A 261042-nucleotide genomic window follows, 5' to 3' on the forward strand; every position below is an offset into this window, starting at 1 on the left:
GGCTGATTTTTGTGTCTTCTGAAAGACCAGCATATAGTTTTATTCTGAATCTCCAGTGTTTTCTGTACCATTTGATGAAGAGGCTCTTCTTTGTGAGTTTGTGTTTGACATCTTTAGAAAGAACCAGATGGCTGTAGCTGGATCTTCCATTGTATTCCCTCGGTGTGGTTTTCTGTCAGCACCATGCCATTTTGTCACCATAGTTCTATAGTTAAAAGCCAGGTGTTGTGCTATTTCCAATGTGGTTCTTGTTCCAAACTGTTTGGCAATTTGGGGGTCTTGTTTTTTTCATATGAACCTCAGAATTAATTTTTTTCTTTTTCTATAAAGAATGTCATTGGAACTTTGATGGGGATTGCATTAAGTTTGTAGACTTCTTTGAATAATATGGCCATTTTAACATTATCACTTCTGTTTGCTAGTGAACATGAGAGAACTTTCCATCTTCTGGAGTTTTCATTATTATTATTACTATTATTATTATCGTGTGTGTGGTGCATGTGTTTGAATGTGATCATTTGGGTGTGCTCCATCATGTTTTTTTTCTTTTTATGACTTGTTTGTTTTTATTTTATGTAGATTGGTGTTTTGCCTACATGTATGTCTGTGTGAGGGTATCAGATCCCCTGGAGCTGGAGTCATAGACAGTTGTGAACTGCCATCTGGGTGCTGGGAATTGAGCTGACAGTGCTCTTAACCACTGAGCCATCTCTCCAGCCTTCCATTTTGGTCTTTGAAACAGGGTCTCTCCCTGACCCTGGAGCTCATACATAGTCATAAGCTGGTTAGTCAGCCTTGTTGAACAGCATGAGAGAATGGTTCCTTCCTGCAGAAAGGCCACACTTTTGCAACTGTTTCCATAAAATGTATAAGATATGTTTTCCATTTAAGAGAAGGGGATACTCTGGGCCCCTACTATAAGTCAGTCAGGAAGTCTCTTCATGGGAGATACGGCTTGAAGGAGGAGGAGCTTACTAAAATGAAAAGATCAAGATCGAACACCCACTCACGGTAGACAGTGGAGGCGAAGTTAAGAAGCAGAGATAGGCTGATAAGGCAAAGGGAGACGTTCAGGGCAGCCAGTGGAAAATGTGTCAGAGAAACAGGTTCAACACATCTAGATGCCAGCTGTCAGCTAATAAAGGCCTTTTAAGCTAGAGCACGATCGAAGCAGATTGGCATTGAGCTAAGGACAGCAGCTGGCCCAACTGGTGCTCAGAGTTCAGAGCCAGGGACTGGTAAAGAGGACAGAAGAGGTAACTGAGTTCAAGAGGAAAGACTCTATCTATGTTAGAACGATAACGTTAGCGTGTAAGATTATAAGTGCCATTTAAACTGTTGTTATTGTCAAGTGAAAGGAGGGTGAGTGCTTGCTAGGTGGGGGGTGAGGGAGCCAGCCTCCACTCCAGAGTAATAGACATGGGCTTTGGCCACTTCTCTATCCCTTTAAGTTAATGCTGTGCTCTTGGGAAAGTGGCGTGTCTGTCAGTAGACTGAGAAAAATATTCTGTGACGTCCTTGCCGTGTGGACAATTGGAGGTGGAGGAAGGCAACATGCTCTTTGTATGCGGCCTCTGCATTGACGGGTACTGCTGTTAATGCAGTAATTGGTACCTTTGGTTTGCGTGCTGCATTTTGAGGCATCTTAATCTACGGCTGTCTATATGCTGAAGGAACAGGTTATGGACAGTTGGGGGTGAGGTGTCAAGAATTTGTGTAACCTTGGGTCTTATGAAAACATCTGCTGAGGCCGAGGGATGCCTGTCGGTGAAGGATTTTTAGGAGTTAATCAACAACCACCACTAAGCCTTTCCCCACAATTATGATATTTCTTATCCACACATTATGTCTGAGTCAATTAAATACTGTTTCCAAGAAAGAGACAGGAAGTGTGCATGGCAGTGTCAGTTGGCCAGATAAACCAGAGGCACCATTCCCCTTTGTTCGCTGGTCACAGACTCAGGCTTCCTCCTTGGTTGGATAAACATCCTTTCCTTATCCCTGTTTTCCCTTCAAGTCAGCACTTCCCTAATGATTTCCTGTTCTGGAGAGAAGTCTTCCAGCAATCAAACATCAAATCGAGCCAGAAAAATTAGTAAGGATGTTGTGGTGAGAGAATTTGAATTAGAAACAATTTTGGGGTGCCTTAGGTCCTCAGCCTACTATCTCTCCCTTCCCACAGGCCTGTCTGTGGAGACAGGAAATCAATGAATAGAAGATTTTCCACGAAAGTTGCCACCTATGACCATGTGGAAAGAACAGCCTTCTCAAATGGGAGAAAAACGAAACAACTTAGGACTAGAAATACACATTCCTTATTTGTACCGACTGTCTTCAGAATTAAAGGCTAACCCTGCCGCAAAGTAACTGCCTCTCTTTGTTGCATTCTCATCCTTGGTAGGCAGTTTTTCTCTCAGGGCACCCACATCCCTCTGATGTGAAGGGTGGTCCTAAATTTGAAATCTGTCCTTGTTTATTTTGTTCTGCTATTATAGAATACCTGAAGCTGGCTGATTTATAGAAACACAAATTTATCATTTTACAGTTCTGGTATCTGGAAAATCCAAGACCAATGTGCAGGCCAATGTCTTGTCGGGGCTTGGCCTCTGATGGCTGCATGTTCCTCCGAACACTGCATTCTCTAGACGGGACGGATGATGTGCTTCAGGAGGGCAGACAGCGCACACCACCTCTTCCTGTTATCTCATGAATCAGTTCACGTGTGTGGAACCCTCAGAGATCCAAGCACTTCCCACTAGGCAACTTCTGCAGATACTGCTGCACCAGGGAGCAAATTCTCAACATAAAAATTTTGGGGGAACCATGCAGACTGTAGCATTAGCTTCTTTTCTTGCGATGTTAAGTGTTTTTATTTTCGTTGCTGTTGTTCTGAACTTTTATTTTTCGTTAAATTGTTCATATTGTTATTTGCTACAAATTGGCACCTAGCATGAAAATTGAGGATGAACTCAGTCTGCATTAGTAGATGAAAATGTTAGTAATATCCCCGCTCCGTTTATATATTTTCCCTTTATTTCATTCTTTTTCCATTGCTTTCTTCTGACTAAGAGTGTATAACTATATATGTAGCTCTGGATTACAGGTATGGACCACCGTCCTTCATTCCTTTCCTTTTTCCCCCATCCTGCCTTTTTTCTTGATCGTCTCAGTAGGTAGCCTGTTCCTCCCTCAAACCCAATCCTCCTTATGTCAGCCTCCTGAGTTCTAGGACTGTGGAAGGCAGCCACCACACCTAGCGAGCCAATCCTTTCTTAAACCTACACTGCATCAAGACCTACAAAATCTAAATCTCTCAGGAAATGTAGATGGGACATTTGTTTGGACCACTCATAGTGGCAGAGATAAAAGCGATTCTGCCCGTGTTAAGCCCTTGATTTGTTTCGTGAGTTTTGAGAAACCCCAACTCGTTCATCCCCGTTTCTGTTAACTGCACCGTGATCACAGTGGTTACCCGTTCAGCCCCAGACCCTGATAGAAGGGTAATTCACAAAGCCTGGCCGGTGTAGGCAACTTAAACGCTGTCCTGCAAGAAACGCCTGGGACGTTGGGAGGTTCTATGCTTCCCTGTTTTATTCCCTCCGTCTGTTCTCTAAGCTGCTGCTTCCCAGTTAGGAAATGCCGGGCCCTGCTCGCTTTAAGCAGACTGCTGCAGAGGCTGGCACAAACGCACTGCTTAAGAGCTCGTAGAGAGCAGCTCCCAGGAGCCCGAGAGACCCACGGAGGCTCTGAGGGGAGATGCGGCCCGTGGAGGTGTCCACGGTGGAGGTCCCACAGTATCTCCTGAACAACTAAAAAAAAACAAACAAACAAAACAAAACAGTTAGTTGCCTTTAAAAGGCGGGCTCACAAAATTGGAAGGAAAGATAACCGAGTAGAGCCCCGTGCAGGGGAGAATGGCGAAACTAGGGTCACTGTGAAGGGGATGGGAGCAATATGGTAGCTGGGCCGCAGAGGACAAAGAACGAGTCCTTACTGAACGAGCCTGGCGGTCCTTGGCCCTTAGGCAGGCCCGCAGCACGGGGCTAAGATGCGGCTCGCCCTCCTGGGCCAGAGCAGGGCCGTGCAGCTGCCCACAGGCTGTAAGCACAAATGTCTGCAGGGTGAGCAGCTGGCACTGAGGGCAAGCCGCAGGATCGCCCGGACCCTGGGCAGCCACAGGATATCGGAGAAAAGTCTCAGAGGTAATCTAATATTTATGGTGCTACAGAAACCAGAAACCTTAAACCAGACCAGCGGCTTGTTGCGTGAAGCATTTACACGCTTCGGTTTGCAAACAACTTCAGCGAACACATGGAGAGGTAGGAAAGACGGAGGCCCAGAGCGGCGTGTACGTGGTGGAGAGAGACGGAACTCGAGATGGAACAGCTGTGACAGGTGTTGGAGAAGACTTCGGTGGATGAGAAAGCAGTAAGGCCGGCAGGGTGCTGTGCAGCAGCCTGGAGCTCACAAAACCCTCTCCATCTGAACACGCTGTCCAGCCCCGTGATGGCCCTTCCCAGATGGAGACGGGTTCGTTTTCTGCACCGGGCCTCCTCCAAAGCCCATGGTTCATGCAGCTGCCAGGGGTCACGTTGGTGTCCATGGTCTGTGCTACAGCTCGGGGATGTGCTGATGTTCGTGGTGTGTGCTGCCTCCTCAGACAGCGTTGATGCTGTTGGTCCATGTGGACGTCTGTGATCTGTGCTGCAGCCAGAGGTCATGCTTATGTCCGTGACCCACGCTGCCAACAGAGGCCAGGGCGATGCCTGTGGCCTGTGCTCCCTCTGGAGGCCACGTTGATGTCCGAGGTCTGTGTTACCACCACGGGCCACGTGGACGTCTGTGGTCCGTGCTGCTGCCTGAAGCCAAGTTGATGTTTGGGGCGTGTGATGAAGCCGAGGGCCGTGTTGAAATCCGTTGTCTGTACTACCGTAGGAGGCCATGATGTGAGGTCCGGTGGTCCATGCTGCCACTGGGGACCTTATGCCATGGTCAGAGCTGTCCCCAGGAACTACATGAAAGTCCAGGATCCGTGCTGCTATTAACCCTAAGAGGAAAGAGAGCTTCTTTTGCAGTGCTATTGATGACATTAGATACGCAGTTGAGAATGAGAGGCAAAGAAGGCTTCGGTGACAACTTTTGCTCCCCCCCGCCCTGCCTCTCACCCCGAAAAACAAACGAAGAAACAGTCTAGACAGGAAACCGTTGTGGAGCACTCTTAAAAATTGTGATAAAGATTCCACCCAGCAACAGATTTAAAGAGATGCTGAGACAGCCAAACTCTAGGCGGAGCACAGGGTTGAAGGGGAAGGGGAGGGGGGGGGGGGAGAAGCTCCACAAAAAGACCAACATAGGTAATTAACCTGGGCTCGGGGTGGGGGGGCTGTAGAGACTGAAGCACCAACCAAGGACCATGCATGGACTGGACCTAGGCCCCCTACACATATGTCCCCAATAGGCAGCTTGGTCTTCATGTGGATGCCCTAGCAAGGGGAGCAGGGGCTGTCTCTGACATGGACTCTGTTGCCTGCTTTTTGATCACTTCCCCCTAGTGTGGCTGCCTTGCCAGGCCACCTTGGAAGAGGAAGTGCTCAATCCTGATTCGACTTGATGTGCTAGGGTGGGTTAGTGTGTGTGTGTGTGTGTGTGTGTGTGTGTGTGTTCCCTTTTCTGAGGGCAGGAAGGATAGGAGAAGAAGGAGGGTGGGACCAGGAAGAGAGGAAGGAGAGGGCTATGATTGGGATGTAAAGTGGATAAATAAATAAATTTTTAAAAATGTGATTGGGTGCTGAAGTGGGTGGGATGGGTGTGGGTGTGGATGGGAAAAGACTCAGCTTTCTTTAAGGGGCTGGCCACTGGGAGTTTGACCATGTACCAGTGGGTATATTTGCCACACAAATTGGAGTTGATATATTTTTTCTTTTTTTTTTTTTTTTTGGTGGAGGGTACAAGGATGAGGGGTGGACCTGGGAGGACTGGGAAGTGAGTGTGATCAGAGTGCAGTATATGAAATTCCCAAATAATAAAATTATTATGTTGGAAACAAACAAACAAACAGACAAACACTTTTGGGCCAGTGAGATGGCTCAGCAGGTCTGAGGATCTGAGTTTAATCTCTGGGGCCCACAGCATGGAGAGAGAACTGACTCCCACAAGGAATTCTCTGACCTCTACACAAGAGCTGTCATATTCCCATCCCACCTCCAACTAAATAACTAAAAGTTAATAACAAAGAACAGAAAAACCTAGGCCTATGCATTAGAATACTAATAGCTCAATTAAAATAACAACAACATTATTTCATTAAAAAGAGGTGAAATGGGAACAAGCTTTATGAATGTCATGAAATATCACCAATCATTGTTGATATATTAGTTAAAACCACGATACTATTCATGAGTCCCAGAATAGTTAGCATTTAGCAGTCTGACGATGCAAACATGTAGTCACTGCACAAACACTACAGAGAAGCAATTCGGTTATCGCATATACAGCTAAGGATGTAATAACTCAGAGAAATGATAGCATCCATCTATAAAAAGAGTTGCAGATGACTACGCATACAGCATTAGCCTTAAAGTGGAATAGCTCTGTATTGAAAACATAAAAGCTTGTCTGCATGAAAACGGACAAACAAGTCATTGTATGCTTACTGATGCAAGGGTTTGTCATTCAACCAGCAGAAGGAACACATTTCTGTAACCCATGGAAAAAGTGTCGCGTGAAACAAAGCTAGATTCAGAATGCAAACACTGTGTGACTCCATTTACATGAAAGTGTTGGTTGGAGAGAATGAATCTGCAGTGAGGGAAGCATGTTTGGCGATTGCGGCCTGAGACAACAGTGAATGGACTGCCTGGGCAGAGATAGGAGGGAAATCTGCATTTTAATGCAATGGCAGCCGTTGTATTACCCAGTTAAAGTGTGTGCGTTTATAGCATGCAGATTATACCTCAATTAACTTGATGAAAGCGCAGTGAGACATACAGTAATGTTTAATGTGACTGAATTCTCTTTCTCTTTCATTAGTTTTTTTTTTTTTGTGTGTGTGTGTGTGACAGTCTCTCTTCACTGGCCTGAAAATTGCTGTGTATCTTTGGGTGGCATTAATTCAGTCTCTGCCTCCTGAGTGTTGGGATTAAAGGTGAGTGTCATCATGCCCAGCACCAGCGGATTCTTGAAATGATTGAAATGGTAATGCTTATATATATAATTTACAATAATAACTATCATAATGATATATTTTTCATACATATTTAATTAAAAGTTTTAAATATAAAAGTTGTAAAGGGCTCTCTCTTTTCTCACTCTCTCTTCCTTGTTTCTGCATTTCTTCTCTCCTTTTCTTCTCTCCTCACTCTTTTCTCTCTCTGTGTGTATTTTTCTCTTTCTCTCTCTCACTCTCCCCCTTTTTGGTAGTCAAGAGCTGCTTTCAATAAATCTGCATTTATATGATTTTAAAAAAGATATAAAGGATAGTATAACTGTTTCCTTTGCATATATTATAAATTTTCTAAATTTAACATTTATTAAATCAAATATGGCACAGTTTTAATATTATATATCTGTACATATGCTGTAGTTAATTATTTAATTATATTTATTATAGTTATCATGTTTATTAATATTTATTACATATATTATACTTGAGTAGATTAATAATTAATGTCATCTTTGTCTACCCTTTTCTTTCTTTCTTTCATCCTTCCTTTCTTTCTCCTTTTCTTCCTATTCCTCTTTCTTTCTTTCTCTTTTTTTTCTTGTTCTTCTTGTTCTTCCTTTCTGAATTCAGGTTGGTCATGTACTCAGAGATGTGCCTGCCTCAGCCTCTGGCTCCTGAGTGCTGGGATCAAAGGTGTGCACTACCACACCAGGGTTCAAAATTTTCTGATCCTTCAAATTTTCATTTATCCCAGCTAATATTCAGTTGAGAAGTGTGTTTTGGGGGATAGAGAGGTGGCTCAGGGGTTAAGATCACTGGCTGCTCTTGTGGAGGACAGGAGTTCGATTCCCAGCACCCACTTGGTGACGCACAACCACCTGTAATCCTAGTTTCTGGCCTCCTTAGGCACCAACATGTATGAAGTGTACAGACTTACAGTCAGGCAAAACACCTGCATATATATAATTTTTAAAAACCCTAAAACGTATGCTTTGCTATATTGTGTTTTCGAATCTGAAGCAGCGTGATGGTTTGGATCATGAACATCCCCTGAACACCTCTGATGCCAGCTGGAAGTTGTTGGAAACTGTTTCCTGTACTGACTGGCTGCCTCACCACAGGTCAAAAGCAAAGTAGAAAAGCTACCATGGGCCAAAAGCCTCTAAACCTGGGAGCTCAATCAATGCTTTCTCATTACGAGCTCATTGTTTACCACAGTAACTGAAAATAGGTTAAACCTGGTGCTTTCCTCCCAAGTGATAAGAAGCTTTGAGGTCATCAGGCCAAATGCAGGGAGCCTCACAGTCTAGATTTACCTTTTTAAATTGTTGATTATAAAGTCACCTCATCCCCTTTTGTTCTTATGAAATGGAAGCTTTATGAAGGGCTTGGTTGCCAAGTTCATCTCATATCGTTATACAGCATATCATATCATAACATATAATCATATCACCATATCATACCATCACATCATACCATATAATCATAGCATTATATCATAACATACCATACCATCATATCATCATATCATGCCATATTATACCATACCACATCATATCACATCACATCACATCATATTACACCACACCACACCACATCACATCATATCATACTATCATGTCATATCGTATCATATCAAGGGAGATTGTAATTCTCAGCTGCCCAATAGTCAATGATACCAAATTTAGTCATGGAGCTAAGGTAGAGACACGTGGATCTTTCTACAGTGAGCGTGCATTCTTTTTTTGTCTCAATTTATAAGCAATGGTTTTGACATCCACTGATAATCTGTGCCAAAGTGACATGTTTCCTAGGGGTTGAGATACCATTTTAGAACCACTAGATTGTCATGAAACTTAAATGTTGATGGTACCAGGGGGTTAATGAAGGTATAAAAACTGTAGGGACCCTTACCCACTCCTGGTATTATGAATTGCTCAATGCCATTGGAAATCAGCTTGTTACTTATAGCACGGAAGAAAGTTCATTTTATAATCCCTCCTCTCTCTCATGCTTAAGAAAAATTCACACAATCATGCAAAGAGCTCTTTGTTTGTTTGTTTGTTTTTCAAGACAGTTTTTTCTGTGTAGCCTTGGCTGTCCTGAACTTTCTTTATAGACCAGGCTGGCACTGAACTCAGAGATCCACCTGCCACTGCCTCCAGAGGACTAAAGGTGTGTGTCACCACTGCCCGGCTCATGCAGAGAGCTTTACACGGAATGACAGATGTAAGAATTTTTATAGAAATCATGTTTTGGAAAAGCAAAATTTGGACGAATTCAACATATACGTAAAATGTTCTATGAATAAAATTTACAGACAAATAATATAATACTATAAAGGAGTGATTTTGGATGACCTAAGGCTATAGGAACATTCAGTGAATCTTAGAGTCATTACATATGCATGCACGTTTTAGGGGAAAACATGCATACATTTTGATTAAACATGGTAGAATTAATGCGCATATTCCTGCTTTTTTTCTACAGACTCTACTAAAACAATAGCAACATTTAAAAGGAAATAAAAGAGCACATAAGCTGTACAAAATGAATGATACAGATTTAGTAGTTGGGCTGGTGGCGTATACCTGTGATGTCAGCATGTGAAAAATCTTAGGAAGGAAGGCCACCTTGAGTTTGAAGTCAGCCTGGGTCGCTTAGCAAAATTCTGTTGAAAAACAAAAACAAAATAAAACAAAAATAACAGTTTATCAGGCTGAAAAAGTTAATTTTAAGCTGGTAGGGCAAATGCAAATAAACAACAAGTTTTCTAAACCATTCTAGGAGTTGGGGAACTGGTGGTTCCCAAAACTTTTTGAAATAGGAATAAATATGGGCTTTAAAAAAAAGTTAGTTGTCAGGTGGTGGTGGCCCAGACCTTTAATCCTAGCACTCGGGAGGCAGAAACAGGCAAATCTCTGAGTTTGAGGCCATCCTGGTCTACAGAGCCAGTTCTGTTATTCCCAGGTCTCGCAGATGCCAAAGACCGTCAAGGAGACGATTCCTATGCAAATGCAGTAGAGTCTTTATTACAAGCTGGAGCTAAGGTCCACACTGTCACTGACAAAGCAGTTCTCGAGTGTAGAGCCCTCAGCTCAGGGGCAGGAGGGTTTTTATTGGGGTTTGAGCAAGGATCAGGAAATTCCAGCCGGGTAGTTCTATGATTGATTGACATTTAGCCAATACCGGGTGATAAAACCTGATTGATTGTGTTCGGAGGGCCAAACCGTAATTATTTTACTCAACCTATTGTAAGGAACACCTGAGTAAATGCCAGGTATTCACCGATTAGCTGCTGCTATGGGTGATGGCTGTATATTACCAGATGTGAGTGGTCGAAGCATATTTTTGTGCTATTTTTCTCCAGACTATTTCTTGTGTAAGGGATTTTATTGTCTTGTTCCTGGAATTGGTGACCAATGGACTAGTTCCTGGGACTGATGACTTTTGGGGTGGGGTATCAGGCCTGGCCCTCTCAGTTCCAGGACAGCCTGGGCTACACAGAGAAACCCTGTCTCGAAAACCGAACAAAAATTTAGTTTCAACTCTACTCTAAATCACAAAGCCGGATCACAATGGTTTTGACATCCACTGATCTGTGCCAGAGTGACATGTTTCCTAGGGGTTGAGATACCATTTTAGACCCACTAGATTGTCATGAGTGATGGTACCAGGGGGATAATGAAGGTATAAAAACTGTACGGACCCTTACCCACTCCTGGTATTATGAACTGCTCAATGCCATTGGAAATCAGCTTGTTACTTATAGCACTGAAGAAAGTTCATTTTATAATCCCTCCTCTCTCTCATGCCTCAGTCCTGGCACAAGACTGAGGGAATGAAACAGAAGTCAGGTGTAGGAGTAGAAAAGTATGAGTGAGACACTCATATAACAAAGGTCCAGGTGTCTGAGAAAGTAATTCATTAATCAGCAACAAGCATGCCCTTATATGGGGCCTCCTATGTGGAGGGCAAAAAGGAAATATTAAACATACTTGAAATCTGGAGAGGAAAAACTGGTCTAGTGGGTGCGTGGGGGTGGGGCCGGGAAGGGACACTGAGTTGCAGGTATGAAACAAGATTTCCTTCAGAGTTGAAGTTGTAGGTGTTATCCGTGCCCCTTTCCCTTCAAGGTTGCCCTGCTGAGAAGCATTCTCCAAGAATCAGGCTGTACAGCAGCCGTCGCCCACCTTCCTAATGCTGTGGCTCTTTAATACAGTTCCTCATGTTGCGGTGACCCCAACCATACAATTATTTCACCGCTACTTCATCACTGTAATTTTGCTGCTATTATGAGTTGTAGATATCTGATAGGCTGGATATCTGACATACATGACCGCGGTGAAAGAGTCATGTGACACACAGGTTGAGACCACTGCTCTAAAGCCTTGTGATTAGGAGTAATGATAGTCAGTATTTCTCCCCATGCTCAAGGAAGGCCCAGAGAGAAAAACAAATCAAGAAAGAATGTTTTTGGATGCAATAAAAGTCAAGTCAAGCACAAGTGCAAGGGCCAATGTTGCTGTAAGAAGCAACAAGGGTATGAGATGGATCCTCAAAAAGCAGGATAGAGGCTCTGGAGAGATGGCTCAGTGGTTAAGAGCACTGGCTGCTTGTCCAGAGGACAGAGGTTCAATTCCTAGCACACACACTGCAGCCCACAGGTGTCTGTAATTCCAGTCTCAGGGAATCTGACACCCTTACACCAATGCACATAAAAAAAAGTATATGAGAGAACTGGGGCGTGGTATAATCCCAGCACTGAGAGGGTGAGGAAGGAGATCTGAGTTCAAAGCTATCCTGGATTACAGGGAGAAATTCTCTTAAAAGAGTGATAAAAACAAAATAAAAGCATACAGACTTGTGAAAGCTGTTCTTGGGTGCCTTGGCTAGCAAGTCCGCCTGATGCAGGATCTCAATATTTCAGCAATATCTAGAGGACTTCTCTTCCTCCAACTTCTTTGATCTCCTCTTCCTCTCCTCCCATCCCCCCTCTGCTCTTCTTCTTCTGCTCCTCTCCCTTCCCCCTCCCTATCCCCTTCTTCTTCCTCTTCTTATCCTCCCATCTCCCCCACCTTTTCCTTTTCTTTAGAGGATTAAGAGGAATTTCTTTTTTTTTTTGAGATTATAATATAATTAAATCACATCCCTCTTTTTAGTTCCTCCCTTCAAACCCTCCCATATGCCTTTCCTTGCTTTCTTTCAAATTCATGACCTTTTTTCATTCATTATTGTTACATGCGTATATGTGTATAGATATATATTACTAAATACAGCCTGTATAGTATTACTTAGTATATTTTCCAGGCTGACTGGTATTGAATAACTAGTTTTTGTGCTCTTCCCTGGGGGAGACTATTCTTCCTACTCTCAGAATTGTTTAGTTGTCTGTAGTTCTTTGTGTAAGGTTGAGGCCTCATTGATTTTCCCCATCCAAGTTAGTAAGTCTGTTGCTGTTGTCCTTGTTCAGCTCATGTTTGGGCAGTCATGTTGGTGACACTTTATGGGTGTAGGTAGCTTCTGATATTACTAGGATACATAGTCTCACAGAAATCTCCCTGATCTTCTGACTCTTACAATCTTTCTGACCTCTCTTCTGCAAAGGTCCATGAAAACTAGGTGTAAGAATTATTTTGTAGATGCATTCACTGGGACTAGACTCCAAACTCTGCATTTGGTTGGTTGTCGGTTTCTGTTGCAAAGGGAAGTTTCTTTGATGAAGGGTGAGTACTACACTTATTTGTGGATATGCCTTAGTTTGGTTTTTATTGCTGTGAAGAGACACCATGACCAAGGCGACTCTTATAAAGGAAAAGATTTAATTGGGGATGGCTTACAGTTTCAGAGGTTCAGTCTATTATGCTCATGGTGGGAAGCATAGCAACATCCAGGCAGACATGGTGCTGGAGGAGGAGCTGAGAGTTCTACATCTTGATCCACAGGCAGCAGAAGGCACCGTGTGTCATGCTAAGCATGGATTGAACATAGGTGACCTCAAAGCCTGGCCCCACAGCGACATACTTCCTCCAACAAAGTTTCACCTCCTAATAGTGTCTCCTCCTTACGTGCCAAGCATTCAAACACATGAGTCTATGAGGTCCATATACCCATTCAAACCAACACAAGGTATAAGGACAGATGTTTAGGGTGTAGTTACGGGTTATGCTGGGTTAGTGAAGTGATAGCTACAGCCTTTTCTCCAAGATTCATGACTTCACTAGCCCTAGGTTTCCAGTTTCAGGCACGATTTCCTTTTGGTTGAGTGAGTCTTAAGTACAATTAAAAAAACTGTTGGTTACTGCCAAGGCATGTGTGCCACTAGTCTACCTGGAGGGTTATTGTGCCAAGCTGGCCATTGTTGTGGTTCATAGGCATCAAAGCTGGGTAGAGCTGTTTTTTTTTTCCCTCCTTTAGAAACATGGTACCATGAGAGTTGGTCCTCATGGAGGTGGCTTTTGAATGAGTTCCAAAACCACTAAGGGCAACTAAGGGCAATCCCAATGGCCTGTAATGTTTTGGGAGTCTCTTAGACAACTCTGACCAGCAACTTAAAAGAAGGTTCATTATGTTTGGTGTTGAGGTTTTTATTAGATGCTAACAAGATACAGAAAAGCATTAATGTTAACTCATAACTTTTCCTTTTTGTTTATTCCAAAAATCTTATATTAATATTAATATCACAGTACAAAACATAAATAACTTTCGAAAGTCCCACAGTCTTTAAAAATTCAAACCTTTGATATTTCAGTCTCTTTATGATATTCGCCTCTCTAACTAAACCTCTGACATCTCTCCTGAACGTTCAGAGTCTCTCTAAAATACCAAAGTCTCCCTAAAATTCCAAAATCTCTTGGCTGTGAGTGCCTGAAAAATTAAAATTAATTTAGGCACTTTCTTACTCCAAGAAGGACAAACCAGGGCACAGTTATAATAAAAAACAAAGTTCGAAGCTATAAAAACTTCAGTGCTTAATGTCTAGAAGCCACTCATTATCCTCCGGGAACCTCAAATGGCTCCATTCCTCCAGCTCTGTGTCTGTAGTGGTGTGTGTCTAGCTTGACTGTTAGGTCAGGTCACGTCTACTCCACAGCTACTGCCATCCTTGGTGCTCTGCCATCCCATGGTACAGACCTCCCAGAATGCTGGGTTCGCCACTGTGACTAGGCTGTGATCCTTCCCGTGTCTGATCCACAAGGGCAAAGGGAACAGGGATGATGGACAGAAAGTTTGGAAGCGCGGAGAGTATGGACAAAAATGATGACTCCCAGGACCAGCTTTGGGGAAGCAGATTAATTTTATTCGGGGTGAAGGAGGGTTTTGTAGAACTTTGGGAAGGAGGGAGGGCTTTCCAGGGTGGATATGGATCACTGGCCAGAGGGTTAAGGTATTGAGAGGCCTCATTTACATGGAGAGGCATTTCAGGAATCACAGGTGCTTGCTGGGCAGGTTCTTATCAGGAGAAAGGAAGTTGGACAGGTAATTTCTCTAAGGACTACGTAACATTCCTCAGGTAGAGGGTGTGGGGACCCATAGTCCTCCAGCAGAGAAGAAGAAGCTCACTGACCAAGGGAATCCTCCATTTTGTACCCAGCTCAGGGCTTTCCTGTCATGATGGACTGCAACCTTAGCAGGGGTCCCTGACATTAGGCTGCACCTTCAGCAATCTCCTCTCCTGGGCTCTCTTCAGGGGCTCTGATCCTGGTACTCAGTGCCAGGCTTCAACACCTTTCTATGACTCATCCAATGCTAGGGCTAATACTTCAATCCAAGGCTGCAAATTTGCTAATGGCTTCTCTTGGCCTTTCACAGCTTTAAGCCTCAGCTTAAAGGACCCCTTCATGCCTGGGGAACTCTCACACATTACTCAATTGTCAGTGCCCCTAAAACAATCCTTAACATTGCTAACTCTTGAAGGTCAGGTCAAGTCAAATCAAATTTTCAAGATGATACCAATTCCCACCCATGGTAATGATTATCTCTTAAAGCCCTATTAGCAAATTTTAGTGGAGATATCAAGAAATTCAAACTCTCACGTAGTGTTGCCATGAAGGTACGGGTGCAATTTCTTTGGAAAATGATATAGTGTTTACTAGAAAGAGCAAACATAGTTATTACATATATATGAAAGGAAAGGAAAATATGGGTAAAACCAATACTTGCACACAATTGTACATGAGCACAATCATTCATGGAAGTATTGTTTATAATGTGCAAAGCAGTGGAAAAAAAATCTAGCGTCTTCAATTAATGAATAGATAAACAAATTTTAATATGTTCATACCATAGATTGTTTCCTAATCAAAAGGGAGGTGGTGGTTGTCTATACTGTAGCATGCATGGACCTTGAAAGCAGGACCCTAAGTAAAAGAAGCCAGTCACAAAACATCCCAGTGTGACCTCACATGAAATGTCTAGGCCAACTGGATCCACAGAAATAGAAAACAGATAAGCAGTGGCCTAGGAAGAGGACTTGGGAGAAAACCAGGAGTGACTGCTGCCCTCCGGGGCAATAAAAAAGGTTCTGAAATGTACCATAGTGGACCTACACCTCTGTGAATGCAGTAAAAAGCAGTGAAAGCGGAGGAGCCAGGGTACATGGCTGAATTGTATGATGTTACACTTTGGTACAGCTGTGGCAAGAGAGAGAAAGCCGTGACAGGGATATGATCTGTGCTTCGGAAGACCACAACCCCAATTTTTAAATCTTCTACGTTGCTATAAAAATCTCTGAATAGTTTTAGTGTCCATTTAAAAAGTTTGGTGAAACAGCGGAGGATTCAAAAGAACAGTAGACACAGGAGAAAAACAGGAAGGCCACAAAACAAGGGTATCATAATGCTCTACTGAGCAGAGGCTGGAGATCAGTACCATCTTTGTTGCTGTTCACACATGATTGCACCACAGGCTTTAGAAGCTCCACACATGTTCTGGATTCTTGAGCTAAGGCTGTGTGTTTCCCTCCAGGGCTTTTACCATGTGTTACTGGTTTCTCCCTTACAGGATCTTTTTTATAGGGTTAGGATGGTACCCACGTTTTCTACATTTCTAAAGTCTCTATGCTAATGCTGTGGTTTTGAGAGCAGCTTTGAAAACCACCATCTAGGTCTCTGAAGACGCATGTTCTGTTTTTCTCAAATCCTCTTCCTCTTGTTAGGTTAAAAATATCCTCTAAAGAAGAGAAAAAGGGTAGTGTATGTGTGTGTGTGTGTGTGTGTGTGTGTGTGTGTGTGTGTGTAGAGAGAGAGAGAGAGAGAGAGATGGCTTGGCACCTAAGAGCTGCTGCTCTTTCAGAGAACCAGGGTTCAATTCCCAGCACCCACATGGCAGCTCACAAATGCTTGTACCTCTAGTTCCAGGGTACCAGACACCTTTATACATGCAGGCAAAATGCCAATGCCCATAAAATAAAAATAAATGAATTATTTTTAAAAAGAAGAGAAAGAGGAAAGGGAGGCGAGAGGGGAGGGGAGAGGAGAGTTGAGGTCAGTAAAAGTAACTTCTTTTGTAAAATTCTGTTGAAGACTTTTGTAAAGAATTTCTCAAGTCTTTTCCCATACTGTGTTTTCTGTGCTGTTACATAAATGCAGAGCAAAACCCTTTGTTAGGGATAGGTACGGTCACAGATAGACACAAAGCCACATACATAGGCACAGCAGGCATACAGGCACAGACAGACATGGAACAGAGAGAGCCAGACACACAGGCAACAGGGACAGACAGATCAAAACAGACAGGTTACAGATCAGTAACCACAAACTACAGACAGACCGAAAACGGGAGAAGAAGGGGCAAATTTAAATGCGTACTCAAGTACTCCAATTCTGGTCAAACTACTCCCTTCGGAAGTTGCTTTATTTTCATACCCGAGTGTGTTTATTGATGCAAATATGTATATGGTTTTAGAGCTGACCACTGGGCACTTGGTATTTGGATAACCAATTAAGGGGCTTATCCCTGGAGATGACTGATTTTTCTTGTCTCAGCAGTCATTAATTTCCCGTGGTTCTTTATCTAGGGGTGGGTTCTTGTGAAATTTCCCCCATCAGGCTGGTATTCCAACTGCTGTCATTGTTCAGGTCTTGTTTAGGTAGCCTTATTGTCCAGATCCCATCAGGCAGCTTCCTGTGATACATGAGAGATACAGTCTTGCAGCAGATAGCCCCCAGCCTTAGGTGTGGTGGTTTTGTTGGGGCTAGGCACTCCACAGGCAATTTTTCTCTGCAGGTTGACCAACTGTGGCTCAACATACTGTATACTGCAAAGGAAAACTTCTTTGAGGAGGAATGAGAACACTTATCTCTGGGTGTCGGATTAAGTATTGAGAGTGTAGTTAAGAGATTATACTGGCTTGGGAAACGGCAGTGGCAGCTTTTCCTGTGAGGTCTACAGCCTCACCTGCCATGTTGGTAGTTGGCTAGGTTTCTTGTTCCAGTGATAATTTCCTGCCTATCGATCAGGTCTTAAATCCAATTATACAACTCCTGGTTACCCCCAAGATATCAATGCTGTAATTGTGTGCTTGTGGACATTTTGCCACGTCTGTCATTGTTGTGATTCGGTTACGACTACTGAATGCTTTCATCCCTTGGCAGCTTTTAAGGCAACCCCTGATACTGGGAAAGCTAATCCGCTGGGGAGGAAGATTCCAGGGTAGATGTAGCTCTAATCCTCCAAGTCCTGTGTCTGAAGTGTGTGCTATCTTCAGTAATAGAGATTCAGCCTTTAAATTCTGGGAGACAGCTAAGGGTATATTGAAATAGCCTATATTGTTTTCGATGTCTCTACTCTTAATGGTATCCCATTTTCATTTTCCAGAGTCTTCATAGCCAGCTTTGGCTATATTTTATTCTTCTGAGGCTCTGGAAATTATAATTTTGACATCAGGCATTTGAGAGGATGAATGGGTTCTTCTGAGGGCCTCAGGGGAGAATCTACTCCATCTCTGCCGATTCTTTCCTGCATCTTCACACTGTATTCCCTCTGTACTCATAGCTGCATTCAAATTTCCTTCTCTTATAAGGAGTCATTCTGGATCGGGGCCCGCTCCAGTGGTCTTATTTAATTTTCCGATGTAGTATGGGGTCGGGAACTTGGGAGGTGGGCAGCAGCAAATACTTGGGTGTAAACATGTCCTCTGAAGGGAACCTTTTGGTTTTGATGAAATACAATTTTGATCTTGTCATTTGTATTTTTTAGCATCATATTTAAGACATCCTTGTTGACTCTATGGTCATGGGGTTTACTCCTATATATTCCTCTAAAAGGCTTTAATAGTTTCAGTTGTACTCTTTGGGTTTGTTTTATTTTCCTCTGTGTTATGGTGTAAGATGAGTGTGGGAATGAAAATTCCTGAAAAGAAGCTGTGTCTGGCTATTGTTAACCAAAAACTCCTGGAAGGAATTTCCGTGTCTGCAGAGTCTGGTGATGGACTGAGAGGAAGGAATTTCAGTACTGTGGAGACACTGGAATCTTGCAGCTTCAGATGCTAATTACTTTAGGTTGGGCTGGTTTTAGCTTCTGGAACTCCTTGCTCTACTCTGTGTCTGCATTAATATCTCATGATAATAAATTAAAAGCTCTTAGGTGCTATTAACTTAGCAGAACACTAGCTTCCACCAATCTAAGAGCAAGAATGTCATCAGGCAGAATCTTGGCACTCTAGGCTTCCCCCATACTACTGTTCCTGCCTCTTCTGTGTACCCAGTAATGTATTTTAAACTCGGCTTGATTTGTAACTTTCTCTGTTCTGCAAGTCTATAAAAACTCTGTGGAACTGCTTCCACGTTGGAACAAGGAGTTTTGAGTAAGCCGAAACTGTGTTCCCAGGCCGTTGTCACTCACACGGTTCCAGAATAAACTATTTATCATTTCCTTTAAGATGAGAGTTGTGGTTTTTGTGTCAACAGTTGTGGTACCCAACGTGAGGCCCGAAATGATTCTCTTTCCGCTGGAGGAATCGTCTGAATGGAAGCCAGGGCTTGGACCGATGGAGTCTGGATGATTTGGTGATATTTCCTCAGGTGGATGGTTGTTGAGCTCTGTCTGGGGCTCTGGACCTTCCCTGGTTTGGTCTTCGGACCATTTTGTTTATGCTGAGCTGATTAAGAAGGCTCCTACTTTAATAATATTTTGTTGTTGTTTTGTTTTTTGAGACAGGGTTTCTCTGTGTAGTCATGGCTGTCCTGGACTCACTTTGTAGACCACGGCCTTGAACTCTCAGAGATCCTTGCCTACCTCTGCCTCCTCTGCCGGAATTAAAGGCGTGCGCTACCATGCCCAGCTTGATAACATTTTTGTCAGCTTTCAATTTAAGGCTTGTTTGTTTGTTTGTTTTGTTTGCTTGCCTTCAGCTTTCTAAACACAGTTTGGATTCTGGCTGTTTAACTTATTTTCAGTATTTTATTTACCTTTGGAACTTTAGCGGCAATGCTTTTAACCTCTGAGCCATCTCTACAGCCCCTGGAACCATTTTCTTAACTGAGGTTCCCTCCTTCCAGATAACTCTAGCTTATGTTAAATTGACATCAAAGTGTCCAGCATAAGCCAGGCACGGTGGCACATGCCTGTAATTCCAGCACTCGGAGATGCAGAGGCAGGCAGATCTCTGTGAGTTTGAGGCTAGCCTGGTCATCAAAGTGAGCTCAGGACAGCCAGTGCTACACAGAGAAACCCTGTCTTGAAAAACCAAACCAAACCACAACAAAAAACAACAACTGGGCTAGAGAGATGGCTCAGACCTTAAGAACACTGGCTGTTCTTCCAAAGGTCCTAAGTTCAGGTCCCAGCCACCACATGGTGGCTCATAACCATCCATAATTAGATTTGGTGCCTTCTTCTGGTCTGCAGGCACAAACACAGGCAGAATACTGTGTAAATAATAAATCTTAAAACAAAAACAAAACAAAAACTATACAGCACAACCCTCCCTTGAGATAAAGAGAATAGCCTAGGTCTGTGTTTTTGTGTATATGTATGTGTGTGTGTGTACGTGTGTGTGTGTGTGTGTGTGTGTGTGTGTGTACATTTTGAAGACATTTTTAACTGCTACTGCCTTTTTTAAAAAAAGCAAACAAATGTGTTTTAAAGATCCTTATTCTAGCCAACCCTATGCAAGAAGAAACCTTAAGCATTTTTAAATTGTCCTTTTATAAACCTACTTTGAGGCTTCAACAGACATCTTAGGCTGTACAGATCATCTTAATGTGTTGCATCATATTGATACACACATATTTAAAAGTATTCATCTCTAATTTTGATTAAAATAATAATAATAGAGTCATCAATGCTAGTTCTCTTCTTGATGTATTAGCCCACCTTGGATGTCTCAAACATTAATAAGTAAATGTTTTTTCTAACAAACCATTCCAAGGTATCTGTTATAATAATTTCAATCTCTAACAAATAATTTAAATTTGATAAAGAAAGCAAAAATTATTATGTTCTTTACCTATGTTTATAACTTTTGGATATCTAATATGTTTTCTATGTTTTAAATGCAAACTCTTATTCTTTCAATTAAAATTATCTCATTGTAATGTTTTCTAAATTTTATAATAATAATAATGTCAGATTAAAATATACTATAAATGGTTGTTTAAAAATATATATGACTGTAACTAAGTTAAGATTCATGTAAAGGTTATAAAATTTGAAAAGATTAATTCAATACACTGAGATAAAACTAATGCTTTTTTTTTTTTAATGGTTTTTTGAGAGAGGGTTTCTCTGTGTTGCCCTGGCTGTTCTGGAACTTGCTCTGTAGACCAGATTGGCCTTGAGCTCAGAGATCCACCTGCCTTTGCCTTCCTGAGTGCTGGGATTACAGGCATGTACCACCAAACCTGGCTTAATGTTTGAATTTTAACAGCAATGTTTTCTTAAGTCTTGTTCTCAGTATCCTTTTACTAAATGAACACTTAAAAGCCAGTGATTCAGCATATATTCTTATTGGAGTATATATTCTTATTCTTTTTAAATGACCATTGCCTTAAGTATAAAATTCATTTTGAGAATCATGTCTACTTAAAATATTCCTACTAAATTACATAGTGATTGTAAACTCTGTCCTACTGGACAAATGTTTAAATATGCTTATAAAATTGTGTGTATTAGACAAACAAATAACACATAGTATCGGAAGAGACTTTTAATTGCAATAACTAAAGTTTAAAACCAAAAGCACCGTCTTCTTCAAAGGATCTGATCCAGATGTTTACAGTAAGTAAAAGAAAAAAAAAAGGCTATCCCGTCAAAGACTTCCTTCTGACTTAAAGATTAGGACTCTCTCCAGGCACTTCCAACTCACTCCCGGGACATCTCACATCATCCGAGGACACACTGAGGGGATCACGTTCCCATGAACCTCAGCTCCTACTTTCTCCCTGACCTCTCATCTACAAGACTCCCTGACCCTTGGCAAGACTGCTATCCGCTGTCCCATTTTGGGACGTCCCGCTCAACAGTCACTTCTAGCACTTTGGGCACTTACGAGTCTGTGCATGGACTGCTGCCTTCGGGAATAAGGAAGCTTCTTCAGCATCTTCCCAGGGCAGCACTGGTCTATGGGAATAAGCATAAATATTTAGAAGGCAGTTGATAACATGTCACTTAGCCAAACAACAGCAGCACATTCCATGCTATGGCCTATTAACTCCAAAGCCATGGGCTTTCGGCCAAGTTTATAGCACAAAACATGAATTCCCTTCCCTGGAGGGGGGCCTCGAACACAGTCAGAAAGCGGTTGGTTACACAAGTAACAATCATGCTGCTACCTACTGGTAGGGACATCTTGCTTAGCAGGATGGCAGGAATAAGGCCGTCGACGAATTTCCTCTTCTAGAGCCCTGTATAACCTTTCAGGCACCGCGACAGCTTCCAGTAGCAGTTTCTGCATTTCTGGTTTTAAATGAAGTTTTTGATACATTTTGAATTGACTTTTTGAGGGCCGAGAGATGCAGACCTGATTGTTCTGCAGACTGATGTCCAGTTTCGCCTTCACCATCAGTTGCCTATCCTTCCTTCTTATGGATGTTTTTGACGCCTTTGCCAAATAGTAAATGGAAGTAGCCGTATAGATTTATTTATGGGTCCTCTGTGGTGATCTATTGATATACCTGTCTGTCTTTGTGCCAGTACCCTATGCTCTTTGTCATTACAGCTCTGTAGCATAAGTAAAAATTGGGAACTTGGATGTCCCTAGTCATTATCTCCCTGCCTAGAATTACTTTGGCTAATCGTGGTCTTTCGTATTTCCATGTTAAGATGTTAGGATTCTTTTTCCTAATCCTGTGATGAATGTCTTTGGAATATAACATTCTGTAGGGCAGTTATGCATATGTATGTGTAATGAATTTACATACTGGACCCAGGATGTGACTAACTGGGAACATGTTGGCCTAGGCCCGTTTGGTGAAGGCGTGCACAACGGGCTCCCAGGGCAATTGAAGCCTACACACAATCGGCAGTGTATCTCAGGGACAGTGAGGCTGTCACATTAACCAGGTTACCGCTACAGGAGCACCACTTAGCATCATGGTTAGAGGTGGGGGAAGTGAGGTTTTCCCCAGACCACCTTAAGAGCAGTGGGAAGTGAGGTTTTTCCCCCAGGCCACCTTAACACAACCACACTAACCGCAGCCCAGATGAGGAGGAGATAGCGTGTGGTCGCGTGGTCTCTATGGAGACCCTGCCTCAGCAGTGAAGCGCTACAACATCATCAGGAAGACTCAGAACTTGAGAACCGCATCTTCCTTGATGCGCCAAGGTGTATCTGCACTTTTCTTCAGCCGAGCCTCCTCTTCGGGAGATAGAGTCGCCTTCCCAACATCTCAGATTCCATTTAGACTCAGGACAGGGGACATAAGAGAAAGATGGTATCCTTTACTTCACCGAGATCCTTAATCATGGTAGAAATGGGATGTACCCACTGAAGATCCTTCATTATGTTCTATGTGGTCAAAAGAGCCCAGCAGCCCAGGACATGTAACCTTTCAGTTTGAGCACCTCTTAGGCACTGTCAACCACCTGCTTGTGAACCTCCTTCCATTGCTCCGTGTCAGCATCCGGGCCTTGTTCTGAGTTCGGATTCTTCAGGGAGACTCTGGCAATCTTCTCATCACTCCACACAGGCACACTGGAGTCTCTATGTCCCCTTAGATCCCATCCATGAGAGTCAAGCGGGTGAACTCCCAGCCTTTCCCCATCGGGTAACCAGGCCCAGCTGAATCCAGACTGTGCTTCCCATAGCTCAGTTTGGGGGGAAAGCTGCTTATTTCCCAAGCCACATAGGTCAAGAAATCCAGTGGGTTTGAAGCAATAGGCAGCTTGCAGTTTGGACTGTACTTCACAGCGTTGGGAACGGAGAACATGAAGATGTTCTGCCTCGTCTGACCAAACTGAGCCAGCTCTCTCCTCTTGTTGATAGGCCCCCACTGTGATAATTACCAGCTCGGAGTTTGCAGTCATGGTATAGTCTTTGCTAGAGACAATGTTTGGTATTCTAAGGGAAAGGCTGCCATGTTGGAGATCCATCATCTCTCCATTCAGTTTGTCTTTCATGACATCAACAGGGCAAGTGCATTGGTCAGGTCCTTCATTAAGATGCTGATGGCACAAGCCATGTCAACAGCACCAACCCCAACAATATTACATATATAATCTTGTTCTGGGGAGGGAGGCTGTTCTTCCTTAAGAAGATTCACGACATGGTCAGCTGGCCCTTGGGCACTGACATCTTGGACTCAGAACCTTTTGGGAGAGCATGGTCTGGACTCCGAGACAGTGGCTCCTGTTCTAGTTCTTAAAGCTTCACTTGTTGTTATGGTTATTTTGAGACAGAGCCTTCCTGTGTAGCTCAGCCTGGCCTCAACCTCATAATCTGCCCACTTCAACATCTTAGATGCTGAGGTGCGGGTGTGGGATACCCTGCTCCTCCTCCACTCCCAAATACACATTCTAGAAGAAATTTTGAATAGTTAGAACTATTGAGGAGCCACTTAAACCATATCCATAGCCATATGTCCACAGTCTCTCTGTCATCTATCTAATTTGTGTGTTAGAATATTCATAGTATATATTTAGGAGGAACTCTGAAAAGATTTCCTTCAAACTATAAGTTACTTTTAGGAACTAATACTATATTTTTCTATACACACAACTATTATACTTTTCTATATATACACGAACATTGTATTTTTCATTGTCCTATGTAAGAGTTTATTATAATTTAAAAGTTAAATAAGGCATCTGTGGCCATTTGAGTTTCTGTAAAACTGTGTTTTTTTTTTTTTTTTAAAGCAGATGAGTCTAGAGGGGTCTAGTGGTTGGCCATTCTTGTGTGTGCTAGAAGGAAGCAGAAGCAAGTGTGGTTATTCCAATTCATTGTGTTGGCTTTCCTCCTCAGATGGAAAGCTTCTGGGACTCAGGAAGCCCAGGAGCCATACAGCTCAGAGGTGGGACAGTTATCCCAATGCAAGGAAAATCTGAGACAAAGGAGCCTAGGAACTACACAGCTCTGAGGTGGGACAGTGTCCTAAGGAAGGAAAACCTGAGACAAAGTTGCCCAGGAACCACACAGCTCTGAGTAGAGGCCTCCTCAGCAGAGGCATTGCAGCTCCCAAGGGAGGATTTCCCCAACCTCAGCTGAGCTGAGGGGCTCACCAGCCTCAGCCCCTCTCCTTTTTTTTGCTTCTTCTCTTCTGTGCTTCTTGATGAGAGAGTCACATCAGGCAGCAAATCTCTTAAAAGAGATTTATTGGAGGAACAAACCCAGGAGATGAGGGACAACCCAGGAGCGGCTTCCCAGAAGAAGACAGCAGAGGACTGAGCAGACACAGCCTTTATATAGGATTTTTTAGGGAGCAGAGCTTTCTAGGGCAGAGATTTCCAGAGAGAGGATTGGTGGGATTTCAAGTCCTGCACTAGGGGGAGTTTAGGGGTTGGTGGATTTTCCAGTTCAGGGATTAGTTGGTTCTCCTGTTTTGGGATTGGTAAGGTTCTGTGGGAAGCTGAGGGATTGGTGAGTTTTTGTTTCAGTTTTTCACCTAAAATTGGCATAATCTGGGAAGGGTCCGGCTGAGGGGCTGGAGATGGCCTTTGTGACAGTGAGAGGCTGGAACTGCCATTATGACAGAGAGGTGTAGGGGAGGGGCCTGTTAACCCATGCCTGAAGGGGTTTACACAGACTTGAACTCTAAGCTCAACAGAACAACTTTCCTTAACTAAACTATGAATTTAGACTAAGGGGTCAGATTCCTGGTCTTGGTCCCTGGCTGACCGTGCCAGACCATATAAAGCTCCCTGCCTGGGAGGAATGACTAGTTTATACATTGTTGCCACAGAGACTGCTCTGGAGCTCACAGACTGCTCCAGTAGCACACGCCTCCCTCCCACTGAGTTCCCTGTCAGCAGCAGCCACAAGGGAGACTTCAGGGGCTGCTGCTTTCACTGTGGCTTCAGCTTCTCAGGTTCTCCAGGAGTCCGATCTCAGGTCCCAGTGCTGTGGAGATTTGGCCTCAGCTGCTCTAACCTCCAGAGCTGTTGCTCCCCAGAGGTGTAGAGAGGCCAGCAGCACAGGCCAAAGATAGGAGCACCCCTCTCAGGGACTACAGGGGAGATGTTACCCAGGGGGGCTGAAGAGCTGAAGACCAGACACCCAGGAAAAGGTTTAGGGGCTGTGCAGAAGCAAAACTTGAAGCAGCCTCACCTGGCTGCTGAAGCTCCTCAGGCAGGGGCCTGGCCACTTTCCTGCAAAATATACAAAGTTGACGAAGAATACAAAGTTAACAAAGGCAGGGAAGCCTTTCCTTGATGCTTGAGTCAGCGTGAAGAGCTAAACACTGACCTGTGCAGGAGCTGAGGCCAGCTAAACACTATTATTTTCTGCTTTGTCTTAGGTGTCCTACTGCACTGTTCCAGGACCCAGTCCTGCACTGGGCTCAGTATTACGCACTGTGACGTGCTGAGAGGGGCGTTAGAGCCATCTGGCTGCAATCCGCACCTTTAAATGCAATCTCCACTCTGAAACCTTCCCTGCTATTTCTAATAGACATGGAAAGGCAAATACTTGTTCATACATTTGCTAAATGAGTTAGGTGGTGTCTTAATGGTGCCCATTGTAGTGGGGCAGGCAGGAAAAGCACCGTGAGGTGTTAAAGGACGGGAAATTCCACTGGCAGTGAGAAGGTCAAACAGCTCAAGCCAGGCTAGTGTTATGCTGTGTGCTGGTTCTGCAGAGTCAACCAATATTGCTCTCCATCTCAGTCTTCAAGTTACATAAAAATGCGAACGTATGGCCGGTGTGGTGGCACACACCTTTAATCCTAGCACTAAGGAGGTAGAGGCTGGCAGATCTTTGTGGGTTCAAGGCTAGCCTGGTCTACAAAGCGAGTCCAGGACATTCAGGGCTACACAGAAAGTCTGTGTAGTGAGTTTAAGATACTACCTTTCATCTATGATATCAGCAACAATCAAAAGGTTTTACCTTGGTAACGTTAAAGAGAGACAGAGTGAGGGACAATGCTGTAGTGCTTTTGGAAAGTGGCTTGAAAGTATCTATCAAAAATTGGAACCCGTTTCCTTTTGGCCAGTCCACCATTGTTTATCCAACTAACATGCTTACACATGTATGAAGTGAAATACAGGTAAGGTTACTCACAGTAAAAAAAAAAAATTAAATGCTTTTTAAGAGTTTATATTTTATCTTATGTGTAGGAGTGTTTTGCCTGTGTATATGATTTGTGCACCACATATGTACAGTGCTTATCAGGGTCAGAGGAGGATGTTGGCTCCCCTGGGACTGGAGTGACAGATGGTTGTTAGCTACCCTGTGGGTGCTGGGTATCAAACCTGGGTCCTCTGGAACTTCAGCCAATGCTCTTAACTGCTAAGCCAGGTTTCCAGTGCCATTAGAGTTCTGTTTGTTTGTTTTCTGAGACAAGGTTTCTCTGTGTAGCCTTGGTTGCCCTGGACTCACTTTGTAGACCAGGCTGGCCTCGAACTCACAGAGATTCGCCTGCCTCTGCCTCCCTGAGTGCTGAGATCAAAGGTGTGTGTCACCATGCCCAGCTTCCATTAGAGAAAAAAAAAAACAACAACAGTTATTATTGTGGTGTGTGTGTGTAGGGGCCTGCGCCATGAGGAGGCACAGGCAACTTTGTGTGGTATGTTCTTTCTCTCCACCTTTATGTGTGTCCCAAGCATCAAACTCAAGTTTCCAGGCTGGCAGCCCTTGCTGTTCCTTTTTGAGACGACTTGCAATCGACTAATAAAGGAAGGATTAAATAAACTGAAAGGCATGCCTGCAATGAAAAACGTTGTGGATTTTCAAAAGCGTGAAACAGCCCCGTGTGTACTGACTTGGAATGTTCATTAATCTGCAGCTTTGAACGGCAGCCCTCACCTAAAATGTGAGGTGCACTGTAGTACCATCGTCTCTAAAGGTTGTGGGAAAAAAAAAAGAGGACTGTTTACCCACCTCCCATCTATCTACGGTTTAGTTATACTTGTACTGTGTAGTGGCTTGTTGCTGGGGCTGCTGAAGTAGTCAGAAAGCACTACAGACTGATTTACTGACAGAAAGATTTCTCATCAATCCGTGTTCTAGAACTTCAAGATCATGGCATCCTCAGGGATTTTTTTCTTCTGAGCGCTTTCTCATCTTGGCTTGAAGACGGCTGTGTCATCATCATTGTCATTGTTGTCATTATTGTTGTGGTTGTTGTCATCATGTTCATGTCCCGCCCCCTCCCCGGCTGTCTTCACAAGCTCTTCCGTCTGTGTGTCTGTTCTAATTGCATAAGGATAACACATGCCTGAGGGCCTGCCCCAGTGACGGCTCCTTACCCAAATCTCTTCTTTGAAGAAACTGTTTCCATAGGTACCTTAGTCCCGTTCTCAAGTACTTGAAGCTTGGATTTCAGTGAATGAGTTTGAGCCTAGGAAGTGGATACCGTTAGCTCACAACAAGAAGGGATCCCTTTCTGTGCCTCAGAGAGGTTGGGCCACCAGCCAGGACCAGCCTGGTCCTAGGGGAGGGAAGCTGTTGAGTCAGCGAACAGGAGGAAAGAAACCACGTCTACCCTTTGAAGTTTATATCCTACATACATGACACAGATTTTTGAAACTTAGTTTGTGTAACAGGGCCCCAGACCTTGGTACATTCCCAGAGCTTAACACAGCTGTCTCCATGATGAAATACCGATTAGGCCAGAAAATTCAACACATTGAAAAGGCAGCAAAACCAGCCAAAATGAAAACAAAGTCCTAATTCATCAAAGCCCATAGTTCTGGGAAAGTCTCTAAATGTACTAACCCTGCCTTTTGCTCCTGTAGTTCCGTATCTGGCTAACTATTCTTATTAACTGGAGTATGTCAACAAATTTTTATCTTAAAAGCTCGCCCTGAGAAAGGCTCTGTGCTACACTAGGATCCCAAACAGCCGCTGTGATCGATGGCTGGCGAATAAAGACGTTCTATTGGCTTAAACCCATGTCCAAGCCATCTTCTCTAGTGGATATTCCACAATAATTAGGTAGAAAAAATAAGAAATAAGAAGAAAACATTTTTTCTTTTCTACATTGTAAGCATTCCCTTTTAATCTTTGTCACAGTTTAATATTATTATTAATATTATTAATTTTAGACATTAAAATTAGCCGGAAAGATATAGATCTGTCTCCTTTTGAGTTTCTTCAACCAGAAAAGTATAAAGTGTGTGTGTGTGTGTGTGTGTGTGTGTGTGTGTGTGTTTCAGGTGCATGGAAGGTGCTGAAATTTTTTCTGAGAGATGCTTCATTGATGGTCAAGGTGACCGGCCTGTGCTCTTGGGCTGCTGGTTCATTCAAATAACTCCTCTGCCTTCCTGTGCTGGAGAGAAGGAAAGGGGATGGCCTGAGAGCCATTCTGTGTGGGGCTGCCCTCCCAGGGTATCTACATACCTCATTCTCTATGATATTTGGCTCTATCTTACTTCTTCAAGAACTCCTACCTACCTTGGCCACTGCATTGATGTTGGCAATCTGTGGGCAGCTCGCCAATCCCTCTTTCAATCTGGATCCCGTTCAATGCCTCCCTATACTTCCTCTTCTTCATTTCCTCCACTTTCCTTCCTATATAGCACTGAACAGTTTTTTGAGCAAATGATATTTTTGCTTGACTATTCCCAGGAATCTTTGCCTATGTTGTTCACAGATGGAGCCCAAACAACTGGGGTCATGCCTGTCCTGACCCCTGTCGTAGGCACTTGATAATTATCAGCTGATTGGCAGACAGAGAGCGTGACCATCTGCTGGCCACATCCCTTTCCTTTCTGGCCCATGACTTAGTGCCTCTTCTCTGTGCTATCTCCTTTCTACATGCTAATCGCCACCTCTCACAGGTGAGGGTAACTGAGGAGCCTGGCCTGTTAGGTCTTTCAGGCTCATGATATCCTGTGATTAAGGCATCAAGAATGTACTTCTTCTAGAAATGAAGGCTTACAAATGCTGAGCAACTTGGTTAGGGTTCTCAGCAATTACAATGCCCAGGCTCATCTCTGCCTACATTTTATACAGTCTGTGACTTTGAGTGGTAAACTGAGGCCAGAACTTGACCTTCTGGAAGTGCCCCTGTCTCTGCCTCCTTTCTCTCAGTCCCTACGCGTCTTTCTGTTCGCCTTCCTAGGTTTTTAGATCTGTTTCTCCATTTTTAGAGAAATCTTACGGGTAAGGGTTGGAGGTTAACTGTGGATGCTTGCTTTGGCTAGCTTTACGTCAATTTGACATAAGCTAGAGCCCTCTGGGAAGAGAGAACTCTCAGTTGAGAAAATGCCTCTATCCATAAGATGGGGCTGCAGGCAAACCTGTTGGCAATTTCTTGATTAGTGATTGATGAGGGAACACCCAGCCTACTGGGGGAAAGTGCCATCCTTGGGTAGGTGGTCCTTGGGTGTCTTAAGGAAGCAGGCTGAGCAAGCCAGGCGACGAAGCCGGTACGTAGCTCCACTCCCTGTCTTCTCCCTCAGCTCCTGACTCCAAGTTTTCCATCCTGGCCCTGACTTCCTGCCTCAGTGAACTGTCACCTGGAAGTGTAAGGTGAGATAAACCTTTTCCTTCCCAAGTTGCTTTCGGTCATGAAGTATTTTATCACAGTGACAAAAGCCCCACTAAGACAGTACTTATCCGATCAGTGCCAGGATAGGATCAGATCTGTATGGCAGTTTCCTTCCACAAGCCTTAGTGGAGAACCTCTTGGGCCCCTGGCCTGGCACGGACCGCAGATTCTGGACAGCACTCCAAGAGGACTTCAGATAATTTGTTTTTTAATCTGCATACGAGCTTTTCCAAGAAAAGGCAAGCCTTGTCAGTGTTATGGCCAAGTCTCACCAAGCCTTTGTCTTTTTGATAGACATGCTCAATTTTAGGTGACTTCATGCAGAAGTGGGAATAAGCACAGGAAAAAAAAAAAAAAGCCCAAAACACCCTTTGGCAAGGAAGGCATTATGCAATTGCCTTAGATGTAAATTTACCTTCTTAATTATGGGTGCCTGTGGGTACAATTACAGATAAGTAGCATTTCCCAGGTCTAATCTTCTTCCTGCTTCCTTCTCTGAGGCCATGCTGGTAAGCCTCCCTGGGCCTTCTGTTTAACTCAGAGGTGGGAAGGCAAATTGAAAGAACTGCCCTGACTGAAAGCTCAAAGGGGGTCAAGGGAGAGGTGGGCGCAGCGGTGCTGGGAAAGCACCGTTTAGAAGTGGTTCCAAGAAAATGTTTGCTATCTTGCAGCATGGACTTCCAGGCTGTCTAACCGTAGAGTGGCTTCCTGGGTACTCATGCCTGCCCCTCCTGAGTTCTGCATTCAATGAGTCATGAAGTGGGGGGGAAGGTGGAAGCAGGGGAGAGAGGCGAGGGAAGGGAGGGATGCAAAAATGGATGTGAGCCATGCCAGGCAGGTACCACCCCAGCATTTCACTTCAGAACAGAGATACCAGAGCTTTGCCAGGCCCGTATTACAGAGGCAGTGTCGTGGGGCCGGATTCTGCAAGGACCCTACTGGTTTCTGAAGCATTGGTTCCTATTAAACACAGAATATTACTGTCTTCTGGAAAAGTCAGCCTAAGTACAGAGGTCAGGAGGGTGGAGAGTAGGCCCACTGTAGATCCCAACAGCACAGGGTCTGACAATTTTAACACGTCGTGAGTCTGTGTCCTTGCTTGAGGAAGAGGTGTTTTCGGTGTTTTCCAAAGTATAGTTGAGAGCTGGGTGGTGGCACACGCCTGTAATCTCAGCACTCTTTTAGGCAGAGGCAAGTGGATCTCTGTGAGTTCGAGGCCAGCCTGGTCTAGAAAGCAAGTCCAAGACAGCCAAGGCTACACAGAGAAACCCTGTCTTTAAAAAACAACCAAAATAAACACACCAAAACAACAAAAACAAATAAAATGAAGCATGGCAGTGGTTCACAGAGGTGCTGGTTCCAATCTCCCAAAGGCCTGCCAAAAACAAACTTGTATCTTTTACAGCAAAGCCAGAGTCATTTGGGAAGAGGAACTCTCAATTGAGAAAATGCCTCCATAAAATGGGGCAGTAGGCAAGCCTGCGGGGCATTTTCTTAATTAGTGATTTTCCTTCCATCATATCTGACACAGGGTCTTAGCAATTCTCTCCTGGGGCATTTGGTGGTCTTTTGACATCTTTCGCCTCCCTCCTGAAACCTGGGTATAATTCCCCAGCACAAAGCCCTCTGAAGATACCTATGAAACTTGGAACCAGGTCACCGTCCTTAAGATCTGGCTTTGCTTTGTCTGCCTAAGCCTGTCTCTCTCAGCTCAGTAACTCTCCTGCTCCTCACATTGGTGTGGGGAAGGGAAGGAGGTGTCCCTGTTGCTTTGGCCAGCAGGGCCAGTGGCACCAGCTTCTACAGAGAGTTTCCAGCTTTCTGGGGCTTATTAAGATGTGGCCAAACAGTCTACTGTTTCTAGCACCCACCTCACCGTGCTCTCGGGTCTCCAGCCCACACCGTCTGGGGAGAAGAGAGAAGAGTAAAGAGGTGGTGGGGGATGGTGAGGGAAAACATAGCTCTGGGGGAGCTATGTTTGCTGAGCTCCAAGAACCACAGAGCACCATTCAGAAAACAGGACTATTTGTGAACAGTGCTACAGGTGTTTTTTTTAAAAAGTGGATCTGCATGTTAGAGCACTGTATGGATAGAAACATTTAAAACACACATTTTAAAACTTAAGCTTGGTGGAGAGATGGCTCAGAGGTTAAGAGCACTGGTTGCTCTTCCAGAGGTCCTGAGTTCAATTCCCAGCAACCACATGGTGGCTCCCAACCATCTATAATGAGATTGGGGCCTTAGTCTTTGTGGGTTCATACGTGCATGGTCCTGCTGGATCATGTGCTGTATTGTCCTGCTTATTCCTTGTTATCCTCCATCCCCTCTGGCTCTTATGTTTTTTCTGCCTCCTCTTCTGCAGGGTTCCCTGAGCCTTGAATGACTAATATAACAGAACACCAAAGATAAGGCCTCGCCTCGGGAAATCCTGCAGTGTTCAATGATTTGGAGGAGAAAGGAGTACCTGTAGAACTGAGGTTTCCCAAGAGAGCTGAGTTAAACTAGGCCTTGGAGAATGGTCCTAGAATAGTGCTAGAAGCCAAGAGTGATGAAGTGTATCAGAGGGCATGAAAAAGTATCAGAACGTTCAAACGGCAAAGACACATTCACTTTGCATACAAAGATGCAAAGAAAACTGTTGTTGTAAATAAATAATGAGCTTTTGGGCTATATAACGTTTATTATTAGCCCTAAGATTATCACGGCAGTATTGTTTAACCCACTATCACAAATGATAAGACACAGACACCTGTTAGATTTTCTAATTGCCTTATTTACCTAGGGCCAGGCAGATATTTTCATTTACACTGTCTCAATATCCTCACCATCCATCTCCCAGCCCCCATCCAATGCCATCCTCCTTAACCATCCTCATCTGGACTATCTTCCATCCATAAGCTTATAAATACTTGCTTGTATTCTTCATTTGGGCCTTTTCATGCCATTATTGGAGTCCTTACTCCTCGCCCACGGGATTCCTTCTCCCTGCTAACCCATCATGGCATCCTCCTTTCTCCTTTGTTCCCATCTGTCTGTCTCCCCTGATTCTCTCCAAAGCCCTGAACCTTAGCCACACCTACTCCATTCTGCCCTGCCCAGGATAAAATGACTGAGGCAGGTTTACAAAACAAGGATAGGTATAACCAGATCTTGAGGGCCAGCATTAGAACAACCCCCAACAGAAAACCTGAAGGGAATGGTGGCTTAAGCGTGGCTTTGAAGTCACACAAATCCTAATTCAATCACCAGTGCTAGCAATTACAAGCCTTTGGCTCATTATTCTAATTCCTTAAGCCTTAGTTATCTAATTTCCAATGACCCACAGTCAGTTGTTGGTTTAATAATTTGTGGAAGTCATTATCACCACTCAAATCATTCTGGAACACCAGATTCTGACTTTACTATGCTCTATTTCCCTTCAGGACCCAACAATGAAAAACTTTTACCCTAGCTAGTGAAAACCACAGAGCTGTAAACTACGTCATCCTCCATTTGGGCGAAAACAACAGGGTGAGGAAAGTAGGTCCATCCATCTTCACAAAAAAATTCCGCCGACAAGAGGCTGTCCTCTTCTTCTGGCTGCAGTAACCTCCAAGAGGCTTTTCTGCTCCTGCTCTGCAGAAGCCAGCTATCATTTAATGCCTTTGCCCACCATTGTGAAGAGGCCGGCTGAAAACCTTCTTCATGACCGTTGGGCACCAGGACACCTCAGAATGCTATGGGCAGGTTTTCTTTTATGAAAGGTACACAGTAGTTCCTGGTGTTTCTCATCTTCAATTCTATAGACACTTGGGAAGACTGCCCTCTGGTTCCTTATGTAAAACAGGGTCAGAACACTTAGCCAAACTCTGCCACTTTTGGCAGGCCATTGTAGTCTTTGGATTGTAGTTAGGTTTATTTACATGATGTAGATAGATGGGAAGGCGTAGGTGGGAGTGGCTTGGAAATCCTTCAACTGGATAACGAGCATCAAAATAGGTAGACCGCAGGGTGGGGCTCTGTGTCCATTTCTCTTTAGCACATCAATGAGCGCAGATTTCATAATTAAATCCTTCTGCCGTAGCCCACTCCGGTTGTGGGTTGTGACTGCTGCATCTACTCTGAGCAAGGCAAGCATTTTAGTGTCTCTCTTTCCTAAGAGTCTAAAAAAAAAAATGTGTCTTACTGAGGAGCTGACTGAAGGTGTCGGACAGATGGTGTTACTTGTTTTCCAGGGTGACAGTCACCTACTGGGATCCCACACAGATTTGAGGCAGGCCTTCAGGTGTGTGTATTTAACACATGTGCCCACATCCTCGTCCCCTGCCCCCCAACACGGGCAGCCACAAACCCTCAGCATCCATGGTCATTACCTTTCAGATAAAGTCATTTTGAGGCCTTCGGGTCATGACCTGTGGTGCTCCCAGCCCATTGGTTTGCTGGTATCATTATGCACTGTCTGCTTGCTAATTGAAGCGGACAGTTGAATGCCTTATGACATCACCAGGCAAGGCTCTAATGGGCAATGCTGCCTTCTGCAGGGGCTGTTTTCAGCAGTGAACACTGCCAGTGACTCCCAAAATGCACATCTGATTATCACAGACTCAGACTTTAGCTGAGCTGGTTATGAATGAATTCAAATTACGAAACCCTCATCAGCCCCCCTCCAGGAGACACTCGGGCTATAACTAGCAGGGCTCTGATTAGAAGCTGTCAAAGGTTTACATTAGGACCCATTCAAAGACGTGCTAGAAAACAGACGTGGTTTCGCAGGAAGCATGGAAACTTTAGGAAAATTCCAGAGGTGCAGAAATAATGTCTTTTTCTTCCTAAAATTTACTGGACTGGTGAGATGGTTCAGTATGCAGGGGCATTTGCTGCCAAAGCAGCCTGATGACCTGAGTTCAATTCCTGGAACCCAGGTGGATGGAAAAAAGACCACTGAAAAGTTGTCTTCTGACTTCCACACACACACACATCACACACATGCACCATCACACACACACATAATAATAAAAATAATGTTTATTGTTCTGCCACTTGTACCCAGTTAACTTTGGGTGATGGTAATGGATAAGAATGTGTCTGAGGCTTTAGCTGAGCCTGTTTAGAGAGTCTGAAGCTTATTCTGTGGTGGCAAAGGGTCCATCCCTCAAGGACATCAGCAGGAACGGAGCTCTGTTGTTCTCAGAATTCTGCTGTACTCTGGCATGTGGCTGCCTTTTCCCTGCGTGGTGGTTACCTTCACCCACTCTGTCAACTTCTCATGGGGGGGGGAGCCCTTCCACCCGCAAATACCACTGGGATCTGGAGGAGGAGGGAATGCCATTTCTGCTGGTCAGTCAGGCTTGGAAACAACAGTCCACCTGACTTCATTTCATTAAGTAGAAAACTGAGAACCAGAAGAAAAATATCTTGGCTGAGGTCTACAGGGTGGGTCGTGAGAACTGGGTGTAGAGTGTCACATACTTTCTCCTCCACTTACACTGTGGAAGGTGCGGATTTTGTAAAATATCTGCTCTTTTTTTTTTTTTTTTTTTTTTTGGAGAAATGTATAAAATTTGTTGGGGATAAGCAATGATCCAAGGCTACCAGAATTCACCTCTGTCATCAGCTCCCTGTAATTGGTTTGATGTCTTGGTTACAAATCCAGCTTCATCACTTGGATACGGTATGGATACGTTGCCTCCCTCCCAGCTGTCCTAGCTGTAAAACATAACTAATGAGTTGATAACACTTGTCTAGTAAGGCTCATGGTGATGGTGTTTGCAGAGGGCTTAGCACGGTGTCTAGTGTGTGGCAGCCGTCAGGCTGACAGCATTCATCTGAAAGCACGCAGTCCCACGTGCCTTACAGACGCCCTCCTTCCTGTTCACAGCAGTCCTCTCAAATAGGTATGACTTTATCAGGGGTGAGAGTGAAGAAGAGTCCATGTCACTTGCACGTACTGCTGTATTGGTAGGTCCCAGTTCGTGATCTCCAGCCACGTGGGTGACATGCAAAAATACCTCATCTTAAGAATGTCCTCCCAGAGGTAATGTTGGTAACATTTCTCTAAACCTAATTAAAGTTCCTTTAGGGTGGGGGCCTGTTTCTCATTTGTTTTTGTATCCCTTAACCTAGCCTAGGTCCTTTCTGGGCCCTCTGAGCTCAGTGACTGTCAACTGGGATAAATATTGCCCTGGCAAGAAATTAAGTTTTGAGCAGGACATGTTGGTTTAACTCTGTAATCTCAGCACTTGAGAGGTGGAGTCAGGGAGATCAGGAGTTCGAGCCTGGCTTTGGCTACACAGTAAAGTCTGAGGCCAATCTGGGTTACAATAGACCCTATCTCACAAAAAGAGTTCACCTCCTGGCATGCTTACTCTGCATTTCTTTTTTCTTTCTTCCTTATTTATACAGAACTCTGCCTGCATGTGTGACTACACACCAGAAGAGGGCACCAGATGGTTGTGAGGCACCTAGGGATTGAACTCAGGACCTTTGGAAGAACAGCTGGTACCCTTAACCTCTGAGCCACCTCTCCAGTCCCCTTACTCTGCCTTTCCTAATCAGTTATGTATAGCATACCTTCTTGGTGTCTGGTTCCTTCCCAATAAGATACAAATCCATCCTTCTTCCCCTCATGCATACAGCAAATGACTTAGCTGAAGTTTTGTGAGCAGCCTTGATGTCCAGCTGTAGGAGATGGCGGACTAGAACGATGCTCTCCATTTGCTCCTCGCTTTCTGTACCAGGTATTGCTGTGAGCACTCGCCACTCTTACAATCAACATACTTAGTCTTTAGAACAACCTCATGAAGCTGGCACTACCATCCTTCTCTTACAGCAAGGAAAAAGCACCAGACGAGGGTAAGGAATTTTTTTTTTCCCCAAGGTTACATAGCAGCATGAGGTTTCAAAGTCAGACAGCCCCATTACACAATCAGGGCACTTGGCCACCAAATGGCCATCTCCCCTCTGGCCAAAGGCCAACTTGATAACCACAAACAATTTGCCTAAAGACATTGCCTTTTATCTAGTAAGAGCTAAAGGGGATGAAGAAAAAAATCCGCTCTCAAGTTCACACCAGAAATGCTGATGACGCGCTCCGAATGAGGGGAAACTCGGGGCATCGCTATACACACACTGTAATCTTATCTACGGAAAGCTGAAGAAACGCACACAGGAAATAACTGGAGGGAGAAAGGCCAAAAGGTTAGCTTTGCTCCTGGCCGATAGACTGATGATTTTCCTCGCCGCTTTGTAGATTTATTTGCTTCACTTTTGAAAAATTTTATCTGAAGCAAATGTTACTGGGAAAATCAGAAAAGGAAGAAAAAAAAAGTTATTTCAAAGTTGCTTTTTGTGCGCAGCATGGCTGTGTACCCCATGCATGCAGTGCCTTGGAGGCCAGAAGATATTGGAGGGTTCTCCTGGAGCTGAAGTTTTGGATGGTTGTGAGCCATCTTATGGATTCTGGGAATGGAACCCGTGTCTTCTGCATGAAGAACAAGTGTTCTCAGCCATTACACCATCTCTCCGGGCCCCATCAAAATTGATTTTAAGAACAGACCTTATTGTTAAAAAGCTTGGAAATAGAGAACACCATGCAATGCAACTGAGATCTACACATCTCAATGAACAAAGAAGTTTAAGCGAAACATAAAAATAAATGAATAAAAAAAAAGAACCATGATAACATGAGATCTTACAGTAGGAAGCAAGTTTGAAACAAATCATGAAGAGGAACATAATATTGACTGTCCTCTTCCCTGAAAACTCTAGTGAATTTCAAAGAAATTTCTAGAACCCCCATATTCTCTTACACAAAGCCTCAACAGCCACTGCGGGTTTTATTCTGACTGCGGTTCTCAGGGCAGTAGCAAGTAGTCAATAGATTACTTCCACTGCAGAAATTCTCCCAAAGAAAGAAGACGACAATTTCTCAGCTTTTTTTTTTTTTCCTTTTCTCCCTAGACAGGATTTCCCTGTGTAGCCTTGGGTGTCCCGGACTCACTTTGTAGACCAGAGCCTTGAACTCACAGAGATCTGCTTTCCTCTGCCTCCCTGAGTGCTGGGATCACAGGCGTGCACCACTGCACCCAGCTTTCCCAGCTCTATTTAAGAGAATTTATTACAAGTGTCTGTTTCCTCAAAAGTCCAGAGTGCCTGTATTTCTTGCCATTACTTTTGAGTCTAGAGCAGCAGCTTTGACAGCAGATTGTGAGATTTCTCAGGCCTTTAGATGGACTTGTTCTGTGACAGCCAGGGATCCAGAGGTAGATGTAAGGAAAAAGACCTTGGTGGCCAGGCCTTGCTCAATACTTTACTTGTGAAAGTCAGGCTGCCTGCTTGACCTCTGCCTCTGAGTCTGATTTTTACCTATATGTAGGTATACACCCACAAATCAGATGACCCAGTCTAAAGAGGGCTCATGGGGAAGAAAAACAAAAGATGTATTTTTATATATGCATATATGTAAATACATACAAATATGTATTTTACATGCAAATATAAGCCTTTCACAAATGTGAAGATACAAATTCACGTAAATTATCTTTATTATATTTTTTTACTTCCATTTAAAAATTTGCTTTTATATATACATTTGTTTTTACATATACTCTTAAGTATATGAGGGTCCCTATGCACGTATGTGCACCATTTGTGTACCAATGCCCATGAGGGCCAGAAGAGGGCACCAGATCCCCAGGAACTGGAGTTAGAGGTGGTTGTTGAGCCACTGTGTAGGTGTTGAGAACCAAAGCAGGATCCTCTACAAGAGCAGCAAGGGCTTTTAACCTCTGAGCCATCTCTCCAGCCCCAACTTCCTTTGGCCCTTCTTCTTTTCCTTCCTTCCTTCCTTCCTTTCTTCCTTTCTTCCTTTCTTCTTTCCTTCCTTCCTTCCTTCCTTCCTTCCTTCCTTCCTTCCTTCCCTCCTTCCTTCCTCCCACTTTCAGAGATACCAAGAAAAGCTAGTATTTTCTGTAAGAGTACAGTTAGGTAAACCATCTAGATGAGAAGATCTGGAAAGATCTGGAAAATGGGTGGATGGATGTTGGGGCTAGCGACATAGGAATGTGGAAGATTCCTGCCCAGGCTGTCTAGAGAATTTAAAGAAAGTTGTGTTGTCAGGAAATATCTGGTATTCTTGCCTTGTGACATTGTCAAAACATGACACCATTTTGCCTTCTTAAGAACATGCATTAAAAAAAAATATTGATGGCAACACACTTTAATCCCAGAACTTGGGAGGCAGAGGCAGGCAGATCTCTAATTTGAGGCCGGCCTGGTTTACAGAGCTAGTTAAGACAGTCAAAGCTAGACCAAGAAACCCTGTCTTGAAAACCAAACTGAAACAAAACAAAAAAACAACAAAAGTACTTTTTTTTTTTTTTTTTTGATAATAATATCATCTCTAATCCAAGAGAGCTGAAAAGTCTTGTTTGGAATTTAAAAAAATTTTTGAATATTTATAAGGAGATGACTTAACAGCACATAGTTCAGCTCCCAGGACCCATGCTGGGTGGCTCACAATCACTTATAACTCCAGCTCTAGGGAACCTGATGCCCTCGTCTGGTCTCTGAGATCATCTGTGCTCCTCCCTCACACATAATGAAAAATAAAATAATTCTTAAAGAAGATTTTGAAGTCAGATATGTAGTTAACTACTAAGTTGTCTTAGTGGCATGGATCATAAAGATTGGCTTTAGGGCAAGAACATGGAAAATCTCACTGCATGACCCCTGAAAATTTCCTGGGATCGCCCCTACATATCTGCTTGCCTGTCCCAGACCCCCAGGGCTTCTTCTTAGGCCTGCCATGGTGTGTGGTTATTATCAGTCCAGCAAGTTCAAAACTCAGAGAGAACCCCTTCCCTTGTTTATCTTCTTCCATTGGTTGGAGTTCTAGAAAAGCAGAACTCAAGACGAGGAACTGTGCCACATCTAAAAAGTCCCTCTCCTATTGTTGGGTTTTTAGTTCCTAAGTGGAGTTGAAACAAGCAGCAGGCTGAAAGAGAAAGGATTGAGGCTTTCAATGAATACAAGGATTCTGACGTCTCAAGGGCCTGGTTGGCTGAATTTCCTCATCCATAAATGAGCTTAGCTCCTAGTGTAGCAAAAGAGACACGATCATGAGCAAGGTGCCTGCCTTTGGTGGTTATTGCTCAGATACCCTCTCTTCATGTCCTGTGTCAGTATCTTAACAGATCTCCACCGCTGTCAGCTTCCGTGCCAGTCTTCCCATTTACCACTCTCTGCTCCCGCTCCCATCTTCTAATATGGCAGCAGAAGAATCGATGTAAAACACAAAGATGCACTGTATGCCGCAGATAAAATCTTTTAAAGGCTCCTTAGGGTAGTAGAACAAAACCTTCGGCCTTCGTTTGTCTTCCTCTGTTTATGGACATCACAGTGAACTGTCACTAGCACGCTCAGTAGGCCCGGCCCCACGTTGCTTGCTTCATACAAACCATTTCGTGTAATCATGCAAAACAGTGCTGTCCTCTGGGCCTCCATGTTGCAGACGAGAAAAGGATGGCTCAGAAAGACCGTGGAACTCACCCAAGAACAAATAGCTTCTTGGCTACGGAATTGAATTCACTGTCTGGCACTTTTGGATTCGGGTCTCTGTACTGAGCCACTGCCTCCAGAGCAGCTGGGGGAGGACAAAGAGTGGAGGGGACCGGAATCAAAAGATGAAGGAAGGACGATCTAAAAGAAAGGTGCTGGGGAGGAGGATGCAACCTTTTCTCTCCCAACCACCAGCGTTCTCCTCTGGACTTGAAGAAGGCTCTGACCCCAGCTTCAAGCCATTTTGCTTTCCCAGAAGACCCAGACCAGCAGGTTTCTGCTTTCCTTGGGGGTTCTGTTTGATTCCTCTCCCAAAGGTGGGTACTCGGCAGATATTTGGAATATGATTGCCGTCTCCGGTAGTCGCATCTCTTCTGTGGGATATGCAGAACTGAAGGGGTACCCCGAGCGCCTGCTTCCAGCCCTTTTACAGATTGTTCAGTCTTTGGGAAGTGGCCTCTGAGTAATCAGATACGGTCCGGCTGCTCCTTCAACAAAATGTGTCCTCCTGACTTCTCCAGTAGCCATGTTCTAATCCCTATGGAAGGAAGGTACTCGGTGCCTGGCTGTGTTCAATATTTTAGCTGAGGCCTGTCTGCTTGCATACCTGCATTCTGGTTGCGGGGTTCCAGAAAATCTTCCTCTCAAAAAAAAAAAAAAGATGGTGTGTGCAAGCCACAATTGATGTTGGGTGAATTTTGTTAAACTCTAAATCTTATTAGACTCTACATAAAAGTTTGAGTTTTCAGAGGGGTTAAGGTATGACTTGCCTGATCAGGATCACCCTGTCAACACAGCCAGGACGTGCACCCTGGTAACTGCGTTTTTCGCCAGACAACACTAAAACCGATACTTTGGGACGTGCGGGGGTGGGGTGAAAGCAGCCTTTGGGCTTCCTCGCCTGCCGCATAGCTCCGCCCCCAGGCTCGCTCTTTGTGGGGGGACCGCAGATTTCTGCATCTCGGGGAGCCCAGAGCAGGCACCTTTAACCCTACGCCTGCTCGCTGGCGACCTCCAGAGGGCCAGGACGGTTTGGGAACCGGTGTGAATGAGGACTCTCCTAGTTTAACGACTCTATTTGCATAACGGAGACCTCGCTTCCTCCCGCCCGTCTGCACTGCTTTTTCTTCCCTCCTTCCCCGGCCCCCTGCACCCGCATCTGCCAGTCCCTACAAGACCCCCTTCTCAGGGGACTCACTCGGAGTCCCGTGCTCTTCTTCCCCGACCCGGCGAGGTCTGGAGGCACCTGGGGGAGTGGAGTTCAGGACCAGGCTGGATTGGGGAGCCGCCCTGGCACTGCCCGACGCTAACAAAGGGAATAGGGCTAACAAAGCCGGCCGCGCGAGCGCTCGGTGGGTTCGTCGGCCGCCGCCTTCCCGGCTGGGAGCGCAGCAAGTGAGTAGGGGCGAGGCGGGCGGCACGGGCCGGGAGGAGGGGTGCAGAGGTGAGCCGAGCCGCCGTCAGGGCTTGGGGGTGTCTGTCGCTGGCCCAGGGGAGGGGCCGCCTTGGCCTCCCGTCGCTCGCCAGTCTGCAGATCCATAACAAACCCACGTGTGCGGTGTAGGGGTGGGGAGGGGGAGGCGCGGCAGCGTCCTTATTGTGTAAGGCGTTGCCTCGCGGAGTGCGGGGTCCCTTCAGGTCTTGCTCACCGGGGTAACAGATCCGAAGAGATCTGTAACAGATCCCGCCGGAGGGAGAAGGAGCGCAGGCACCACAACAAACGCACATGTACCCTTGCCAGGGACCCGGGGCGCAGCTAGCCAGCCCTGCTGAGCGCTCTGCGGAAACGCCTCCGGGCAGGTTTTTTGTCCCAGCCAAAACCAAGGGGTGCGGCGCTTGGAGGCCACACGCTGCCGGAGGGCGAGAGAGACGGTTCGCCAAGGCACCCTGTGAGGGGTCCGACTAAACCTGTAGATTTTAAAAGGGAAAGCACAAACGAAAAAGAACCTATAGAAAGCCACCCACGCCCCCTCCGTGTGCTCTGATTCTCCGCACGTGAGATGGACAAGCGGTCCCCCGTCCCCCAGAGGTTTTCCTAGAGCTTTGGGTTGAACTAAGGGCCTCGTAGGCACCCTTCTAAGTCGGTGCCCGGCACACCATTGTCCGGGTGCTCTGGCGACTGCCCCTGTTGGGAAATCTCGAGCGCCTCCCTAGCCTACCGAAAGAATAGTCCAATTTAAATTCACCAGCGAGGTCTTGGGTTTCTGCTTGCACCTCGCCTCGGATGAGGTCCCCTGTGCGTAGACACTCCAGGTGTCGCTGGCTCCTCCTCTTCACACAAGGCCACCCAGGGCCTCTCCTCTATTCAGGAGTATCCGAGGCCCGAGGCTCGCAGAGGTAGGTCTGTTGTTTGCTCTGCTTTTTCCTTTCCTTTCACTCTGCTCAACGCAGCCACATTTTACTCCGTGAGGTCTGGGCTTGGCAGCCCCGAGGGCGAACAGAGGGGTGGACAGATGCTAGGCAGCCTGTGCAGGAGTGACAGCGTCCTGCCTAACTGATGCTTCACCTTGGGTAGTTCCCGCCGAGACTAACCTGTCTCTGAGGAGAACTGGACAGCCTCCAACCGTGTACCATCGCTATTAGAAGGGTCTGGGCAGCAGCTAGGGAACCTTGTGTTTTACAGGCAGGAAACTGTCAGCCCCTTCCTTGGGTATGGGTCTCCCAACTGCACCGCCTGCATCCAAAGGATTCTGTGGTTAGCTTAAAAGGCAGTAGCCTTAGGCAGAGCAAAGTGAAACAAAGAAAATAATTCAAATTGGAAACTGCACCCTTCCATTATACCTTTCAAGAGGTCTCTGTTCAGTGGAGAAGAGAGACTTAGTAATTCCCCCGGCCCGTCCTGCTTCCATAACTTTGCTCTCCTGGCTGCGCCCCCCCCCCCACCTCCCGCCGTTGCCCCCCTCCCCCTCCCCGTGTTCTCAAATTGAATTAAGGCCAACTACAGAGGCATAGATGTTTTGCCTCACGTCCCGGTGCTGAGAGGCCTTTTGTTTGGGCAGAAGCAGGGGCTGTCGACACCCCCCCCCCCCAGGAAAGTGTTTCTTGTAAGCAGCTGCCCCTAGCCCCTTGCTAAAGAGCAGGCATTGTTTTCATTGATTTTATTTAATTAATTTATCTATTATTTACGAGTCCCATGGAAGTAACTGTACTTTCTGTGTTTGGCAGAGGAGAAGCAGGCATCGGAAAGAACACTGTGGCCCTTTCCCCCACAGCTAGCTGTGGTCTGTGGCTTCTTTTTCCACCCTTCACCTTCTAGGTGTGTTTACTTTCCCCTTCATTTCCAGGTTGTTTAACATGTAATGTCAACGTAAACAAAAACAAAAACACCACAGCTCTCAACTTAAAGGAAATGAGAGATAGTTTATTCTGGAGCCACTTTGAGGGACCATGGCCAGAGAACACAGATTTAGGCTATCCCAAATTCCATGCTCCAATGTGGGAGCAGTTTCTCGGAGTTTTTAGAAGTTTTACGGAACAGACAAAGTTATGAATTAAGGGAAGTTTAAAATACATTGGTGGGTGTGTCAGTGAGGTGGGTACATACAGTTTGGGAAGCTTTTCTGCAGGCTCAAGGTTCCCCGTGATGGCATTCCTAGCCTTTAGATCGTAAGAGTTAGTTTCCTGCTAAGTTGATAGAGTCTAAAAAGCTTTTTATCTGTTGTCACAAGATGTTAGTTCCAACACGGGGTTGGGGTTGAGGCTGAGGCTGGGCAAAGAATGGACAAGGTGGGATGAGGTAGGGGGTGAGTGGGTGGGGGTGCAAGAAATGGTTGTTCTGGAGGACCAGAACTTAACCCAAGATATTAGCCTCTGGACCTGCAAAATCCCATTCTCCACAGTACTGAAATTCCAATCAGCTAGATCAGTCTCTGCAGGCACAGATTCCTTTCTGGAGTTTTTGTTCACAGCCAGGTCATTTGTCTCCTCAGGATGCTACCCCTGTAATGAACTTGAGGCTCTTCTTGTTTTCCACATGGGAAAACTGAGGACCCGAGAAGAGAAATTACTTGCTCCCAAATACACAGAAACACACAGCCAACCTACTTTTTAGTGTCTCCTTTTGCGTCAAAGGGAAGGTGTTGCCTCAAACGAGTTGTTGGTACCCCGGAGTAAAGTCAAAGTTATTATGGTTGCGATAACAGCACCCTTTAAAGTCAGACAATGAGCTCCTTAAGGACTTAACTGGGCTTGGCTGTTAGGCAGAGGAATGGATGCTGATGGTGGGTATGGCTTGGAGTGTTGCAGTTTAGGACCGAGAAGCAGTTTTCTTTGGCTTGCTGAGTGGTTCACTTTGTCCTTGTCCTGGGAAGCTGCTTTGCAAGTATTTGCAAAGCAAAAGACAGTGAGCAGTCAGTAGACGTGGAGAGACTCCATTTAGAACTTCACAATAGTTAACCTCCTGGCTCCCAGGAAGGAGGTGCTGCTAGAGGCCTTAGAATCTGAGGAAGGCATGGGCGTGTAGCTCACTGATTGTACCTGGCATATCTGTGTGTGGCTTTCAGCGATAAGAATAATTTAGGGAAGCATGTTTTTTTTTTGTTTTTTTTTCCTTTCTTTCTTTCTTGCTGGTCTGCATGCCTTCCCAGACTTCATGATAGCACTGTGACTCCCATAAATATGTTTTTCTTTATAGGCTCAGTCGCAACATCAACATCATGCGATGTTATTGTTCCGTGTTTAAATACTAGAGATGATTTTCCTAAGCATTACTACAAAGGTCATATCAGATCAGAAGTGTTCTGGTTATAAAAATAAGACACTCCCATTGGAGAACATTTTTAAAATACAGGAAACATTAAAAAAAAATCCACTATCACCAATAGTCATTTACTGTCTGGTAATTTTGTTTCTGGAGTTCATAAAACAAAACAAAGCAAAACGAAAGATGGCTTTTCTTTTCTTCTCAAAATAATCGAGAATTATTGTATGTATAGTTATGGCTTTTGTATTTCATTACAAAAAAAAACAAAAACCAACGTTTTGATGATGGCCTGCCTAGCACCTTCACATTCCCATGGACCCATGGGATCTGCTCCCTTCAATGCTTGTTTCAGTGAAGGAATGTCAAGGATAGAACCACGCCCTCTTCTCTTCCATCCCTGCCTCAAACCTTCAAACGTTAGCCACAATTTTTTTCTGAGAAAGCCAGAGGTGCTGGCACTACAGTGGAGGGAGAGGGACCCCATGCATGGCCTTGAGCGTTGACCTTGCTCTTGTGGCCTCTGAAAACTGAGCAGTAGAATTCCCGTCAGTGCTCAGTGAGCAACTCCAGGGTCGTTTGGCACACTGAGTAAAAGCCTTGAGGTCTAAAGGAGGAGATAAGGGTGTGTAGAGAGAAATGCTAGCCGGCTGCCAAACACAAGGGGAGACAAGCTGTCATGCCTGGATCAGTAGAAGTGTCGCAGTTGATAACATTCATTCCAGTTTACTTTCCTCAATTTCCAGCCGATAGAGCCTGGTGTACTATCGGGCTGGCTACACTGTAGAAGGCACGGCTGTGGAAGAAACTTGGGAGGTCTAGTCTAATAGCATACTGAGTCTTCAAGCGGAAGAGTTTTAGAAAGTCAGAGCACAAGCAATTCAGGATTTGAATTCTTGCTTGCCATTCACTGCCCAGCCAGTGTAGGTACGAAAAAGCTACCTAAATGTATTAAGCGTCAGTTAGTGTTCTGTATAAAAGGGGGGGCTTGCTGGCCTTATTCCATAGGTCATTTTTAAGGTGACATGGAAGGTAAAGACCAGCCACAGGTTAAGTCCTCAGGAAGTGCTAGCTATTATTGGTATAATGTTTCTCTCCTCCAAAGCTTTTAGAAGCTTTGGCCCTAAGGGTTTCTTACCGTGAAAGCAGGGTGTGGCTTTTTGCCCTGGGGGTGGGGAGGGGAGGAGAGGTTAATTAAAAAGTAGCCTCTACCAAATGACTAATCAAGAGAGGAACCATCACTTGCTTGGGGCCGGTTAATTGTGTTTGTTCTGAAAAACTTCAAACACACATAAACTGTGGGCAGTGAGTCCCCTACCTCCCTTCAACTCCTTAGGAAAATGCATGGCTGACCTCTAACCCTACCTCAACCCCATGTTACTTTAAAGCATGCCCCAGACATCTTATCAGCCTACCCATAAATATTTCACTCAGCCCAATGCTGCATATTTAAGGCACTGAGTTGTGTTGGCTCAGGGCCTGTCTCTTCTCAGGCCATTATGGAATCGGTCAAGCTTGTGGGGTGCGGGCCAAGGAGAGAGGGCACAGCAGTCCTGGGAACTTTTTTCAGCTTTACTGCACCATTATGGAGGTCATGCCATGTCCCAAAGAGACAAAGACAAAGTGGAAGGAACAAATTTAGAGTCCATCTCTTACTAGTTGCTTGTGACTTTTTTTTTCAGCACGTTTACAAAAATTGGGGGACTGCTGATTAAGGTACTATAAGTAGCCATTGTTAGATAGGCCTAAGCCATACTTGAGCCCAGCTTTTCTTGCTGAGAAGTGGTGTTTTAGAATGTAAAATGTATTTTTTTAGATAGCAAAAAATTAACCTGCTTCCGTGTGCTGTTTGTCACATACTCTTTGTCCCATTGCCTGAAGCCCTTGCGATCACGCCTCGTGTGCGTGCACCCTAGGCAAGCGATCATGGAGCCATGTCGTCTGCAGCCCTTCTGTTTCCCTAAAGTGTGTCCTCTTTATAGCTGGAGGAAGACCCTTTAGCTCCATCTGCCAAGTATTCATGGCCCTGTACAAATGGTTTTTGTTTTGTTTGTTTCTTTCTTGAAACACAGTCTCACTGTGTGGCCCCAACTGGCTTGGGACTCACGCTGGCTTTGAACTCACACAGATCCATCTGATCTGGCTCATGCCTGGCTCAGATGTTCTATATAAACCCAATTTATGGATTACACCATGTCTGCCGCTTTACAAACGAGTCTTTCGGTTTGTTGAACAAAACGGAAGTCTTTCCGTATTGGCGTGCACTGTTTTCTTCCATCTACATCACACTCTATGCCCTGATGTATTTACTTATCCGATCTTCCGCTAGGGGTTATGTTTGTCGTTCTCATAAGATATATTTTCAGTGTTTACACTTTGAGTATGTGGAAGTTGGTTGTAAACGTCACCGAATTACAGGAAGCCAGCTCTGGGGAGGGTGGCAATTGCATAAGACCAGGGACACTGAGGAAAACTGGACCAAAGCCTACCCAGGATGCTACCAGGAGACTGTATTTGGATGAAAAGGTATTTTTGGAACTAGCCTGACCTGGTTGAGTGCCCTCAGCTGCAAGTGCAAAAGCTGAGTTACGTCATCACCTTCTCGCCCATCCCATGGAGCTTCCAAATCTGTTACTTTCCCAAGAGTCAGGCTTGGGGATCTTGTGGGGAGGATGGAGACGAGGAGTGAAGAAGTGAGAAAAGGTGATGTTTGTTCTCTGGCTCTGGAGGAGGGGCTTTTCTACTCCATTGCGTTTTCAGATGATTTTGAAGGCGGTGCTTCCCTGAGTTCCACCCACAGAGGTGGGCTTTTGGAAGCAGGGATGGGGGTGGGGAGTGGGATGGGGTGGTTTCTGCCTCTTAAGTGCTGGGATTAAAGGTGTGCGCCATCACTCCCGAGGGAGTTAAAAAACATGAGTCCTCTCTCGTGGAGACTCTCACTGAGGGACTCTGTGGAAAAGAGAACCACTGTGAGGAAAGGGTGAGCTGGGTGGGGTGGGGATTGGTGAAGAAAACAGACCTGCCCAGCTGGGAGTGAGTTAGGCTACAGGGCAGAAAACTCTTTGTTATGGAGATGCACCAGACCTGGGTAGAGACAGAGGACTCCAGAAAGTCTTTGACTGTGTAGAAAGAAGCAAAGGATGTGAAATAGGCTTGAATGTTGCAAGTCAAGGACAGGAAAGCCAGTTTTCACCTACTCTGCAAATGTGGAATAGAATGGAAGCCTTCAACCAGGCCTGACTGTAGTTTTCTCCTGGATCTTGGCAACCCTCCACTGCTCTGTCATTGACATCAGCTCTGGCTTGACCTTATATTCATAAATTATGTTCTCAGGAATAAATATATCACATATACTTTAGATGACCAGAAAACATGGCAACTGGCTGAGAACTATGTGTCCCAGGAGAATGCCTGGAGTTCTTTTTATTCATTGTACTCTTTCTAAATCTGTATCTGGCTCCTGGTTAGCAGATTTTTTTTTTTTTTTACGTCATAGTTTTCTGATGTTACCTTTTTTTTTTTTCTTCATTGCAAGGCTGGGGCTTCATGCAAGGCAAGTACACTCTACCTGCTGTCCTGTATACCAGCCCCTCACCTAGCTTTAACATTTGCAACAATTAACCCCTTGTAACCTCTTGATGGTCCTCTGGGCTGGAACAGAGAGTACCTACCTCGTCATTTTGTTTTAACTCTTGGTTTAGTTTGATGAGGGAAACATGGCACAGGTTTTGCTGAGTTCTTGGTTCTCATTAGGCAGTGTGTGTGTGTGTGTGTGCGCGCGCGCGCGTGCGCGTTTTCAGCTAACCCTGAAAGCAAGACTGGTATCTTGGCGCTAGCAGCACAGTTTTGCAGATGAGATGAAAACCAAGGTTCAGAGAGAGCCAGAGACTTTCCTACAGGCCTGCTGCTGTTGGCGTGCAGTCGAGAGTGGAGGTAGATCTTGACCTCTTTCTCCACACTCTGTGGCAGGTGTCTTCACTGCCATTATCCAGTCCTTGGGGTCTGGGAGATGCTTAGTTCTGGTTGTCTATGAGGAGCCTCACTGAACAGTTCCTTCTTGCTGGGCTTGAGACAAGTGAAATAGTTTATGGGGCTGTGAGATGCATGTAGTGTGGCTCTCTCATCAGGCATATCTCTGCCCATTTCTCTTTCTGGTGGGATTCGTTCGCATCACGCTTAATCTCCCTTTTCCTCCTCCTTGCTCTTTAAAGCTGTGATGTCCACTTGTGGTCCCTATCTGCTTAAGGGCAGGGCTGAAGACACCCATGATTTGGCAGGGCCTGGGATTGGTGCCTACACAGCTTGCCACCTTCAACTTTTGAAACTTGAAAATGGAACGCAGTGTCACTGCTTTTGAGGGCGTGTCTTGCAGATGGGCTTCCCAAACAACTTCTTCTTTTAGAGACTGTACTCAGCAATAATTTGTTCTCTAAATAGTTGTTGAGTGCCTGTTATCTGCTTGACAAGAGACTGTCTCCAGAAGGCATATACTAAACACACACACACACACACACACACACACACACACACACACACACACACAGTAACCAGCAGGGCCTTGGAAGCTAGTGACAGGCGAACTTCCCACACCTTCCCGTTCTTCTCTTCTCAGGATCCCTAACTCTGTTCATTCATTAAACAAGTCTGGAGCCCCTGCTGCGTGCCTTGCACAGCACTCGTTTTGTCCCATCCAGAGCCTGAACCTGCTCAGAGGTACACTCGACACAATGATTACAACCCAGTCGGTGCACGTCATGACTCGAGTGTACTCAGGTCGGGGAGAAAGGTCTGGAAATGCTCTCTGGAAGGGGCGATACCTCAGCTAGGTGTTAGAAGGTGGCAGCTCTTACCTTTTGGCAGAAGAGCAACAAGGGCCTGCACAACAGAGGGTCAAGGGCGAGGGTCGGTGGATTGCGTGTGTTGAAGTTGACCGTGAGGAGGCGCATCCAAGTCGGGAAGCGTGGGGGACGAGGGTAGCGTGGTACCCATAGACACAGGACAGTCTTTCCTCACTCCCTGTGTGCTACACTGTTATTATCTGTTTTGTGGGCGAGTGAACAAAAGGCGAAGGCAGGCAGCTTGGTGACTCTCTCAAAGGCGTGTCGTTCGTTGAGCTGAGGTGTGAGGTGCTTGGACTTGACCCACAGTATCTTTCTCTTTGGTCAGGCATTTGTCCTCCACTCCAGGGCCTGCAAGGGCAAGCCGAGATCTGGTTTGCTGGCTGAGGTACCGCTCCTCCTTCAGTCTTTGAACGGGAGCATCCCTTGTCAGATCTTTGTTCTTCCTCCTGCCTCTTGGCATCACCCACTGCTGCTGCATTGATGGCGACCTCTCTCACGGCTTGGTTTTTTTTTTTTTTACTCCCATTTATTCAGCCAACCGGTAGACCAGAAATCTCCAAAGAAGCCTTCATGAGTGACAAAAAAGAAGATTTTTTTTTTCTTAAAATATTCCAGATTCATATGGGAATCCAAGCATTACCTGTGAAACATCCTGGATTAGGGATGGGCACTGTGGAGGGGCCGGAGCAACAGAGCAAGGGTCTTCAGCTGGACTGGACAGGTGGGTGGGATTTGGGAAGGGCCAGGTTCACTTACAAGCAAAATTGATCTGTCTTATGGAAAGATGAATGAGCTCTTCTGCCATTGTCTTCATCTCCCAGGATGAGTTCTGGTTTGGAGTTGGTTTTGGGTTAGGGGAAGAAGGGTAGGGTACTTGTTCAAAGCAAAGTTTATTGAAAATTAACAAATTGAGACCTCAAAGAATGGTGAAATTATGGGCTGAAATAAAGTTGTAGAATTACAAGAAAGACAATTGAGGGAAACGCAAGCAATCTTCTTAGAGAAAGTTAATAGACGAGCTGGGCGTGTAACAGCAGCTAGGTGGCAGAGCGCTTTCTCAGCATAAGTGAGGCTTCGTGTCCAACTCCTAGCAACACCCACACCTTGCTAGGGGAACTGAGTGGGATCCATTAAAAACCAAGTCGGTGGTAGAGAAGGGAAGCCTAAAGAAAAACCACAGTACGTCCAGAGGCTACACCTGCATTTTAAAGGCTGTACAAAGGTGATCCTTTCGAATGACAATAGGGGAATTAGTCCTAAATTTTATTTAAAAATTTGAACATAAGATGTTACATAAAGTCACTATCACGCAAGCATATAGTGTACAGGGAACACATCTAGTTCCTATGTCAACCATCAGGGAATTCCTGAAGGCGCATGCCATTCTTGTCCAAGTTCTAGTTGTCCAAAATCTGGTCACATGCCATACCTGGCCGCAAAGGCCTCCAGCAGGACTCCAGGTGGGAGTTGTATGATCTGGGAATTGGGATTGGAGAAGGCTTTTAGTGAGAGCAAAATTGAACAAGTTCCAAACCAGACAGGATGACCTGTGAGACCGTGGCTCTAAAACAAACACAGACAGGAAAACCCACTTAGGCTCATTAAAAATGAACGTTAGTGCTCAGAGAGTGGAGAGTGGGGTGGGGGTTGCAAACAGAAGGACAGGACGTTGTCTTTTCATGGGTATTTGGGAGTCAGTCATATAAACACCAACCTATAGGCAAATCCGAGAACCATGTAGATCATCAAACCCAGAAGCTGCTGGGGAAGACCTCCCGGAGGAGACCGTTTGCCCTGGGGGCTGAAGATCGATAAACCTTCCTGAAACGGCAATATGAGCTAATGCAAGACAAATTAAAATATATACATGCAGAAGCCGCTCTTGGCTGCCATGCAGCTGAGGAGGAGAAGGAGAAAAAGAAAAACGTGCGTAGAGAGAGAAGAGGAGGAGAGACAGAAAGAGAGAGAGTGAGAGAAGAGGGATGGCACCAAGTGTCCCGATTATCTAGCAAAGGGGGAGGGAAAGGAAGCCCTGCCCCTGGGCTGCAATGTTCAGAGTCGAGGGTGGGATATTCCAGCCACGCCCTGCTGGAGGTAGGGACCGAGGGATGCAGAAAGAACCTGGGAGGCCAGGTCTACTTTGGTATGTTAAATATGTACCTCAGCCACTCGTCCTGGGTCTGAAACCCAACAAAGTTGAGTTCTGAGGTGAAGATTTGAAAAAAGGGAGTAGCGAGAACACTTTGGAGGAGTGGAAGATCGTGGCCTGCCTGGGTCATGGTGAGTAACTTGTGGCTGGAGAACAAGGATGAATGAAAGAACAGCTGCTGTTAATTGTATAGCCTCAGCATGCCAGGAACCACACACGTCTTTATAAGCTGAGGATATGACCATTCTAAGTATGGTTAAGGGGAAGGTCTTATTGTAGATATGAGGCCTCCGGAAGAGCCTAGGGCAGGGAGAGAAAGAAGTAGATTGAATATGCCCAGTGGGCTGGACCTGGCCATGAGAGGAGAGAGAGACATGTAGAACAAGAGAGAAGAAAAAGCGAATGTGGGCAGTGGAGACTGAGAGAGAGGGTGAGTGGAGGGGAGCTGGAGTTTAGAATAGGAAGTGGGGTGAGAAGAGCTTAGCAGAGCCAGGATGTCTGCATGGACTCTGTAGCAGGTATGTGAGACAGGCCTGCATCTGCTTTGGTAGGCTAAGAGGCACCACAGATAACCATTTGTCCCCTTTGATAGTGATGAGGAAACGGCTCAGTTAGTGAAGGGCAATGGGTGACAGAATTTAGGGGAGCAACGTTTTTTTGGGGCCTAACAACAGCCCCACGGAATGCGTAGTTGTTTTTCCTGAGTAGATGAGGACACTGAAATTGAAACTGACTGACCTGAAGTCACTTAGGGTGAAAATGAGATTTGAACCCTATGGTCTTTCCGAATCGCCAAAGCCTGTCGTTTGCTCTAGTGCTGTGATTTGTGAGGTACAGAGAGACCTGATTTAGCTACGTTAATGAAACAAACAAACAAACAAAATATAAAAGACAAATGAGAAATATGTACTTCACAGGCTGCATTTTTATCAATAAACTTATTATGTTTTGTAGGTAAATATCTTATGTGCTTACATAATTACGTATATGTATGTTTTAAAGATGTATTTATTATTTATATAGTGTTCTGCCTGCATGTGTGCCTGCACGCCAGAAGAGGGCACCAGATCTCACTACAGATGGTTATGAGCCACTGTGTGGTGGCTGGGAGTGGAACTCAGGACCTTTAGAAGAACAGCCAGTGTTCTTAACCTCTGAGCCATCTCTCCAGCCCCACATAATTATATTCACCTGTAAAAGAAAATATCCTTCAGCTGTGTTTCATTACTGTGAAGAGACAGCATGGACCTGGCATCTCTCATAGAAAAGGCATTTAATTGGGGGTTTGCTTACAGTTTTAAAAGGTTAGTCCCTGGTCATCATGTTGGGAGGCAGACAGGCCTGGTGCTGGAGCAGTAGCTGAGAGCTTTACATTCTGGTCTGCAGGCAGCTGATGGAGACCTGGCGTGGGCTCTTGAAACCTCCAAGTGACCCACCTCCTAACCTTTCTAATCTTTCTCAAGCAGTTCTAGTCCCTGGTAACTAAGCATTTAAATATATGACCCTATGGGGATCATTTATTTAATGATGATTTACCCCAACCACCACAAGTTGGAAATATTATAGCTAAAAGTTTTAGACTCTGCCATCCATCCACTGTTTGACCCCAGGCCACGTAAAGACGCCCTTAATTTCTTTGTTCATAAAAGGGGTGGTGATTGTGCTGCTGCCGAGTCTCATCAGTTTCTCTATTCACATCTGGCTACAGATGTCACAGGATGAGCGAGGATAGAAGAGGCACACAGAGGGTTTGCTATTGTGTCACAGGCCTTACCTTCCTAAAAGGGTACAGTGGTTAAAGCACCCACATGTGTCTGAGAGAATGCTTACAGCCATGGACAGGGTCCCTGAAGCATTGAAACAACCAGCTTGGTCAGGAGGCATGTACCGTCCTGATTCAGATAAGCAGTCCTGGGTTGCAATGGGAGGCATTGGGCAGAGAGGGCTCTGTAGACGCTGGTATTGCCTGGCCTGGTGAGCGAGTGTTTCTCCAGCCTTGCTGGTTGCTGGGGAATGCTTGGGCTAGGGAGTTGGTCTGGCTGTCAACAGCTCAGCAAGGAGGAGGAATGTGAGAGCCGCCAGGCAAGGAGTTCCCTGCCACATCTGGGAGAGGCCTGGTGGTCAGGGAAGAGACAGGCAGGATGGGGTTGGCAGGGGCTGTGGTGGCGGTCTTCATTCTGCAGAGGAACCTATGGGGACAGGCCTGGGCCTTGGCAAACTAAGTGTCTTGATTTCAGCACTGATCTAATGTGGTCTGGACTGCCTTACTTCTACTCTAGAAAGAGCAGGATCGTTCTAGGTCTGGAGAGGGTCCTGTCATGGTCTGGAGATCCAAGAGCCTTCATGTAGGAGAATGTGTATCCTCGTGTGTAGGTGTGCTCATGCTAATGTAAATGCCTGTGTACTCCATACTGCTGAAGGGGTCCATCTGTCTGTATCCACTGATCTCTCAGCTGGCGAGAGCCAGGCCGTACGTCACCATACTCGATGGCAAACGGTCCTAGTTCAGATAAAGCCCCTGAAGCTGGCAGAGAAAAGAAAAGTTCTTTCATCGCTTGAAGCATGAGGTCATCAGTTAGACTGTGGTTTCTTGGACGGTACATGTTGTGCTCCAAGCCCAGCACCGGACTGAGCGCTGGGGCACCTCGTGGACTGAGGTCAGCTTTCCTGGTTTTCATAGGCCACACTTGGCCATCCGCACAGCAGGTCTGCAGGAAAGGCCAAGGGAGCTGGAGGGAAACTCAGCAGCTTGGGGCAAGCTGAGCCGTGCTCAGCCCATGAAAAAAAAAATTTTTTTTTTCTATCTCAGTTAGGGCCTTGGGAGGGAGAGTCAAGCAGAAGCGGAAGAAGGAATGAACATGTCTGGTATGGCTATGGATGCGAAGTTTGGTGGGGAGCCAGGCTTAGAGCCCTGCTTGTCTGATTGAGCCCTTTGGGAACCAAGGACGTAGGAGTTTGTTCCAGGTGAGACAGGGAGGCAGGCAGCCTGCCAGCTCCGACAAAAGCAGATGAGGCTGAGTCATTCATCTTGTGGACTACCTTTGTCAGGTTATGTGCTGTGGGGCTGGAGGATGCTGGCCCAGGGCCTGAGCTGTAGGAGGTTAATGACAGTGTGAGAAAATAAATCCCCCGGAGATGCTAGAGGGCATGCGGCCGCTTCTCTTTTCATCTTCACAATGAACGGCTTATTCTGGGCTGCCAACTTGGAGGAAGGAGGAGGACAGGCAAAGAGGAGCCCTCCCTGCAGGCTCACTCAGGGCAGCACCCCTGCACCTGACGAGTTCCAGGCACGTCTCCACGGACAGTCTTGGTGACTCACAAGGTGAGGCCATGAAGCCTGCTGCCATCCTGTTTCCTCTGCAGTGTTGTTGGTTATTAATTTATTATTGAATTATCTTTTAGTTAATCAGCAGTTATTCCTAAACCAGCTGTATACCCAAATCACCACACAGAGACTAGGATGTATGTAGTTAACCTAGAGCAATGCTGGGCAATGATTACCCCGTCTTAAACCTCCAAGCCTGCATAGCTTCCTCCCATTCAGAATTTCCAACATTATACTTGCTTTTAGTCATATCTTAGGTCCGATTCATCTCTCCTCATGGTCCTCCCTTCCCCATCTCTCCTCTCTGACTCCTCCCACTCGCTTCTTTCTCCTCCCCTCCGGACCAGGATGTCCCACCCTATTCTCTCCATTGCTCAGCATTGGCTGGTTGTTTTACTGAAATTACAGAGAATAAATGGTGGCACGTTTACACAAACTTGAGACTGGTGACGCTTAGAATAAGCATCAAAATGGAGTGTCCAGATTGAAACCAGATAGTTGGGTAGGGAAATCAGCATTTGAATGAACAAGGCTAAATTGTATACATTCCACAAGAAAATTATAGCACTGCAGTTTCACTTCCTCAACATTTGGGGGTGGGGGGAGATCACATGCTTTAAATGGACTATTTGCTCACTCTTTGAAATTGAAGACTTAGCTTCTCAGATTCTCATTTTGCATCATAACCTGCATTACTTATTACTTCATCAGAGCGTTAACATGCATGCTTAATCTATAGCTGGACACATGACTGTGATCAACAGATGGCTGTTGTAAAGATTACAGCTCGGGATCCAGAATTTACAAAGTACTGAAAAAGAAAAGAAAAGATGGAGACAACTGCCAATTAACTAGAGGTTAATGAAATGAACATGCAGCTCCCAAAAGAAGAAGAACAGGTGGTTAGTAAATGTTTTTAAAAGTGTTCAGCATCCCTAATCATCAGGGAAATGCTTCGAGATACTGTCTCATCCTAATCAGAATGGCTGTCATCTATTGATAACAAATGCTGGAGAGGATGTGTGTAAAGAGAAACCCTTATTCATTGTTGGTAGGAGTGCCAATTATACAGTCATGCAAATCAGTATAGAGGTTCCTGAGAAAATTAAAAATAGAATTACCACAGGATCCCACCATTCTACTTTTGGTCATCTATGTAAAGACTCTCTACCCCACCCCAGAGATGGTTGCACATCCATCCCTTATTCTTTTTTGCACTAGCAAGAAAACAGAACCAGCCTAGATGGTCATCCACAGATGAATGGATCAGGAAAATATGGTACTTATACAAAGTGGACTATTATGTAGCTGTAAAGAAAAAGAAATGACAATTGTAGGATAATGGAAGGAGTGTAATAGTAAGTGAGGTGACTCAGAAAGGAAACAAGCCACGTGTTTGTCCTCACACTCAGAGTCTATCCTACAGTATATGCCTGCATGTATGTAAATAGGTGTAAGTGTGTGTTTTAAATGTTAGAAAGGAGGCCAAGACAGGCTAATATTAGTTGTGAGGAAGGATAGAGTGTAGGCAGAAGGGCAAGAGTCATGAAAGAGAGTATAAAGCTAGTTGTCTCTTTCTAGTTTCAGCTCCATCATAAGCATTTTTTTCTTTTATACTGTAGGTAGTGGGTATGTGAATTCATCTTTCCTGTTTTGAAGTAGCAAGAACCATTCTTGCATTTCAAAAGGATCCAACATGCATTCTTTCTTTGAGGCAGTGGTTGCGGAAGCTGGGCTTTCTTTTTCATTCCACTGACCACTAATACAGTAGAATCTGGCATGACCAGTATGGAAGACTTGTCACACTAGCCCACTTACAAGAAGGAATCTTTTTGTTTAGATTTATTTATCTTATTTCACATGTATGCATGTTTCACTTGCATGTGTGTCTGTGGATCACATGTGTGCCTGGTACCTGAGGAAGTCGGAAGAAGGCACCTGACTTCTTGGAACTGGAGGTATGGGTGGTTGTGAGCTGCCATGTAGAAGTCAAACTCAGGTTGCCTGCAACAGCAAGGGCTCATAACTGCTAAGCCATGTCCCCAGCCCTGAAAAAGTGATTGAAGAAAATGTTTTGGGGACAGAGACTTTGTAAGCTAATATTATCCCTTTTTTTTTCTGTTTATAACTACATCAATTTATTTATTTATTTATTTATTTTTAAAAATATTTATTTATTTTGTGTATAAAAGTGCTGTTTTCGTGCACACCAGAAAAGGGGATCAGATTCCATTGGAGATGGTTGTGAGCCACCATATGGTTGCTGGGAATTGAATTCAGGACTTCTGGAGCAGCAGCCAGTGCTCTTAACTGCTGAGCCATCTCTCCAGCCCCATCAACTCATTCATTACCACTTTACTTAACTTGTGAATTATTTTTCTTTACATAAAGTATGGCTTTAATTACAAAATCAAATGTGCCAGCTTCTTTAGATTATTGCTTACCTAATGGGCCAGCTTCTTCTAGGCACTGCACACTCAAAAGCATGAGAAATAGTTTCTTCTGTCAGTCTGTGAGGAGAGATGGCCATGTACATTGGGGCATGAGAGCTGGACCCATTGCTGAATGAGGATGAGGAAGGGCAAGGCCAGTGAAGAGATAAGACCCTCCTTGTCCCCAAGAAAGAGGACTTTTCCAGGCATTTAAAACAGGAGTGAGGAGGAAATAGCAAGGCTAGACAGGTTGGAATTTGGCCCAAGACTCCTTCATGAGGTAGAGGCTCCCTTGGCAAGCAAACCCATTGGCCTTCTACTCCTGCTGGCATTTAAGTCCACTCAGTTTGGGTTAGAACAGGTCTACAATCTTCTTCCATCAGGTGGGTGGGCATGAGCAGGGATCTAGCCAAGCTTGACTGTAAGAGGGTGTTATGGGCTACTTGTATTACGGAGTTCTTCCCAGGCTCGGGGCTCAGGCTCTTTAGGAGTGGGGTTCCTTATTAGACAGGCTCTATAGATGCCAGGGCCTCCGAAGAGCAGGACCTAGGTGGTGTGGGCAAGAAGGGCTTCACAGGAGGGGAGCCCTGAAGTGTTGATAATCAAGTTGGGAAAGAGAGTAAGTGGACAGAGTGACTCCTGCAAGTTGTTGGGAACTTCAGAGACCTTGTGTGCAGCATTTAATGTCAAAGAGAACTGGGGAGTCAAGGTCTCAGTAATCTACAACACCGAAGCCCCGTGGTAGGCATTTGCTGAGTTATTTGAGAAAGAAAAACAGAAGCGTAAGGTTCACATGGCTGTTGTGGATCATTTAGCTGCTGCTGGGCTCCGCGCTGTGCACAGTAGGAACCTTCTGTTCATTTCATTTGTGTCCCGATTAAACTGGTACCCAACAGCATGCCCTTCACAAAGGGAATATGGTACGGCAGGTGTTAATTCACCCCCATCACGCTCACTAGCTCAGATACTTGGTCCTGTGTTCCTACCCCTGGCTGCTGTTAGTATACCTGAATGTAGCCTCAATTCTGCACGAAGCCAGTGAAGCTGAAGTCTCTGTGGGGTGGCTCTGAGCACTAGCCTTTTCTTAAAACCCTGCAGTTGATCCCCAGGAGCCATATGAAAGAACCATTGTCCTGTCTTCTGCAGGGTGCTTCATGCTGTCTTCATTCTCTTCAGAAAGCTCACACTACCTTCTTGATAGCTTAGGGTTCTCTCTCTCTCTTTTGTTTTTCTTGAGACAGGGTTTCTTTGTGTAACTTTGGCTGACCTGGAACTCACTCTGTAGACTAGGCTGTCCTGAAACTCGCTCTGAAGACCAGGCTGTCCTGAAACTCAGTGATCCGCCTGCCTCTGCCTCCTCAGTGCTGGAATTGAAGGGGTACGCCACCACTGATGGGCCTAAAATAACTTATCTAAATAAAATAACTCTTATCTAAAATAACTTTGTTTCACGTTTGCCTGAGAAATGGGTGGATGAAGAGAACATCTGTATTGTTTGTCTCAGTCAGTTCAGATCGCTGTAACAAGCAGTAACAACAGAGGTTGAGAAGCCCAGGAGCAAGGTCATACTGGGCGCCAAATGTTGTAGATAATTATTAATTCAGGGGTGGGAGGCTTTTCTATTCACCCGTTCTATCTCCCAAATAAAAGACACAGAGACTTATTAAATTTATTAATTTGCTTTAGGCTCAATAACTGGGCAGATGTCCTTTTATCTTACTTTCTTCCTACTTTCCTGTCACATGCCCTAAGTTACTTGCCAAAATTGGTCCTGTCTGGGCTGCATCTTTTCTATCAGGCCACATCCTTTCTCTCCATCTTCTTTTTCTTCCTTCTCTCATACCCTGTGGTCCTTACCTGAGACCCCAGGCCTGGGAATGAAAGCTCTGCCTACCACTCTTCTGCCCAGCTACAGGAAGGCTGTCCAGCTTTTTTTTTATTAACCAACCAGAGATAATTGGGGAACAAAGTTTACACAACATTGAACGGAGTACATTACGATGCACTCATCTAGACTGTAACCGGATCTTGAGGCCCAGGATTCAGCGTTTGTATACATAGAACCAACCAGACCAACCCCCCAACACACCAAGGCCATGCCAACTCATAAGAAGAAAACATTTATTTGGGGCCTTGCTTACAGTTTCAGAGGTTTAGTACATTACATCATGGCAGGAAGTGTGGTGGAAGGGAGCATGGTGGTGTGCCAGTGTGGTGTTGGAGAAGTAGTTAAGGTGTACATCCTGGTCTATGGGCCAAGAGAGAAAAGACACTGGGCCTTGGTTCTCAACCTCAAAGCCTCCCCTCCGCTCCGCCCCCCCCCACTTCCTTCACACCTCCTAATCCTTCTAGTCCTATCGAAGAGTTCTGCTTTCTAGTGACCAAGCATTAAAATAGACGAGCCTGTGGAGGCCATTCTTATTCAAACCACTACAGTCCTACTTATTGCACTCTCCATTTTCGAATATAAATTACTCTGCCTTAATGAAGGGTGTGGCTCTGGCAGCTCTTCCTTCAATCTCCAATATCATTTCTCTGTTGTGACACCCCCCTGCACCCTTCTATACTTTATCATCCTAATTGTCCATCTACTCATCTACCTGTGTCTAAATGGCAGGTGTGTCTCTGTTCTGCCCATTTCCCCTGATTTCTTACGCCTTCCAGTAATTGCCCTGTTTTTTCTGCTCCGGAAAATAATTTTCTATGCTTCTCTCCTGCTGTTTCTCTTTTCTCACTCCCACTTAAGCCTGGTCTGATTTAATACAACAAACAAACACACAAAAAACAACTCCCCCCCTCACCTTTTCCCCAAGCCTCTACCAATCAGGGTCATCAGTAATCTGCCAAATGCAATGGTCACATCTCAGAGCCTTGTCTTGGCTTTTTTGAAGGGGCTCTTGTAACTGATTGCTGTACCCCGCTTTAAAGGTGTCTTCCCTTGGCTTCTTGCCTCTCCTCTTCAGCCATCTCGCCTCACTTTCTGTGGCCACCTCATTGTCACCTCATCACTTTGGAGTGGCCCAAAGTGGCCTCTTTTCTGCACTCAGTCCCTACTGGTCTCATTCAGTTTCTTATGCTGACAACCCTCTCTTTGTATCCACACTCCAGACTTTTCCCCTGAGCCCCGTGTTCATATGTTCGGCCATCCACCCGACAGCCTTCCTCAGCTGTGTAGCAGATTCCCCAAATCCCACAGACCTGAAGCTGAGCTGCTGTCCTTCTGTGAAGTGGCCACCCTACTCCACTAGACTAGAGTTAGAACATGTAACTTCAGAGTCCTTCTACCTGTTGCTTCCATGCTGCATCCGTGAATACAAATCACACCGGATGCGCTTTTGCATAGTAAGTCAAGAGACAGACTGGCTATTTGATTCACCAAATTCCTGCTGGCTCAAGGCAGGCTCATCTCTACTCTTAATTTTCAGGATCATTTTGTGCCTGGGCCTGCTTATATTCTTGCTTCTGTGGCTTGTTTTCAAAAAGCACCAGGATGATCATTTCGAAAGTTGTAGCAACATGTAATTTCTTTGCTCAAAAACTGTAAGGTTCCCCACCTCCCCGCCCCAATTAATCTAGACCCCACAGGCTGAATCTGTTACTCTTCTCTGCTTCCTTTTGCTTCATCACCGTGGCCTGCACCTCAAACACAGGTATATTGCTGCCTCGGGGCCTCTGTGCTTTCTCATCCCTCCAGGCTGTTCCCTCACACAGTCCCATGGTTTGTTCCGTTCCTCCTTTAGGCTTGTATGTGAATGTCATCTTGACAGAGCGACAATTCAACCTCCTTATATAAAATAATGATCTGTCCCCTCCACTCATTTGGCCTTGTCTCTTTTATCCAGCCGTGCTGTTCCCCATAGTATGCAAGGCCGCCTGATTTACTTATGCTCTGTGGCTTTCCGTTAGAGCGTTCTTTCCATGAGGCCAAGGAAGGGCTTCATGTTTTCTTGTCCATAACCAATTCCGTAGGACCCAGTTCCAAAATAAAACATCAGTGGGTTGAATTGAACTAAATCCTCCCAGCACCTCTTCAGAATTAAACCGGACCAATTCACAGTTTATAGATGGGAAGATTTAGGCCCAGAGAAGTAAAGTGACTTCCTTAAAATAACACAGGTGAGGGAGTGTCCACATCATTGGCTGCTGTTTTTCTGTCAAGCTTGCTTCCCCTAGAACTCACCCTCTTACTTAAGCAGCCCCAGTTTTCCATGTCTTATTGTGAGCAAACAGCCCCTCACAGAGAAACAAAGAGTGCTCAGACACATAAAATAATTAGATCTTTTAAAAACAAAAGCTAGCACAGAAGGCCAAGATGAAAAGGGTATGTGTGACATGCTGTTCTGCCCCAGAGGGAAGGAGTGGGTGGGCGCCTTCAGGGTCTGTAGTGAGACTGGCCAGCCACCCACGCTGGCTACACAGGGCAATGCTCTGTGGTCATGTGAAGAGAGGAAAACAACCGGAGTGAGAGGCCACAGATGCTTATATTAGGAGTTCCCCCGTAAAATGTACAAAGTAATTTCAGTATCTCTGAGGTAAGACCTGCCAGCCCAGCACCCACACCTTTTTCATGCTTCACTTTTGAGTTTGACAGCATGTCTAAGGAACACTAGATATCCGAGAGGAGTTGAGACACAAAAGACAGAAACCAAGAGACAAGAACAACACACACACACACACACACACACACACACACACACACACACACATACTATGAACACCACACACACAACAAGAACAACAAAAAAATGGAGGCAATTTATAGGGGAGAGGAAAATGTCAGGGCTGGGGATGTGGCTCAGTGGTCGAGTACAGGAAACCAACCAACCAACCACCCCCTAAAACAGTACTAGACTCGGAAGTAAGAGGGTTTGGTGAAGGAGGGATACACGGAGGACGGACAGCTCAGAGAAGAAGAATGAAAGCTTGGAATCAAAAGCATGGCAGCAGAAGTGAATAGCCACAGGGTTTGAATTAGAAAATTGAAACAAAGAAAAAGATGGTGTAGTGGGAAACGAGAGGGTTATTTTAACAGAGGCCAATATCTGAATAGTAAAATGTACAGAACAAGAGAATGGGGATACTGAAGGAGGAAGTGTTGTAGAAATAAGAAAGTGTTGGGGCTGAGTTGGTAGAGGGCTTCCCGGGAGGGCAGGAGGCCCTGGGCTCTGTTCTCGGCCCCACACAGAACTAGGCAGCTGCACGGGCCTGCAATCTCAGGTGGACACGTGAAGATTAGAATGTCAAGGCCATCCACAGCTACATAGCAAGCATGAGGCCAGCCTGGCTACAAGAGAACCTGTTTCAAAAAAATAAATAAACAGCTAAATAGAACTTTTCTTCTCTCTGTTTTTGTCTTGTCTTGTTTTATTATTCCTTAGAAGTCATGTTTTCTAAGGAGAGGCAGAAAGGATGTAGATTCAGATGGAAGGGGTGGGGTTGGAGGATCTTAGAAGAGGAAGCCAGAATATGAATATATTTTCAGAAAAAAAAATTATTTTCGATAAAAGGAAAACAACTAAACAGGTAGAGAGAACCGAAGGATGCAGCTGGCTAGATTGAAGAAGTTAGGGGAGTACTTGGAACAAAGCACTGCAAATGAAAAAAATGCATGCAAATGAAAGCTGCTAGAGATGCTAGAGAGGGACCCAACTGGACCCGGTGGAAGTCAGCAGAAGAACACCAAACAAACTGCCTGTGGATGCAAATAAACAGGTTGAGAGGTGAAACCCTGGAGCCTGAACAGATCATATGTGAGTGAGAACAGAAGGATGGCTGCACTGGCTAGAAGACGCTGACTCCAGATCCAGTCAGCAGGTAAAGGTTCTTGCCACCAACCCTGACAACCTGAGTTCACTCCCCAGGATCCCGCAAAGCAGCTCCTCCTGGTTGTCCTCAGACCCATCTGGACACGTGCACTATGGCATCCTTGCCTGAGCACGTGCACACTCAATAAATACGTTTAAAAAAAATTTAAGAAAAAAAATCCAGGAGGACATGATTTCTGAGGAATTCTGCCAGACAAATTATTAATCAAGTTCGAGGGTGGGTTAATGGTGCTCTCGGATGTGAGAAGTGCCAGTTTCTTGCCTCCCACAAAGGCTTCCTCAGAAGCTGCTGAGATTCTTCCTCTCACTAAGGAGTAAACAGGAAAGAATAGTGGGATCGCTTATCAAGCTTCAGAGCCAACTAGTTTGGGTTGGTGTAGGAGGAGAGACATTTGCAGAGGGGAGAGCTCCAGGAGATTAAAAACAAACAGACAAAAAGAACTGTGTTGATTACATAACAGTATTTGGTTGTACTGTGATAAGTTGTATCGTTTTGTGGGAAAGAGGAGGCTGAATCAGTGATACGTATATCGGAAAAAAAAAAATAGGTGTTCAACCAGGAGACAGTCAAGGGCTCCAGAAACGAGGGCAAAGGATGCGTGTGAAAGGAGGTAGCCAGATTGGTGCTACTGTGTCCCTGAGGCCGACTTAACTGGACTCATTAGAAGTACGTGGGTGGCAGCGGAACCCAATCTTAATTTTGCATAATAGGAAGTACATGACTAACACGTAATGCTGAAAACAAGAGCCATGGAAGTGTGTGGTTTACAGGTACTGCAGTGGCGTGGCAGTAGCTAAGGGATGAAAGTTGCTGCATCTGGGCAGCAGGAAGCTAGGGAGGCTACGGAGCGCTGGTTAGGGGCTGTTGCTAACGCTGTGAGCCTGGTGGGCCGCCTTGACAGAAAGGGTCATGGATGTGGTTTGCTTTGATTAAAGGGGGGGGGGGGCTCACTGCTTCCAGTATCCTGACAGGTGCTGAGATGGAAATGGTGACATGGACACCATTTTCTCTCTGGGAGTCTTTTTTTTTTTTTTGTATGGCAGTCTTAGGTGACCTTAACTTGGCTTCTGCTCTGGAAGTGAACCGTGCCTTTTCTCTCTGTGTTAGAAACCGGTCCTAGATTTTGTGTTCGGCTCCTACTTAATTTCGGCTCTTGACTTGGAGTCAGTAAAGGCCCCTGGGAGGCAGGTTTGCGTGCGACGCTCTTAGTCACTTAGCAGCTCTGTGCCTCGGTTCCTTCCTGAAACGCTGTCACTTCGGCAGCAAATGGGCAGAACGCTCCTCGCCTCACAGGAACGTTTGAGGAATAGGACACGACACAGGATTAGAACACAGAGTGTCTAGCATGGCAGCTGACAAATAAATCAACGAGAATAAACCTCACAGGGAACAGCTGAAGCTAATCCTTGGTCTGAATCCTGTAATGCTTTGCTGGGCCTCACAGATGAAGCTTCAAGTGGGAGCAAGGATCCTGGGAAGGGTAGAGGGTAGAAGGGGTAAGGGGCTGTCCCAGAGGCCTCTTGATTTTAGCCGATGTAGCTATCAGATTTCCAGTGCAGTATCTTCTCACTTGACTCCAGTGCTCAGCAAATAGGCAGGGCTCAGGTCTTGGGCCATCTTCTGGGTAAGGATTAGCACTTAGCTAATTTACATTCATGGCCAAATGTTATCAGAAAAACTGCCCACGTCCCAAATCGTGTGGGGTAATGGCTCCAAGGTCCAAAGAACACTCCGCCGCCCTAGGCTCCATGTGCCTGGTGGTGGCTGCCATGGATGTGAGGACCTTGCCTGTGCTCCATTCCTGTGACAGGCTACACCACCCTGACTGGAAACAGCTTGTTAGCATTGCTGTTTTGTAAGCCCGGGCCATGAAATTCTCAGGTTATGTTCTTGATCAGTTTGTGGGTTTCTTGGGCTGTTGGCAAGTCTCTGTTCTGGTCTGTGGTCAGTACCTCATGCACTAGCACTCCCAGGAAGTCAAGTATCACCGAGGCAGCCCCTTTCTTTACACATTTTTTTTTTCTTTTAATCTTCTGGGGGTTTCTGGGTAGAAGAGTGGAGAGATCGGCTGCATCGCAGCCAGAGTAGAGCAGCGAGGTGAGACCTTTCCAACAGCACAGACCAGAGAAGAAGGCCTTCACTGCCTTGCCCCAAGAAGAAAAAAAATATGAAGTGGGGGGACCAATTCAGATGTTAAACCCAGTGAGGGACCCTTGTGGGGTCTGAGGGTGGTTGGAGAGCTGCTGGGAGAAACAGGTAGGGTTGGGAGGATGGACTGATGGAGTGAGTGCTCCATGGAGACCACCAGGATGCACATGCTGGCTGGGGATGAGGGAGTTATGCAAGGGTGTCAGTGACCTGCCCAGTGGGCATCATGCATCTCAGCAAATCCATCCAGGTATACCTTAGCAACCCCCGTTGCTCCACGAGCCCATGATTGCTGTACATCAAAGAGGATTTTTGTGAAAGAGATTCAGGATGGACACAGTAGCGGAGCAGAGAGCTCACGGCTACTCCAGCCACCAAGCCTGAGCTGTCTCTGGGTCAGATGGTTTCCTGTCTGCCTCTTCTAGCGTCCCTGGTCTCTGCTTGCCAGCTTTGTCCTCCTTCAGGTCCCTACCGTTCCTTTCCCCATCTTATCTGTGTCATTTGCTACTTTCCCTTTAACCCCTAGGGCCTACCCTCAATCTTTAAAGCAATATCTGGCCAGCCTATGTCTTTAATTGTCATTAAAGTCCTGATCTTCATCTACCCCAGCAGGCTCAGGAGTGTGGGTGACCTGTATCATTTGGGAATGTTGGAAGCCTGCAAGCTATTTACTTAAGGTCTGTGGAAAGACCCTAGGGAGCCCACAATCCCCTCAGGGGCCTGCCAGTTGTTGGGGCTAGAATACAGATTATATCTGGATAATCAGCTAGGAAAGGCCAGGAGAATGGCTCCCTCTTGCCAGTGACATCCGGGTCTCAGAAATCCAGCCATTTGCTTGGACAGATTACCTGGTGAATTATTTACCCCTCACTAAATAAAAGTGGCGTAGAATAAAAGAAGGCAAGGAGCCTGACTAACTACAGAGAGAACGTGTGTGGGGGTCGGGGGTGGGGTGGGGGATTTCCCACTAAGGAAGCTGGTGAGCCAGCTGCCCAGGCTCCTCCTGTCCCTGGGAAGGCCCAGGAAGCCTGCTGCTGCTCTCCCCTACCTGGGAGCAGGCAGTCAGTGCTCTGCTCCCTGGCTGCCTGCCTTCACCACAGTGCCTCTGGCTGGCTTCTGGTGTTTTGTTGACATTAATTATGCACAGCAACAAGGTGCCCAGGGCCTCCAGCAACTCTTTTAGTATCACCTGTTGCCTTTACTGTGTTCTGCCCAGAATCTTAGCGAAGCCTTGGTATTTCCAGCCCTGCAAATGGCAAGGCAGGCTTCAATTTTCTGTTTCCAATCACCTGTCTTCTCTGGGGATGGCCCTTGGTTTTCTTTGTCTCTAACACTCCCCCCCACCCCCCCACCTGGATATTTGTTTTTGTGTTTTGACTACCCCTTTCCCGCCCTTCCTGGCTTTCTCATTTCTCCTTGCCTGTTCTCACTCGGATTTAGCGTCAAGGATCGTATCTTAATCTGAAGCTGAGCTTATTGGGAACACAAGAAAGGACAACCCAGACGCCTGGTACCTCATGTTCTTTTCCACTAGCGTGGCTGTGGTGTGGAGGAGAGAGCACCATGGGACGGGTGCACTCCTCTCTAGCCCAGTGGGCTTGGAGGCCACACGGTTCTACTATACAAAAACCTGAGCAATTTGGAAAATCTTTGACCCAGCAATTTGATTTGTGGCTTAAGGAATTAATTATGGGTTTCAAACATACATACATACATACATACATATATATATATATATATGGAGGAAGAGAGAGAGAGAGAGAGAGAGAGAGAGAAAGGGAACATGGATCTTGGGAGATGTGGAGAGGGCAGAAGGGGTAGGGGCTGTTCCAGAGACCTCTGGATTTTATCATTTGTTCTTGTTGAATTTCCAGTATAGTGTCTTCCCATTTGACTCCAGCCTAGCAAATTTGCAGGGCTCAGGTATTGGGAAGTCTTCTGTGTAAGTATCTATAAAATCAATTTGCTAATTTTTTGGAAAAAAAAAATAGCCCACAATAAAATTAAGCAGACCCAAAGTCTGAACATTTCAATAGTTAGAATATGAAGATATTATAGACTAGCTTCATGTTAATATAGATATAATATAGAATATAAGTAATATTTGATTATATATGAATATGATATGAAGATGTGGAGCTGCATATTAGATTTTAAGTTTTCAGCATCAAATATATTTTATGCTCATATCCTCCACCAAAAAATGAAAAAAATTGCATGATGGAGTTGAAGTAGAGAACCAATTAGCTTTATATCCTCTTTCATGACTCCTGACCTTTGCCTACATTCAGGCCTTTCTTCTCACGCAGTTGTTCCCCTTTTGTGTTCTCCTGTCTACATGCTATTCTGTGCCCACAAGCATACTTGTTTACATATAAGCATATATTATGGCCAAGTCCCACCGTTGAAGGAGAATATGTGGCTTTTTTTTTTATGTGATTTTGTTTAATGCTATCTAGAACTTGGCATTCCAAGTTCTTCCATTTTCTGCAAATTTTGTAATTTCAGTTTTTTGTTTTGTTTTGTTTTGTTTTTAGAGCTGAATTGCATCGCACATGCAATTCCTCCCCCCACGCTGTTTTCATGATTTATTTATCTGTTGATGGGCCAATAAGTTGGTTCCAATTGTTGCAATGGTAAATAAAACAGCAATAGAAATGAGGTTAAAAAATCTCTATGGTAAGGCATATGCCCAGGAGTGAAATAGCTGGGTCATACGGTAGTTCTATTTTTAACTTAGTTTTTTGTTTTGTTTTGAGAAAGAGTCAAACTGATTTCCACAATGGCTGTATTAATCTGCACCTCCCACCAACAGGGAATAAGGATTCCTTTCTCCCCACATCGTCTTCAACATTTGTTGTCAGATTTGTTGATTGGACGGTATCTCAAAGCAGTTTTAATTGATATTTCCCTGATGGCTGGGGATATTGAAGACTTGAAAATACCCTGTTAGCCCTTTGCGTCTCTTTCTGTTTTCTTTTTTGAAAATGATCTATTCAGTTCCTCTGCCTATTTGTTAGTTGACAATTTTGTTTCCTTGGATTTCAGTTTATGCAATTCTCTGTAATTCTGGATATTAGCCCTGTGTCTAAAGGGTAACTGGCAAAGATTTTCTCCCATTCTGTGAGCTGTGTGTGTGCCCTGCTGGCCATTTCTGTTGCTTGTGCAGAAACTTTTTATTTTCCTGCAGTCCTGTTTGTTAGTAGTTGCGGTCAGCTCCTGTGCTGTTCGTGTTCTGTTAAACCTTCTTGCCTACCCTGATGGAGAGTACCCTGTGTTTCCTTCTTGAAATCAAGGTTGTTTCCGGTTTTAAATAAAGACCCTTGATCCATTTTGAAATGAGCTTTGTCTAAGGTGGGCATGTGGATCTAATTTCATTTTCTGCAGGTGAAAATCCTGTGTTGCCAGCCCTGTTTGTTAAATAGGATACCCCTGCCACCCCACCCCCAACCCGGTATGTTTTCACCTCATTGTCAGAACCTCGGTGGGCACAGTGTGGTATTTATTTCTGTGTCCTTTTTTCTGTTGCATTGGTTGCCCTATCTGTTTTGATGCCAGTACCAGGTAGTTTTTATCATTATAGCACTACTATTGTAGAGTAGTGTACAATACTATAGAAACAGTACAATATAATATTAATATAATATCTGAGGTCAGGTATTGGGATGCTTCCAGCTTTACTTTTACTTTCTAGGATTGCTTTGGCTAGTCATGTTCTTTTGTGGTTTCATATGAATTCTTGAATTGTTTTTCTGCAAACTTGTGAGATAGGACATTAGGATTTTGATAGGTCTTGCATTAGATCTGTAAATTAATTTTTTGGTGGCACATCCATTTTGACAACATTAATTCTGTCAACCAGGAACACGAACGGTTTCCCCATTGTTTAGTGTTTTCCGTGGCCTCCTTTTTTTAATATCTTGAAGTTTTTGTTGTAGAGGTCTTTCACTTCTTTGTTTTGATGTATCTCTAAACATTTAACTTTTGGGAGGAGGGGAGTGATAAAGTTTCAAATACTATTTGTAAATTAGCACAAAAAGAATTAGACACCAAGCCCTTGAAGATCATGTAGAATTTATAGTCTAAGTATGTAGGGCACTGGACATAGATCGTGGAGGACCCAGGGGCACGTGCATATTATATCACCATTAACTGGCACTGAAGAACACCATGTGAACTCACTGTGAATCACACCCCAGCATTTCCCATCTTTATAAAAGATCTGGCTGACCAAAAAAGATGAAAAGCAAGAATCAGAAAGGCTATGCTTATCATGTGTAGTTTTCTCTTTCTTTTCACCTAAATTTTACTGCTATTATCTTTAAATGTATAAATGGAACCTATATTTCTTTGGTACAAGGTAAGATTCAGTTACTTTAAAATTTTCACTCCATCTTCTCAGATGTAACATAGGGATTGGGAAATCAGACCCAGCAAGAAATGCTTCTGGAATGAATGAGAAGTTACACTTACGTTTGTAAGAGTAGAAACAGTATACCGTTGGTTGGGGAATTGAGCAGGTTTGATGAGATTAACAAAACTGCAGGCTTTGTCTAGACACGGGATGTCTTCTTTGTTTGACGATGTCTTCTTACTTTGCTTTCTCGATACTAATACTGAGTAGCATCAGGATTCATTGGCTTTAGTAAAGTCTTCTTTACTCAGTTTGTAACTCAGACTGAGCAAAAACGGTGGGCATCAATTGGGAAGATTCATCACCTTCCTTCTTCCCGGAAGTGATGAGCCCTGAAAGGGCTCTGAAGTGGGAGTTACTCGGTCAGGGAGGAGGGAGCGAGGGAGAGAGGCAAGGCTGCCCACTCTCATGTTTGTATTTATACCTGTGCCTATGAGCTCAGCTTGCATTCTTCTTTTCCCTGCAGGCAGGGGTAGAGTCCACTGTGCCAAGCTCAGCAGCCGGCGGCCTAGAGAGAAGCAACCAGTGCCTCAGAAGTCAACTGAAATGAACTGGCCCCCTTGAGCCTTTCCAATACCTGGTACCCACTTTCCATCCCAATGCTGAGGTAAGAACCCCTAAATCCAGCTGGAAGGAGAGGGCGCAATGCCTCTTTGGGGGAAAGGCGGTAGGAATTCTCTAAGGCTCAGGGGAGAAGGAGTAGTTGTTTTTAGTTCCAACCATCTCAGCTCACACAGAGGCAAAGTCACTGGAGGCCAAAGGCTTTGATTTGTAAGGTGCAGAACTTCCAGACTCTTCCATTTTTCTCCAAGGCTAAGGAAATTGGAACCCTAAGGAGAATGAACTTAACCCTCAAGGTAAGACTACAGAAGATTCAGAAGGATGTTACTATGCTGTGTTCTGCACAGGAAAGCGAGCTCCCAGGAAAACACGTGCATATGCCTGCATGTTTACACAAGCTCACACACACACGCACATATACACGCACATGCACATGGGCACACGTCAACCTAAGAGACACCGATAACACAAATTATGCAGGGAGGTGATGGCAAAGCATTCCAGTAGGTTTACCGGAAGCCATTTTAATAAACTTACCTGTGTGCTGGATATAGAGGCTGTAAGTACTCCTTGGACGTTTGGAAGAAAATGAAGCAGGTCCAGACCAGTTCTGTGTTAGCATCCTCTACACTAAGGAAGGATGCTGGTGCTTTCTGCGTGGAGTTGAAAGAACGGCTCCTTGAGGGGCCAGGAGAGCTTACTTCTCATCCAGAAACTCTCAGGGCTGCTTCAAAGCATTCAGGATTTTTCTTCCCAGCATATTTTTATTGATTTTTTTTTTGAGTTTCACATAATGCACCTCAATGACATTCACTTTCTAGTCCTCCCAGTACTCTTGTGACCTCCTCCAAAAGAAAGAAGAGGAGGAAAGAAGAAGAAAAAGGAGGAGAAGAAGAGGAAGAGGAAGAAGAGGAAGAGGAAGAAGGAGAAGAAGGAGGAGGAGGAGGAGGAGGAGGAGGAGGAGGAGGAGGAGGAGGAGAAGAAGAAGAAGAAGAAGAAGAAGAAGAAGAAGAAGAAGAAGAAGAAGAAAGAAGAAGAAAGAAGAAGAAAGAAGAAGAAATACAGAGTCCAATCTGTGTTTCCCCATACTCACCGGAGCATGCTCAAACTTCCAGTGGCCAGCCCCTTAAAGAAAGCTGGGTGCTCAAACCTCCCCCACACCCACCTGCCAGAAACTGTGAAGAGCTACACTTCAGCACCCTTATCACAGTTTTAAGAGTTCTCTTCAACGGCTTCCTCTTCAGTGTTTCTTTGGGGAGGGGGAAGTTGTCACAGAAGCCTTCTGTGTCTCTCATTCTCAACTTTGAGTCTTCAGCATCCAGGAATTTTACAAACTTTGCTTGTTAAAAATTGTTAAAAACAGAACAGAAAAAAACATTATCAACACACACACACACACACACACACACACACACACACACACACGAAGAAAAACAAGACAAAACAGTTTGCAGCTTAAAGTTGATCATTGTGGGAAAGTGATGTATTGCTATGGAAACTGGAGAAGCTACAAAGCAGGCTTTCTGGAAGTTTCTTTTTCTTCTGGTGCTGTTGGCGCTCAAGCCTAGGGGCTTGCTCATGCTAGGCAAGTGCAGTACCACCCACTCTGAGTCTCCTCCCCTGTGTGCGGTGACTCATGGGTAGCTATAAGGGGTCCGGCTACATAATGGCTGTGAGAATGTCTGATTCTGTGAGGCTCCTTGCCCGCTGCAGGAGGGAGTTAGGCAAGCAGGAAACGTTTGGTTTATTGATGGAGAGAAACTGGCTGAATTGCTCTCTCTGATTGACATCTTGGGGGGTTCTGAATTATTGATACCCTTTCATAAAGGCGATGAAAACCCTCCATTTACTGACCAACATCTGGGCTGCATTTTCCTTCCTGGAAAAGTTGAGAGGCTGGTCCGAGAAGGGTGACTAGGAATCTCAGCCACACTGGATGTGAAAGTCAGGACCCAAGTCAGAGCCTTCGGACTCATAATCTCTGAGGGAGGGTGAGGGTGACTTCCTGCCAAACATGAAGCTTCAACAAAAGCCTCTTTCTCCCTTCAAGGCCCTGCTGTCAGCAGATTAGAGCTAATTAAATTAGCATAATGGAGTCCTGGCCTCTGCCCTTCTCCTTTCTGAGTTTTCTGCCTCCTACTTAGCACTTCTTGCCTGTGTCCTTAAAAGGGGGGTCGGGGACAGGGTGAGACATTGGTCACATTTTAGTTTTCCTTTTGTGGCCCAGGAAATTAGAAAGGTAGAAAGGGTCACAGCTTTCATCTGGGCCCCCATCCTAGGACTCCCTCCACCTAGCTGCTGGTGGTCAGCCCTTGGGGTGAAGCTACGGGATGCTGGGGAAGAAGCTGGACTGGGGGTCGGGGCCAGGGATCTGAGGCTGCCTGACCTCTGAGCTGCTGTGTGTAACCAACAAGGGACCATGACAGTTCTTTGGCTGGCAGCCTTGCGTCTGCCCTTCCCGGGCCTTTCCCTGCATAGCTGCCAAAGCCTGGGTACCCTTCAGAAGCAGCTTATAGTTTCTGGGATGGAGCCCTCCTTCCTCGTCAGGGGCTTGGTTTTCCTTGCCGATGCTGATGCTGTTCTTGCTCTGAGGACTGGGAAGAATCTTTGTGAGGTAAGAAAGGGCAGGGCACGGATTGAGCATCCACCCTCTCTGCTTTGTCTGTGTGCCCTCTTCCCTGTGGCACTGCGTCTGCGCCCACGTCTCAGATGAGGAAGCTGAAGCAAGTGGTCATCCAGGCAGGGGTTCCCAAGCCAGCTTCAGCAAGCATTTCCCCACCTAAGGGTTAATCTCCCAGGAACTCTTTCTGCCTTTGCTTTCTGCAGCTTGATGGCCCAGGCGAGTGAGTGAGCCTGCTGCAATCAGCCCAGCCTTCCCTGCTAGCCAGCAACCAGGTTGCTTCCCCTCCCCCCAGATTTCTTTACAAGGATCCTATGATGAATCTGTTTGTTTTTTTTTTCCCCTCTGTTGAGTGGAAGTAGGGTCTACATATATGAGAGAACATAAGGCAGTTTGTCTTTCTGAATCTTCACTCACCACAAGGATTTCAGCCCTATCCATTTTCTGCAAGTGCCATGATTAGGTTTTCTTCTTCTTCTTTTTTTTTTAATGGCTGCCTAATCTAGCTGGTTCCACCTCCCTGGTATTGTGAAAGGTGTTGCTATAAACAGAGATACGCAAGGCATTTCTCTGGAGTGTTGGCTGACCCCTTCAGGAGTATATCCAAGAGCAATAGAGCTGAATCAGAGTCAGTTTCCTGACAAACCTCCATATGGACTCATGGGAGGCACAAGCAGCTTCTGAGAATCCTCCATAGGGATTCAACGGTGACTGTACTAGTTGACACGCTCATCAGCGGTGAATAATGTTCCTTTCCCTACATCTTCTACAGACTTTGTTGCTGTTTGCTTTCTTGACTCAGCTGAGATGGAATTGCAGACTAGTTTTAATCTGCATCTCCCTGGTAGCCAAGGACACTGAATGTTTTGGAATGCATACGCTGCCTGTTTAGTTCATCAACACATTCATTGACTCAACATTTGTTGCCTGAGGTAGGTGGCGACTTCCTCCCATTCTGTAGGCTGTCCATTCACCCCATGCTTGTTCTCTTTGTTGGACGGAAGCTTCTTGATTTCATTTCAACCCTTAGGACTATTTCTTGTGCTACTGGAGTCCCGTTCAGAAAATATTCCAAGCAAGAAGACGTTGATCTAGTTTTGTGGATATTTATTGTCTACTATATGGCAGCCAAATGACCCAGTCTGCTTGGGTAAGAAATTCTGGCCCAGCCTTGCGTACACAGATCCGACAAGGACAAGGGGAGGAACTTCCTGGAAGCAAGACCGTATAGGATATAGGCCCTCCTTTCTGCTGGAACCATGCCCCTCCAGCTTGTCTTTCAAGGACTCTGAAAGAGAAAACTACCCACTTTTAACTAAAGCTGCTGTGCATCCCAGGGTGTGTAGACCTCTAACCTCAGTTTGAAGTGTTCGGTCTCTGACTACCACTCTAGACAACACCAGCTAGAGTCGTTTAGAAGAGGAAACAACAAGCGAGATAATGCCCCTGCTAGACTGCCCTGTGGGCAATCCTGGGGTGCATTTTCTTGATAGATAATTGATTTAGGAGGGTCTCTCTCACTGAGGGTGGGGCAGCCCCCGAGCTGGTGGTCTTGGGTTCTATAAGAAAGCAGGCTGAGCAAGCCATGAGGAGCCAGTAAGCAGCACCCTCTGTGGCTCCTGCGTCAGCTCCAGGTTCCTGCCTCGACTTCCTGCGCTGGCTTCCTTTGATGATGGACCATGATGTGGAAGTGAGAGTGAACGGAACCCTTTCCTCCTCAAGTTGCTTTTGGTCATGGTATTCTACCAGAGCAATAGAAACCCTAACGAGGACACCTGGGGAACAGGGGTAACCCTGGAGAGGAGGCAGAGTGGCCAGGGGCTGTCTAGGAAGGCACTGCCAGGTGGAGAAGGGGGCTCTGCTTTGAGCTGGGGGTGGGGTGGGGTACAGTTTCACCCAGAGTTGAGACTCCTTTTGACTGTGGCACCCAAGCAGCTTCAGAGAGAGGAAGAGCTAGGCTCTGAAGAGTGCACAGAGAACATAAAATAGGGTTGAAAGTGTTCCTTCACCTCCTTCCTTGGAAAAAGCAGAGATCCAGAAAGGGGAAGGGCTTGTTTATTGCTCACTTGGAACTGGACTTGGTGTCCTGACTGACCAAGGTCTGTCTCATCAAGCCTTCTTGGCCAAACAGAGTGCTACCTTCCTGCCCCAGGAAGGTAAATTAGCCATTTCTTCCTTTATTGTTAAAAGGGTGTGGGTGTCCCACAGTTTAACCACCCACCTTTAGGCAAATATTTGGATTGCTTTCAGTGTGCAACTATTAATGTCAGGAAGAAAAAAAAACTTTATATAGCCACACACATAGATTTCTCTTGTGAAAACCCATGGTAGAATCTGGCAATATCCTAGGGTCAGTGTGCGTTTTTCAGGAAATGGTAAACTGTCTCCTAGAACAGGGCCCTGGCATTGTAGGTGCTCCTTGCCAATCCTTGTCTGTGACAGGTTTCAAACCTGGGACAAGTGGCTGAGGTGTCTCTTTAACATATCTAAGTGGACGCCGGCTGTCGGCTCTCCCCGCATCCCTTAGTCCCTACCTGTTACAGGGCTCTCCTGGCTGGCATACCTGGTCCCCTACCCTGAATTCTCCAGCCCAAGGGGCCAGGTTGCTCTTCCGTAAAAGTCAGCCATTTTGGTTACCCTTTCTCTTTGTACTTTTGGCCTCCTGGCTGCTGCATCTGGTTTCCCCAACCCTCTCCCTACGAGGCACAGTTCATGCTGGTCATGTCCAGTCAGGTTTCTTCCCGATGTCCCTGCCTCTGAGGGCTATGCTCTCCCACATAGCTATAATAAACCTTTTCCTCTGCCATTCCTAGGACCAGCTATTGCCTTTCGTTTTTATTTCTGTTTTTCATTCAGTCTGCCAGGTGGTTTTCAGCTTTACCCATTTCCCCCGGGATTCTTCTTTGCAGTGTTGGCACTTCCCTCCTGGTTAATGCTGCTCGGCCTTTTTTCATGTGCCCATCAGCTATCTACGTATTTCCTTACATGAAGTTTCAGCTCAAACTTCAGGGCTTTTATTTAAAAACAAACAAAAACAAAAACAAAAACAAAAAACCGGTTCTATAAAAAATTGAGTATCTTACGATTCTTTTGAAAGATTTCCTTAAATATTCTACCAACAAGGCTTTCTTGGCTAAGTGGCCAGGTTGTAGCCACTTCCTCAAGCTCTGCTCCATTTATGGAGCTGGAGATACAGACAAGCAACCCAATAGTTATAACCCTGTTGAATTAGTATGATGCATGTCTGGTAAGAGGATAGCAGCAATCCTGACGTGTCTTGGGGGAGAATGATGGTTTTCCGGGAAAGGAAGGGTTAGCTGTGTGTGTAGAGGCAGACAACTGCTTGAGTAGAGGCTTGTTCACGGGACTTTCAGAGCTACGGGTGGTCGGATCTGCTTTGAGCACTGGGGTTTGGAGCAGATGGATGTGCTCTGTAATCCCAGTGCCCTGTGCTCTCCTGTTTGTTCTCACATCCATTTTGTTTTGAAATAATTACAGAATCCACAGAAAGCTCCACAGGTGGGTCGGAGAGGTGGAAAACAACTTTGATTTTGCCAGCGGGCCCCATCTTGTGTAATTACAGGACGTTGGGAAGGGCGGGCTCCTGAAACCGCTGTCCTGAGCCTGCAGTGCTCAAACGTTCTCTGCAGAGTCCAGGGCATCCACTGCTGCGATTGGGACTCAGCAGTGTTCCATAGCCAAGAGAACCTCCCTAGCGCTCTGCCTGTGTCATCCCACCGGTTCCTCCCCATTCTCCCCTTGGATCATTGTCTCATACAACATGCAGTTTTCGAGATGCATTTTTGGCATTCCTTGTAATCCCTCTCAACTCTGCTGACTCTATCACTAGCCGGGTACCAGTCCGTAATACTCAGTGGATGTACGGCACCTAACCGGTACATTTGTCACCTTTCTGCTGCTGTGACGAAATAACCGTGACCAGAAGTGAGTCAAGGAAGAAAGTTTGTTTTGGTTTATGATTCCAGAGGGTCAGAGTTCGTACTGGTAGATACGGCAGCAAGGCGCAGGCGTGCTGGCAGGAACATCCCAGCCACCTGGAGGAAACACAGAGTGGACTGGAAGTGGGGCGAGGCTGTGAACGCTCGAAACCTTCCCTTGGGGACATGTGTTACTCCAGTAAAGTCACTCGTAGAGGTTCCATAGTCCCATAGCCTCCCCAGACGGCTGCCAGAGGTTTAAATGCCTTAGCCTGTGGGGGACTAATTACTCTTGTTCAAATCACTGTACCCACTGAAAGATAGTTTAGTTGTTCCCAGGCTTTGGGGTGTTGAAAATAGGGCTGGTGTCGGCAGTGCACAGGCTTATGTGTAAACATGAAGTTGTTTGTTTGTTTGTTTGCTTTCTTTGTTTTTGTCTTTTCCTTTCTCTGGGACAATTGCCCAGGACTAGAAGCAGTCGGTTCTATGGCAAACGTATTTTTCAGTTTTTAAAGAGACTGACAGGCTGTTTTGGAGAGTGATGACTCACTCCACACCCTCCGTACCTTCCTTCCCACGTCGGGTAACGCCGGCTTGCTTCCTCAGCTGTGCCAACCATGCTGGGGTGGCCTCTTGTCCCTTACCGCTTCTTCTTCAGCCTGAGAATGACATACATGCTCTATGTGGTTACCCTAGTCCAGCCTTTCATCCGCTGATGGACCCGTGGGTACTCCAGGACTCCGAAAGTGTGACCTCAGGGCTAGCCATCTTTTTCTGTTGTGGAGTGTGCCTCTGACTGTGTTCTTCACTCTGCTGAATTAGCAATTAGCAGTCCTGATGACCAGGACTCACGTGGCAGAAGGAGAAAACAGACCCCACCAGCTGTCCTTCGACTTCCACAGAAACGCTGTAGATCATGCACCCACACATATTCACAAAACAAATACGCAGTAAATAGACGTATGTGAGAGAGGAAGGGAGGGAGAGGAGAAAGAGAGAGAGATGATTTTTTTAAAAAAGTAAGTTGCTGAGTTGTGCAACCATTGTCCCAATCTATTATTGGTGTTGGGTAACCTTTCCAAGTAATAGACGAGAATATTTTTTTTTTAATTTTGCATAAGATTAGTTCTGTGCTTCCAGCAGGAGGATTTCATTCATTAATTAAATTACTAATTAGTTGATATTGATTGATTAAATGGTTGTTTCCTCAGCGCCTGCTGAAGCCACAGTTGGGCTAGGCACAAAACCAAATAAAGAAATAAGCAGGTGCCAATGGCTGCTTTTCTGCAGCTGGCCAGCCTCTTGTGGAAGGCAGGCTTAACCTTGACTGGGCTCTCTGGGTTTCTGGTGTGGAGCTGTGGTGGCTGCCGGGCCGCTGTTTGTTTTCTGCCCTATGACTCTGTTTGTAGAGCAGGTAGAGAGGCCTTGTTTCTGCAGTTCCTTGTGGTGTGCTCAGTTACTGGCCCAGCAGCAGGAACAAGATGCTTCCCACATCTGTAAATAGCTTGACGCATTGGCAGGCCCGGGTGCATGATCTCTGGAGGAAGGAGGAGATGGTGAGCTGATTACAGTGCTTGGGTTTGACAGGTGGCATTGAAGACATCTGTCCAGGGTAAATGAAGGGCCCGTGGCCAGTGAGGGGCCCTAGAGTCTAAGGGTCTACAGATTCAAAGGCTAGTGCTGCTTGGTGGCTGGGGAGCAAGGCGGCGCTCCCTGGACTGCGAACAGAGTGGCTTAAACACAGGGATTGTTTTAAGTGTCTGAGGTACTTTTTGATTATTCAGAGCTAGTCTTGAGGGTGGCTTCATCTTGTACAGGTGAGGCATCTGAAACGGAGGTTGGTTAGGAGGCTGTGGCGAGGGTTGTGAAGGTAGGCAATAGGGACCAAACCTGTGCAAGGGGAATGGAACACAAGGTGTGGATGGGAGTGAAACTCTGCTAGGTGAACACAGCCAGTCTCTCCTCTGTCCCCATGTTCTCCTCAGCTCTAATTCTGCCCTAGCCACCTGTGCTGCTCCTGACCCTTGAACTCTGCCTGTCCTCATTTGCATCAGCAGCTTCTCCATACCACTTCTCTCTCTTCTCCCCAGCAAGCTTTCCTTGCACTTCTTGTCTCTCTTATCCCTTGCTCCAGGGTATGTGTGTGCGTGCGTGCGTGTGTGTGCGTGCATGTGTGTGTGTGTGTGTGTGGTGTGTGTGTATGTGTATGGTTCATGAGTGTGTATATGTGTGAATGTGTGAGCGTGTGTATGTATGTATGTGTATGTTTGTGTGAGTGACTGTGTGTATTCATGTGTGTGGTGTGTGTAAGTGTGTATGTGCATGTGTGTGTGTGTGTGTGTGTGTGTGTGTGTGTGTGTGTACTGTTCTATTGAGCAGGATTGCAGCACAGAGAGATTTCCACAAGAGTGCTCAGCTGTACCCACATTACAGAGGTGAATGAGGTGAGCCTGAGAGGCCAGGCCCTCAGGGTTATAATCAGGTTCAGATAGGCTTCTGCTATCCATAGGTGCCAATCTGAGCTTCCACAACTGACTGAGTTTCTCTTTAAATCTGAGTCCTAGAAGTTTCCCTTATCCCATCCCTGTTCTGGCCCTGGAGACAGTGGTCCTGGGAGGCTGGAGAAAGCCTTGGTCTGCTAAGCACGGATACTCCAGGACTGCAGAGCCGAGCTGCTTCAGAAGCTCCGGAAGCTTCATGGAGGTCACGCTTCTCCCTTGTTCCTACCCGGAGTCAGGGCTCTAGAGCCAAGCTGTCCAGAGCACAGATTATATTCAGCTAGTGTGAGATCCCCAGGAGATGTGGCCAGTTGTTCTGTACCTTGTCCACCTCTGTCCACCCTTTCTTTTCTCCCCAGAACTAAAGATAGATCTGATTGACAGTTGGCTCTGCTCTGTATCAGAAGCTGAGAATCCCATTTAGGAGGTGGATGGCTGTTTTCATGCATTGCATCAGGGTGATGGATGGTGTTTTGCATACATCACATTCTTAAATGGACCTTTAACGTAGGTGTCATCATTCCAAATCTTCCTGCTGAGGAAACTAAGGCTGGGGGGGCTGATTTCAGTTATGTGTTGACTCTGCTGTGGGTGTAAAACCTGGGTTTTTTGTCCTGTCTGCCATCCCACTTCAGTTATTGGTACTTACTGAGCGCCTGTCGTAAGTTCAGAGATCTTGTGAATAAAGAGCAGGCGAGTCCTTCGAGCCCCTCACCCCAGGGTGCTCTCCCATGTCTCCTGTCTCAGGCAGCTCTGCTGTTGGGGTTTGCTACTGCTAAGAAGTCACAGAGCTGGATTCCCCTGCGCCTGGCCTTCACAGCATTCCCTGGAAGCCCACAGGTGAGGGCTACGGCTGGGCCCCTCCCTCTGACCCCTAGCTATTTCCCTTGGCCTCCCCCAGAGAGCCCTGAGTCCCTCCTGATAAAGATGAGTTTCCTTGGCCACCACCACCCTCAGCCCCAGTGAGAATTTAGACACAAGTTTTTCACTTGCCATTTCAGACTGTTTGCCAGAGTTTGCGGAAAAACGCCTGTATTAGTAATGCCCTCACTGGGAACAGCAGAGGCTGCCAGGCCGTCATGTGAGACCTCTGAAAAGGACTCAGCGAGAGGTCTAGAGCGCTGCTGGACCCACTGGGTCAGGGGGAAACTTGATCCTATGAAGAGCAGGGGGGAAGGGGGGAGGCAGAAAGCATTTGGAAGCATTCCTCTGTCTCCCTTAGAGACAGAGCAGCCCTCGCCTCTGGGCGCTGACTCCACTCGCTCCTTGGTGGGGCTCTTTGAAGCTTTACCAACATAAAAACAAAGATATTAATAATTAGTTTAGCAATAGAGAGGCATGGCTGCTTACAGCACCCACTTAGAATGAAATTAGCTTTAGTGCTCAGAACTAGGCTGTGGGGGGCCCGTGTGTATTATGTGTGTGTCCCTGTGTCCTTGTGACTGTGTGAGAGATCCTTTCAAAGATGAGAAGACGGTTTCTCATTTAGGCCTATGAAGGTAATAAGGGGCAGTGGTAGGATGCAAACCCGGGACTGTTTGGCTTCTTTTCAGGACCTTGGTGCCTCTAGACACACACTGACGTTTCTCAGGTTGTCCCTGCACTTGGTCCTGTTATGAGTTTTACGTGAGCTCCTGAGCTCTAACAACCTGAGAAGAGAGACAAAGATCCAGTGTGCTCTCCTCTCAAGTCCATGTTTGGGCTCTAACACGAATGAGGATAAGGTTTAACCAGATTTCCAGAAGTATGTGTAGCCAAGCAATCCTGGACAAGGTGTGATTTCCCTCAGCTCTAGTCTCCCCATGAGACAAGTTTCTCTTCTGCTCATCCCCAGGACCTCAGCCTTTTCTTTCAGTGTGAGATCCTTGAAGGGGAAATTTAGGGTTCATGAGGTGCACTGATTCTGTAGTCTGACAGCCAAAGAGACAGCCGCAAGTGTCCCTTCAGAATGTCCTCATTGCTCTCAGGGAGGTTACAGTCTGCTTTGGGTCTCATCTCTGTCACCACGGCTAAGCCTGCCGTTCCTAGGCGGACTTGACTGAGTTCAGCATCCCCTGGTCCAGGGTGGCGGGATGCTGGCCAGGAGTGGGAGAAGATGGACCACAGCTTGCCTGCTGCCTGCTGGGGTGCTGCCTCGATGGCGCTTCACATTCTACCAAAGCTCATCACAGTAGGACCAGTGGTTCTCCACCTTCCTAATGCTGTGGCCCTTTAATAGAGCTCCTCATGTCCCCCCCAACCTTTAAATTTTTTTCATTGCTACTTTATAACTGTAACTTTGCTAACGTTATGCATCATACTGTAAACACTTTTTTGAGAGAGAGGTTTGGCAAGGGGGGCTGTGACCCACAGGCTGAGAACCACTGGTTTAGAGAAAACAGTATCTTGATGTCCCTTGCTTGGGGTGGAGCCAGTCATCCCTGGAGCAGAGGCCTCCTGGGAGCCCATCACTGAGCCCCACACTCTCCCAGCTTCCCCAGCTCTGAGCATAACAGGGCCATCCGTGACCCAGTTTTTGCTTTGCTGGCCTCAGCTAGGCTTTACCTTGCTCTGTCTGGCGAACTCCTATTTATCCTTCAAAACAGGGTAAACCTTTTTTGACTTCCTCTAGCAAAGCTGGCAGCACCCCGGCCTGCAGTTCTTAAAGCTTCACACAGTTTTGTTTGTTTCTTCTACCCCTAAGGCCTGAGCGGCAGAGACTGGATCCTTTTTGTTCTTGACTCACACTGACTTGGGACACATCTGTGCACAAGAGGGGATGAGGGCCGATGCATAAGTTGCACACTAATGTGTGACTCACAGGTGGTCTACCTTTTATCAGAATCCTAGGCTGAGCTGTTGCTCAAGAGGAGACATGGTGAGCTGGTTGCTCTGAAGGCCAGGCATAGTACCCAAAGTCCTCGTGTCCTAACCTGGGTCCCCAGTCCTCAAGGGTCCTATCAGGGGTCGTAGAGTGGGAGTGACTGCGCAGACAGTGAGGCATGGGTTCCTCAGGCAAGACTCACAGACTCTGGCCAGTCTGCCTTTCAGGACAGGATCCCCATGAGGCGGGGCTGAGTGCAGACTTGGAGGAAGAGTGGGCGTCCTGGTCACTCCCCAAGGGAGTTGGGGAGAAGCGTGCAAAGTGGGATAAAAGCGGTGGCTCCAGGAAGCCCAAGGCAAGCTTCCCTTCCTCCCTGTGGCACTCAGGGGCACTTGCTGGGTAGTGCCACTCCCTAAGAGCAGCTCCTGAGGAAGCAACACGAACTGTGTCCAAACCTCAACTTGGACCCAGTACTGCTCACGTAGGCCTTTCTGCCCCGCTGGCATCCTGCCCATCTACATCCTCCTACGGCAGAGGCTTCTGGGAGGTCCTTAGTGTAGCGCTTTGTATTCTGCACATGGCCAGGCCTGAGTTTAAGCCCCGGTCTCAGAGACTCTTAACGGCTAATTAGGGCGGCTCTGAGAAGAGCAGGAAGGACATTATTGTTTGCTGAGGTCCTTGGGCCGCCGCGACTGATTCTGACCAGAGTTTTTATGAGCTGGGCATTGCTCAATGTGGCACGTGACCATTGCTTTGTTAACGGCTCCAAATCCCCTGTAAGTAGATGCTGGTGACACTGTGAAGTCAGAGAGGCATACTTGAACCGCAGTAAAGTTAAGTTAACTAGAGTATGAGTAAAGGATGTTGCTGTGCTGTGGACAGCTGTGCCTCTTCTTGGCTGCTGTGCCATTGCCTGCCAGTTGTCCAGCCCTAAGACTCCACGGGTCTCTTGTTAAAACTTAACCCAGATGGGAAGGAGGGCGCTCTGGTAATAACAGGATTCTGTTTTAGAAACACTGTTTGATAACTTCTTGCCTATAAGGGCGTGGCTCGTGGTGGGCCCTCGTGTAAGCTCGTGTCTTATGATTGAATTAAAAAACTTTACTGTTGTTCCAACGAGGGGGTTAAGGCTTCTCATAATATTTCCTATAAGCCCACACCTGTTTGTTTATATCCCCCATTTTTATTCATTATTAGCCAGATAGAGCCAAGTAATTGTGGTAATGATACTTGCTTTTTTTCCCAATGCTGCAATGCTAGTAAATTTACTAGCTGGTTACTCGCATGCCTCGCTGGGTGCCTGTGCTCATTGATGCCCCTCACCCTATGACTCTTTTCAGACAGAAAAGGGATCTTGGAATTACAGCCGCCATTGTTACTGCCATCTCATTGGCGGCTGTTGGAGCTACCACCGCGGCATTAGCCATGAGTCATACTGGGCAGACTGCTCAGACCCTGAATAACCTTTTAGCCAATGTAGCTCATGCCTTAGATGTACAAAAAGGAATTAATGCTCAACTAAAAGGAGGTTTGATGGTGTTCAATCAGAGGATTGACCTCGTGCAGGAGCAAATTGATACCCTATGGCAAATCGCTCAACTTGGCTGTCAATGAAAGTATGCTGGACTTTGAGTCACTAGCATACAACATGAGAATTTTCCCTGTGCTGCAAATCTGTCTAAACAATTGTCTAGTATATTTTAGGTAATTGGACTGGAGAATTCGATACTGTGATGGAGCAGCTGAGAGTGGCCATTGTCATGATAAATTCTACCAGAGTGGACGCAGGACTAGCTACAGGATTATCATCATGGATTGCTGCAGCCATGAATCATCTGAAGGAATGGGTGGGCATGGGAGCGTTAGCAGGCCTTCTGGTGTTGGTCTCCTTGGTTTGCCTGTGGTATATATGCAAGATTAGAGTCTCACAACAGTGTAAAGCAGCCATGATCATTCAGGCCTTTACAGCCATTGAAGCAGGACATTCTCCCCAAGCATGGTTGGCTACCATAAAAAGCCAAAATGTTACGCTCAGGATGCGAGGCTAAGCACTGCACTCAGGGTCAGCCGCTTTGGACCCAGAGAAGAGCATGTCTGATTGCATTCGGGTTGATGCCCCAGGTCCCGCCTCTGAGAAAAAGGTATCGGACGGGTCTGATGCTCTTTGGGTGGATGACACCTAAATGAACATCAGTGCAAAGTCCCAATTTATTTCTAATATCAGAGATCAGACCTCTACTCTTGCCTGATGCGTCTAAAACAAAAAGGGGGAACTGTAGAGAGCTGCGTAATGCTGCGTCTGAAAGATGGAGCTGGTTTCCGCCTTCCACCTTCCCGATGGTGAGTGCTCTCTGTCAAGAACAACTCCACATTTGGCTAAGGCCGAGGATCTGGCTTGCTTCCATGTATGTGGACCTATCTGCATTGCCCACGTGGCATGCTGAGGTTGGCTACCCAGAGGCTATTTAAAGTGGGCTGGCTTTCCCTAGGGTCAGATGATTGTTCAAGGTTCCTGAATAAACTGCATTGAAAAAAAAATCTCATACAAAAAAAAAAAAAAAAAACTTTACTGTGAAAGGATAGTCATCTTGCAAAACCTCGTTAGTCCTAGGACTCGATCTTAAAGAGGATGTAGGGTCTGGATTAGTGAGTTGCCATCCCGAAAGTCTAAATCCATAACTATTTGTGACTAGAACGAACTGTCTTTCATAGTCCCGACCACTTGGGGTCAGGCTGCCGTGAGCTAGGGGTGATGACCAGGAAGCTTATTCTGCAACCCATATTATTCTGTGTGTGCAGGCCCTGCCCCCCTCCCCCGTGAGGAGCTCTGAGTGCAGCTGCAAGGTGGAACACTGGACTAAACATGGGGTGTGACATCTCCACATGAGAAAGAAGAAAGTGTCAGACGTTCAGGGCAAAATGAACATAACAGTGTATTCAAGTATCAGGGCAGCACCGGAACCAGAGAAGGCCAGTGAGTTTTCACGGACTGGTCAGGAGTGAGACAGGCAAGCATATCTGCCAGGTCCGGGTACAGACCCTTTGTGAAGGTTGTCAGGAAGCCTGTGATTGCTGACGTCCTTGTTTGCAGTCCAGTGTCTGTACTAAGTAGGATTTCAGGTTTGCTTACCCAAGAGCTCCAGTTTTAGAGGTAATAGTTACCAGAGAAATTGGCCTCGTTGCTTTGATAGGAGTGTGTCAGAGGCTGCAGTTGGATAGGTGACTTCCGCTGCTTCAGGTCCTCCGAGGCTGCCCTGATGTGCATAGGTGTTGGGCTTCTGGTTGAAGCCATGCCACTAGTAGACTCAAGCACTCTGCTCTCATTGACTGGTGGATAGAGCCTTTCTAACTCGTCTTTGTTTAAGTTCTCATCTTGTGCGGTATTAGTTACAGAAGATTGTAGTGAGAATTGTGTAATTTTGGTTTCTTTTAAAAACACAGAAATGGGGCAGTGGTGGCACACACCTTTAATCCCAGCAATCAGGAGGCAGAGGCAGGCTGATCTTTGTGAGTTCAAGGCCAGCTTGGTCTACAGACAGACAGCCAGGGCTACACAGAGAAACCCTGAATCAAAAAACAAAATCAATCAATCCATCAACCCTCCCAAAATGTTATGTAAACATGTTTTTGTTTTAATCCCAGGTGTGGAGATATGGGGCTCTTCATAGCAGGTGACTGATTTGCCTCATGTTCTTGTCAGGATGTTGCTTTGCCAGCTGCAGATAGTTTTTGCCGGTGTGTGACATCTGGAATTCTGGGAACTTTTCAGAGGAGATATAAGTGCTAGGGCCTCCTGGGGAGGTTGAGTTGCTGTTGTTGGCTGGTTGGTGGTTGGATGCTGTTGGTTGCTGTTTGTCAAGTTGTCATGCTCAAAGAAACGAGAAGAAGAAATTAGAGATCCTGCCAGGGAAGGTCAAACTCGCCCCAAGGAACTGGTTGCCTCTAATCAGCAGGAAGATAACGTCACTCTTTCCCCCCTCTAATGTTTTGTTTTGTTTTGTTTTTCCTCTCCTATCTAGTGCTAGGGGTTAATAAGAGTAGAAAAGGGTGGAAGGGAAAAAGGAACCCATAAAATAGCAAATACCAGCTCCAGAAGATACTGAGGGGAGTTTCCCCATCAGACACTGGGTTCCATCTTCTACCCTAGCATTTTCTATTTCCAACTGCATACTTGAGAAAACTTATCAAAAGCTTCCTATAGCATAGGAACACTGTATAGGGTCCTGGTGTAGCCAAATGAAGCCCATGGGAAGAGCTTCCTCAGATATTTCCATCCCAAAGATCCAAGATACCCTGGGAGTTAGGATCCACTAGAACTTTTTTGTGAACCCTCACAGGGTTCTGGACCCTGTCTCACTTAATCCTCACACCAACTCCGTAATCCTGGTCATAGAGTTCCTGTTTTACGAACAAATTGTCGGAGACCCACAGATCTGACCTTGGGTTGTCTTAGGTAACCATAGTGCCATAGGGTGATGAATGGCACTGGTCTTCACACTGAGGCCTCTGTGCCTCACAGACTAGAATGTCCTGCCCATGTCATTTACTGTAACGTTAGCAAGTCTTGCTTCCTTGGGTAAGAAGGAAACTAGGGATTAGTTGCTCCGATTGGTATGAAAGAGTGAATCTATGAACAGATCGCACTGGGGGTGGGATGGGGGTGGAGATGGGGTGGGGTCCACGCACACACTGGAAGTTATGCTCACATTTGAGATGTGGCTCTGATGATTGCAGCAGAGATGGAGTGCTGGTATATGGGTCTCGGGGATTCTCCTGTGCCTGTGGTAGAACGAGAATGCCCCCCCATACGTCCATATGTTTGAATGCTCAGTCCCCAGTTAGTGGAACTATTTGGGAAGGATTAGCAAGTGTGGCTTGTTGGAGAAGGTGTGTTATTGTGTGTAGGCTTTGAGGTTTGGGCCCTCCAGGCCCAGCCTCTCTCTCTCTCTCTCTCTCTCTCTCTGTCTTTTTTTTTCTCCCTCTGCCTGTTGCCTCTGGATCAGTTGTAAATTCTTAGCTACCATTTCAGCACCATGCCTACCAGCCTGCTGCTGTGTGTTCCTTTCTAGCCTCCTGAGTATCTGAAATTATAAACATGGATCACGTGGGCCTGCTAGGCTTCCTTTCTAATTTAAACGATGTTAGCCTGATTAGGATTGTTAATTGTGTGCACACACCTGAAATCCCAGTTCTCAGGAGGCTAGTTCAAGAAGATCATGAGTTCAAGGCCAGCCTAGGTTACACAGTGAGACCATGTCTAGGGGGAAAACAGTGATTTAAGTAATATGTCAATAATGGGAAAAGAAAGACATGGGAGGCAAATTTCCAAAAATATTTTCAGGTCACAAATAGCACATTCTGACCATATGGACTCAACAACCTTTCTGGGTTTTCTGTAAAGAAATAAAATACGGGAATGGCCACTGTGAGCCAGGAGGACTCTGGGTCAGGATGACTTGAACTCAAGGTCAGAAGGAAGAGTCAAGATCCCATGATGGCCAAAATATTGTGCAGTGAGGAGAGTGAGGAAGGTTCTTTCTGGTGTGCAGGGTGACAAACACCAGCTGCCTAGTTATCTCAGGATAGCCCTAGGAGGTGGGTATAAGAGCTGCTGAGTGTCCCCAAGATCGCATCGCTATGAAGTGACGGAGCTGGGTTTAAACTCAGAGAGGACACGTGTGTAGCCTGTGGAGGAAAACGTAACCGACAGGTCAGCAACGTCCCAAGTCACGCACACATCCCTTCTGGAGCTCCTTCTGACCCAACACATCTGCTCGGGCTGCCTGCTCCGTTTGACCGTCCGATCTGGGTTTCCACTGTTTGACCCCAGAACTGTTTCTCTCTGGCTCCTCATTTTCCACTGAAAGCAGCACCACCCTTCTAGTTGGGGTACCCCAGTCCTGAAGTTATTCAGACTCTTGGTTTGCAGCCACATCGAGACACCGGGTATGCTTTCAGACCACATGGAATAAACATTCACATCTTATCAGCACTGCCGCAGACAACCTAGTCTAAGCCGCGCTGCTGTGTTGCTTCCTGTTCTTACGTGGTTCTTACATGGTTCTTCCTGTCCCTTGAGTGCTTGTGGTGGCTTTCAGTCCGAGTGGGCTGTTCCGGTGCTCACGACGACCTTACTGTGACCACAGGGTGCACAGATTCTGCTCCTTGTCCATACTTTGAGGCGGCACCTCCTCCTCCTTCTTTCCTTCTTCCTCTCTATCACCTTTGGTCATATCTACCAGACGCTGCTCAGAGCTTTCCACAGGCCCTTTCCTCTGTTTCACATGTTTGCCTCAGGTGCTGCTCTAGAGCATTCCTTTCATCACATATCCCTTTCCTATGACACACCTCTGATGTTGTTTCTTTTGTGTCTCCTGCTGCTAGCTAGACTAGAACATTGTCAGTGTGGTGGCTGTCATCTCGTTTATCCTGTTCTAAGCACTAAGAATTGTGCCTGGTGTATAGTAAGTAGGTTAATATGTATAAAGTGTGTGTGTGTGTATACACATATATGTGCCGGAATGTGTGCTACCTGTGTGTGAACATGTATATGATTAATTTGAGAATTTTATGTACATTATTGTTTCGCCTGCATGTATGCCTGTATGAGGGTGTTGGATCCCCTGGAATAGGAGTTACAGACGGTTGTGAACTGCCATGTGGGTGCTGGGAGAACCCGGGTCCTCTGGAAGAACAGCCAGTGCTCTTAACCACTGAGCCATCTCTCTAGCCCAATGTGTGTGTTTAAAAAATGAGTAAATGTAGGTTTACAGTTTAGACACTTTCAGAGGACCGTCTGTGGGTCTGGCTGCATGGATAAGGAATCTTTATGCAAGAGATAGAGTGAAATAAGCATTCCAGGCCAGCAAGTTGCTGGTCACCATGAATGCAGAGGTGGGTGGGGTGGGGAGATATGGAAGATGCAGAGGGAGGGAAAATGTGGAAGATTCCCAGAAAGAATTGGAGGGACTGAAGTAAGACATGGAGTTACCCCCAGGGGTAGGGGATGTCTCTAGATTTTGCTATTAGAAAAGCAATTTCAGTGGAATGATGTGAGTTAATTTCAATTATTTGAGGGAAATGGGGAAGTGTTCTAAATTTAGAATACCCTGCTGTAAAATTGAATCTTTTTCTTTAGCTTGTGAGGAAGTCCTTGGGGGAGGTGAGTATATGGTAAACAGATAACATGCAGTCCGACTTAAGAAACAGCATGCCGATTATGTCTGGAAATTTGGTCCGTGTTGAATAGTTGCTACTCAGTTCAAGGCCCCATCACAGTGCTTGTCACACAGTGAGTCCCCGAGAAAAAGCGTTGAGCCCCTTAAATACTGTAGAACTTAGAAGCAGGCCGCTGTATCAACACCAAAAAAACTAATAGCTAATGGGGAGGGCTGGTTCTGTGGTGCTTTCTTGCCTTAGCAACGCGCTCCTTTGTCCCTTGTGCATTTCTATGTGGTTTTATTAGCTTCCTTTCCTTTTTTTTTTTTTTTTTTTACTGCACAGTGGTTATGATTTTGAGAGATAAATCTCCAGGAAGCTCACTTTTGTGACAAGAATGATGTTTTATCCTCGTCCTGCAATGACTGTGAGAGAATGTGACAGTCAGTTTAGGGAAACCAAGGGAATGAGAGTTTCCCCAAACATGATGGGATTTGTCTTGGGACTTAGGTCAGAGGCTGGCATCAAACCAGCTATACCTTGCCCCAAGCTGAAAGGTAGATTTAGGTGACCTACGGTATATTTGTTTGTGATTTGATGAAAAGAACAATGGGGAGGAAAGGACAGAAAAAATTACAAGGAAACTATGACTTGCAAAATGTGTTTGAACCTCAGCCCCCGACCCCTTTAAAAAATTGATGTGCTGAGAATGCAGATCTAGTTCCTCAGTGGTAGCAAACAACACAATATTGGCAGATGTCCTGGGAGAAAGGAGAACTGCTCAGCTTCTATTTTAATCCCGTCGTCTTTGGAAAAGAGACAGATCATCAGACAGCACAAGAACGAGTGAGAGAAAGGAAAAAAAAAACAAAAACAAAAACAGAAGAAAACCAAACTCCAGAACGATGTTGTATCTTATCTCTCCAGATCTGTGCGAGGCCTGTGCACAGCTTCCTACCATGCTGGCCGGCAGAGGAGACTGTGTCAGAGTTTGAAGCAGCCTACTCAAGGTCACATGGCTACCAATAGGGAAAGAGCAGGGCATACCACAGGGAGAGAAATTTGAAGAATGAGTCTAAGAAACATAGGTGCTTAAAGCCAGCTAGTTCCCTGGCAGCCAGCTCAGTGTCTTAGTCTTAGAAGAATCTTGAGAAATATTTATTAGTAAAAGGGATCATTAGGCTCTGGAGAAAACTTCTGGGCTTTTATTATTTATTCATCTATTGTTTGCTGAAGTTTATTGGGAGTACTCCTGGTCTTATGGAGAATGAAGAAATAGGGAAAGAGGAAAATACTTTTTTTGAGGGGGCGGCAGTTGAGACAGGGTTTCTCTGTGTTAACAGAGCCCTGGTTGTCATGGGCTCACTTGGTAGAACAGGCTCGTCTCAAACTCACAGAGATCTGTCTGCCTCTGTCTCCCAAGTACTGGCATTAAAGGCGTGCACCACCACTCCTGGCTCAGAGGAAACTACCTTTTCAAAAGAGACATTGGTAGTATTCAGTAGTGATTGCTTTGGTGTTTAAGGGCGTTATTGTGATTGAATAAGTATGTGCCCACTGACTCTCTGCATGCCCACATGGAAGATGTAGATGCTAATGTTGGAAATACTACAGCTTTTCTCTAGTGAAGATGTCTTTGTATAGGTCAGGGATGGTGACACACACCTTTAATGCCAGTGCTTGGCAGTTAGAGGCAGGCAGATCCTTGTGAGTCTGAGGCTAGCCTCATTTACAGAGAGAGTTCCAGGACAGCCAGGGCTATGTAGAGAGACCCTGTCTCAAACCAAACCAAACCAAAAAAACCAACAACTTACTGTGCAAGGTAATATTTTTCTCAGTTGGCAGCAGTGGCCTCCTGAACTAATGTTTTAGTTCCATTTTGTGTGTTAGCACAGTGAAATTTACATGAAGTCCCATAGCCTGTTCTTCACAGATAATGCCAGCCATGCCCAAACCACTTTTTACAATACAGAAACCTAGGGAAACTTGATGTTTCCATATATATATATATATGTATGTATATTTGCATGCTTTGCAACAGGTCTGATACAAGGAGGTTTATTTGAGAGAAGGGATGCGGGATGGAGTTAGGGCCTGAGTGTGCCAGGAAGGAGGAGACAGAAAGAGACAGAGAGACAGTGGGAGAACATAGGAGAGAGAGAGAAAGTATAGCGGTGGGGGGAGGGGAGGTTGGTGGGTCCTTCCTCTCTGGTGTGCACCTGGAGCACACCTGGCAGAGGTTTCTAGGCAACCTGAAAGGCAAGCTGATGGGATGTCTGTATAGCCACTTGTATGCTATAACACCTTCTGGTTGTCTGTTCTAGCCAGGTCCAGGCTCTACCCCTGCTTCATCACAGAAAACCTTCCTTATCAACCTTCTTTGTAGGGATGAGCTTTCTTCGGTGTGGCTGTAGGCATGGAGTTTAGAGTATGGGTGTGAGTCTCAACTCTGCTTAAGTTGCATGGTTTTTAGAGATGACAGGGTCTAACTCATAGGCTTTGTTTCTCGTTCTTTAAGACAATTAGAAAGAGACAGGCCACTTAGCAGTGCAGCACTGAACCGTTGTTTGTCAGGTGATGCTGATGTTTGTGCTGACTGACGGTTGCAATCAGACCTGACTTTCAGCTGGGGAGAGTTTCCTGTTGAGCATTGCTGGAGCTAGCTGAGGTTTGCCAGGGATGCCTCCTCTTTCAAACCATTGCAGTCCTTTCCCATGCGATAGCTCTTTCCTGATTCCTCCTTTAGAAGAAGACTTGGATAAATCATTCTGCTGTTCTTCTGCACCTGGAGGTTTGTCAGCCATGTGTTCAATCAACTCCAGACAGAGTATTTGGGGAAAAAAATTACTACATCTGTATTAACCATATGCGGCCTAATGATTACTTACACTGCACCTATAATGTGTGAGGTATTATAAATCACGTAGCGATCTTGTAGCACACGAAGGGATGTGTCCGGTTGCATGCAAATACACCATAGTGTCTAAGGGACCAAGGATCTTTAAGTTTGGACATCTCGGGGCACTGGGAACTAATTGTCTTAAGGATTCCTCCTGGGGTTCACTGTATGAATAAGAGTCAGGCTTTATCTTGAAGCAGCTAACTTTGATATTTGTTCCATTGAGCCATCTACCGTTACCCATTGGCCTTGCTTTCCCCCTGCCTCCATCTGGCTGGCGGAGCGTGGGCAAATAGTTGGTCAGATTCATGGCCGTGAATCATCTCACGAGGTTGTTGTTAGTACCTAAGCTACTGAAGCAGTCGAGACTTTGCACTGAAGCTTTCAGTTTATAGCGGGGGAGAAGCAGACAGTCCCTGCTAGCTGCCCTCCCCTGTACCTGCCACGAGTGGTCTTTTTAGTGAGGTCTGGTGTACTGGCTGGTTTTGTGTGTCAGTTTGACACAAGCTAGAGGAAAGGACCTCAGTCGAGGAAATGCCTCTATGAGAGCCAGATGTTCGGCATTTTTACATTACATTACAATTAGTGACACTTGGGGGAGGTCTCAGCCCACGATAGGTGGTATCATTCCTGGGCTGGTGGTCCTTGGTTCTGTAAGCAAGCAGGCTGAGCAAGCCAGTAAGCAGCACCCCTCCCATGGCCTCTGCATCAGCTCCTGCCTCCAGGTTCCTGCCCTGCTTGATTTCCGGTCCTGACTTCCTTTGGTGGTACACAGCAATGTGGAAGTATAAGCCAAACAAACCCTCGCCTCGGCAACTTGCTTTTTGGCGATGGTGTTTCTTTGAAGCAATAGAAACAATAGAAACTCTCACGAAAACACCTGGATTTTAGGAAGTGTGATTGATTTGCTGGTAGGCAACTCACTGGGGACCCTTCATTCCAAAAGCCACCTGTTGGAACTCAGTCTGGGCTGAGAAGTGCGCAAGGTGCTTGAGCCTCAAAGAAGGCTTAGGAGGTTCTTGCTTTCTGTAAATCGATGCCTGGTCCGTAGATGAACAGAGACTGTGGGAGAGCTGCTGGGCCTGGCTCAGCCTAGGCTGTGCGAGCATACAGAACTCATGTTGACTGGGGAATGGCCTCTCAATTTCTTTGTACTCAATAAACTGTGTGTAAGAACCCACAGGGTTTTTTTTTCACACATAAGGTCAAAAGGCACGTATGGCTCTTTTTTTTTTTTTTTTTTTTTTTTTTTTGCTAGTCAATGTAGTCTTTGAGTCTTTCAACCCAAGGAATTATTTCCTCCATATTTTAGGACTCAAAGATAAATATAATTTTTGAAGCATGGATCCCTTAGCTGATCACCTCACCCCGTACTGGACATGCTTCAGACATTCTGTAATGGTCACTAGTCATGTTTTCTTTGTTTCTTTTTTTTCCAGTGCTGTATCTGGAGAGATCAGACTTGTAGACAGAAGGGAGTGTACTTGACTTGGCTTACCATAATTTTTCTTAGTTACTTTTATGTTGCTGTGATAAAATATCCTCACCACATCCCCCCAAAATGCTTAAGGGAGGAAACATGTATTTTAGCTTGAAGTTCCAGAGGAGATACACTCCATCGTGATGAGAAGGGCATAACAATGGGAGTGGGGGAGGGGAGGGGAGTATGTGGTCTGCCTATCACATTGCCTTGGCAGTCCTGAAGCAGAGAGGGAGGGAGGGAGAAAAGGAGGGATGGAAGGATGGAGGGAAGGAGAAAAGGAGGGTTGGAAGGAAGCATGGAGGGAGGGAGAAGTAGGGGAGAGATGGAGAGAACAAGAGAAAGAAAGATCAAGAGAGTATGCACAAGATTAAGAGAGATCGAGGGAGAGGGAGAGAGCGAGCAAGCAAGAGAGTGAGATAGATTGAGCAAGGGAGTGAGGGAGAGAATAAGCATGAATAGGAAGTGGGAGCTGACTTTAAAACCTCAAAGCCTATGCCCTTTGCCATACTTCTCTGAGCTACGCTCTACCCTCAAAGGTTCTATAACCTTCCCAAACCGCTCCATAAGTTGGGGCCCAAGTGCTCAAACACACAAGCCTGTGGATGACATTCCACATAGCAACCGTATCACTGTCCTATAATGGAGGCTGGAGTAGGCTTCCTTCTCCTCCTCCTCAGAGTTGACAGCGCTGCAATCTGTTGGGATGGCAGTGGGCTCCGTGATTTGAGAGGTTGAGGATACCATTCTGTCATTTCCCATCTCCTTCCCCTCCGTCCGACTTCCCTATATGGCCAAATTCATTCTGAGGACTGGAATCTAGTGACTCAAATCAAATCATTTGAGGCTGGGAATGCTAAGAATGTGGCTCTGTGGTGGAGAACTTGCGTGTATGCACCTGTGGGTCCTACGACACTCCACCCCCACCTCTACCCCCATCAACCCCCCAAAAAAGTCAAACCGAACCTTTCAGACTTCTGTGGCACCTGAGACTAGTTTCAGTATTCAATTAAGAGTATTCTTAAAAATTCTAAATATAGGATGTGACCATGAGCTAAAAACAAATCTGGTGGGGGGTGGGGCACTGCTTAGGGGCCTACAATGGCCCCTGCCCCTAAGACAGTCATGAGCCACTGTTTTCTCTAGGTCAGATAGTTCCTGAAAATCTGTTTCTATCCCAGCCCATCCTCTTGGGGCCTCCCGGGGGTGACAGTGCTGTGTCCTCATATAGAGTTGGGCACCGCTGAGGGAGTGCCCCTGAGTTCTGACAGCTGGACTTCGCTGTGAGCTGAGACTCTGTCTTGAACCTGATGCCTCCCTGTTCCAGCTTGGGGTGGAGGCTGCTTCTACAGGTGGGAAGACCCCAAGGAACACTTCGCAAAGGAATCTGCACCTCAGACTCCTTGGGGGTTTTTGTGGTCACTGCTCGACTGGCCTTTGGTCAAAACACATCTTTTGGGGGTCTGCTCTTGTGAACGGTCGGTCTGACTCAGTTACTAAGCAGCCTGAGATTGGAAGGATTTTTTTTTTTTAAATGGGTCCTTTCACACTTCTTATCCTAGCTGTGTGTTATCTGTACTTTTCCCCCATCTGAATTAAGTAATTTTCTACTTTCACAAGCATGTGATCATGAAAGGGGATGGTCGTCAACAGGCTGGAAGAACAACAGGGCAGTTTTATATCCCATGGATATCGAAGAGCAGGGGTGGTCTCTACATCTTAGGCAGCTCATCCTTCTTTCTTCTCTCTCTCTGACGCTCTGCCTCTGTCTCTCTCTGTGTGTGGGTGTGTGTTATGGTTTTAGACAACAAAGGTGTCCAGTGAAGTAACTACCTTAAAGGCACTTCCTCCACCTCATAGCGTGCTAAGAAGGAGAAGGGCTAGGACTATGAATAAGAAATGGCTCTGTTTTGTCATCCTCTCGTGTGTAGCCTTGGGGAAAGGCACTTGCTGTCTGTGAGCTTCAGCGTCCTCAGAGGTGGAGTAATTTGTCCATAGGTTTCCACTACGGTGCTCAGTAAAGTCCTTTGTGTAAATGCTGCTTACAGGGATGGTAATAATCTGATAATGATAGGGCATAACTAACGGTTACTAGTTCTCTGCTCCTGTGTGGGTAGGCAATGCTTCGTCATCAAGGTGTGCCCCCAACCTGGGCCCGTCCGCACGCCTTTTCTTACCTGCACATTTCTATGTGGGCATATGTGACTGGCCTCACGGCTCACTCTTGACTCTTAATTCTACAGGCCTCTTGTAGCCATCCCCTCCTTCCTTTCTTCCTCTCCCTCTTTAGTCTTTTCTTTTATTTTGAAACAGGGTTTTGCCGCGCAGCCACTGGCTGGCTTTGAAGCAAACTTGCTGCCCCAGCAGTGAGGGGTGGGGGTTGCAGGTGGCGCCGCACCTGGCAGGAACAGGGTGTTTTGAGACAGGAACTCCTACGCTCCCCGGTTCCTCTTTAAATAGCCGAGGTTTGCACAGGTGTCACACCTGGTTCTCAAGCTCTTAAGAGCTCACCACGAAAATCCCTGAGCGGACCGTGAGGGGAGCTGGAGGAACCCGGAACAGCGCAGGCAGAGGAGCCATAGCTTCCCACCTGCAGAAACGGCCCCGCAGCCAGACACAGCTCATCTCACCGTACTGGTCACACTGAGCAGCCTCCGCATCCCACACACGAGTCAAACGCCATGGATTCTGCCCTGGCTCAGACTTTCAAGTCCTCTTGTTTGTCGGAGTGTGTGGCCTAGGGTCCTCCCTTTTGTCCGTTTGATAGTGCCCTTCATTCCCACCCTCTGTGCTGGACGGCTCCATCACCAGCACTACCAGCACTACCTACCAGTATTGTGATTTTGTTGTGAGGCCATATCTCCAGGAGCTCTTTCAGGCCTGCCTGCTGGGGAACCGTGTGGTGTTGTTTGTTTGTTTGTTTGTTTGTTTGTTTGTTTTGGGGGTTGTGCTTGCAACACTGGCTGTATCATGGGGGAGGGCAGGCAGGCAGGAGGGGACTTTTATTTTCAGAGACACAAAACTGACAGAGTTGTATGATCAAGCAAGTGACACTTCTTAATCCCATCTAGTTCCTTTGCAGTTTACAAAGCACCACATTCGCAGCACTGTCATCAGTGAATAAGGTCTCATGACCCTTCTTCATTTTATAAACAACAGGGCTGTGTGCCTCAAAAATGAAGAAGGGTTAGGTGGATTTTCAGTAACCATGGGAGAAGGCTGGAGCTCTGTCTTCTCAGGGTGTAGGTGGGTCTTATTTTCTTGCTGTTCGCCATCCCATGTCTCTTGATGGTTCCTTGGATCTGAAAAGGAGAGCAACTCACCCAGCACTGTAGTGGTGACTGAGGACCTTACTCGGGCTGAAAACACTGAGCAGTTATTGGTCAGCATCTGTGGCCAATAAGCAGGAGGGAAAACAGAGAAGGAACTAACCCAGAAGCCCTGAAGCTGTCACTAAGTCCCAAGCATGTGCTCCCTGATGGCAACAGCAAGCCACAGATGTTGGCTGTGTGTGTTTCCAATTTGAAATAGCCTCATAAAAAGTAAAAAGTTTTTTAAAAAGGGCAGGTAAAATTAATTAGATAATGTTTTAATTAATCCAATATGGTCAGAATATTACTTTAGCATGGGATCAATGTAAATATCATTAACCAGGTGTTTTTAGATTTCTCTTTCCATGTGAAATCTTGGAATTCTAGTGAGAACATTTTTCCTGCTAGTATGAGTCTGTTTGAATAGCCACATTTGGCCAGGGAAGACAACATTGTAGGTTCTCAGTGTTTTACACACTTGATTTCACACACCATGTGCAAAAACTAGTTCCTGGGTAGCTTAGGAAGTGAAGCCCCATAAGGTAAGGTCAGTTGACGTCAGTCACAGAGTGAAGCTGAAATATGCTTAGAGCCAGACTGACACAGGGCTGCCTTCCTCTCCCTTCTCTGCAGACAGCAAACCATGGAGGTTTGATCTGGGCCCTGAAGAATGGGGAGGGTGGAGCTGATGGAAGTGAGCAGATGCTGAGGGTTTAAATTGTTGGTAGTTGTAGTGAGAATTCTGGAATTGTGGTTTTTTTAAAAAACACAGAAATATTATAAGAATGTGTTTTTGCTTTAATCTCAGGTATGGGGATATGGGGTTGCTTTGCAGCCTTGTGCTCTGGCAGCGGTGTGATTTTGCCAGCTTCTGATAGTTTCCACAATTGTGTGATGTTTGGAATTCTGGCAACTTTTCAGAGGGTGTGTGAATGCTAGGCCCTGAAAGGTGGGATTGGTGGTTGTTGGTTGTTCAGGGGTTGTTGTTTGTTGGTTGTTGCTGTTGGACGTGGTTTGTTAAGTAGTCATGTCTGAAGAAGAAACAGCAAGAAGAAATTACATATCCTGAAGCTCAAATTTTCCCCCAAAGAGCTTGATGCCCCCAATCAGCAGGAAGTAGTCTAGTGATAATGTTGCCCTCTTTCTGACCCCTGACTTTATTCAGGGATCTCTTCTCTTTCCTTTTTATCCCTTTATCTTTCTTATTTGGTGTTAGAGGGTTGAAAGGGAAGAAGAAAATTGGCAGATAAAGGTGGAAGAAAGAAAAAGCCACAAAGTACCAAAGACAAGCTACAGGTGATGCTACAGTAGGGAAGAGGCTCATTGGCAAAGCAGGGATAGCCAGTTACTCAGGTGCCCTTCAACCTATTGCTAAACATGAGAAGTCAAAAGAAGCAAGGGAAGCCGTGGCCTTCAAGGGCATGTGACAACAGTAAAGGAGGCCTTTAACTAGGTACTGAGCCTCTCTAAGGGACCTGGGCCCTTGGAACAACTTTTGTTTTAGAAGTTGGATGATATTCAAGGCTGTAACAGCTCAGCCACGCTAGGCCAGGCTGTTGCTGGTACTGAGGTATGACTGTGGATCTTCCAGAAGAGGGGCCAACATAGTCCTTTCAAGGGGGACCACAACGGTTTTTCGGGGAGGCAGGTTAGAAAGGCACGTGCTAGTTTTGTGGGCAACGGTTCTACAGCTCTGATTCCTAAGCATCCATGATGCTCAGTTGTGAAGCCAAGGCAGACTTTGGCATCCTGGCATCCCAGTGCACTGTGGTCATGGTACAGTGCTCCTCGCAACCACTAGCCACCAAGAGGAACATGTGTAACTCATGTCACGTATAACACAAAATTATACTTTTAGTGTTGATGAAAAATTCTTTTTTTTTTTTTTTTCCATTTGTCGTAAACATTTCCCAGCCAGGTAGTGCCGGTGATAGGCTAGTGATTTCATGGTATGACTTAGAATTCTGTAACGCAGTTTGCTTATTTGTATTTAGGTTGCTTTGATATTTGACATCAGAGTTGATGCGACAGCTAATGTTTTCTAGCACTGGGCATGAAAATTTACTCCCAAGTTTTGTTCAGTTTAGCTGAAGGAAATGTGTCTTGCGCTTATGGGTCATTTCCCACATGCCTTTTATAGCATTACTAGAGTAGCTAAGTGCCATGACAGATGAGGCCACAGCCAGCAGGAGAATACCTTCTCTCTCTCTCTCTCTCTCTCTCTCTCTCTCTCTCTCAATTTTTTTTTCCAGAAGGCTGATTAGACGGCCTCACTTTTTGGACAAACCGTACATAGGGTCATCTGACTGGCAATGGCGTGACCCTAAGTGACGCCTCAGCCTGGCACAGCTGCAAAGAAACAGGGCGGAACTTCATTCCTTAGGAAAGGCGTCACCTCTCTGCTTCCATAGCCCCCATTGCATATGGCTCCGAAACAGGCTTTGGAAGCACAGATGTATGTCTCTGCATAGATCGTTTACTCTGTTTTTATCTCATCCTCCCCACCCCCAAAGGAGAGATAAGAGCAGGTGTGGTAGCCCATTCCTCTAGGACCAGAATTCAGATGCTGAGTTTGAGGCCAGCCTGGGATGCGTGTCAAGATAAAATAATGACACAGAGACCGTTTCTTCTACATACAGCACCGCTGTAAGGATTGCACTGTTCAAACAGAAAAGCCCTAAGAACAGTGTTCGGTAAATGCATGTGTTGACTTGCCTCTCGCCCAACACTTTCTAGGTGCCTGTCTTTGGACAGGCTTCTGTACGTGAAATTGTGGTGCGTTTGTTTATGTGAGTGACGAAACCTCTTCAGAGCTTTTAACACCGCATTCTGCATGCCAGGGTCTGAGTGCCATAACAAACCCCCATGCTCAGTGACGTCTAAGCAGCAGCCCTTTTGATTTTGACTGCATCTGTAGACTATTTTGAGTGAACATTGTAGGTGTGGAAGCCACCAGAAATCAAACTGGGAGGCAAATCAAGATTTTTTTTTTCTTAAATCTTTAACAAAGTTTCGTTGAGGTAACGATGCAAAATTTCATGGAAACAGCATCCTATCTGTCAGGCATATGGAAAATGTCCTGTGTTTAGCTCAGCAACTCTTAGCAAAAGAGAAGGGAAAAGCCATATTCTCGAGGGAGCACAGAGAATTGACTGAAGAGGCATATTTACTCCCCTCCATGTGCCCAGCTCCCCCTCTTCACATCTGGGGTGAGCTGTGTGTCCCTAGGAGCATTCCCAGAAACATCTAGACCGTGTTCTAGCCCCTGCAAATGTAGGCCACCTTGGAGCTGTAATTTTCTTCCTCTATGCTTCTTTCCCCTGGGCTCAGAGGCCCTTGGGAATGTTGTAATGCTAGGACTAGGTGCTGGTCGTGAGTGTTTGTTGGCGGCGTGGATGAACCTGTGAATATCTGTTTGATAGGTGAGAAGGTGGGTCGTAATGACAAGTGTGTCTGCAAAGCGAGGAGAGGGCTCGGTAAGTGGCATCATCCACGTAGGCTATGGAAAAAGCAAACACAGTACTTATGCCTGGAAATGCCAAGGACATTCCCTCTGCTCAGATGACCTCGTCCTCTGGGAAGCATTGGCTCATCCCTTACCCCAGCTCGTTCACAAGCCTAAGCCATTCCTTTCTCTCAGCGTCTGTTTCTACAACCTCTCTATACTAGTTCTCCTTGCTTGGGATTTCAGGCAAAGAAAGTTCTGAATATGGCTGCCTCTGTTTTGTGGATAAAAGCTGACTCTGGGCATTTCAGAAAAGGTATGACTGTTTTCTCTTTCACCTTTTATGCTTTGTGGATCAGGGACAGGCCTTTTTTTTTTTTTCTTTTTTTTCTTTTTTCTTCTATGCAGTACTAGGTAGCAAGGAGTGTGCTGTTTAATCCTGATGGTCAGTTTGGTTGAACGTAGAAACACCTGGGGGATTTGTGGAGCACATGTCTGAGTGTTTGTGTTCCAGAGACAGATTGTGACACTCTTATCAGATCTATGTGATTCCCTGATGGGTTCATAAATGACAGTATAATAGGATGCGGTGACAGAATTATAGGGAGGTGGTGATGGTATTATAGAAAGGGCCAAGTTGGAAGAAGTACCTTATCGTGGATACATCCTTGGGGCTGTTTCTTGCCCTGGCTCCTACCTGTACTCCCTTCTATCTGTTGTCTGCTTATGAGACACGAAGAACAGCCTCTGCCACACACTCTTGCCACCAGGACTTTCCGACCAAGCACATAGGGCCAAGTGATCATGGATCAAACCCTCTGAAACCCTGAGCCAAAATAAATCCTCCTTGAGTTGTTTCTGTTAGGTGTTTGGTCACAGTGAAGAGCCAAGTCACCAACTCAGGTTGCAGCTCAGCTCAGATCTATGAGAGTGGTCAGGGAGTTTCTCTGTGTCTGTGTTAGCTGCCTAGACACAGCAGGACTGTTTATTAAGAAGTCTTTTTTTTTTTTTTCCCTCCAGCTTCATTGGTACTACTGTAAGAAATTGAATGAATATACATGTGTGGTCCTGTTTCTAGGGTCTATTGTTCCTGGGTCTGTTTCTCTGTTCTTTTCTGTTTGGTTGTGGTAGTTTCATGAGAAGTCTGGTGAAGCCCTTTCACTGTTCTCTTAAGATTGCCACTTTGGATTTTGGAAATAATTTTTTCTTCATTCAGAGTTAGCTTGCTGTTGATTTTCATGAAATAGTAGCTGGGATTTTGACTGAGAATGTATTGAAGCTACTGATCAAAGTATTAACCTTGAAATAGAACCAATAGCACCCCTCCCTCCTCCCCCATTGGTTTGTGCTCTTGAGAAGACTGAAAAGTCTCCAGATTTGCAGTTGGCAAGCAGGAGATACAAGAGAGCCAATGATGAAGTTATGGTCTGTGTTAGGTCTAAGAACTGGGAAAGATGATGTCTCTTGACCAAATGCCAGAAGGCATAAAACCCGGGAGTAAATGACATTTCAGACAAGAAAAACCCTCAGTGGCCCAGCTCAAGGCAGAAGGAAGTGCCTTTTGCCTGTGGCAAGTCAGCCTTTCTGCTTTTTATAAGCCTTTGACTGACTGGGTTGGGTCCTCTTACCTGGGAAGTGCAATTCAGTGTGTCCAGACTCCTGATGCAAATAATAATCCTCATGCAAATCCCACAGACATATCCAGACTAATGTTTGACTGGCTATCTCGGCAAATGTGGAGTAGTTAAGCTGACACAAAATTAACTCTTACAACCATGTGGGGGACAAACTGTTTTAAAATCAAATCTTCAAAACCACAAACACAAATAAACTTTCATTTATTGAAGTCTTTTGGTAATGACTCCCAGTTTTGTTTTGTAGTTTTCAGGAAGCTTGTTGCAAGTTTATTAATGCTTAATATTGATTTATATTTTAGAAAAGCAGCAGTTACTCCCTAACCAGCTATAAACACAAATAATGAAATAGAGAGACTAGGATTTATTCAGTAGCTGCACAATAATTACTCCAAGCTAGTATAGCTTTTCTCCATTCAGTTTTCCCACATTGTACTAGCTTTTTAACCATATCCTAGGTCTGGTTCATTTTTCCTGATGTTTCCTGGTCCTCTCCTCTTGGATTCATCCTCCACTCCTATCCTTTCTCCTCCCATCATGGACCAGGATGTCCTACTCTATTTTCTGTATTACTCAGCACAGGCTGGTCGGCTTTTATTGGCAACACAGGAAACAATTGGTGGCCATGTTTATACAAACTAGAGACAGAAGGTGCTTAGAATAAACATCATGATGCAATGTCTGGATTGAAACCAGGTAGTGGGGTAGAGAAATTAGCATTTGAGTGAACAAGGGTAAAAACTGTACACAGTCTACTAGAACATTATGCCAATAGAAGATCGGGCACACTTTTCATTAAATTGCTTCCTCAAATTGAGATGCAACAATTGTATATGACATTTGGTCTTTCTCAACTGAAAATGGAGTCCAAAATATATTCTCCAAGTATATGTGAACTTACACCTTTTTTTTTTTTTTTTGACCTATAACACAGAACTTTTAGAAGGATTACTGTCAGCTTCCTGGATACCATTGAAGTGTCCAGTAGGTCCAGCCTGGCATGATGTAACTGTGAGTATCACCAGAGTACATTGTTTTATCACTGCCAAAACAGTGATAAAACTTTGGTCCTCATAAGGGCTCTCCAGAGACAGAGGGCTACAGTCATGCAGAGAAATGCCCCTAAGGCAGCGGCCATCAACACTTCCACAGAGGTCACCTACAGACCATCGGAAAATACAGATGTTTACACTTGGATTCATAACAGTAGCAAAATGAAGTTGCAATGAAATAATTTTCTATAACCACAAAATGAGGAACTGTATTAAATGGTCACAGCATTAGGAAGAATCCGCCTCAGAACCCAGAACTTTCCCTGAGAGAGAGCCCCATTTCCTGTACTAGCATCACTCTCCATGAAGATGGTCTCTTTATGACTGTTACCGAGAACACACCTTCAGGGGCCTCATCTTTGTGGAGACTCTCCTGCCTTCGTAGACAATGCTGGAGGGAGAGAAGAAGGTTGTGGAAGGAGGAAGTAGACCAAGGCATTATTAAACCCTAGAGAAGGGAGAGAAAGCAGGAATACCGTTAGACCACATGGCAGTGTTTGAGGCAGGCAGGGACAAGTGCTTTCATTTAAACAATTGCTGCAAGCAGTGTCAAGTGTAGCTCCCTAGGGGTTACACTTCCTGCCAACAGGAGTTCACTGAGGTTGAGGAACATTGGCTAGTGCTTGTTTAACTTCTCGTTTTCTAAGAAGTTTATCAATAGTACTTTCAAGACGATTCAATGCTAAGAGAGCAGAGGTTGGTTTTTCTCCTCCTTTATGACTTTCTCCCACTCTCTTCTTCTTCAGTCCATTAGTCAGTATGTGCACAGAGTCCCAACCTGAGAACATAGACATAGATGAACCAGTGTCTTTCTCTACGAGCTTGTAAGTCTTACAGTTTTACTTTTAGTTCCACAAACAATAAGCAACGTGGTTGCTTTTTAAGAAAGCTTTGTTGTTGTTGTCAAGACAGGGTCTCACTACGTAGCCCTGGCAGTGCTGGAAACCCTATAGATCAGGCTGGCCTCAAACCCACAGAGATCCAACTGCCTCTGTGCTGGCATTGGAAGCATGCACCATTACACCTGGCAAAGCCTTTGTTTTTAAAGACACCCACAGTAACGTGTTTGTGAATGGAATGACACATGAGGTTTGTTTCAGAATGATCTAGAAGATTCAGAAATAGATAGGACTGTAAACAGGAATGTCCGTGAGCTGCTCCTTTACCCTAGTCCATGGGAGTTCTCTATGAATCATCCACCATAGCCACCTCTTCCATAATCTATTAGAGACAAAGCCCCATGAAACACTGCTTGCCCTTCCATGCAGCAAATTCTGAGGTTTAACCACATAGTTTGCTTTATTTTAATAAAACTGATTATTTCACTCTGACTTTGAGACTTGGGTGTCGTCAGGGTGGTGGACGTCAGGGTCATGGACTCCAGCTTGACTTTAAGATCAGTAAAATGATACCTGTTTTGGAAAATGCTGGCGTAGGCACAGAGACAAAAAAACACCTCACGGAATAGGTGATTGCCACCCACTGTAAAGTGATCCCAGGTTGTGTACAGAGGGATGGACAGAACCAGCCACTGTAAAGTGATCCCGGGTTGTGTACAGAGGGATGGACAGAACCAGCCACTGTAGAGTGATCCTGAGTTGTGTACAGAGTGCTGTGGACTTACCAGGGCAGGAAAGTCATTTTCTCTGGGAATGTCTTAGTGTCGTCCTGTCTGATGGGAGACACATGGAAATTTAATGAGAACATAGACATTCAAGCTCAATGATAAGGGAAGTGGGGCGGGTTGACCTTCCTTCAGTCGGACTAGAAACTGACAGCTGTTAGGGAGTTACCTTCTCCAACGAGGGCACAAATAAAAGGAGCAAACGTCACGCTAGGCCCTACGAGACGGCTGAAAGGTTTAGATTTTGTTCTCTGCTTAGGGGTGTAGCCCACTGGACTTCTGTGGAGGTTGTTGTCAGCCGTGTAAATGTAGCCTGTGTCAGCTCTGGGTCATGACTTAGAACAGAGGACTCCTAACCCACGCAGGACCATTCCAGAGCACAGACCTCTTGACCCATCTTATATAACTACCCTCCTCCCCTCTGCCACGGGGCTTTCCAGAAGATCCACACAGACACACTATTTGCGATTTTTTTTCAAAACAAATATCACTTTCACTTTGAGCAAGTTGGAGGAAGCCGGCATGGACATCTTGCAGGTCCTTGCCTCCTTTCCCCACACAGGGCTCCCTCTTTTGCAGTGTGAACTGTGGGAAATCCGTGAGACTCTGAGGCTACTTACACACGGTACTTTTCTAGCTCTTTTGTGACTATTAGACAATGACTCATTTAGAACTCCCCTCCCCCCCCCAAAAAAAAGCTCTGGGAAGTCTTATTATTACCATTATTTGTAGTTGATAGAAATTAAAGCCTGTAGAAGTAGTTGCTTGGCCTAAGGTCACATATCCCACAGACAGCAGAGCTGAAATTTAGGCAGCCTAACTCCATAGTCCATCTTACCCACCATTAATTACACTTCTCCACTAGATGCCTCATCAGTCAGTCAGTAAGAGAGCTGAAAGAGCTGATGCTATCTTCAGGCAGGCGCTGTCAGAGTCAACTGAATTCAGGGACACCTGGCTGCTCTCTGTTGTAGAATTCCTTATGTTGGATGTGTGAAGAAACCTGTACAGCATTTATATTATAAAAAACAAAACCAGAAAAAACTGAGAGTTTTGGTTTTCTGCTTTAGCTCCTGGGTCAGAACTTGAGCTCAATACAGCCCTGGCTCAAAGAATTACATCATGGAAGGCTGAACTTCTATGATGCCATCACCATCATTTTAGCTCTGGGGGCCTAGAAAAAAAAAGCCACTGGAAGCAAGCAAGTGTGAGGACATAGTGAGAAGGAGGAGATGGTGAAGGAAATTTACTGATATGACCTCTGCATGGAATCAGAGACATCCTGGGCACACTAGGAATGTTCCTGCTTAGAGCAGATCCAAAGGAGTACTGTAGAAGTTTTGAAAATTATGGTATTAACCACTATCAAGTCCCAGACAGCTCTTTAAGGGGCATCTGTGATAGGCAAATATGAACAGCGTAGCTAAGGTTTTGAAATCTGAACTGATGTCAGCTGCCACTTATAAAAGGGGAGGGGCCAGTGTCAGAGGCATAACTGCCTGCCAAAACAAACAGAACCCAGAATTTCCTGAGGGTTTTAACAGGACCCAGATCTCATAATGCAGTGTTCGAATGTCCAGGTTATAATTCAGCTTGAGTTTACTCAATATTAAAAAACAAGAACAAAAAATTTAAACAACATTTAAATAAAAAGATTATTAACAAATACTGACTCTGAGATGAGCCGGGGGGGGGGGGGGGTTGAGGCAGCCATTGTATCCATTCTCCAGTCTTGGAAATAATGGAAAAACTGAAATTCTCAGCAGAGAAATAGAAACCAGCATGAAACAACTAGATGAGAAATTTAAACCAAACTAATGACATTTGAAGTAATTCGTTCACTGGGCGGTCGGCTTAGCTGCAGAAATTGAAGTCGACAGATGAAAGAATCAGTGAACTTCAAGGCAAATGGATAGGAATCTTACAGTGTGGAAGACAGAAAAATACTGTTGGCAAAAACAGCATTTCATAGCAAAATAAGATTGGAAAAGCAGTATTTCATAGGCTAACATCATTGTGTTGTTGGCACTCCTTGTAGATGGTGAATATGAAGATATCGGTGTAGGGAAAGTACTTGAAGAATGAGTAGAACTGTCCCAAGATGTAGAGAAAGAAGTTTACAAATTGTAGAATCTCAGTCATTTCAAACAGGGTGAGGCCAGTGGAGGTACTGAGCTACTTTATAATCAAGGCTGCAGGTTGGTTTCTGCTTCTTCCAGGTGGCTGGTCTGGTCTGAGAGACTTACTTGCAACTCGGCTTGTGTGAGAGTGGCACTAATTAGTCTGTACTGCTTACTCTTGGGAGAGAAGAGCCTAGTAAATCTTGTCAGTTTCAGGGGCTTCCTGGGCCTATTTTAAGTTGTTACCTTCTGTCATAAGGCACTTCTTGGAAGGGTAGAACAGTTCAATCTTTCAGTCTTTCAATTTTGGAAAAAAAAAAAGGCTTCACAACACCAAGGCTCTCTGCTGTCAGCACACTTCCTCCTAACTGAATTTTAAAAGTTCTTCAGTCCAAAGGGAGTGAGAGGAAGTTTTGAATTCATGGACCAAAAAAAGGGAAGTGACAATTAGGCTGATATGTTCCCTAGTAAACACAAACAAAAGTAAGCAAAATGCCTGTGCCCTCTTGTGCATAGGGATGGCCACAGAAAAGCTCTACCATTTATGAATGCATTTACTTCCATTCATTCGTCTTGAGGCCTACACGTACCTGTCTGCTGTCCCCTGAGACTCCATCCACTCCTTTCTTCCCTTTGCTGTTTTACCTCTTTGTTTCCTTGTATTTATTTGTTTGTTTGTTTGTTTATTTAGGTTGTTTTCGAGACAGTTTCTCTGTGTAGTTCTTGGCTCTCCTGGACTCACTTTGTAGACCAGGCTGGCCTTGAACTCACAGAGATCCACTTACCTCTGCCTCCCCTGGTGCTAGGATTACAGGCATGTGCCACTCTGCCCAGCTTTGCTCCTTTTTTATCTTAATTAATTAATTAATTAATTAAATTCTTTTGTGTGTGCTAGCTGTATGTGCAGCACAGGTCTGCAGTGCCAGCAGAGGCCAGAAGGCAGCGTGGGATCTACGGAGCTGGAATGACAGGTGGTTGTGAGCCACCTGATGTAGACAGGAATTGAACCAGCAGGGTCCTTTGCAAGAGCAGTCCTTGCTCTTAGCTGATGACCCACCCCTCCTCGCTTCAAAATGGCGCTCTAGTATGTTTTTACAAGAGGCATTCTGACAGTTATCGGTGTGGACACTGTGCCAGGACTAGCTCAGCTGGCCTGGGGTGACCAGTGCTGAAGGATAAGGCTGGCCACGAGCAGGTGCTAGCCGGGCACGATGCTTCTTTATAGGTGTGGCATTCCACTATAGACCACTTTCTGGGCTCTTCACAAATGTGATTTTCAATTGCTTGATCCTACTCCACCCATGGACGTTCCGTGTGTTTGAGGATTCTTTTGTTGAGTTGGCGTTGTTCTGTATTTTAAGTGAACTGAGGCAAAATTTGAGTCTCTGACAACTTATCGTTTCTCCTTTGTACAGTGGAATCACTGGGCTAATGGATATTTGAAATGCGTGGATGTATTTCACAAACTTGCCTTTCAGAGTTGCCTGGTGTTTTTCCAGTACCTAGCGCAGTTCTAAGTGGTGGCGAAGTACACGACATTTTAATGTTCATGTCTTTAATTCCTAACGATACTTAACCTTAGCTTGTCGTTGAATTGCTATCCCACCGCTTTCTAGGAAGCAGGGCGGAAAGCTGGAAACACATAAATTTATTGCTCCCTTCTTCACTCTGAAGAAGCAAGACAGATACTGGCACGTGTAGCCCAGAGTTCAAATCCTTGCTCTGGCACTTACTGCCTGTGGATTTTGTGCAGTTTTACCGTTAACAACATTCTGTACGGAACAAGGCCGGCGGTGTGTGGGCGGAACAGAGAGGGTAGCTTTCTTGTCCTTGCAGCCTGAGTCTCAGGGTGCACAATGCTGTCTCCTCCAAGAGCCACCGTGGCTTCCCAAGCCCTGGGTTCCCCCTGGCAGGGAAGGTTCCTGCTGGCAGTGCTGCTGGAAGCTGGGTCACTGCCCCTCCACCTCTCAGTCCTTACCACCTGGCAGTCTTTCACTCCCCATTGCACGTAGAGGCAACATTCACAAGCCAGGAAATCCATGGGGCTGTGACTTTAAGTAACTTGCCTGCTTGCAGACCAAGAGAGACTTCTGGTGGGGGCCATGGGCATTCCTGAGATTATCTGACCGCAAGGAAAATGGCGGAGCAATAACCTTACAATACTCCCTTGAACTCTCCTGGAGTTGGGACCAAGAGGCAGGCCTTGGGCCGCTTGGTTTCTCTCTAGATTGGCTCACAAATGCCTGGTTTCTTCCCTAGGTATGTTCCTGAGCAGGGGGTTGAAGAAGTGAGGGATGGTGGAGGTGTGGCTGGCCTGGTTCCTATGCTAAGGAGAAAATCCAGCGTGAGTTAGGTTCTTCTGTAAGGAGCTGGGTACACTGGCTTTTCCTGTCCTGAGTGGGTGGTGCCCTCCAGTTCCATGCAGTGATGTGGGCGCACAGACAGGGTGAAAGAGGCCACAACTCTCCTATGGTCATGAGAGAAACGTCTCTACCCAACAGTGCTTGCCCCAGTTCATAATCACCTGGAGTGTTAATGGAAGGAGCACCCCACCCCCGTGTCTCTTCTCCTGGATGGACCTCTATGAAACCGGACAGAGCTTTGTCGACACTTTGTTCTCTGTGGTTTCATGGAAAGAATAAAGTCATAGAACAGGCATGGAGAAATTTAAAGTAACGCAGATTCACCTGTCCATCTGATAAAGTCTAGAGTCTATTATTTTCTTTGCTTTTCACCACAATTCTGAGAATAGGGGTTTTCTTATTATTTTTGTTTTGTGTGTGTGTGTTTGAGAGAAAGAATGAGATAGTGTGTGTGTGTGTGTGTGAAAGAGAGAGAGAGAGAGAGAGAGAGAGAGAGAGAGGGCAAAGGACAGGGAGAGGGAAGGAGTGGGGGAGGGAGACTACCTAACCCAAGGCTGGCTTCACTCATGATTCTCTTACCCAGCTCCCTAGTGTTGGAATTTCAGCGTAAGACGCGAGTCTCACTGTTTGCAGATTTGCTTTGACTCTCTGGGCTTCAGTGGACCTTCTGCCCACCTTCTTGAGTACCTGGGAACACAGACATGTGTCACTGCTCTTAGCTCTGAGATAGGGATCATAAACCCCTTTTTCTCTTTCAAAGAAGCAGACACAGAGGGAATGGGACTTTTTAAGTTTATTTTTTATTTTAATTTTCATTTATTCATTTTAGCATCCTGGTAGTAGCCCCTTCCCTCCTTTTCTCCTGGTTCCTCTCTCCCTGATTTTCTTTTCCTCCCTCCTCTACTCCTCAAAAAAGGGGAGCCCCACCCCCGCATATCCTGTTGCATCAGGACAGAGTTCATCCTCTTCCTCTGTGGCCTAGAGAGGTAGCCCCACCAGGAGAAAGTGATTGAAAAGCATGCGAGAGTCCATGTCAGCATCAGCCCCCATTCCCCTTACTAAGGAACCCATATGAGGACTGGGCTACCTATTGGCTACATCTGTGTAGGGGGGCTTAGGTCCAGTCCATGCATAGTCCTTGGTTGGTGCTTCAGTCATGCCCCACTGGAACCTGGTTAGTTGGCTCTGTTGGTTTTCTTGTGGTGCTCCTGTCTACTCTGGGTCTTTCTATCTCCCTCCTGGCCCCCACTCTTCCACAAGGTTCCCCGTGTTCCACCCAATGATTGGTGGTGGGCTTCTGCATCTGTTTCCATCCAGTTCTGGGAAGGTGGGACTTCTAAGGAGAATGCGGATACAGTGATTTGATTCAAGAACAGGCACACCTTACTTATGTGTACCATTTGGAGGATTTTCTAGAGTTTACCTTTCTGTTGGCTTCAGTGCCATCCCTCTGCCTCATGCTCCCCTCAAGTGTTCTGCATTTCTGTTCCCTTTGCCATCGGGAAGGTTTTGAAACAGGAGAAACTTAAAAGGGCAAATACTGGTTTTGTTTAGGTCCTGGGTTAAGCCAAAGGCAAATATTGACCCATGGCACTCCCAGAAACGTCATCTCATCTCAGGTAGGAAGACTTCTTCATTCCGCAGCAGCTGAGTCCGGCTCTAGGCTCCTGTCTCTACTGCCTACTTCCTGGGGGCCCAAATGGACACATCTTATAGTAGAGAAAATGAGTCCTAGGATGTTTTGTTATCTGCCTAAGATGACTCAGAGATTGGATCATAAAGCAGGGATCCAGATCTAGTTTCAGCTGTCTCTGGGGTGTGGGTCCAGTGACATTTACCACAAACCCCCCATCTTGGGTCTTGTCAAGGGCTTCCTGCTGTCTGTCTTGTAGTTCATCTTGTCAGTCTAAGGTGCTGACCCAGGTTTCCACGTGCTATGATGCAGAGGCAAGTGTGACTGATGGCCTGAGTCTGTTGCTGTCGGTGAACGTGGAGAATCCCATAATTGTCCTGAATTTCCTTTAAAAAAAAAAAAAAGGAGCTTCTGAAACTGTTCAAACGACATTCCTCAGCGTCGCCCTCTTCACGTCTAGAATGTTGATATAGTAAGCTTGTGGTTGACATTTATGAGAGAGTCGGTCTTGAAGTCTCTGAGAATCCTCAGGTCTGTCCTACCTGATGACCTCATGGCATGTCCTGGCTGACAGACAACAGAGCCCTGAGAATCATCCCTGAGCGCCTAATGTCTTCTTTGTATACAGTCAGGTGTAACTGCAAACTTAGATCTGGGGAATGAAACTATCCCCAAGTACAAAGATCCTTAGCATGAACTAGCTGTTTGGTTTCCTTGGGAGCTACGGGTTACAGTTACTTTTCACTTCCGGATCCAGGGAAGTTACAGAGAATTTGAAACACTGGGTCCTGGTTTGACCTGCACCGAGGTGGGGCTTTCTTCTGGCTCGTTTTGTAGGTCAGCGCAAGCCAGAGTTATATTGGAAGAGAAACCTTAATGGAGAAAACGGCCCCATTAGATCTGCCTGTAGGCAAGTCTGCAGTACATTTTCTTAATTGGTGATTGATGTCAGAGGTCCAGCCGATTGTGGGTGTTGCCACCCCTGAAAGGTGGTCCTGGGGTGTATAAGAAAACATGCTGGGTCTGGAGCCATGGCTCAGCAATTTAGAGCGCTGGCTATTCTTCCAATGGACTGGGTTCAATTCCCAGCACCCACATGGCAGCTTACAACTGTCTATAACTTCTGTTCCAAAGGATCTGACACCCTCACACAGACATACATGCAGGCAAAACACCAATGCACATAAAATACAAAGAAACAAAAAAATAAATAAACCAAAGAAAGTCGGTAATTAGAACTCCTCCATTATCTCTGTGTCAGTTCCTGTTTCCAGGTTCCTGCCTAACCCTGCTCTGACTTCATTCAGTGATGGAGTGTGACCTGAGAGTTAAAACTTAAATGAACAAACAGCCAGGCGGTAGTGGTGCAGGCCTTTAATCCCAGGACTTGGGAGACAGACGCAGGTGGGTCTCTGAGTTTGAAGCCAGCCTGGTCTACAGAGTTCTAGGACAACCAGGACTATACAGAGAAACCACGTGTCGAAACACCAAAAAGCAATAATAGAAACAAAAAACCAACCAACCAAACAAACAAACAAAAACCTTAAATAAACCCTTTTCTCCCCAAGCTGCTTTGGTCGTGGTGTTTCCTCACAGCAATAGAAACCCTAAGATAGAAACTAGCACCAGGCCTTGGGGAATTGTTGTGACAGGCCTGACCAGGTGTTTTGAGGAGCAGTGTAATGACATTTAAACTTTGGGCCAGACAAGCTGTTGAGCTCAGTGGGCTGTTCAGCGTGAGTCTGGAAGATAAGAGTGTTGAGAGATATGGAGGTGATGGAGACCCAGCTTTCCGAAGCTTCTGAGGCCAGTTTGGGAGTCCACTAAAGACTCTATTAGGACCACTGGTATTTTGAATTAAATATCCCTGGTCTGGTGAACTGGGGCTGAAGAATTGGCACGAGTTAACAAGAGACCACTGAAAATGTGAAATCTCTGCTTTGTTGGTGCAGTCATTTCTGGTCAGCTGGGGCTGAAGAGTCAGCTATGATTAAGAAGAAGCCAGCATCATTGAGGTGAAATCTGGGAAGTGTTTCCTCTGAGTTAGCACGTAGAAACTTTGTTCCTGAGGTAGCCAAGGTCGTACTTATGCTGACAGCCAAACTTGGTAGTGTAGGAGTCATACAAGGTGGTACCAGTTTTGATGGCCTGAACTGGTCATAGAGAACAGCTGAAGCTTGGCAGTGTGTGGCAGGGCTGGCATCCCTGAGGGGACGCCAGTGCTGAAGGTGCAACCTCAGTTGTAGTCGAAGCTCCGGGTCTGAAGGTGTCATGGAGAGAAGCTGAAGATTTGGCAGTGTGTGGCAGGGTCAGAGTCCTTGAAGAGAGCCCAGGAACCGCTATTGGAGCCCAGTTGTAGAGGGGACCCCAGCATTTTAGAGATGCCCAAACCATCAGATGACTGTCAAGGACAGCAGCAGCTGTGGGGAGGAGCCAGCCTGAGCCTATAAGGCAAACTGTGTGTGTGTGCTGTAGATGGCAGAGCCAGAGACTGTCCAGGCCCCTTTGAAACCCAGAAGGTCTTAAGTGAGTCTACACATTGAACACTGAGTTACTTACACTGTCAGTTTGGTTTTGTTTTGTTCAGATTGTGACTGTATCTTGGCTCTTCCTTCTTGGAGTAAAATAATTAAAAAAAAAAGTATTTAGTTTTGATTTTACAGAAATCCACAGTTAAGAGACGATGGGATTTTGTAGACTGGATATTTTAGAGATTTCGAATGGTTTAAAGACTGAGCTTTTAAAGTGTTTGAAGTGGAAATACTAAGCATCTCTTACATGCAATCAAGAAATGGGCTAATGGATTGAATAGATAGTTCTCAAAAGAAGAAGTGAGAATAAATGACCAGTGTGGCTCTCATCAAGAGGAAAAGCAACACATGCCTGAAAGAATGTGGGGGGAAGGAGCCCTTCTTCCCTGTGGGTGGGAATGTGCATTGGTGCAGGCAGTACAGAGATGAAAGTGGAGGTTCCTGAAAAGGCCAGAATTAGAACTACTAAATGATTCAGCCATGCCACACCTGCGTATAGATCCAGTGTATGCAAAGCCACCACACCACAGAGGTACTTACAAATCCACATTATTCACTGAGGCAAAGACAACAAGGTCAGTGTCCATCAACAGATGAGTGGATAAAGAACATGAGATACTTAGGTACGGTGGATTTTTAATGCAGCTGTAAAGAATAGTGGCAGGACAGCAAAATGGAACTGAAGGTCACTGGTCATCACTGGTCACTATGTTAAGAGAAATAAGCCAGGCTCACACAAACTTCTTCTTTCTCATATATACAGATTCTAGTTTTAAGTGTGTATGTGTGCTCATGTGCTTGTGTGTGATGAAAGTAGGAAGGGGACCAGGTGAGGGGAGGAATAGGTCTAAATGAGGATGAAACAAGGACTATACATAGGGAGAGAAAGGGAACCACAGAGACACTGTCACACTGAAACCCATTTTTATATGCTAACTTCCCAAATCACTAAAAATAATAAATATGAAATGCTCAATTAAATAAACAAAACATTACGAAATTGTATTAGATTATTTAATGAATTTGGAACAAAGCCACGGCTATTAATAAAATAGTTCTGCATGAAAAGCCGAACCAAATCCAACCACATAGTCTCTGAGTTCAGCTGATCGTGGGGTCAAGTGTTGGCGCTGCCATTTACTGGCAAGTCCTTCCCGGGGTGAGGAAGGAGAGCTCAGTGCTGATTTTAAAGCACTTCATTGTGTGTGGATTCCCACCAAGTTGGTGGCATGTAATGCAGAGGTCAGGACTGACGCTGTGGGCCTGCCATTTCCTGTCTGGCAGCAAACGCTTTGGGCAGTTTGGCAGCAAGTAAGTGTCTGGGCCACGTCCCCCCTGGGCCGGGCAGGTATTGCTCCTGCTGGTGCCGCTGCTGCCGGAGGAGTTGTGGTCTCCTCCCGTCCTGTTGTAATGCTTTCAGGACTGCTTCTAAGTTCAGATCAGTTCAGTCAGAATCCACTCCACCGAGCCTAACGCTGGGCACCAGTACGTTGGCGGTGCTGCCGCTGTCATTAGCGGACTTTGCGAGGCTTTCCTTTCTGAATCTTCTTTCCCCGTTCCCTGTGGGTGGTGCCCTGTGCGGGCTTGACCCGGACCTGTGGAAGACATTCCTTTCCGAAGAGGAGTGAGCAAACCAGTTCTTGGGCTGCTGACCTTCAAGTGAGGTTAGCTCTAGTCACTGAGTCTGGCGTTTAGGAAATGTCTGCTGGAGAGAAGGCTTCAAGGTGAAGGCCGTAGGACCTGCTCTTCCGGAGGACCCTCGGTTCAGTTTCCAGTATCCACAGCTTACCACTGGCTGTAACTCCAGTTCCAGCTCCAGCTCCAAAGGATCTGTTGCCTTCTTCTAGATTCCCCCTTCTGACTACGGCAGGCACCACACACGCCCATGGTTCACAGAGGTATGTGCAGTCAAAATACCCATATACATAAAACAGTGCCAGGGAATTCCAGTCATGGCTTCCTTTTGCCCAGATGGGCAAAGATACAGTGGAATGCAAGAACAGCCCTTGACTTGACCCCTAGATCTGGAGATTCTGGGTGAAATGATGCTTAAGACAGCAAGCACTGTTAGTTCACAAGTTGATGCGCAAGCCCACTCCTAGGCTGCTTAGCCACTTATGATGTCATCATTGGTTGCTGCTGCCAGGGGCCCAGGATAAAAGGACCCTGCCTCTTACTTCTCTCTTTCTCGTCTCTTGCTTTCTCCCCTTTTCTGTTGGAGTGGCCCCCTCTCCCCATCTCTGTCTCTCTCGCTGTCTCTCTACCCCCATGGCTCACTCAGGTCCTAACTCTCGTCTGCTTCTCTTTCCCTGAATAAACTCGGTTGTGTGCATGCCATGCTTATATACATACTAACACTGATAGGTGTGACTCGCAAAAGACACAGTTAAACTTTAGTTCAGTAGAGAAATTCACCTTATTAAATTTAAGAAAAAAATAACCCTCTGATTTTGCTACAGGGTCCTGCTCGGTAGCATACAGGGTGGCATTGAACTTACTGTTAGTTGAGGGTGGGCTCTCTGATCCTTCTAGCTCTGTCTCTTTCTGAGTTCTGAGGTTGCATCATATGCCACCATGCATGTCTAGGGTTTAAGAGAAAATGTTTGACTTTTTTTTTTTTTTCTTTACTTTGCAGCCACCCGGCTCTCTTTTGCAATTTAGCATAGGGGACTTGCAGGGAGCCCATTCCCTTGCCTGTTGTAACTGCACTATTGACTATCCAAAGGGCACCCCTCCTTCTTAAAAAAGGGGGGTGGGAATGACCCATTGATTCATCCAGAATTGAGTCTAGGCCCAGCTCAACCTGAAGTATAGGTGGGTTTCTGGCAGTTTTAAGGGAAAAAAAAGCCAGTAGCCAGGCGGTGGTGGTGCACTCAGGAGGCAGAGCAAGGCAGATCGCTGTGAGTTCGAGGCCAGCCTCCTCTACAAAGTGAGTACAGGACAGCCAAGACTATGCAGAGAAACCCTGTCTTGAAAAAACAAACAAACAAACAAACAAATAAAGCCAGCATTCCTCAGGAGAAGCTGTTTTCCTCTCTGCCGAAAGGACAAAGGACCTGGTTCCCTTACCTCTGGCAAAAGGGACACATAGCTCTCAAGTTAACACACGTCTGTGGCTCCTATCAGCGTACCAGTGTTTACACTAGCGCCCAGACTCCCTCAGTCCCTACTCACAAGTACCTGTTACGCATATTAAAGTCCACGCTATCATCCTTGTTCTTACCTCTTCCTCTGCGCTAAACTCCCTCCAACTCATGGGCTTCAGCTGCTCCTCCTTCTTATAACAATGAGCAATTCTCATGGTTCTCTGCTCCTGCTTCTCTCTCTGTTCTCTCTTCCCCGCTCTTCTCCCTGGCCATGTCCCATCTGCTGACCATGTTCATTCTGCTTCTTTCACTCTCTGCTCTGGACTCTTCCAGATGCCTCTGGTTATTTTATCTCTCTTATCTACAAAACCAAACCAAAACAAACCAGAACAAAATTTAAAAATCCTTTCCCATAACCATAATCATGTTACCATGTAGTGGTCATGTTGGCAGGTTTTTTTTTTTTTTTTTTTTTTTTTTTTGTGACAGCCTTGCATAGATCTGTTATAGAAAGCCTCATATAAAAGGCTTCTTTTGGTATAGGTGCTTCCCTGCCTTTGCTCACTGAGGGCTGAGGCGGGGAGCGAGGCTCACACCTAATCGGTCAATCACTAAAATCCTGGTTTTTACAGTGATCCATTGATTTCTAAGCACTCAGTCTGATTCTTCTGGTTAAGCTTAGACTGGGTTCCCCTTGCCAAGTGAGGGCAGTTGGGGGAACTTAGGTGCCTGCCTACATTTAGCCAAGCAGGGAAATCTGCTCTCTGGGAGGTATGATTGTGTCTACTGCTGAGGTTGGAATTCCTGATTCAATTAGGAAAGAATGGGTACATTCCCGGTGCGGTGGTTGTAGGTAACAGTTAAGTAAGCTATCAAAACCACTATTCCTTGCACACGGCCTCCTGAGAACCACTAAACACTAAACACATTCAGTATTTCAAGAAGCATGATGGGAAAAGCTCGTGATCCATGATAAACCTGCATAGCAAGAAAGCTGGGTTTCTGTGTGTCGCACTGAAATTTTAGCAGCGATTGTGTTAACAGCGACGGTCTCCTTGGCAGACCTCTGAGCAATGATGATGTGAACTCTGAACCTCATTTCTCCAATAAAGACGATGATTGTCAATACTCTGGCTCCCAAGGTGATGAGATTAATTTTGTTTAACATAAAATGCTAGCACACAGTAGGATCTCAGTAAAGAAGTCTATGAACCCTCTATGAGCTGCAATAGCAGCTCCTTTTCCCCTTCCTCCCTGACCCTCTTTTACCACCGCTGCCGCCAGCACCACTGCCACTGCCTCCGCCATCACTTGCTTTGTTTTCCTTCTTGGGACAAGAACTCAAACTGTTGCCCAGGTTGGTCTTAAACTTTCTGTCCTGCTGCCTCAGCATCTTTCCCGAGAGTTGAGGTTGTAGGCATGAGTCACCAGACTTGGTTGCTGTTGGCATAGCTTCTTGGGACAGATTCCTTTTGTACTTTCTCTGCTTTGCTGCCTACTGTAGCCGATTCTTAGTACGGTAGCTGGAGTGAGCCTTCTCTTACATGCCATCCAGGGAAGCCAAGATTCTTATATTAGTCTAAAGGTCCACATGATCTGACAATCTCTGAGGGCCCAACTGTACTCTTTGCTCCAGGCCTTGCATTGTTCTGGAAGTATGATCGGCTTCTCTTTGCCTAGGAAATCTATTTTCCCTTCCGTGTGGACCCCCCTCCCTTTTTTTTTTCTTCAGAAAACTGCATGGCCCCCTCTTGCACCTCCTGCCAGTCTTCGACGATGTCCTCCTCTGAGTGGTGGCCTCTCACACACCCAGTTTATCAGGTCACCCAGCCCATTTCTGTCTCTTTGCCCACTCTAATATCTTGCAAGGAAGTTTTCTCTTTCCAAAGTACTACCTGGGTATTTGACTGGATTCTTTATTTCTCCCAAACTACATGACAGATGTCAGGCACTGGAATTTCTGGCCACTTTCAGGACTTTCCTCCATAGTCTTCACTGGTCGAATGAGCCCACTGAGTGCATGGGGTATGTTTCTTTCACACTTTGGGACCACTGCAAAGTGGAAGAACCATACCCTCAAGCTCCTAGATGGTAGGACTTAGATCTTTTCAGGTATAAAAACAAAGCAACAATGAGGGGGGAAAAACTGCTGATTGGAAATCAACTCAAGGTTTGAACTCTGGCACTTACTCTACTTACGGGACTCAGAGTAGGGAGTATGTAAACAAGGCAAATCAGCCAAAAGTGGACGAGAGAGAGAGAGTGAGATGAAGTTTCTCAGGAGAAGAAAAAAATGGAGTATAAACAACAGTTAGAGAGTATTAAGAGTACTGAAGATAGATATATTTCTATAAGCACTGTGTTCATGTGTATGTGTGTGTGTGTGTTCGCGTGTGTGTGTGTGCGTGTGTGTGTTGAGGGGGTTAATTCAGAAAAATGAAGAAAAGAAGTTCTGTAGGAGACTCTTTTGGGGTATGTTCCCGTTTCTCCAAGGATGATACACAGCTAATAACTTCTAGATTCCTGTTCGTAGCCTTGTACATTATTATAAACAAAGACTGTCTTAGGATATCTGGACTCTGTTTCCTCATGGAACCCCAGCTGGGAAAAGCTGTAGGGGTGGGGAACTGATATGAAACCTTACTGCACTTGAGAAGAAGGAAAAAACAAAAAACAAAACAAAAAAACCCAAACACATGGTGGGGACCGTAGAGATTAGAAGGAAGTGAAACAGTCCCTCTTCCTGGTGTGGAGACAGACATAGTTTTCTATTTTTTTGAGGGGTAGGGGCGTGGTGTGGTAGAAGGGAGGAGTGGACAAAAGAGGTGGGTGCATTGCTAGGAGTATGGTGTTTGTTCAGCCCTCTTTATAGACTCTCTCTGTGCTTTCCTCCTCTGCTTATTTGATTTATGAAGCGGAATGTAGGTTGGCCTTTGGTGTGGTAAGACCAGGGGAGATGGCCCCTGGGGCTGGGGCATCTTCTGCTTGCCCTGGGGAGTGGGTGTTCTACAGAAGGGAGCTAATGGGGCATGAAGGGGCCGATTTTCATCAAGAACCTGTGCAATAGGTTGGCCAACATTTGCTCATTTGCCTGTAGGCTGGACACAACAAATGGCCGGGAGTTTTTTTTTTTTTTTTTAAATCCCTTCATAATATCTGGCTTTGGTCAGGGACTACAGTTATGTAGTCAGTGCCCTCCACCCCACAAATTCAGTTCTCTAGGCTGTTGGACAACATTTGACCATGTGTTGTGTTTCTGAAGACTTTGGCATCATTTCAATCATTGTCTGCCTGGCTGGGGAACCATCAGATCTCTGGTAAGACAACCTTTTAGAAGCCTGAACCATGTAGAAAGCTCCTTTATTCTCAAAGCTTTGATCTGGGCAGGGTCTTCTCCTCCCCACCCTTAACCTTGTTAACCTTGGCTTTGGGTAAACATTATGAAGGCTGCTGCCGCTCGAACTATAAACAGCTCGCGCCTTCCCAAATTCCCTTCTCAGATGCCCCCCCCCCCCCCCCCGTTCCAGCTTACTTTCCTGTTGCTTATCACAAGCCCTTGCTAGCAAAGGAATGACCCGTCAGAGGTGTTTCGGCAGAATATTTCATCTTGACCCGTTCCACTCAGTCGAACTCGGCTAGGAGCTGGGGTGATGGAGGCAGACAGCTCGCAGCAGAAGTGTGTTTGCCAGTTGCTCACTGTATTCCCTCAGGGACCACCAAAGCAGCTGCAGTCACAGAGTGAGCTTCACTGCATGAAGCTCAGGACACACGGAAAGCCCTCAAAGCGTCATTGTCTCAGAAGGTGAGACAATGCGTCCTTGAGTCGTGAGCAGCATCTGGTACGGGGGAACCTCTAAGTGTATTTGTGTCCTGCGTGCAGATGAGGGGCAAGGCTCACAGAACTCGGTTCACTGGCCAAGGGTCATCCAACAGACAGGTAGGAAAGCCAGGGTTTGAACCTGGAGTTTTGAGATGATCGCGCCAGCTGACCTTTTTCTCCAAAGTTGGACGCCTCTCTCTATTTGTGATAAAGTCTATCATAGCTTTTGCAAAACATAATAGCTTATAAAGAAAAAAAAAGGGAGGATTTCGAAATGTTAGCCCCATTTTCAAAAGGCATAAAATGGTTTTGTTAAGTCACTGTAAAATTCCTCGTGATTTTTTTTTCCTGGATCTTGAAGGGCACACCTCACTTCGTTTACTGCTGCTCTATCTAACTGCTTCTCCGGAGCCTGGGTACACACTGTCCCGCTGCGTTAGAATTGAACGGGAGAGTGTAGCTCAGTGGCAGAGGCAGGAAGGAGGAGGCCCCTGGACCTTGAGTCCCAGGTCCCCACTCAACATCAACGGAAGCTTGTCAAGTGCACATTGCTCACCCCTAACACAGACTATTTAGGTCAGAATGATTAAAGATGGACGTCAAGAACCTACATTTTTGCAAGGACATTTTGCTGCCTTCCAGGAAAATCGTCCTTCTCTGTGGTACCGCCTCGGTAGCTAAGGGATGAGAGGGTCGGTAGGGAAGCTGCCGCGATTTATCGCACTTCCCCCTGTGGTCACCCTGCACTCTTTATTCTCGTACCCCTCCCACCCTCTCCATCAGAACTTACTCTGATGGGTTTTAGTGAACATGCTTTGAATGCAAACCTCCCAGTGGGTAGAGGGAGGTCGGAGCATGATACCGGCACAGCCAGTGGCGAGTGAGGATACAACCTGAGGCATTTCACTGCATAGAGATGGGGAACACGAGAGGGAGCCAGTTCCAGACTTCTGAGTGGAGAGTGACCAGTAAGGTGGAGAAACCCCAAGAGGAGTATAGGTTGGGAAGCAGGAGAAAGACAGATGTTGTGTTGGAAGAAAAGACAGGGAGCAGATAGCAAAAATCTTCCAGGACTGAAGAGGAGCATCTCTTTCTGGATCAGACAGGAAATGACCACAGCAAATGGGATGCAGAAGTCAATGCCATAGACCGCATGAAGTAAGTGTTGGCTCCAAAAATGAAATGAGTTGATACATACAAGGCTCTCAACATAGCCTTCAGGTGCGTGTGCTGAGCAATGTAAGCGGCTCTCATTCCGAGTCCGCAGGGCTAGGAGGGCGGAGCTTAAACCACTAGGCATATTTTTACAAGGAAGGGGATTTTCTTTCATCTTAAAATCTTTCTGAACAAGAGGCATAACTGCCTGCCCAGCCATGTGTGACCAGAGGTGGTAATCTTTCTATCATCTTGAGTAACCAACAGACTTTAGGAACACCTGCACAGCATGGCTCTGAAGGGGACTCTAACAATTGAAAGGGATGGGGGTGGGGAGGGCAGTGTCAGACCCAATTTATTCTTCCAGATAACCGAGCATTTCTTAGTTATGAGCCAGAGTCTGGCTAGATGAAAGAGACCAGACGTGTCTGACAGGAAGAAGTTCTCTATGTGGTTGGAAGAGATCTGCGGTCAGGGGAAGGTCACCTAGTTTGAATAGGCCTGGAATAGGCACATTGGACTCATTGGTTTCTGTAAGAATGACAGGAGCTTGAAGGATAGGAGTTGGTGCTGGAAGGTGGTCTCGGTGTGGCCCACATGAAATTCAGTCTGCACAGAAGGAAAGTTCAAGGCATAGAAGTGTCTGGACCACTGAGCGTTCTCCTTGAGTTTCCTGGATAAATTATTTCTCTTTCTTGTCTGTTTCCCTGTTTGTAACACTGGGATAATGCTGGTCTCTGCAGAATGGGGGCTAGCGACAAGTCAAGGAAGAGTGCATAATATTCAGCACAGTGGCTATTGCAGTCCTTTGGGGCCTCTCATTTTCATTTTCAAAATAAGCCTGGGATATAGGATCAGTCATCACCCCCACTTTACAGTGAGTTAGCTGAGTCTTGGAGCTTGGGTCAGCCAAGATCACGTGACTGATGAGAGGCAGAGCATGCCCTCTTCTCCAGATCATGTGCCTTCAATTGAATTGTAAGTCTGGATCAGTGCTTAGCATGTATCCAGTTGCTAAATGAATTGCTGCTGTCGTTAGAGTCAACAGTTTGTCACCCAGAGCCAAGGATCCTGGTCTCAGTTTACAGCTGGTTGAAGGTCACCAGACCAGCCCGCTCATCAGGTGTGGTGACTACATTTGGAAGACCCTTCTGGCCCACGGTAGACAGTTTCGACTGGATCGCTTTTGGAATCAAGTTAGGCATGTCTTTTAAATTTAATTTTTTTTTAAGTTATTCACTTTACATCCCAATCATAGCTCCCTCCCTCATCTCCTCCTGGGCCCACCTTCCCTCCTTCTTCCTCCCTATTCTCCTCCCCTAGTCCTCAGACAGGGGGAGCCCTCCTCCTTTAACAACTGAACCCAGACTATATCAAGTCTCATCAGGACTGCCTGCATCCTCTTTCTCTGTGGCCTGGCAAGGCCACCCCGCCACAGGGAAATCAAGGAGCAGGCAACAGACTTGAAGTCAGAGATAACCCCTGCTCCCCATACTAGGGAACCCACTTGGAGTCGGAGTTGCCCATTAGCTACATCTGAGAAGGGGGACTAGATCCTGTCCATGCATAGTCCTTGGTTGGTACATCAGTCTCTGCAGGCTCCTCCTGAGGTGGCTTCTTCTGATGGCTGCGGGTGTTACCCATTAAAAATATAATGTCCCACCAGTTTGTGTGTTAAGATTGGCAGGAAGCTTTTGTCTGCAAGCAAGAGGTTCATCCAAGGGTCAGTGTTCTCTGAGGGGGTTATGAAAGAACATCTTCCATCTGCACTCCCTGAAATAAGCAGAAGTGTTTAAAGAAGTGTTTCATTCAGCAAGTATTTACTGAGCACCTACTATGTGCACGACACTCAGCTAGTGTCTGGATACTCACTGACAGTAGCATTAAAGGCCGACAAGGTGTCTACTTCTATCTGTAGTGGAAAGAGGCAGCAGTCAGTTAAGGTGAGCGCACATGCAATGGTAAATGCTGACACCACAAAGGACACTTGTGAAGAGACATTTTCTGGTTCTCCCAGGAGGCTGCTCCAAATCCAGTTATTCTCTGAACGAGTAAAGAAAGCCCTGAACTCTTTTTCCCTTTCTCCTGAGCTGTGGACTGAACCAAGGGCTTTGGACCTGCTAAGTAAGCAAGCACTCTTCCACGTAACTAAATCTCCAACCCCAGCCCTGAACTGTTTGGTAAAAGGTTGCTTCTGTCATGCCCAGAGCCTGCCTTCTGTCTCACTCCTACTCATGAAAGCAATGGGTCTTTCAGCCAGAGCCTACGGTCTCCAATGGAGCATGTCTCCATTTTGCTGACAAAGCTGGTTGTCATCGTAAGTCCTTTTGTTGTGGCTAGTCCTCTGTGACAGGAGCGCTTGCTGCTTTCTTTCCGGTTTCCAGTGCTAGACCTCCTGCAGTAGGCTTCAGGGCCAGATCAATATTATGCAGCCAGGTGATGCAGAAGATAGTGTATTTTCACTATTGTCCTCAGGAGTTTGCCTTAGTTACCCAAATAACAGAACAATGATGATGATAGTGATGATGAGGCGGAAGAGGAAGGGGAAAAGGAAGAAGACCAGTAGTTCCTCAGCAACTTCCCAGGCCTGACACATGAACATGCTTGAATCACGTTTTCAATCATGTGTGCACAGATAACGCGTTTTGTGTCTCTATTAAAATGTTGTGAGTGTTCTCTTCTCTGTAGGCACAAAAGTTCTCTTGTATTTCCATCCCATTCAAGTGGATGCAACCTCAAGGGGTGTTTGGAAGCTAAGTGAGTAGATTTTTCACCATTATAAATAGGTTTGAAATTCAACCCTCTTTTTCTATACAGATTGCTTGATACACTCACATTCTTTCCTCATTAATCCTTTTTCAGTCCCCGCTAGTGTAGAAGGTAGGAGCTCATTTTACACGTGAGGAGACTGGAATGCACTCCTCCTTTTTAATTGCTTATTCAGCCCCGGTTTTGTAGCAAATCCCAGTGCTTGAGCACTTTCTAGAAGGCTCAGACCATGTTCTTCTCCTTTAGCTGTCTGACAATTTTATTGTGGTCTGCCCAGCAAAGTGTAGGACTGTTCTGAAGATGGCCGAGCACTGTCTGGCCTGTAAGCCATTATTTTAATGTTCTGGTTGCCCTAGGTGCTCTAAGGTCGCCCTTGAGAGCAACCTTAAGGCTCAGGGTGAGGAGGCAACAACATATGGACCTTGGGAAGAGGCAACAGAATAGATGTTGTGGGTGGACAGGGCCAGGAGGGATGGAAACAGGAGGGATAAGGCAGAGCAGTGGTGGTGAGGGGGTGGGAGATACTACTGGAATTGAGGGACACTTGGGGATTAATGTAGAAACCTACTGCAGTGGACACTCCGAGGAATCTATGAGGGTGACCCTAGTGACATCTCTCAGTAACGGAGGCTCCGGAGCCTGAACTGGCGATCTTCTTCTATAACTACACATGACTCCTAGCAGTGGAACTTGGATATCAACCCAGTCACAAAACCTTGGACCTAGAATCTGTCCTGGCTTTCAAGATTAACCCATGACTGGTCCAACTTGTGGTCCATGGCTAGAGAGGAAGTCCACTCTTGACACTGTGTGGATGACCAGGAACCAGAGACAGGACAGCTCAGAGACCCAGGACAGAACCAAATATACAACTGGCAAAGGGGAAAACAGCCAATGCCATGATTACTAATGATACTCTGCCATACTCATAGATCGGTACCTAGCCCAGTTGTCATTAGAGGGGTGCCACCTAGCAACCAATAGAAGCAGACTCAGACACCCACAGCCAAACTCTAGGCAGAGCAAGGGGAACCCCATAGAAGATGAGGAGAAAGGATTGTAGGAGCTAGAGGGGTTGAGGACACCAGGAAAGCACAGCCCACAGAATCAGCTAAGCCGGCTCATAGGCACAGAGACTGAAGCGTCAGCCATGGATCCTGTATGGGTCTGAGCTAGGTCCTCTGCATATACCTTATGGTTATGTAGCTTGGTATTCTTGTGGTAATGGGAGTGGGGGGTGTCTCTGGCTCTTGCCAGTGTTTGGGACCCTTTTCTGCCAAGTCCAGATGTGACATGAGGGTTTGTGCCCAGTCTTATTGTAACTTGTTAGACCATGTTCAGTGGCTATACCTGGGACGCTCATTTTCATTTTTGTTTTTTTAAGGGGAACAGAGGAGAGGTTGATAGAGGGCAGAGGAAAGGTGGGCAGAGAGGCTGAGAGGAGTGGCAGAAGGGAAAACTGTGGTGGAGTCATATAATGTGTGAGACAATAAAAGAAAAAAAAAGCCAATCTTAAATATCATATGCTTCTCAGTTGTTGTTTTTAATTTATAATTTATCTGTTCAAGTTGCTGGCCTCTTTCTTTTGGGAGGCTTTTTACCATATTAGTCCTTTATTTTTTAAAATTAAAAAAAAATTTTATGGGTATGGGTGTTTAGCGGGTGCGGGTGTGTGTGTGTGTGTGTGTGTGTGCAGTACCCACTGAGGCCAGAAGAGGGTGTTAGTCCCTCTGGAACCAGAATTATAGATTGGTTCTTAGCACACACGTGTGCAAGTGTTCATAAGTGCTTAGCCATCTCTGAAGCCCCCATATCAGCCTTTTCTTATACACTGACTCTTATTTCCCTTTTTATTTCATTATATTTTTTTATTGTGTAGCAATTTAAATTTTCGTGCAATTAAACTCATTTAGCTTTCCCTTGTTAATTTTATATAGCATTAAAATTGTAGAGAGTGAATTCTGTTTTTAGCTTTTAAAATATTATATTTATTATGTTAAATATATAAAGCTCGGCTTTTATTTTTTGCTGTTCTGGGGATCAATCTTAGGGCCATGTGCTTACCATGTACTCTACCACTGAGCTAAATCACCTTGGTTATTATTTGTTTAATCTCAAAGAGTAATCCGTGTTTATTTTAGACATTGTTCAATGTGTCCAAAACTTCAAAGATGGAAACATCTTTTCTGTCTTCCTAGGTACTCTTCCCCCTCCCTGTACTTTCTCTTTTTACGTTTTTTTTTTTCTTTCTGAATTTAAGTAGTATTTGCAATTTTGTAACCCACATTAAAAATACATGACTCTTCCATAGTAATGTGAACAGGGACTGGCTCTGACATGAACTGATTGGCCTGCTCTTTGATCACCTCCCCGAGGCGGGGGTGAAGCCTTACAGGCCACAGAGGAAGACAATGCAGCCACTCCTGATGAGATCTGATAGACTAGGATCAGAAGGAAGGAAAAGAAGACCTCCCCTATCAGTGGACTTGGGGAGAGGCATGCGTGGAGAAGGGAATTGAAAGGAGGGGTTGGGAGGGGAGTGGGAGGGTGCTACACGGGGGATACAAAGTGAATAAAGTGTAACTAATAAAAAATTAAATTAAAAAATAAATAAATAAAAATAAATTTAAGAAAAATACATGATTCAAACTTTCCCATATTATTAAATATTTTGCACAAATAAATATTTTTTAAAAATCAACTTGGGGTTTTTTGTGGAGGGTGGGGTGAGTCCTTATCCTATTTATTCTCAAGGAGAGGTTAATTACCAGTTTCTTCCCAGATGGTTTTGTAATGTCCTCTTTCTAAAACATCCTTATCTTCCTTATCTTTTCTAGGCTCTCTACATTGCTCATAGACCTTGGGTGTTTCATTTTCAATTGGCCTTTACCTCTTCTAGCATGACCAGGGCTTCCTGGGATACGCCACTACTCACTCACCTCCAAAAGCGTCCATCTGTCCTGTTAATGTTTAACACCACCCTGTTAGAAAAAAATCAGTCTAACCTCCTCTTTTATTTGCATTTCAGATGGTTTTTGATCATCCTGAGAACGAGCCTTGGCCTCCAGACCTACTAGTGTAAAACTCGTCCCCATGGAGAATAGTGCTGGTTCCTGAAGACCTGGAGGGCCTGCAGCCCCAAAGGGACTAGCCAGAAACAGGTAAGAGTTGAGGGTGACTTTCCTGAATGACAAAGTGTGGGCCAGAATATGCTGGCAAGTGGCTTCACTGCTTTCTCTCTGCTTGTTCTTTTCCTACACTTGTAAACACTTGTTCAGTGACAGCCAAGAAGGTGTGGCTAGCAGGCCTGCCATCCCTATAAGCTTCAGAGGTGACGTCTGAATTGTTCTGTAGCCTTTTATGAGAACGTTTATATGCCAAGCATTGCATTTGACGTTAAACATGCCTCAGGGAGTAGACAGGGCAGAACTCCTTACTTACAGGGTTTCTTTATTGTCTATCCACTGTTGGCTTGGTGGCAATATTCTTAACTGCAGTATTCTTTTCCGAGAAGTCTCCTCCAGGTGTAAAGATTCGTTGATACAGTTTTGTCAGCTTAATAATCCCTGTCTGAGCATGACTCTGGTCCAGGTTCTGTTCCGGGGCCAGTTATATAGAAAGGTTATCAGGAAGCATTCTCCTCTGGCAAAACCCAGGCTTTGTAAACACCGGTTGCTAACAAGCAGGGATTATGGTGAAAGTCAGGGGCAGAGAACACATCAGCTGCACAGCCTGGAAGCTTACCAAATAAGTCTGGTGGTGGGAAAATCCAAAGCATATACTGTTTTCCACAATATCACTTCTCTTTTCCATGAGGGAGGTGGTAGGTGAGGCATTCCTCCATGTCTTTCTTGCTCAAAGAGCTAGGCAGGTAAGAATAGCCCCTTCAGCTCTGAGTGGCCGTGACTAGAAACCCCAGCTGGCCTCCGATGATGGCAGTATGGAGGGACCACACAAGCCCTGATGGAGTGAATCTCTTCTATAGATGTCTAAATAGGGAATTTATTGGAATAACTTACAGGGTGCATTACAATTAACCCAACAATGGCTCGCTGTGGATGGAAAGTTCAAGAAGCTGGTAGTTGCTAAGTCCTACAAGGCTGGGTGTCTCAGCTGGTCTTCTGTACATGCTGGAATCTCTGAGGAGTAGGTTCCAATGCCAGGGAAGAACCCCGATCACAGGTGTGCCCTCCATTTCTGGATTGTCGTTCATTCCAGATACAGTCCATTTGACTACCAAGAATGGCTGGCACAGCCAGGAAGGTCCAGGCCAGCAGAGGTCTCTGAGACTCACTGAGGTCATCTGTGGAAACTCCTGTTTCTTTAGGCACCCCAGGAAAGGCAGTGGCAGCCTTTTCCAAGCTTCCACTCTCATAACAGTGAAGTGGGGTTCCCGCTGCTATCTCCTCTCCCCTAGAATTGCAGGTCACTTTCCAACTCGTTATTTCCACGTCAGTCGTACAAGTACAGAGTTGCGTGTGTTTCCCAAACCTACACCCGGTACTCACGGGAGCTTCCCTGGTTATCACAAAGCACCACGCTGGATATAACACTTAATTCCTGTGAAAAGAGCCCCTGGTACATGGTGCCCACCAAGGATGGCGGATGAGGGATGCTTTCCGCTACCTGGGAGTTTCATCTCTGGACACTCTAGTTCTGAGTTTTACAGTTTACAGTTTTCTGACCCTGATTAAAGATTCCTGTCCTTCAGGGAAAAAACTATAAAACCAGCGGTTCTCAACCTTCCTAATGCTGCGACCCTTTAATACAGTTCCTCATGTTGTGGAGACACCCCTCCCCCCAACCATAAGATTATTTCATTGCTACGTCATAACTATAATTTTTGCTGCTGTTATGCATAGTAATGTAAAGAGCTAATATTCCGGGCATCTAATATGTGACTCTCAGAGGGGTTGAGACCCACAGGTTGAGAGAGATGGCTATAAACCATTAGATATAGGCTAACCTGAATTGGAACCCTGGTTCTAGCAGTGTGGTGAGCTAGTGACAATGAAGACTTGCTAAAGCCTCGCTCTGATTATTCTAACACAGGGTTGTGAAAACAGACTTTTTCGTGTTTGTGCTTGGTGTGAGACATTACAGGTGAAGTGCCTAAGTGATACGGTTTCCTAAACGTTGTCTCTCCTCTAGTCATTCTTGAGCTGCCACGTGGTCATGTGGTCAGTGCTCTTGACTGGGGAAATTGATTTCATTTGCTTTCCAATGGTATAGCAAGCCCTCGGCCTCGCACTCGTGATGCTGTGTCTGAATTCTTGCTCCTCTGTGTACATCAATCACATCCCTTCCAGATATGATTCACGTCACCTTTCACTCACCAGCATCACCGCTCGCTTGGCCCTCTTGTCAAAGGGCTGCTGTCCTTTCACTGCCTAGAATACCTGCCCCAGCCTTTACCTTTATGGGGTTTCTACCCTTTAACCCACCCTTTTATTTAACACTCCCAACACGGCACAGATGAAATAGGCAGGGATGACTATTCTGCAGGTGCTCAGGGGCACACAGATTCACTTGTTCACGCTCACAAAGAATGGAATCAAGCCCCCCCCCAGGCTTCACGAATTTCCAGTCTAGGACTCCCACTGCTTTCTCTCAAACATTCTCAGGAGCAAGCTTGGTGGGGAAGGACTTCAGACTCTCAGGGTGAACAAAGCCCGGAGGGCAGTTGCTTTGACTCCTGCTAAGTGAACTAAGGAGACAGAGAATTTAGTGTCTTCCAGAGGATACAGACCCTTTTGGCTATGGAGTGCCTCCATCTTCCATTCAGTTACGCCATTTACTTCCATTTAGTCAGGGGCCGTCTTTGTTAATCTTAGCAAGACTTCCCATCCTCTGTCACAAAATGATCTAGCCACTTGGGTACACTGAATAGTGGACTGTGGGGCTAAATTTTGGCCTAGAAAGTCCCAGATCAGAGCCCTCACAGAAAGAACTGTATCACAAGTGCATGGGGGATTTCTCTGGCTTTTTAAAAAATATTTATTTATTTATTATGTATACAGTATTCTGCCTACATGTACACCTGCACGCCAGAAGAGGACACCAAATCTCACTACAGATGGTTATGAGCTACCATGTGGTTGCTGGGAATTGAACTCATGATCTCTGGAAGAGCAGCCAGTGCTCAACCTCTGAGCCATCTCTCCAGCCCTCCTCTGGCTTTTTTAACTGCTGTAGGATTTCAGAGACTCTGGCTTTTGTGTCTAGTCCAGTCAGTCTGCTCCCTTTTGATTGTTGCTTCTGAGGGTATGGGCTTCTGAAGCATGGGCCGTAGGGGTGACCTGGTGTGAGAGGCTCTGGCCTGAAATTCTTGAGTGGGCTGGAGCAGAGCGCCAGAAGCCAAGAGTCACGGCACACAGACTAGGGGTGGAAAAGTGGAAAATGCTCACGGCTCAATGAGAGGTTCTGAAGAACGCTGCCTACATTCAGAGCCCATGCTAAGGCTCCCCTGCCCCTGTTGGCTTGCTCAAGGCTGCATAGCTGATGGAAGGCAGCTGGGGCTGGACTCCGAGTCTGTTTATGCTAGATCCTTTGCTTGGCCCCTTGCCCCACTGCACGCTGCTTTGGATATACCCTCCATCATCTTTCTTCCCCCTGTTCTCTGTCTTCTAGGCTTGCTTCCTGCTCAGAACAGTGGCTTTCCTGCACGTACCTTTCATTATGATCCATACCAACTTGAAGAAAAAATTCAGCTGTTTTGTCCTGGCCTTTGTCCTGTTTGCACTCATCTTTGTGTGGAAGAAAGGAAACTACTATGAGGCTGTCACATTGCAAGCTGAAGAGTTCCAGATGCCGAAGAGCCTGGAGGAACTGGCCATGGGGTCTGGTCTCCAGTCCGTGTCCACAAGCAGCAGACAAGACCCTAAGCAGAGCACTCGAACCCTCAGTCAACCCAGGGTCCCAACCAAGGGCAAACTACAGCGTGCCTTCCCGGTGTGGGACAAGAGCTCCTCATACAAAAATGTTGAGCCCAGGCTGCAGAACATCTGGAAGAATTATCTGAACATGAACAAGTATAAAGTGTCCTACAAGGGGCCAGGGCCAGGGATCAAGTTTAGTGCAGAGGCCCTTCGCTGCCGCCTTCGAGACAATGTGAACGTATCCATGATAGAGGCCACAGATTTTCCCTTCAACGCCCCTGACTGGGAGGATATCTTGCCTGAGGAGGACATTAGGGCCAAGGCTGGACCATGGCACAAGTGTGCTGTTGTTTCCTCTGCAGGAGCTTTGAAATCCTCCCGGCTGGGCCAAGAGATTGGTATGTGTCTTAGGGTTTCCACTGTGGCAACGAAACGCCATCTCTGAAAGAGCAAGCTGGGGGAGCAAAGGGTTTCTTTGGCTTACATTTCCACATTGCTGTTCATCAGGGCAGGAGCTCAAGCAGGGCAGGAACCTGGAGGCAGGAGCTGATGCAGAGGCCACGGAGGGGTGCTGCTTAGTAGCTTGCTCGCTCTGCTTTCTTGTAGGACCACCAGCCCAGGGATGGCACCACCCACAGTGGGCTGGGCCCTCCCCCATTGATCACTAATTGAGAAAATGCCTTGCAGCTGGATCTCATGGAGGTATTTCCTCATCTGAGGCTCCTTCTTCCAATGACTTTAGATTGCGTCAGGTTGGCATACAAAACCAACCAGTACAGTATGGAAGGACTATTCCTCGAGTGGCTGATGGTCCTAGGACTGGCTGGGGAATTTCGGCACCCTAAAACAAGAATTCAAGCATAGCTTAGCAGACCGGCAGAGTTGCCCCAGCGAAGTGGCTTCAGCTGTCTTTCCTGGAGTGACAAATGCTTTGCGTCCTCGTGCTTGCATTTTGCCCCCTGAGCTCCCTCCCTTTTCCTTTTTCTGACACATGCAAATTCCTTGAGTCTCACCTGGCTAATTCTCAGCTTTTCTCAGAACACTCTAACTGTAAGAGGCTCCAGGTCAAAGGACAGCAGTTTGCTGTTCTTGAAACCCCTAGCCGCTGATAAAGAGCCAGAGTCTTCGTATTGCCAGACTTGCAGCTGAGAGCTAACTAATTTGTGCAAAGCCACTTCTTTCTGTTTTTTTTTTTTTTTTTTTTTTTTTTTTTTTGAGAGAACTCTGGCAGTAGAGAGAGCCTTGCTGCCAGGTGGGGGTCCTGGAGAGGGTGAGGTCATATATTCCTTTTAATTTCCTTCTGGTGACTGCCAAGCGCAAGCTGTCAAAGAAGGAATACAGACCCAAATCGGATTCTCTAGAGCAGAGGGAGGCGACATCACATTTTCTGTCTCCCTGAGTCAATAGCCATCCTAACGAGGCCCACAGAAATGTCCAGTCCCACCCCAACTTCGGCTTTTACCCTTATGGTTTCTTTGGACTTTTTTTTTTTTCCTTTCTGAAAACTAAATGTGATTGATTTCCATCCTGTGTAATGCAATTAATTTGTTTCTTCTCCACATCTGCAACAGAACAGTTGCGTTTAGGATGGTTCGTGTTAGATAACCCTTGCTCTTTCTATCAAGTCACCAAATGGGTAAAATTGCTTTCAGGATTAAGGCAGAGCTGAATCTCTTTGTAAACTGAAGCTACAGCTTGATTTTTTATGTGTTTCTTACAAGACAAAAACAAACAGAAAACCCGAGTTCATTCCTGAACTCATCAGCACCACAGGATGACGGCCTGAAACACAAAGGCCCATGCGTGCCGCGGCATGGCAGCTCTTGGGCTTGTTGTGACAGTTGAGCCTGACCATGGCTTCATGCAGCTGTGAACTGCCTGCGCTTGGGTGCTGGAAACTGAACCCGTAGCCTCTGGAAGAGCACTCAGTTTTCTTAACTGCTGACTCATCTCTCCAGCCCCCACAGTCTCAAAAATGTAATATTTTCATTCATTCTCTGAGGATGTGATACATGCACAGCTCTTCTTACGGTGTAGCTCAGATCACTGAGGAGGCTAGGCTCCTGCCCTGCCGTGGAGAAATGGCCCCGGGAATTGGGTTAGAAAGCCAACCTGTGCACAACTTTGATGATTCTTGTCACCCCACAAATGAGACTGGTAGGGCCCCGTAATCAGAAGGGCCTTTTGAAACAGTAATAGTGTACTTAATGTAGATAAGCTACGTAGATAAGCTGAGGATTGTGTTTCAAATAATAGCATAATTTTAACATACTGTCACCAATCAGAACGATACAGTGTGCGCTCTCTGTGTGCTTGGTGTTCCCGCTTTCATCCTCTTAGTTTTATTTTTGTGCGTGGGTGTTTTGCCTGCCTGCATGTCTGTGTGCTCCATGTGTGCTTAGCACCCAGGGAGGCTAGAAGAGGGCGTCAAATCCTTGGAACTGGAGTTACACACCTAGCTGTGAACTGCCTGCGCTTGGGTGCTGGAAATTGAACCCGTAGCCTCTGGAAGAGCACTCAGTTTTCTTAACTGCTGACTCATCTCTCCAGCCCCCACAGTCTCAAAAATGTAATATTTTCATTCATTCTCTGAGGATGTGATACATGCACATAGTCTGATCATATTTTGATCATGTTCACACACAAACACACGCACACACATTCACGCACCCACTCCCCTCATGTCCACCTCTAACTCCTCCTGACTTCTTGTGCTCTTTTTGTTTTAATAACTCCCTGAGTCCAGTCTGTGTTGCTCATCCGTCTGGGTCCATCCACTGCAGCTTGGTCTACCCACTAGGGGCTACTCCCCAAGGGAAACTGACTCACTCTCCCTTAGAAGCCGTATACTGTTCCTAGCTCTCAGCTAGGGGTGCCTCTGCCCCCCACAAGCTGGGATGTATACTGGCTTTGTCTCCTGCAGCACCTGCTGTCTTGGGCCCCCAGCAGTCCCCATGAGCTAACTGGAGGCCCAAGAAATGCACAAGTGGTCGTAGGCAGATAGCGGTTGAGAGCGGTCAGGTGACTCAGGCATCCTCGTGTTGCATCTCATAACAATAGTGGGCTCTGAGTGATGTGGGCTGGATCAGTTCCTCCTTGCTTCCCCAGAGGAAAGGAAAACAACATTCTGAGGCAAAAGCAAGAAACGGAGGCTGTGTGGTGGAATGGTAGAGGCTGTTGGGGTGTGGGGCCCATTGGGTGGAGAAGGGTGAGGGGTTAAGTGAGAGAGATGGCCGACGATCAGTGGTGAGAAGTGACAGACTATATAAGGATTTGGGATTTTAGTTTTTGATTAAAAAAAAAAATCCAGACTTTATGCTCAGATCTCCACAGTCATGCCCTGATCCGTCTATAAGTGCATCTTTTTTCTTCTCGTCATAGCCCAGTGGTTCTCAACCTGTGTATTTTCTTTCCCTGTGCAGTAAAATGCAATGTCTTTGTGGGGAGGGACCTTGTCTTTTTTTGCCCATTGTCTCTGGTGCCTAGAACTGTGCCTGGCATAGCATAGTCTTCAATCAGAATTTCTACATGAAGAAATGATCATGCTCTCTTTTATGCCTAACCTCGAGGACCTATCCAAAGCTTTCTGTGATGGGGAGTCTCCATTGTTCCCTCCAAGTCACCCCCTCCTCCATTTCCACCTGCCTCTGGTACCTTGAAGTTTTGGACTGTGTCAGTGGGCATACCCTGTCTTCAGGCTTGCCCGAAACTGGCTCAGGGGAGCACTGGCTTGCCTCTGAGGAGGAAGAAGGTAAGGCTAGGCTCAGTTTCCCTTAGGGCTCCACGGGATGACCCCCGGCTGTGGTTTTCTGGGATCAGAAGTCTCAGGCCCTGTTAGGGAGAAGTTTTCAATTCTGGTTTTGCTCTTTTCTTTCTCTTCAGTTGTGTGAGAGCAGGAGATGAAGCAGACAGGAGGGAAAGATGTTGAGTCTATCCCTCCACCAAGGCATGCCTGATGACAGTGGCCTTCCTCAGCTCAGAGTCTCTGCTTTTCATACTGTGGTATGCCTCGGGGTGGGAAGAGCTACATGCAGCCCTGGGTGGTGGGGTGATGTCCTCAAAATCTGCCACGAAGACGGTACTTTCATGGCTCCTGGGATCTTTGACTGGGAAGTTGTCTGAGTGTGATGTCCGGCGGGTCTGCATCTCACCTGTGCTTATCACTTTGGAACCCTGTGCCTGGTTCAGAGAAACCAATACGTTGTGTTGTGTAAGAGTGGACACGGTTCTCTCTTCAGAGCACTGCCGGGAAGCTGATAAGATATGGACTATGCTCATCTTGTGTCATTTCCAAACCATTCTAAAAAGCATGTCGTCTGGGAATCAAACCCTGTTGTTTCTGGGAAGAAGCCATCTGGATTCCTGCGGGTTAGAGAGAAATATATATGAATTGAAATAAAGAGAAGACTTTCATGGCTTAATTCTGCGGGCACCTCCTCCTGCCTCTAACAGGCCTTTCTGTATGGAGCTGAATGCCTTCTGTTCTTCCTATCTTATCTGTGTAGATCTTGAACAGACCTAAACAAAAATTCACGGACAGGAGACGATCTCCAGTCTGGTGGAGACTTTGCTAGTGAACCCCAGACTTGTTTGAGCGAGTGAGGTGGGGGTGGACTCTCATAGAATCATAGAGACTTAGGGTTGGGATGGGACCTGAAGCCATGACTTGTTACCTCCACCGGATCAGTTCAGAAACTTGTACAAATTATGCTTAAAGAAGACCAGGAAGTAGTTTTGTGTTTTTGAGATGGTCTGTCTGACCTTGGCTGGAGTTAATAAAGTATATTATTTCTAACAAAGTGCCTGCTTAAAAAAAAAAAAAACAGTGCAAAACCAATCGGGCAGGGCTAAAGATATGGTCCGCTGGTGATAGCTAGCGAGGGTGCGGCTTGTTCCTTTCATGACTGAGTAAAGATTCTGCTGTACATAACCTGGTGGCCATGTTCATTTTTCTGCTGCGTCTCAGCACACTGGTGCCAGTGAATGGGCTTCAAACTTAGTGGACACTGTAGCTCTGGCAGTGGCTGGCAGCAGGTGATCATCTTTGTGAACCTCACAGAGCACCACACTCATTATAATACCCTCTGTGTGTTATATGAGACAATGGCGTGCATTTTGATCTTCCCCTCTACCTCCCTTTCTCCTTTCTCTCTTCCTGTGTATTGGTAGCACTCACCCCCTATTTTCCATTTCCTGTGGTTTACAGATAATCATGATGCAGTCCTGAGGTTTAATCGGGCACCCACAGCCAACTTCGAACAGGATGTGGGCACGAAAACTACCATTCGCCTAGTGAATTCTCAGGTAAGAGTTCTTTTCTGCAGATAGCATATGAATATAAGACAACTACAGTGTGGGCCCCAATGCTGAGTGTGTTGACATCAAAGCTGCCAGCTTAAGTTTCTTGACCACCCGAGTTCCAGATACATCATTGAAGAAAAGACAATGATCCCATGGCTATCCTTGTGATGTGTCCAGAAAATTCTCTCCACACTGATAGTGTACACGATAGAGCTGCCTGCGGTCTAGGGAAATAGGGTTCTGGTTTTTCTTGTAACCATGTAATTGTGCCTGTAATTTTGGACAAGAGACAGCAGAGTGCAGGACATCCCAGGGAGAAGCAAAGATATGCGTGGAGCTCGAGATGGGCTCTAAAACACTCCCTTAGTAGAGGACACAACACCAGTGCCACAGCAGTCTTTAGACTATGTGTAGAACCCACACGTTACCTCATCAGTTTCCTAAGTCCATTTCTGAAGTATTCTGAGCTGCTTTCTCAGCACTAATAGAAACTCTTGCCAAACAGTTCTGATAACAACTTTAGTGACAAAAACTGGATTATACACATAGCCTAAACTGCATGGCAGTCAGGCACAATGGTGTGCGTGTTCAGTCCCAGCTACAGAGGAGACTGAGAAAGAATTGAGACTCGATATATACCCCCTGAGCAGACATGGAAGCCATAAATGTTCCTCTGTGAGTGGATAATCTCCCTATTATTTCTGTCTGCCTCTCAGGACTCCAGGGCCCAGGGCAGATCAGAAAAGCATTCCAGCATAGAATGCAGGGCCTGCTTCTTGTCCTGCAGCAGGGTTCCATGTCACCACTTCTCTCTTCACTTTCTGACTCACTGGGACTTCCAGTCGGACTCTGCCCTGCTTCCTGCACAATGTTTTTTCTGTTTGAGGCCCATGGGCGTAAGAACGGGAGCCAAGGAGCAAAACTGCTGTGTGTGCAAGCTTTTTCCGTCTCTTTCTTTTTCTTTCTTTCTTTCTTTCTTTCTTTCTTTCTTTCTTTCTTTCTTTCTTTCTTTCTTTCTTTCTTCCTTCCTTCCTTCCTTCCTTCCTTCCTTCCTTCCTTTCTTCCTTTTTTCCTTCTAAAATTTTTTTGGGGGGACAGTATCTTGCTGTGTTGCCCAGGCTAGACTTGAACGCTTTTTTTTTTCCCCTAGCCTTGAACTCTTTTTTTCTTTTTCTTTTCTTTCTTTCTTTTTTTCTTTTTTGAGACAGGGTTTCTCTGTGTAGCTCTGGCTGTCCTGGGCTCACTTGGTAGACCAGGCTGGCCTCTAATTCACAGAGATCCATCTGCCTCCGCCTCCCTGTGTGATGGGATAACAGGCATGTGCCACTGTGCCCGGTTTATCCTTGAACTCTTAATTCTTTTCTTCCTCCCTCTCAAGTGCTGAAAACCTTCTTGTTAATTTAATTTAAAAACAGAAGTCACTTTCTATCATGTGTCCTCATACTGTCAGTGTCTCCGTGCTCTTCTTCCCTGGGGTTTTTTCTTGTTTTGTTGAGACAGCATCCCTCACTGAGACCCAGGCCTTGCAGATTAAACTACACGAACCCCAGGGATCTTCCTGTCTCTGCCTCCCCATTACTGAGGTTATAAGAGCATGCCATTATGCCTAGTTTTTCATGTAGGTGCTAGGAATGGAACTCATGCCTCTCTTCCTCCCTCCCAGGTATAGGCATTTTTTTTTTAATTGGCCAATCAGGGAGCGTTTGAAAGGCAACATTCACAGACGTCATTTTGGTTAAGTGAGGATTTGCTCTTAGAACAGTAGGAAATTGCCATCTGAAAACATGGTGTCTCTAGATTAACTACCACAGGACGCAGTTAGGAGGGTCTTGCTACTTGTGAAAATGCTTGTACCAGAGTAGGAGGAGCAATACGCTTTGCTCAGCAAGCATTTTACCGACTGAACCATCTCCCTACTCCCTCTACCCCCCCATTCCCATTTTGGGTTTCCATATCACTTTCCTTAGCAATAAAAGAGATAAATGTTAAAAGAAATGTTCAGTTAACAACATTCTCTGATGCAAGTGGCCTTGAGCTTGCTTGAAAGGGGTCTAGATTTAGAAAACTATTCGTGGGGAGACTTGCTTGAAAAAGAGATTAACAGGACAGAGGCAGTAAGAAACTCTCCTTAGCTCAGACTGCACTGAAGGTTGAAGGAGGCAGGATTCGTGTTGCCTGGCAGAGGGGCATGAGGCTGGCCTCCAAGAAGCTCAGGGTAACAAGTCTGGAAAATGTGTTACTTACTGAGGATCTTTTATTACCCCCTCTTTATGCTTTGTCTTTAGTCCCTCATATTTCGCCTAGTTTTCTCCAGATGCCCCAGGCATAGGAACCCTGAGCTGGCGAGCACCATAGGGAGCGTCAATACCTATCTTCTACTTCCATGTGAGATGAACTAATTACCATGCATGCCTGCATCCATGCCTTCAGCACATCATACTCACCTGCACCCATTCCTTTAGCAAGTTTCTAGAGGATTAGGTAAGCGGCAACAGTCAGTCCCTGGCCTCAGCAGTTGGCCTCGCTGAGGGATTGGCCGGACAGCTCTATATCGTGGTAGCAGAATTGTGTACACGTTTACTCTCTAAAGAGAACAACAGGATTTTCCTCATAGAGTCATTGTGAAATACAGATTGAAAACAAAAATAGTGGGTGGTACTTGGGATAGAACCTTGCATGGACGTCTTAGCTGCTGTGACCGTTTGTATGTGTAGACATGGAGCTGGGAGGGGACAGTGGGGAGAGCGCATTGCTCGTCAGCCTCTCTTCTCTGATTGCCTGTAGATAAAATCAGGTGTTCATGCAAAGACGCTGAAAGCTTTGACAGGGAACTTCAGAAGGGAGAAGCACAGAGCTGGGGTGGGGGTCCGGGTGTGGAAGGGCTGCCGTGGATGGCTTCTTAGAGGAGGTAATACTTAGCGATGTATTTGGGGGACAAGTAAATGATGATGTGATGGGAAAGAGTCAACAGCTCCGGTGAGACACTCTACGGAAGCCAGCTGAGGACATGGAAGGATGTAGAAAGAGGAGGGGGGCAATAAGCTGTGGTGAGAGAGAACGGCAGTCAGACTACCAAAGAGTCCCTCTGGCATGATGGCAATTTGCAGTTTGTAATCGTTGTCTTTATCTGGTCAGAGGAACTGTGGTTACCAGAGGGACACTGTAGTAGAAGAGGGCTAATAATATTTGCTATTAACACATATAATTATTGTGGTGGGTACTATTTAACCCACTATCATATCAATAAAAGACACAGACACCTGTTAGATTTTTAATATACCTACACACTGGAACTGGGCAGAAACTAACCTCCTAAGCTACCTTGTTATCTATCTCCCAGCTCCACATCCCATGGCATTCGCTTTCATTATTCCTATCTGGACTACTTCCCATCCACAATTCCCATCAACGCTTGTACATGTTTTCCAGCTGGAGCTGCTTCTCTCCAGTGTCTGATCCTCAGAGCAAGCTCCTCCTGCCGCACGCTTCCAGATATTCTTTAACTCCCTTCTTCCTCCTCTCCTGCACCTCTCTCCTCTCCTCCCTCTCTCAGGATCCTCTGCTCTCCCAAGCTCACACACCTTTAGCTCTGCACACCTCTCTTCCTTCCTCCCAGGTATAGGCATTTTTTTTTTTAAATTGGCCAATCCGGGAGCGTTTGAAAGGCAACATTCACAGACGTCATTTTGGTTAAGTGAGGGTTTGCTCTTAGAACAGTAAGAAATTGCCATCTGAAAACATGGTATCTCTAGATTAACTACCACAGGACGCAGTTAGGAGGGTCTTGCTACTTGTGAAAATGCTTGTACTGAGTAGGAGGATGCGTTCAGGAGTCACTGGGGGTCAGCTTGGTGGCTCAGCAGGTTAAAGAATTATTTTAAGTACACCAGTGTTGTTTTCTTTCAAATAGTTGTTACTCGGGGTCATCTTGCCCACTTGGCAGAATTTTGCTTTTCTCAGGAAGAGAACTGAACCCCTTAAGAGGAAGGACTTACTTTGGCCCACAATTTCAGAGGATTCAGCCCATGGCTATTTGGCCCCTGTGCTCAGCAGAGCGCAGCAGTGGGGACATGTGGGTGAGGAGCTTCTTCGCCCTCTGACTGACAGGAAGGACAGAGAACAAGGGCCAGTCATCTACTTCTTCACCTACATCCCGTCTTCCAGAATTTTCAGAAGCTCTCCAGACAGCACCCCCACCTGGGAGCCAAGCTGTCAACACACAAGCTTCTTTTGTAGCTACCCCCTATCCAAGCAATGACAAGGGTGACACCCTACATTTCTCGCTGGTCTTTATTTAAGATGCCTTTTGGGTATCTGTAAAGAGACATTAGGTAGGCATTTATCCAAAAAGGGGTCGGGTTTAGGCAGGTCTGGATGGGAGAGGAGCTGGGACCTATCTGCATAGGTGTGATAAGAGCTGATGCGAGTGTCAGAGAAACAGAGACCAGGAGAGAGACAGTGGTGGTGAGAGACAGATGGACAGAGACAGATAGATAGGCAGGAGAGAGAGAGAAGAGAGGGGCCTACCAGGAGCTTTGGCTAACTAAGGAGAGACAGAGGACAAACAGTAAGCTGCATTAGATTCTGCTGAGGGGCCAGATCAGGTGAAGGCTGAGTGAAATCCTTAGCAAAGCCTGCTTTCGAGAAACCAGAAGTCAAATGGGTTGTGGGGCAAAATGAGTGTGTATGCAAAGGTACAACAATTTTTTCTCTTCTCTTCTCTTCTCTTCTCTTCTCTTCTCTTCTCTTCTCTTCTCTTCTCTTCTCTTCTCTTCTCTTCTCTTTCTTCTCTTCTCTTCTCTTCTCTAACTTCGCTTCCCTTCCTCTCTCTCTCCCCTTTCTTCCTTTCTCTCCAACCATTTCTCCACCCCCCTTTCTCTCTCTATTTTGAGGAGTCTAGTTCTGTATGAGAGCAGAGGTATGAGGCTGAGATGTCCAAGGCTGAGATCCCCGGGGCCAGTGCATAAGCATTCTATCAGAAACACAGACATTTGTTGGTGTTGTTACGGGATACCTGAAGAGAGGCCTGAATAAGTCAATTTGTATTCTCTGCCAGCAGGGCTGTCCCATTTAGAATGGCAGGAAGAAGCTCTGACTTCCAATTTGCTTGAGCTTTTAAAGACAGAAAATGCAATTGTGTGATGAATACAGAAAGGTGGCTGTGGTCGTCTGCAGGAAGCAAGCATGGGCTGTGTTAGGTCTCAAACCCTGCAGCAAATGGCTGAGGTGCCTATTGAACATAGCAAAGCGGACCTGGCTGCCAGGCTTCCCTGCATCCCTCAGTCCCTACCTCCTGGCTGCCATACTCCACCCCCTACTCTGAACTCTCCAGCCCAAGTGGCTGGGCTCCCCAACCCACCCACCCAGCTGCCTATAAAATCCAACATTTTGGTTCCTGGCTTTTTTATTTATGCTTCACCCTCCTGGCCTCCTGGTCTGGCTCTCCCCTCTCCCCTTCCCCTCTTCCTCGTGGCTTGGGGTCATGTCCACTCTGAGCTTTCTCAGATATCTCTCTGTGTGGCTATACTCTCCCACACATCTATAAGCAACCTTCTCCCCCACCGAACCTAGGAGCAGCCATGTCCTTCCTTTTTTACTTTATTTTTTTTGATTCAGGTTGTTTACAGAAGTAGAGAGATAGCAGTTAAGGTCTAGGCTGGTGACCAGTTTACCCCCTGCCTCTGCCTCCCCAAGTGCTGGGAATATAAACATGCACCTGGCTGAAAGGTTTTTTTCTTAAGAATACTTTTACAAGCCAGACACGGTAGCACATACCTGTAATCCCAGCACTCAAGAAGGCAGAGGCAGGCGGATCTCTGAGAGTTCGAGGCCAGCCTGGTCGACAAAGCAGAGTCTAGGACAGCCAAGGCGACACAGAGAAATCCTGTCTCAAAAAACGATCCCCCAAAAGAAAAAAAACCAAAAAGAAAGATGGCATAGCTGTAGTTTAGTATCAGTATTCCCTGCTGGTTTTATTAGAATGAGTCAAATTGCCGACTCACAGTATGTGGGACTTAATATTAGGGTTCTTGGTATTTCCAGCGTCTTTTTGTTTTGATTGGTTGGGGAGAGATACAAAGGGGCAAGCATTGCCACCCACAAATGAGCATTAGGATGCATAAAACGAGACAGAGAAAAATAAACGCCTGTGTTACCCGGGTAAAATTTGATAACCACGAAGTCAGCAGCCATGCAATCAGATCTCAGCACCCATCTTGAGGACCCCTTTCTGTGAGTTTCTGTGGCTCTCTGGCTTCTTTTTAATTGAATGGCTGCTGTCAGATTAAAGCAGCATGTTTCCCTAACTTACCTAGTAACACTAGGTAATCAATAGCAGTCCTGTTTCCTGGCATCGCCTGTCCATGCCTTTCTTGATTTTTATTTAATAAGGCAATAGCTGGGGAGGCGTAATTTACCAGCCATCTGGCTAGGCTGCTCCTTTTACTTAATTGACTGCTTCCTTGGCTGTAGAGCAGCTTTTCATTTTTAGCAGGCCCCATTTGTCAACTGTGAGCCTTACTGTCCAAATGACTGGCATGGGGTTCAGGAGTCCTCACCCGTGCCTGTGTCTTGAAGCCATTTCCCTTTGGCTGACTCAGATTTCAGGTCTACCAGTTTATAGTCTTTGACCCATTTGGAGTTGAGTTTTGTACAGGATGAGAACTTAAAGACCTGGATTCATTCTTCTGTGTGCAAATACCCAGCATTCCCAGTACCGTTTGTTGAAAAGAGGCTGTCTTTTCTCCAGTGAGTACTTTTGGCATCTTTGTCAAAAAATCAGGTGGCTGTATCTGTGTGGGTTTGTATCTAGACCTTCTGTTGTGTTTCATTGATCTACATTACTGTTTTGTGCTGTGCTATTCTATTATTGCTGCTATGGCCTAGTGATACAATTTGAAATCAGATATAGTAATTTATCACACCTTGATTTTTCCTACCCCTTCAGGATTGCATTACTTATCCAAGGTATTTTGTGCCTCCAAGTGATTGTAATTTTTTTATTATTATTTCTCTGAAGAATGGCACTAGAAAGTTGATAAGGGTTGTGTTAAATCATAAGATGGCCATTTTCACAATATTGATTCCTCAAGATTATAAGTATGGGAGGTCTTCCTATCCTCTGGTATGATTTTCAGTTTCATTGTCAAAGTTTTTTACTTACTCGGTTGGTGTTATTATTATATGTATAATTATATTATTATAAGTATTATTATTATATGTGTATGAGTGTTACTTGCATGTGCATAAGAATCATATGATTGCCTGGTATCTGAGGAAGCTACAAGAGAAAAGGAGACAGATACCCTGGCACAGGCCATTGTTGAGTTGCCAAGTGGGTACTGGGAACAGAACCCCAACCCTCTGCAAGAATAACAAGTCCTCTTAACTTCTGAGGCATTTCTCTAGCTGCCACCACCACCATCACAACTACCACCATCACCATCATTGAGATTGTAAATAGGATTTGTCTTCCCAATTTCTTCCTTAGTGTGTTTGATATATGAGGACTACTTTTGAATCCTGCTACTTTGACCAAACTGCTTATCAGTTCTAACAGGTTTTTGTTGTAGTTTGAGGAAACAGCTCCCCCCCTCCATAGAATCTTATCATCTGCAAATAAGGATATTTTGATTTTTTTTGCTTTAAAATTTGTGTCCCTTTTATTTGCTTATCTTATGCTCTGCCTAAGATTTCTAGCACTTTATTAAATAAGAACAGGAAGTGCACATTCTTGTCCTGTTCCTGATTTTAGTGCTAATACATGGAGGTTTTCCCCATTTTTTATAATGTTGGTATGAATGTGTTGTATGTATCTTTGATTCTGTTGAGGTAAATTCTATCTGTACTGAGTTTCTTGAAGACTTGGTCAAAGCAAGAAAAACTGCCTTCACCTCAAAGGGCACAGTACATAAATTTCTTCTGGGGCCAATATAGTCCAGAAACAAACTTCATATTCAAGTGCGGGAAGACTTTCCTGAAGTTTATAATAATGGAACCAAGGTAGTCATAAATCAACATGTTTTTCAATACATTGCTAGAATATTAGGTAGGCAGGTCACAGCACAAAGAGAAGATTCTGTGATATGCTTCAGATATTATCTGGTGGTTGGAGGACACAAGGGTTTATCCATAAATTCCAAAAGATTTACGCAGTATTTTCAAGGATGTTGAATCATACTCAAAGGAGGACAGTGGAGGCCAAGATAGCTCAAGATCGTTTGTAATTAGTCTCTGGGTCTGCAACATTCAGGTCTCCACAATTAATGAAATTCTAGAATCTTCAAGGTGCACCTTCTTGCTGAGAACTTTAGTTCACACCTTTATCATGAAGAGATATTGACTGATGTTCTCGGAACTCCTTTAATGTAGCATTTGGCCTCATGGTTTGGAAGTTAAACTGTTTGGGTGGTTTGGATTCTGAGTGTCTTGATTTTGACCATCAGGCACATTCTATTACACCAATGGTTGGAAGAGGGCCATGACTTGATACTGAAGTCATCTTTTTGTTAAAAAGCCCCAGGTTAGAAGTTTGACTTGCTCTGTGTCCTCTCTTCCTTGTATGGACTGTCTATGTGGTATACATCCGGCTTTCTCAGAATCTGTTCAGTCAACTGAAGAAACATCATCAAGACCTCTGCTGCAGTTAAAGAAGAGCACAATACAAAAATGTCATGGGAGAAGAAAGAGCTCCCCATCCCTTACACACACACACACATGCCTGTAAAAGTATAACCCAAAACAAAGTGTCCAATGAGGCCAGGTACCCATGATTTTTGAGGCTGGACAAGGGGACAACAGTTTGGGGACCACAGTTCTGTTTGTGAGGTCACTATTGAATCCTAGGTGATAATCAAACCCTAGGAATTAGAAGCCATCTCTTATCTAACCCATGTTCTTTTTCAGCTTCAAGCCCATAACCGGTATGTTTCTTACTTTAAGTTTCTCCATTGTTTTCTCAGCATTAGACTAATTTCATGCATTCCTGCATGGAAAATTACATAATGGTGCTGTTGTCTGTGTGTGGGGGTCTCTCACCACCAAGGGGAGGCAAGAGGAAACTTGGTTCAGTGCGACTCAGTAACTGGTATTGGTTCAGTCTTCAGGAGTCTGATACCTGGCAGGTTCAGGCATATTTAAGTACGGCACAATTTGGAAAAAAAGTTTCCTGGTGATAAGTAACTCAAATCCCGTATGTCTTACCGAGCTTAATATATGATTGCTTGGAAATTCTTGTAAAGTACAAGGGACACCTTCCAGAAAGATAGGTTCTTTAGATAAACTAAGGAAGCAGGCTCAAGATATACAGTGCTCTCGATAAGGGCCTGCTGGAGGATAACAATAGATTGATCGAGATAAACGTAAGGGCTGGGGGTTAGGCAGTATGGCCCAGATATACAGATAACACCCAGGTCACCAGGCCTTAACTACTTTCGTTGTCAGCTGTCAGGGTGAAAAACAGGTTATACATCTCTTTCTTTATAGAGCCAACCTGCCCGTTTAACATGCCCGGTTTCCCTGGTAACCAGGCTTATCTGTGAGCTCAAGGACCTACAGGCTTCTTAAAGATGCCCCAAAATAACACATGATAAGGAGACTCCATCTGTCTCCCTCTTGTTAATGATTTTATTTTGATCACCCAGATACAGTATTGCCTTTTCTTCCACCAGATAGTTACTATTTCCCCCCGTGGTCCATAACTAAATTCGTTAATATGTGTTGTATTCTGTTCGTCAACGTTTCTTTCTCTACTTAACATTAATAGATCCCTTTTTTGTTTGAAGCTATCTTTGCTCGAACTTGTGGCAACTCTTATCACACTCTACTGGGTCGACCCTCAGAATCCTATTACAGCAACACTTTTTTTTTTTTATTTTAGTTGAAAGTTTTATTAAACTGGTATGCTTCCGTAAAATCAAAAAACAAAACAAAAAAACAACAACAAAAAAAGCTGTAGCTCCTAACACGCAATCGTTTTACATGTAAGCCTACGTGGTTTGGGCGGTTTGTGGCACTGTTTCGCATGGCAGCTTGCAGTGCAGTGTTTTGTGTTCAGACCAACAGCCACGGGAAGGTTCTGTAGTACGGTCTGAGTGAGCAGTCTCCAAAACGCCTCAGATCCCTTGCACTTCTGGGTTTGTCTTAGTTCTTGGTTATTGTGTGTTCTGACGCCTATTTTTAAATTTTTTTTTAATCCCCACAGTTATACATGAATCCACGTGAGGTTGTGACAGGTTAAGAAACGGGTTATCACACTACAAACGAAACAGTTTCCTCCCTCCTTCTCTTCCTCTTTCCCTTCCTTCTTTTGGTAAGGACTTCTCCCCCACCCCCCAGTGGTTTGTAATTCATTATTGTTATGAATTTCTTTTGTGGCAAATTATTCCAGATCTGGCCAGTGGGAACTCCTTCAATCTGCCTCTTATTTTCTTGTGATGTATACAGGCTCACTTTTTCTTTTTCTTTTCTTTTCTTTTCTTTTCTTTTCTTTTCTTTTCTTTTCTTTTCTTTTCTTTTCTTTTCTTTTCTTTTCTCTTCTCTTCTCTTCTCTTCTCTTCTTTTCTTTTTTCTTTTCTTTTCTTCTCACATTTGTGCTTTCTGGTATAGTGAGAGGTTCCAGGGCATTTGTTGGGCTTTCAATATTCCATGGTTACTAATTTAGTTGGGAAGGTACACACGGGATGTTCTTGACCACAGATCAGTTCCTCAGGAAACACTTCACAGTGCATACGAGAGGTGGTCACCATGGTGCGTGCATGGCGCCACAGCTCCCTGATGCAAAGGCGGGCGGATTGCTTAAGCCTAGGAATTCAAGGCCAGCATGGGAAACATACTGAGACCTAGTCTCTGAATAAGATAAGTAAATGAGTTGATCCTGTTTGCCTAAGTCTTTACTGTTAAAGTTGATGCGACAAAAGCCTGGCCAGTTACCCGGATTACTAACCAGATACTGCTCAGGCAAGGACCCCCCCAAAAGTGGTTTTTGTTTCCTCCTTGCTCATGAAATCCAGGTATAGCTGCCCATAAGCCCTCCTAAATAGGTTCCTCCTAAATATGCTAACATAACGTCACCCAGAAAATGAAGTTCACAGGCCTCTCACTTTATCTTGAAATATAAAGACCCGGGAGACTCCCCAACTTCAGTCTTCTGGCCCCAGAGGGCTCACCCTAGATTTGTACTGTGGGCCGTGGCCTTTTGCTGAGTGGGAACCTAAGAGGAAATGTAGTGATCAGAGCGGAGTTCAGGAGACAGCTAAAGATCTGATGGCCATATGAAGAATGTGAGGGCACCGGGCCCTCTTCAGGACCACTGAAAGTTCAGGCACTTTCTTTCCTCGTATTCTCTGCCTGGCACAGGGACCGGCTGTTTCCTTCTAAGTTCCTTTAAACTGACAGGTTCCTTTTAGTGTAAAGTGGTTCTGACACTGGTGTACTCACTCCGGATGGCATAGCATTGGTTCTCCATCCTTTGAGCTGGTAGAGCTAAGATACATGTACATATATACATATACATCATATTTAGTATATACAATACATGTTCATATATATACATAGCACAGACAGTGTATACATATTGATACATGTTCATGTATGTACATAAGTGTATATATACATAACATATACAATATATGAATATTTATATATGTTCATATATATATACAGAGGTGTGGGTAACATGCCTTTTTCTTTGAGAACTTCAAGTGCTTAGATTCCTTCTTTGATGTTCAGGTACATCTTTATGTCTCTCTTTATATCTCACAGAGCGTACACATATGCATGCAGACACACACAGGGAGGATACTTTAGCCAGCCCAAGCTGCCATGGTAGAATACTACATAATAAAACCCACAGAAATGTATTTTCTCATAATCATGGAGGCCAGAATCCCAGGTGATGGTGGGGTCACAGTTGGTTTCTGATGAGGGCCAGCTCCTTACTGTGTCCTCACTTGGCCTTTCTTCTGGCACATGCACAAAAACCTCTGTGCCCCTTTCTTTGGCAAAGACATCACACTTAGTGGATGAGGGTTCCACCCTATGGCCTCATTTAACCCTCAGCACCTCCCTAAAGGCCCTGTCCCTAAAAATAAACATCGTATGAATCAGGTTTTCATCATTTGAATATGGTGGGGCCCAGCCCTACACAGAGAGAAATTGGTCTGGGCAGAAAAGCATCCCAGCTAGTTAGAGGTTAGGTCTGGCCAGTAGAACGGTGTGCAATTGCAGAGTCTCCTCATCATGGTCTCAACCCTTCCCCATCAGCATCCTTTGAGCCAGCTCCTACTGCCTTGCCAGAAAGTACAGGAGCCCTGGTGAAAAGTTCTGTGCTTCCCCTCACTGGCTGGTACCTTAGGCAAGGCCTTAGAGGATGTGGTATGTGTGTGTACAAGACATTTTAGACTTAGAGATGTAGGTCTACCAAGACCACAAAGGGAAAGCTATGGAGGGAGTGGGGCAAGAATTCCCTAGGCCCCAGGGAATCTTTCTTTGAAGTAATGTTTGAACTTGACCTCATAGGAAGGGGTGTGGCTACGTTCCGAACCATGCTGTTTGAGGGGCGTGGGAGGAGTGTGTACAGTGATATTTGATAGCTTTTCCCTTTTCTCTCCTGCCCATCCCAGCCCTGGCCACTTTCTGCTCTCCTACCTAAATCTAACATTTCTCTCCTCTCTCCCATCTCTTGGAATGCTTTCTCGTTCATCTCCAGCAGCTCAGATGAATGAACGGTTGCCTTGCATACAAGAGGATGTGCTTTCTATAAACTCCTGGGGGTTGTGAGAGTGCCCAGTGTTCCTGATGGAGCAGGAGGAGCACCTGGTGGTTAAGCCTATCTCTGCCTCAGATGACTCTGCCTTCTCTCTGGACTTCCTCTCATTTACCTATAAAATGGGACTTCAGTCAGTCCTTCTCGAATCTTCCCAGTGTGACATGGCAACCTCAGGCACCAATCAGTGTTCTCATGACATGTTCAAACTCCTCAGCTTCGACAGCTCTGGACAAGTCTGGAGCCTACTTTGCGTGGTGTGGGTCACTTTAGCGTCTTCATTAGACGCCTTGCCTCTCGAGAGGGAGGGAAGATTCATGGTCTGACTCACACTGCAGCAAGCTGGGTGACTGGGGCCAGTTAGTTCTGTGGCATCTCCGAGTTGATTACAACTTCTTTAAGCTGGGCATGTTAAAGCCTCCTAGGACCGTTGTGAATATTTTTGAGATGATGCGTAAGAACAGCCAGGTTGTAGTAAGCGTGATTCAGCGGCACATTGTTACCATTTATCATAAAGGAGAAAGTTTCTCTCGGGGTTTCTGAGGACAGGAAAGCCACAGATACTTCCCTTGCATGCTAAGAAAACAACTGGATGGGGCGTGACGTTTTAAATCAGTGGTCATGAACACTTCTGATACCGTTCAGTTACGTGACATCAGCGTTCTGCTGACAGAGACAGAGAAGTCGGCAGGAGCCAAGTGGGAGGCCCCTCCATTCTGTATCCCAAAGATGGAGTCAGCTTCTGGCAGGCCTTTTACACTCTAGGGATAGAAGGGATAGGGGAGTTCGTGACGCTGCTATTTTTTATGCCATATAGAGATCTCCCTTGTCATTGTCAGGCAGGGCAGCAATGTCGTGATGTAGGTCTCAGCCCTAACCATGGGGACTGGGGTAAGAAGGGATTGTTGTAACTTTCTTCCTCTCATTTTCAGTCACTTTTCAATTTTGTTTTTGCCATATGCACTATGTGCTTTTGACAGCAGCAACTTCGTGTCCCAGCTTTTCTTCAAGATGTGTATTTTGATGATTGATCTGACTGTGTGTGTGTGTGTTAAAGGGATATGGCTCTCCTCATTAATAAATCTTTGGGGCTACTTTTCCTTCCTGTCCAGCCATATTCCAGATTTGATTCTTAAAGCAGTTCCCCCCCCCCTTTTTTTTGAGGTTATAAACTAATTACAATATTTCTTCTTTTCCTTCACTCCATTCAAACCCTTCCATATACTCAACGCTCTCCTTCAAATCCATGACTTTTTCACTAATTGTTACTGCATGTATATTATTATTAATATGTATATACATATATATCGTATATACTATTGAGTCTGGCTCAGGACAACCTGAGCCAGATTGATGTGCTCTTTCCTGGGTAGGAGCACTCCTCCCGCTCCCAGCTTTACTAAGCTGCCTGTAGTTCTTTTTGTAGGGCTAAAGCGTCTTGAGCTTTTCCCTGTCCAAGCTGGTGTATCTGCTGCTGTCATCCTGGTTCAGCTCATGTTCGGGCAGTCACCTTGGTGAGACTTTTAACACATATAGCTTCTGGTATTACCAGGAGACACAGTCTCACAACAATCTTCCCGAGCCTTTGGCTCTTACCATCTTTCTGCCTTGCCTCCTCTTCTGCAGTGCTCCCTGAGCCTTGGGTGTGGTGGTGTTTTGTAGCTGTGTCCACTGGGACTGGGCTCTATAACTCTGTATTTCGATTGGCTGTGGTTTTCTATAATGATCTCCATCTGTTACAAAGAGCAGTTTCCTTGATGCAGGGTGAAGACTACAGTTATCTGTGGGCATAAAGGCAGATGTTCAGATTGTTGTTAGGTATTATGCTGGTTCAGTAAAGTAGTGGTTGTAGATTTTCCTCCAGTGGCCACTATTCCACCAACACTGAGTAGTTAGCCAAGTTTCCAGTACCAGCCACGGCATCCCTCTTGTTGAGCTTGTCTTCATTCCAATTAGAGAACTGTTGGTTACTGCCAAGGTCTGTGTGCCACTACTGTACCCACAGGGTTATCATGCCATGCTGGCAGTTGATGTGGTTCATAGGTGTCACAGCTGAGTGGGACTGTTGGTTACTATCCTTCCTTGGAAGCACTTATGGAACCTTCTGTTACCATCAAAGGTAGTCCTCAGGGAGGGCACATTCAGGTAGGTTCTAGCTTAGGGGCCCCTGGGCTCTGCAGTTCATGCTGTCTTCCATAACAGAATCTTACCTTACACCTCTCAGGGGTAACATCTGAAGATGTGGAGCTAGGAACCTCCAATAAGAGAGAACGTGTGACATTGTCTTTCTGGGTCTGGGTCATCTCATACAATCTGATCTCTTCTAGTTCTATCCATTTACCTGCAAAGTTTGTAGTGCAAAGTGATTTTATTTTTCTTTAGAGCCGAAGTGTATTCTGTGGTGTATATGTAACATTTTAATTATATATTCGTCAATTGAAGGACATTTGGAAGCACAGTCTCTGCTGTGACTAGAGCAGCAATAAACATGACTGGGCAAGTATCTGTGGATTATGAAATTGAGTTCTTTGGGCTGATGCAAAGGACTGATAATAGCCAGGTCATATGGTAGACTTAAAATAGCTCCTTTAGGAAGAGCGCAATGAGCATTAACGATAAGGACAAGAATGGACCTGGGTCTTTTTGTATCCAAATCTCATCTTTTGGCTTCTGCTACCACACTTTTCTTATTTTGATATACAATTCAGTTAACTATTCCTTGCATGCATTCCTTTGAATTTAGATTCTTTCTGAGGGTAAATTTTTGAAAGTGAAACTGTTGAATCTAAATACAGTTTTTGGATTAAGGTTCTTAATATGATTTGTAAAAGCGTTCCCATCAAAGTTGGCACACACCTTAAAGCCAGACACGTTTAAATGCTTCTCTGCAGCCAGGGCAAATAAGCAACTGAGGTTCTCTCCTCAGCCAGATGAGAAACTGCGTCGGAAAGTGCTCTATCTATCTATCTATCTATCTATCTATCTATCTATCTATCTATTTATTTTTGGTCCCTCCACATGAGCTGCTGACCTCTGGTGCTCGGCCATAGACACAGTGATCTTGGCTTGATGACAGAGAAACTATGGTCTGTATCAGCCCCTATATAATGATGATATAATCATTATATAATCAGATGATATAATCATACTAAATACTAGACTTTCTGGATGGTTGAAAGGCTTTCAATAGATCCTTAATTTTATATATGTATGTATGTATGTATGTATGTATGTATTTTTTAAGGTTTATTTATCTATTATTTAAACAGAATTCTGCCTGCCTGTGTACTTGCATGCCAGAAGAGGGCACCAGATCTCATTGTAGATGGTTGTGAGCCACCATGTGGTTGCTGGGAATTGAACTCAGGACCTTTGGAAGAGTAGCCAGTGCTTAAACTCTGAGCCATCTCTCCAGCTCCTCCTTAATTATAATTAATAATGACTTAAAATTCCACTCATCTGACTTCTCCTGTGAGGCAAAAGGACCTTCACTTCAGAATGTGAGCATTAGGGACCCAGAGTAGCCAAAGCAAGGCAGTCAGTTTATTATTTTGTGACTTTTCGAGACCAGGCATCAGCCCAGAATGGTGGGGACACTGACTGAGTTCAGACAACAGTTTTAAAGCCCAGAGTGCCTATCTCTTCCTCCCTTTCCTCACTGACTGAGTAACCAAGAGGAAATGTCTACATCATCTGGGAATTACCCTTTCCTCTGCCACTTACTTCATCCATTCTTACAAAAGATAAATAGTGGCTGAGATCATCACCAAGTTTTATTTTATTTTTTATATTAATTACAGTTTATTCACTTTGGATCCCAGCTATAGCCCCCACTTTCATTCCTTCCCAATCCCACCCTTCTTCTCCCATGCCCCTCCCAAAGTCCACTGATAGGTTAGGTCCTCCTCCCCTTCCATCTGACCCTAGTCTCATCAGGAGTGGCTGCATTGTCTTCCTCTGTTGCCTGGTAAGGCTGCTCCCCCCCTCAGGTGGAGGTGCTCAAAGAACCAGTCACTGAGTTCATGTCAGAGACAGTCCCTGTTCCCCTTACTAGGGAACCCACTTGGAGATGGAGCTGCCACGGGCTACGTCTGTGCAGGGGTTCTAGGTTATCTCCATGCACAGTCCTTGGTTGGAGCATCAGTCTCAGAAAAGACCCCTGAGTCATCATTATGTTTAATGTTGTATTTATTTAAAGCTTATCAGAAACATGACCTTGTCATGCCCCAGGTGACTAGGCAAGCATGGCTGTTAGTAATTTGGGGTAGGACAGTAGCTGGGCTGGCAGAGGTTAGCAGGGATCCAGTATTCTCTGTGTATCTGTAGCTGGGCCCAAGCTTGCCAGTGGCCACTATTTTTTAATTCCTCCTATCCCTGGCAGGGCATGGCTGTAGGACTAGAGTTCTGTACCATTTTCATTGTAACCTGTTTGACTCAGAGTCCGAGGAACCCTTTCTACTCTGTGGCTGACAGCTTGTTATAAACACAGTTCACACTAGCATCATTCCTTTCTTTCCACTGAGGGTGAGCGCTAAGCCAGCTCAGATCTCATGGGGCTGTGCGCCTCAGGTGGTACCAGCCTGATGATATGTCAGTTGTTATTAGGAGCCAAATATTTACACATAAATGCTCACATCACAGCGTTTCTCTTTCTCACCGCAGTTGATCACTACAGACCGCCACTTCCTGGAAGACCGCTTGTACAACGAAGGAATCTTAATTGTGTGGGACCCATCTATGTATCATGCGGATATTCCAGAGGTATGTGGGTCTCCCATCTGCCCTCAGATTTCCCTGTGTTTGTGAGTCACGTGTGGCTTGAGCCATTCCTGGCTGTTTGAGTTCTAGGAAGCCCACTACATGGGGACTAGGACACTCAGAATTCCTTACCCTCACCAGCTTCTCCATGTGCACAGTCCAGTGATGTGAGTGATGGAGTACAATATTGAAAGTGATGGAGACTGGATCAGCAGTAATCAGGAATAGGATGTGTTCATCACTGTCCACCTGATGAGCCTCTGAGAGAAAAGACAGTAATTGCTGTTATTCCTGTCAATGATGTCACGGTTTTTTGTTTTTTTTTTCCTCATGTGCAATACTTAAGTTCCTCTCATTTGGCTTGTGACACTGTCAAGAAGCAGGAGGAAGCATGATGGCTCCCATTTTACAGATGGGAAAAGCCAAGCATAGGTAGGGGAAGTCACCTGTTCCAAGGCTTGATTTCCTAGCTGAGTGGCACAGCTCTGTGATATCAGTTTTTTTTTTTCAGGGAAGATGTGAGTCTCAGGACCACTGGATTCTCAGGCTTTCTGGAACTGTCCCCCCTCGGCTTTTGTTTATATGTGTAGGTCAGCATCTCTTGACATGGGCTACCGTGGCCTCAGGGGGGTGGCTTTCCAGAAACAGGACAGAAAGTGCTATCCTTGGCATACTTACTCCTTAAATGCCCGCTGACGCCAACAGGCTTTGGCAATCTCCAGTGTCCTCACTTCCTCAGTTCAGCTTCCCCCTAGCTGTTACAGCCCAAGTCTGCCCGAGTCAAGTGAAAAGCCCCTGAGTCATAGATGCGACAGCATGTGCCCCAGTTTCCTCTCCTTAAATGATAAGAATACCTAGGTATGGTGGTCCCAGCTCTGGGATATCTGAGGCAGGAGGATCATTTAACTCAAGGCCAGCCATGGCAAAACAAACAATAAACGTTTAGATGGTGCAGAGATCCCCCTTTCAACTGATACCTTTCCCAGATTTGATGGCTGTGAAATCTGAAACGTTTTCAAGAAATCTACCCCAACAATCCTATAAGCATAGACTAAATCCTGGGCCCAACTGTACCACCCACGAAGGGCGATGATTTGGAGAAGTTGGTGGTCTGCCACAAGGCTGATCCTCCGGGGAGAATGTTTGTGTAAGGAGCACATTTCGTTGCTGAGCACCACACCACTTCCTTCTTTTCCAGTGGTTTGGGAGCCCGGACTACGATTTCTTCGAAACATATCAGAATTACCGCAGGCGGCACCCCAGCCAGCCCTTTTACATCCTCAGGCCCCAGATGCCATGGCAGCTGTGGGACATCATTCAGGAGATCTCTCCAGATCAGATTCAGCCAAATCCCCCATCCTCTGGCATGCTGGGTGAGTCCCTGTGTGGAGATGTCGTGTGTTTGCTTTTGTAGAAGAGATTGGCTTTCTTCCTGGGTCTCAAGTCATTCACCAGAACTGCTCTGCTTGTGCAGTGAACTAAGTTCTGCCTCAAATAAGGTGTCCGCTAAGGGCATTCAGTCAGACATCCAAGGGCGCATTTGTGCCACAAATGTGGAGGCTACCTTGCAATCATAAGAGAGAGGACCCCTGCTAGCTGCGTGGTCAGAGGAGCAGAGGAGGAAGGGTTTGACACGGAGTAAAGGAAAGCACACCCAAAGAGAAGGAAGTGAGAAAATGGGACCTTGGATGGAATGACAAGACCCTTGTCTTAGACTTACAAGTTAGGGAGTAAGCCAAAACTCATTAATCAGGTAGCATCTAAATGCAGTATCTTTAAAAAGAAACACACACACACACACACACACACACACACACACACAAACACACACAATGCCCAAAATTATAAGGCACAGCCAGAATTGGTCACACTGTTCTGCAGGATCATGTTTGGAACCTGAGACAGATGAAAAGTTAATCAGACCTCTTCCGGCTTCTCAGATGCTTGTGTCCCCTCCGGCCCCTCTGCTTTGGCTTTTAAGCTGGTGCAGCTGGGTTCTTCCTGGAGCTTTTACAGTAGCAACAGTTGACATGCTGAGGAACACACTTCATGTGGCCCCATTGCCCTTCTGTTATCTGGGTTGCCACTGTTGGACCTGTTCTCAGTCTTTACTCCCCCTGCACCCCACACCAGTGCTCTCTGGCCTTACTGAGAAGGGTGCTACTGTCCTGCCTGTATCTGTCGGTTACAGAGCTGACTTTTCTCCCTCGTTGAGTTGGGGGCAATCAGAAGGCAGATGTGTTTTTCCGGCATGTGCTTCTTCTAGAATGAAGCAGCTGCCACAGTCTGTAACTCCGCTCTCAGTTGGGAACTGCTCCATTATACCCTATATTAATAAGGCTCTAAATATTTATTTAATATTAAATTGCTCTAAATATTTGTTAATCATACATAAAATTATTGCAGCAGTTAGTTATTTAACCCCCTACCATATCAATAAAAGACACAGACACCTTTTAGATTCTTAATATGCCTTAAACTCTGGGGCTGGGCAGAAACTACCCCCCTAAGCTATCTTTACCTCCCAGCCCCCACATCCCATGCCAACTGCTCTAATAATTCCTAGCTGGGCTACTTTCCATCCAGTATCCCAGAAATACTTGCACATGTTTCTCATCTGGGCTGCATTCCTCCATCACTGATCCTCAGAGCAGGTTCCTCCTGGCCATGTGATATTTGTTCATGTTAACCCATGGCGGCTCTGCCTCCTCTTCTCCACTCCTCTACCTCTTTCATCTCTCTTCTTCCCATGATCCTTCTGTCCTCCAAGCTCATGAACCCTGTCCCTACCTACCTCACTTCTGCCCTTTCCAGATGTAGGCATTTATTCTACCATCAGGAATCATTTGGAAGCAGGGTTACACAATACCATTTTGGTATGCATGAGGGTTTGCTCCTAGAACAATAAGAATCTTGGCGTGAGCAATTAACTAAATACAAAGCACCAGACCATGACATAACAAGGGCTATTTCAACTGAGATCTTACGTAACCCTAACAATAACTCAAACGGTAGAGTATTGCACAGGTCTCCCTATAGGAGCAGCTGAAGAGCCTGAGGCACATAGAGGCATTGTTTCTTGCCCAAGAGAACTCAACCAGTCAAGGTCATGTCTGGGCTTACATCCCACTACATAGCCTCCCTGGTCAGCGCCAGTGTGGGCCATGCTTTGACTCTGCTTTCCTCTTGTCTCATCCCAACTAAGCAAAGAAGTCTTCTGTCCGCAGAACTATGTCCTACAGGTATTCTGTGAAACAGTCTTCTTAATTGTTCTCTGTGCCACTTTGGCAGGGTGAGGCACTGCTAGGAAATGATAAGTACAAAGTGATAGCCTTGTTCTATTGTCTCAGTTACTTTGGCTTATAATAGTTTACTCCATTGATTAAATCACTAATGGAATCCTTTAATGCCAGCATGGTGGAGGGCTTATTCTATCCTGTACCAGAACCTGGTCTTGGTGTTAGGGGTACAAAGGTATAAAATGGACCAGTCTGGTGGCCTTGGCTTATCAGAAAAAACGCGGAGTGGGGAGTTTTAGGAATAGCAAGAACTCTGGGTGAGCGCTCACGTAATTCAAGGTGCTAAGCAGACACCGTCCTGGGGCGGGGTTCTTGGGTGTGCTTGTGGTTGCTGGACATGACCCCCTCGTGCTGCCCTCTCCAGGCATCATCATCATGATGACACTGTGTGACCAGGTGGACGTTTACGAGTTCCTCCCCTCCAAGCGCAAGACGAACGTGTGCTACTATTACCAGAAGTTCTTTGAGAGTGCCTGCACCATGGGCGCCTACCACCCCCTCCTCTTCGAGAAGAATTTGGTGAAGCATCTCAACGAGGGAACAGATGAAGACATTTACTTGTTTGGGAAAGCCACTCTGTCTGGCTTTCGGGGCATGCATTGTCCCTAGCTATGGATGGTCTCCTGGTTACCACGGCTTGAAGGAGTGTTTTCTTTCAACAGGCCCAGCCTACTTTTTGCACTCTGGGGAGTTTTGTTGGCAAGAGCTCTGATCCTCCTCCAGAGCCTGAAGGCAAGATGGTAGACCCAGCCTTCCCTGCAGCCACAGAGTATGGGAGCACAGATTTCTGCCACACACATTTCCTTCTAGACAGCATTCTCCTTTCCTTCCAAATGGATAGGGGAAAGATCCACATTTCCCAACAGGGTTGCCAAACTAGACTTTTTTTTTTTTCCCCAGCTGAGTGATGTCATTCTCACAAATCAGCATACTCTGTGGCTTGAAATCTCTCCCTAAGTATTGATTTCGCATCTTAAAAGAAACTCTCCCAAATCATGATTTGTGCTATTTGCAGGGTGGCTGGGGGTTGGGGAGAAGGAAATAATTGGAGGAGCTTGCTCAGTTACTCTAGAGCAAAGTTGTTCCCAAGGGCACTCCCCTGGGGACATAGGCCTGTTGTCACTGTGTCTGGCTAGGCTGATCCTTAAGCCTGGGTGCTCATGATCAAAGGATCTTAGGTAGCTAACTTCCCACTCCTTGTGGAGACCAAAAGGTACGGAATTTCCTGTCTGTCCTCAGCCCATTCACAGTTGAGCAGAAGAGAGAGACATCCAACAGGCAGCTAGAATGAGGATATTCTGCGTGCTCAGTGCATGGGGCTTTAGAAGAGGGGCTTGTTGTCTGGACACGCAGGAGGGGCTAGCTCTGCCATGTCCTTTTAGAGCTTTGACATTGGGGAAGGTCTTAAAAGAGGAAGAGGTATAGGCCATCTCGGTCGGAAGGTCTGTGTGTTCATTCTTCTCTTTATCACTGATCTTACATTCTGTAAGATATGTTATAACATGGAGGCCCAAGATATTTTTGTTAGAATGCCCGTACCCACATTGGCACCAGTGCCACCCCACAGAAGGCACCTGGTGAGCCAGACTGACTGGGGCTCTTTTTATTTCTATTTTTTAAATGTCTGCTTCCTACCCTTCTCATAATTGTTGCCATGACTCTCCCTGAAAGCAGTCTTTTCTTCCTCAATTACTTTTAATTGTTTTCTGTCTGACAGATATCCTGATTCCAACTTCTTTGACCTTATGGGACGTCCCCTCCCCCCATGAAAGGTCACTCAGGGTGTGGGGAATATGCTTTCTAGGACTCAGGTTAGAATCTTAATCTTAAGCTGATTCTCGAAAGGTGTGAGATGTGTGACCACAGACCTCACAGATGGGCCTGCTCTCCACCAGCTCCCTGCAAGGGAGTGACGTTGGTTTCTGGGCAGGAAGCACCCAGTGGGTTTGGCAAACATACTCTCACAAGGATTTTCTGAGACCTCCCTGTCTGGCTCACCCAGCCTAGCCCCCCCAATGTGGAGTGGTTCAGTGACTTACAGTGAAAATGAATGCTATTGAACCAAGGTCACTCAGACACGATCCACAGGACTCCCGAGGCTGGCCTGTGTGCTCAAGGGGCTCCCGTGTCTGAGCTGCAGACCCCCTGTCTTAGAGCTTAGACACTCGCTTAATTTAAGCTGACCTTATGTGGGCAAAAGAAAACCTAAAGTGAAAAGCCCTGGGTTTTCAGGTTGACCCCCACTTCCTCACTGTGCCACTTTACACAAAGTCTCTTCTTTGTTTCTGTATCTGTAAAATGGGGGTGACAATCCTACCTCACAGGGTTGTGCGGGGGGGGGGGAGGGCGCAGCGGGAAAGCGAATGACTGGGCTGGGTGAGGACCACAGGAAAGCACGTGGCTGGGCTGTGTCCATGCCCTGTGTCCATAGGAAATAGGTACCCTCCATGATCATTCCAGGGCTGGGCCTTGCGGTGAGAGAGGACAGTGGAGAGGAGGGGGCACCCTTTCTGCTGTGAGGCAGCTGCACCATTTGAAACAACCAGGAGCCTACTCTGCCTTGCTGCCTGTACCTCAGGTCTATTTGTGCTTGAGGGTGCACGGAGTGTCAGGCTGCCTGGCTGCTGCCTGGGGTGGCTGTAGGGAGTCCCTGGCTTGATTCGAGTTCTGATCTCACCTGCTCATTGGAACTCATCAGGATGGTGGACGGAGTCCCCAGAGGCTGATGTTCCATCAGTAGGAGGCACATTAGAGATGGAGGCTACACTGGGTAGATTCTAGTTTTTACCTGTTAATTAATGTGAGAGAATAAACTGATAATGTGTAACGTGATTCTGATGTCAATAAGAATCTCTGTGCTCTGTAAATGTGGACAGACGCCTGAGGAAACTGGAATGCAATATGGATGTGAGTGTTGTCCTTAGTCTGGTGAGATATTTAATATTTGCAACAGGTAACTTAAAATGTATGACTGAATGCTACAGGAAAGCCTCTGTCTACACGGGCATTGACTTTGGTAGCCATCTATGCATCCTACGTCATAGGATCCTCTTGGTTTCTTCTGCCAATCAAATCTACTGTTGCTCTTGGTTTGGGGTTTGTGTCAGAAACTTTAAAGACATACCTATTAATTCTAAATTATCCAAAGACTATGTACAAATTTTAAAATAAATGTCTTTTTCAAAAATATGCCTCTTTTCTTCATACTTGCTGAAGGGAATGACTAGACTCTCGTGTCCCAAGGCTACACAGTTGGAATGCCAAATTCCCCTATACTCCTCCAGGAGCCCTGGCCTTAATCTCCCTCTTCAGTACTTCAGGGGAAAGTGTCTATATTTATTGTGAAGGACAGACTCTCAGAAATATTGACAGTTCATTGACAGTTTTTCTTCTGTTTACCCTTGTTAGATACAAGTAATGAAGGTATCATTCACCCCACACGTTGGGAGAGAGGAGAAAGAGAACAGGGCAAGGAATGAAAGGAAAGACCCTTGCTCTGGATTTCAGAACCTTTAGATCAGTGGTTCTCAACCATCCTAATGCTGTAACCCTTTAATACAGTCTCTCCTGTTGTGATGACACACACCCCCCGTCATAAAATTATTTTCATCGCTTCTTCTTTCATTCATTCTTTGTAATTGTAATTTTGCTACCGTTGTAATTGTAACGTAAATATCTGTTTTCTCATGGTCTTAGGTGACCCCTGTAAAATAGTTGTTTGACCCTCAGTGGGGTTGTGACCCACAGGCTGAGAAACACTGCCTTAGAGTCTCAGGATAATAATGTCTCTAGAGAACAACCAAGAGTGTTAGGAGGAAAAAAAAATCCCGAAGAAAGGAAGGTTTTTGGAGGGGAATTTCTTTTTTTTTTTAATTTCCTGCTTTCAAGATAAGGGTGTCTTCCCAAATCCTAAGTAGTGAATTGCCAACTGCAGGACTAAGAATGGGACCTCTTTGGAAATGGGATCGTTGCAGATCTGATTATTTAAGATGAGGTCATGCTGCAGTTTGGTGGGCTGGGTAGTATGACTAGCATCCTCATAAAAAGGAGAAATCTAGAGACAGGCACACACAGAGAAACACTATGTAATGATGAAGGCTGAGGTCAGGATGATGTACAAGCCAAGGAATGTCAAAGAGTGCCAGAAACCGGCCAGAAGCTGAGGAAGCCACCTGGAACAGATTCTCCCCACGGTCCTCAGAGAAACGAACCTCGATCTGGGAGTTCTAGCCTCCAGAAGTTTGAGACAAAACACTTCTGTTGTCGAAGCCACACACTTTGAGGTACTTTACACACGATAGCCCTGAACAAATCAAGCCTAATGCTTCCTCCCTCCACACCCCTGTCTTTTTAACTTCCCAGCTGCAGCCAGCTTTCTGAGCTGGGGTTGGGAAAGAACTGCAGGCTGTTCCAGGGTGGTGCCTGCTACCCAGCTAGGACTCTGGAGAATAGAGCCTTGGATGCTGGGGCTTGCAGGGCTTCTCCTTCAGGACAGGAAGGACCCTAGGCAGCCACTCCTGATGACATCTTGACATGAGTCCTACTGCTCAGCCATAGAACACTGAAGTGTATCCCTGGCCGTGTGTCCAATGCTTTGGCATGGTGAGCTCCACAAACTAATGCATCTCCAGAACGATAAAGAAGCACTGTTTGGATTTCAGGAGAGTGGGAGTTGAAAGCAAAAGTTACAGAAAAAAAATATGTTTATTTGGTCAAATTTCCAGTGGCCCCATGCCTGAGGACCTTCCCACTGGACTGGTGAGCTGGTCGGTGGTGAGCTCTGTCTGTGTCTGGAGGCTGGCTTCTGTTCCTCCTCGCCCCGGAATCTGATTCTGTTCTTAAGATATGCATGTTAACTATGGGGAGGTGGAAAATGAGGGGGGCTCAGTTCCGTGGCTAATTTTAAGAAGAAAGGATAGAGCCTCAAAGAAAGAGACACACGTGGCCCTCTATGCCCACTCCACTGCTGGGTTCTCTTCACTGACAGCCCAGCATTCCGTGTCTGAGAGAATGCTCTTCTGTGTTCTCTCACAACCTATTAGTATGCTGAACTCACACTGACATCTGACTCCTAATGCTCTAATGCCAAAAGCCAGTCTAGGATTGGGGGAAGGGCATGCCAGGTCTCAGGGACTGTTACTCTCTTGTTCCCAGCTCCTCTCTGAGGTGTCGTGACCCTCAGCACAGCGTCTGAGATGCACTAGGACATGCATTATGTCTCCAGGCTGGGTTTCTCTTTTGTGAAACGGGTGTGCTCTGATCCCAAAAGTTTGTCGTGCAGTCTGGGAGACTGGCATAAGTACAGGAGAGTGGGAAGGACCTTATTGTGTTGTGGGGTGCTCTCATGCCCATACTCAGTCCTCCTCAGGATTAGTCAGGGAACAAATTGTAATGGAGGGAAAAATGCCATTCAGTACAGCGAGCACATGAGCACCTGCTGGGTGCCTGGCACTGGGAAGTAATGATGTGTTCAGTGGCTTCCGCCATCTATGAAACAGAAGCTTTCGAGGATGACCTGGACAATAGTGCTATGATTTTTTTTTTTGTTTTGTGTTTGTCCTGTGGCTTCGGGTTTGTTTGGCTGGTTGGTTTTTTTGAGACAGGATTTCTCTGTGTAGCTTTGGCTGTTCTGGAGCTCCCTCAAGCTAGCTTCAAACACACAGAGATCCACCCACCTCTGCCTCCCAAGTGCTGGGGTTAAAGGCATGTGCCACCATTGTCTGTCTTAGCGCTATATCCTTGAACACACATTTGTAACTGCCTGGAAGAAATTACATGTGATCGGCAGGAGGAAAAACATGATAGTACAGCTCAAGTTCAAGGAGCAAACAGACTCATGTTGACAGGGAAATAGGGAAGCTGTGGTAGGTACACATTGAAACACAGGCAGGAGTCCCCTTTCTTTTCTCTTCCTCCTCCTCTTCTCTTTCTTTTCCTCCAGTCTTCTTCCTTTCCTCCATTTTCTAGCCCCCTCCTTTTTCTCTTCCCCCACTTCTGGCAGACTGCTGAAATTACAAGTGTAATTACTCTTGTCTCATTTCCTTTCTTCAGGGAGGCAGGAATTGTCTTGTTTCTGTGTACTCCAGGCTAGCTGGCCCGTGAGCTTCCCATTTTACTATAGGAATTTTGAGCTTACAGATATGCAGCACCTACTCCAGCTTTTTACATGGATGTCTGGGGTTGAACTCTGTAGGTCAGACTGGCTCAGTTCTTTCAAAGGTTCTATCTTTCCACCCACTGTTACTTTTTCTGTCTGACTAGTCTGTGGCCGATGTTTACTATTAAAATATCGAGCTCAGTTACTGTAGTCTCTATTTCTTGGGGCTCCAATTTTCTTGTTTCTATTTTACCATTAATTTGATACTGTGTCAATTAAAATATGTCATCCTTTCATTAATGTGGATAAAACATTTCTTAAAAATAAATATACTTTCATTATGAAAACTTTCAACAGATTAGATGTAGAAAAATATACCGCACATAATAGAGGCTTTTTATAAAAAGCCTACAGCTAACATTTTTCTTTCCCCAGGGACAGATAGTTAAAGTCTTTGCTTTAAGATCTGGAACACTAAGAAACTCCCATGCTTGCCACTTCTTTCCTGCACGGTTTTTGGACATCTTCAAAAGAAATGAACTTACCAGGCCATTCAACAGCAATTCAGTATTTTTCCATGATTAAAAAATAATTTTTCAACGTATGATTTAATTTTGTGTCTGAATCTTTGTGTAGTTCATTATCTTTCTTTAAGGGAACTATTCTGAATCCATTGTTGCTCATTTCGCTTTCCATTTCTTCGGGGTTTACTTTTTACAACTCATTATTTCTTTCGGTGGTGTTCTACTGCCCATCTTTGGTGCTCTGTCCCAGGCACCTGTGAAAGAATCAGTGACCCCTTCCAGCCTCCGATTGCCTGTACGTCTTCACTGTTTGCTCCTGCCTTTCATCCCTGCTGTGCTAGTTGGTAGCCCACAACCTAGCCATTGTAGACTTTGCTATTTTGTTCTCTAGCTGAGCTGGGCTGTGAGATGAAGTCAGTCTCATGCTGTCCAGTCAGGCTTATGACTGTATTACACTGCTTCTTCAGCATTTGGGGACTGAAGCGGGATAGGGAATGCATGTTGGGCTCCAAGGCTCATCAATGTGTCTGGCTTCATGGCTACTCAGAGTGGGCAGAGTCAAAGTCTAGGCTCCACATATATGTGGGTATGTGGGTATGTATGGGGTGGGGAGGGTCTTTCTTTCCAGCCTGTGGTAGTCTTAAGCAGTGCACCAAAACTGGTGCAAAGGCTGCTTCACCACTGGGCCTGGACAAAGCTAGATGCTCCTGCTATGATTAATTGCTTCTTTGGCCCTGCTTTCCCATCTCGTGGAAGGTTAGTGTTTGGTTGGGTTAAAGTCTGAGGACTGGGGTTGGGCAGGGACAGTTTTGTTTGTTTGTTTTTTGAATAATGATCAGCTTGGTCCTGTTCTCTGGTCTAGGGGAAGTTCCAAGGTGAGCATTAAGGTTAGATACGGAAGCCAAACAGGTATGAGCCAGGGAGATCACTGACTGCTTACAGAGTGATCCTACTGGCTTGCCTCCCTGCTGATGTAAAGCAAAGCTATTGCCAAGATCTGAATGTTGGTTTTTGCGAGCACAGCCCTGTTCTCCAACTGAGCCTTGGCATTCATGTGGCTAGACCATAGAGTGCCAGTCATAAAGGGTCCAAGAATGACGGCAAGCTGAAATTTGCCTCCAATTCTCTCCTCCCTCTGTAATAACCAAGGGACCCTGGAATCATTTGTGTGTGGCAGTGTGACAGCTTAGTAGAAGGGCAACACAGACAAAATTATGCTGCTCCTTTTGTCCTTTGTATGTGGATGTTTTGTTTTGCAGTCCAAGTGGATGTCTTTTCTTTGCTTGTGGGCTTTGGCTATTATCTCCTATGCAGTTTTGAATGAGAATGACCCCCATAGAGTCATATGTTTCAATACTCAGTCCCAGTTGGTGGGACTGTTTGATATTAGAGGGTGTGGCCTGTTTGGCGGAGGCATGCCACTGGGGGTGTGTTGCTTAAAAAAAAAATCCCAAATGTTCGATTTTCCCAATAAAGACTCAGAAGTCAGATGCTAGGGTTAAAGCTTGCTAAGAGAAGCAAAGAAAGCTTCCAGCTGGCCTTACTTCTCAGCTCAGCTCCCAAAGGAAAAAGCCTTTCTTACTCAGCTCACATCCCAGATGGAAAAAACCAAAAGGCAAAGCTAAAAGTTCCTTCTTCTCCATGCTGTCTTAAATATCCTTCTCTTAAAGTCCTTCCTTTCTGTTTACTCTCTCTCTGTCAGCTGGTCATTTGCCCTTGACCTGGGTTAACTTTTTTCAATCCTGCATATGGAAACCTCTTGGATTAAAGGTGTGTGCTAGGGCTGAGCCCAAAGTAAACAGAAAGGTCTTGGATTATAGGTGTGTTTTAGGGCTGAGCCACACCAAAGAAGAAACAGATTTTTACAGTTCATAATCTTGGGGTTCACCATGGGATCAAATATCCTGCGACAGGAGTGGGCCTTGAGGTTTCCCTATTTGTGGGTCAAAATATGAGCTCTCAGCTCTTCTTGCTGTGATGCCTTTACTCTTCCATCATGGATCTAATCCTCTGAAACAGTGAGCCCAGACTAAACAGTTTCCTTTATAAGCTGCCTTGATCATGGCGTCTTATTACAGCAATAGAAAAGTAGCTAAAACATTTCCTGAAAGATGTCCTTGTTTTCTTTCCTTCTTGTGGAATAATTACATGGACGCTGACTTCAGGCTATCCCAGTACTCAATGATTCTTTCTGTTTTCAATGATCATTTTTTCTGTTTCATGTTGGGTATTTTGCAGTATGTATGTCTCTAGGCCCTTCGCCCTCCATAATGTTAAGTATGCCATTAGTCCTATACTGAGTACTTTCACTTAGACTACTGAAGATTTCATCTTTCCTTCAGCTTCTTGAATATTTAAAACATAATTTTGGTGACTTTAAAATATCGTCTTGTCTCCAGATTTTATCAAGTTTATTTTTTTTTCTAGTCAGTTTAAACTGATTTTCCTCCTCATTATGGAATGTTTTTTGTTTTGTTTTGTTTTTTGCTTCTTGATGTGTGTGGTAAAAACTTCAATAGTGTGTATTCATTGTCTGTGGTGTTATGTTACATAAGGATATTTTAATATGAGTGTGTTCTCTGACCCCTTCCTGTCTGCTCCTCCTCTCCTGTCAGTCAGGGCTTGGCCCATTCCCGTGAAGGCCATGTGACTCTGGTCAAGGCTTAGGGGGGCTTTTCAGACCAGTAGCTAAGCAACCTCATCTTCCTAGGCCAATTGCCCTGGTCTAGCTGGTTTAGATGGTTTTCCTTCCACTTTCATGTCACATACATGCATGACTCTGTATCTATGGGAAATCTAAGAACCAAAAATGAGAGAAAATACAATATTTTTCTTTCTGAAGTTGGTTTAATTCACTTAATATAACCATCTCCAGCTGTATTCTCTTTCCTGGAAACAGCACAACATCATTATTCCTTATGTGTCTGTCTGGTAGTTTTTGACTGGATGCCAGACATTGTAAATATCTTCTGTTTGCCTACTAGCTACTTTTGTATTCTGATAGGTATCTCTAGATTTGTTCTATGATTGCAGTTAAGCCTCCTGGCAATCTTTTTTTTTTTTTTGTCTTTAAAATCTGATGTCAAGCTTGTTTCCTTCCTAGTTCTTAAGGGTCATTGTTGTTTACTACCTTCTTTGGGCATTCTACTGTTAGGGTCCAGAAGACACTGAAAGAATGACCCAAGACTAAAGTAGCATGCAAACAACAAAAGGCATTTATTCTGCCGAGGTCCAGCATGCTGGGGCTACCACCTTCACAACCTGACAGTGGCCCCAGGGAAGTTGAAGGCCCCTTTTCAAGCCAGAGAAGGGAATTCCTACTGTGGCCACATAACCTGGATTGGAATTGGCTGGTGTCCATAGAGGCTACATGACTTCAGTCAGGGCTTGGCCCATTCCCGTGAAGGCCATGTGACTCTGGTCAAGGCTTAGGGGGGCTTTTCAGACCAGTAGCTAAGCAACCTCATCTCCCTAGGCCAATTGCCCTGGTCTAGCTGGTTTCTGTGGTTTTCCCTGCAACTGAAGTTTCTTTTTCTGAGGAAGGGAAAACTCAGGCTTGTTCTGTGTAGCAAGAAAACAAATATTTAATCAGGCCCTCTCACTACTAAGTTGTTTCAACAGTCAGCACTCGAAACTGAAGAGAATAATTTTGTTTCAAGGGATGCAGTGCACTTCAGTGGAATCTGGGTTCTGTCAACCATTTGCACCTGTAGCGCAGACAGGAAACAGGGAACATGTGGATATCTGTTTGCCTCATTGGTAAGGAACCTCCTGGCCAGGACTTGGCCAATAGGGGGACAGCAAAGCTGAGGGGAACCTGCCTGGCTATGAAATGGGATGGGAGGAAGACAGCAATTGCAGTGGCTCTCTCCATCTTGAGAATGTTCCATATAGAAAATCTGCAAGTTTTAATTCCTTAGATCTATGGGATTTGGAATTCTAGCACAGCATGAACAGTCTATAGCTCCAATGATGGAATATGGTAGCACAGAGAAGAAACAAAATGATTGTTCATAACACTAAGTGAAATGATGATGCACAACAGATATTATAGGAGAGAGGTTTATTGGGTGGAGATGAAGAGAGAGAGGAGAGAGTGAGACATGATAGGGGTGGGGGAGGCCCAACAGAGAAAGGGGAGAGAGCAGGAGAGAGGAAGAGAGAGACAAAGTGGCAGGTTGGTCCTTTTATGGAGCAACTGAACCACACCTGCCAGGTGTGACTACCTGGCGGGGGGGCGGGGGGGCACACATGATGACACCATAGGTTGCTAGGCAACCCAGAAGTAGGCTGCCTAAATATTAACACTAACACAATGTTTAATGCTCATAAAAGAAAAGAAAAAAAAAAAGAGGAATGTGATTGCTGGCATGAAGACAAACCCCCCTCAAACCCTTGCTCTCTGATCTGACTGGATTTCCAATTATTGGAGCAAGGTCACAGCAAGAACCTCGGGAAGTTAAAAAGGCTCCTAATGAGGTGGGGTATGCTTGTGTTTGCATGCAAATAGGTCAGCCAGGATGGGGACAGCAGAGTGGGGAGGTGGTGTGGTTGGGTTGAATAAGGAAAATTTAAAAGTCTTTAGTTCTTTCCAGACTCTTTATCTAAGCTGTTTTTCTGTAGTCACCAGGGATGGTTTTGCTTCTCATGGCCATGTTTCTGCTCTGTGGAAACCCACATCTCAGTTGAGCAAATCGGGGCCAGGGTCTGGCATACCAGAGGCTCTCAATGGTGCCTCCTCAGAGGTCTTTTTTAAGTTTTCGCCAAAGAGGGATTGTCAAAGCATTAAAGCAAGTGGGGAAAGGCCAAATAAGATTCTTCAGGAAGCTCTGAAAGCTACGCTGCCTGTGACATCCTGGTTACAGGATGGAAAAGAGCAGTCTTCATGCATGGACATACTTCTCAGGAGATGGCTGGAAATCGGTTAAACCCAACAGCCCAGGCTAAGAGAAAGACTATGACAACTTTGCATCTCTGTTGAAGAGAAACATCTGCAGAGGCCCTGTAAAAACATCTGTATGAGGACCCCAAGGCAAGCGTGAAGGGGGCACTGGATTCCCGGAACATACTGCCCAGAAGTGTGGTGATGTAATAAAGTGAAAGGCATTCCCAGAAAAGCAGCATCAGGGAATTCCTTGAGCGGACCCTTTCCTAGTGAGATAATTCAACCTGGCAGGTTTGGCTCTGGGAACCACTCTGACCTCACCTCTCCTCTTTTCCCCATTCACTTGAGTTCTCTCTTACCCAGCTCACAGTAAATGCCACCAGAAGCCACACAGCTATAGGGCACGTTTCCCAGCTATAAGAACAAGAGCCCGGCCAGCCTGTTTCTCAAGAGCTGTGCTGGCTTTTCAAATCTGTTCTCACGTTGAAGCCTTTGCTGTCTCCCAGCTCAGGGACTAACAACTCTGAGAGTCTCTAAGACACGTAGAGTGCTTTTTAAACTATTAGAATGGCCTTCCCGACACTCTCAGATACCCTCTCACTGTCTTCAGAACGGACTTTAAGGGTTCTGTAACGGTTAATATGGATGGATTGTGCGTATTAAGAAGGATCAGCACAGTGTTTCAGCCCGTGCAGAAACTGCAGAAAAGCAGTTTCCCCCCATTCCTGGCCTCTGGTTATGACTAATCCCTCTATTGCAGTTGTCTTTGCTGTCACAGATGGAGTACGTGTCTCTCCGTGTCTAGACTGTTTCATTTAACATTGTGCTCTTTCATCCCATCTGTTTGGCTGCAAATGGTAAGATGTCACCCTTTTTCTGTAAGTACGCAATATTCCAGTGCGCGCACGTAGACCACCTCTTCTTTATTCTTGGAAATTTCATGCCCGTATACAATGTTTTTAGATGGTATCCACTGCCCTCTCTCCTGCTCCAACTCCTCTTGGGCTGACCAAATTTAAATAAGTTAATAATTTGAGTACTAATAAACTTATTGAAGTAAATTAGTAGGGGGATGGAGAGGTGACTCAGCGGGTAAGTGTGTACTTGCTTCTCTTCCAGAGGACCCAGGTTTGATTGCCAACACCCAAATGGCAGCTCACAACTGTTTCTAACTGCAGTTCCAGGGGAATCCAATGCCCTCTTCAGACCTCAGTGGGCCCTGTATGCACTAGGTACACAGACATACAGGCAAAATACTCATACACATAAAATCATAAAATAAAATCATAAAATAAAAAGTAAATTAATTAAAAGCAAATAATTAACTTGTATAGCCCTCTGAGTCCAACGAGTGCTGTCCAGAATACGTATCAGTGCGGGACCAGTCCATGGAAGCATGGTCAATTTACCAATGGCCACACCCTTAAAGACAACAGAGCCTCCACCCGCCACAGCCATCTGGCAAGATCTCCTCAGTAAGGGTGAAGCCTCCTCTGTCCCTCTGTCACCTCACTGGAATGTTGAATGGCTTGACCAAGCCCTGGAAACCTGACAGGGGTCACACGGGAATGAAGACACACATACAGAACAGCTGGCACCAGGCGGGCTGCACTCACTCTACTGGAGAGCACCTACTCTATAACCCAGTACTCAGAGAGCATCTCATTTATTATGTACAGCACAAGGAGGAGGGGTTAGCTGCCCTTGATACAAGGTCTCTTTAGGGGAGGAGTCTCAGGCTGTCAACATCTCAGGCATAATATGCCCCCGCCCCCAGGCATGCACGGAGCTGGACTGGTGGTCTGTCTAGCTCCCTGTCTGGGCCCTATGGTGCTATCTAGTAGTCATCTTGCTCCCTGGACCTGCCTTCCCGGGCAGGGTTCTCCAGGTTCTCCAGATCACTTCCTGCCCCAGGAGCTCCTCCAGGGTTGCATGGCACTGGGACTGGTGGTCAGCTCAGGCTCCTTTTTCAGGGAATGTTAGGCTACTAATCAACCAGATGATCACAAGTCAGAACACTGAGTGCAGACACAGCCTCCATCTTCCCTGTCACCTGCTGATGCACGTGTGACACAGCAGCCACACCTGCAACACCTCTAGGGGAGCAGATGGTTCTTAATCCCTTGAGTTATTCTCTCCCTTGTCATAGTATTCTCTATTTTCCTTCTCCTTTTCCCCCCCTTAAATTAACATGGTTAATTTATGGTTTATTTGTTTTTCTTTTGGCCTTTCCTCTTTCTTTATTTCATTATATTTTCCTCCTTACTATAATCCTAACATCTAATATTTTTATTCATTCTTTGAGAAGTTTATACATGCACACATGTATTTCAGGCATATTCATCACCACTCTCTCTTTCAACCCCTACCAGATCCCCACTCTCACCTTCATCTCCTCTATTTTATAATAATATAACCCTCTGAGAACAGATGATGCTTCCCAGATACACATGGGCATGAGGCTATCTACTGGCCTCATGGTAACCTACCAGGGGCCACATTCCTAAAGAGAACTGGTTCTCCTTCCACTAGCAGCCACCAGTTGTCAATAGCCAGGGGTGGGGACTGCTGTGCCTCTCCCTGTCCATGTGGGGACGCTGTCTGGCTTGATGTTGTGCTGGTCTTGTAGAGGCAATCACAGTCACTGTGAGTTCCTGAGTGCCATGGTCTTGTCAGGTCCTGAAGATACTGTTTTGCCCCATTTCTCTTTGACCTCTGGCTGTCATAATCTTTATGAGCCTTCTTCTGCAGTGCTCCCTGAGCCTTGTGGGGAGCTGTGATGTAGATGTCCTATAATCGGCTGAGCATTCTACAGACACTTACTCTCTGCGCTTTGACCAGTTGTGAATTTCTGTATTAACTGCCATGCACTGAACAAAGACAGTTCTCTGATGAGGACTGACAGCTGCACTAATCGATACTCTAAATAATTTTTTAAACTCCACAGTACTTCTGCTTTTTATGTTCATACAACTCTGTGTTGCTCTTGTTGTTTGCTGTTCTGTGGTCATTGCTGGTATGCTAGAGAGCTTTGCTCAATTTTAAGAACGTTTTTATGTCTTGTTTGGCGTGGTATTGCTGTTAGAGAAGTTTTGTTTTCTCCCTTCTGAGAAGTACCGGGGACTGAACTCTCCAAGTAGGCTGCTCACCAAGAAAATCCCCAAATAGAACCAGAAAAGAGACTCAAACCAACACATGCACAGATTGCAACACAGAAATGCAAAAACAGGACAAGATGAAGCCTCCAAAAGATCATAACCCCTCGATTACCAAATCCAAACACCCTGAGATGTTTGAAATGTGAGACAGATAACTCAGAGTATACTTCTTTAAAAAATGATCGATGTCCATTGTGATGGGTAATGTCAGTTGTTAAGTTGACTAGACCAGGAATTGGCTGACAAGCCTCCAGACCTCAGACTATCTGGCACCCCTGTGAGAGATTATCTTATTCGGTTTAATTGAAGCAGGAAGAGCTACCCTTAATGTGGGCAGCCTAGATAAATGGAAACTCAAGAAAGAGGCAGCACCACTCTTTTGCCAGTACCCATTAGTTCATTCACAAGGTTGGCATCTTGCTTCTGCCGCCGCAGCCCCCGCCACCATCATTTGCTAATATTAGAATGCAGCTTCATCAGGAACCCATCAGCCCCGACCGGAACTGCTGAGGCACTCAGCCTCAAAGACTGATGAACTGCAAAGTTTTCAGCCTCACCGTTGTGAAGGCAGCTATTGCTGGGCTAGGGACATGTAAGCCAATTTTTAAAATCCTCTTTTACTGTATGGTTGTCCGGTTGGTTCTGCTCCTCTAGATGACCCTGGCTAATACAGTCAGGGAGATAACAGGCTAGAAGTCGCTGTTGTGAGGCCTGGTAAATGAGAGGTGTCAGGGTAAGGAGGGAAGAGACTATTCCAAATAACGAGGGGAGGAATTTCAAAAACTTACACTATGTGTGAAGAATGCAGAGACACGAGGCTGATGGTACTCTGATGAGACTAGAGCCCAGGCAAGCAGAGCTCCCAAGACACAGCTCTCCAGTAGAGCAGGAGGCTGGCAGAAGCCCAAGCCAGGTAGCCTTGACAGACAGAAGGTCCCAAAAGACCAGCCCACAGCTCTCACAGTCCCTCTCACCCTCTCCTCCCTCCCCCCCTGGATCTTCCTGCCCTTATCTGATGGGATGGGCCTACAGAGGAAAAGACTTTTTACTAGTTTAGAAAGCTGTGGCTGGACGGCCTTAGGGCTGAGTTTAGGGAACATTCCTAAGTCAAGGAACTTGAATTCAACCTGCCATAGCCTCAGGGTGAGAGATATCCTTAAGAGATATCTGCCTTTGGCTATCACACCGTTTAAACAAGGTACTTAAAGGAACTGAGGTGCCCCAGGAATGTCATACAGGGACAGGAAAAGCACCTAAGCCTGGCACCAGCCAGAGGGGAAACTTGCCATCTGGAAAGAGACGTCTCTCACTCTCGGGGTATTATCTGGCTGTGTGTATCTGCATTTGTTTCCATCTGTTGCTGGAGGAAGTTTCTCTGATGATGGATAAGGAAGGCACTTTTTCTATGGGTATAGTAAGGAGTCATTTTAATGCTGTGCTTCTTTAGAAGAACAATAGAGTTTGGTTTTCCCCAAGATCCCTGATTTGTAATAGGTTCATGTTCTTGATCATCAAAGCAGCATTTTGAGTGTAAGTTCTATCTCATGGAGTGGGACTTCACCCAAATCAGATATTGGTTGGTTATGCTCACAAGCTTTGTGCCATTAGCACCAGCATCTATTACAGGCAGGTCATTCTTGTTGATCAAAGGGTTTGTAGCTGGCTCAGTTCTCCTTTGGTAGCATACAACTTAACTCTCAGTGCCATGAAAACAGGGGTGAAAGCCCTAGATGGGCACCAGCTTGACTTCTCCATGTTAAATGAGTTGTGGAGGTGTTGTCTTTAGCAACAGAGCCTTACTGCCAGTTTGTGGAGAGCAACCAATAGCCTTGGCAATAGTCTGGGTTGTTTGGTGGTTTCTATGAGGCCTCATTGGTCAACAACTCAATTAGGTGTAACCCATTCCTGGCACTGGAGGTTTTCATTTGGTAGTGAGAGATGTCTAGGCGGGGCTTTGCTTCCTTGTTATTTGGTGACTTCATTTAGACTTCTTTCTTATATTTATATATTTCTTCTACTGTAATAGGTTTCCATAATGATTCCTCAGATGTCCTTTAATTTCAGCTGCCCTTCCCTATAATCTCTCCTTTACCCTCTCTCCCTTCCCCCTTCATTTAATCCTTTCATCCCAGTCTCCCCACCTTCTCCCTTCATAAGTATATATTCTGTTTCCTCTTCCCTGTGAGATTCTTTCCTAATACCTAGTCCCTTATTCTATACCTAACCTCTGTGGTTATACAGATTATAGGCTGCTTGTTGAAGACTTCACAGCTAACATCCAAAGTGAATACATAGCATATTTGTCTTTTTGTGTTTTCAGTATCTCACTGAAGATTTTTCTAAATCCATCCATTTACCTGTAAATTTTATGATTTTGTTTTTTTTAAATACCCGAGTAATATCCCATTATGTTAATATACCACATTTAAAAAATCCATTCATCCATTTATGGACATCTAGGCTGTTTTCAATCTCTAGCTATTATGACTAGAGCGGCAAAAAACATGGATGAGCAAGTGTCTCTGTAGTAAAATGAAGTATCCTTTAGGTTATATGCCCAAGAGTGGTATATCTGGATTTTGAGGAAGCTACGGAAGTTTTCTGATGGAGTTTTTAGGGTCATTTATGTATACTATCGTATCATCTATATATAGATACTCTGACTTCTTCCTTTCCTATTTGTATCCTCTTGCTATCCTTCCATTGTCTTATTGCTGTAGCAAATATAGTACTTCAAGTACTATATTTAATAGAAATATAGAATAGAAAGAGTAATATAGAATAGAAAGAGTAAGCAACCCTACCTTGTTTCTGGTTTTAGTAGTAATGCTTTGAGTTTCTTTCCTTTTAGGTTGACGTTGGCTATGGGCTTGCTGTAAATCACCTTTATTATGTTGAGGTGTATCTCTTGTATCCCTAATCTCTCCAGGACTTTTTATGATGAAGGAACATTGATTTCAGTTAAAGGCTTTTTCTGGATCTAATGAGATAATCATGTGTTTTTGTCTTTCAGCTTGTTTATATGGTAGATTACATTTATTGATTTACATATGTTGAGCCATCCTTGCATCTCTGGAATGAAGCTTCCGGATCATGGTAGAATATCTTCTTGATGTGTTCTTATATTTGGTTTGCAAGTATTCCATTGAGGTTTTTTTTTTAAATCTATGTTTGTAAGAAAAATTGTTCTGTAAATTTCTTCCTTTGTTGGGGATTTGTTTAGGTAAGGTATCAGGGTAATTGTGACCTTGTCAAATGAATTAGGCAGTGTAGGATATTTTTATTTTGTGGAATAATTTGAGGAGTGTTCATTCTTCTTTGAAAGTCTGATAGAATTCTGCACTGAATCCATCTGGTCCCTGTAGAGGGCAAAAGGTCCTTGTGCACACAGATAAGCACTGAAGAAGCCGGGAGAAGTTAAACACACTGAAATGGAAGCTTCTGGGTTTTTTTCTGAAGACTCAGTTGAGTCCTTTGATGCTTTGCTAGAAGCTATCTTGTGAGAGGCACGTGATGTTTTGCTGTGAGCTATCTCGTGCAAGGGGCATGACTTTGGCCAGCTGGGTGGGCTCTGAGGAGAGGAGACATATAGAAGCCCAGGGACAGTGAAACATAGCTTTTTGGATCCACATGCTATGTTCATCTTCATGCTTTGGCACTTGACTTAGCAGAGAGAAGCGTTCCAGAGAACTTCTCCGGGCAATCCAACTGAGTCTTGTGGCTTTTTACTGACTTGTCCTGATCTTCTGAAACATTTTGATTCATGTTGTTGCTTGGTGTTGGCCTTTGGACTGGACTGCTGGTATCTGGACAAAAGAGAGTGGACTCATCCAAAAGAACTACTTCTAAAAAGATCTACAACCCTCCTTACCGAATAACCTTCTTTCTCCCCTACCTCTGGTCAGTGAGTGGAAGAGTAGTAGAAGCATTTAGGAACCCCAAATAAAGTAAGCTTGGTGAGAAATCTAAGCCTACAACATACAGCTGACTTCTCCAGAGGGAGAAGATATTTGGCCATTCTCCCAGAATGCTGGGGAAAAACATACAATCTGGAAATCTTTTGCTCACATGTTGAGCCAGGCTCTGCCCATTATCACCCACAATATTATGTTTGCTAATCCTAGACCTTTCCTCCCTAAATCCTTGAGTATTACTTCCAAGCCATAAAATTCAGCCTTATAAGAGATGTCATTTGTGCTTTACAGCCACCTAAGTGACTTCCATGTTATCTTAGGGCCAGGCCAATCCCGATACTCACAGACATTATGTGAGAATAACCTTGGCCATTCAGTAGACTCTTATCTTCAACATTGTTTCTAAGTCAACAAGAACTCATTTTATGAATGAAGCCATATGTACTTTGCAAAAAGCTTCGATGTAAGCATGTCTTAAGCTTTGTTGTACTCATAGGGCTGAGTTAATTGTTACCAGGAAAGCACCCCGCCCCCTCCAAATTTTCTGTGCTTAAATATGGCAAAAATAAAGGAGCTGAGATCAGACTCCAAGAAGTCGTGGCCCAGCACTGGTTACCTGAATCTGGCTGATGTGAGTTCCATTCTTAGCTCACCCTGGTCATCCATTTTCTTCGCAGACTGTAAAGCTCCTGGGGCCCTCCCACAGGCCGTATGGATGTGTCAGTTTGGGTGACTTTTCATGAATGCTTCCATTTCTCTAGGGGCTGTTGGTTTGTTTAAATTGCTGATCTGATCTTGATTTAACTTTGTTAAGTGGTATATCTCAAGAAATTTATTTATTTTAGGTTTTCCAATTTGGTGGTGTACAAGTTTTACTTCTCTGGATTTCTTTGGTGTCTGTTGTTATGTCCCCTCTTTCATCTCTAATTTTGCTAAAATTTTTTTTTGTCTTTTAGTTAATTTGGATAAGAGTTTGTCAATTTTGTTGATTTTTTTTCCAAAGAACCAATTCTATTTCATTGATTCTTTGTTTTAGTTTGTTTGTTTGTTTGTTTATATTTTATTGATCTCATCCCTGATTTTGATTGTTTATTGTCATCTACTCTTTTTGGGTGTTGTTTCTTCTTACTGTTCTAGAGTTTTCAGGCATGCTATTAAGTCACTCAGGCCACTTCAGCTTTTAAAAAATACATATATAGGCACTACGTGTTATGAACTTGCTTCTTAGAACTACCTTAATTTTGTCCCATAGGCTTAAGTATGGTGTGTTTTTATTTTTATTCAATTCTAGAAAGTTTTAAAAAATCTTTTCTAATTTCTGTCTTGACTTTTTTTTTTTTTTTTTCCAATCAGTAGAGAGTTGTTCGGTTTCCACGGGTTTGTAAATTTTCTGTCGTTTCTGTTGTTGATGTCTAGCTTTCATGTGTGGTGGTCAGATAGGATGCAGGGAGTTGTTTCAATTCCCTTGTATCTGTTCAGTCTTGTGGTCAGTTTTGGAGAAAGTTCCAAGAGGCTTTGAGAAGAAGGTGTATTCTTTCGTGTTTGGATGAAATGTTCTATAAATAACTGTTAGGTCCATTTGGTTTATAATGTCAACTAGCTCTAGCACTTTTCTATTTACTTTTGACCCGGATAACCTGTCTGTTGGTGAGAGTGGGTGGTGACATCTCCCACTATTCCTACGTGAGGCTCGATATGTGATGTGCGCTGTAGTAATGTTTCCTTGACAAAGTTGGGTGCCCTTGTGTTTGGTGCGTAGATGTTTAGAATTGTGCTATCTCTTGGTAGATTTTTCCTTTGATAAACATGTGGATCTTTTCATATTTCTTCTGATTAGTTTTCATTTGAAGTTACTTCGTCAAGTATTAAAATGAGTACACTGGCTTGCTTCTTAGGTCTGTTTGCTTGGAATATCTTTTTCCATCCTTTTACCTTACAATGATATCTATCCTTGATATTAAGGAATGTTTCTTGAATGCTGAAGAAGGATGACTTCTGTTTTCAATCCAATCTGTTAGTCTGTATCTTTTTTGGGGGTGTGTGGAGATTGAAACCATCGACTTGGTGAGTTATCAATAAGCATGTTTGGTTATATCCATTATTTTGTTGTGGTGGTGTGTCCTTCCCCATCCTCTTTGATTTTCTGATCTGGGATTATTTATTCCTTGTTTTTTATTGGGTGTAGTTAACCTATTCCAATTAAATTTTTCCTTCTAGTGCTTTCTGCTGAGCTAGATTTGTACACAGATACCTTTAAAATTTGGCTTTCCTGTGGACTATTTTTCTTTCATCATCTATTATGCTTTATAGTATAGCAGTGTAGAGTAGTGGGTGGGCTGACACATGTGGTCTCAGAGTTTGTGAAACATTTGTTCTTTTTCTCCTGGCTTTTAGAGTCTTCACTGAAAAGTCAAGTGTTATTCTAATGGGTTTGCCTTTGTATTTACTTGACCTTTTTTCATTACAGCTTTCAATATTCTTTCTTTGTTGTATACATTTAATGTTTTGATTATTATGGGTCACAGAAAATTTCTTTTCCTATCCAGTCTATTTGGTATTCTGTATGCTTCTTTTACCTTGTTAAGCACCTCTTTCTTTAGGTTAGAAAAATTTTCTTCTATGATTTTGTTGAAAATATTTTTTGTGCCCTTGACCTGGATTGCTTCTCCTTCCTCTATTTCCATTATTTGTAGATTGGTCTTTTCATAATGTCCCAGATCTCCTGGATGTTTTGGGCCTGGGTTTCTTTAGATTTAACATTTTTGTTGACTGATGTATCTGTTTCTTCTGTCTTGTCTTCCATGTCTGATATTATCTCTTCCATCTCTTATATTCTGTTGATGAGGCTTGCCTCTGTGTTTCCTGTTCATGTTCCTGTATTTTTCATCTTCAGTTTTTCAAATATAATTTTCAAAAATAATTTTTCAAATTATTTTTATTTTTACCTACAAGTCTTAAACTATTTTCTTCATTTCATTCCACTGTATTCTCATAGATTCCTTTAAGGAATTTATTCATTTCCTATATAAGGATCACAAAGCCAATTTTGAAGTCCTTGTCTGTGTTTCAGCTATGTTAGAATACTCAGGGCCTACTGTATTAGGGTTGCTGGGAATCTAGTGGAGACATATTGTTCTGGTCATCATTGATTATATTTGTATGCTGGCATCTAGGCACCTGTTCTTTAGGATGATTGTAATTCTAGGTGCTAGTACCTGGTTATATCTTTGTTGAGTGGGGGTTCTATTCCTTGGTTTCTGTTGCCTTCCCAGGGTCTTAGAAATCTGTGGTGGCTGTGGTGTCTGGTAGGGAGTGCCTTTGAGTTCCTACCAGGTGTAGCCACTGGAGGTTCCAGGTAGAAGGTGTTGCAAAGTATTGGGGACTGATATAAAGGAATGGGGGACTCAGAAGGTCTACCACCAGTTTTGATGGGTCCCCAGGGACTGAAGGTAGCATAAAAGGACAGGTCCCTGGAAACAGTCTGCTGTAAGACAGGGCATGAAATTTCTTCCTTCTTTCCATTTATCTTCTGTCTTTTTTGAAGGAACTGGTTCCAAAATGGAAATTCTTGGATTGCTTGTTTATTTTAGATTCTGATAAAGTCCCATGTGAAACTGTTTTGAAATAGTATTTAGAGGAAAAAAACAGGCTCTTGTGATGTTTTAAATAAGTCTGTGGTAACAACAGATCTATTTAGACCAATTTTGGTTGAGTTATATTTCAATAAAATTAGCTTTATTGGAAAATTATATATTTCATCACTGTTTTCAAATTTAGTTGCCTGGGTTTGCAAAATCATCTTGTGGTTCTGTGTGCAATAGTCGTCTCTATTGCAGTTCAGTTTATATAACTGAATTTCTAATTTTATTAAATTAGACTAATGGCAGATCAACTTTACTGCTTTCTTTCTGGTCTTCTAAAGACCAAGCATTTGTGTAAGAGTATCTTTTATTTATTAGATTAACCTAGGCGTTGGCCTGGAAGATTCTAGCCTCCATACAATCTAATCTAGGCCTAGAATGTTTTCAGCCTCTGAGACATACTGCTGAATAAGCTCACCCTTCTTGCTGGCTGGTTCAACTCAATTGTTTATATTCAAACTCCTCTCCTAGCTGACTGATTCAATCTGGTTTCCTCTGAATGAATTGCTCTGCTTGGCCTCAAACTAACTCTAGCAACCTGTTCTAATCTTCTGGCTCATTGAGACTCTCTGACTTGTTCTCTCTTTACCTAGGTTTAATGTGTTCCCTCTTTAACCCCTCTGTGTAAAATGGTCTGCCCTCTCTCTCATTCTCTGTGCTGCTCCTTTAAGTAGCTTCCCTTTTCTCTCTCTTCTCATTAGAGTTGGGCATATTCTATTCTGTCAAATCTTTCTCTGATTTGTCACTTTGTCACTCAAGTAGACATTACTTTCAAACATGAGTGCTTCCTTCTACAAACTAACCTCATTGTTTGGGATTAAAGGTGTGTACCACCATGTCTAGACCTAAGCTTTTCTCTTAGGTCTTGGAAACTTGCTTTATATCAGACTGGCCTTAAACTCAGAGATCTGTTTGTCTCTGCCTGCTGGGATTAAGGGCATATCTGTAATCCAGCCTGATCACACAGATGTAAAGGTCTTTGGATATAATCTCTTGCCAGAGATTATGTTCTGAATGAAAACATCTGGGCTTTAAAATGCATTCTACTTTAAAAAAAAATTGAATAGTAATATCCCAGTTTTTTTCTACTGAGTTTTTTTCCCCACTCACTATTTATTTTTGTTGTTCTTTTTTTTTTTTACTTGAAAAGGTAGCTGCTTCCTTAGGTTTTAAAGATTCACCCTTGCTGGTTACTGTACACATTCCTTTCATTTTCTCTGAATGCTATTGTTATATCCTCAGGTCCTAGGTATGATTTGATAATTATTATTTGATTTCATTTGTTCTGTAATTATACTTTGAATTTGCTTCAAGAATTGCTTTAAAATTCTAACACTAAAATTTCCAAATCATGGGAGACTTTTATTTAAATTTTATTATAAATGCCATTGTTTTTTTTAAATAATAAAATTATGTTAATAACCTTTATCATAAATATGATAAAAATGCTGCCTGGATAGAATTTCTTCATTTAAAAAAATATATTACTATTTTCTTATGGTCTGGTATGTGATTGGCTTTCATGGTTGTCTTTTTGTGGTTTCTTTTCTTCTTCTTCTTCTTCTTCTTCTTCTTCTTCTTCTTCTTCTTCTTCTTCTTCCTCTGTTTTTTGAGACAGGGTTTCTCTGTGTAGCCTTGGCTGTCCTGGATTCACTTTGTAGACCAGGCTGGCCTCAAACTCACAGAAATCCACCTGCCTCTGCTTTCCTAAGTGCTGGAATTACAGGTGTGCACCAAGGAGTCTGGCTTTTTTGTGGTTTCTGATGAAGAAAAGGCCACTCCATAAGCAATTTGATAAAAGGATTATATATCTTGGCTTTCAGTGACCTGTTATATCATCTGAATCTTTTATATTCTTACTTATTCATTTTTATTCACTTCGGATTTCTTGGCATGGGAGAAATAAAATCTCTTTAAGCAAAACATCTTTATCCATTTCTCCTTGCAACACCTAACATTTTATTTATGAATATAGATATTGTTTGGCGTATAGATACTCACAATTGGTGTTCTGTATCTGTATGCTTTGTTACTGTGTAGTGTTCTTTAAAACATCTCATTTAATACTGTTCTCATCAAGAGTGCTCTCCCCATCCACCTTCCTCTGCTGCAGAACACACAAGCCACCACTTTCAGCTTTATTTTGAGAGAACACCCTGTAGACAGACTGAAGTTGGTTTTGCTTTGTAGGCCACTGCAAAACCTCTCTCCTTATCTGAATTCTATTTATCGCTGCCAGCCTTGCTGTGCCAAAGCCAGGTCAAAACTCATAAAAGCAAAAACAAAACAAAACCAGAAACCACCACCACCAACAACAAAAAACTCCGAAGTGTCCATTTCTTCTCAAATTGACATCAGCAATATCAGATCAATAGCTTGAAACCAGCCATGGTAGGAGTCTGTATACCAGGGAAACCAATGAAGACATCAACCAAGACATTTGTTCTCTTTCCCAGCACTCATTGTCTGTGAAGCATGGCTAGCAGTGGGATCTTTCAACTCGCCCTAGTTCTGTTAGATTATTCTGTTTTTATGTGGTATCGATCATGAAATATATTTGGTAGTTTTTTTAATCCATATGTCTACTTTAATACTTTGGAGTATTGTTTTTAGTGTAAGAGTTACTACTATACCCATGATTTCAGATGAAATCTTTAACTCTTTGGTAGACAGAATCTTCTGACTCATCCCATGAGTGTTCCCAAATTAGCCCATTTCCTCTTTCTTCCTTTTACTTTGTACCTAATGCAATGCTCCACCTTCTTAGCATTTATCTTTGTCTTCTAAAATAACCTTTCAGTGTTTTTACTTGATTTAGCACCCTCTAATGATATCATTCAACCTCTTTCAGTACAAGATTCAACATGCATTAGTATAAAATTATTCTGCCAAGTATTTTTGCCAAGTAAGCTTGCATTCTGTCCTGTTACTGCAGTCCCTGAATTCTTCTAAGTGTTAGCATATATTAAAGTAGATTCAATATCAACGTGAGTTTCATTGGCTTTTTGTTTTGGTCCATCCCTTCACTTCCTGAAGTTCATTACTTAGTATTTTCTATAAGAAAATACTCTTCACATATTCAAAATGTACATGTGTTAGCTTTGTTTCCCTGACATAGGCACTTCTGCATAATTTTCTGGATTGGTGTTTTACTCTAGGGAAATCTGAGGTCAGCCTTTTTTTGTAACTCCTTTCAAGTGACAACATTTTTCCATAGTCCCCTAAAGACTTCTTTGACTTTGAAGATTGTGACTTTTATTATATCATGCCTCTTTGTTCCTTTTTCTTGGGACATTGCATGTCATTTCAATTTTTAATCAAAACTCTTATTTTTGAAAACAGGCATCTGAATAATTCCTTTGCTTCCCCTCCTCATGTTTAAACATGGAGATGCCGAAGCATACTGTGCTTTGTATAGTTTCCCTGAATATTTTCTCCCTAGTCCTGCTGACCTTTATTTCCACTTAATTTGGGTCTATTTTCTATCTTTTTCTCTATGTCCATTAGTGAGTTTTACAGTTTGTACTTTCTCTGTGTTGTTCCCATGGTAATCTTTTTTTTTTTTTCCTGTGATAGTTTTATTTTTGTTCACTTCTCCCTTGAACTCTTCCATCTCTTATATTCCTGTGTACCTGCGTGCGTGTGTATGCACACACGTGTGTGTTCAGAGTTAACGGCAAAATATTGAGAAGCTTGAGAATGTTTCAGAAGTTTCAGAAGCTGACTTTTTCTCTCTTGATAAGCATATTTTGAATTCTGTTCATTTTCCTGTTCCTTTTCTATTGTTCTTATGGTTCTTATAGTCCTTTTCCAGTTCCTTTTTGATGACCTCAGTCTTACAGACAGTAAGCTTTGGTTGGCCCAGATATTGATGGAAATTTCATATACAGTTTGATCTGGAAGGCCTGTTAGCTGAGCAGAATCTTTTTTAAATTCTGAGATTTCATTACGTCTTTACTTCCTGTGATGGAAGAAGGGAGCCGTGGGCCTTTGTGTTTGCAAGCCTCTCTTCTACTTCCACAAAGGTAGACTCTTATCTTAGAGCACCTGTGCATTTGTAATTCAGTCTTGCCAGCTCACCTTTTCATATTAAAACATCCAGTGGCTTTAAACTGCCCTCTCAACCCTTACGTCTGTGCTCGTAGATCTGTGCAGCTCTCAGTCCTCCGAGCAGGCCCTCCTAACGGTGGACTGTGGTTACGGTTGGGTCCCCAGTCGTCGGAGGACAGGGAATCAGTGACTGTGAGGTGCTCAGTCCTAAATGGGACATATTTACCACCCCATCCAAGGTCCAGGAAGCACAGAGTGGAATGGGTGGAAAGGTTGTAAGAGCTGGAGTTTAGGGAGGGGGTACTGCCGTGGACAGTGTCTACTGGAAAGAGCCCACTGCAGTCGGGCGTGTGGTCACTGCAGCTGTGGTTACCTGCACGGTGGAGGGCCCCCGAGGTTCTTCCTTCCCTGAGGGACTATTCACAGTCAATGGCGGTTAGGAGAAAGGCAGCTTTTCTCCTACGTACGAAGGTACTTCCGTCAGCGTTAAACACACAAAAGTCACTCGCCATGTCCAGGGAATCTGTCATTGACTATTTCCTATATTCTTTTGGTTACAAACAAAATTGAGGTTTTCGTAACTCTGAGGGTTTTAGCCTGGAAAGCACGCTTTCTGCACGTCGTCAGGCCTGCGGCTGGGGCACCCCGCACCCCACTCTCTCCCCCACTGCTTAAAGACTTCTAGTGAGTTCCCTCTCCCCCTCTTATGCCCTTTAGTTTCAGCAATCTCCTACTTTCTTTAAAGAATGGATTCACATTTTGCTTTTAGTCCCCCGGAAGAGGACAAAATGGAAACCTTATTGTGCTAAAATGTAGTCACTGGGTTTTCTGACTTGTTATCCGGGCACACAGAAGACCCTTTTATCATGTCGGAATGTGGAGTAGAGGAACGTGATACAATTCCAGTGTAGATGCTGCAGTGTATTCAAACTTCTGTAACAAAATGCAATAGTTTGGGCAGCTTATAAGCATGAGAGATTTGTTTCTCATGGTTCTGAAGGCTGAAGATTTCCAAATCAAGACCTCGACGGATTCAGTGCCTAACGGGGACCACTTCTTGGTTCACTGCCTTTCTGCAGCATCCTCACGTAGCAGAAGGTGCGAGTGATCTCACCAGACTCTTTCTTCTGTGAATATTTTATTAGCTACTTTCTTCATCAGTGTGACAGAAGGCCTGACCGGAGCAGCCTAAGGCAATTGATTTTGACTCATGGTTTCAGGGGTCTCAACCTATCACAGCGAGAACAGTGTGGCAGCAAAACAGCTCTGTCTGTGGTGGGTGGAGCTAACGGAGTGGCTTGTTCACGTCTGAGTGAGTGAGGAAGCAGAGAGGGGGCCTAGAAGCATGGTCAGGGAATGACCCTCAAGGTCTTCATTCCTTCTGCCCCTCTGGCCAGTCAGCTCTCATGTTCAAAGCAATGCTGCAGCCATCAGAAGGGACATTTACCTGCTACGGGTCTTTTTCCAAAAATGGACTTTAATGTTCCCTGTCTCCAAGAGACATCTGAAGTGAAGTTATAAACGGACATTTTGGAATGCGACATTGGAAGCAAATCCACATTCATCCCTGCCATGATAATATCACTTCCCTAGTGAATCCTTTGCTATGTTCGTATATGTAATATATATTATATACACACATATATATAACTTTTGTTTTGTATTAAAGTCTCCACAGACTTGTTGGAGAGTCTCCAGTGGTATCTTGAACTGTGGTTCATAAGCTCTAGCTGCTGAGCCTGAGTAAGCAGCAGAAGCCCTGGCAGAGCGCCTCCCAGTCTTCTAGACCATTTCTGTACATTTTCAGAACTCCTGTAGGATTCTGAAGAAAATACGGGTTGAAAATGCTGTTCTGTGCTATGGTTAGTTGCAGAAAATTAAAAAAAAAAAAAAAGATAAATGGTTGATAATGCTTATTATTAAAAGCCTATCACGATTATGGTGGTATTATCTAATCCACTATCATGACTGATAAAAGATAAAGACACCTGATAGGTTTTAGAAAAGCCTTACTTCACGTGGGGCAGGGCAGACACTAACCTAAACTACCCTTTATCTCCGAGTCCTTCATTCTATTCCAGTTGCTCTAATCATTCCTATCTGGGCTACTTCCCATCCATAATCCATAATTACTTGCACATGTTCCTCATCTGGACTACTTTCTTTCATCCATGCCAATCCCGCCCTGGCAGCTCTCCTTTTTTCTCCTCTCCTGCCTATCCTTCCCGTGATCCTCTGTCCTCAAAGCCCTGGAACTCTGGCCACGCCTACCTCATTCCACCCTGCCCAGGTGCGTAGGCATTTATTCAGTCAATCAGGGATAACTTGGAAACGAGGATTACAAACGTCATTTTGGAGTGTCTGCTCATAAAAGACAGCAAACAGACCTCAGGGGAGAAAAGAATTAACATTCAAATACAAAGCACCAAACCCCCGCTCTTACAGTTAGCGCCTGGCCACTGGTTTCCTCTGCTGAGTAAAAGCGCTCTGCTGAGGGCGGAAAACAGTAAAGTGAGAAGTGAATTATCACTTACTTGTCGCCATCACACATCAAGCGTGAACCTTTAAACAAGCAATAACCAAACCAGATGCCCAAGAGTCTCCAAGAGGTCAGCATGATACATTGTGTAAGCTAGAAGGGGCTTCAAAGGGCCTGTGCTCTGATCCCATCACACTTTCTATATCATGAGGAGAACTGAACGCTTTGCACAGAGCCTTTTCCGCAGAAGTTAAGCAAGTGGAGGTTTCTCAACAGCCCTCTCTTCTGATTGGGCCTCTAGAGTCTTGCTGGAATCACATGAAGGGAAGCATTCTGTTGTGAAAGGCAGGACCTCTGCGTCAGGTCAGTCCAGGAAGCGTCCTGGAGCTGTGTGTGGCTTGGCAGGTCTCTCTTGAGGCTTTGCTTGCTTATCGTTTAGATCAGCGGTCATGACCCCTTTAGGGTCAAACAGCCTTTTCACAGAGGTCACCTGAGGCTACAAGAAAACAGATATTTACGTTAAGATTCGTAACAGTAGCAAAATTATAGTTATGAAGTAGCAGTGAAAATAATCTATGTTGGGGGTCACCACTGTATTAAAGGGTGGCAGCATCAGGAGGGTCGAGCACCACTGCCTTAGATGGTTGTGACTGTGTATCTACCACGGAGGTATTGTATCAGAATTCAAAACTGAAATAAACTCATGTGAAGCAGTTGGCAGAATGCCTGCAACAGCCACTCATAGAACTCATCTGGGGTGACCTTGTATAGATTTTTTTTTTTAAACATCTGGCATCACCACTCACCTCTCAAGGATGTACACCTTGTTTCCTAGGAGTATCTGCACCGGTGTGGCTTTGCTGACCGACACTATTGTCTTCTCATCCTATCATTTTGCCAGATGCTCATGGCTGTCCCTGGCCTGCCCTGACTCCTCTGCTCTGCTTTGGTAGTTCCAAAGCAGTGAAAGAAGCTGATGAACTGACTTGGGACCAGGAACTCTTCCTAACCACCCTGTCCTCTGTAGAGGCCTCCTGCGGGGGACCCCAGAGAGTACAATGCTCAAACAACACATTATCAAGCTCTTCTCCCAGACCAGCCTCATATCTGATTCTGTAAAACTTCAGCCATCAGCCAGCCTGCTCCCAGACGATAACCCAACAGAGCCGCTCCAAGACAGCGCCGATGGGAGGCCCACCAGGGTGTGGTTCCCTGATGTGGCAGTGGATTTGGATGAAGTACCCCGGCACCCCTGGGAGAAGATGCTGTCTGGGTGCTGCCTGGCTCTGGTCCCTCTGGCTCCAACCAGGAGGAGCTCACAGCTCAGCTTCTCCAGGCTGGTAATGCTGAAGTACTCCTGACTGTAGTGAAAGATGGACTCAGGCAGAGCCCCAGCCCGGGCTCCTGCTGTCCCTGTGGCTGCTCCTGCTGCATCCTTCCCTCTGCTTTGCCCTGCGGCTGGTGGCCCAGCCTCCAGCCTCTGTCCTGCTTCCTGATCCTTGCTTTGCCTGAAAATGGCTGATGCAGTCCTGTTTGTCAAACCTGGCCTAACAACTGTCCCACTATGGGAAGAGGAACGATTGTGTTCAAGATGAAATCAGGTATGCCAGTTGTCACCTTCCACAGGATGCTGTGGGCCCAGTTCCTTAGCTGTGGGACTTTAGCGCAAAGGGCTGAGCTTCTGGCATTAATCCAGGTACTTCACCAGGGAAGGACAAAGCCTTCACTGTATACACCGAGTAGGTATATATTTGCCAGGGCCCATGTTCATGGGACCCTCTCTGTATAGAGGGAGCTCCTTACCTCAGCCAAGAAAAACAAAAACAAAACAAAAACAATTCTTGGCCCTACTGGAGGCTCCAAGAGAGGTAGTCATTGTCCATTGCAGAGGGCACCAAAGGGGAAATCCCCTGAGGCAAAGTGAACGGGACAGATGACTTGACCACCCAGAAGGTGGCCCTAGAACAGTGGAGACTCTTCAGATCTTGGTTACCCTGCTTGGTTCTGAATTGCTTCAGAGCCCAACTTAAACACAAAGAAGGCAAATGGATAACAAGGGAAGATGCCAAACAGGAAGCAAACTCAGTTCTTGCCAGATGAGAGACCCATTCTCTCTCTTCCATTATCAGAGTTGCCAAACTCTACCAGGTCACATGTTTGGGGGCAACTAAAACTGTTGAGTAACCCAGATAGTACAGTAAATTTGGGTTGTTCCTCTCCTTGGGGTCTGACAGTAGCCTAAACTTCAAAGCCAATGTTTCCCTACATTTTTCAAAGGTCCTAAATGTTGAGTGGAAAACTACATTGCACCTGGAAGCCACAAAGTTCAGAACAGCTTTACTAAATGTGTTGGTGAGAACTGGTGAAAAACTGGGCAAACTCTTACCCTTTGCCCTCCCATGGGCCATATGAACCCCAGTATAGAAAAGTTCACAGGGCAAAAATTACTAACCACTCTCTCCTCAAGTCCTTATGGGGCTCTGCAGCAGACCCAGAGGACTGTTCATCAGATAGTTCAAGAGGCTGGGTCCTTGTCTTTGTCTGAACCTGTCCACAAGTTCCAGACTGGTGACCTTGCATGCGTAAAAAAACTGGAGTCAACATGGAAAGGCTCTATAATCTGTGGTCCTCACCCCTTCCTTCCCCATAGTGTCATCCTATGGACTCATTACACCCAGCTGAAAGAAGATACAAAAGATAACTATAGATGGGTCATCCCCAGGTCCTCCAACCCCTAAAGAGAAGACTGACATGGGTCCTATAATTATTGTCCTATTGTCTTTTTTTCTTTTTTGTCTCCCCATAGGAAAGGCCCCAAACCCCTATACACCAGGATCTTGGGTATAAAAATTAAGAAATACTGGAACTGGGGAGCTCATAGAAACTTTACTATCAGCCCTAACAACTGTAGATGGGACCAACTCAAGCTTATCCCAAGGGACTTCTAAGGAAAGGGTGCTTCTTTTTTTAAAATTTATTTATTTTTATTAATTACAGTTGATTCATTTTGGATCTCAACTGTAGCCCCTCCTTTGTCCCCTCCCAATCCCATTCTCCCTCCCTCTTCTCCTTCTATGCCCCTCCCCTAGTCCACTGAAAGGGGAGGTCCTCTTCCCTTTCTAACTGACCCTAACATAACAGGTCTTATCAGGACTAGTTGCATTGTCTTCCTCTGTGGCCTGGTAAGGCTGCCGCCTTCCAGGGGAAGGTCATCAAAGAGTCAGCTAGTAAATTCATGTCAGAGACAGTCTCTGTTCTGCTTACTAGGGAACCCACTTGGAATCTGAGCTACCATGGGCTACATCTGTGCAGGGGTTCTAGATTATCTCCATGCATGGTCCTTGGTTGGAGTATCAGTCTCAGAAAAGACCTCTTTGCCTAGATTTTTGGGTTCTGTTGTTCTCCTTGTGGAGCTCCTGTCCCCTCCAGGTCTTTCTATTTCTCCCTTCTTTCATAAGATTCCCTGCACTCTGCCAAAGTTTGGCTATGAGTCTTAGCATCTGTTTTGATACCCTGCTGGGTAGAATCTTTCAGAGACCCTCTGTGATAGGCTCCTCTCCTGTTCCCTGTTTTCTCCCTCTTCTGATGTCCATCCTGTTTGCCTTTCTGAGGGAGGATTGATCATCTTAGGAAGGCTGCTCCTTTAATGACAACAAGATACCCCCTGTTCAGTTCCTCTCATGGAGATTCCAGCAGGTTAATTCCAAGAATAGTGGTTGAGTCTGTTTCCAGGCCCCAGAGACTACCTGGCTTGCTTGCAATGTGGCTTAGCTAAGTGTTGTGCATCTTGCAAATTGTTTGCATTTAGAGGAGACCCCACTCCTTTGTGTCCTCGGGCAGGTTATACCACAGGTGCTTATCTATAATGGAAAAGAGGAAAGGTCCCACCTAAGTCTAGATTCTGGGCTTCCCTGCACTGCGAGCCATCCCATTCTCTTCTGTTGGTGGGGCGGGCACAGCAGACTGACTCCCCTGCAGTTGGAACTTCAGCCTGAGTTATGGGGCACAGAGACTTTAAGGAACTCATTGCTCAAGTAGACAGAGACCTAGGCCATCTGGAAGATCCTGCTTCGCATCTGGAAGCCCGGTGGGACTCCTTAGCTGAGGTTGTTCTTCAGAATCACAGAGGGCTGGATCTTCTCTCTAGGAGACAAGGAGGTCTTTGTGTGACACTGGGAGAAACTGCAGCTTCCTTGATGATCAGTCAGGGACAGTTAGAGAAGGATGAGCCATGGTCAGAAAGAACCTTCAGGACACAGAGAGGAGATGTCCAGAATCTAACAACTGGTCCCAATCTCTGTTCTCCTGGGCCCTTGGTTGACTACTCATGGCCACGGCTGGACCATTAATCCTTTGGCTCCTAGCCCTCACTACAGGACCCTGCTTGCTCAGCTGCCTCCTTAGCTATTGTCTCAGTTTGGGTTTCTATTGCTGTGAAGAGACACCATGCCCACGGCAACTCTTATAAAGGAAAAACAAACAAACAAAAATATTTAATTGGGGTTGGCTTCCAATTTCAGAGGTTTAGTCCATTGATGTCATGGCAGGAAGCATGGTGCATGTAGGTAGATATGGTGGCAGAGAAGGAGCTGGACTGGCAGGCTGCAGGAAGTAAATTGTGAGCTACTGGACAGGCTTGAGCTTCTGAGACCTCAAAGGCCCATTCCCCTAATGATGTGCTTCCTCCAACAAGGCCACACCTGCAGGGTGTGGCTGGCGTAACCTGCCCTACCTTGAGGTGGAGCTTCTCCTCTCCCAGAGGCCTTCACTATATAATCCAGACATTTTGGTTCCGCCAGACCCTTTTCCCCCTCCTGCTCTTTCTCTCTTACATTCCCCCATCTCCCCTCCCCTGCCCCCGTCGCTCCAATAAACCTACATTTATATAATATAGCTTCGTCTCTCCATTAGCTCATTCTGTTTTAGTTAGTAAATCAACACCTACCTCAGCAAGGCGAGTGCCACTCCCTGTGAGCCTATGGGGACCATTTTCCTTCAAACCACCACAGCAGTGTAAAACAGGAAATAAATTCTGTTGAACTACTACTGCTGAGGGGTTTATATAACCCGTTTCCTCCAAATGGGTCCACGACTTGACTCATGCCCACTAGTGGGGAATGTAAAGGTCCCAGACCCTAGTAGCAGCCTCCCCCCCCCCCCCCCCAGCATAACTGACTCCATGACAGAAGTATCATTTAAGCTTTGGAACCCATCAGGTAGGCAGTAACACCTATCAAAACAAAAATAAAGACCTAATTCATCAAAATCCATGGTTTTGAAAAAGTCCCCAGATATGCTAACTTTGTTCTTTGGCTTCTGTAGTTCTACTTCTGGCTAACTCTTCTTGCTAACTGAGGTGAGTCAATCCAGGATGTGCTCAAAAGCTCCTCCTGAGAAAGGCTCTAGTCGGCACTCAGGTCCTGAACACCCAGTGTAGTTGCCGACTGGCTAATACTTTTTACTGTCTTGAACCAGTGTCCAAGTGGTCTTCTTTACCTCACAGCAGCCTGATATAACCCAGGCTGGCCTTGAACTTATTATGCAGACAAGGCTTGCCTGGAGCTCCTAATCCTTCTGCCTTCACCTCCTAAGTACTGTGGTTATAGGTGTGTGCTGTCAGGTCCCAGCACACCAAGCAGCAAGTTGAGATCAGCTCAGGCTGGCCTCTGAGCTCGTAAACACTCCGCATTTCTCAGCAACCTTGGAGAGTGGGTTTTGGTTTCCCAGGACAAACACCCCAATCTCCAGAGAGGGCATCTAACTCTCTGTGAACTCAACAAGCCTCTAGTCTAAGGGATTAGAGCCCCTCTAGTTCCCAGATGGTTGCAGCTAACGTGCCCTCCTCCCACCTCCCATTGTAAGGGGCAGGACTCTTCCACTATCTTCTCTGCTCCTGTAGCCCTGGCAATCAGCAATCTGCTCCTCTTCCTTCCTTCTCTCTGCTCTTTCTCTGTCCCCAAGAGGCAGCCATAGCAGACTCCCCCCCATGCCTCAGGCTATTCTATCTCTTATCTACAATAAAACCCTCCCCCCAATAATGAATCAGTCATGTTGGCAGTTTCTCTACAGTGCCCTCTTGAACACATCTGCCGGGGCCCACTAAGTAATTTATTCATTCCCTTGACCTCTCCTTTCCATTTCCTGTTCTTTCGAGGAAGCAAGTAATTGCAGACTGTGGCTGCTGTTAGGAAACAAGGATGAAGGGGGATGGTTTTACTTGCAGGTCGGCCCAATGTGAGCGAGCGTGATCAAGAGGATGCTTAGTTCTCCCTCTCCATTTCCATAGCGCTGTAGTAGCACTGGAGGCCCATTAAGGAATAATATGTTGGAATCTGCCCCTGGGTGGAGTCCTGGGGTGGAGTCGTGTGTGTGCTACTGTCTCCCCAACTAAGAGCAAATCCAGGTGCTCAAGTCAATCACCTGGCCAAGAACCCCCCTCCCCAAGAATAACCCATCTTAAGCAGGAGGAATAATTATCCCCTTAACGAGGTAATGTATTTTTCCTTCCCAGAATCCCCACCCTTAGCACCGTCTCCTTCAGAGTGCAGCCATGCAGCTTTTAAGCCTGCTCACTTTTCTGAACTACTCACAAAGGCGTAACTTTGGTTTTCTTCTTCCTACTCCATCTCTCAGCTTGCTTCTCCTAACGCGTTGGGCTTTACTTTCTATCTGATGCTCTTCTTTCTGCCATGTGGCTGCTTGCCCTCCCTGTGGCTAAACTCCATACCTGCTTAATTTCGAAAAGCACAGCTGTGCCAGTCTCCAGTCTCCTCCTCTGGGCGAGATTTACAGCTTGCTATCATGTGCAAGAGAGAGAGAGAGAGGGAGAGGGAGGACAGACAGACCCCAGGAAATACACACTGTTAACTTAAGGTGTCAGAATGGTGTGGAGGACTCCTGGAAGGTGAGCCCCTCCCCTGCCTGCCTGTAGTTTTCTTCCCAGCATGAGATCCCGGAGGGAATTTCAATTCTGTGAATCCTTTATTTCAATAGTGTTGACAGCCAAAGGAAGGGCCTAGGTGTCTCTTCTTTGAATCTCTCCTCTACTGCCAGGATGATTACAAAAACGCAAAACCACAGATGTGAAATGTAACAAATAAGTTTGAGTTGGGAACTTGTGTGCCTTCTACCAAGGTCAAGGGCCTGAACACAGCAGATCCCATTTTCCATCTGTGAACCTTCCTGACCCTGGGTACCTCCGCTGTGCCAAGTTCACGGTGGAGATTGTCATTCCTTGCTATTCTTTATAGTTTCACCATCTGTGAATATATCCTAGACAAGATACTTTAGTTTGGCCTATTTCTGATATCATGCTCACAGAAGTGTGCATATATATACATATATTATACATACATGTATATACATGTATATTACATATGTAATATGTATTCAATATACATGTATGTAATATAAATGTATGTAATACATGTATATACACATATATTATATATATACATTATATATATCACATATAAATTTTGTGTCTGGCAGTGTGTTGTGAGAGACTGCTATGTTGCTGATTATAGCTATAGTTCCTATTTTCACTGATTTATACATTCTACTGAACATCTAATTATGGTTATCAGAGTTCCTGAAGTAAGAGCAGGAACTGCTGCCCCCTTGTGTTTTTTGTGTTCATAACACCCTTTTGTATGATTGATTTCTTCCTTAATTCTCAGAGGCAATCAGCTGTCCTCCAAAGCAGCTGGAGTGTCAGAATGCCTGCTTGCTCAAATTACATGTAGAAGGTTAGGAGGCCACGTGACTCAGCTTCGAGGAACTCTCCTGTGAAACGGCTTTTGTTTCCAGGAAGAGGCTCAGCTCTGCCTAACTCTGGCTTCCATCATCCAATTGGAAAAGAATTTGACGTAAGTAGATTTGTGGAGGTGCAGGGCAGATAGGAGAGCTTGCAAAGACAGTGTCGTTTACTGAGTGGTTAGGTCATGTACCAAGTCCTGCTTTGAAAACAGTGTAAGAGAGACATTGATTATATATGCGTGCTTACATGTTCACGTGTGTGGGGGCACATGTGTACATGGTTGTGAATTCTAGAGGTTGACATTGGGTTTCCTCTCCCACTTTATTAAGGCAAGGGTCTCACTTGAAGCCCAAGAGTAGTGACTCAGCTGATCTAGCTAGCTCTACTGCTCCAGGAATTCTGTATTTTACTCTTGAGCACCATGATAGGCAGCCTGTTCTGCCTCCCTGGCACTTACCTGGGTGCTTAAAATCTGAACTCAGATCTTCATATTGGCACAGCAAGCCTTTTATCTACTGAGCCATCTCTCCAGCCTGTCACATTCATTTTAGTGGATGTTTCAGTGTTTTATTTACCTGGTATTCCTGAGTGTCAAATATTCCTGGCAGAAGACTATTTTAAAAATACAATAAATGACTAGCAAATAAGTGCTTCAAATCGACTTCTTTTATTTATGTACTTTTTCTTCTTTTATTGGAAATAGATTTTTTTTTGTACAATATAATTACAGTTTTCTTCTGCCCCTACACCTCCCAAGCTCTCCCCACCTCCCTTCCCATCGGGATCCACATAGCCATCTAAGACATAATAATCAAATAAAATACAATACAGTAGGATAAAACAAAAACAGACTGCAATCCACGTCTAAGTGCACAATAATAATTTGTGGGAACCACTCAAAAAATGACACCAGGAATACAAATGAAATAACAATGCAAGTCAAGGGAAGGGAAAACAAAGTCAAGGAAAGGCCTGGGGGTAGGGATAGGCCTTGAAATGAAAAGGGATCGGTCTCAAGTTTGAGAGATGATGGAAAGATGCTCATGGATCAGGATTAATATGGTAAAGGGAAACCCAAAACACCCAGGATGGCCAAAAGAGTCCTGAATAAGAAAAGAACTTTTGTAAGTATCAGCACCTTCAACCCCAAATTGTACTACAGAGTTGTAGTAATAAGGTCAGCATGGCACCGACACAGTATCAGACACTTACATCAATGGAATCGAATTGAAGACCTAGTTGTAATTTCACACACCTATGGACACCGGATTCCTGATAAAGAAGCCAGATGTACGCGTGGGATAAAAAAGACAGAGTTTTCAACAAATGGTGCTGGACAAACTGAATGGCTTCCTGTAGAAGAATCTAAACAGACCCATACTTCTCACCCTGCAAAAAACTAAACTCCAGATAGGTCAAAGGCCTCAAGGTAAAACCAGATACACTGAATCTGATGTAAGAGAAAGTGGGGAACAGCCTAGGTCTCATTAACACAGGAGAAAAGCCTTTCTGAACAGATCACTTACAGCACAGGCACTAAGATCAACAATTAATAATCAGGACCTTTTGAAATGGAAAAGCTTCTGTATAGCAAAGGATACTATCGTTTGGATAAAGTACAGAATGGAAAAAAAGTTTTTAACAACTACATATCTGAAAAAAGACTAATATCCAAATACATAAATAACTCAAATGACTGGGTTTCAAGAAAATAGACAACCCAGTTAACAAATGAGGTACAGATCTAAACAGAGAATTCTCAAAAGAGGAAACTTGAGTGCCTGAGAAACACTTAAAGAAATGTTCAATATATCAAATGTTCATTCAACAAGGCTGAAGGAATGGCTCAGTGGTAAGAGCACTGGCTACTCTTTCAGAGGTCCTGAGTTCAAATCTCAGCACCCACATGGCAGCTCACAACTGTCTATAACTATAGTCCCATGGGATCCAAAGCCCTCTTCTGATGTATAGATGTTAGATGTACATACAGACAAAACACCCATATATGTAAATAAATCTTTAAAGAAAAAGGAAATGTTCAACATCCCTACTCATCAGGAAAAATGCAAATTAAAACTACTTTGAGATCCCATTTCTAATTAATTAATTTCAATTTATATCTCGGTCCTAGGTCCCTCCCTTCTTTCCTCTCAGTCGCACCCTCCCTCCCAAATCCTCTCTCCTCTATTCCTTAGAATGGTGGGGCTTTCTTACCCAGATACTCCAGCTCATCTGTTCACATGAGGACTGAGTTAATCTTCCTCTCCTGTGGCTTGGCAGGGAAGTCCTATCAGGGGGAAGTGATCAAAAAGCAGGCAACATAGTCCATGTCAGAGATATCCCCCACTCCCCTAACTAGTGGACCCACATGAAGCCCAAGATGCCCATCGGACTTATCTTCTTGGGGTCTGTACAAGAAGATCGTGTGCTATATGACTAGAATACGCTTGTAAGCTGAGTATATGTCTTGTGTGTCTTTCTGGGTCTGGGTTACCTCGCTCAGGATGATCTCTTCTAGTTCCATCCATTTGCCTGCAAATTTCATGATTTCCTTGTTTTTAATGGCTGAGTAGTATTCCATTGTGTAAATGTACTGCAATTTCTCTATCCATTCTTTGGTTGAGGGACATCTAGGTTGTTTCCAGCTTCTGGCTATTACGAATAAAGCTGCTTTGAACACGGTTGAGAAATGTCCTTGTTGTGTGGTGGAGCATCTTTTGGGTATCTTCCCAGGAGTGGTATAGCTGGGTCTTGAGATATGACTAGTTCCAGTTTTCTGAGAAAGCTCAAGATTGATTTCCATGTGGTTTTACAAGTTTACATTCCCACCAGCAATGGAGGAGGGTTCACCTTTCTCCACATCCACACCAACATGTGTTGTTACTTGAGGTTTTTGTTTTGTTTTTTTGCTTTTGTCTTTTTTATCTTAGCCATTCTGATAGGTGAAAGATGGAATCTCAGCATCTTTTTGACTTGCATCTCCCTGATAACTAAGGATGCTGAACATTTCTTTAAGTGTTTCTCTGCCATTCCAGATTCCTCTGTTGAGAATTCTATGTTTATCTCTGTACCCCATTTTTAAATTGGATTACTTGATTTGTTGGTGTTTAATTTCTTGAGTTATTTATAGATTCTGGATATTAGCCCTTTGTTGGTGAAGATCTTTTCTCAATCTGTAGAATGCTGTTTTGTTCTATTGATAGTGTCTTTGCTTTACAGAAGCTTTTCAGTTTCATGAGGTCCCATCTATTAATTGTAGATCTTAGAGCTTGAGCTGTTGGTGTTCTGTTCAGGAAGTTGTCTCCTGTGCCAATGAGTTCAAGGCTCTTACCCACTTTCTTCTATAGCAGACTTAGTGTATCTCATTTTATGTTGAGGTCTTTGATCCACTTGGATTTGAGTTTTGTGCAGGATGATAAATATGGATCTATTTGCATTTTTTTCTCAATGTAGACACCCAGTTAGACCAGCAGCATTTGTTCAAGATGCTGTCTGGTTTTTTTTTTTTTTTTTTCATTGTATGTTTTTGGCTCCTTTGTAAAAAAATCAGGTGTGCATAGGTATGTGGGTTTATTTCTGGGTTCTGATCCAATTCCATTGATTAATCAGCCTATTTCTATGCCAATACCATACAGTTTTTATTACTATTGTTCTGTAGTATAGTTTGAGGTCAAGTATGGAGATCCCTCCAGAAATTTTATTATTGTATAGGATTGATTTAGCTATTCTGGGTTTTTCGTTTTTTCATATGAAATTTAGAATTATTCTTTCAAGGTCTGGAAAATTGTGTTTGTATTTTGATGGGGATTTCATTGAATCTGTAGATTGCTTTTGGAAAGATGGCCATTTTTTCTATGTTGATACTACTGACCCGTGAACATAGGAGATCTTTCCATCTTCTGGTATCTTCAGTTTCTTTCTTCAGAGACTTGGAGTTCTTGTCATACAGGTCTTTGAAGTAATTGGTTAGAGTTACCCCTACATAATTTATATTATTTGTGGCTATTGTGAAGGGTGTGGTTTCCCCGAATTTTTTCTTAGGCCATTTATAATTTGTATACAGAGAGCTACTGGTTTTTTTTTTTTTTTAAATTCTATTAATTATTGTATCCAGCCACTTTGCTGAAGGAGTTTATCAGCTGCAGTAATTCTGTCATGGAATTTTTAGGGTTACTTATGTACACTCTCATATCATCTGCAAATACTGATACTTTAACTTCTTCCTTTCCAATTTGTATCCCTTTGATCTCCTTTAGTTGTCTTATTGCTCTAGCTAGAACTTTTAGTACTATACTGAAGAGATGTGGATTGTCCCTAATCTTAGTGGGATTGCTTTGAGTTTCTCTCCATTTAGTTTGGTGTTGGCTATTGGCTTGCTGTATATAGCCTTTTCTATGTTTAGGTATGGGCCTTGTATCCCTGATCTCTCCAAGACTTTTGTCATGAAGGGGTTTTGTCAAAGACTTTTCTGCATCTAATGAGATGAACTTGTGACTTTTTTTTCTTTCAGTTTTTTACATGGTGTATTACTTTGATGGATTTTTGTATGTTGGACCATCCCTGCCTTCCTGGGTGAAGCCTGCTTGATTATGGTGGATGATGTGTTCTTGAATTCAGTTTGCAAGTATCTTATTTAGTATTTTTGCATCAATACCTGTCAGAATGACTAAGATCAATATAACAAGTAAAAGATCATTTTGGTGAAGATGTGGAATAAGTGGAGCACTCATCCATTGTTGGTAGGAGAACAAACTTGTATATTCATTATGGAAATCAGTGTGATGACTCATCAGAAAGATAGGAATCAATTTACTGCAAGATCCAGCTATACTCTGAGACACGGACACAAAGGACGCTTCATTCTACTACAGAGACACTTGCTAATCCATATTCACTGCTGCTCTATTCATAACAGCCAGAATCTGGAAACAACCTGAATGTCCATCAACAGATGAGTAGGAAAAGAAAATGTGATACATTTATACAATGGAGTATTACTTAGCTGTTAAAAAATAATCATGAAGTTCACACATAAATTGATAGAACTAGGAAAAAATCATAGTGAGATAACAGAAAAACAAATATGGTATGTGTACGTTTAAGTGTGGATATTAGCTGTTAATATAACCAGATTAGAAATATTAGCACCACAGAGATTAGGTATACAGTAAGGAGCTAGGTGGAGACAGATCTCTGTAGGAAAGGAAAATAGAACAGATAGTTAAAGATGGATGAGTGAGGGGTTAGAGTTGGAGGAGCCAGTGAGAAGAGGAGAAGAGGATGAGGGAGGGGAGAGGGTGACAAAAGAGAAAAGGTGGTAAGAGACAGTTAAAATTAAGAGCCATTTCAGGTGTCATATGGAAGCCTAACACAACAGAAGCTTCCTAATACATATACAGATATAGAGGTGATCTAAATGACATTGTCAAATCTCTTGTCACCCGAGGAAGCTTCCAGGACCGAGAGTGTGTTATATATAATTGAGTTGTTGGCCGAAGGGGTCCCACAGAGGCCCTCCCCCCAAGAATCTAGGCTATTGCTAAGACTCTGTGCTGTTCTCTCCAAACTGACAGCAAAGCCCCGCTGCTGAAGCTAACACCCACATGAGTCCTTGAACATGAGACGTCTAACGGGTGGCTACACGGAGCTTTTACCCCTACCTACTTCTAGTATCTTTGGTACAGGCAGGCACTCTACATGACACCAACAGAGAAATGTAAACACCAACCCAGCCACAAACCCTTGATCTATAATGCTGTCCTGCCAGCAAGATATGCTAGTGCAATACTAGCACAAACCTAGTGAGAGTAACCAACCAGCATCTGATTTGACCTAAGACCGACTCCACCATGCCTGACACTGCGTGGCTGGCCAAGAACCAGAGGCTGGACAGCTCAAGCTCATAGGGTAAAACCAAATACTACTTTTCTCACACACCTCCCCTCCCCAAAAGACTCCTCGTGAGATTCTGCTGTACCCATAGATCATTGCCTCACTCAGCCATCATCAGGGAGGTTTCTCCCTGCAGCAGATGTGATCAAATAGAGACCCGTATTCAGCCAGACGTGCAGACTGAGAAGTCTTGGAACACTCGGCCCCAAATGGGTTGTCTTCATCAACTCCCTCCCTTTGGGAAGGGATCAGGGAACTCTGCTGAAGAGGAGGCAGAAAGGGTGCACGAGCCAGAGAAAATGGAGGACATCAAGGGAGAAAGGCCCTCTAGAAATGACCTTCTAGAAAGGTCTAGAGCACAGAAACTGGGGTAACATGTACAGGACCTATGCAAGAAGAGGTCCTAGAGCCAAGAGGACAGCTGGACACACGCCCTCTTCCCTAACCCAAAAGCTATCCCCAATCCACAACCATTCGCAGATGAAAAAGTAATTTTCTCCAAGGGAGTCTCACTGGGAAAACAGACTCTTAAGAGCAGGCTGCACGCCCAGCAGTGGAGGGCCAACCAAAAACAATGGCACCTTTGAAGGTTCCTTGTCTCCTATTGTCATGCCAGGGATTTTCTTTTTTATAAAATATATATACATTTTTCCTGTCTTGTTTTTAATCCTATATGTATACATGATTATATAATCATAATATATATATATGTATATATATATATATACATTATGGCTTCCAGGTTTTAGGGGATTCCTGAGTATGAGAATGTGTGTGTGTGTGTGTGTGTGTGTGTGTGTGTGACTCTATATCTGTTTTATGTGCCTTTTTTGGGAGGGGTCATCTTTCTTCTGTTTGTTTGTTTGTTTTTCTATTCCAGTGTGTTAGTTTTGTTTCATCTTATTTTATTACTGTTCCTTAGAATCCTATTTGTTTTCTAACAAGAGACAGAAAGGGGTAAATCTATATGGGAAGAAAGAACGCAGAGTAGATATATTATGTGAGGAAAATAATTCTTTTTTTTTTTCTTTTTTCTTCCTTTCTTTTTTTCAAGACAGGGTTTCCCCGTGTAGTCTTGGCTGTCCTAGAATTGCTTTGTAGACCAGGCTGGCCCTCAAACTCACGGTGATCCGTCTCCCTCTGCCTCCCTGAGTATTGGGGTTAAAGGCGTGCACCACCACGCCCAGCTAAAAAGATCTATTTTCAATAAAAGAAAACAATAAAACATTTAATTTTATGAAAAAACTGAAAAAAAAAAAGAGAAAAATGATGTGGAAGGCCAGCAGAGGAAGGCTAGGCTATGCGAGAGACGGGTGAAGACGTGCTTTTTCACGGTGGGGTTGTACAGCACAGAGACAGCAGAAAGAAGAACAAGTTGCTATGAGTAGGCTAGGCTATGCATCTTTAGCGGTACTTCCGCCCATGAGGAAAAGGGATCTGGTGTCGATCAAAGAGTCGATCAGGCCACGAAGGCTGCAGCAGCTCTCATTGTTTCTCTAGGATGTGCTAGGCTGGGTCATTTCCCACTGACCATAGCCCTGGTTTCAAAATGTGTTTTCCTGTGCCTACAAGCGTTCTGGCTTTGAAGTTCGTAGGCTATTGGTGGTTTGCTTAACTCAGGAAAGGCTGACTTGTTCACACAGCAGTCCGTGGCATCTTACTTAAACACTGTGTCCTATTGATATGACCTGGCCTCATCACGAGGTTAGGGAATTGTGGTGCTTGAGCTTCAGAGAGGATTCAAGGGCAAGGCACAGAGAACTCATCTTGCCTGTAGCCCACAATAGGCCGCTTTACCCTATGTTAGTCTCGGCCAAAGCATATTAAAATATGATTCACACGCAGAGCTAGGGAGACATCTAACCTGAGGGCTAAGACAGCAAAAGGAATGGACACAATATGAAAATAGAGACAAGTCTTTTATCTCATTTTTTGGGGGGAGGCTACTCTTTAGCTCAAGTGAAGAGTTATTGTTCTTAGCAAAAGCAGCTTCTAAGTTCCTTAAAGAAATCTTAGCAACTGTTAATCCTAGGCCAAAGGCCGGCAGGAAGCAGGATCCATTGCAGGCCTAGTGGTTAACTGACAGTGACAGTGCAGTTCCCAGCCCTGTGACCCCCCAAATTAGGGCCTTACAGTAAGTGCCAACAGATGCCAATCTCCCCATAAGTGGCCCTGGTAACTCACATCAGGGACCGTGCTAGTATCTGAATCGATTTGGGGGCTTAATGAGAACATTTTATGCATCGAGAGCTTTGCCTTCTTAACCGTTCCTACCCGCCTTTGTTTGCTCGTTTGTCTTGAGGGTCTTGGGTCATTTGTGTGGTCCTCTTGAGCCTCATCAGTATTAGCCGTTCTAGCCACCAGAGGGTCCCATGGTCTTGGGCTTTGTGGCCTGCTTCCGTGTTTTATGGCAAAGCCATTGAGGGAATATGAGGATGAAGAAGAAGGAAGCACACATCACTCTTTTAATGAATAGCCATTAAGGCCTGGAAAGTTATTTATTCTTTGTCCCCTTGCAGTGGTCTCCTTCTCAGAAGGTTAGGAGGGGCCTGATAGACATGATTGACTCAAAAGCTAGATTTCTGTAGTGAGCGATAATACTTTACTGGAAACTTTGAGAAGTGTGTTGTGATGCATTTTAAGTCTTGAAGCTGTCTTTTTGGCTGCCAGTAGGAAAAAAGTAGAAGCTAAATAAGAAAGTAAAGTTGTTTTTGTTTGTTTTGTCTGGCAGGAAATCATGGACTTCAGTACTGGTGGAATGGTGGTCAGGGTATATTTTGAAGCAGTGTGGATATGGAATATGGGCTTGGGGAAAGAAGGTTCAGGATGAGCCCTGTATTTGGCTGTGGACCAGGGTGGGAGGCAGTGGGGCCAAGTGGACACACCCAGTGAGTATGTGAAGTGTGTAATTGGGTGCCCACTGCTTGGAACAAAGAGGAGCCGAGGGACTGAGTAAGAATGATTATCCAGCTGGGCACGGTGGCACATACCTCTAATGCCAGCACGTGGGAGACATAGGCAGGAGGATTTCTGTGAGGTCCAGGCTAGCCACGTCTACACAGTGAGTCCCAGACCATCCAATGCTACACAGTGAAGACCTTGTCTCAAAAACCAACCAACCAACCAACCAACCAACCAACCAGTCCATCTCTATCTACAAGGAAGAGAATCCCAGAGATCTAAGTGTCCTGGAAGCCAGCTTGAAAAGGAGAAAAAAAGAACAGGCCACAAAACAGAGGAAAGCCACAGTCAGCTCAAGTGAGATGGCGTGAGAGGGCACCTCTAGTGCTGCTATGGAAGTTGGTGACGCTGCCCAGAGAGATCTCGTGGGGGCCATGAGGAGAACGGAAAAGCTGAGTTAAGACTAGAAAGGGGATGTATAGATTCTATGCACAGACATTCAAGTTTTCAATGAATAAAATTTGTGTCCACAAGGAGATCAAGTGTCCTGAAGATTGAGACATTTCAAGTGCTCATGTGCCCTTTTCCACCTTATATATTCAAAAGGTGGTTAAAAAAAAAAAAAAAAAAAAAAACCAAACTAATCATAGTAAAATTCTCACTTGGTTTGCTTGAAGAGGAAAAATCACTGGAAATTGTACAGGAGTTATCTGTTTTGCATCTACAAGATTAAAAGTTAAGTGGAAAACCGGGCCACCAGGACTGTTCATCATTCAAACTTAGAGTATGACTAGTCTGTGGGATTATTGCTCAGGCTGCCAACAGAGGAAAACTGTGTCTCGTCTGGTTTAAGTGAGTATAGCAATGGCTGTCATTTATCCAGATGGTGATGATGATGATGATGATGATGATGGTGGTGGTGGTGGTGGTGATGTGTGTGTGTGTGTATGAGAGAGACACACACACAGAGAGACACAGACAGACAGACCAACACATACAAAGAAAGAGAGAGACAGAGAGACATAGACAGTCTAGGGTCCCACTGAAGGCATGAAGCTGCTGACCAAAGGATCACACAATTGGCCTTGGCCTCATCCTTAACGGTCCCACCACTTCCCAAGAGTGTCCAACAGTTTTGGAGATTAATTCTTCAGCCACAATGGACCTTGGAAGACAATGAACCACATTCACACATGGCAATCTCCAAAACACAAATATAGTAATCTTACAAAGTTTTTTTTTAAGTCTTAAATTTTCATTGACAGCATTTTTCTCTTAGTATAATTTTAAGAAGAATAAATAGGTTTTATTTATCTGTTTTTCAATAGAAGATTGATTGACTGATACAAGGTCTCACTGTGTAGCCTTGGCTAGCCTGGAGTTTTTTTTATGTGGATCAGGCTAGACTTGAACGCACAGAGATTCTGTGCTTCCAGAGTGAGGAGTCTGAGGAAGTATGTACCACCACACCTAGTATCTCGGTGAAAGTTTTTAAAACTCTTTCTGTGTTGAAACATTTTTGAAATAGTATTTTAACATTTTGAAATAGTATCTGTTTCTATGTGGAGTGCAACATTTACGTTGAGTTTCAGATTTCGACAGGCTCTGCAGTGTACTGCATATCCCAATTTACACCCTCTGCCCATACACCAGATCTGGTTTCCAGAGAGGAGCAGAAGATAGTTATCATGTGCAATCTGAATTATGTATAATACAGCTTAGCGTAAGGAATCGGTTTCATGTTAAGGGAATCCCAGCACCTGCTGGGGAAGTCAGCAGTAGGAGGTTGAGGAGGAAGGTTTATGGAGTTCCAGTCTGAGTCCAAAAGCCTAAAAAGCAGGGGAGGGTCCAAAGCCCGGGTCTCTGGCATTATGAGCTTTCCAAACCAGCCTTATGTTTTCTTGCCAGCTGTCTATGATGATACCCATCCAATTCTATTATAGCCACAGTCTAATAACTGACGCCCACAGTGAGGTTTCGGTGGGAACTTTCCTCAGCATGCGGTCCTTTCCACCTGCGGTTTGAAGGTTACAAATTTGCTCACAAAGGTAAAGGTCTCTGCCACCTGCAGCTTTGGAAGGCTTTTCTGTTGTTATTGGTCCTGCGTCCTTGGGGAAGGAACCCTGGGTCTGGTACATGCCAGCCAAATTCTCTATGCTTGAGCCATACTTCTAGCTCTTGAGAGATTCTTGCATCGTGAATACTTCCGCCTCAATGCACTCCCTCCAAAATTTAAGAGTTAAAACTTAGTGGACGGTGATGATGTAAAGAAGTGGGCCCTCTAAGAAGTGCTGAGGCCGTAAAGATTCCTCCCCCATAAGCAGGTGATGGTTTTCCTCCTGCCTGAGGGCTGCCTCCCAGCAGCATGAAGTCAGGAGAGGTCCTGGAATGGCCGGCAGTGAGAACAGGGATCACACCCTCGGGAACAGCTGATGGCTAGCTTAACTTTAGTTCCAGAGAACAAAGATTATATACTCTTTGGAAGCTGGGGCTCCAAGAATAGGTATACATAATTGTTTGAAACTAGGCACTTCAAGGATGCTTGATTTGCATTATACAGCACGCTCCTATCACAAGAATAGAAACTCAGTACCTAATTAACATATAGGTTCAGGGAGGGGAGCGCTAACAGGGAGCTGTGTCAGAGGCCATATATCAATGTGCTAAGGGGACTGTGGGTCTAAAGACACTCTCCAGATGAAGTCAAGAAGAGAGCTGGGGGCCTCTTCGAGGGGAGGGAGTTCCGCCTTTACCGAAGAGCTCATGACGGCTATCCGGCTATCCGGTCCAGGGAAGAACTGTAACCTTAACCAGCAGGGTACTTCCAAAAAGCAAGTAGGATTTTATTCTAAATTTTGGCATGTGTGGGCATCAGGGAGAAAAGTCTATAGCTTTCTTCAGAAATGTTTTACATTTGACTGTGTCTGGCGATGAGAGGACAACTCGCAGAAGTCAGTTATCTCCCTCTACTTTGTGTATTCTAGGGATCAAACTCAGTTCTCCAGACTTGTCAGGAAGCATATCTTCTCCCTGAGTCATCTCATCCGCCCCCAGTTTTCTTTCTTGTTGCTGTCCTTGTGGAGAGGAAGGGAAGTCTTGCCTGGTGTGGTGGTTTGAATAGGTTTGGCCCCCATAGATTCATGTATTTAAATGCTTGGCCGTAGGGTGTGGCACAATTAGGAGGTGTGGCCTTGTTGGAGTAGGTGTGGCCTTGTTGGAATAAGTGTGTCACTGTGGGGGCGGGCTTTGAGGTCTTATGTATGCTCATGCTACACCCAGTAGAGACCACAGTTTCTTTCCGCTGCCTGCGGATCAAGGTGCAGAATTCTCAGCTGCTCCAGCACCATGTCTGCCTGCACATTCCTGTGCTTCCTGCCATGAGAATGGATGAAATCTCTGAAACCGTAAGGCAGCCCCAATGAAATGCTAGCCTTTATAAGAGTTGCCCTGGTCACGGTGTCTCCTCACAGCCACAAAACCCTAACCAAGATGTGGATGTACATTGTTGACTTGAACGTGGCAAAACCTTCCTCTGGTCAGTGTAGATGTGTGCAGAAAACATGGACCACAGCTTTCTCTCCCCAGATGTTTACAGATATTTATGCTGCTCCCTCCTAAGGCTTCTTCTACCAAGATGACCTAAACTGGGTCATTGCTAACTGTGTGTAACAACCCCACCGCCCTGTTCAACTTCATGAAGCGAACATGCTGAGCTGCTGGGGTGCTGCAGCATCTCCATCTTGAAGCCCAGTCCACACGATCCCAGCTTCTCTGTGTTTGTCATTTCATCATTCCCTTGTCAGCCCAAGTCAGGGTTCCAGGATCAAAGTTGTATAAGAACACGCATGCAGTTTTATGTGGTTTTACTGTTGGAGTAACACTGGCTTTGTAAAAAGACTTTTGTAACATTTTGCTGCTTCTGCTGTTAAATCAAGCCAGCAAGTTTAGAATGACTTTTTAAATGGAGCAATAATACCTGATTTAGTATTGTGCAAGACATTCATCCGGTACTTGGAACTGGAATAGATCGTGAACCCATTTTAGCTTAGCGCATATAGGGTTTTTTTTTTTTTTTTTTTACAGTCATGCCAGTGGATGCACCTTTTAAACATGCTCAAGCAATAACCCCTTTTCCTTTTTCCACCTAATTTTAGCAGTCCTCTAGAGCACTGGACGGACAGCCAAATGTTTCTAGCTATTTTGAGTAGGGCACATGGCTGGCTTTGGAGAAATATCACCTCATTATAGATCTTGTCACTTATATTTCGGTGTAGAACTCATACAGAATTCTTCTCTAGGCATTGAGAATATACATTTTTTACCAGCATTTTAAATAATACATTTAAAAATAATATCACACATAAATAGCACACGAATCCTGTTTTATACACTTACATGCATGTGTGCATATGTATGTGTTCTTCTATAGACAGACATGCATGCAAGTTATCAAATAGTATGCTTATAAAAGCAAACATGCTCCTTGGCTTATCACTGTAGGTTGCATGGTGGTAACTTTATCATAGTTAGACATATCGTCAAAAGAAATATATACACTGCCACTGACCTACCTAATGTCTTAGCGACACAGCACTTTTGGTTATCTGCTGCTGTGGTGCCAGGGCAGACTGGGCCCTTTGGCATTAAAGAGGAACGCACTGCCTGCTGTTGGTTCGGGGGAAGAGTCTAATTCAAGACTTGAACTTTGATTTCTACTGAATGTGTTTCACTTGCACGCCACAGCAAAGCTAAGGCATGTCTGTTGGACCTCATAAATTGACATCCATCTGTAATCTACAGGTGCCCCATTTTATAGGAGCTTATCTGAGGGTCAGCACAGAGGACCCAATTCATTTCAAGGGTCAGACAAATACTGCTGAACCAGCGTCCAGTCCTGCTACTGTCTTCTTGATTAACCTTGATTTTCACTTACAGAAAAATAGCCACAAAAAAAAAAAAAAAATAGCTCTTGGATCCTGAGAGCATCATCTCCCTGGGAAACTACCAGTTTGGGTGTACTTTCTCTGCCCAATAGGCAATTTTGCCTACTCGTTTAGTGCTTTTTACTTTGTTAAGTACCATGGAAGGATATGGAGACAAACTTTGTGGCCCTGCTCCCCCTTCAAGAGGAATGACCTTCTGCCCCGGTTACAACCGAAACCTATCACACCCATGACACCATTTCGCAGAAAACCACTTTACTTTGTCCTGAGAGTTTGATTTGAGCCCCTCGTGCTTTCAGAGATCTGTGCTGTTCTCTTGTGATGTGTTTCATCTTCACACCGTGGTGTGGTTTTATGAACAGCAGCATTTCCCAGGAGACTCTGTGCTCCCCAGTGCAGAAGCACCTTACTTATTAACCATGCTGATGCTCTGTGCATGGATGTGAGAGTTCAGCCATCATCTCCTCAATGTTGAAGGATTGGGTCTTTTGGCCTTTAGAGTATGGTCATTTGGGGTGATGTAGGCACCTGAAACATTTGGTAAATCAAGTTAGGGAGAGAGAGAGGCTTCCTGGGCCTGTTTTGAGTGTGTTTGTGGATTCTTTCCATGGTTCCTTGCTGTATTTCTCTAATGAGGACCCAGAGGGCAGGCAGGTTTTGCTCTGGCCTCAGCACTGGAGTGGAGCTGTCCTTGATGATGTATTTCTTTTCCTGTACAGGCTCTGGGAACCTTCTCAGCATTGCTGTTTCCCTTTTCACGTTAGTGGCTTCAGACACAGCCAGTGTGGCCGCCCTCACACAGACACCTAGGGATGTGTAGAATTAATTTGTACACGAAAGCCCTGTCTTAGATCAATCCCCTTTATCACCCTACTTTGCATCCTTGGGCTTTTGTTTCTATTGCTTAAGCAATTTTTTTTTTTTAGTATAAAACCTTCAAATATAATTTGCAAAATTTTCAGTTTTTCATCATCATTCTTTAAGATATTTTATTAATATTCATGTAAATATATAATGTGTTTTAATAAAATCAACCCCCACCCCCTTTCTTCCTCTCTGCCCGCCTCCAACTTTGCCTTCCAACTTTATGTGCTTTCTCCTTTAAAGAACACCCCAAAAAACCCCTGCTGAGTCCATTTAGTGCAGTCATTTTATGCATGGGTGTGGGTCTCTGCCTTCCCAGCACTGGGGTTAAAAACTCACACACGTACCCAGGTTTTTGTTTTTGTTTTTAACATGGCTGGGGAAGTGGGGTGGGGACGGCTTGAACTCAGGTCCTCATGCTTGCCCTACAACGACTTTCCTAACTGAGCTATCTTTTGAGCCTTTCATGATATCTTAATTGTGTCTTTTTACAGTTGATACAGTTAGTGCCCCCGGCCCACCCCCTGCCACGCCCACACTTCATGTTTGGTTTTATACCTCAAGACTCTTTCTTTTTCTCCTTTATCACTTATTTATTTGGGAAAATCCTGTGTCTGATACTTTCCCACACTGTGCTTTGCTGACAGAGTCTTGCCTTTACAGTGTCGACTGAGCTCTTCCTCCTTCCTTGTATTTCCTCTAGGTTGTCTAGAGGCCTGATCAGAATTTGATTTACTTTCCTCCGGACACAAATGTTGTCTAGCTAGTGTTCTTTCTTTTCCTTTTATTGAAAATAATTTCTTCAGACAATATATTCTTATTGTGGTTTCCTCTCCCCCTTCTTCCAGTGTCTCCTCACCTCCACCCTCCATCACAAGAAGTTTTGATTTGCATTTCTCTGATGACTAAGGATGTTGAAAATCTCTTCAATTGTTTCACAGGCATTTGAGTTTTCTCGAGAGAATTCTCTGTTTAGATCTGTTCCCCATTTTTAAATTAGGCTATTTGTTTCCTTGATGTTCAGTGTTTTGAGTTCTTCATAAATTTTGGATATTAACCCTCTGTTGAATGTGCAGTTGGTAACTGTCTTCTCCCATTCTGCAGCCTGTCGCTTTGTCCAAATGATGGTGTCCTTCGCTGTGCTGAAGCTTCTTAGTTTCATGAGGTCCTGTTTATTAACTGTTGATCTTAATGCCTGTGCTAACAGACTTCTGTTCAGAAAGGCTATTCCTCAGTTTCTGTTCTATCAGATTCAGAGAATTTTTTATGTTGAGGTCTTTGGTCCACTTGGACTTGAGTTCTGTGCAGGGTGATAAGTGTGGATCTCTTTGGATGTTTCTACATTCAGACATCCAGTTTGACCAGCACCGTTTATTGAAGATGCTGTCTCTCCCCCTCCCCCATATCTATTTCTGGCTTCTTTATAAAAAATTCAGGTGTCTTTAGATGTGTGGGTTTATATTTGGGTCTTTGATTCTAGTCTATTAATCAGTGTGTCTGTTACCATGTCAATGCATGGCGCTTCTGTTTGCTAGAGTTCTGTAGTACAATCTGACGTTGGGGAGGTGATACTTCCAACAGTTTCTTTATCATTCAGGAGTATTTTATGTATTCTCTTTTTATTCCTTGCATTTTTTTTTTCCACAATGAATCAGTGAAATCAGGTGAGGTTGTCCAAGGCATTTGTATACTGAGTTTAGAAGACTTACATAATTTTGTCTTTGTCATTCCTCTAGAATATTTGGGTTATGGTATTGCTGACTTCCTGTTTTCAGCATTGTCGTTGAACACAGGATCTCATTTCCTAGGAATTTACCACTGAGCTACCTTGGCAGCACCATGTTTCCTTATTAGCTTAATTCTTCTAGAAAGACTAACTCATGGGGCTGGAGAGATGACTCAGTGGTTAACAGCACTGGTTAAGGTCCTCCAAAGGACCTTAGTTCAATCCCTAGCACCCATGTGATGATGACTATTTGTTTTTTTTTTTTTTTTTCAATGCAGTTTATTCAGGAACCTTGAACAATCCTCGGACCCTGGGGAAAGCCAGCCCACAGCTTAAATAGCCTCTGGGTAGCCAACCCAGGTGTGCCACGTGGGCAATGCAGATAGGTCCACATACATGGAAGCAAGCCAGATCCTCAGCCTTAGCCAAATGTGGAATTGTTCGTGACAGAGAGCACTCACCATCGGGAAGGTGGAAGGCGGAAACCAGCTCCATCTTTAAGGCATAGCATTCCGCAGCTCTCTACAGTTCCCCCTTTTTGTTTTAGACGCATCAGGCAAGAGTAGAGGTCTGATCTCTGATATTAGAAATAAATTGGGACTTTGTACTGATGTTCATTTAGGTGTCATCCACCCAAAGAGCATCAGACCCGTCCGATTCGATGATGACTATTTGTAACTGCAGTTTCAGGGCATCTGACGCCCTCTTTTGGCCTCCATGGGAACTACATGCATGCAGTACCCAGACATGCACACAAGTAAAACAGCATCACATTAAAAAACTTACATAAAGCAAGGGTAAATCGCTGCTTTTTTTTTTTTTTTGTTGCCTATTTAAAAATAATTGGTTAGTTTTTGGTCCAGTTCCGGGCCTCTGGGCTCTATTTCTGAAGTACATGATGTCTTCAGCAATGGGGACTTACCTCCTACCTCTCTCTGGGGCAACCAAGGGCAATAGCAGTAGTCTGTAATGTTTTGAACAATCTTGACTAAAAACTCAGAAGAAGGTTTTATGTTTTATGTTGGGCTTTTTGTTAGATGTTTTTTGGCTCTTGGAGGGAGCATTGCCATTCCAGATGAGAAAAATCTTATTTAAACTACAAATCAATATTTATACTATACTTATGTGTGTATAGGTTTTTTAAGGTAACTAGCTAATAGTTTGGTTCTTTATGACTTGGTCATACAACCTTACTGTTATTTCACCCTCCTCCATCCTTCTGTAGTCACGTCCCTCTCTCCCTGAACAGAGCTTCTATTTTTCCATTTTCACAATCAGATCACTTGTATTCTGCTAGTCCCCTTCTGTATTGCTCCATGCAGGCAGTGGGCTCTTTTTACTTTACTGCTTTCTGCAGTTGCTCCAGGATATGTGCTCTGAAGACTTGGTGTTGGCAGCCTCTGATGAGAAACAAAACACAATGTTTATCTTTCCTGGGTCTGGATTGCCTCATTCAATCTGATTTTTTTTCTGGTTCCATCCGTTTCCTGGAAGCGGCTTTGGAGAAGTGTCATCATTCTTTCTGATGATTCAATTGTTTCTGAGATGACCCGTTTAAATTTTTCCAAGTGAATCTCATTTGTCTCTCTTAATTTTTTGACATGACTCCAAGAATCTTTGATAGCTGGTACAGTAACATTTTCCAGGCTTGCTTTATTCTTTATTGACCTAGATCTGGAGCAATTATTCCTCCAAGGAACTCTGATCACTTTTGGTGGGAAGTAGGTTTTAGGGAACACAAATGCAGGAATGGAGGTGACCTCTTATGTAAGAATGTGGGGTTGGGGGCGACCGAGCTGTATATATAACCATATATATGTTAAGGGTGCTCATTGCTTCTGAGATGGGGGGACTGATTTCCTGAAAGTCTGCTCACTGAACAAAGATAGAAACTTCATTTTTTGAGATTGGGTCTTATTATGTAGCCCAGGCTGAAACTGGAATCAGATTACTACCTCTGCCTTCCGAGTGCCGGGATTACAAGGCATGCATCATGATGCCCAGAATGTTTCATAATTTTCTTTGGCAACACAATTTTATAATGATATATTATAGATCCAATTAAAATTTCATTTATGGTCCATTTTATAAATTTCTCTGTTTTTTACTGGCATGGAAATCTTGGCTCTTGGTGACAATAATACAATAGCTAATGCTAGGTCTTATTCTTCTTCTAAGAATGGGCGTTGGTTGAAGCATGACAACCTGAGTTTAGAGCCCCAGTGCCCACGTAAAAGCTGTGTATGGGGGCGTGCACCTGTAATGGCAGTGCTGGGGGCTCAGGGCACTGGTAAAGGAAACAGGAGGGTCCTCAAAGCTCCCTGGCTACCAGTCTAGTAGAACTGGTGAGTTCAGGGTCACTGAGAGACCTTGTCTCAAATGATTACAATGGAAAAAGATAATCTACATTGACCTTTGGCTTCCACACACATGTAAACACACATGCATGCATGTATGCATGCGTGTACACACACACACACACACACACACACACACACACACCAGACAGAAAAACGGGGTTACCTGTAATTCTAGCATTCAGGAGGTTGAGATAGGGGATCATGAGTTGAGGCAAACCCAGGTTACATGGGAAATGTCAGGACGGCCTAGCAAGAGCCTGTCTTGAAACATGTATTAATAACTATTATAACTGCTGAAAATAGTTCAACATCTCTTGGCAGTTCTGTTCTCACTCTTACAGGCAATCAACCTTTGGATACATGAAACTAAATCATGTTTTGGTTTCAGTTAAAATAACTCACCCATTAATATTCTTTCATTCTATTTTTTCTCAAGTTTTAAGGATACACAGGAGCTCAATTTTTGCCAGGCAGTGAAGGTGTGTGTCTTTAATCCCAGCACTAAGGAGGCAGAGACAGGCAGATCTCTGAGTCTGAGGCCAGCCTGGTCTACAGAGTGAGTTTCAGGACAGCCAGGGCTACACAGAGAAACCCTGTCTTGAAACCCGTTCCCTCCCCAACAAAAGCTCAATTTTGACACGTCATTGGGTAAAACATGACACGAGGACCTGATAAAAATGAAATAAACACACCTGGTCTCTGTTCTCTCCTCCTGTCTTCCCCTTACTTAAATGGCTTCTCTTAGCTTACTTCATCTCTTTGTTTATCTTCACATGTTCAAATATTTGTATTTCCTCCTTAGATGAAAGGCAGGGCCCTCTATCTACAGTTTGTCTTTCTGCCCCATGTTCTTGGGGGAGAGGATATCTAGGGACATGTAGAGTGTATCTTTAGTCCGCTGTTCAGCTCCATAGTTTCCCGCCAGAAGAGTTTTCCTATTCCAACCCTCTTTGCTTTACTTGCCAGCAGTTCTAAAGCTATTTACTACTACAGATAGCACTTTGCCTAAGAGCCCCCCCCCCACCCGCCCACAGCTTGCTCTGAACTTGCCAGTGAATCGTAGGCATGTGTTTCTAGATGTGGACTGCTTAGTAAAAGGAAGAACATGTAGATGGTTAAAAATACACTTTGGATGTTTTAAAATGCAGACTGTGAAATGCGTGTAGTGGCACACGCCTGTAATTTTAGCACCCAGGAGACAGATGCAGGAGATTTTGAGTTCCAGGCCAGCAAGGGCTGTATCTAAAGAAAAAAGCAGGTAAAGAAAAACTGAAGAAAAAAAAATATTATTACATTCTATACATCTTTAAAAGGAAATTTAAACTCTTTTTAGAGAAAGCTGAGGTATAATTAAGCTTTTCTATAATGCGGCAGAAAAGTATGAGGTAAAATAAACTTATGATGACACACATTAACTCTCCTTTATAAACATGAGACTGTGTTGTGGAAGTCAGTATTAACTTGGATTGTTCATGGATTTCCCCTCTCCTGGCCCACCAAAGAGAATACAGTTACCGGATGGATTTGTCTTGACTTGTTCCCGTCAATTTGTCATTGCCAGACCAAGTTGAGAAGGGGCTGGAACAATAGCTCAACGGTTAAGAGCACTGGCTGCTCCACCGCTCTTCTGGAGGACTCAGGTTCAATTCCCAGCCCTTACATGGTGGCTAACAAACATTTCCAGCTCTACTTTCAGACATCCAATGTCTTCTTCTGACGTCCAAGGGCTCCAGACACACGTGAGATGCACAACCACACATACATACATGGAGAAAAAAAATACTTACACACGTAAAAGTAAACACATCTTTTAAAAAGGAGCATTTAAAATGATTCTGTGGGACCGGAGAGATGGCTGAGTGGTGACGAGCAAGCATACACTGCTCTTTTAGAGGTCCTGAATTTCATTCCCAGCACCGGTACTGGGTGCCTCACAAATGCTCATGGCTACAGGGATTTTTGTGTCTAGCTTCCAAAGGCATATTCACTTATGTGCATATACACACAGACACACACAGACACTAAAAAACAAAGTAAAATCTTTAGTAACAAAAGGAATGATTTTTATAGTAGAGAATCACTTAGGAAAAAAAAAAAAAAAAAAAAAAAAAAAAAAAAAAAAAGGAACTAGAGGCTTGGAGGGCAGAGGGGTCCCATGGTGACAATGCAGGTAGCAAGTGAGCTTCTACTGGATTTACGAGGTAAGAAATCAGGGGAGGAAAACAGAAATGTCGCAATGGGAGCTGTGAATCTGAGCCACCTTTGTCCGCCTTGGAAAAACTGTCCGTCGATCATTCTACAATTGCTTTTTGGATGGCTCTTGTATTGCCTACAGACCTTAAGTGTCATGTAGAGACTAATCTATGTGGACAGCAGCTTCAGCGGGCCACAAATCTTCAACTGGACACACTTAGAGTTCATGGGCATTGCCCTGAGACCTAAACTGGCTGTCAGTAGAGACAGCTTGTGCCTAAGTTAACACACATGTTTGAGTGTCTGTGCTCACTGAAGAAATTCACATTCCTATACCAGAGGTATACTTCCTTTGATTATAAGCAGACCAGGAGGCAATACTGAGCCATACCAGATGTCAATTTACATCCTGATGCTTGATTCCAGGTCTTAGCAAATAATTACATCAACCACTGGCAAACTTCCTTAAAAAGAAAGTACAGCAATGGAAAAGAAAATTTGAATCTAAGTGAAGCCAGTGCAGTCACAAACCAGAAGAGCCCAGGGAATCAAACAGTGCTCAGACTGTTGCTGGAGCGGGGAGGAGCCACATCCTGGCTCTGAGCCCTCTCGCCCAGGGCCCCAAGGGCTCATGGGAGCTCTGCTCCCAGAAGAGCTGTTTGCAGTGTTCTGGGGGTGAGGGTGTGGGTGTGGGTGTGGGTGGGGAGAAGATACTGCCACTCAGAGCTCCTTTCCTCTGATTAGGCCCAGTGTAGGAAACTGACTGGTTTCTACTCGTCACCAGTCCGGTTTTGGCTCTGGATTATTGCGCTGAGACAATGTCCCCTGCTTTTGCTCCCCACTCTGGTTTCAGCTTCAGCTTCTAAAAGTCATTGTAAATTGTTCATATATTTATCACCCACATCCTCTCAAGAACCATGAAGTAACAAAGATTGAGAAACTGCCCACCCTGCCCTCCATGGGCCATATGAGGAAAGGGCTTTTGAGGACACAGACTTCCATAAAGTCACAGTCATCCACGTGGTCAGTCTTGTCTCTCACACTCCATTGTACATGTCCCGAACCGCTGCATTTCCTGTCAAGCCCTCTCTGGGGAGGATAGCTCTTGACTTCAGAGGGCCATGCTGCTGGCGCTCATTCAGATCTACCCTTCAGGCTATTAACCAGCTGCACTCATTAAAACATGGCTGTCCAGTCGCCCAGGCTAGCCATCGAATGCACAAAACCATGCAAAGCACACCATGGCCTTAACACTGGGATTTAAAAATGAGAAACTTCTCCATAAATGAGATATGGAGGGGATTCTTATTGGCCAACACTCTTTCTGACTTGTCTGTCAAACAGCCCAACAGCATCATCATGATGAGCTAGGAAAGCGATTGACACACCCACCCACCCACCCTCTGTGACTCTTCCTGTCCTCTGGACAGTGCCTTTAGTGAGAGGCGATTGTGGTAGAGTCAAGTTTTTGACTGGAGCAAGATGTACAAAGAGTCTAGCAGACAGTTGTGAATTCAGAGGTGGTGAGGTCGGGGGTTGGGAGGGCAGGAATGGGGACTGGGTTCATGGGTGAACACTGCCTACCCTCCAACTCTTTAGGTCAACAGAAGCAGGCATAGCAAGAATTAGAAAGATTGAGGAGTATTATAAATTGGCCATTGAGCCATTCAAGAAAGAGCTAACAGGGAGGAGGATGAGTCAATAGGTTTTATAGAGAGAAAGCACCCAGGTGAACTGGAAGGAATGGGTTGCTGGGTGGAATTTTGGAGAAAGAAAAGAAATTTCAGAGAGACAGCTGTGATGCAAGAAATGCTGGCTGAGACCGAAGCTTATGCCATATGCCACCTGGCCCTCTTGTGAGAGGCAGACCTTTACAACCCTACCAATGATTTTATACTGCCTCCCTGGGTTGGGCTTTTTTTTTTTTTTTACCGTAGTTCTTTCTGTGCAATCAAGAGCTGAACCCCCTTTCCACAGCCATCCCGATGGGCAGTGGGCAGAGGATTCCTTCTCTGTCTGAGTGAGCTGCCTTCCTAGCTGCTGTCCAAATGAGAGGGGCCCAGGCCAGCATGAGGGGGTGCACAGCAGCATCTGCAGGCAGACACGGAGCCTCAGTGGGCCATTTTAAAAAACTGAACAAACAGGAGCGGGGAGGGGACCTAAATCAAGCCAGTAACATTCAAAACACAACCCAAATGGACTAACAGGCCAGAGAAATGAAGACAGTATCCTCAACGTTCAAAGACAATGCTGACTTTGACAAAGATAAGCTACTGCAAGCTTTCAACGGATCTAGTAAGAAATCTGCCTTCTTTTCACACTATCTTTTTATGGCTCCATTGTTTCCCTCCTCCTTTTCTCTCTCTCCTCTAGTCTCCTTCTCCCCAACTCATGTGTCTCATTTGCCCCATTTCCCCTGTTCACTCTTTCAAGGCATATAGCCTTGTTACAGATGGAAGAGATGGGGTGCTTGTCATGAACTCTTCTCATTTGGTACTCTGTGCTATGGCAGAAGTGACTGGGATTGAGTTGTAGGTCCTTTCGGTGCCCAGGCCTCTGGGGTGAAGCCTGTCCCCATGGCTGGCTCTCTTGCAGCATCTGTGCTCATATCTTACATCAGCAGCCCCTTGGTCCTGTGTTCACTTGTTGGAGCTTGTTAAGAGAAGCAAGATGCACCAGGTGTGTGACAGTGACAGGGTGCCCTGTGCAGTCTGAACATGCCATTGCTGGGTTTCCTGGAAGCAGCCTCTGGGATGAGGACAGCCACTTGCTGGGAATTGCCCTAGGGAGATTTACCCCTGTGCGATGAAGAAGGCAGGGATGGCTTCTAAGAGCTAAAATGTAGCATGTGGCTGTTAAGCCTCAGCTAATGCAGTGGGAAACATTGAGATAACACCCCAGTGTTACCCTAGTTAGGCAGAAGGAATGGTCCTTGTATGCTCCAGTTCCCCACTGGTCTTGGGGGCGCTTTGTGAGTGCTAATTCCAAATGAACCACAAAGGACAGGGACAGCTCCTGCTGAGAGAGTTGTGATGGAGGATCTTGCCTTCACCTGCTCAGTGAAAGCGGTATCCACACACCACCCTATGTTCTACAGCCATAGTTTCTAGAGTCTGGAATCTGAGGTCCCCATCTTGCCATCAGACCACAAGAAAATCAGCTCACAGGTACAGTGAAACAGGTGTGTTTACAGTGTGGTCCAGAAGCATGGAGAGAAAAGTTTTTCGTTTCTCTCCATCTTCCCAGGAGGAGCATTCTGACTTTTAAAAGCCAGGAAATATGCACATGTAGTGTTGGCTGTAGGCTGGTCCAGCAAGGTGGTGTGTGGCGCTGCTTCTTCTCTGGTCCCCAGGCTTCAGTCTCTCCTCTCTCTGAGCATGGGGCCCTGGGGAATTGTTGTTTTTTTTATAGTTCCTATTACAGTGATGCTGACGAATGAGTTACAGGCTTATCAGACATGCACAGAACAAAGGGATAATGACTAACTTAGTAAAGGAGCAAGAAGACAGGGGAGAAATTCTTGGCACAGAATCTGGGCAAGTCCCTGGGGTTCTGCGTGAAAAAACTATTCCTGGGGAGATACAACATGCATGCCCAGATACAGATTCCACAACAGACTGAAGCATGAAAACCACTGCAGTCCAACTGGGTGAACCAGTAAGTTTTATTGGGGTCACTTACAGGAACATGGCTGACAGGATACAAGAGCAGAAATGACACAAAGACAGCTGCATGAACAGCCCACCGCTGCATGGGTGACAGTTCAAAAAATCTGGGAACCTGGAGCACATCTCATAGCCTGAAGGCAACTGAAGAGTTTGGAGAATGTCTCTTCCAAGTGACAGGTCTAAACCTCTTCTAGGAAGCTTGGTGGCTTCTGTTTCTTCCAGGCAGCTGGTCTGGTCTCAGAGCCTTCTTAGCAGCTCAGATTCCTTTAGTCTGAGGGACTCTCAGTATTTATTGTTTAGTAGGGGGAGAGTAGGGCCTAGTGAAATCTGGTAAGTTTTACGAACTTCCTTGAGCTCTTTTGAGTTGTTTACCTTCCTGCTTAAGGAGTAACCCTTTAGGATTGAATGTTTCAACCTGGGAGAAAACCATTAACACAACTTGAGATAGCTTTGAACTTAGCTAGACAGGGGCAATTTTCAAAGGGTAGAGATGAGACCTGAGTCAAGAACGCAGACAGAGTGGGGGGTGTTTGAAGTTCTCTGACGTTTTATGTAGATCTCCCAAGAGCCTGAACATGAATAGGGAAGCCATACTCCCAAAACAGCTTGGGGTAAAGCATAGAGTGAGTCGGGGTGCATGGAAGAAATGTGTCCACTGAAGCCATTCTCCTGTGTTAGTACCTGTAACATGGCAGGAGGCTGCAGGTGGGGAGTGTTCCCCCATACCTTTTCTTCTGGTTGGTTTTATGACCAACTTGACACAAGTTAAAGTCATCTGAGAGGAATGAACCTCAATTACGGAAATGCCTTCATAGGATCAGGTTGTAATAGCCAGACATGGTGGTGCATGCCTTTAATCCCCGCACTCGGGAGGCAGGGGCAGGTGGATCACCATGAGGCCAGTTTGGTCTACAAAGTGAGAGAGCCAAGGCTACAGACAGAGAAACCCTGTCTTGAAAAAGCCAAAAACCAAAAACAAACAAACAAACAAAAGATCAGATTGTAGGCAGACCTGTAGGACATTTTCTTAGTGATTGATGTGGAAGGGCCAAGCCCATTTGGGGTGGTGCCGTTCCCGGGCTTGTGGTCCTGGGTTCTGTAAGAAAGCAGCTTAAACAAGCCATGTAAAGAAGCCAGCAGGCAGCACTGCTGTGTGGCTTTTGTATCAGCTCCTGCCTCCAGGTTCCTGCCCCGTTTGAGTTCCTGCCCTGACTTCCTTCAATGAAGAACAGTGAAACTGAAGCGTAAGCCAAATAAACCTTTTTCTCCCCAAGTTTCTTTGTCATGGCATTTTATGATAGCAACAGTAAACTGAACTAAGACACCTCCTAGACTTTCTCTGGTCTCTAGCATTCCATGTTTAGTGTGATTTAGTCACAGAGCCATTTTCTGATCCTGACTTGAGCCGAGGGCCAGGAAAGCTCTGAGGATCTTGACAGTTCCTGCCGTTTAATACCTAAAGCTCGTGAAATAGTGGAGGAAGAGTAAGTGTAAGTTGAACTGGTCCAGGAGGCAAACCTGGGGTCACTGTAGGGATGAAACAGCAAGACATATGGCAGGACTCCTTGAAAGAGTTTAACGAAAGGCAACCGTGTCCAACTCCGGCGGCTTGTCAAGTCACTGTATGCAGAAGCTGCATAGAGCCAAGGTCACCGAGGGCTCATTCACTGTAATCAGTGTTGACCTAGAGAATTTTGAAGCTCATGCTAGTTCAGAAGACATGTGATAATGACTCCCCTTTACTTGACATTTGTCGTGTAAGTCAGATATGATTCTGTGCACAGTCAAGACAGTTTTAAGAACTGCGTTTCCTCATTAGATACTTGTCAGCAAATTAAGAGGGTGCTGCATTTTTTTTTTTTTTCCCAAGACATGGTTTCTCTGTGAAGCTTTAACCATCCCGAAACTCACTCTGTAGATCAGGCTGGCCTCAACCTCAGAGATCCGCCTGCCTCTGCCCCCTGAATGCCGGGATTAAAGGCGAGTGTGGTCACTGCTCAGCTGATTTGTTGATTGTATAGTTAGGAAATCCTGGAGTAGGGGGATTATCCTAATTTGGTTTCTACTGTTGTGATAATCACCATGACCAAAAAGCAGCTTGGAGAGAAAGGGGTTTATTTTCTCAGGAGGGAAGGGAGGGCAGGAACCGAAGCCGATGCCATGAAGGAACACTGCTCACAGTCTTGCTCCTACGTCCGGCACAGCCTGCATATTTATATAACCCAGGACTACCTGCCAAGATGTGGAGCCGTCCATAGTGGGATAAGCCCTCCCACATTAATCGCTAACGAAGAAAATGCGTCTCAGACTTGCTTACAAGCCAATCTGATGAAGGCATATTCTCAGTGAAGTTCTGTTGTTTCAGATGACTCAGCTCATGTCAAGTTAACAGGAAACCAAACCAAACCAAACCAAACCAAACCAAACCAAACCAAACCCAACCGGCACAGAGATCAAGTTAGCCAGTTGTCACACAGCCAATAGAAGGTGGAACCAAGACTTAAACACAGACGGGCAGAGTCCACAGCCTTCGTCTCCTGTGACAGGGTTAAACAGAGCAAGAATGCATACCAGGGAAAGACCAGAAACAACAATAGACTCTGCTAGAGAATTTCCCATCTGCTCCGTGAGATACTTAGCTCAGTAATCTATGAAGTGTCTACAAATATTGACACCCGAGAGACACTTCACTGCCTATTATCTCAGAGCAAAGAGATAATCAGACCCTTGGCAGGCTGTCTCCAAGCAGCCGATTTCTCAGCACGTGCACAATATTTGCAGATGTCTTTCTTTGCTTCTCTTGTAAGGAGGATTGTGCATGTGTGACTCGGTTTTGTGACGTGATGGGAGAGTGTAGGAGGGAAGGAAGTGTAGTTGTGTTTCTTGGGGTTCGCAAGGTCCCTTTACGGCCTCTTCAAATTACCGTCTCATGTTGGGTTCATATTCAAGAGTAATCGAGACCACATGATCCTGGTTAGATATGTGAATTAATGTTACTATCATAACTTGCTCATACTTGGGCATGTGTAATAAGGATAGCAGTGACCTAGAAGAGAAAAATCAGGTTCTCAAGGGACAGACTTGTAAGTCATTCAGTGCCAACTTCTTTTGTATCTGATCCTGAGATCACGTCAACAGGTAAGCTGATATGGAACCTGTCCTTAGTCAGATTACCTTTTCATGGGAAAAATGATGGTTAATCCTGCTATTACACATCCCAGTTAAGAAAGTGGGTGCTGCTACCAGAATGGCCCAGGATCAAATCCCTCCGATCATCACATGTCATCAGATGACCATGGGCAAGTTACTTAATCATTCCAAGACATATTTGGAATCCCTCATGAAAGGAGGAAAGACAAATGGGAGAAAAACAAAAGTCAGCTTCATAGGGTTGGTGTGTGGAGAGACTATAAACCTAGCAGAGTGATTGCTAGGCACACAGACAGTGCTCAGTAAATCCTAGAATGCTTTATAAATGCTGCAGGGCAGAAAATAGAGTACTATAAGAAAACATAGGCACTCCCCCATGCCGCCCCTCCCTAATATTGGAGAGTAGGACTGGAGTAAGTGTGGAGGTTCTATTAGTATGGGGACAGGTTGATGGACAAAGGCATATACATAGGATTCTAGATCCTTTCCTGGGCAAGGGAGAGCATTGGGGTGGTTTGAATGAGAACCATCCCCACAGGCTCATATTTTTGACAATTTGGTCCAGTTGGATTAAGAGGTGTGGTCTTGTTGGAGGAGTCACTGGGGATGCACGTTGAGATTTCAAAAGGCTCTTGCCTCCTTCCCCCCAGTTTTTCTCTCTGTGCCTTTTTCCTTTGGATAAAGGAAGAGGTAAGCTCTCACTTTGTCACTTTGTGGTCCCATCATGGATTCTAACCCTCTGAAAATGTAAGGCCCAAAATAAATACTATTTTTTTTTCCTGAGTTGCCTTGGTCATGATGTTTTATCATAGCGACACAAAACTAATGCTGGGGTGAGTGTGGGTGTGGCAAGTTTGAGTGAGTCCAATTCCCGGAGGAACTTGATTGTCACCATTGCAAACGGAATGGCTCAAGTGTGGAAGGGGGTTCTGGTTTCCACACTTAGGTTTCAATCTTTGTAGACCCTGCTGGGTTTCCATGGAACCAGAACAAAGTTGGAGGGTTCTTTGACTCAGGTAAAGATATAACCAAGAACTGTACCATAAGCTGGTTATTTTTTTATTACTTTGTTCATTCAGTTTTTAGGAAGCTCTCTTTTCATTTATTGGAAAATACCCAGTAAGGGAAAATAAATGATCTACGACGTGTCCTGTTTAGCTTTAACTGTCAATTTGACACAGCCTAGAGTCCCCTGAAAAGGGAGCCTCAATTGAGGGACTGCCCAGAGCAGATTGGCCTGTCTTTGGGCATTGAATGTTAATTGATGTAGAAGGGCCCAGTCACTATGGATTCTCTGCCAGTAAGTCCTGGGCTGTGTGTAGGCCAGGTGAGCTGTGCAATCTGGGAGGGTATCCCAGAGCAAGAGTGAGATCAAGACAGGTCCAAACCCCAAAAATCTCATCTTGAGGAATAAGGACCTTGTTTTGTTTGGGACTTGCATGTCCCAGTGCACATAGCCCTGCGACCCCATCTCCAACACCCCTGAGGCAGTCATGTAGCCTGGCGGCCAGGTTTCAGGTTAAAATTTTTTATTTACCACCAGCTTTTGTGAGTCCACACTTTGCAGATGTCTCAGTTTCTATAACCATACGGGCCAGCACTTGTTGGCATGGAAATGTTCAGTGATCAGTATCAGTGGCAAGAAGTTCTACTTACTGGCAATAGGGCCTTGAAAGTAGAGGAAAGAAAAAAAACATTTAAAAGGAGACAATAGAAGATCTGGGAAAAGAAAGGAAAGCGTTGGACACACATTCTCTGGGAATACGCAGCAAATTAATGGGAGGCTTGATAAAAAACTAACTTTCTTTTTTTCTGTCCTCTGAACTCTGAGTTCAAGGTTCAACCATGGAAAGACATTCTGACAAGGTGTCTTTGCTCCTGCTTACACATTACACGAGACAGGTCATGAGATCCAGTCAGCTGTATGTTCTCCTAAAACCACCAGGGGAAGCTAATGTCAGTGGGAAACTCACCTAACGTTTGTGGGTTCATTGGTCCGTCAGAGCTTGTTTGAGGTTTTGGTGGATGAATGAGGGTACTTCTACAACTCTGACTGAAGAATGATGCTTCCCTGTTGGGGAAGGTCATCTTCTTTGACTGACCATGCAGCTTTGGGAGGAGTATACTTGGAGTAGTGAGACTGGAAGGAGACACCTGCCTACCCAGCCAGCCTACCCAGCCAGATCTGCCAAATCAACTTGGCGATCAAGAGGGTGACAGATGTCATAGCCAGATGACCCTCACAGATGAAACTCATTGGTTTGACAATATAGACCATCATCCTGAAGCAACTGGCCTGATTTTTACACTGGGCCTGTCTTTGGGAGGCTCGTTTATGGAGCTAGCTGTGTGACAGTATCTTGCCGGGCTGGAATGGTATTATCTGAGGTGTGGTGCCTGCTCTGAATTAGTAATGAAGATGCAGTGCTGTACTTGTTTTTGTTGATGAGTCCCAGAGAAGGAGAGGGAAAGGCAGCAGCTCTGGCAAAGCCAGGTCCAGCAGTGTGCTAGTAATGCTTTTCCCTGCATGGGGCAGAGGGCTTGATTCCCAAGGAACCGCTGTTTCTACTGACGAAGAAACACTGTGATTCCTTTAAGCTGAAAACTGACAGTGCCAAGTGCAGGTTCACCAGTACATCAGCACCATGAAGAGGCTTACTACTCTCCCCCTGCACCTGTGCGGCTCTGGGCATGAAAGATCCTTCACTGCAAGATACCAAGCAAGTTCAGGGCTTTGAAACTTGGCCACAGAGTGCCAGGAGAAACTTTTGGTACAATCCCTAAATATTCACCTTTCTGTCCATAAATGCCACCCAGAAACGGGAAACTGCTCCTGGTCATGACTTGCTTTTCATTAACAAGTTATAGTATATTGTTGTATTAAGATGGACAATACTTATTTTTATAGAATCTTGATAAACAATAGCAACACAATGAGATATTATATTTCCTGTTAAGCCAAATACGTCAGAGGCTTGGCTTTCTTTCTTTTCTTTTAATCACTGTATTTTCTATTAGGGATTTAGTTTTAAGCCATTTGTGTGTTTAAAATATTATCACATATTCTCAAAAACCAAACTGAAGCCAAAGGCTTCAAAGGCATTTGAATCCATGATCTGTGGGTTTGGACTCCATCAGAAATGATTTAACAAGGGCAAGATACAGGATGGTTTTTATTTTCTTTTTGTCTTGGTAGCTTTTAAAAATTATTATTGAACACTGTTATACAGAAGGGTTTATTGTCCTGTTCTCTGCATAGCAAGCTCAGGTCTCAAATTAAACTTAATTTGTGCCAATGGGGATTGCATCAGTTAGATAAATGCACGCACACACACACACACACACACACACACACACACACACACATCTGTTGAGTCTTACTTTTGGTATCCTTGTTTTTCATCAGAATGTTTATTGTAGCAACAACTGAAAAATACTTCTAGGAGATTCATTCAGGATGTTGGTTTAACTGTGTCTGTTGTAAGCCTTCCTTAAGCTTTGGGAGATTTTCTAGGAACTTCTCCAGGCCCCTAGCTTACTTTGGCCAATGAATATCATTTCTGGCAGTTTCCATCACACTTCAGAAGTTGGTGAAATCAGTTTACTTCTCTGAGAGTTGACTGCCTTAGTTCAAAGACAAGAGTGTTGATTTAAAGAGTTAACAGTTTGAGGAGATATCCCAAAGAGCTCAGAAGTAATTTCCAGTGTTACTATTCCGTGGTTCCGTGGTTTAATTTCTATCCCTCTTTCTGTTTCCAGTGAAGTGACAGGAACAGCAGGCTCTATATGGCAGGTGCTACACCACCAGCCCCAAGGAGTCAGCACTTGGCTCCAGGCACCCCAACACCCCTCCCCTGACCTCATCCAGTCAGGTTTCCAAAACTCTTGAAACCACGCATGGCGGGAGTCAAGGGTACCACAGGTTTTTCCCATCTATTCTAATTCTTCTTTAAATGAATGGACAAATCAAGGCCAAGAGAAAGCAAATGAGTCACATGGGAATCACAAAATTGGCAGGCAGAAGGTGTTTGAACCCCTGACTCCAGACTCCCAGCTCTTTCCACTGAGCCTGAGTACCTGGCACCAAATGTTTACAATCTCATAGGGTAGTCGTGTATGGAGACAACATTCTGTTCTATATTTTCTTTGGAAGGACTTCAGACTATGTGCTCCCTTTGGCAGCACATACACTAACGTTGGAACCTTCCAGAGAGGGTTAACATGCCCCCTGAGCAAGGGTGACATGTGGATTAAAGGATCTTTCCAACTTTAGAGAAAGATTTTGGACTAAATTCCTCATTTCACCTTGGAATATTTGCACTGAACATTGTGCGTTGGTGGATATGATTGCGTCCGTTAAACACAACATCGAAGGCTGCACCCTGGCAGCAAGACAGAGCCTGGGGATCACTTGCTCTTCTCTCCTCTAGAGGAGCTATTGCCTCAGCTTACCACAGTGAACCATTTGCTGAAAGGCTATTGAGTCACAGTGTCTCCAGTGTTTGGAGAGTGAAATGGGCACATCTAGTGACAAGATGGGACACACACACACACACACACACACACACACACACACTTAGCAAACATTAATGTTCCAGAGTCTACATAGGACTCCAGTCAAAGCAGTCATATTCATTCAAATCCAAGTTCAACCAATACTGAATGATGAGTCTTGGGCAGGCTGTCTAACATCTCAGTGACACAGGGATGTTTGTAAGATGAAGTGGTTGCCGTTTCTTACCTCTACGTCATTACTGTGATGAAATAAACTATTGTGTATAAAGAATTTGGGATTGCACCTGGGACTGTTTTTTAGTGATTACTATTATGCTGCACGTTAATATATAAATATAAATATATAGTCATACAAAACAAGGACCCACTTTACCATAATGAAAAGACACACATCAAATATAACAGAATAGATATGTGTAATTTACAAAGGGGTTCAAAGCAAAACAACAAAGTGCAAACATGGGTCTGTCTGAGGCTCGTGCATTTAATAACCAATGACACCGTGTTCTCATCATCCCAGTGCTAAGCCAACTGAGGTTAAGCAATGCTCACCACGGCATTGTTCATGCAGAGCCAGGAGCACAGGAAGATTGTGTCTGATGCCAGGTTTAAAAAAATAGCTTTTCAAACCTTTTTTATTTAAAAAGTTTTATCAATTCTCTGCCCCCACCACCACTTTTTACAGAGCATACCAAGGCATGTATGTACAGGGCAGAAGACAGCTTTCAAGAGTCAGTTTTTTCCTTCTACCCTGTGGGTTCTGGGGTTGGAACTCAGTCAGATTGTCAGGCATGGTGGCAAAAGCCTTTACCCACTGATCTGTCCTACCTGCCCAGGCTCTTCTTTCTTAACCTCGAGTTTCAGGATTGCAGGCAATCTGTAGGAAATCCACACCATTTAAAGGGTCTGTAGTCCCAAAAAGACTTTGAAGTACAGTCAGGAAATGGTTTTCTTTTTGTAAATCTTGAGACAGGATAATAGCGAACTCCCTATATAGCTGACAATGACCTTGAATTCAATCCTCCTGCCTCTTGACTCCCTGGTCCTGGAATTTCAAGTGCGTGCCGTGATGCCCAGCTTAAAGATGTGCTTTGTGTTTAAGAAGCATTGTTTCTGTTTTCTTTCTTTTCTTTTCTTTCTTTCTTTCTTTCTTTCTTTCTTTCTTTCTTTCTTTCTTTCTTTCTTTCCCTTCCTTCCTTCCTTCCTTTCTTTCTTTCTTTCTTTCTTTCTTTCTTTCTTTCCTTCTTTCTTTCTTTTTCAGGGCTTTTCTGTGTAGCCCTAGCTGTCCTGGAACTCACTTTGTCAACCAGGCCGGCCTCACACTCAGAGAAGCACTGTTTCTCATACTTGGAATGTATGTTTGTGGGCTGAAGTGTTAAACACACAGGGACTCATCTGTGAAGGACTGAACTAATTTTTACAGCCTCAAGAACAAGATGGGCTATATCAATTGTGCCCATAACAGAATGCATGTTGTGGATATAACAGAATACATGCAGCCTGTGGCCTATGTCTAGAGAATAATGTTAATGACCAAGAAGACTATTCATGAGATATTATTATCTATAAAATATGTCACGACGGCCTGTGGTATTTTTCTTAATGCTAACAATAGCCATCTTGGAAAGGGATGTTATGGAAGAGTATTTCCTTTGTTTAATTTTATCTTTATTTTGTAAGTTTTCTGTAAGAAACACACTGTGAATTTTTAAAGGAAAAACAACTTATTACAGATCACAGGGCTAGCCGCCAACAAACAGGATGAGAAAGGCCCCGAGTTCCCACTGGCCATCAGAGGACAAAGTGCCACCCATGTGCTCTCGGGAGCAGGCAGCTGGTGGGCTGTGGATTCCACCATAGACACCTGACTCGAGAAAGATGCCGCCCTGCACTGCCTACCCTCTGCAGCCTGCCTGGCCAGGTTTGAAATGGAATCAAGTCCCCCACTTACACGTCCCTTTTCCTGTGCCTCGGGTGCTTCTCGACACTTTCAGGAAGCTTAGCGGAAGAAGGGAGGAGGCAGAGACTAGCAGAGCACTAGCTCATGCCCATAGCCTCAGGACCCAGCAACTGTCTCATTCCTCAAATAACACACAGCCTCATCCAGGTGAGGTCTTTCTGTCCAGGGTGGACCCTGTCCTCACCTCCCAACCTGTCTGCACACTTAGCCTCTGTCCTGGCACTGCCTTCACAGGGTCTGTCCCATGGGCCCGGCTTTAATTCTTTCTCCAAAGCCTGATCCAGTCTTTGTTCATCTCAGCAGATGCATCTACCTCCTACCCCCAGCCCCTGTACAATCACTTTAACCATTTCCCAGTCTCCTTTAGAGTCTAAGTTTTTTGGTCACCTTTTCTTCTTTGCCTCCCTTGTGCCAGCACCCCCTGTTTAAACGTTGCTTTTTTTTCTTGCCCCCATCTTGTATTCCCCCTGATTGATCTGAATGCATTTCCAAAGAGGTCAGTAAGTTTGTCTTCCTCAGCCTCTGCTCCGTTTTATTTGTTGTCGGAGATTTCTGATGATCTGAATCAAAGTGAATAAAGAGTTATTTTATTTTTAAAAATGTAAACAATTCACAGGTTTCTATGGGCAGGCAGTGTTGCCTCAGATGGTTCTCTTCTGCTGCTCTTCTATAACTGACATGGAAGGTGTCCTGTCCCAGTGCCTGGCTGATGCAATGGCTTCTGTGCACAGCAAATGGTTCTTACAGTATGGCCCTCATTACATTACTGTTACCCGATATACACCCAGTTACAAGCACCTTGCCTAGGGCCTGATGCATCAATATGCTTGAAATAGTAGAATGAGTGGGTAGGAATGGCTCATCAGCAACTCTGCCATTTACGGGGTAAGTTAAGGCCCAGGCTCCACATTTGCACTGTCAGTGTGATTTATGAGAGCTCTGATGATGTGTATTGAATGGCCGTGTTTCAGGTACGAGATGGGTGGGTATGCAGAGGGAGACTACATTATATTTCTACCTACTAACAAGTGCGCATCTTCCCATCGCTTATTTTTTCTTAGTGCCCCAAGGCACAATTGTTACCATAGCAGCCAGGTGCTGATGATGCCTCCAGGGGGCAGCAAGGTGAAATTGAGCCAGCTCTCAAGTCCCCACTTCTCCATGATCTTGCAGGCCAAGGTGAGATGGTCTGAAGTTTAGCCTTTTGTCAGGGCCCCCAACCTGTCTTGGATCGTTTAGACTCATAAAACCTTGCTTCTGTAGAGTGCAATCAGGGCCCTGAGATACCTTTTCAGAGACTCCTTCCTCCCCAAGTTGTGTCTCCTGGCACCCTGCCTGGTTGCCTTGGAAACAGGTTCCACTGAGGACAAAGGAGGGAGCTGGGTCCTGCTTCCTCCTGGTCCTGCCGATGAGGATTTTTAGACCGTGGAGACTTCGCTGCCCTGCCCTGCACTTGCCCTCATTCCCCACGTTCTCTCTGAATTGGAGTCTGCCCTCTCTCGACACTGACGAGGACATGTGTAAGAGCGTGACCACAGGTGAGTGGAAGAAAGTCTTCTATGAGAAGATGGAGGAAGCAAAGCCAGCTGACAGCTGGGACTTCATCATAGACCCCAACCTCAAGCACAATGTCTTGGCCCCTGGCTGGAAGCAGTACTTGGAACTTCATGCCTCAGGCAGGTGAGTAGCCCAAAATGAAGGTGCCTGCAGGCAGCCTCTGGGGACCCACCTAGTCCTGGGGTACCTTCTCAGGAGAGAGAACACACAGAACCCGTGCTTACTTCAGCCTCACGGTTAGGCCAGCGTAAACTAGAAGACAGGTAGTCCCTCCAAGGGGGCTGGGACACTCCATTTGAGTCCGGCTTTTCTGCTGATTGCAGGAGAACTTTTCCTCTTGTGGCTTCTTCATTTGGCAAAAAAAAAAAAAAAAAGAGGTAGAATATGATTATTAGTTTCCGACTCTGACAGTTTACGTGGTTTCAGAGTTTAAGAATATGTTTAAAAGTAGCTGTAAACTGGGAGGAGAGAGGCTTAGGGTCACTGGATCTGTGCTCCTGTATTGGAGAAGTTCAGTTTTTATCTCGTTAATTCAGCCTGATCTGATTTAAACCACTGAACACAAGAGGCATGCTAGAAACTGGCTCTGCGGTTGACCCCATGACTCCTGAGCAGTCCGCTTTCCTCGTTGGACCATGCATCTCCCGTTTGCTGAATGAAGGGTTAGCTGATCTTTGCCTTGTGCTCCAGAGATGGAAGACTAGCAACGATCACCTGAAATTCATTAGTGCTGCAGAATATAGGGCCCCTTCCAGACTCTGAGAAGCACCCAGATTTTAGAAGGCTCCCAGGTGATTCATAGGTACAAACATACCTGAGAAAAACTAGCATTCTAGTCCCTGGGTCCAGTTCAGGGGTCTAGGTTAAGACTTACTTTTGGGATTTGGTGTCTGGATCAGAAGTGAAGGCCTTCCTGCTTAGCTTGGCTCAGTCGACTCACTTCTATTCTGTTCATTTCAGCCAGCATTTCAGGATGCTAGTTCTGCCTCTTTCTAGCTGCGTACATGGGTGGCTAGGTGATTTCTGTGGCCCTCCGGTTCTGACATTTTAAAATCCAAGTGTGGTTTGAGTGAGGCAAACAGTCGCTAAAGATACGAATAAACAAAAAGACTAAGATGAAAATGTGGCGCTCCTCCATCGAATGGTAGGAGGGTGTCACATCCTTGTGGTTCTTTGGGCGCGGAGTGGGAGGGCTTTGTGGGTAACTCAGCCGTGGTAGAGGTCTTGTGACCCCCAGCTGTCCTCAGTCATCGCGGGAGACCCCGGCTTTGTGGGAGGGGGACCACCTTGCGCTCACACTGCCTCTACTTCCAAGGCTTGGGAATGCATTAGCTCTGGCTCTGGGCTAATAGTTAATGGTGCTATTAGGCTCGCCCGTTCAGTGTTGACAGATAGGCTTGTGTTTCTCCGAGCCTGTAAGATTCAGCTTTGCTAAGCAACATCCATGTGATGTGGGCAGAGCGCTCAATACACCCAGACAATTTTATAGAAGGAGTTCCTCAAAGCTGGGACGAGGGACAAGGCCTGAAGAAACCAGAAGGAAGGGACACAAGGTCTCTGGAAAGCAACCAGGGAGCAGACAACTGCTAGGTGCCTGCTGGCAAGTCCGGGCGACTGCACTTGTCCCTTGGGCACTCACATAGACCAAGGAGGGCGGCCCCCTGGGGAAGCTAATGGACTCTGGGGACTGTCAGCACACCGCCCCACCTCCAGGCTGGGCTTCTGCCCGCCTCCGCGTCCCCTCACCCCTTCCCGGACTGTTTTCATCCCTTCACATGGCCCCCTGTTCTTTCTCTTCTTCCCCACTGGCAGGTTCCACTGCTCCTGGTGCTGGCACACCTGGCAGTCCCCCCATGTGGTCATCCTCTTCCACATGTACCTGGACCGGGCTCAGCGCGCCGGTTCGGTGCGCATGCGCGTGTTCAAGCAGCTGTGCTACGAGTGCGGCACAGCGCGGCTGGACGAGTCCAGCATGCTGGAGGAGAACATCGAGAGCCTGGTGGACAACCTCATCACCAGCCTGCGAGAGCAGTGCTACGGGGAGCGTGGTGGCCACTACCGCATCCACGTGGCCAGCCGCCAGGACAACCGGCGACACCGCGGCGAGTTCTGCGAGGCCTGTCAGGAAGGCATCGTTCACTGGAAGCCCAGCGAGAAGCTGCTGGAGGAGGAGGCGACTACCTACACCTTCTCCCGTGCTCCCAGCCCCACCAAGCCGCAGGCCGAAGCAGGCTCAGGCTGCAACTTCTGCTCCATTCCCTGGTGCTTGTTTTGGGCCACGGTCCTGCTGCTCATCATCTACCTGCAATTCTCCTTCCGTAGTTCTGTTTAAGATCCCTTGCGGGGCTGGGGCTTGCGGGTGGGAGCCAGTTGGTGGGAAGGGGTGAGGTGAGGCCTGGCTTGGGAACGGGTCACATTCTAACGTGATGCGGTCATTGATTCAGTGGGAACCCTGGACAATTTACTCAATTTTTCTGTCTTTTAAAAGGGTCTTGGCTGGGTGGTTGACTTTTCAAAAGGAATTTAAGGTTCGAAAGCCCTTCAATGTACCTCAGGGATGTTTGCTTTGGGAGCTGCTTTCTCCTAGTCCAATAGCCCCCCACCGCTGACTTCTGCCTTCTCTCCTGCAGTCACAACAGAACCACTTTCCTTAGTACCTAGCTGTAGCTTTGAAGAACCTCTCTGCCTTCAGTGTGAGCCTGGCCCACAGCCCTGCCTCAGGCACACACGGAAGAGTCCCCTGAAGGCAGAGAGGTGGGGCCACTGTGCTGCTGGTTCCACTGTACCTTGCCTCTCTTCCCCAGACTGGAAGCCTCTGGCCTTCAGGTGGCTCCCACAGTCTGCCTGGCTGACCGAAAAAGATTGACGGTTGGGGGTTAGAGCCACACCATGAGGCCTCCCGCTGGGTGCTTGTGAACTGGCAGAGAATTTAAAGGAGTTTGGAAGAAAAAAAAAAGCCACATAGAGTGACTCTCTATTATAGTGAAAGTTTCTTAGGGTTCAGACTCTCAGCAGGGCTGATGGCCAGAAGAGGGGCCTAGCCGCCTGTGATTTTGTTGAAAAGATTGTTGACTGGCTTTTCCACATTGTCTTTCTTGCCAGAGAGGCTCTGTGCCCGGACCACAGGGATAGGTAATCTCAGCTAGAGAGGGCGCATTAAAGATACAAACAGCTTGTTGGTAGCGAGTGCCCAGAGGCTCGCTGCTCTTCAAAACGGGATGCAATACGGTTTGCAGTAACAGGTTTGTAGACCCTCTGATAGCAGAGGGTAGAGGGAGGCTGGTGGGGAGAGGCGAGAAGCTGGAAGTTGGATGCTGCCTATGCTGAGCCTCACCGTCTCCCTTAGTAACTAACTTACTGTCCTCCTGCCACTCCCTTTTCTAGAAATTTATGATGTCTGTAGAGGGGGAGATAGGAAGTTCCCTTACATACAGGGGGACACATAAAGACCTTAGGGGTGTCATTAATGTACCTCTGAGATTCCCCACGTGGTCCTTGATCTCATGATCAAGGGGCCCCCTCTCAGCATCCCATCTTCTCTCTGACTGAGATGCTTCTCTGTGCAGCTTCCGCTCTGGGCTGATCCTGTCCACAGTCAGGAGTGGATCGGAGAGCAGCACAGCTCAGTCTCACCGCAGCCCTCACTCTGACAGGAGCAGCCAGCTGTGACATCTTCCTTCACAGTATTAATTGCTTCAGCCAGCCACATACCCTGGGCACCACTCCCTAGCAACTTCTGGTTTGGGTCACTTCAGGGACTCTCAGCCCTGGCTGTATTTTAGGAACCCTGAGGAGCTTTTTAAAGAAATAGCAGTGCACCTAAACACAGAGTTAGAAAAAAAAAACCTTCCCTTGCCCTGCCTCTGTGGCCTGGTCTAATAGCTCTGGCTTCATTTGTATCCAGTTTATAAACCATGCCTGGCAATCTTCTCTGATGGACCTCTCTGGCTGCGCTAGAACTGGGAGCTCTGTTTCCCTCCTCCGTTGCTTTACTTTTCACCCCGTGTGCTTGGATTATGATCCTCCTGTATCCTTTCCCACCATGGGGATCTGTTGCTACAATGATGTCACCCTGCTCCTTTTGGTTTCCATCACTGAGTCTTTCTGCCTTGCTGGACCTGTTGCAATCTCTCATTCTTGGATGTACTCCCCATTAGAACGTAAGTTCCACGGATTGCCTTAGCAGATTCCATGTATTGCATTCACCTCTGTTGGGCACATGGCAAGAGCTCAGTACACTCTTGTTATTGACTAAGTCAATAGGTCATCTCCAGCCAGATCTTTGCTTCTGTAGTGTGTGCTCATGACAGTGCGTGTAGTCCTCTTTTCCTATCGCTGCCTATTTTCCTAGGTCTTGTACTCAAGTATCTCAAATAAAATATTTAAGCCAAAGCATTTGGAGGATAGAGTTAATTTGTTTCAGATGGTAGCATGGAACTAGATAAGAGATGCTGAACCCTCCAGGCACTGGAAACTGTGGGTTCTGTTTTAATTCTGGACCGATGACCCTTGGGATTTTTAGATGCTCATTTATTTTTTTTCTCTGTCTCAGGTCCCCTGTCTTGGGGTTTTAAACATCTTTAAACATCCTCCTCCCATCCTGTACTCATCCACACGAAGCCTGGTTCTTCACATGTCTCAGGGCCAGCTTCTGAGCGCCCCAGATGGTAGGGAGATCATCCGTGGTTGAGGCGGCTCGCACTTTCTTTGGCTAGCTCTGCCTGGGAAAGAGACCTTTTCCTTTTTGAGCTTCCTCCGAAGGATTTGTGTACTGCAGTCACCAGTTCACAAATGGGAGCTCACAGGGAAGACTCCTTCCCCTAACTTCTTGCTGCACAGCAGCTAGGGTATCCTTTTAACTCCAGTCAGGCTCTGCCATCCCCCTGCCTCCCTTTTCATTCTGTAAAAGCCACAAACGACATGGCTCTGATCATCTTATGACACCTTTTAGCACCTCCTCACTTCCGAGGCTACACTGGCATCTGGCTGTTCGTCCTGCATGACGGACATGCTATTCCCTAGGGCCTGTATACCCCGTTCTCTCTGCAAGAAATGGTCTCCAGAAAGGTTTTTGGCTCACTTTCTAACCTCCCTCAAGCCTCCTTTGTGGCTATTTCATGCCACAACCTGCATTCGCACCCCACACTGGTCTCTTTGGCACGAACTGTTGTCTGGCTCCCCAGAACTCTGAAGCTAAGAGAGGGGCTTATTTGTTGGTACTTTATGCAGGAATGTGACCCAAAGAAGCAGCGCTTAGGGAGTGGGGAGAAGAGCAAGTGCCCCAGTGGGGGGGGGGTTAGGAGAAAGAAGGGGCGTGGCTTCCTCAGTTTAGTCTTATACCACCTAGCACTACATGTGGGGCTGGGGGTGGGGGTGGGGAGATGGAAAGGCGTAGTGACACTGCCCTCAGTGGACCAGGACTTCCCACGTAGTTGTTAATCAAAACGCCTCTGATGGAGGAATTTTCACCGCTGAGGTTCCTCTGGCTTGTGTCCATCTGACAAAACAAAACAACAACACTAACCAGTACGGGAGGGTAGTGGAGAATGAAACTAAAAGCGGTTGTTATTATTAATAGCCAAAATGGAAGTCTGCTCACTCTCTGCATCAGTCGCTCCCTGTAACCAAAATACCTGAGTGCAATGTGGGGGAGGAATAATTTGTTTTAGCTCATGGCTTCCGGGGGCTCTCGCTCTGTAGTGCCTGCCTCCATGGGCTTAGACAGAAGGCCACAGTGGCAAGAACACGTGGCAGAAAGAGCTTCCATGGAGTGGAGACAAGCAGAATGTGACAAGGAAGGGCCACGCCCTAAGAGCCTACCCCCACTGACCTCCTCATTCCAGCTAGGCCCCGCTCCTGAAAGTTTCCAGGATTTTCCAAAATAGCTTTACCAGGTAGAGCCCAGGGGTTTCACATGTGAGCCTGTGGGGGACAGTTCATATTCAAGTCATAGTATTTCACCCCTGGACCCCAAAGGCTCATGTCCACCTCAGAGCAGTGTGGTGGCTCATGCCTTTAATCCCAGCACTCAGGGAGGCAGATTTCTGTGAGTTCAAGGTCAACTTGGTCTACAAAGTGAGTCCAGGACAGCCAAGACTACACAGAGAAACCCTATATCGAAAACAACAACAAAAAGAGAGAGAGAGAGAGAGAGAGAGAAAGAAAGAAAGAAAAGAAAAAAAATTATATTTTGTCCAATTCTAACACTGTGGAAGCAGGTAATCTGCCCCCTATTCCCAGGGTCCTCCATTCATTTGAAGCCTTATGTGGCCATTATTGTCCAGTTCCTAGTGGCATTTTGGTCTTCTGGGCACTGACCAGAATCACGTACTAAACTCTGCTCAGCAGAATTTGAAGCCTTTTCTGATTTACTTCTTTAAACTCTTCTAACAAAAATTCCAAAGGCAGGGCCAGGTGTTGGTCACATCTATGATCTGAGTTCCCTACCTAGCTTCTCTGTTGGTGACTTTCTTGACACCACAACCAAACTACCTCAGAGAAAACTATAGGGGAAAAACTAGTTGTTTTGCCTTAGAGTTGAAGAGGATTCAGTCCAGGTCTGAAGAAAAGCACAGCTGTGGGAGCAAGCAGCAGGGGAGAGATGCTCAGCTCAGGGGAGACAGGAGGCAGAGAGCGAGGCAAGAAGGTGCCAGGACCCCTGAGGGAGCATCGTCAGTAACCAGCTTGCTTTCGTCTTCCTACCTCCTATTGCTTCTAGAACATTTCCAAGTAGCTTTACCAGCCATGAGCCAACCAGTTGACATGTTTCCTGGTGACAGGCCTCTCATGCTAAACCAACAGCAGCTCCGCAGAAGCATTTGTGAAGCCAGTGGTCATGCACCTGGAATCATTCGAAGCAAACGTGGCCAGAGCCTTTCCATTAGCTCTGATCTCTGACCATTAACTCCAGGAGAGTAATTCACTTGCGGTGGCGCCCTGAGGCAGTAAGTGCTGAAGCAATCTTCAAATAAGGTTTGTCTTCTTTCTCTGACTTCCTTGGGGTAAAAGTTCCAGTTTCTGATTCTCCTTTTCAAGTCCTAATCATGTCTTGCCTCTTTAGGAATCCGGTCCCGCTAGCATGCTGACTTCTTTTTTCAGAGGTAATTTGTCCCTTACGGAATATAGCACTAATGGTATTGAGGAGGTCTGTATCTTTGCCTTTCAATCAAGTGACAAAGTGTTTGGATTTCCAGTGACATTCAAGGCAACAAAGCAAAACAAAATAAAACAAAACAATCTGAAAATGGAGCATATTTATTTTTGCGGTGACCTCCCAGAATGCCTTTAAATGTTTCTTCTATTCTCATGTCCAGTACGGTGTGTGTTTGTGTTTAATTTCATGAACACTTCCTCCCATACTTTCTGAATACATTCCCCCTTATGCTTGGATCAGCTGCTGCCTCTGTACATGCCAACTAAGAGACTCTGACCAGGGTACCAGGCTTTTTCCCTGTGGAATGCTCGGTGTCATCTCTGAAAGTGGGCTACAGCAAGGAGCATTTAATTGGAACAGAGTTTCAGTTTGGGATAATGAAAAAGTTCTAGGAATAGATAGTGATAGGGAATACACAGTAATCTCAGTGTACTAACTCCCACTAAGTTGTACAACGGAAAGTAGTCAGAATGATAAACTTCGAGAAAAGAAAATGAATTTGCAACCCATTTGGATATGTTGACTCTAAAGTGTATGTGAAACTGTCAAATGGAGATGCCATGCAAGAGAAACATCAGTGTAAGACACATATTTCACAAAGGAAATAAAAGCCTTAGAAGAGAGGAGATCATCTAGGAGATATAGACAAATGAGGGGAGGGAAGAACAGAAGGGAACTGGGGCGGGGGGAAACTGCAGAGTACCCTCACACAGAAGTCGGGCAGAAGCAGGAACCCTACAGAAAGGATAGAAAGAAGAAACCAGAAAAGATGAAGTGAACCAGGAACCATGTATTTCTAAACCTAAGCAGTTCCCAGAGTTGGTCATTCATGCTGAACTCTTTGGCAGGGGTGTGGTGTGGTGTGTGTTACAAAAACAAGGCTTAAACTTCTGATGAGAACTGATAGACTAAGATCAGAAAGAAGGAGAGGAGGACCTCCCCTATCAGTGGACTTGGGGAGGGGCGTGCATGCAGAAAGGGGGGGAGGGTGGGACCGGGAGGGGAGGAGGGAGGGGCTTATGGGGGGATACAAAATGAATAAAGTGTAATTAATAAAAGTTAAAAAAAATAAATTAAAAAAAACAAGGCTTAAAAGAATGTGCTGTACAGCACAGGCTCTAAGAGCAACAGTCAATAAATGGGACCTCATGAAACTGAAAAGCTTCTGCAAAGCAAAGGACACTGTCATCAAAACAAAGCGACCGCCTACAGATTGGGAAAGAATCTTCACCAACCCTTTATCTGACAGAGGACTCATATCCAGTATATACAAACACTAAAGAAGCTGAAAAGCAGCAAACCAAGTAATCCAATTAAAAAATGGGAAACAGAGCTAAACAGAGAATTCTTGACAGAGGAATATCGAATGGCAGAAAAACACTTAAAGAAATGCTCATCCTCATTAGCCATCAGGGAAATGCAAATCAAAATGACCCTGAGATATCACCTTACACCCATCAGAATGGCCAAGATGAAAAACTCAAGTGACAACACATGCTGGAGAGGTTGTGGAGAAAGAGGAACCCTCCTCCACTGCTGGTGGGAATGTAAACTGGTACAACCACTCTGGAAATCTATCTGGCGCTTTCTCAGACAATTAGGAATAGTGCTTCCTCAAGACCCAGCTATACCACTGCTAGGTATATACCCAAAGTTTGTTCAAGTACACAAAAGGGATACTTGCTCAACCATGTTTACATCAGCTTTATTTGTAATAGCCAGAACCTGGAAACAACCCAGATGTCCATCAATGGAGGAATGGGTACAGAAATTGTGGTATTTTTACACAATGGAATACTACTCAGCAATCAAAAAGGAGGAAATCATGAAATTTGCAGGCAAATGGTGGGATCTAGAAAAAATCATTCTGAGTGAAATATCCCAGAAGGAGAAAGACAAACATGGTATATACTCACTTATATAGACCTATAAGATATGATAAACATAATGAGATCTATACACCTAAAAAAGATAATCAATTGAGCGGACATGGGGTAAGATGATCAATCCTCGTTTAGAAAGACAGATGGGATGTGCATTGAACGTATGACAGGAGTCTACTGAGCACATCTGAAAGACTCTAACTAGCAGTGTTTTCAAAGCAAAGACTCATGACCAAACCTTTGGCAGAGTACAGGGAATCATAAGAAAGAAGGGGAGTTAGTCTGATGGGGAAAGGATAGGAACTCCACAAGGACCAAATATATCTGGGCACAGGGTCTTTTCTGAGACTGACATTCAACCAAGGACCAGGTATGGATATAACCTAGAACCTCCACTCAGATGTAGCCTGTGGTAGCTCAGTAACCAATTGGTTTCCCATAGTGAGGGGAGCAAGGACTATTTCTAACAGGAACTCAATGACTGGCTCTTTGGCCTCCCCACCCCCGAAGGGAGGAGCAGTCCTGTTAGGCCACAGAGGAGGGCTTTGCAACCAGTCCTGAAGATACCTGATAAAACAGGATCAGATGAATGGGGAGGAGGTCCCCCCCCATCAGTGGAGTTGGAAAGGGGCACGGTGGAGATGAGGGAGGGAGGGAGGGACTGGGAGGGAATGAGGGAGCGGGACATGGCTGGGATACAGAGTTAATAAAATGTAACTGATAAGAAGAAAATAAAATAAAATAAAGAATGTGTTGTGTGTAACAGTAAAGAACCCGCGGGTGCACTGAGTGAGAGCCGGCCTGTCGAGCTGTGGGCGTGGAGAGCAGCCTTCAGCTTTCCTGGGAGCGAAAATGTTGAGACCCAGTATTGACCACCTTTCAGATTCATGAAACATTTGGTCACGAAAAGAAGGGGGAGAGGCTGGATCTGCGAAGGTAGCCCAGGGCAAGTGAAGGAAACAGCAGAGAGCAGACTCAAGCCCAGGCGCCTATGTCTACACACACACCACATTTTTATGTGTCTGCTTATTCTCCGAAGAACAATTCCTTGCTTCTGTCAGTTTTGCTATTCATGTCTATCGAGAATAAGAGTGTGAAGAGTGGTGTACAGATATATGCCCGAATCCTTTTTTAATTATTTTGATGATTTTTTTTTTTAATGGAGCATCTCGAGGTGGCAAGATGGCAGAGTGGGTAAATGTGTGCCTTACTTGGTAGAGGCAAGTAAGGCTTTATATGGTAGAAAGAACTGACTCCTGCAGGTTGACCTCTGACCCGTGCTGGTTAGTTTTTGATTAACTTGATATAAATTAGGGTTATCTGGGAAGATGGAACCTCAGCTGAGAAAAATGCCTCCATCAGATTGGCCTGTAGGGAAGTGTATGGGGCATTTTCTTGAATAATTAATCAACCACCTAGTGGCAGGTGGTTCTGAATTATATAAGAAAGTATACTGAGGGAGCCATGGAGAAGAAGCCAGTAAGGAATATTCCTCCATGGTCTCAGTTCCTACTTCCAATGTTCCTGTTTGAGGTTCCTGTTTGAGGTCTTTGCCTGAATTCCCTCAGTGATGGGCTGTGACCTGGGATGTATAAGCTAAACAAACCCCCAAGTCACTTCTGGTCATGGTGTTTACCACAGTCATAGATAGATTTTCATATATGCACCGTGGCATGCGCACATGCCTGCACATACACCCATAGACACACCGAATAAATAAATGATAGATGAGAGATAAATAGATAGATGATAGATAGCTAGATAAAATAGATAGAGATAGATAGATTATAGATAGGATAGATAGGATAGATAGACAGATGATAGATAAATAGATAATTGATAGGTACATAGATAGGATAGATGATTGATGGATTGATTGATTGATTGATTGATTGATAGGATGGATAGATAGGATAGATAGAATAGACAGACAGATAGATAGATAGAGTAATAAAAATCAGCAATTAGAAAAATAGTCAGAGCTACCAGTCTTTGCAGACTGGCTTTGGGCCACAGAAGTTTCTTACTGAGCATGTGAAGAGTAAAAGCTGAGGTCTCCCCAAATATTCTCCTGTGACAGCCAGAGTGGATTTGAGTTAGCCAAAATGGAGTGCGTATTTGGTGCTGAGTTTGAGTAGTGGTCTCTGGTAAATAAACTTTTGCTTTCTGACTTTGGCAGTCAGCCAGCTTCTGAAAGACTGACCTTGGCAAGCTTTGCATTAGGGAGCTCTGTTCCTGGGAACAAGATAAGCAAGCTCCGTGCTACCCTGGGAGCCAGATAGCTGGTTCCGTGCAACCTTGAGTAAATCCTCGGATGAGCTGCCAGCTGACGCAGATGGATGTTACAAGAAGAAAGTTCCTTGTTCTCTCCTGCTTTTATATAGCTGACTCTCCCTTCAATAAATCGGCACCTTGATCAATGACTTGGTGTCCTTCTTCGTGTCTCCTTGTTCTATCTCCCAGCCCTCCCCTCGGGTGGTATCTAAGTGTGGCTGTGGGCAGCCACAGGTGGTGCTGAAACCTGGGAACCTGAGATGGAGGACCAGCTGAGGCAAGTTATACGGACCAGAGGAGCGCGGGCAAAGCAACTGACTAAGGTAAGAGTCATATGGCCGTCATGGGGCAAGGAACTAATAGGATGGGATTTATCAGATCCCTCAAATAGGTTTTAAGACACAGAGAATTAGGATAAACACCCTAATCCCTTTAATATGTAAAAATAGGTACCATCAATCTGGAGACTTGGGAAAAGGAATCTCACAAGCTAAAGAGTTACTCGGGAAAATTAGAGCCGCCAAACAGGCAGAAAAAAGTACTTCTAAGGTTATTTCAAATGTTCATAAAGGAGCTCAAACATATTTGGGTAATTTGAGAGCAAGAAAATGATTTAGGAGACACGCTCTAGATACTGAGTATAAAACGGAGTCAGAGAAAAAAAAGCTGCCAGGTCTCACAATTCAGACTGGCTCCTGCACCCATGGCTCCTGTGGCTTTCCTTGCTACCTGTGTGGGTGGCACGGGATCACTGCAGGAAGATATCACTGTTCTCCGAGAGAAAATCCAATTAAAAAGAGAACAGGTTCAATTATTAAGTATTTATAATAATAATAATGATTATGATAATTTTAATGTAACACAAAAAAGGATATTTCACTCAGAGTGGACTTACTTTTGTACAGCAATTGGCTTTTGAAAATGTTAATTCTGCCTGTAAAACAGCTATTAGACCCTATTGAGCTAAAGCATACTTAACTGGTTATATTAAACTTTGTGCTGATATTGGGCCACTCTTGACTCTCATGCTTAAAATTATAGCTAAATCCAGTAAAAAGAGTTTTATCTGTGTGTTTAAATGTATGGTCATTATATGTTTATTTTTAACTGATCTTAAATGGTTAATATATATCTAGGTTATAGATAAAAAATAATTAAATATATTTTAAAGTTATGTTCAAACTGTTGTTTAAAAAATATATATGTGTATATGTTTATAAGGTCTATAAACACATATGTTTAAAAGACAACCATAGGGAGCAGCTGATGCTCTCTTCTGTGGGCACCAGAGACAGCATTTCTCTTTGTAGCCTTGGCTGTCCTGAACTTTCACTGTAGACCAGGCTGGCCTCAAACTCACAGCGATCTCTCTGCCTCTACCTCCGTGAGTTCTAGGCATGTGCCACCACGTCCACCTTGTTGTCTCAGGTTTATGATAAGAAAAGTTAATCACATCCAGTGTATAATCTGGTAAGTAGCAAATCCATAGTTTGAGTCTAGGTGTGTTTAGCTCACGTAGAATCCCCCTATCCCAGGGTATCTTATTATTGAAAAATTTGGCTTTTAAGTGGAAAAACTAGGATCATATAACATTAAATCACGTATCAAGACAGTTCTTATTAAATGGTAAACTATTTATCAGCCCTGCCCCCAGGCTCTGGGACCATCATGGAAGAGGTTGTAGAAAGTAAGGCAGAGCCAATGAATGGGAGGTTATCAGTTACTTTTTTGTTTCTGTGATAAAATATGATGACCAAAGCAACTTACAGAAGAAAGGGACAGCGTCTCTTATCTCCACCACACTGCCTATGTCTCTGTCACCTCTCTGTTATATAAAACAAACAGACAAACAAAAATATTCCCAGATATTGTTAATCTCTCCAGGAAGCAAAAGAAAAAGAAGAAGAAGAAGAAGAAGAAGAAGAAGAAGAAGAAGAAGAAGAAGAAGAAGAAGAAGAAGCACACACACAACCTACCTTATTTGGAGAACTACTGATTTAAAGGAAAATTTTAGATGAAAATTCTAGTTTGAAAAAATAAACACCTAAAAATATTATGAGAAAACCTGAAGGTGGAAAACTTGTTCTAAGTAAATGCTATTTGAAAAGTAACTCTAAAAATAAGAATTTACTGTTTATATATGGTTATTAACATACTCAAAGTTTCTTATCAAAACTAAAAGTCTTCAAACTTTCAACTGCAGGGCAGATAAATACATGGAATTCATTTTAATTTTTTTCCACCTCTATTTCTTTCTTTAATAATGTTTTAAGAAACAAAAAAAATAAGGGTCTGTGGAGATGGTGCAGCAGTTAAGAACATTCACTGCTGTTCCGGAGGGTCCAGGTTCAGTTCCCAGCACCCACATGTGGCTCACAAGCCTCTGTAACTCCAATTCTAGGTGATCCAATATCCTCTTCAGGCCTCTTTGGGCACTGCGCACAAATAGTGTGCTGACACACACTCAAGAAAATACTTATATACATAAAATAAAAACAAAATCTCCGAAAATTTAACTAAAACAAAATAACACTCTAATGTAAAAAAAAAAAAAAAAAGCAACCATATGATATGACTCTGCCATCTTTGCTATATGATATGGGTTAAAAAAATTATAAAACCTCTTAGTTAACGTAAATTTTGTTTCCTTTTAGACTAAAAAGACAAGTCTCATTTTAAATTGGTGTTGGTTTTAAAAATTGGATTGTTTGCACTGGTAAATTTCAAAGTTTGGTTTTGACTTTTAGAATTATAAATGTGCTTTATGACTTCACTCCTAAAAAAAGATGCTTTGTTTTAATATTACAAAAACAGGTTTTAAAAAGCATTTAAATGTTTAAAAAGCAGGTACCACGGTTGTTTTTTTGTCTTTGTTTTTTGTTTTGTCTGCCGGCTGTCTGTTCTGATTTCTAGTTTCAGTCTACTCTTGAGGTCTGAGAAAGCTCAGAGTTTCCAATTTGGTCAAGGGAATCTGGAGGATGCTCCAATCTGATTCTGACACATCCTCTAGATTCCAAAAAAAGGGGCCAACAGAGGGCCCAAGGGGCCTATAAAGGCTCTACTCCTTATGGGACCAGGGGAGGGGTCACTGGAATCCTCCTCTGTATAAAAAGATGGCTGCCGGAGTCCGCTCTCCATATGGAAGCTGTGGAGAGGGCCATGGGGACTCTGCTCCTTCTAAAATCTATGTGAGTGGAGAGGGCCCATGATGGGGTCCACTCTTTCTGAAATCTGTGGGACTTCTGTCCAGCAGGGGCCGGTCAAGTCCTGGTATTTGGGTATTCTGGTTACTCCAAGGTGACAATGTCGGATTTCTATGTTCCTTATGTATGTCTCTGTGTGTGTTTATCTGTAGAGTTGGACTGACAATACTGATATTTTTGGACTGAGACAGTTTAAATCAACACCTCTTGAGTTTGGTCCTGGACCATAAGAGTTAAATTCTATAAAACATTTAAAAATTTATCAGGTATTTTAAAATAACAACCCTTGGGCAGTCTAATAAAAAATTTAAAACAGTTTCTCAACCCTTTGGGGGAGGTCAAAAGACCTTGGTATTTATTTTATTAATTTTACAAAGTAAAACCAAGCCATGCTGTTTGAGCCAATTAAAAAAACTGCAGTTATTACTATGTATCATGTCAGGAAAAAAACTATAGAATATGTTGTTCTTCACTTAAAAAGGCTGGAGATTCTTTAATGCAAAATATTTGCTTATGCTCTTTTAAAAGAAAAAAAGGACTGCAGCTCCATATTAGCTCAGGGTTACACAGGGTTATATTCAGATCATTGTTAACCACTATAGGGCAAATAGTTCCCTCTAACCCACCGTAAAACACACCCATATTTGTAATTAAAAAAATCTGACAAGTTCAGATTATTACAAGATTTAAAAAAGGTAAATGAGACTATAATTATGGGAGCATTGCAACCAGGACTCCCATCACCTAGTGAAATTCCTCAAAACACTTACAAGATTATTTTAGATTTAAAAGTTTGCATTTTTTCATTCTTTGCATCCTGAGGATTGCCATAGATTTGCTTTTAGTCTCCCTTCTATTAACTTCAAAAAACCTATAAAACGTTATCATTAAAAAATGTTGCCACAGGACATGGCAAATAGTCCTACTTTATGTCAACAATTTGCAGCCAATGCAATTAGTCTAGTACAAAAAAAGGCCTTCTATTTATTTCATTCATTATATGGATAATATCTTATTCGCCTGTCCTGTAGCTCAAGATGTTATGGCTTGCTATACAGATCTATTTAAGGCTTTATCCCAAACAGGATTAAAAATTGGCCCCAAAAAGGTACAAACTAAAAATCCTTATAGTTATTTAGGTTTTAATTTATTTCCTCTAACTATTAAACATCAAAAAGTACAAATTAAAAAAAATTAATTTAAAGACCCTTAATGACTTTCAAAAATTATTTAGAGATATAAATTGGCTTAGGCCATATCTAAAATTAACCACTGGATGACTTATGCCATTGTTTAATATTCTTAAAGGGAATACAGCTCCTACCTCCCCCCGCCCCAAATATTGACTCCAAAGGCTCGAGATACATTATTATTAGTAAAAAAAGGCTTTAAAAAATCAATTTGTGACAGATACTCCTTTTCTATTACTTGTATTTCAAACACAGTCAACTCCTAACTGGATTGTTATGGCAATCTAATCCTCTATTGTGGATCCACTTGTCAGCTAGTCCCAATAAAGTAATTTTGCCTTATTATAAGGCTATTGCCCAAGTCATTGTGGTGAGACCCACCCAGGCAAGGGCTACTTTAAAACTGAGCCTTCCAAGATTATTATACCATATAGTAAAGCTCAGATGATTGGCTGTGTGCCAATTCAGATAAATGGTTGCTTTCTTTGGCTGTATTTACAGGACAACTAGATAATCATTACCCTTCCAATAAGATTATTCAATTTTTTATTTTACATAGTGTTGTTTTTCCTGTTATAGTTAAAAGTAAACCTTTAAAAAATGCTTGCTCTGTTTTTTCTAATAGTAATGCAAAAAAAAAAAGCTGGCTATACTATTAATATACTATTAATAGACAAAAAGTTACTTTTCAAGTTCCAGGGTTATCTGATAAACTGACAAAACTGGTGGCTATCCATGCAGTTTTACAACATTTTTTAAAGCCTTTTAATTTGTTTACTAATAGTACTTATATTGCTTAAGCTATTTCTAAGCTTAAAACAGCAGGCCAGATTCTGTCTATCACTTGGGCTAGTAAAATGTTTGCTCAGATTCAAGGACTTATTTAGGCTCATCAATCCTTTTGCTATTATTCATGTTAGAGCCCATTCTGGCCTCCCTGGACCTCTTGCTCTAGGTAACCAGACTATTGATAAAGCCTTAATAACCTTGGCTCAAAAACACCCATACAAAAAGCTCAATTGGCTCATAAATTACATCATCTTAATCATTCCTTACATTTAACTTATGGCCTTACCAAAAAACAAACAAAAAAATTGTTAGAAAATGTAACAATTATAATGTTTTCTGTCTAGTACCTCATCTTGGGGTTAACCCCTGAGGGCTGATCCCAGGTCAGCTATGGCAGATAAATATGACTCATTTTATAAAATTAAAAAAATTAAGATTTATTCATGCAACTATTGATACCTGTACAGGATTTATTTTCACTACCTTGCATTCTGGAAGAGCTGCACGCCACCTTATAGATCATTGTTTGGCTGCATTTGCTCTTCTTGGCGTGCCACACCAAATTAAGACTGACAACGGTCCAGCTGATATCAACAAGCCCTTTCAAATTTTTAATAAAAAAGTAAATATTAAACATGTAACAGATATTCCTTATAACCCTATGGGCCAAGGCATGGTTAAATGTGCCCATGTCACCATTGAAATATATTTACAAGAGACAAAAAAGGGGGAATTATGTCCTCCTTGTTCATCCAGAGCTCAAATATGGCAACTCTGCAGCTGAACATTTTTGGCACCCTAAAACCTCCATGGTTAAATGGAGGGACCCCTTAAATAATGCATGGCATGGACCCGACCCCATTTTATTTTAGGGATGAGGATATGTTTGTGCTTTGTTTATTTATTTATTTATTTATTTATTTATTTATTTTGCAGGTTAAAGATGCTGCTCGATGGCTGCCAGAGAGACTGGTGCAACAAGTAAATTACATCAAGGAACAAGATCATTCCCCAAGTGACGATATTGCTGATCCTGTTGCACCTAATTCATCCAGTAAAGGCTGAATTACACCTTTGGGCCTTAGTGTCCAACCTCCCTCTTGTTGCTGGTCTGGTACTATGCATCTTTATAATTGCCAGATGTGTCCACTCAGCTCGACAGCTCCAGGTTAAATTTAATGATACCACACACAAAGTCCTTTTGGCCATTAAACAGTGGCATGCTGTAACTCCCTTGCCCCAGGTAGGGGTTTGGCTTGCCCAGCTCAAACGTCAGCTTCAACCTCTACTTTCCTGTGCATGGGCTGGTTAGTCAATGGCGGTTAACGGGTGATCAACAATTACTCACCTAAGACAACGAGGCCCCCTATAAGCAAGATTCTCCCGTGACGGGTACGATCTTTATTTGGAATTACTCCACCTAAGACAGGCACGGTCCTTTTGTTTTAATTTGAAAGGGAGGAATTGTGGCAGCCAGAGTGGATTTGAGTTAGCCAAAATGGAGTGCGTACTTGGTGCTGAGCTTGAGTAGTGGTCTCTGGTAAATAAACCTTTGCCTTCCGACTTTGGCAGTCAGTCAGTCAGCCAGCTTCTGAAAGACTGACCTTGGCAAGCTTTGCATTAGGGAGCTCTGTTCCTGGGAACAAGATAAGCAAGCTCCATGCTACCCTGGGAGCCAGATAGCTGGTTTCGTGAAACCTTGAGTGAATCCTCGGATGAGCTGCCAGCTGACGCAGATGAATGTTACAATGAAGAAAGTTCCTTGTTCTCTCCTGCTTTTATATAGCTGGCTCTCCCTTCAATAAATCGGCACCTTGATCAATGACTTGGTGTCCTTTTTCGTGTCTCCTTGTTCTCTCTATCTTCCAGCCCTCTCTTCAGGTGGTATCTAAGTGTGGCTGTGGGCAGCCACATTCTCTGAGCACCCCTTGCCTGAGCTTGTGGATTTTCAAGCCTTTTGCATGCACAGCTGCTGCTAAATCCTTTCACTTTGCGGCATCTCCAGGTCTTGGCTATTTAGTTCTATGGTTCCATCTATAATGTCCTGTCTTAAATATCTGTGGGCTTATAGTTTCTCTTCAGCCTTCCAGACGGGCACTCCTGCTGAGAGCCTAGCAAAAACAGAGGCCGTTCGTTTAGGTAGCTCCCAGATTGGTTAGACCATTGCAAGTAAAAGTCTAGGCTTTGTGTGTAAGGTCTGTGCCATTACCTTTGGGAGTGGGGCGAGTTAAGAAAAAGTAAAAACAAAATGCCGTTGTATTTCTTAGGGTTTCATATCCAGGGTGTTTGATATCCAGGGTGTCTATAAGTTTATTTTAGTCATCTGCTGGTCATTGTGTAATGTTCCTGTGGGAAAATACAGGCTTGGAGCTGCTTCGCATGGCATGTTGCTATATAAAGACTTCGAATGTTCCTCTTGTTCTTGGCTTCATTGGAGTCAGCCTTTTCATAGGACCGTAGGGATGCCACCATGGGACCAGCCTCTGCACAGGGCAGTGGGCATGATGCTATGGAACCAAACTCTCTACAGGGTGGTAGAGTTGTATAAAATAATATTTTTTTTAAATAACCATTCTAGATCCTAAGTAATTACACAGAGGCCTATCAGATTTATTAATAAGCTTTAAATACCACCGCTGGGCAGATATTGATGTATTCTAGGGTTAGAATCTATATTAGCCTGACTATTTCCCCAACACCTGCCTCATATTAATTGGCATCTTAGTCTCATCTTGGCTACTTTTGCTCCATCTGTCTGTCCTCATGACAATCTCCTTCTGGCTACCTCCTCCTCTCCCTCTCTTCTTCTCCTTCCCTGGTCCCTACCTGTGACCCCCTGAATGGGATCAAAAGTCCTGCCTCCTGTTCTCTCTCCCCAGCTATAGGCCAATAAGCTCTTTATTAAGCAATCAGAGATGAAGAAGAACCATTTTTGCACAGCAATTAGAGAGGAGATTCTTCATAGAAATGACAATGCCCATGTCTGGACTGCAACAAGATCTCTGGGGTCAGACATCAGCATGTAAATATATAGCACACAAGACCATCTCCCAACAAGGATGCCGCCATAGGACCAGCCTCTGCACAGGGCAGTGAAGATGCTTCTTTCCATGGTGTCATTTGTTCCTCTTTTCTCTCTGTCACATGAATTCCAACAGTCTCTAGTTTCTGGTTTACCTCACTTCCTCTCGATTTCATTCATGTGAGGATAAACCCAGTATTTCTGGTGCGAACGCTTGTTGCTCCCTCTGCTTTGCTTCTCATAGATCCTCTTTACAACCCTAAGGGATTATGATTGTGAAAGGCTATTTAGGTGTGGGAGTCTCTGCAGACACCATGGCCAACAGAGTAATGTGAGAGGCAAGAAGTCACTTTGGTTTAATATGACTCAGTAGCTGATGTTGGTTTGAACACAACACAATTTGGTGGAAAAAATGGTGACTATTAACTCAATCTTATGTGCACAGCAAAGCTTAAGACATGACTACACTGAAACTGTAAAGCACACAGGAAATCTTCCATAAAGATAGGTTCTATAGATGAACTGAGAAAACAAGCTCAAGATAAGGGGGAGCATGAGGATTTGGTGTGGTCTCTGGCCACACAGATAGTGTAAAGGTCACCAGGCTATTAACCATGTCTGCTCCCAGCCTTCTGGGTGGGAAACAGGTCCCTCCCTTTGAAGAGACAACCCTGCATATTTAACATCTTTGCTTCCCCAGTGTTCACCTGTGAGCATGAGGACCCACGTGCCTCCTATGTTTAGGGAAGTCCATATTTGCAAAGCCATGAATATGAGGGCTGGAAGAACCATTAGAGACCCAGCCGCTTCATCACCCAGACAATAACACATGATCACAGCGCAGAAGTGTCTTGTCCCCAAACACGTGAAGAGGTGCGGCTCAAGGACTCTGTGCCTTTTCCTGGAGAGCCAGCTAGCCAGACCTCTATTCAGTCCAGAGAAGGCACTGATGGCAGAGCACAGAAACCAGTCTCCCCGTGACTAGCTTAGTGAAGCACTGGGTTTATTGGGGTTCCTTACAGGATTGCGAGTGACAGATTGCAATACAGAGAAGCCAGTCCAAGTGTGGATGAGGACTCACAAAAGCTGGAACCCTGGTGCTCCCTCACCATATAGAGGCTGTTTGGCAGGTGGGAACACCCCTTTCCCTAGTAGTTACTGCTGCTTTACCTAACTTGGTGAAGAGCCTCGTGCATCTTGGCAGTTTCAGAATTTTCTCAAGGTTTGTGAGTTTTATCTACTTCCCAAGCTTGCAAGTTTCACTTATTTCCTGAAGTTTAAGGGGCTCAACTCTTAGATAAAATGTTTGAATTAGGACAAAACCACTACACCACAGATTCCAACCCTTACCTCTAACTTCAGTCTAGAACTTTCCCAGGACTCTCCCCGCCATGGGAGATGCTTCTGACTTTTCTTATTCAGCCCTTACCTGTCTTCCTGTTGCCCCCTATCCTTGTGGTAGATAGGGAGCCCCAGGCTTGCTTGTGGAATCTTTGTCTTTGCAGAATTCTCCAGGATGGTCGCACATGGCACACGCAACATGATGAACTTGTTAGATGTACTCTATGTTATAAATAAACGCCTCAGGGGACATTTCAGAAACCTGGCCCCTCTCCCACTGGAGTGTCTGCACACTGATTTTGATGCTCACACCAAGAGGAGACCCACAGGCACCATACGCCACTCCAGAGGCTGGAATCCTTAGTTCAGGATCAGCAAGGAGTAATGCTTTGTTTGGTTGCATCCCCAAACCCACTAAGACAGGGCACCTGCCTTCTGGAGAACTCCCCTGAGTTAAGGAATTAAGGAACCGAACAGAAGGCACCTGTAAAGCAAAGACACAAGACTCACATCTTACTGATGAGGACCTGGAGCCTAGACAAATTATGTAATATTAACACATTCCATACTGTCTAGGGCCATGCCTGCCACACAGCACATGCTTACTAAACGCTCCTGCCCTTTCTCCCTTTAATTATATTCTTCTCTTTTGTGCCCTGAGAGTGACTTTAGCTAAACGCTGTTAGTCAATGCTTGGGGAAAAACTAAAAGGAACAGGAGTCGATTTCCAGGCCCGGGTTTAGAACTGGCTTGTTTTCATGCATCCATAGTGATCTCTTTTCTTGTTCTATTTATTTCCCAGCAGTGACTTCACTTTCCAGAAGCATGGTGACCACACTTCATTCTTCAAAGATTACTATTTTAAAAAATCTGAAACAGAAAACACCAGTGGTTTTTGGGCTCCATTCCTACTGCCTAGAATAACCCAGGAGAAATTTAATTCCATTTTCAAGTCTCATTCTGTCTCTCTGTAGGACTCCCAGCTAAAGAATTTTCTTTGGAGTCGTTTCTGGCATTGTTTGGGTCCTGGCACAAGCAGGGAAGAAATGAAAGTGATTTTTTTTTCCCCTCAGACTGCGGGTGGACGTGTGTCTGTGGTGCAGAAATCTCACTGGTTTGGGAGTTAGACACTTTTGCTATAATGGGGGATCCCCATTACCTGGACTGTTGGCTTCAGATGACTTGGGTCTTCTGCATAAAGTCTCAGTTTTTGTATTTGTAAAGCAAAAAAATAAAATGGAGTAACTGAGTGATCCTGCAAATATCAACTTTGCTTGCACTCTCTCTGTTCAGCTATCTCTGCCCTTGGCCATTTGCAGGGGCATCTTGACACTGATCTTCCCAATGAGATATAGAACAGTTACCCCAGGATTTCCATATGCTTTTGTCAGTTTAGAGTTTGCCTTTCTTAGTTAATTAATTCTTCGAAGCTTTCTTCCCCTTCTTTTCTTCTTCTCCCTCTTCTTTGTCTTCTTCTTCTTTAGTTTTTTGAGACAGGGTTTTTCTGTGTAGCTTTGGTTGTTCTGGACTTGATTTGTAGACCAGGCAGGCTGGCCTTGAAGTCACAGAGATCCACCTGCCTCCACCTCCCTGAGTGCTGGGATTACAGGCATGCAACACCATGCCTGGCTTCCCTTTATTCTTTTGAAGTAAACTTTCATCAATCTAATGGCCCTGCTTTTCTCTAAACATGCTTATTTTGAAAGATTTGGCCTTAAGCAAAGACTTGGGTGATAATGATGATGCTTCAGCTTGTGTTGTAGCCTCTCATTTCTTTTTTTATTCCTGTCATTAAAACAATTCAGAACTTTGTACTGTATTTATGTCATTTCCACACCACCCTCTCCTATCCCCAGTGCCTCCCATGTTTTCTCCACTTCCTCTCAAATTCTCCCTCCCTTCTTCAATCACTGTTACACACACGTATGTACATATAGATAGCTTGCTGCATCTATTTAATGCGGCTCATATGCACAATTTTTTAGGGCTGACTGCTTGTGAATGATGACTATTAGGGTACTTATGCCCAGAGAAGACTGGTTCTCCCTCTCTCAGCAGTCATTGATTGCCCATAGCTCTTCATGTAGGAAAAAGACCCTGTGGGATTTCCTACATCTATGTTGCTGTCGTAATTAGGGTTTTATTGCTGTGAAGAGACACCATGAATGAGCACAGCAACTCTTAAAAAGGAAAACATTTAACTGGGGCTGGATTACAGTGTCAGGTTTAATCGTTATTGGTAGGGAAACATGGCAGTGAGCAGGCAGGCCTGGTTCTGGAGAAGAAGCCGAGAGTTCTACATCTTGATCCGCAGTCAGCAGAAAGGAGACTGTGTATCACACTGGGTGAAGCTTGAGCATATGAGACCTCAGAACCCATCTCCACAATGACATGCTTCCTCCAACAAGGCCACACCTACTTCAACAAGGCCACACCTACTAACAGTGCCACCCCTATGGCCAAGAATTCAAACATATGAGTCTATGGGAGGCATTCCTATCCAAATGACCACTGTTGCCATGCCTGCTAGTGTTGTCATTGCACAGGTCTTGCTTAGGTGACCACATGGCTGAGATTTCACGGGCACAGCATCCCTGTCTTACATAGAAGATGCTGTCTCAGAGCAGGCGTCCTGGTCGTCTGTACCTTGCAGCCTTTGTGCTGTCTTTTCTGCAATGGTTCCTGAACATTGGGTGAGGGATTGTGTCCCAGACACAGGCTGGGGCTGGGCACCCCATGATCAGTTGTTCTTTGCAACTTAACTCACGGTAGGTTTTTGGGATGGTCTCTGGCTGCTGAAAAAGGAACTTTGTTGATGAAGCTGAGAGCAGCACTTATGTGAGAGAATAAGGGTAAGTTTTTAGAATAAAGTTAGGAAGAATGCTGGTTTAAGAAAGTGGCAGGTTTATCTCCCCGATATTTTACAAGAAGGCCAGTAAGTCTTTACTTTGGTTTTCCTATAAATGTAGAAATACTCTGAGATGTAATAAGATAGTTATTATATGCAGGATTCATTCATTCATTCACTCAAGATGTGTTTATTTAGTACATATTTTAACAAGCTAGACATTTTTCTAGGCACACAGTATGTAACAGAGGATCACAAGACTAAGTAGCCCCTGCTGATGGTAGACTAACTTGATAATAAGCAACGTAAGGTGTAAGGCAGATTTAAACAGTTTCTTCCTTAACAATTAGAAGGCTAAATTAAGTAACATGAATAGAAAGAGAAGGAGATGGAGTTACGAATTTAGGTTGGTTGGCTAGGGAGGGTCTCAATAATAAAGAAACCTTCAGTAAAAGAAGACTGAGGGACTGAGACCAAGAGCTTGTGCCAATGCCTTAAAATAGGAGCAAGCTCAAATGTTACCTGTGATGGGGTGTAAAGGAACTAGAAATGAAGCTTTGAGCATGGAAATGATAGATCACAGCCCTGAGTCACTGCTGAGAGGATAGACAGGAAGAAACCCCTGGGGTTGAACAATGGGTGTGTTAGTTCCTTTTCTATTGCTGCGTTAAAACGCCATGGCAACTTATAGAAGAAAGGGCTTATTGTGTGCTTAGAGTTTCAGAATGATGAGGCCATCACCATCATGGTGAGGAAGCATAGTAGCAGGTACCAGGCATGGCAGCTGGAACAGCTGAGAGCTCACATCTCAAACTGCAAACAGGATAAATGGATGAATCCTTAAACTCTCAAAGTTCACCCCCAGTGACATAGGTCCTCCGGCATGGCCACACCTTCTAAATGTTCCCAAGAAGCACCAACTGGAAACCAAATATTTAAATGCCAGAGACCATGGAGCCCTTCTCATTCAAACCATTACACTGTACTCCCTAGCTTCAGTATGCTTGTAGCCAAATCATAATGCAAAATGCATTTAGTCCAACTTTAAAAGTCACTAGTCTCTTAGTCTCAACGCCATTTAAAATTCTCAAGTCCAGTGTCTCTTCTGAGACTAAAGGCAATCTCTTAATTGTAATTCCCTGTAAAATCAAAAGGGCACTTACTTACTGCCAAAATATAATGTCACAGAATATCCACTACAATTCCAAAAGGGAGGAAGTGAGGGCATAGTGAGTAAATGCTGGACTGAAATATAGCAACACAAACACCAAATTCTCTAGCTCCATATTCACTTTCAAAGGGCCTAGATAGCACTGCCCTTCCAGCTTTGCTGCCTGTAGTTTGCATCTCTCTTGGGCTGGTGCCATTCCCCGTGGGCAGCTCCCCTTGACAGATATCTCACGGCTCTGGCATCTCCAACATCTTTATGTCTCCAGTGCAACCAAGACTTTACTTTCACAGCTAAACACAGTGGCCTCTCAGGGCCTCCATGTGGGACAACCCTGACACATCCCTGGCAGAGAGCCTCAGAGGCTCTCTGAAACTTCGGGGGGAGATCTCATGGCCTCTTCACTCATATATTCTTCATTACTCTGAAGCCAGTACCCTGTAGACAACACTGCCAAATATGGCTGTGCGCCTAGGATGAACCCTAACTCCTTTAATCTCATTTGCTGAAGCTTTTGTTTGTCGTTCCTTTTCAGAAGCAGAAAATTCTAAGACCTTTTCCTTTCCTCTTGCCCTGAGGGCACCCTTCCCTTTATCCCACTACAGATTTGGCTCCTCCTAACAATGGCATCAAAGTATCTCTTTTAACACAAGCTTTGGCGGTAACATAAAATTTCTTGGTGCAGTTTTGATCTTCAAACTGTACATTTTATGTTTCTTTTTGCCCCACCTGCTCTTTTTCATTGTAGAGTGGCATAAGAGTGATCGTGAATGAACCATGTGACCGGGTCAATATTAGGCTGTTTTGAAATCTCCTCTGGCAAAGAAATTAGTCCATTACTTTTAAATCTATGCTTAGGCAAGTTCTTAGGATAAGGACAAGAAAATAGTCACATTCATTCCCACTATGACGCCTCTTGATCTGGGCCTCCACATTAGCTCTTAGCACTTCTATCTTCCAAGTTACCTGCTAGGATTACCCAATTAAGGCTCTCTTACAATGATCCATCACTTTTCTAGTTCAAAGTCTTAGAGTCTTCCATATTTCTCCAAAAACCGGTATGGTTAGACCGGTCTCATCAGTAGCTCATCTCCTGGTATCAACTCCTGTATTAGTTACTTCTCTATTGCTATGGTAGAATGTCATGGACAAGGAAACATAGAAGGAAGGGTCTACTTTGGGCCTATGGTCCCAGAGTGATTAAGAGCCCATCCCCATCATGACAAGGCAGCAAACAGGCAACATGATTATAATGGCTGAGGGTTCACATCTTAAAACACAGGAAGCACAGACAGAGAACCCAAAATGGCAAGAGTCTTTAAACTCTCCAAGCCCACCCTCAGTTACACAGTTCCTCCAGCAAGGCCATACCTCCTAAACCTCCACAAACAGCGCCAACTGGGGACCAAGGATTCAAATGCCAGAGACCATGAGGGACGTTTGTCATTCAGACCACCACAGCGAGTAATGTTATCTAATTTACTGTCACTGTGTTAATAGGTCTCCGAGGGACAAGATTAAAAAAGAAAAGAGGCGATGGTAGCCTGTGGAGGCTTGAGCTGTGGAGGCAGCAAGTATGTGCATTTTAAAGAGCAAAGCGGGGAGGACTTTCTGGCAATCCAGAACGCTTTATAAGGGACAGAGGTGCAGGGGCACCAGGGGCTCACCTAAGCAACTAAGAGAATAGAGTTGCCACTTTCTAAGGTATGGCATACCATAAGGAACAATGTTGGAGCTTGGGGTGCTCTTTAGCCATTCTCTTAGACATCGAATATAAAAAATGGCAAGGTGTCAGCAGATCAGAGGGAGACCCAAGATACAGAAAACTTAGAGAGTCACCTGTGTGTGTGTAGATGATGCTAAATGTCCAGAGACTAAGTGATACGACTTAGGAATGAGAGCAGATGGAGAAGAGTCTCAAGGATTGGCGGCTGGGGCTCTCCGCAGATAAAGGGGAGATCACCAGGGAGGCTGTGAAAATGGAGACACAGACTGCATATGTGATAGAGCTTCTAAGCTAGGACTGGGGTCAAGGTTGTCACGGTCAGCGTCAGAGCTCATTACAGGCAAAAGCTACCTCCCTCATGGCACTGCTCGGGTTGGAATCCTCTGGGATTCCTCACACAGAGTACTGTTTCATCACATCTGAACAGGACATGGATTTGTGTCTATTTTTTTTTCCAGTGTGTTTGAAGTATTTCATAATTTTAAAAAAATGCACTGAAATAAAAATGACTTAGTAGGAGGCCTAGACTGCCACTTAGGAATTTGAACACACAAGGGCACACCAAAAACAGAGATGTGGAGTTGTTTAAAGGAACAAATTCAGTTGTCTTGGGTCTTACTGGCAGGCCTAGGGCACGTATGGCAGTTAATGGGCATGGATTAAATAAGCCACATGGTTGTGGGAGTTGGGGAAGATAATGTCACATGACAAATAACCCAAGGGAAGATAAAAGTCCTTATTGTCTAACTGGGTCAGTAGCTTCCACAGCCTTGAGTCTGGGCTGTGTCTATATGGCTCCCAGGACTTTATCTGGTTTAACGCCAGCTTCACCTTACTTTAACAAAGTATCTTTGAAGGATACTTAGGAAAACAAAGACCTGTTTTGGCTAAAGATCTCAAGGGCAGGGTGCTTCCTTTGGCCCAGTTCTCATAAGGCCAGTGGCTGGCAATGGTAAGAGAAGGTTTGTTAGACTGACCACTAATACCTTAAACCAGGAAACAGGGAAAGGGAGTGAATGCAATCTTTTGAGGGCACAGACAGCTCCACTAACTGAAACATCTCTCACTAAGCCCTACCTCCTGAAAATTCTCCCACCTTTGAACAATGTTGCCCTGCTCCCTCTCCTGTCTCTGTTTTTTTTTTTTTTTTTTTTTTTTTTTTTTTTTTTACTAGCTGAGTGACCTCAATTCAAGTCATAAGTCTGGGAAAAAACAGGCTCCCACATTCTTCAGAGGGTGCATTCTGGCAGAATAGTCTAGAACAGTGGCTCTCAAACAATGTTCATTAGAACCATGTGGAGATCTTCAAAAAAACCTCCAACGTTCAGGCCTTAGGCCAACCACTCCTTGACATATGAGCAGGGGATTCTACCCATATTCATGCCGGAGAGACCTCTTACTTTGTAGGAGATACCACAGGACTAGTAAAAGCGGCATGGGAAGGACATTCCTGACGGCTCTGATCGTTTGCCACTCATCATGTATGCCCTGAGCACCGCTTGAACTAGACACACCTTTTTTTTTGTTGTAACACTGCTTTGTCCCCCATTCCTCTGGGGGGAAACACCCTCAGAGCCTTTGTGATCTGCCTTGATGTTGAAATGGTCCTGGCTCTTCTACCCTATGATCAGAAGCTCGTTGCTGGGAACTGAGCCTGTGTTTTTACGTCCAAGTGACATTTTCTTGATCTCTTTGGGGGGAAAAATGCGTACCAGATGCAGGAGAGCACTCTGAAGGCCCTGTTTGTTTCCTTGTCTCAAGCTCAGAGTAGCCCACACTTCCTCTGTGGTGCCAGAAGGCAGGGAAAGAGACCAGGGGCCTGGAAAAATATCACCCCTTTTGGGTTTTGGTCCCTGCCCCATTTCTTCTTTGGCTAATTCTCTCTAAAGTATTCACAACTAAGGACATCTTCTTTAGGCCTGGCCCTAGGTTCCCAGAGCTTCAGATATACAAAACTCTCCTCTCCATGGTTTGGCCTCTCCAAGAACATTAAGGTTTCTTGCCTGGTGTCCTGGAACCATCTTGAATCACCCTGGGTTCTCTCTACAGTGACAGCTAGTTTGAAGGGTAAACTCATCACAAATCTCCTTGGTTCAGAAGGCTCAAGCTTTTCCATGCCCCCAAACCAAAGCTTCTAAGGCTGTTCATTACTCCACAGCTCCAGTCTCCTCAGACAGTGTGGCGTTCTTTCCTTTGATATATCTGTCTCTCCAGGGACGGCATGTCACTCAGCTTTCCAGATACCCATGGTTCTTTCATCTCCTTGTTCCCCAATATGCTGCTCCCCAGATCCTGGGGTGCTCTACTTTTCTTAGTTTATTACCGGAAAGTAAAAGAGTCCTGTTTAGGAAAACACCACAGCAGGAAGGCCCTATTGACGGTATTGGTACAGAGTCACAGGAAAGTTCTGGATCACAGCCTAGAACACCAGGCACGTCATCCCATCTCTGCTTCCTATCAGCTGAGGAATCAAAGTCTGCAATCAAAGTCTGACTGCCAAGAAATAGAAGCTCTTGTATTGTCCTGGGAGGGGCATGTCATATGGGCAGGATGCCCGTGTTGTTAGAATCATTTCGGGGTCTTCTAAGAAGCATCAGTTCTCAAACCTTACACCAGACGGGAGAAGGACCGGGAGTCTATGCATCTCTAGGCTCCCAGTTTGACTCTTGCGTTTAGCCCCATTTCTCAAAAGTTGCTGTGTCTGCTCAGGAATTAGACCCCAGCGTCCATCAGAAACTGCTTTTAAGTCCTGTTTCTTATACCTTCTAGTTGACAGATCACATAATTGTTAAAGCCTATGTTTTAGAATTGTTTTGGGGTACAAAGGTCATGATGATGGCTTAGACAGTTACGGTGTATCCTGTGCCAGTTGTGTTTCAGAGATGCTTTATATTGTTTAGAGCACTGCATTGGCTATAATTTATGAGCCACTGTAAATATTACCAGCAATCAAATCCCTACTTTGTTCCAATCTCCTTAGTGTTTGCTTAGCCGCTACCCCATCCCCATTCCAGGATCCCACACCAGATGCATTTGTTGTGAGCTTTCCTATATTAGTGGCCCAAACTAAGTATTTTAAAGCAACAGGCCTTTAAGGTATGGTTGTGAAGCCGGAGGTCTAAAATCAAGGTGCCGCCCTGAGATCTTCCCGTCTTCTGGGGTCTTGGTGGCAATCCTTGGCTCTCCTTGACTTGTAGCTATACCTGCTGACATGGTCCTCTCCCTGTGTCTTCTCTTATGAGGGTAACAGTTGCTCTGCATAAAAGGTTCGCTGGCTCTAGGGTGACCTCTCCTTAATTAATCCCATTTCAAAATAATTCACACATGGAAGTACTGAGGATTAAAGGGTCAATGTCTTGTGTGGGGAGGGAGGGTACAGTATAACCCATTCTAAGCTCATGTTGGCTGCAACAGTTTTTTATTTTTTATTTTTTATTTTTTATGACATCCCTGCCCGCTTTTTGATGACCTGAACAGTTTTGCAGAACACTGGTCAGATGCTTTGTAGAACACTCCTCAGTTGCAATTGGTATGAGATGGTTTGCAGTTAGACAGGAATTGCAGAGTTTGTGGAGAGTAATGGGAAGATGCAGAGCCATGTTCAGTCTCGCTACGGCTTTGTACCATTATTAACCTTCACTCCTGGCTGAGGTAGGGCCCGACCAGTGCCTGCACTGTGGAGTTACTCCTCCCTTCCTCCTATACTGCTCTCTTTCTTCTGTGTGCATGGCGGGGCATTGAACATGGTGCCTTGTCCATGTCAGGCAACTTCTCCTCCCCCGAGCTACACCCAGCCGCATACTATGCTTTCTGGAAGAAAACTATTATGTCCTGCTCACCCTTCAGGAGTGGGCGAGTTTCTGCACATCAGGCTTGTCTGCTCTCACAATTTATGCATTCATTAAACAGTTTATTCATGAAGTGCGTACTCGTGGCTACTTGTTTTCTATCTTGGATCATTATCCAGTACAGCTCTGCCTTGTGGCTCAAATTGTCCCAGCTCTGTCCGCTGGGCTCTCCCAGTTGGCCCTTTGCCTTTTGGAGATGTCCCCATCCCTGAGGTTTTTGGATGCTTCTTTACTTTCTGG

General features: G+C 44.9%; 2 protein-coding genes, 2 non-coding genes and 1 pseudogene across 7 annotated transcripts; 3 read left to right on the top strand and 2 right to left on the bottom strand.

Moving 5' to 3' along the window:
• Window positions 1–22890: 22890 nt before the first annotated feature.
• Window positions 22891–55155, bottom strand: LOC110548128 (L-lactate dehydrogenase A-like 6B; annotated as a pseudogene).
• Window positions 41716–161308, top strand: St6gal1 (ST6 beta-galactoside alpha-2,6-sialyltransferase 1). 4 transcript variants are annotated; one of them, XM_021636160.2, is made up of 9 exons: window positions 41716–42183; window positions 71089–71229; window positions 74576–74735; window positions 128151–128283; window positions 131753–132398; window positions 137207–137304; window positions 154727–154825; window positions 156021–156195; window positions 158486–161308. In XM_021636160.2, exons 5-9 carry the CDS (start codon window positions 131801–131803, stop codon window positions 158728–158730), a joined length of 1215 nt encoding a protein of 404 aa, XP_021491835.1. In that variant the 5' UTR covers window positions 41716–42183; window positions 71089–71229; window positions 74576–74735; window positions 128151–128283; window positions 131753–131800; the 3' UTR covers window positions 158731–161308. The 4 variants fall into 4 exon arrangements, with proteins under 4 accessions (XP_021491835.1, XP_021491836.1, XP_060226122.1 ...); XM_060370139.1 differs by lacking the exon at window positions 41716–42183 and adding an exon at window positions 42972–43125; XM_021636161.2 differs by lacking the exon at window positions 74576–74735.
• A 10294-nt stretch (window positions 161309–171602) lies between these two features.
• Window positions 171603–171736, bottom strand: LOC132648840 (small nucleolar RNA SNORA17). Its single transcript, XR_009587241.1, has one exon. It is a non-coding gene; the product is annotated as a small nucleolar RNA SNORA17 (small nucleolar RNA).
• A 54755-nt stretch (window positions 171737–226491) lies between these two features.
• On the top strand, window positions 226492–226598 carry LOC132648903 (U6 spliceosomal RNA). Its single transcript, XR_009587285.1, has one exon. It is a non-coding gene; the product is annotated as a U6 spliceosomal RNA (small nuclear RNA).
• Window positions 226599–230109: 3511 nt separating this feature from the next.
• Rtp1 (receptor transporter protein 1) lies at window positions 230110–234377 on the top strand. The gene is made up of 2 exons (XM_021636127.2): window positions 230110–230480; window positions 232170–234377. The coding sequence occupies exons 1-2, from the start codon at window positions 230209–230211 to the stop codon at window positions 232687–232689; spliced, it is 792 nt and encodes a 263-aa protein (XP_021491802.1). The 5' UTR covers window positions 230110–230208; the 3' UTR covers window positions 232690–234377.
• Window positions 234378–261042: the final 26665 nt, after the last annotated feature.

This window comes from Meriones unguiculatus, chromosome 17 (assembly GCF_030254825.1).
Source record: "Meriones unguiculatus strain TT.TT164.6M chromosome 17, Bangor_MerUng_6.1, whole genome shotgun sequence".
Taxonomy (NCBI): Eukaryota; Metazoa; Chordata; class Mammalia; order Rodentia; family Muridae; genus Meriones; species Meriones unguiculatus.

Bases quoted from the DNA above. Each gene is read 5' to 3' on its own strand.
- Rtp1 (XM_021636127.2), top strand. From the start codon at position 230,209: ATGAGGATTTTTAGACCGTGGAGACTTCGCTGCCCTGCCCTGCACTTG. The intron at 230,481-232,169 runs GTGAGTAGCCCA...CCCCACTGGCAG, and splicing joins GAACTTCATGCCTCAGGCAG to GTTCCACTGCTCCTGGTGCT.
- St6gal1 (XM_021636160.2), top strand. From the start codon at position 131,801: ATGATCCATACCAACTTGAAGAAAAAATTCAGCTGTTTTGTCCTGGCC. The intron at 137,305-154,726 runs GTAAGAGTTCTT...TTCTCACCGCAG, and splicing joins TTCGCCTAGTGAATTCTCAG to TTGATCACTACAGACCGCCA. The intron at 154,826-156,020 runs GTATGTGGGTCT...CTTCTTTTCCAG, and splicing joins ATCATGCGGATATTCCAGAG to TGGTTTGGGAGCCCGGACTA.